Source organism: Symphodus melops, assembly GCF_947650265.1.
Source record: "Symphodus melops genome assembly, chromosome: 20".
Taxonomy (NCBI): Eukaryota; Metazoa; Chordata; class Actinopteri; order Labriformes; family Labridae; genus Symphodus; species Symphodus melops.
Window position 1 is genome coordinate 7272780 of NC_136710.1, and position 288358 is coordinate 7561137.

Below are 288358 nucleotides of genomic sequence, written 5' to 3' on the forward strand. Positions count from 1 at the left end.
ACAGCAGATTTTCTTTTTCATTTGAACTCTGTGATTCATCTTCATCTTTTGTGAGTGTGGGGGGGGGGGGGAAGCCAGACGTGACATGCAAGTGTAAAGTATACACCACCCCGCTCACCATCAACTCTCCTGCTGTTACTGCTTTCCTTTTGAACTAGCGGGCAGGCAAAAAATGTGCTTCAGATGTTTTCAAGAAAAAGACGTTGAAAAAGTAGTCTTTGGCCGAGCTCACTCTCTTGGTGGAACTTGTGGAAACAGTAAAAGATGCATAGAAAGATACAGTAGACCATTTCTATTCCTGGAGGGAGTATAACACCTGTCTTCATGGTGTTGCACTGAAACCTAGATGAACGATTTTGACGGCTAACTCTTCGGTTTTTATTTATTTATTTTTCAGGGCTTTTATACCTTTATTTGATAGACAGGAGGTAGAGTAGGAAATCAGGGAGAGAGAGAGAGAGGGCGGAATGACATGCAGGAAAAGAACCGCAGGCTGGACTTGGACCCGATCTGCCCGCTTTGGAGGACTCTAGCCTCCTTACATCAGGCGCATCCTGACCTGTATACGTCATCTGCTCCCCGGCAGATAACAGTTGTTTAAGTGCATTTCATCCCCTCTGGCAGAAAGTCATATCTGACAGGGAGATTATTCAGCTCATGCTGATGATGACACAGTCAACACAAAATTGCTCAAAGATCAAGCGACATGTGAGTGTACTCAAACAATGAAAGCTATTTAGAGTTATTAAATGACTAAGCATGTTTTCAATACTGGACACTTTATTTACATACTGTTTTCTTGATTTTGCCTGAAAGAGGCATGTATGTGTTTATGTGAGTTTTCTCCAAGATAAAGTGCTCATGTATGTTAGTAAAACGGCCACATGGTGTCACTGTAGAGACCTGAGATAATATAAGACCTCGCTGCAAAAACAAAGTCTGATCAAGAACCAGCTCTCTGCACGTTTCCGAAAGGTTCTACTTAATCCGCGGAGGGATACATATTATCGTCCGTGGGATCACAGCAGCAGCTAACGTAAACAACTACACCTGCAGGACCAACCCAGTGAGCAGTCTCTGCATAGAGAGCAATTAAAGTTCCCACCTTTCGGAATGTATTCATGCTAATTTATTGTAGTTTTATTCCCTTGAGATATTCAACTTTCAGTCCTCAGGAGAGGTTGGAGCCGAGGTATCGACCTCTGTGTTGCTTTCGTAAATAACAGATCATTTCATGGGGGAAGCAGAAGTTTATTCCCTGAAGTTGTGATTATAAAGGCCTATTCACAGTGTGTGCATCCAAGCAACAAGCAACTGCTGCCAGTTTACAGAAAGCTCCCTCTCCTCCTCTCCACAGTGGTAGCTGTTTAGATTGTGCAACATGGCGGACTAATTGAGAAACCTGGACCCATATCCGTCTGAAGTCTTTGGAGTTTAATTAATTTTTCGAGCTAAAAGATGAATCCAGCCTTTTGTTGTTAAAAGTTAGTGGACTGCTTTTGTAAATATTACATGGAAAACTTTTTAATAGGGTCAGTTTAAGTTCTTTAAGTAAATACAAATGTCTTCAGGATATGATACAGAGTTTTGGTATTGTTTCAAATGAGCTATGATGCCAATAATTTGTGTGTCAAGTGCTTCCAGTTGCAAGTTGTCAGTCCTGATTTTGATTGTTTTTGTCTGTCTCTTCCAGCTGCTGGATGGCCTGGGAGTCCAGTATTTTGCAGTTACAGCCCAGTTAGATTCATGATCTTTGATTGCACTTACTTAGCATTCTGCTCCAGTGAAGACGCCACCCTGAACGCCACAACGAGCTCAAGGAGATGTCAGAGGAGCAGCAGCACCTTGCAGCAATAATAAAAAAACAAAAAAGTTTACAGATCGAACGGTTCTTTTTTTTCTTGCGGTATCAACCTCTCAGGTCCCTGCGGCTGGAGCAAAGGTAAGTCAGAGCTGTTTTGTTTCAAATAATTACTCGCACTGACAATATATGACAAGCTGGTAATTGGGTTTTCCCCTGACCTTCAGGTGACCTCTGGTTCCTCTCTCTGCAGGGGAGCAGCACTTTAATTACGCCTGGCTCTGGCTTTTGGGCTCCGTAGGTGTTGTCTCCCCTCCTGCCGGCAGATTTGATGGGTGCAGCACACATTCCCAGCGCCTTCAGACTTGATGCCTGGGCTGTGATTGACAGCTGACTGGCTGTGAGAATAACAGATAATGAGAGGTATATAACTCGTTCCTCCTTCACCTGATTCCATTCTGTCTCCTGCACAGCAGACAGTGGAACAGGAGTCCACTCGCAGCTTGACATCTCTGTTGGAGAGCGAGTTTAGAACAGACAAAGTACGGAGGAAGTTCAGCTGCTGACTGTGCTGAAATAGATTTGGACCTGTTGCAGTTTGAATTGATCTGGTTGAAGACGCTGGCTTGGGAGGATGTGTCAACATGTATTTGTCTAACTCTGACACAGCGTCACATCTCTGCTTTTGTAAACCTTAAGGGCAGCTGAACACTGGTGGAAGAAATATTCTGCCCCTCTACTTTTGTAAATATACCAATGCAGCTTTGTTAAAATTCCCCAAAGCATAGAGCATCAGTTTACCTCAGTTGAGAGCAGCTGCACCATATACAGAGATTGTCCTCCGCACATTGGCTGCAGATGAGACTCTTGGTTTTGGCCCTTAATATAGTGAACTCCACTCTCCACATTTCCTTTCCCTTTAGCAATCAATGAAGCCCAAAACGTTTTTGCACATGTAGTATCAACAAAAAGTTTTAAAAGCATTCAAATTAGAAATATATAGAACAACATATATATTTAGATAATATAGAACATAATCAGAACAGACCTTTCAATAAGTTATGTATGCACGTATATAAAGGTCCACTAGCCGTTTTGCTAAATTATTTTTAGAAACTGCTCAACTCTTCGAATTTGATGAGCCTTTAAAAAAACGTTGATATCATCATGATTGATTACAAAAAAAATCATGTCCTTGTCAGTCTCTGCAATTTTAAGAAATTGTCAGTAATGCTCTCACACTGATCATCCCAGTCAGAGAGGAAGCAGAGAGAAAGCAGTGCTCCAACGGCTCCACTTCCTCATTAACGGCACATTAATAAAAGGCATATTTCACTCAGGCAGAGATCTATTGCTCGGCCATCTTGGATGTGACAAATTATAATAAGACTTCTGAATTATGTAGCGAGCAGTTCCGCCTTGATTGGTGGCAGCCTCGCTCATTCCCTCCAGGCCTGAGAGAGAGATGTTCAAGTAATTGCCATGGTTCTTAGCGGTCGGTGCCATCTGTCAGAAAGTTCATCTGAGGTCGTCCACGAGGCGGGAATGTCAATGTGTCGGTGTTTGCTCTGGGTGGGGAAGAGCTCATCAAGGCAAATAAACTGATTGGACCTCTGCTCAGAGATCACAGGGACACCTTGGGCACGAATCGATTATAAATTAAGATAAAACCACCCATTCAGATCTCTTTTTTTTTGTTTCACTCTGAAGTCTTAAACATCTGTGATTATCTTGTCTCTGATTTTATTATTTTCAACGCCTAAAGCCTCAGATACACTATTTTTTAGCTACATCATGATCTCTTCTACTCCTTATCTGAGGACAATTTCTAACCAGGAGGCCCAGGGATGACAAAAATCAGACAACTGATGAGATGTTTACAATTTCCTATCTGCTTGTAGCGCCTGAAGGAAGCATCTGTCTCTGTTGTGGAAGCATGCCACGGAGATGAAGTTCAATAATTCTTTGTTCCTGATTTATTTTTGGGCTTGTTATGCTTTTACAGTAGAAGGAGGTAAAGAGGTAAGCTACCTGACTGTGTTGATCATAATTAAGACTCTGGCCATCCAGGGAAAGACATTTTTATGCATTTATTTATTTATTTATTTTTAACCTATAGGCCGACACTTTCCTAATCACGAATCCTTCCAGGCCTGACATATAGATGGAGGCATTTATTAGCATTTAGGGGTCGTTGTGATTATCAGCGTCAATGTCAAGCAGCTGTTTGCAGGGATAATTAGGGAATTTATATAATTTTGGATGTTTACGTGGACTATATTTAAATGCATGCAAATGAGGCAAAAGTTGTATCGTTATGCAAGCTGTGTTTCAGAGAAAGGTCAGAGCGTTTGCACACGTTTGCATTCAAACTATTTGACATTCAGCACACACACAGCCGCATAACACTCCGAAACTTTATTTATAACCCCAGTGCATGGTGTTAAGCAGAAAGTGGCCTTCAAATAGCAGAGACGCAAAGATATTGTTTTTGAAACGTCTTGAAAACTTTTCAAACTTTCAGTATTTTATCTTTCGCTAAGGATTTCCTCAAAATCTGCTGATGCAATCTGTGTGCAATTTAGCCTTCCAGCATGAACACTTTGTGTGTACGGTGTAACAGCATGAGAAAGATATGAATGACTAAAATTGATGATAAATGCAGATCATAATAAAGAGAATAGAGGCTGTTAAGAACTAACTGATCGTCAACCCTTGTATTACCTCTAAGTTTAATTATCGAGATGTCAGAGACAAAAGCAGGAAGACCCTTAAACCCTTTGATAATAATCCCACGATCACTTTTGTGACATTCATTCTTGTGTCTGAACAAGACGAATGCTTTACCTTTTTTTGTCTTGTTTCATTTTACCTGGTCAAAGATGCCAAATAGACGCCTTGGCAAAGGAGCTATCTTTGATCATTGTGGAGCCGTTTCCCCCTCTTCATCCACTCGTCTATGTTTTTTTTATTTGTTTTGACTCTTTACCTGCAGAGCTCTCCATACACCAGAGCCATCATGCTCATGTTTTTAACTGCGTGCTTCGGTGAATGGAAGAGATGGAATTCTGATATCAGCACAGTCCCCTCATTAAACAGGGACCTTGTGCAAACCAAAATACATCTTGATTAAACTTTAGGCAGCATCTGTGGGGAGGACAGAAATAGGCTTTCATTGATCTCAAGGGGGAGAGCAGGGGAGGTCTGTGCTTCTGCTCTGATATCATTAGATCAGAATTTATTTGAATATGGCTGTATAGAAATAGATAACCAATGAGACCTTCAAAGTCAAAATTCTTTCTTTGTATTCGGACAACTTGGACTTTAATTCCAAGTCAGAATGATTTTTATAGTGCCTACATGAGTAAGATTCAAGTTCTCATCCATTCTCCATCTTTTTTTTTTTTTTCACAAAGTTACACAAACACACACACACCCGTCCATATAACGATGACATCAAGCCATCAGCAGAGCTTCCATCCCCATGTGTCATGTGGACCTGTGCTCTCATTAATGCCCTCACATTGCCATCCATCTACCTGTGCCAGTGTGTCTGAGCACATTTTGGCTTCATTCCTCTGTCCAGGTGCTGTGTTATTTTTAGCCCCCTCAAAAACAGTATCAGTCATTGTTAACATTGACAGTTGTAGACATTAGTGCTCTCTCTCTCTCTAACACACACACACACACACACACACACACACACACATGCACACATGTTGTTGGACATTGTAGGCTGTCTAATGGAATTAATTTGTCTTGTCTGCAAGCAGTAAGGTTAAGTTTTAGGCTGTACTGCATTCACCTTGGTGTGCTAATACAATTATTCAATAAAGACGAAGAGGTTGTCTTTTGCAATAAATGAAGTGCTCGTGAGATTTGCAGTGAGCCATAAACACACCCTGATAAGTGTATTTAAAGGGTTAAATACATATTTTTTTTAAGTACAAGAAATGGTCGACATTTAAGCAAAAACACATGAATGTCTTTTGGTTAAGAGATATGTCAGAAGCTAACATTCATGTGTATGTCTGATAAGGAAACAAGGCAATAGCCATCTTGGTAGCACACAGCTAACTAACTAATACCATGAACTTCAAATAAAAGCCCATCCCACTTTAGGTCCTGTCCCTTTTATTAGCCTGGTGTTCGTGCACACTTGGACAAAGGTAGGTCTCGATCAGAGGTGCCGATGGTTTTAGTGTTGAAATAGTTTGCAGTTCAAAAATATGGAGAGAAAAAGCAACAAGATACAAAAAATAAACAAGACCTTCAACATCTATCCAAAAGACAGAATGATGCTCGTATGTGCAGGCCATGAAGCAGGTTGGCAGTCAGTGATTCGTTATTTCATTTGTTTAAATGTATCCTACTTTAGGAACCTTTTTTTTTTTTTTACAATGAAATATTCTTTCTGGTGTAAATAAACAATTGTGAAGCTTTTTCCAATCTGTTCTATGTTTTTAGCTTATAAATGCTATATATTGCTGTTACATTACAGGGTCAGTTTGGTGACTTTATGAAACCTGTGACCATGTAAACGTAATTGGTATGCCTTTCTATTATTAATATTTAAAATGTGAAATAAGATTTCGTTTAGAGCTCAGTTAATTTAATTGTTGAGTCAGCACAAAAAAAGTTTTTCCAATTTGGTTCAGTATCCTAATGCAGAGACATGATGAGATTACCTCAGGTAAAATGCACTTGATATGCACTTGTCACTTTGCCAAACATTTGTCTCAATACAAAGAACAAGGTTTTGAATTTCATTACTGAAATCAAACGTGAAATATTTAAGCACTGGGTTCGACTGTCCTTTGTATCAGCTGCTTTTGATTCCTGCATATTCCAGAAATAAGCACCTCTAAAAATATTCATGACGACAAAGTTCAAAGTAGCTTCTCGCTGTAACACACATCAAAATCATTTAAGGGTGAAACTCCAGTTTTTGTGAAGTGTCAGCAATTTCCCAGTATACCAGCAGAGTATATCATCTTCCTGTTTGGTGATTTGTCTCAAACTGTCTATTGTGTTTAATAAAGGAACTCAGTATACCCTTTGCACTATTCTTGGGGGGACAGCTAAATAATCATTTTTAAATTCTCCTCCTTTGCTGTCATGACACAGATGTTGTTGCAAATGTTCAAAGAGCTGACAGTGGTCTGGGCTTGCTAAACTGAAAATCCAATTCATTCTGGATCTGTCTTTAGCTTGTTCTATTGTGCAGATACAGAATGTGTGTCTTGATTTCTGGCCTGCACATAGTTAATACTGCAGTTTGTGAGCAGGATACAGAGAAGGAAAATGTGTTGTATGTACAGGCAGCAGTGGTCTGCAGACTCCCGTTTTTGACAGGCAGCATCCCAAAGTGTTTTGACTTGCTGCAGACTTATGTAACTGTCTGAACCGTTGGTGGCAAAGTACAGAAATATAAAACAAAAACCCTTAGCCACACGTTGCAATATATTTAAAAGTTGAATCTAGTCGAGGGCATGCCAAACAAGCCACACTGTCAAAGAGACTCTATAGTTAGTTTGTGCCAGTGGACTGGATTTGCTGTTTTTGTCGATGCATTACTGAGACACCTCATGACATTTATTTGAGCATTTGGTAAGAAATGGCATATGACCAATGGTATAGCCATATACATCACAACAGTATATGGTAGGTAACACACATTCACATATTCCCTTAGGTCATTTTTTTATTGCTAGAACATTGTTAGGAATAAGGTCTGACTCACAGTGAGCACGCCAAGTATTCCCAAATGTGCAGATGAGCACATTGTTCTGTGGAGGAAAGCCATGTTCTTCTGTCCAAAACTGTAACCCTTTATTGATTTTAACTTGTGTAATGGAGCCATCTCAAGTTGACGGGGAATGCTCTAAGTTGTTGCCACGAATTTAGACACACATTCTCGTCTTCAAGTGAGACCATCATCAATATCTGTTAGGGAGTGCTGACTTTTAGCATGGCTATGAAAGGCTGCAGGCAGAGTCTCAGAGGCAATCACAGTTGTTGCTGTCATGTTAATTAACGATATTTAAAACATCTGGTGCATATCGAGAAACATACAGTTTTAAGTCCATTGTTGTTGAACCCAATACCAATAGGTTGATATGGATTGCCTCTTTTCCAAACTAATTAATTCAGCAGTAATTGTTGTAGCTTTTAAACATTTAAATATGGGAGACTTGCCCCAAACATGGATGACGCCCAAGACAGACCAACACAATATTATTAAACAATAGTATGTCAATATACATAGACAAATATATTTATGCTCTCTCAATACAAAAAAGCAGACTAACAGGAAACAAAGCATACACTTTTCTAAAACCTGTTATTAGAGCTTTAACCTATTTTTAAGGCAAACCTTAAATAATCTGATTTATTCATGACATTCAAAAGCAATTAACATTGATTTAGTTCGAAATACAATAAAAGGTGTTTCTTTTACACTATGTGATTGTTTATATATATTTTTTGTTGTCGTTTCCCATTTCAATAAAGAGCAACCCGACGTGCCAACGCGAACCTACGCATGCGCACTCCCGCCACAAATCGCGTGAACGAGCAGTGTTCCAGCGCGCGCCCCCTCCCCAGCTCAGAGAAACTTGGGAGTTAGATGAGCAGCAAGTAGTACAGAACTGTCGAGCCCCCCTGTCACTGAAGCGAGCCTCCTCCTGCTGAAAGAAAAGTCCGCAAACGGGAAAAAAAAGAAAGCATGGACGCAAAGAGAGTGGAAACCGTTTCTGCTCGCGTGGACGCTGCTGCTTCTTCACCTGGTAGGACAGTGGTCGCGTGTTTCGGCGCGTGCACTGATAGTCTGGTGATTAATGGGGTCTGCACTGATTTGTCTTGCATTGAAGAAACGTCAGGCTAAACTCAGTGAATTAAAAAAAAGAAAAAAGTACATTTGAAAATTAATTGTTTGTATAGTATAACTTAAATTGTGTAGAATAATAAGACCACTAGCTTGTTCGACTTGGAGCAAACTAATTTGTGATAAAATTGCACTTCTTTACAACAGCTGACGTCTACGTTAGCCTGCAAAAGTGAGGTTGGAAGTGTGATTTAAATAAGAAAAAAAAGTATACCAGGGGCTCACAGTTGATGATAAAGAGCCGAACCCTTCATTTACAAGTGGTCGATATGTATAAAAAAGTAGGCCGATGTATTCTCTCAATACTGAGTTTGGCTCGACTATTTCTCGTGCAAAAAGTCTTGCTTGCATGCTTCTGCATTGTATGTTTTTGGACTCTTGTGACTTACATGACTCTTGCAGTTCATGCTGTAGTCATGTCTGGACTTTTGCCTTCTCTTGAATTTCAAATGTGGTTGTTATAGTCTGCGTGGTTGTGGTTGTGAGTTCCTTCTTTGTTGCTGCTTTGGAAGCTGCTGGGAAAATGGACAGAAATCCCTTTTGTAATAAAGATAATCCACTGCAGCCTACACTGAGCATCAGTAAACTTGTGAGTTCAATTGGGATAACTGCATTTGACTATATTGGCATAAATAGGCTGGGTAACGAACAAAAAACAACATGGATTAATTTGCACAAATCCTCCCTCTGGATTCCCTTCTTCTCAGCACTTGGCCCGCATCCAGAATAATGATCATCCCTCACAGTTATAGTCCATGGCTTTCTCTCGGGCTCCTCACTGCCGTTAACTACTCGTTGTTCTTGGTTCAGGCTGGTGTTTGCTTTTACACCTAATTGACTTCTAATTACCTTTGTTCAAGGTATGAGTCAGACCTTCAAGGTTTAAAAAGATCTAAGCTGTCCAGGGGTATAGTTCTAAAGGCACCTTTGGTAAATGTTTTATTCAATCATTCCCATTAGTAGCCCTATCCAACAGCGAGAAAAATGGGAAACAATATTGGATGCAAGCCTCTTTAATAACTTTAAATTGGTAAAATGCACGCTAACTAATGAGGACATGCAGACGTTTTGACAAATGTTGCTAAAAGGGCTTAATAATAATAACGTGTATATTTCCCTTTTAAGAGTAAATGTCAAAATGTCCTTTACAGAGGAGATGAAAGAAACGGTGTCAATTATACAAGGTAAAAAAGATCAACAATATACACGACAGGCTAAGCAACGTTTCCTGCAGCAGAGAGTTAGAAATGAAAACATGATCTTGAAATGGATTGTGAAGTTTATCTGCTCTACCTTTACGAGTCCTCTGTTAGTAGTCTGGCTGTTGCATTTCGTATTAATTGTAAGAGATTTAGGGATGTTTTCAGTACAAGTCAAACGTTAATTATTGTCGTCCAAACGGGAGGGAAAGGAGTGCACGAATGATGATCGTGATCTCAGCAACAAAAAAAAAACAAAAAACTGGCCTAAGTTGAACGAGCTGAGATACCAGCTGAGATATTTCTCAGCTGGTTAAAACAAGAGCGATCTAGAAAGTTTACATGTTAGTCGAGGCAGAAAAGACCGTCCAATAGAAACGTCTCCATGGTGAAGAAGGCGTTTAACAGAGGCATTAGGAACAGAGTTATCATATCAATCCAGTGCCCATTATCTGTATTTTAATGTTTACTCTTTGAGGTTATTTATTTAGAGATTTTTAAATAGGGATGCCTTCTGACTTGGGTTTTTATTTATTTATTTATTTTTATAAATTTAAAGGTCTTGTGTTTAGTTTGCCTTTAGCACTACATAACTCACAACAGGGGTTTTAACAAACTCCTGATACTTAAAGGAAATTCACGCAGGCTTTCTCCTGCCTGGTCACGACCATTGTTTTCCGCAGCAAGTCCTTTAAACTGATGTGAGAATGCAGCAGAGGACTTAACCTTGCGCCGATGGGAGGAGCTGTGACTGGAGTCACGACATAGAGTGTCTGTTATTGACAGATATATATCTTTGTGCACAAAATTAAACGGCTGCATTAAGTTTTCAGTTCATCAGGAAGTTGTTCTCTGCTCTTTTGTTTGAGTGTGATTCTGCTCAACGGTTGTATGGCAGACTCTGTTGCTTCGTCCGCCAAAGATCTAGATATTTTCATACTGCTGTAGTCTGTCTTTATCGCTGGTGCTCCTGACAGAGGTCTATAAAGGCAAATTTATTGCTGATTTTATCACTTGCAGTCTTTTTTTATCAATCAAGTGTCAATTCTTCTCCTTACTTCCTCAAGCTCCCATCACTTTGTCCCTCAGTGGGCAACTATATTGTGCCCCCTCCCTGAGGAATCTTCAGATGTAAAAATGTCGCCCACTTAAATGCTACAGCCACCCAGCCATGAGTTGATCCTCCCAGGAGCTGCTTCCTCAGTGCGGTGATTCTTCGCACCAGTGCCTCGGAGCTCTCTCAGATCACCGCTGGAACTTCTGTCGGTGCCTGCCAAAGGCTCCCCTAGACATTTCTCTCCTCTCCTTTTCAAACATGCGACATATGAATCGCACCCCCCCCCCCGTAAGGCTCGTGTTCCGAATGAGCTGCTTTCAGCACCACGGCCAGCTCCGAGCTGTTCACCGTGGGCTTCCTGTGATGAATGTCCTGTTTTCTATTGTGTCAGAATGAATGATCACTCATGACTCCTGCCGTATATCCAAGGTGTCGCAGAGTGCTAAACAATATGGAGTAATTAAACAAACACTCAAAATGCGACCACGTGGCATTACCTCAGAGCTGTTGAACCGATTCTTCATTCACTTTAATTTGCATTTCATTACTAAGACTCGGTGTACGTTAAGCCGCTACAGGTTGAACATTTTCTACCAGGACGAGTTTGACACTTTCAGTAAGTAACGTATTGTAATTTTAGTACATAACACGGCCAAGCACAAACGAACAGTTAGAGTTCAAGAAAGTCAAAGTTTGGAAAATAAACACTGACAGTAATAATCAGACGTTGATGTGACACATTGTGACAGATCAGTGGCAGTATTATTATTATTATTTAAATGTTTGCTTTCATTAGCATTTAGCAGGGCTTTAAATGGACTTCTTCTCTGAACATTGTTTTTTTGACTTACATTCTGCCCACATGATGCTCCCCATACAAAGATGGTACTTTTTAAAAGAAAATCTTTTATGGTGGAGCGGTATTTGATAAGTCGAAGCAGCGCCGTCTTTGTTGTGTCGAGAGCTGACCACATGCGGTGTGTTTGTTCTCTCAGCATCTGTCAGCCGGTTGGTGTGGAGATCACAGCGACGCAAAGGTACAGACTCGCTGTAGAAACTGCTCCGAATCTGTCAGAGACGGTGAAACAGTGTCTTGTTCGACAGCGCGCAGCACATGATGACCGATCTCGAAGCTGTCGTCTTTGTTGGAGCAAAAAAGGTGTCCTGTTTGATTTGTTAGTGGAATGAATGTGAGCGTTTATAAGTATATGAAGTCAGAATAGACGCACTAATTATTCTCATCAACTTAAATTTCGGGCAACTTCAAAAGTAAATCATATTTTTAGCAAATACCAGTTTATACAAAAGGCCAATTTTAATCTCAAACATTGCAGAAGTAATTTTCTGACTTGGCTTTCTGCGACAAAGACTTTAGAAAGGATCGCTGCGTTTGGGCATCGCTTTGCCTATTTCCCCCCCTCAGTGAGTAGATTGGACTTATGAAACAGTAAGACATGGTACTTTAAAAACTGCTTTTGAAGTGAACTTCTTAACATGAAGACAGTGAGAAGAAGGAGGTCTTTGATAGTGGCACATTTATTTTGTAACCACCTGTGTACTTCCGTTCTACCTGTCGATAAAAGTTGGTCCATGGACAAATCCTGGATTAATTGTACAACAAACTTGCCTCCTGGGCGTCCTCCAGCAGAGTTTGTTTGCTTTGGATCCAGCCTTTGTTTTTCCCTTTGCAAGACTGGGTGGGGAGCATCTGCCTGCATGGACCATCTGCCTTGGGACTCAGGCCAGAGAAGAATCCGGGAAGGAGAAATGAAGGGAAGAAAATAAGGTGAGGTGAGAAACACTGCACGCAGGGAGAGGTGAAGGAGGACAGTGATGGATTAAAAAAAAAAAAAAAAAAAAAGGTGACACTCATGGAAAGAGGTCAAAGCCCTAAAACGTAGGTGCGAGCTCGGACATCAGCCCTGTGTTTCATAACCGAGAGATAAAGGAAGTGGAGCGTTCTTCATATTTATGTTTCCACCCCGCAGGCTTGTTTATGCCTCATATTCACTCCATTTGACTTCCTCGGATAAAGCGCCAAACAGCAGATGCCAACTGGGTGGCAACATTTGGCCTCAGCTTGCAAACGTGTCTCTCTTTGTTTGTGCCAAGGTCATAATGAGGATAAACTACATTCCACCATAGCCAAATGAAAACAGAAATTTCCCACCTCTTTGTCCAGAAATCAAACTGTTTCTTCCAAAAGTCCCGTTTCTGTTCTAAACAAATAAGATGTAATGTAAAAAAAATGTTGGGTCAAATCCGTCCTGGACTTTTTTTTTAGAAAACATCCTGTAGGTTGATGTTTCTCATATCTTTGAGCTTGTTCACCTTTAATTAGTTGTATATGTTGAATGTTGTATATGAACTCTCTATTTTTCAGTGAATTGAAAGACTATTCTAGACTAGTCTATTTTAAAGTGCCCTAATTTGTTTTGGCAGAAAACGTACTGGAGGAAAGGATTGATCCATTTCATAGTTTTCATGTCACATGGCTGGCTGATGGGCAAAAAGAGCTTAAAAGTGGCGGCCACCTTTAACATATTTGTTAAACTGCAGTACAGTAAATTGGCTATCTCTTGAAAAGGATGCATGTTTACATCAAGCCTGTAACTAAACACAGAGATCATATCTCAGTGCATATGTGACTGCTGAAATACACAAATATATTAATTGACAGGTTTTGGGCACTTGCTAGCTTCGTACCTTTAACCGCTAACAACAGCGAAATCTTGCCGCTGCTGATAATGTTACTGATTAGCTAGCATTGGCTAGTTAACATGAACTAATGTGTCAGGATGTGTCGGCTGTCCCATTCAGACAGTGTTATGTTGTATGTTAAGAAGCAGTACTATTTTCTTGCATGATTAGGAAATCTACATGGCTTTCATTTAAATAAAACAAGCTAGCTAACTCTTCCATGTAGCTTGTAGCAGTAGGAAGCTTTTCTTGCCGCCAGGTGGGTGGTTCCACGTGTGACATCACATGAACGGCATATATTAACGATGCCGGTCCAGGCAGATGATAGTCATCAACCACTGTGATTAAAATCATCTTCTGTTCCTAAGTCCCATCCCAGAGTTCTTGGATTGAACCGTACCATGGTCTTGTTCAAAAACAGTTGAGCTGAATTCAGCCGCGGGAGTTGAGTTTGCCTTGCTTTGTTTTGAACTCTCCACTGCTTTCTGCTCTCTGTCTGCTGTTTCCATCAGCTTCAATTCATTGTTTGTGGTGGGAAAAAAAAAAAAAAAGTTTCACGAGCCTTTGGTGGAAAGAGGCCGACATTTGAACAGACTGGATTGAAGATTTGCTTTTCTTTATTAAGGAAACTTAAAAAAAACACTCACTGAGTTTTGCTTTATAAAAACCGTATGAACTGGTCACTACATTTTTTTTTTTCGAAAGAACTTTTGCATTATTGCTTTACTTCTTCCATTCCCCCTGATGGACACACATTAGGAATATAAAAGAGTTGGCACAGTGATCAAAGGCCCATAATGATGAGAAATCATAGGCATACAGTAAGGAGAGAGGCAGTTTCCTGAAAGAACAAACAATGAACATTATTTTGTAGATTGACTTGACTTCATTTTTAATTTCGACATTAAAACAAGTTTCTTTATTTTCAAATGGATGGGTCCTGCTGTTTTCTCTCTCCACTCTTATTTGTCAGCAGCTGACAGTTCAGATCATGTCATTGAGATTAGCTCTGATTTTGCCTTTTTATCTTTTTTTTTTTTTTTTTCTGTTCTGCTACTTTCAGATAAGATACCCTGGGACTTTAATTCATCTCCATCCAGAATAAGTAATCACATGAATTTATCAGCGGGCCTGCTGGAATGACAATCATTCCACAAATAAGCCAAATAAATGAAGTGCGACTTCCCCTTGACATCAGATCAAGCTTGTCATGAACTGAACATCAAGACTAAATGAAACCAAAGCGTCACTATAGAGTCAGCCATATGTGTCGAAGTATATGTCTTTCCAGAGGGTCCTTGATGTTATGGTGTCAGAGCTGAGCACCGTACAGGCCATATGTGGAGGCAGGCCTGTGCACGGGCAGCCAACTGGAGGGTCCGTCTGTCTAGTCCCAATGGGTGGGGGGGTGCTCAGAAAGCCTATTTTGGGTTTAAGTCCCTCCAAAAGTCCCTATCCTACAGAGTACAGCCAGGACTTAATATAGACCTCACAGCACTGAACATATCAGTCTTTCCAATCAGAGATTATGACATGTAGAGCGGATAGACATGAACCATATGCTCATCTGAGTCCAGCATACACCTGGAAATATTCCGGAGATTTGAGCCAGGCATGCATGCACATTCTGCATATCATACCATGGACTTAACAAGCTTTTCTCTAATGGCAGTATTTGAAATCATGGAAAGAATTAGTTTCCTGTATGGTGTCTTTGACAACCATGTGGCGTGCAATGCTGACGTCTAGTGGTTATAGCAAGTAACACATAGGTACCCATCCAGTTGTAAGTCCTAATATTTCTGTGCTGGTTATATTTGTATACATTGTCTTTACAACGTTGATATGATCGGAGTGGGACGAGTAACCTGCTTTCTCTGTCTCTCTATCCAGTCCACCACTGTCCAAGGAGCGAGACATGAACTCACCCACCAGAATTATTGTCATGATATGTCGACCGTTTCCTCTATAAAGCAGCCATAGAGAAGTCACAGTGTAGAAGCTGGGCACCTTTTTTTTATTTTAAATTCTTTCTTCATAGACTGCTTGATAGAACGTGATTGGATAGAAAAATAATAACGATTAAAAAAAACCTTTATTTTAGCTTTTTTGGGTTAGCTTAAACACATTTTTTTACAACATTATTATATAAAGCAATGTGTTCATTATTAGTGCCATCATAATATTTGACTTTACGATTAGACAGAAAACACTCTGTTGTCTGCTTTCACAGAATCAATGATGTTGTTTTGATGAGCTGGAAAACTAAAGTATCCCCCTGAGAAAGTGAATGCGACCTTACAACATAAATCTGCAGGTAGGCTGCACTCTTTTGTACGCTTCACTGCCACAGTGACACGCATCCTTACACGGGGAGGTGCCCCGAATCCCACCCGGCGCTTGTATAGTCAGCGGCCCAGTGTCTCCGAACACGCTGACCGATAAAGAGCCACAGTTATCTGTAGATAGCAGGCGCCGCGGCTGAATAATTTATGGAGGCATTCCAACACATTGACTCGAAAAACGACACACACCCACAGAGGGCAGAGGAGTGGTAAAACGTTTGTCTGGCGTCCCTGTGTGTGTGTGTGTGTGTGTGTGTGTGTGTGTGTGTGTGTGTGTGTGTGTGTGTGTGTGTGTGTGTGTGTGTGTGTGTGTGTGTGTGTGTGTGTGTGTGTGTGTGTGTGTGTGTGTGTGTGTGTGTGTGTGTGTGTGTGTGTGTGTTTTTTTTTTAAACATCTGCCTCAGTTCATTGAAACAAGGCAAACACAAAATGAAGAACTGGGTTTTCCCTTTTTTTTTTTTTTTTCAATATGCTAGTTTCCGTCTTTCAAGTGCTTTCCCAATTAGCCATTCAAAAAGTGCAGGGCAATTATTCATGGTCTGCTCGTGACCAGTACGTTTCCTCAGAGATCGCGTTACTCTGCCACGCTTCAGAAGGTTATTGTATCGATTTCAGGTCAAAGTAGGTAAATAAGTGAACAAACACTGTTTCCGCATGGGCCCCATGACGGAGCGCTCACGTTTCATTACGAGGTCTGGAATGTACTGATACGAAGCGTGGACTTCACCGAGATCAGCCGACATCTCCCATATTTAGATAGTGCCTTACAGTTTGTTCAACCCACAGGGATTTTTCCCCCCTTCGTGCATTCTGCTAATTTAAGCCGCCGCTTTGGAGGACAAGGTCACAGTGGGTGTGTGAAAAATTGGGCAGGATGCAATGTAAGTGTGTGTTTGTATGTGTGTGTGTGTGTTAGAGGCAGCCTAGATGCACACAGTTCAGTGTGTCTTCTGTCTGACACTGCTGTGACCACCAGCTGACCAGCTACCACTGAACCAAAGGGTTTCTGACCACTGTGACTTTGGAGCTGGGAAGAGAAGATGGCAAACAAGCTTTTTTTTTTTTTTTTTTTTTTTTCCCCAAATTTTGCAACAGATAATAATGAGCACTGTGATTTATGGCTGTAACTGGCGACAACATCTTCTGCAGGCATGTAGCTGTTGAGTGTGAGTTAAAAGTTTCATGGAGTTGATCGTTAATAATGCAATCAGTGTAAAAAAGTGTGAAAGTGTACAAACAGCAAAGTTTCCGTTGCTTTGGAAAACTTTTTTTTTTTTTTTTTTACTGCAGTCCATCAGCGTCGGCGCACTACGGCGCTGTTTGCAGCAGCTTTAATCAGTGCTCCTGTTTCCACAGCGAGCCTTCGTCTCAGAAGCGTCACCACCCTCTGCTCCTTTTTAAATACTCTTTAAGTCTGTTTTGGTAAAGCATGCTGCAAGCCAGTGTCAAGCTGGACACAATACATCGAGTCAGACAGGAACGTACAGGAACGTACAGAGTGTCCGGTCACTTTCAAAATAAAACAAACTCACAATTGTATTTTCCATCACTTTATCAACAACAAAGCAGCCTCATAAAGGCTCTTTTTAACTTGTTCTTTAATTTCTGTGTGAGCTTGTTAGTTCTCCTGTGATCCTGTGAAAACAAGAACATGTTCCTTCTCTTTAGGGATTGACCTTTTCAGTACAAGAATTCCAGCGTAATTTAGCCACCACGTCATACTCAAAGGAGTTCAGAATTTCTCCTACATTAGATTTAATTACAGCTTCCTGGAATGATTTCATATAGGCCAAGATAAATGTTTTAATTACCAAAAGATTTCACATAGAGAAGGCTCTACTTAGCTGCAGCGTCCCCAAAGCATTAGCGTTACACTGGAGCAGTAAAGGTAATCAGTGAGTTCTACTTCCTTATGTGCTGGAGTGAAAATAATCTTTGCTACGGGTAATGGCTTCTGTAATGGGCTATTGCATTATCTTTGGCAGGTTTTTTTTTATGGAAACGCAGGGCTCGGTTCAGAAGTGCCTGTTGTCTTGAATGCGCGTCTTTAATCATTTTAAACGATACAGCAGAGTTGTAAGTCATCCCGAGAAGGTTCCGGAATTACCCGCAACACTCGAGGGGAAAAAAGCACAAGTCACACTTGGCCCTTAAAGGGAAAGAGGATGGGAATACGCGGAAAGTTCTGCGACGTACAATAGTGTTTGACTGGTTCTGAATCTGCTGTCATGATGCTGGGTCTTATTGGGGAAAGGAACACAATCACAAACAAGACTACAGAAAATGATATCCAATGTATAAACACAACAAAACATGAATTTTTAGAAGTTTAAAGATGAGCTTTTAGTGTGTAAATGCATTGCTTTGATGAAGTTGTCGAGCTGTATGTTTGGTCGGAGGTGTCACTTAGAGGTATCTTATTTTGATGACTGATTTGTGAACTACATGATGGCGTCGGCTTCCTGCTCTTGTTGTTTGCCAGCTGCTTTTTAACGGGGCTAACGCAGGCTAATTTCATGAAGGAGGTATTTGTTGCGGCAACTTTTGAGTTAGCTAAGTTTGCTAGCTATTGTAGCTTGTCATGACTTGACCAATGAGGGGGAAGGTCTCTGATTTCAGACCTGCGGTTTTCCTTAAATGCATTCTAGTTATAATAAAGTGTTTCTATGGAAAAAGTACTTCTAAGAAAAGTGTTAACAGATGAATGCTGAGCTCGTGTTTTCCAGTTAAAACTGCCGCTCCAATCTAATTTTAGACTTGTATGATGGTCATCTGCATGTTGTTGCTTTTTTCCATTGGAAGGGAGTTTTATCTTGGTACCCAACGGAGAAAGTTAAAGTCGGTGTCTTGTCGATTTATTCAGTTAAGGATCCGAGCCTTGATCCAAACATTTACCCTGTACTTATCAGATAACTCTAAATCCATCACACGAGCATGCTGTTGGAGTTGAAAGAAAATAGCTCTCCTGACATAATCAATAAGTTACTATTTTAGTGAAATGATAAATATGTTACAGTGCAAAAGATCCAACGAGTTCAGTCCGGGCCTCAGGAACAAATGCAGGTGGATTGTATTTCACTATTCTTTTCTGGACTGACATGGAGAGCAGGTACTTAGATCCAGGAAGGACGAGAGAAGACCTAATCACCGACAACAACAGTCTGATTTGTTTCCTGTCTGAGCACACTGAAAGTTCCACTCAATAAATAGTAAATGATTTTAGCTTAATATCTACACTTTTTTTTTTTTTTTTGCCAATTTCTGCAAGCAAAGAGTTTAGTAATTAAACATCCATCATTAAAGGAAGGATCCTAAACTCTCTCTTTTTTAAACACAAGCTCTGGTCCTCTTTCCGAAAGTATCTGTAACAATAACTTGTGTTTCACCTGTATGGTATTGGGGTAAACGGGTTTTTACTAAGAGCAACACTTTTTCAATGAGTCATTTTATGCATAGTTGCAATCAGTATATAGATTCTGAAAGCTTTCACATACATTATTGTATGGTTTTTGAGTTTCCTAGTAGTGGTCTAAGGTGGTCTTGGATATCAACAAGCAGCCTGTGCTTCTTAAGTATGAATTATTCAGTGGTATGGGGACAAAGCTTTCAAGCCCTCTCCCACAGGATGTAGATGCACATCGAGCTGTGCTCTTCTAACAAGTGTTAGCAAAGAATCTGTTTCGCCGCTACACCGTTGGCTTCTTCCAAACAGGTGTGCCCCCCCCCCCCCCCCCCTGCTCTCCTGTCTCCCTTAAAGCATAACCATCTATCACTGCACGGTACATAATGCTACGTGCATTTAAATGGAGGCCGATTCGGTAGATGACCGGGGACAAATAGTTTGCATGTGATATATGTAAATGTGTATCACACTTAACAGGATGTATGAATGGAGGGATTGCTTTGAGGAGCATCGTCTTGGCCCTAACACCTGAGGACACAGCGTCGAAGGAGAGTACTCCCTCTCGTTACTCTGATCTGACACATCGTTTTTTTAAAAGGCAGTAATAAGGTCCTCATCACTCACCTTAATGTCTGTCTCGTCAATAGAATGACAGATCTCTGCACACACGGGGGCAGAAGGCGGGGTCGAGTGCAGGACAACAACGGTTGGGAGAATTCTGAGACACATGACAAATACTTGGACCTTTTGTCTTTCCACTCTGGAACTAACTTGATTTGAACTAGAACTCTTTCTATAGTCCTTCTTTTTTTTTTTTTTTTTTTTTTTTTTTTTTTTTTTTTTTTTCTCTACAAAGACAGCTGTGTTCCTGCTGTTTGTTGTTTTTTCTAATCAGGGTGTGTTTCATTTTAATTCTGTGCAGAGCTGCTTGAATGGCCACATCACAATACTTGTCTGAAGTGAACATGTGCAGATTGAAGTTTCTTTCCATACCAAAGACAAACTCTGTTTCTCTTTGACCTCCTTTAAAAAAAAGGTCCAAACGAGAGGAGCTGCATGAAACTTAAGCACGAGTAGTGAATACCGTCATGTTTATCTTAAGGAATCTATTTTCAGAATTTGGACTGAGTGAATTGTTTTTCCGCAGTTTCCATCGTGGAACAGATGCAAATACGAATGCGGCAAAGTTGTGCAGACTTTTTACTTGATCAAATGGAAGCTATTTTCCTCGTTGCGATAGTGCTTCGTTGTTGTTGGTTGTGTTTGTATTCAAAGCTTCCCTGCTTGTCTCGACGTAGAAGGAGGAAGATCGAAGATATCCACTGTGGCAGCACCAGTGACTCAAAACCGATGGTTCTCTAACTTAAAGCAAAAGCAAGCAACTCCTCTCTCTCTCTCTCTCTCTCTCTCTTGCTCGCTCATTCCCCTTTGCTTCACAGAGCGGTCCTCCTCACACTCCCCTTCCTCCTCCTCCTCCTCCTCCTCCTCCTCCTCCTCCTCCTCCTCCTCCCGTCCCCCTTTCACACTCTGTTGATCAGCTCAGCAGAGGGAAAGTGCTCGTGTGAAACCTGAGGCTCACTCGCAGTCTGAAGAAGCGGAGGCAGCGTGCAGTACAGGTTTTAGCCTGCAAGGTAAGACGACGCACAGAGAGACGATTCAGAGCAGTTACAGCCCTTGTTTTGAAACTTGATTTGTAGTGCATTGAGGGATACACCTTTCCTGATTCTCGGAGAAAAGAGCCGACACTAAGCGTTTCAGAGTGATTTTTGATCTGTTGATGTGTGAAACTTCTGCTCGTGTAATGCGACCTCAACGGGGATTGTAATTCTAGTACTGAATGGAGTAGAGTATCGTAAGATGGTGTTTTATTTAGTGTCATAAAATCTCGTTTGTTTTTACTCTGCGATATGCTCACAGGTTTCCAGATTACACCGGATAATCATCAGTCAGTCGGCGCATTTCATTCTGGTTTAATTAGTACTTACGTTCCCAATTATGGCTCTTAGAATAGCCCGGAAGAATAACTTCCCCTCCTCAAACAACAGACCAGGACATGTCAGAAGAGCGTTCTCCAGTTCCGAAAGGGCACGCTGAAAGGTCTCGCATTTCATTAATAACTGGGGCCAAAAAAAAACCCACCCCAAAATTAGCACATTTGCCTGAACATGTGACCGTTTGTGAAGCATGCTGCGGTGATTCAGTGTTTACTAAACTGTGCTGTTTCAGGGTCAGCACGCCTGTGCTTCAGTATTAGATTATAAACTGCAAACGTGCATGTTTTGACGAGAATGAGGACTGTGTCTATGCAGGGATAATCAACCTGGAGTTCATCATTAATGCAAATCTGCATTTCAAATTCGAGGAGTCCCTGTCATGTGTTCACCGACCAAGAGGAACCGGTGGAGGGAGGACCTGCAGCATTTCCGCAAAGAACACGGCTTCTCCAAGAAAGTTCTGCTCAACTGCTGCCTGGTGCGACGCCTCATCACCTGGGCCTCCCCGAACCCCAAAGGTCAGAGTTCGGTTAGATTTATGCCGTTTCCAAAAAGTGATCTCAAAAGGCCACCTGAGGGGGCCGTTGGTGAAGAAACGCGCGTAGACTTACATGAATCAATCGCCCCTTGTGATTCCTTCTGTTGTGTTTCTAAGAATGGGGAAGAAAAAAGAAATGGGGATCCTCTGCGTTTGGATGCGACAATCACGTCAACACGATGGGACTTTTCGAAGTGTGTTTTGGAGCGGTCCGTTTGTTCTTGTAGCTGCAGAGAGCAGAACTGATTTGTGAAGCAAACGCCAGCAAAAAACAAAAAAACAATCTGAGGCTAAGTACAGAACGTTTATGTAAGCGCTTAGTTTGAAGCAGTCCTGATGTATTCGCTGCCTCCTGACTTTGGCAGTGTTCTGCTCTATTGCAGGGGGAAATGAATACAGGGTCAAAATGTATCTATCCCGTAGTCTGAGCAGTATGACGTCTTTTTAAAAAACCAAAGGAAAGGGCACCGATTGCACAGCTTAAAAAAAAAGAAAAGAAAAGTTTCTCACCCAGAGTCAAGAGAAAGCTGCTGTGTTCAGAACGGTAGAAGTGCAGGGTGCACTTAAAGAAGCTAATAAATGAATTACTCATATCTCCGATTCAATAAAACAGTAACACTATATGCGTATCAAATGTCTTGTGAACCTTAGATTAGACTGGACCAATCATAGCTCGCAGAATACACTCTGATTTAAAAAAAAAAAAAAAGGGCTAAGGCAGCTTTGGACACATATTAATGCTGTATTGATCATTCATCCCTCCACCTTACTGGAACACCACGATTTACGACTGTTCACCGCTCCACCAGTCACACTCGACAGTCCGAGTGAATCAATTCTCTTTGATCCCAGATCAGTATTGATTACTTCTCAGGTTCTTTATTCACAATGCTCCCATAACTTATAGCTTTTATTGCTACTTATTCTTGCCTCTGGAACGGGAAACATATAGTCGGCTTAGGCCAGTATTTCACATTTACAAAACAACAAGTGATTAGGCCCCCTTTCATGAAAAGGAAATACTTGTAAAGTGTTAAATTCCCTTTTCGTAGGAAACGTGTTATTCATCTAAATGCAGAAACCAGTCTCCCTTTTCATTGTTAGTATTTACACTTCCTGTATTTTGGTTTTAGGGCTTGGAGCTGACATGTTTAGCACGACCATGAAACATGGAGCTTTATTTGTTTTTCAAGGACCATTGGCAGATGCTGATATGCCCCGTCAGATAAATGAGTGTTCTGTTTGAATGATTTAAGATCCTATTAAACAGTCATGATCGTCACTGTAGGGACCGACTGGGCTACATCTGCATCGAGCATTTTTTTCCTGCAGGGGAAAAAAACAACAACAACACAAGGAGCTCTAAACAGCTGCTGTTGTCATGAATAAGTGAAGACAGATTATGAGTGATCATCTTTTGTGGGGAAAAAACTAAACTTTCCGTCTCTCTGTACTCGTCACACAGGTAAGAGAGAGTCAGGCAGGTGCAGCTGTTCGATCACACTTTTATTTCAGATTGTCGTTCTCGTGCGTCCCTAGAATAACGCCTCTGCTGGAGCCACAGCGGGACTCAGGTGTTTGCGTCCGGCGTATTTGAATTACACAGAGCAACTGTTAATTTGATTCTTTCCAGTGCTGCCTTTTCATTGGAGACATGCTGCATCTGTCTCAGGACTAAGATAGACATTTCCTTTTAAAATAAGCACTATGGGAATGGAGTTTCCTACCTTTAATTTCAATCATTCACTTTCTTTAATCTTTAAATGTTTTAATTGAAAAGATAAATCAAGGAAAACCAGAAGAGATTCCAAATTTGATCTTCTTGATTTAAAAGTTTCCTTCCCATCGTGTTTGTTTGTTGGTGTTTTCGCCATTAGGTGGCGTCCGGAACCAGCAATACTGTTCCCTGTGGCCTCAGAATAACCACACAGCATGTAGCTGATGACTCTTTCAACCTGCCAGGTGGCACTCGTACCCTCCGGATGTCGGAGCAGTCTCCGGAAAGAAAAAAAAACGACAAAAAAACGAACACGCTCGCTAAAGCAGGTGTTTCTAGAAATACACAAGCCCCGTGCTGTGTCCTGGGGACGGACGTCTGCTCTGAGAGAGTGTCTTACAATCTCCCGCTGTCTCGATGATGCACGCCCAGTTTTACCCACTGAGAGAAAATAATGACTTGCAGTATGTTTTATGTGTTTAAGCTTGCGTACGCTTCAGATTTACAGTCCAGGATTTTAGGATTGTTTTTCAGGTTGACATAAAAAAACCCAAAAAACAGTTGATTCCGTCAGCAGCAGCTGGCTTTCATCTGTGACACGAGCGCTTATGAAACGTTGAGTAGGAGGAATTAACGAGATGCTCTCATAAGAAACAGATAGAACACCAATATTACTGGAAAACTATCTGAAATGATATGCTACTGTTTGATTTGTGATTCCAAGGGGCCAGTTGAACGTGTGATCAGCTGGCTAGGAGTATTTCAGCCATGCTTCTGGGCCAGTGGGTCATAATGTGAAGCCCTGTGTTGTAGAAATTACTTTTAGAAGGCAACTTTATGATTTTACACTCTCTCCCTTTTTGCTAAATGTGTCAAATGTACAAAAATTATCTTTTTAAAAAAAAAAATGTTTTACTATGTATTTACTGCATGGAGTTGCAAGCCTGAGTGGAGGTATGTGGCAACCTCATGGTACAGTACAAATCCATCACTGTACCTCAAGTTTACAGCCAGCAGAGGGCAGCAAGCTACTGACTACATCAGTGGCTGTTTGCTGCATTCAGGTCGGCCTCGTAGCAGAGACTTAAATAATTTACAATACAGCCTGATTTAAATAAATAACTGACTCATTTTATAAGGTCATGGCAGCATGTCACAGCATTTATTTCGGATGAAAAGAATCATGTTCTGCAGCATGGCTGAGAAAACCAGAGGGAAAAAACATTAAGCCAGTTTAAAGCAGACAAATGTGGATTTATAATAATGCAGCAGCGATTGTTTGCCTCCTGTGAGAACCCGTGTAAGCACGTTATGAACACCAGCGGAGTCCCATATAATCCAGCACACCACATGCTCTGTAGCGCAGCACTGCCCCTGAACGTCTCGCACGTTTTTAGTTACACTCAGGTGGTGAGACTGTGCTATACGTTTAGTGAATGCCTGCACTGCAGCAGCAATTCAGTGGCCCCACGTGCACTCACTGTAGCTGAGATGATGCTGAGAAGCCTCACCGTATAGTAGTATGGTGGCACCATACTAAAATGTGACGACGGGGTTTTGTGTATATATGGATGAAATATGATAACAGGGTTACATGGACTCTCCACTTGCACTCTGCTCCTATGATTAGACCCTTTAAAGAAAACTCTTCCTTTTTACTTTCCTTTTTTATTTTTATTTTTTTATTTTTATTTTTTAGCATTGACCTTCTTTCTCCGTGCGTTAACTCAAAGTGAACATGTTTGTCAATGTAAATTCGACCATTTCTTTCCCTTTCTCCATTCCCTTGACAATCCTTTGGTCATACCTCTCTGGATCAAGACAGCCTTAGACATTCGATCTGTACATACTGTTTCACAGCTCCTCTTATATACAGTATATACAGTACGCAGTATCAAGCCCCGCTATTCTCCATAGCTTTACCTTCTGAAGCTTTATGCTGCAGAATTCCCTCACCTTTATACATCATTTCAGGGTCATGTCCTTCAAACAGCACACACATGGCCTAGAAAAGGGATTTGCTTACTGCTTCGGCCGTGACATCAGTAATTGATTCTCATGTGGGAGTTCAGTGTTGCATAAGTAACTCAGTGTATTCTTGTTGTCAGACTTAAACCTTTTGGCTTTTTAAATTCCGCTCACACATTAAGATGTTTCTCACGTCGCCGCGTCCTCAAACTGATTTGAATTTAATTGCAGAGAGTTTGATCGCAGTGTGATATCACATCCAGCGTTCAGGCATCACGGTGAGAAGCGTTGATGAAAAGGACCCTAAAACCTTGAAGAATCATACAAGTCACTGTGGCGTTCCTTTCTGGGGGAAATGTTAAACATCACGGAGAGAGTCCTGCGGCGTGTGGCCGTTATTCTCCTCAGTGACGTAGTGAAATTGGCCAATGGTTTTAGAGCATGTGTATTCTTCCGCTAAAGCAACTTGCTTTTCCATTTTAATCTGTTTCCCCAATTGGTCAAGAGTGCAGGCCTCTGTAGATGTTAGGTGGAAATGGGAAAAGGCAATGATGGATTAGAGGGGAAGTCGAGGCAGCGCGCAGCCTCTCAGTTTGGAAGGAGAAAGTGGGGGGGGGGGCGGAGGAAGAGCGATTGCCTGGGGACAGCTGGCTGGCTGAGATGCAGACATGTCCTACTGTTGTCATTCATTTGATTCATATGTTGTGGAAACTGCAGAATGAGAAGAAAGGGATCCTACAGTAATACCTTTCGCTAAACATTAATCTTATTCATCGCGCTAGCCAGTAGTAGTGACAGCCGGCGAGAAAATACTGCGTGTTGTTTACGACCGACGAGCTCACAGATGGCGTTAGCGAGTTTGTTGAAATGCAGTGCAGCGTGACTCACATCTTTGCATGTAACTTTGCATATATGTCACATGCAGACCCTTTCAGATGACGTCTATTCTGATACATTTTGACCTATCTTTTTACGACTCTGGTGTTTTTATCCGTTTTATAACTGATATTTTACGGCACAGGAAATGCATCAAAAAGCATTGCTAATAACACCAGAATAGCTTTTCCGCTCGTCGGTGTGCAGTGTGGTTAATACTTCCCTGAACAATTCTATAAATGGCTCAAATATCAAACACCCGAAGCCCTCATGACTCGAGAAGCACTTTCCATTATGTCACACAACACTGAGTGCGGCGTCGTCTTTCTCTGACTTGGCCCGCGACCCATGCAGCTCTGTTGATAAACAGGGATTAGCAGCTAATGGCCAGGGATTAGCCAGAGAATAGGCGACCCCAACAAACCGTGTTGTTAGTCAAACACCTTCAAGTAGCCTGTTGACAGACAACAACACTCACACTCCCTCTGACAATCAGGCACAGAGAAACGAAACCCATGCTGGTTTCATAACGTGACTGTACCTATGATTGCTGTAACCAAGCCGGGTCCTATTTGCCTTCAGCTATACCATGAACTCATTCTACACGTCATGAAATATGCATCTCTTACCGCATGCAGGTGTTTTTCCACTGACTTGGTAACATCCTGTTCTAGAGGGGATGCAACATGTGAGACTCTGCACCACTTAGACCTGAGAGGGGAGGCTGCAGCTAATGATCATTTTGATCATTTCTTCATCTGCAGATTAAATTCCCTTGTCTATTTAAAAACAAAAGTCCAGTCTGGAAGGAGCAGAAACTCAAACTACAGCTGGTCTTTAGAGGCAACTTCAAATGTTTTGGCATCACTTTTTTGGGTTGACTGTCATGTTGTCCATCTCGTCTATTATTACCACAATATAGTTTATCTTGTGAGAGGCAGACAACAAAATGTAGCCACATCGGAAGCGGCAGAGGCCAAGGTTTCCTAACCTTCAGTTCGTCGTGCAGATAAAGCCGCAACGCCCCCCCCCCATTTTCCCATAATCCACCACATCTCTCTTGAGACGTAAGTAAAAGCAAGAAAGCAGGTTTTCTGGGTTTTAAAGCCCAAGCTGAGATAACATTTGACATCACTGTATTGTCGTTGAACCTCTGTCTTTGCCGACGACTTAACATTTGAAACAGCAATTGAGATAACAATGGCACCGAAGCCAAAAAAAAAAAATATATATATATATTTATCACTTCATCTTCTGCTGATCCGTTCCAAACAAGAAAATTCAATGAGATGATGATGAAGTGATAGGAACAAAATCTCCTCTCAGTTTGTAAAACTTGCCACACAAATCGAATTTGAACTTGGATTTTGATTACTTTTTTTCAACATTTCATAAACATGGTAATTGTATTTTCAGCAACAATAACAAATATCTTAAAAATCACAAGCAAAGGCTTTTCAAGCAGGTGTCTGTTGAATACAGCAGGGGAACCACCATCAATAAATCAGTGTTCCTAATCTAGATTTTAAAGTACAACATTAGCCTTAGAAAAGTTTAGTAAAAAAAGTTGTGAGTTATTAATCATGGACTGCCTCTGCATAATTTATCCTTAAATTGGCCACCTTCTCTTCCTCACACCTCCTCCTCTGTCCTCTTTGTCTGCCTTTTGTTGCTAACCTACTTCAGTCAAGTGTTTGTATTCCAGCAGCGGCCTGGGTCCACTATAAATAGGAAGCCCTGATTGATCCTCGGGACAGTGAAACCTCGTAAGCCTTTGGCTGCTGCCGGGCACGAATGACTTTCATCTGTGAGATTCTGAGCTTGAACACACTTGTGCCTGTCGTGGGTCTCATTTATCTCCCTCACCTGACTGTCAGGCAGCATCTCAACAGCACGCAGGAGGTTCAATCCCAGACCTGAAAGACCTTGCATGTTTATTCATAATCCCCCTGAGATCTAATCTGGTGTGATGTATTTAATGTTCCACCTAAGGGATAGCTGGCCTACTTTAATGAGATATTACTGGGTAATGATTGGAGTGAGGTCATTTTGGAGTAACCTGTAGCAATTTTACTTGAATGCACGTTTTTCCCGAGTTCCAATCTACACTCTGATTAGGACATTTTTACTCATGTGGTTGTAATCAGTTTAATTTTTTAACATTTTCCTAAAAAAAAAAAAAAAAAAAAAAAGCCCCTTAGTCATGCACAAAATGAGGTTTTGTGTTTCCATCTGACAGAACGGTTCATTAAAAGTTGTTCCAAGCTGAAGAAATATTTCAACTGCAAATCTAAGCGAAGATAAGTAACAAAAACAAATAAACAGATGGCATTGTGGGTAATAGATAGAAACAGACTGAAAGCCCATGTCCACACTTTTAATTCATGATCAGTCATTAAAAACCTTTATAACGGCAAATAATACAGAATCAAATCTGTGCTCTGTGATGCATTTTGCCATGACAGAAATATTCTACGACATGTTACCGACAAGTGTCGCAAAAGGTGCGAGCACTGTCCCAGATGGCTGCATCAACCCGTCACTGCAGGAAAACAAAAATGAGACTGAAGCCCCGCAGGGAGCATCACAGTGATCCTTCAACCCAGCAGTGCACCTCTCTCCAGTTTGGTCTCGAATGACTCCGGCTGATTGGACTGTGCAGAATGATTGCACAGCACAATAACATGTCAACAACTTCCTGTTATTTAGAGGGATAAAGATATGAGACAGGTAAACTCCACCACGGTAAACAAACACAAAAACGTATATTTTTGAGCGAAGCCCTCGTGTGCTTTAGTAATGTAAAGATAAATGTACTCGAGCTTGTGTAGCGCTTTTCTAGTCTTCTGACTTCTTCAAGCGCTTTTACACCGTATGTCATATTCACACCTATTCACACACTGATGGAAGAGGTTGCTTTGTAAAGTAAGGCCAGACCGATATGGGATTTTGGAGGCCAATTGATGTTGGGGAGAAAAAAAAAAGAATCCAATACTGATACATCGGTTTATCTCATTCTTAGATGTGTCTTCGATCTTAAGAGATAGATAGATATAGATTTAAACACATTGATTGTGTTGATCCATCAAATGCTGTAATCGAACCCTTGTGAAAAAGTTGAACAAAAGCCTTTTATTGGCCAGAATAATAAAAGTGCACTAAAACATTATTTAACTTAGAAATGAACAATTTTGAATAAAAACAAAATAAAAATAAATAATCCTTGTTACATCTGCATTAAAATGAACCTTTACATGCTAATATCATCAGATCGAACCCCCAACCTTCTGTTTAAGAGACGACCGATTACCATTGAACCACAGCCACCCTGAGACTAGACCTAAGACTATGGAAAACCATATATTTTTTTGGTTTTATCATTTTATTGACATTTACAGCTTTGCTGATTGAGATTCAGTTTTTAATAAACACCAGTCTTACTGTAGTAGAGTAATCCATCAGTAAGTCAACATCCTTAGGGCTGTGAAGTTAAATCTGTATCTGTAAACTGGATGCAGCTTTTTCACAAATGAGCAGAGCTTTGAGTTGGACATAGACGTTTGTTTATTGTCTCTGTTGATACTCTCTTTTAACCTCCGTTCACGCCCTAATTGCAGCTTTCTCTTTTGAAGAATACAAATGTGCTTTGCACCCCTGAGTCTGACCAGAATGAATAATTAATCGATTGTAATTTTGCAACCTCATATGGAGACAAATCACCAACCCTGAAATAGAAGAGATAGTCCGCCCTGTATTTCCTCTCTATCTGCCCTGTGGTCTGATGTTTACACTGAGGGGATGACGATGCTCTCAATGAGTTGATGATAATAATGTTTTCTTTCCTTGATAATAAAAAGTCCATACACAAGTTTAAGGGACATTAACTTTGATGTAATCTTCTCTAGCTTGTTCCACCCAGGTGAACCAACAGCCTTCAGTTTTTGTCATTGTTCAGAACATGTCGAGGTTTAAAATATTCAGTTAACTTTATAAAATCCAGAACATGTCAGGAATTTGTTTGGAGACAGTTGGTCCCGCCCTTGAGAGGAGATTTAGGGATTTGTGTATAGAAAAGGACAAGTTCACAGGACATGCTCTTCTTTCCTGTTTTTATTTTTTATAGCTCCCTTTTTTTTTGCCAATATCCTGCTCTTGTCCTGTGAGATTAGTGAACAAGGTAAGATACTGTGACAGTGGAAGCAACCCCTAAAGCAGGTCAATGCTGACCACTGCAGCCAAGAGGGACATCACAAACACAGTGGAGGGTGAATAATAGAAAACAGGAGGAGAGTCGTGTGAGACAATAGAGAAGTGTGGAGCGAAAGGGGAGAGTAATTAGCTGGAGAAACGGTGGGAGGAACAGATAAGGACAGTGCATGGACAGGAATAGAGGCAGGGACAGATGGCTGGAGGTGGAAGCTCAGTCCAAAATGCCAGAGAAAAGTTGCCTTTTACAGCTTGAAGGTGGCAGGCTGCAACAGAACAGAAACATCTCTGCTCCTCTGAGAAACCAGCAGAAATCTGCAGTCTGCAGCAGCCCGACTAATAAACCCGAACCTGTTTGACAGTAACAACACAAAACCTCCTGCGTTAAAAATGGAGCACATACATACGTCTTCACTTCAGTTTGCTAGAAATGTATATCAGATATTAAAAGTGCATCTTTTACACCTGTGATTTACTTGATTTTAATTCAAACTTGCACAGAGCTGGTCGAGTAAGTCACTAAAAAAAACATACCAACATGTAATATTTGTATGTTTAATAGTTATGGATGGCAAAATCAAAAAGTTTGTCAAAAAAATAATGTCTAGAGTTGCAGTATAATAAAATGTGTAATAAATAAATGATAATGTTGAAAAAGTTGGTAAAATTCACTCAGAGTATTGATCCAGGTGTCGTTGCAGTATGTCAGATTGGGTAAGAAAAAGCCTGTTCATATGATGAGATATTCATTGGGATGTATTTCTTACTTAACATGTCCTTTCAGTTTTAATAGTTAGTAGAAATATACAAATAACCTGCTTGGAATTAGCAATAATGAGATCAACTCAAAATACTGATCTTTATTTTGCACATAGAGAACAGTACTGAAACAGTTACCTTTTAAAAAAAACTATAATAATAAAAAAACCCTCTGCCAGTGCCTTGGGTCGTCGCTGGCCATGGAGAGTTACAGTTTTTATGTTGCCATAGACCTTCTTGTAAAAAGGTTCGCCTTGTTACTGTTATGTTACCGTGAAGGACCCTTCCTCACAGTACAACAGCAAATTGGTTTCTTATTAGTTCCAGAGTATAGCATGGACCCAATCGAGATCATTCTTTTCAAATGGCACTTCAGGGTTTTTCTCTCTCTCACAGAAAACAAGGTTGGCGACTTCGCACCCATCCATCTACACATTAAGGTCAACCTCTATATTTGAACGCTAATGGCACCAAGCTCATTGCTCTCCCAAAGGACGAGGCCTTTCCTCCCAAAGACACCGTGGCAGCTTTTGCACGTCCGTCTATCGGCAGATTCGCGCACAGCAGAAATGAGGTCAACAAAGCACACCAGACCTCCTGCAGGAGACCAAACAAAATGAGGTCATGGAAAAGAGAAGGCTCTCAGCTGGCCTGCAGAGCTCTTTAGCATGGCACGATATACGCTCTGTTATGACAGCTACCTCGGCCTTAACACTAACAGAGTCACTCGCCAGAATAAATTGTGTGCATGAGTTGTTGCCGAGAGTTTGATAATACGGATCCTGCTTAAATAAATGCGACTCTTTTGGAATGAAGCTACTTTCTCATTGCACTCAGTGGTTTGTAATGTCTGAGGCGACAACTTCAGCATCTCTGAATGCTTGTATTGATCATGAATTAGATGATTAACAATAGGAGCACTCGGTGACAATGCATGCAAACAGCCCCGAACAGTCCATGATTACTGAAGAAGAATTAATGGACTTATTTTAGAGGAAAGGCACAAAAAAGCCCTCTTTGCAAAACATCAAACATTTCCACCAGCAAATAATCCCCTCGTGATGCATTTCCTCATACTTCTGTGAGTGCTTACTGGCAGTCCACCGCTGCAGCTGAATTTCAAACATGATGGGATCCCAGTAATTACATTCCTAATGATCATTTGTGCAGCATGGTTGCGAGTAATTTACCCATTCCCATAGCAGCGACTTTAGATCTTCTACTTTTCTCATTTGCACGGCAGATATTCTGCAAACACTTACTTACAGAAAGAATTTTGCTATTCCCCCCTGAAAAGATTTTTGATTAGCTGCAGAATAAGTAAACGTATTAATAGAACAAACATGTCATCACATGTCTTTATTCCACGGTACAGGTGTTAGTGTCCGGTTAGCTTATTTATCAAACCTCATTGGTGATACATTTATCCTTCAATTTAGCTGCTGCTTGTGAGGTTTATACGGGAGGAAAGGTCCCATCTTGTGTTACAGATTGAAGTAATTCTCCCATAGTGGGGGGAGGTTGGTGCTTTGATTCGCTCGGTGTGTTGTTGCCTGAAGCTAGTTAATAACACGGGCGACCATACAGCGTTTCCTAATTTCTCCCAGAGGGACGCTGAATGACTTAACCGGCGGTATAATGGCAAGTGGATGTGAATATTGAGCTCGGTTATTTGATGCCGGACCCTCAGTACATAATAGCATTGACATCACTGTGGCAATGATGTGGAGCAGGCGAGCAACATATTACTCTTTCAAATGCCCGTTTTAAATATTAAGCAGTGTTAAATGTTTCCTGGATGCTGGAACCTGAGTTCAACACGACTGTGAGCTTTTGAATACTCACATCAGCCAAGCACAAATGTAGCTAAATTAATGAATATCTTTTATTTATAATGGAAGCTGTGTAAAAGTTTAATGATAATAAAAAAATGATACCTATCACCCCCTTAAGGCAAATTCTACTCCGTTAAAGTATCTTCAATTAGAGACTGTACGTCTCAGGGGAGTGTACCAAATAATTACTGTTTCGCTTTGATCCACAGAAACTGTTGAAGCACGGAGGCTTTACAGCACATACATTCATCTTTAATGTCAAAGTTGAATACGTTACCACTCAGCCAGGTAAATGTGTGAATACCTACAGCTCTTAATGGATTGATGGAATAAAGGAACATTCGATAAACAAACTGCTTCGGTCCTCCGCTTGCCTTTTCTTGAAGCAGCATCCAAAGACAAAAATGATATGTGAGGCCACGTGTCACGGTGGAAAGAGAAGGATAACATGCAGTGCTGTGTGTAGCCGCTTTGGAAGCAAGGTAACGTCGACCCCTGAGACCCTGAAGGATGCTCAGAGGTAGAGGATAGCATCAACTACTCAGGAAATTGTCAGTTCTGAATATATGTGAACGCGGGGGTTCGTGCAGTTATCGAGGACCATCTGAGTGTTCAGAAGACTTTAAAGTCTACTATCATTTCAGATCGTTTAACGCTCACGGCTTGGAGTATGGAAAAACACCTTGTGTATTATACAGCAAAATATGGCCACCCTGACTCCTGTAATACAATGAACACATTGCTGGTGCCAAATATTGATCTTTCAGTCATAAAACAGCTTTGAAATCAAATAGTGTTTAGAAAAAAAGTTGAAAAAGCCGAAGTAGAAGTTGACAGTTGGGTTAAAGAAGAAGAAAAAGACTGTGGGATAATGTCAGTCAGACGATGGTGAAAAGAAGTCAAAAGACGAAACACTGCACTTGAATAGCTACATGAATCCTGCTCTTCACCTTTTTTAAAAAAAAGAATAGATCAGGTTAGATTACAACACTGAAATCTATTGGTTGGAAATCTTTCTTCAACACAAAAGTTGCCCGTGTAATGAATTCTTGCATGTGCACTTTCCATTCATGATGGGATTTTTTTAAGAGTAGGGATTGATACACTATCATAAAATATAGCTTTACCCATTTTGTTCTTAAACCCCCTTTTTTTCTAATATTGAAGACATTTCACTCAGCCATGTTTATTCTTTGATTCAAAGTGACGACCTGTACCTTACACATACAAAGAAAGCTAAACATTGCCTTAGAAACATCTGCACTGTTGGCGTACAGCTGTGTTTATAGCCTTATGGAGTTGGAGGCGTCGACTGGTGATCACAGAAAACTCAGATCAAATCACATTCTGCAGCTGTTGTCTTGTCAAACAGGGTTCTTTCTTGTTGAAACTTGAACGTCTGTGCTCTGCCGTGTAATCCTGTCTTCTCTCATTCTTAACTGCTCCCCTCGTTGCTAAAGTGTCTGCAGAATCCATAATAATGGATCTCTGTGGGGTTCGGCATGAATTATAAAAAAGATAAAGCAAGCCACACAGCATTAAAGCCAATCCTCTGCCTTGCAGCATTCTCCTCTCTGTCAGATCTCAGGGCTACCTCTGCCTTCTTATTCGTCAGACAACTAAAGGTGGCCTTGGTGGATTTACTCCAGACAATATCGCTCTTATCAATGATTTAGTGTGTCAGGCTTTAGGATCCCAATACGTTCTCAGCTCAGCCCATTCTAAGGACCAGCCATTTCTGGTTCAGTGGAACAGAATCTGTTTTCCAAGATGTGGAGGGGAACATAGGTTAAAACTGCAGAGAAAAAACCCCATATTGTCCTGGATTTGCTTGAGAATAAATAAATCAACCGCGTGTACATTTGGCGTTAACTGGCTTTCTGCAGCATGTTAACCAACACGCTATCTCCTCATTGGCTCTGTTTAGCCTCGCTGTCAGTGCTCCTGAGACACCGCAGAAAGACAGATTGGCTCCTTCTCACAGAGATTTACATAACCGACTCTCACATGATTACCATATACAACCACAGTTGTGCAATTATTTGAAAATGAATCAAAGTAACAACATTTTAATCAAGCAACATTTAGACGTTGAGAGAGAGAGAGAGAGAGAGAGAGATCTTGAGATATTTGGTGATTCTGAGGAAGGAAAAAAGAAAAAAGGAGTTTGATGCAGCTTCCCTCAACAGGCTGATCTGCATGCACGGAGCCCGGCCGGCATACTGAAATCGATGCCCTAGAAAATGTGTGGTTTTATTCAAACCCGAGAGTTGCACAAGATTTGCATTTAATTCCACCCTGTCAACAACATTTGGAGAATTTGCAGACTAGAAATGAAAATATGGAGATAAATCTGTAGAACAATTCATCACTTTGTCAGAACTGGAAAAAACCCCAAACAAAAACAAATGCATGTCTGTCTGTGGTCTCCTACTTGAGACAAATGAAAGAACATACAAACCTCATGTTTCCGCCATTATTTCCCTGAAATGCTCGTTCTCACAGGAGAGACCAAATCAAAACCTGACATTCTGAAATATGACCTCAACATTCACGGCCGGACCAGTTCCATTTCAAATAGATGACGCACACTCGGGTAAAAGCACATCATTTAAATGCTATCTACATTTCCCTGGTGCCACACTCTGCCCCCTTCTCCACATTCAGTCACCTCAAGAAAATAATGTGAGATTCATGAGGCCTCGCGCCTTCATCGGGTCGTCATATTTAAAGACCCGGCTGGCTGGAGGAACAATAAATATGTGGGACTGATGTCGTCCAGATCATTATTGTTGGTGCTTTCAGTGAAGGCGAACGCTGACCAGTCGCTCAATAAAACTGAGCGATAAAGAGAGAAGGAAATTCAGCACTTTGTCTTTGCTTGATGTGTTTACTACTCACACAAACCAGTGATTTACTTCCTTTTATTTATTATTCTCACATAAAATCCCCCCGTTTTTGTGTCAAACTCTCTCAGGAGTGCAACCAGAAACGAGAAAAAAATCTGTGACATCAGAAGGTGTTAGGCAGACAGCATTAATCTGCTTACACCTACAACTGTAAGCTGACTGTGTAAAGCCGGAGTTTTAGTCATACCTTGTTACCTTTTTTTTATTTCTTTGTTTGTCTTCTCACTTGCTTAAACCGAACAGATGGAAGCCTCATGGTGTTTTGCTCTGGGATCCCATCTAACACTTTTGCAGCGGGCTCATGTAAAGCGTGCTGCTCTCTCACGGCGCGTACTGCTGTATTTCTGGCTGTTTTTCTTTTGGCGTTAAGACGAGGAAGAAAAAACAAACAAAAAAAAAAAACCGACTTCTGAAGCAGTAGTGCACGCTGAGTCAGTATAACCTTCAAACAGGGCCAAGAGAATAAAGCAAACAAAAAAATACAAATTGCTTGTTTATCTGCGTCGCTCGCTAAAACATCTGTTTGTTGAACTCAAATAGCAATCATGGGCTTCAGATTTAGATTTGGTTTGATTACAGGTGTTGTCAGTAAACACTCGATGATTGTGTCAATTCGACGATTCACTTAGCAGACACTGTTATCCAAAGACGTGACGTGTCAGCATTCACTCAAAGGTTAAATGGATCTGGACTCGTGATATGGAAGTGCATAATGTAGATGCCTCTCTAACTGTGAAACCATATTAAGGCGTCTTATAAAGTGTTGTTTCTTGAAAACACTGCATACATTGTCATAAAGTAGTTTATGGTTTGCTTCTTAGTTTTGTATGGAATGGTTATGGTTTCGTCTCTTCAAGTGTTACCGACTGAGCCTTCCCTTTTTCCCTTCATAGAGGACGTGTGTTCTGTGATTGAGACATAAAGTCTGGCAAATGTGTTTTCATGAGAACAGTCTCTCTCTCTCTCTCTCTCTCTCTCTCTCTCTCTCTCTCTCTCTCTCTCTCTCTCTCTCTCTCTCTCTCTCTCTCTCTCTCTCTCTCTCTCTCTCTTCTGAAGCACATACTTTTCCAGGAGTCACTGTCTTTGCCTTTATTTGTAGAGATAGGATAGTGGTTAGAGTTGGAAGTCAGCCACAGATCACATTTGAATGTCGGCCTCCATACATGGGGCACAAACACTAACAACTGCGCCTCAAGTCATTTGCGTTTCCTCTATAGCGCCAGATCACAACTAACGGCATTTAATAATACCTTTCCTATAGGACAGGACAGCTCTCAGAAAAAAAAAAAAGTAACACATGGACACCAAGATTCCTTTAAGTGTGCGTGTCAACTTTGATCCTTCCTTTCTGACTGTTGAACCCAAATCCATTGTTTTATTTGCCCAAAAACTATAACACATTGTAGAATATCTTAAAATGGTGACAAGTTCTCCCCTCATGGCTTAAACACAACATGTCTGAGAGCTGATAACTGATTAATTGACTTACTGTTTCAACACATGATGATTTGATTTCAAACTCTAGGAATGGTCCATTTGCATTTCATTGATAACTTTAGGTTTGGGTCAGGTGAGTTTAAAAAGTACATGTCACGTATGTTGAGTCAAATGATTCCCGCAGGGCTTACTTTCTGTAGAAATACTGCAGCATTTATTAGTCCTTTAAATCAGTGTTTATTAACGAGGAACACAATCTTAATGACTGTGCAGCCTTTCTAAACACTGTTCTCCATTTGTTCAAACTTTATAGCGTAGGCCTTACAAACCAGCTCACATGAATGCATAATCAGGCTGTAAGAGCGATTGTTATTGACTTCTTGCCTTCACATTTGACGATATATAGAGTTCTTGCTGTCAGATAAAGCCGCATATTGCCCAGAAGGTCACCTGCTCTACTGACAAATGCCAGCTGAGCTGCCTTAGGTACAGAGATGCAGTACTTTATATATCTATATATATTTATATATATATATATATATAAAGTACTGCGTCTCTCATATATATATTTTGTTACAGTTTAACAGTCTCCTATCAGATTTGTTCTCCTGACTGCACGACACAAACTGGATTTCTTTTTAAAATCGTGTTTTGAAGAAAGCGATCCCATCTGAGTTTGACATGTTTTATGTGGAGCAGTTTGCATATGGTGACATATCTGATCCCCGACAGATCTTTAAAGTCACGTTAGACTTTCATTTCCCTCCGGCTCCTTTCCGAACATGCACACCGTGGAGCACTACGGAGCATGAAGGACGTTGTTCATTGGAGGCATAATGAGGTGAAGGACCTCATGAGGATTTATTGGAGCGCTTCAAGCCAAATTCAAAAAAACCTTTCTGTCACCAATCCATGTTTGAAAGCATATCAAAGAAATGGTTGTAAAGGATCACAGGTGAATGTGGCTGAAATGTCACCTAAAGACCTCATAGCTTTAGGGATTGGATCAAAAAACATCGAAAGAACGTAACAAAAGACATCCATGGTGGATCTGGGGAATGTAACCTAAATACAAGGCCAAGGCTCCTTAATAAAGCGCTGGAAGCCAATTTGACCATTTCTGCTATTTACATGCAAACAGGATGACAAACAATTAACCTTTGGAATGGAACTAAGTCAAAGGCTGCCATGCTTTCAGGAAGGGGAAAAAAACGTTCTTCTTTTTTCTTCTTCTCAGCTGTGTATAAATAAACAAAAGGAAGTTTCTCTCATCATTGTCTGGTTTGAGAGTCTGCGTCTCCAAAGGGCCTCCGCAAGATAGTAGAGTGCAGATAAAACATTGCCTGGCGCCTCTATGAAGCAATGACAAAGATATACAGAACTGTATCCTCTCTGGGAGGAAAGCGAGATTGCATTTCAGACTTCTTGGTGCTGCTAAAAGAAAAAAACCTATCAGCAGATTTATAATAAAAAAGGATTATCTCCGTTTTCTGTAATGACCTTTACAAAACAAGCTCCGCATAATTGTAATGAATGGATATGAATGCCAATGATCTCTTGCTGCAGTGGGCATCCTGAAAAGCTTTAAGAGAACAATTCCGAACCTGCCATATGTTTAGTATCATGATTCATTATTCTGTTGTTACACAGAGTATACGCATGCTGTGTTTAAGTGCTCTGCACAGCGCATACAAAGCAGGCAGAATGGATTTTAATGTGAGGAGGCATCCCATATGCTTTTCAGCAGTGCCCTCAGGGAGCGATAGTGCTAACATTAGCTCGCTGATGTCATAAGCAATTCATTACTGTCTGCAGATCTATCGACCTGGCCCTTATCTGCAGTGACACCCTGCATTGTCACAGCCACCGGTGACCTCATGTTTCTGAAAAACACACCTTTTTAAGTAGCTCAAAGAAAGCAGCCGGCGTCTTTCGTCACTTTAAATAAAACACGTTGGGTTATCGTGGTTCTAAGACAGGGGTGTCCAAAGTGTGGCCCGGGGGCCATTTGTGGCCCTTGAGTGGATTTTTTGTGGCCCTTGACTTCAAATCGAAGAATCAGAAGATTTTGGCCCCAGGCCTCATCAGATGCCACATTTCGTTCTTTTTTTCTTTTTCTTGTTAGCGAGGGAGACCTATAAAAGCCTGACTATTCTTTCCAAAAAATTAGAACACAACAGTTTCCCACTGCAATTAGTTATTGTGTATTTACATTATTTTTTGAAGAGGTCAAAATACAAAAAGTTCCTTCCAATATTAAAAAAAAACCCAAAAAAAAAACCCTGTGGCCAGTGAGCGATTCTAACGCGACAATTTTGTCCCGCAAGAAAAAAAGTTTGGACACCACTGTTCTAAGATGACATGTTTGGAGGATAACGAGTCCAAGTAGAAGTCTACTCTCTGTGCTGCATACACACTCTCTTTAAATTTGAAATTCACAGTACAGTATCGTCAGCAAACGGTTGTTTCCGTCAGAGTGAAGCTCGAACCTTTAGTCATTTAAAAACTCAGTTTGAAAAGCGTTTGCTGGACCCGCCTTGCTACGTTTCAGTGACCGTTTTGATCATGTCATAGGTTAAACACACTAAATAAAAAAACAAAAAAACAAAACAAGAATTGTCCACGGATAAAATATATATAAAAAAAATCACTTTAAAAAGCTTCATACAGTCAGTCATTCTAAGTAAAAAAAAAAAAAAAATCTATCACTACTGATTGGTTGATGGTAATCCACCTATAACTGTATGCACTACTTCGACGCAGACCTAGCCTTTGCCTTTCTGCCAAGAGTACAAACTTAATCTGTTAAATAAGAAGACAATAAGGCTTCTTCCCAGAGGGCACTTAATCATCACTAGTGTCAAAGACCCCAGTGGACAAATAAAGGTAATGTGTTATTTTAAATTCCTTATACACTCCAGCAAATCGGCTAACCTTTGTCTAATAGCAGCTTAACAAAAATCGATCAACCTTTTTCCCTAACGACTACATTTATGTGCGTAATCTTTCCATGAAGGTCACTGTAACAGCCGTTTTCCTTGATAGCGTTTAAGTGGTCTGCGTCTCTTGAGGCTGGGGTCTCTTCTTTCTCCATTTCAGTTACACAATACAGACCCAGCGTTTCAAAAAACCAACCTCTTACATTATAAAGCACCAACATGAAATCCCCATTCCTGTTCTTTTTTGCATCGCACAACAACGCAGCACGTTGGCAGTTTCTGGCCTTCAGCGATTTTAAACTCCCGAGCCCTGACTTAGTGGGATTTGTCCTGACAGAAGGTATTAGACAGACGTAGAAGATGAAACCTCCCAGCTCAGTCCAGTGTTTTTACTGGAGGAAGTTTTTCAAAAGGCTTTCCACAGCGCTGATAAATCATGTGATTATATGAGGCCAGATGCTGAAAAATGGGTTTAATTTCATGTCGCAGCATCAGATCCAGAATTTTACAGCCTCTGCAGATGTGATATAGATTCCGAGATAATACCTGAACCACATTAAATATCTTCCAAGCCTTTTTGTGTATTTATTTATTTACTTTTTTGCTTCCACTGCCTCTGCTCTGAGACTGTCCAATGTTTCTGTCATTGTGCATGTTTGGCAGCGATGCATCATATTACCACCTCATCTTTGAGGCTCATGAAATTGTGTATTCAGTCAGCAACTCTGGGCCGGGAGCCCAGACTTTACCGCTATTTGAGACTGAATGCATTACCCTTACTCTCAGTATATCTACTGTTCCCAGTTATTTCTCCTCTTACTATTGAAATCTACTGCAGTGGAAATGTTTATGCAGGCACTCTCTGAGGATTTACTCCTATGTTCTATGGCCGTAAACAGAGTTGATACTGCGGTTATAGTCCCCTACAGCTTTCTGTGCACTCAGCAGAACGTCCTGTGTGCAAGCGTAGTGACTCATGTTGATAGATTTTATTTTATTGCTTTTTTTTTTATAGCGTAAGGTGGTTCTTTTGAATGTTGGGCTTGAGCGTATTCACACATTCAGTTTAAGTCATAATGATAGTTTTAGTTAATTTATGAAGGCAATCTTTTAAGACTGCATCACTGATTGGACAAAAGTGCATGTTTCCCAGAAAGCCTAAAAAATGACGGCTAATTTGATCGTATAAGCTTATTTTTTTTATTTAATTTTTTTTCATGTTTTTAATATGTTAAGAAGAAGGTTAATTTTTCTGCTTGAGGAGTCTTTGGAATATGAACCAGAGCTACTTTGTCAACACCATCAGTCAATCCTACTCCTATGTTCACGCACCGCAGAGCCCCCTCCTCGCAGAGCCCCCTCCTCGCAGCATCATATCATCACCATCCTATCATTACTTCAGCTCCACACCTATATGAGCGTCAGGAGTCATTGATTTCACCCGGGACTTTTCTGCTTTTAATGCTGCACTTTGTCATCTTTGTTGTGACAATATCAGATTTCCACACACGTTGAGGGAAAAAAGAAAAGAAAAAGTGAGCCTCCTGCTCATGCTCTGTAATAAAATCCCAGCACACCAGCTCGTCTCAGACAGCAGCAGATTGTGACGTAATAACAGAACAATCCGGTTTACTTCCTGCCCTCCGTTTGTTTCAGCTTTCTCCACTTCCATTGCAGGTAGTTTTACGGTTAGTGGTTACATTTTAAGGTCTTTGTTTTTAAAGTTACAACCAGCTTTTCTTGAATAGTGTAAAGATCCATATCGATTGATTAAACAATGATCCAATCAAATCGCTGGTAAGACAAACGTCAATCTCCATCTTCGTTTTTATGATTTCACGTCCTACTTCCTTCATGTTGACGTTCCCATCGGGCACTCGTTCGACAGTTTCCACCCAGCTTTGTGTCATTCTGCTTTCAAACAAGCTGATTGGACGTGACGTTCAAGTGCACTGGAAAACGTCACATGCTGCTTCAGTAATGCCGCTCCGCAGATACGAGGGCTGCAGGTTGTAGCTGTACTGTTAATGAGCTTGTGTGAAAATGACAGTTAATAAACTTCTTTCATTTTTCCCATGATGCAGTATGATTTGATAGAAAACCTATAAATATTAATTTAAAAAAAAAAGAAGAAAAAAAAAAGTATAATTCATGAGTCACTTACAACCTTTCCAGATAAATAGTCATCTGTGAGTGAGCCAGTTGACTGCATCGTTCTCTACTCGAACAACTTTCACATTCTGTTCTCCGGGTTATTGTCAGGCAGGGGAAGGTGAGTAGGTGGAGCACTTATCGAGCGCAGTGAAGCACACTCCACTGCAGATGGGAGCTTTGTAGATCGTTGCTCAACTCTCTTGATGTTCAATTTGGAGTCCACAGTGTGCAAAGCTCTCTGCTGAAGTGTACTGTCATCTGTTTTACTTTTATACGTTTAGTTTCAAGGTGGCTGTCCTCGAGCATGGAGTTCTGTACATTTCTGATTCCTAGCTAGCCGCCCTCCGAAGTTTCGACAGGCGACCGAGATGCTTTCTCACGGCAGAGGAGAAAGGCCCTGGTGGTGCACAACCAACCTCAGGCACCTGCAGTCACTGTATTCTAGATGAGTCAATATATCTGTCAACCTTTCTATGAGGAGGAGATATTTCTTGCTGCTGTCATTGCCGCAGTTTCCAACACAAAAAAACCCCCCCTCAACATATGATGTATCATCAGACAGAAAAGTGAAGGGGAGGGAAAAAGAACTCCACTTCTCTCTGTATTTTTAACTTTAAACCGTGGAGGCCTTTAGATGCCATGTAAATATACGGGAAGCTTTTTATTTCAGCTTCCTCTTTACAGGAAGAGAGGTTAAATCAGTCCACACTTCATCAAGTAGACTCAGCGGGTAGGGTGAAAGGTACTTCAGAACCGAGTGCCTGGAGAAATCACTCTGCAGCGAGGCTACAATGACTTTGAAGCTAAGTAGCTGCGTCTGCCTCCGCTGTAGAAAACACACGTGTATGTTTATTCCTAAAGACAGTCTGTGAAAAGGACTCCGGAGGCAGCAGGTACACTTGCAACCACGTCCTATAAGGCTACTTTACTGGAGACTTTCCACGGCCCTTTTTTTTTTTTTTTTTTTTTTTTGTCACATTGTCCTCAGGATCAATGCTAAATGTTTTCACACAGTTGAGTCTTATTTTTTGTTAACGTGTTCGGTGTGTTCACAGCAAACGTGCTGGCGGATGATCCGTCTCTTCTCCAGACATCTTCCGCACGTGTTTCTCGTCTTTAGACTTCGGCCGACATCCGTCAACGTTTCAACACGTGTGTTTGTGTTGACTTGCGGCTTCCGTATCACTTTTTTTTTTTTCTGCCTTGACCATACTCATTAAGGTAAACGGGACTCACGGGGAGAGATTTTCCTGACTCTATATGGACCTGGAATGTGTTGATTTGTTCCACACTTCACACTCGACAGGGCCGCGGGGAGGCCTTGGGAGCTTTCTGTCGGGCTTGTCAGGATAAAAAATATGAGTTTGGGTTCAATGTTTGCCTGTGTCACGGTGTTCCTGGATGATGATGATGTTTTAGTCAACTTCTTAGAAATGGTGAGGTGGCAAACGTGAGTGAACTCATTTTCTCAGGAACACTGAGGTGTGTGTGTGTGTGTGTGTGTGTGTGTGTGTGTTGCATGACCTTAAAATGTGACGCGAAGCTGCTCCCAGACGCCTGGATGAGACTTCAGGGACGTTATTGTTTATCGGAAACACGGATAGAAATGGAAAGCATGCAGCGAGGATGACAGGTGGCGGAGATGCACATGTGCTGGTTGAAGTGTTTTCAGGCAGGGGTGGGCGCAAAATGCACGTCCGCAAGCAATGTGTGAACAGAGACAGACTCACTTGGGGATTGCACAAGTGTCCTAATGGTTTGTCGGTCCATAAATCTGTCTGCAGCAACAACTGTAGCCGCTTTATTTTTGGAGGAGAGGCATTGATATATCCCACAAAAATAGAGTCGGCTTTCACAGAGAGCAACAATTAGGCCATTTTTGTTGAGTCTCCGGTCAAATAACTTTTTCTCCAAGCGACAGCGCTGCCTCTAAACGAAGACACTGGTCTTAAGAGTTTCCTGTATCGCATCACGCATCAGTTTATAACAAGAGGAGGTTCCAATATGAATCCATCAGCACTATGCAACATTTATTCAAAGTTACTGAAACAGTTTAAAACCACCTGATGATAGGAATGGCTTTTGAACAGATTTTTTTTCTGAAAGTAATTCTGGAGTTGAGAACCCTGGTTTTGTCTCCATCTGGAGCAGGGCTTTTCAAATCATTAATTACTAATTAATACACTTTACGACGACATTACATTTTTAAAAGTCTTTTTTCTTCTCAGATTAGGGCGGTCATGTTCCCCCGCCAAAGTCTGAGAAAGCAAGTCACGCCACTCGAGCACCTCCACGCCCCACAGGTTACCCTCGAGATGATTCCCCTGATTGAGACCGTGTGCCTGTTGTCTGCACTGACCAGTAGAAAGTTTCAAACAATACTTCAGGTCCTTGAATCGCACTTCTTTTTTTATTTTTTTTATTTATTTATTTATTTTTAGAAAAAATACCTGCCTGTGGAGCAGGCTCGATCGTCATCCTTGTCCAGAGATTGCAGAGTCTGACCTTGTCTCTTATGCCAGTACACAAAGTGTCGGCGCTGTGCCGGATCCACCAAAAATACAACCTTCCTCTTTTTCTGTCAAGTGACCTTTGAAACCTCTCCAACTCCTATTCGTATCCGATTCAAGCCAAATCTAACCTCGTACCTGTCAGCACGCTGATGTCTTCTAATGAGAAAATGTGTTTTCTTTTGCAAATTCACTGCAGTAATAAGACTGGAAGCACTTAAGGCTTCGAGCTAATGACGGGCGTTATGGATGGAAGCGCTTGGCATTGATGGACGAGCCCAATTGAGATACAGTACGGGCTAATTAGAGGAGAAAATGATGCACTTGGCTGCTCTTAATGTCATCACGGACGTCTGGCGTAGCCTGTCAGTCACCATTAATACTGACCTTGACATTCAGTTGCTGGAAATTCTCAGCAACCTGATAGTTTTACTGTATTTTTAGCTCTATAGGCTTTTAATTCTTGAAGTATTTTTTTGTCAATCTTTCAACCTCTTCCATTTTCTAGATCTTAAAAGCCCCATGGTGTGACATTAACGACATCCATTACTGTCACTCACTCTTTAACGTCCAATTCCACAATGATGCGGCAGGCCCATAATGTACTGTCACTGCTGATTCACCGGTGGACACTTTCCCCTTAATTCTCCTTTATTTCTCTCCTCCTTCCTCTTGCTCCTCCTTATGTGGTTTCCATTGCTCCCCCCTTGTTTTTCCCCTCCTCCCTTCTTCCTCGCTGGCCAATCAGGCCCCGCCTCCATGGCAACCGTCAGTGAGTGTAAAACATCCACAGATGGTGCTGAGTAGAGCGAGCGGCAGGCGCACTACGAGATCAAGTGTTGGGAGCGTGTGTTTGTTTATGTGTCTGAGAGGAGCCAGAGACTCGGGGTGCTCATTGGATAACCGCTGCATTGTGGAGTAGTTTTCTAGTAACGCCGACGAAGAGAAAGGGAGTGTGTGTGTGTGTGCGCACAGAGGGGGGAAAAAAAAGTCTGAAGAGGAGGAGAAAGTGTTGGAAAAAAGAGTCAAAAGAGACACTTTCCCGAGAGAGGAGGAGTAAAAACGCTGGGAAGAAAATATTAATAATCTGAGCACAAAAAAAAAAAAAGCACACAGCATCCCTTAGTGTGGATCAGACAACCTCACGCTGAAGAGCGACACCGGCGTAAGACAACTCCCCCCCCCCCCCTCCCCTCCTCCTCCTCCCTCCCCCTCCTCCTCCTCTCTCACTCATGATCATCACTCCAAACACACGCGCACACCAAAGCCACGCTGACACAGCGGGAAAAAAAGCGGAGCGGAGAAGAGGACACCTGATTTTTTTTGCCTCGGGACTCTCGTCAAAAAAATAAAACTCCTCGGATATCCGTTTCTTTTAAACACCCCGGACCCCAAAGTCCTCCTGTGGCGCTGACCTTTTCTGAGTCCTACCCCCCCCCCCACCCCCTCTTCTCCTAGGACTAAAGATGAGCTGCAGGAAAAGGTGCAAGAGGGAGATCTTCAAGTTCGCACAGTACCTGTTTAGACTTGTCACCGGCACACTTAACACCGGTAAGAAACCTGCTCGGCTTTAAGTGGCCGATTCCTCCCGAAACCTTTTTGAAGTTGGTCCTAACTTCACCACTTGTTTTATGTTACGATGGAACGAGCTCATTACAAAATCAACACTGGCCGCGCCGGGCTCTGTTAGGACACTTGCATGCAATCACAAAGTATTTAGATGGTGTATACATGATTGGCTCCAGGCTCTCTGTGAGGATTTCCAGAGATCGGCTTAGATGTATTACCTGCTCTTCATCATCATTTGTGCGAGCATGTGTCTGTGTGTTTGTGCAAACGGGTGCATGGAGGAGGAGACGAGGCGAAAGGTGAAACAGCCTTACGTCTTCATTTGCGGCTCGGTGGATTCCAGATGTTGTCGAAAATATTGCCTAATTACCTTGTCGCCATCAGTTGTTTTTGGATTCTGTCGGATCCCGAGTCTCATTTGCATTGATGCAACGTCTAAAAGTCAAAAAGAGAGCAGTGACATGACCGTGATGGTGCGTCCGTCTGCAGCAGAAGCTGCTGCAAGCGATGTCCACACCAGCTTTTTATTCATCACACTTTGTGCACCTGTGTCGTGCTGCAAAGAGTAACTCTTCCTTTTTTTTTTTTTTTTTTTTTTTTTTTTTGTTTCAAACCACACACGACCTCACCGAGAGCTTTCCTAATAAGACAGATAGTGAATTAGTGGTATTAACAAGATTCAATCTGGGATTAGAGTGGATTACATGCAGGGTTCCTCCAGGAAGGGTTCAATACTGGAGAGAAAGGTGAGCAGGAGAAGCACGCACTCATCACTGGAACTTACTTCTGTTGCGCATCACATGCTGCGAAGAGTTCTTTAAATATGTGAAGTGCAGCCTTATTATTCTGGCAGGCTGTGCAGATGTGACTCCCCTCGTAGCATATTTTAACACCCTCGCCTCTCTGCTGCCTCGTCTTGCGTTAACCCAGCTCGGCTGTTGAGCAAGTTGTTGATTATCGCGCCGCGTGAGTGAGATTGTGTTGAACCCGAGAGAGGTGCGATGGGAACATGTTAATGAATTCCCATCGTGCCTCTGAAGATGTGAGATTTAATTTTACGTTTTTCCGAACAATGGCTCCATCCAAATGGCTCCGCTGTGGAGTACTTTTCTTCACACAGCAATGGCCTACTTTCCTCCGTCTCCTTGACCTTCGACACAAAAAGAACAAGTGGGAATGATGTGAGGCAGCCATCGACGAGCCCCCCCACCCATCACTGGGCTGGCCTATAAAGGTGTAGACGTCCTCAGCTTTCCCATCAGAAAGATAAATATAACCTCATGGGGAATCCTATTCTTGGAGAAAACCTTCTATATCTACCCACAGGAGCCCGCTCTTGGTTTCTATAGCTACCAGCAGGTCATTTCGGTTAAATTGCGATTGCTATTTACTCAAAAAATAATTACAGTATGCTTTGTTGTAGTTTCCTCTAGTGTCCTCAAAGCATGGCGTTCTAAAGATGCATGGCAGCGCTTTACAGTGTCAATTATTGATTGTGTTAAATACAAGGCAGGACATATTTCCCTCAGGACAAGTCCAATCACTTTTCTCGTGCTGAGTTGGACAATTTTTTTTGTGGATGAAATTATCTGGAAAATATTGGTTTCGTTGCTGTTTTTAATTAACCTCAGAACCTCCCAGAAAGCCAATTATAATTGTAATAAAAAAAAAAAATAAAAAAAAAGGAAATGCCAAAGCTAAAGCTCTGCAGGATAGAAGGAGAAAAGAGCAGGATGTCATACAGCGTTGAAGAGGAGTTTAAGGATGAAGCATAAGACGTGAAACTGACACCAATTCAATAAACGCATCGATTGAGTCATTACCTTATCGTTGTTATCGTGGGCCACATCGCTAGTCTCCTATCCTGAAAGTTCATACAGAAGTCGTGAATGTTTCATATTGTCAGACCGAAAAATTCGCCCTGTTGGTGAAATGTGAGCTACGATGTTGAAATTGCCTCTGCCAAAACACTGTTTAGCCACAACGTCTGTGCTCAAAAAGTGGAGTAATTAATTCCCCAAATAAATCTCCAAAAAACCCCCCATTATCATTCATTCATTAGACAATGTCCACTCGAGTGGATCTATCACTGCATAAACAGCAGATTAACTTATCTCACATTGCCTTGTGCTGCAGATGAATATAAATGGAGTTTGACCACAGCAAAGCTGGCTCGGCCTTATTTGGGCGACCGGGGGACAAAAAGGATGATGGATGGAGTTGGTTAGTGGACCATGAGATTTTAATTGAGATGTTCATCGTCCTAGAACTGCCTTGCGTTCATTGCTTCATTGATCACTATGTTGCCGCGGCCAAACACATAGGGTAAGGCTAAGTGTAATGTGTGGAATTTAATGAAACGAGCACGAGCAGGTTGTTTTGCACGTTACGCTAAGTACAATGTCATGACCGGTCCGCCGAGACTTGTTTCATATTAAGGATTCATTACAGGTGTGTGTTAAAGGTCTAATTGTCTTTGTGTATAAAGTGTCTGAAATGAGCAAAGGAAATCATTTATTGATGAACACGGCGAAAAAAAACGAAGACGGTCGGCGAACCTTTTTATTCTGCTGCCCAATAGGCCTTGAATTTTCTCGATTGAATCAGGGATGCACAAATCCAAACTGCAGTGTCAGCACTATTTAGTATATTGGAAAAAGAGGGAATGTATTTGTTGCACACACAAGGGAAAGTAACTGTCTTTTCCAATATTTCCAACATTGCCTCTGTGTGAGGCGAGAAAGGAAGACTACCGGTCCATCTGCATTTTCACTCTCTTATTTCCCTTCGTGCATTGAGATGGGTCGAAGCATGTCTTTTCCCACCCACACTCATCTGGCACACTTAAGTCTTCCCCTTTACTCGGGAACCAACAAGATACTTCTTTGGAATCTTTCGGCACATCTCCACAGTTGACTTCTTCTTCAGCTGTCAGGCTGTCTCGGCTTGTGTAATGCATCATCCTTTTTTCCTCATCAGGACAGCCTCGCAGGCTCATCACTGAGTCTAAGCCTATCGTATCCAAATCTTGCGTTGCTTGCCCTCTGAGCCATTGCACTCACTGGGTGTGTAGCAATACTTGTCAAAGTTTCAGTAGGACAACTTGTTCTTTAGCTGTCTGAGCATATGTAGCTTGATTCAGCTTGTCGTTTTGTTTTTTTGTTTTTTTCTCTCTCTCTCTCTCTCTCTCTGCAGTGGATATCGATGTTCCCTCGGTTGAGTTCTTTATTATAGAACAGAGCTGAGTGATCACAAAGCCTCTGAGCTTTTAATGATTATAAATCAGGTGTGCAGCTTTCCAGTGAGGGCTAAACGAGCTTCTGTCTTTCCTTTTAAGACGCTTCACTCCATCTTCATATCTACTTAATGGGTTTTCTTTTGTTTGTTTCTCTGCGATCCAAATGATTCCGATGCACCACAAGGGCTTGTTTCTAAGTTTTTGTGTACAAGAATCCACCCTGAATTAGGACTGGTTTTTGCGAGACAGCCTGTCTGGGTCAGGACTGCAGTGGGCTCAGGTCAAGCAGCAAGACGTCTCCATCTTTACTCCTGCCAGCTTTCTAAAGTCCTTACGAAAAGCGCTGTCAGCGTCGATGTGTTGTTGTCCTGACTAGTCCTGGATCTTTCAAGGGTGTAATTCAGTTCACCCCCAATGGGACACCCTTGGCAAGGTGCTTCAAATAGTCCTTTTCTGTCTGTGTTTCAAGGTCCTTTGAGACAATTTAGTCCAAAGAGTGTGAACAATGTGTGTGAAATTACTTCAAAAATAAGCCTGTTCATCTACCACTTTGAAAAGTCAGAGGATTATTTGTGCTGGAATTTAAAAAAAGGATTTAAGTCTTTTGTAGTTAAACGGTAATTATAAGTTAAAAGAGGGTCTTATCAAGTGCCAAATAACCCCAAATCAAGGAACACAAGGGAGAAATCTGTTCTGCACTCAACGTCACGAACTCTGTGAATTCTCAGTACGTCCTGAAAAGTGCACCTATACATGGAGAACGTGTATAGGCACCTGGTCAGTGACGCGATGGCCCGTCTTTGTTTCCCCTCTCTTTGGTGTCCTGATGGCTAACAGGAGGTCATGTTCCACCTGCACCATGAGGACAGCACGTTCCAAGCCCATAATCCCTGACCAAACACTGAATATTTGATACCAGCAGAGAGGCCGAGTTGGCATCATTGTCTGTGCGATGTCCTCATTCTGGTGCAGAAACGAGAATCACTATGTAGCACTGCTTGTTTCCAATCTACTGGCTGGTGGTTAGAGTTTGCAGAGTGTATGCATTTTGTATCGTCAGAAGCTAGTTTGGTTTAGCTTCTTTGCTAATCGAGAACCCCTATACAATCTCCAAAATTACAACCCTTTTTTTTCGGTTTTTAATGAACAATATTTTTTTGCTCGCTGCACAACATTTTGCCCCGTGATGTTTGGACAGGCGGACTACCAACAGATGGCTAACTGTGTTGCGCAATTCCTCCTTTCACATTGAGTGAACTTAACATGGCATCTGCTGTGACGGAGTTTGAAGCGTCATGTCTGTGTTCCAAACCGTGAAAGACGTGATGTGTCGGTGATGCATTTCACTCCTTGAGAAGACAATTGCGTCCCTTTAAAAAAAAATCATCGGTGCAATTTTCTATACAACCATTCAGTAATCTCTCACGACTTGGCATTTTAAATCAGAGAAACCAAAAAGGTAGTAAAAGCAAACAGACTTCAGCAGAACTTCAGATGCAGACAGAATTTAGATTACAATGAAATGAAATCACCAACATCCGAAGAGAGGCAGTTGAGTGTGTGTTGGCGTTCACAATTTGCTAAATGCTAATTTTTGTATCTCCTGTCCACCTTCTATTACTGGATTGTTTTGTTATCATGACAGAAATATAAGGGCAAAATCCTCACTTAACAGCTGGATTTGAAGCAAGTTTAATATGTTTTGATTCCGAACATGAAAGCACGTCTGCTGAGTCTCTTACAGAATGGAAAAAGACTGAAACAAGTATCAGTATCATCTGCGTAATGGCTTTCTTTTAACCCTGCACCCTGACCTTTCACCGTGACCCCTTTTAAAGGGTTTACGGCCTTTAGCGCAGGCAGACAGGAGATGTTTGACAGTGATATCTGTATCAGCTTCCTGGCAGGGCCCGTACTCAGCCTCTTTGTATCACTGCGTCCAAAACCTGCTCCTGGTTTCAGGTTTCTGCCGCTGTGTTGTTCTCAAAGTCTAGAGCTGCACAGATTCATTGGCTTTTGCTTGTACAGTACAGTCTTGTCTACTTTGATCCTCCTCATCCTCAGAGAGAGAGAGAGAGAGAGAGAGAGAGAGAGAGAGATAGAAGGAGCACAGGTCTGCAAAAAGTACTGCAAGACAATCTAACTCTAAAGAGGAGAAGAAGAGCGAGTTCAGTCTGCTGGAAAATGAACGTGACTGCGAGTTCAGACCGCAACTCTCGGTCTTTCAAAATGGTCTTTCACCCTTTTATTGTCGAGGTCAGGATATGGAATTGGTGACGCATGAAGGTTAAAAAGGCCCCGGATCGTTGCTACTTCATTATAGAGGGGCCGCCGAAAACTCCTACTCCCTATGCTCTGGTTTGTAAGAAATCTCTCCGGCACAAAATGTAAAATAATAAATTAGTCAATGATGAGCTTGTCAGAAAAATGTCACACTGCTAGTTGATAACATTGATTAAAGCTGTGTATGGGAATTTTCAAGCTAGAATTTGAGTGTAATGATCCCTCTCTAAAATCCTCAATTAAAGGCTATTAGGTATCAGTGTCTAAACCTAATTGGAAGGACATTGCACCTGTGGTAACCCTGTACCTCTGTCCATTGAAATGTCATCCTCGTCAGACGGTGAAATCGGTTCTCTCATTCGTGCTAATGTTTGCAAACGAGGGCAAAGACGGCGAGCTTATATTTAGCACGCTTGACTTCCGAAAAACAGCTGCGTGCGAGGGTTATTCTGTGTTAAATCCAGGGGGACCTTCACCTCTGTGGGTTGGATCAGTGAGTCAACAGAAGCAGAATCATTGCTCCAACTGTTTTCATGATTAAAGTTGTGTTGTAATAAGAGGAAATTGCAACCGCAGTGGAGCCAAAGCTTAACACCACAAAGGAACTGTCAAAACAGATTGTGCCCTTTAAGACCGTAGACTATTAAGAGGAGTCTTAATTTGTTTTGTTGGTTTTCTTTTTTAATGTGTTACCACCTCAGAGAATTGCACCAGCACCTTTACTATCCTATCTGACTCTCCCTTAAGTGTTCATTATGACTGTAAATTAAAATTAAAAAGTTTGCTTTTTAGCTCTCCCCCGCCCATCTTTTTTGTGCTCTTCTCCGCCAAATAATCCTCACTGTCTTGTACTTTACATCTCCATTTCTCCCTTTTCACTCCCACTTAGCTCGCTCTCTCTCTCTCCTCTCCAACACTTAAACACTTCATATCAGGGGCCCGGCGAGACTCTTTGTCTCTGTCAGCTGCAAAAAGTGAACCCTCTGCCCCAGACGTCCTGCGATACGTGAGACAATGTCCTCTTCATGCACCGTTAGCAATTACTAAGACTGCAGCCCTGCTCCTGATCTCGACCAACAAAAGGAGACTTAATACACCTTTGAGGTTATAAGTGAAGGCTTAAGGTAAACAAGGAGAAATTAATAATATATGTAACATAGAATGACTCATTTCAACAGGCTTGTGTAAACTCTGTGATGTCTAAGAAAGTGCTGAAAGTGAAAGTTCTGCTTTGATCACATTATGTTTTATGGAGTCTTTTCTTGCTGCAGTCCCGCAGGAATCTGGGCTTTTGTATTTTATTTTTTTTCTTTCATATTTCATTTTCCTCGGGGCGCTGTGTGGATTTACTGATGAAAGTGGCTGTTCACAAATTCTCAAATGGTTTACTTGTCTCTTTTGATTGGCTGCAGATTGAAATTCCAAACAGATCAATCTCACTGATGGAAAACGGAGACTGGTGCGAAATGTCAAACGGTTGGACTGTCTGAGCAATGAAATGACAAGAGGAGGCGAGCTGACTATTCCTGCTTGTTGTAGTTTTTGACATTTTTGATACAAAGGTTTTTGTTTTTTTTCCAAACCTGTTTATCTGAGAGGGTATTTAGTCTTGTTATAACCTTGAACGCCGTCGTGTTCAATCATCTTATACATTAAGAGTTATTTCCTGAGAGTTTTTTTTCCCTTTCAGCAACCAAGTTAATTAAGTGCAGTATGCAGTACATCGCCTCACACAATGATTTCCTTCTTAATTACACCATGATAGTTTGCATTACTTAGGAGCAGGATTGTCCGTATGGCACTGAGTAAAAGTCAGCTCCATATTTGCTCCCAGCTGGCTATAAAAGAACTAAACACACACACACACATTGTATCCACAGTCCCATGGAGAGAGGATGTGCCCCTTGCAGTCCTTGATGTTAGATATACTACAGTGTTATGGGAGGCACCGCAGGAAAATAGCTGCAGTACGTTGTTTGTGTTCAGTCTCATACACCATTCTGTTTCCTGTATTAACATTCATTTATTGAGCACTGCAGTAATCAATTACTTCAGAATCCTTCGATAATCCACGATATACAATCCACGATTTACAATCCATTAATTATAATCCACGATTCATAATCCATGATTTATAATCCACGATTTATTTAGTAATTCGGTAAGAAATAGTTTTGCTATTAAGACAAAGCAGTTTCATATAATTACATGAAACCATTTTTACTTCTGAGCTTTGCTTTAGCTAACATTCATGCGTTTCATATTAAATGCTAATGTTAGGTCAGCTGCATGAACTAGCAGATTAGACCAGAGAGAAGCTGATGCATTAACACACTGCGTCGTTGTATTCTTGTCCAATTTAAAAAATGAATTTGATGTGCAGGTTTTTTTTTTTTGTTTTTTGTTTTTTTTTTGCTGTGCTTCGACTTTAAGTGATCTTGAACTTTTGACACTTCCTGCTGTTTTCTCTGGCACGAGTCTTCTTCTCACCACTCAATGTTTTCTCTCTGTTTCAGCTTGAAAATCAAAGCAGATTAAGTGTGTCAATACGTCAACTCATGACTTCCCCCTGTGAAAAACGCAGCACTGTTTAAACAGACCGAAGAAATGGAAATGAATCACTTCCATGAAAAGAAAAAAATAAAATAAAGCAAAGCTTGTTTCTCTGGATCCTTGAGGAATCATTACAAGCCAAAATATTTAATTGTTGATTAGGTAATTTTGAAATTCCAATTAAAAAAGCCCACTTGGTCTGACATGCTTCAGAAGCCAATAAAACTCCAATTAAGTGTTTGTGCTTGTTCTTAAAGCTCTGTGGCAAAGACAATGGAGGCAGATCTGGTTTGTGGCCTTGCAGCGTTCAGAGGATAAAGCGCCATGCAAGCAGAATGTGTCTTCAGCACTTAATCCATGATCTTGACTATATAAGCTCAGTCAAGGACACTTCTATCTCACTGCATTACAGACCAATGTACGGAGGTGACGGCCAAGATTGAGCCCCGATACATTTTCCCCTCCATCAGCTCCCTGCACCTCTGTAGTAAAACGGTGTAATTACTCACTGTCTCTGGCTGGCTGGCTCGTCGTGGACCGCCGTGCAGGAAATGGAACTCCTTCTCCATCATTGTGTAGACACATCCACCCCTGGCCCCATTACTTACCTGGCTAGCTCTGTGTCAACTCTGGGCATGTGTAAACAGGAAGGATCTCACCTGTCTAACACGACCTTTAAAGCACAGCAGAAGACCTGCACTGCTTTGAAAGGAACAGACTTGTTGAAAAATGAGACGGACGGAGCCTAATTTGCTGAGGCGTACCGGTGCTCCACTTTATAAGTTGTAAGTTAAATGTGTTTTAGCGTATTAGTGTGAAACCAAGAATTCCCCATGTATCCTTTAAATAGGAGTTAAGTAGAAGGTTGGTAAAAAAAAATACTGTAACCTCAACATACATTTTCAATCTCGACGTGTGCCAGCTGTCCAAGCAAGATGTTCTCAACATTGAAGTACAAGCCTTCATTCAGATTCACTACTCCGTTTTGGAACTCTGTGACCAGTCGTTAGTCAGCTAAGATTGTTTCATGAAGTCGACATTTAGTGGTAAATAAAAACGTCCTTTCAGAGGTGGACTGTGGGTGACCTTGTGGGATAGAGGAAGTTGCAAGTAGGAGAAATTCATTAATGTAACTTTGGAAACATTGGACTGGGTTGAAGACTTAAACATGACGCAGCAAAGGCAAATATCTCCTGATGTTCACTTCCGTTTTCTACAGTGTCTGACGCTGATACGTTTCATGATGTTTCTGTAAAGAAAGACTGGAAGGTAAACTTGCAAGTCAAGCTACGTGTCTTTTTTTTAATGGCAAAACAGGAGAATCAAATCCGTGCTTTTTGTGACAAATAATAGCGACTGTTCACAGCCCTGTGCTAAAAAAAATTAGAACGGGTTAGTCTGGTTGCAGAGCTGTTTCCTCTAGGAAATATTTAACCTGAAACAGATTACATTCGACAGCTCAAGCTGTCACTGTAAGGTTAAAGAGGGTAACACATGACACCGTGCAGCCGAGCACCTGACGTGGCATCAAGGTGTCATTTCCGATTTTCCCTTCAGTCCACGACATTTCCCTTGCACCAGCGACACCATCGCAAATTCAATTTAAATGCAAAGCAACACAGCAGAAGGTGTATGTGTTTGCTATTTTACAGTACTTCAACCTCAGCAACCACCGAGCTATAAGGCCTTTTCTTCTGTGGCGCTGCTCCGTGGACCACACTCTGCCCATTCTGTTGCCTCTGCCTGGCTGCTTGATAGAATAGATTTGTATTTAATAAGGATGGATCACCTTTTTGATCTAGTCCCTCCTTTCAGCTTCTACATCCTATTTTTCCTTCTGTCTTTTTTCCCCTTCTGTGATTTAAACGTGCCCTCGAAGGAAATCACTGCCTTTTCCTCTGTTCTGTCTTTCTGTTTAAACTGATTTGAGTTTGTCTTATGGGGACAAATCAACAGTTAAATGTCATAGTGAAATTGAAGAATTGCATTAGTGTGCACATTTTACAGCTAATCATCAGACTGATAATGGGGTAGATGGAACTAATTTACAGGATGGATAAGCATTGATTTAAATGGCCATGGGCTATTACCGTAGTGATTTCTTTTACTTTCTTTCAGAGTGGAAAACAAACTTCCTCTTGGTGTAGAGTCGCACGTTTAAAAGAGAAATGAAAGCTCAGTGTGGATTTAGCGTGTGGCATGTCTCAATGTCTCATGCAGTTATGTTGTAGAGGTCTCAACAGCCCAAAGCCTGATGTGTCAGGTACCACAGACTGCACATGTTAATGGACGAAGCCTGAGTGGTGTCACCCATCTGTTACAGCAGGCTTGAAGCTGGAGCTGAGGAGGTCTTTAAGCAAAACCGACAAACCGTTACACTGCATCCTTCTGTCACTCATGTCAGCTACCTAACTATGGGTTACACGTATTGTTCATAAAAACAAAACAGCTGCAATTAATACAATTAAAACATTTTCCCCCGGACAGTGTGTGTCCATGAGGACAGTAACTAATCAGGTCTATTTCATTGTTAGGACCAGGCTGTAAACTGCCTGTTAACAATGCAGCGCAGGGAGAAGGAGGTCTTGATTGGAAGTCGTCGATCACTAACTGCTGGCTGCACTGAAATTAACAAAAAGTCGGCCTTTGTTTCCAGAGGCAAATATCGTTCAGACAAGAACCGATGAGTTCAGAGTTTGAGCCCATGATGATGTCTCAGCAGAGCCATGCTGTCGTGTTAAAGGGCATTGGGACCAAAAACTATCCCTGTGTTCATGAAGTACAGCCAATGAAGACGCTGCAAGTTACAAAAGAAGAAGAAGAATTATCCATCAAATGAATCAAGGCAACAGGAGGTTTATTAAAACTTTTGTTTAACTCCACTTGTTCAGCTTGCAAATCCCTGCCCTGTAAGAGTACAGTTCTAATCTCTTACAGACAATGAAACAGCTTCCAGTTTGCAGGGGAAAGAAAAAGTGTAATCTGAGCTTCGCTCGAGTAAATTGACTGGAGTCATTGGAGTGGGGATGGAATAAGCAGGAGGAGTAAATAGAGACGCAGACAAAGCAATATTTGCCTCCTGTATTTCCATTTCTGTCCTTTGTGATACGTTTCAATTGATGCCAGGGAATGAGCCACAAAAACTATTCTCTGAGGTGGCAGTTTCACCAGAGCAGCCAAGCGTTCCCCAATGCCAGCTTTGACAGACAAGAAAGTAATGGGGAAAAAAACCCCACAGCTTTTGATGCATTTTTAGCTCCTTTTACAGCATCTCTACACACAAAAACACACAAAAAAGCATGAAATGTTGGTCCCAACAGAAAAAAAATAACAATTTAAAGCAGCCAGGGTAAGATTTTTTTTTTTTTTGTATTTGGCAGCCCTTATCCTGTAATGCTTCCACGGAAATCTAATCGCTTCTCGGGGAATGATGTAGAAATAAATGAATGCAAACAAAGTCACAATATATTCACAAATGGATGTGGGCAGAGGTTGACTGAAAATAGTTGTCAAGTGTCCCGGATCTGGGATGAAACGGTTTATCTACTGATGCAGAAGATCATTTTGAACATCATAGACGGACCCTCTGGATCAGTTTGAGAGTTTTGCTTTAGAAAAACTTTTGAAAAGACTACGATAAGTCAAAATCACAGCTAGAAAAAGAACATCTGTTTTCCTGGTTGTACTTTCACTAAACCAAAAAAAAAAAAAAACACAGGGTTTTTGTCTCTACATGTCTGCCCTGTGATTGACTGGTGTCCTGTCCAGAGTGTACACTTACACAGAATCACATAAACTTCGGAAAACGACACCAAACACTGCATGAAATATCCCTGCAGCAATCTTCAACCGATCCACGCACGCACATCCAACTCCTAAACCCGTGATAGAACTGAAGATGGAAAACTGAAGCTCAATCTTTCTAAAAATCTGTGTTTGTCGCAAATCTTAAGAGCGAATGCTCGATTCGTGTGCGGCTCCCTTCTGCAAACTGGTCAAACTCAATAAACGTATAAAACCCTTTACTTTGATCAATCGATGCTGTATGTATTCTGCTGTTAAGGAGACATTTCAGCAACGTTCGAATCAGGAGTGAGCAGCAGGGTGTCATAACAGAAGCAAAACGGGAACTATTTTCAAAGTGAACGCATTCCTCATTACTATCACATCACAGCAGGAAGTTCAACCAATCCATCTTTGAGATTATATTTCACTTACTATGCAACATCTTATGATTTCCTTTTTTTTTAGAAATGTAAAACATCCTGCCAGAGGCAACTTAATAATCAGTGTCTATAGTCGAGTATTGCATGCATTTATGTATGTGCCTGTTATCTATTGGCCAAGCTGCAGTGCTGTATGTTCAGGATAATGTATTATAGCCTTCCCCCTTTGTGGAATTCTTTTTCGTGTAATTCAGTGGAATATGCATCCCTCTTGCTCATTGGCCTTCAGGATTTTTTTTTTTTTTTCTGCTTTAAGTTTTGGGTCAGCTTTTCTGATTTAGAGTCACTTCACTCATCCGTCTGATGAGCTGGGGACTTCAAATGCAAAGTGTCCTCTCAGTGGCTGCAACTGAAGCACTGTACTCCACAGTGTGCTGACGGAAAGTGCCATCAAAGACGAGGCTCTCCACGGGAGGCGGATATTGTCTGTCATGCGGGGGGGGGGGGGGGGTCGTCGGTGTGGGGTTTCAGTGTGGTACAGTAACAGTATGAGGCTTGATTTGTCTGCCATGTGTCTCTCTGGTATTGTCTGTGTAATTAGACACTCACAGGTTTTGATAGTGTCATGAAAAGGACTGGTTGCTGGCAACTGGGTTGTTTTTAAATCTCTGTTATTATCTGAACGTGTTCTCCATGTTCAAATTAAAGTCTCGGCTTATTACAGTTAACACAATTGTCTTAAATACCATTTCCGGAACGTTGAAGAGACGCTGATTTATGAAACGATTTAATTGATTTATTATGTGTTTGGCCTGTTGTGAGCCACAAATCAAGCATTTAAAAACACCACTGATCTACAATCACCTCATGTAGGTTTGGAAATGTTGCCTCTTAAAGGCACAAGAAAACATGAAGCAACATTAGCGTCGATGAAAGTTGTTTATTACAACCTGTTCAGTGTAACTGTTAAAATCAGCATCCACCCAGGGATGGACGAGGGAAAACACTTCCTCTAGCTTCTTGCTAAGTTGTAGCATATTTTTAATTTAAGTTATTTAACCAGGTAATTCACCCATACAGACCAAGATCTTTTTCAGAAGGGTGACCTGACCAAGATGGCAGCAGCAGCACACACATGTCATCTGTCTATGGATGCTGAGCAAGGACATTAAAGTAGAACATTTGAAGTCGTTAACCACATCCATCTGTGGAGCACTTTGATCTAGAAATGGTAAATTTACAAAACCAATCGGAAGTGAGTTAGCACTTTACGTCTCCAGTAACGGCAGAATTGTGAATCACATGACCAGACCAGGGCGTGCAGGGCGTAAAGAAGGTGTGTGCTGATATGTGTGATCGGGTTCCATTGGGGTAATTTCGCTTAGCCGTGCTTCTGTTTTGGTCTACATTTGCACCTTCCAAGTGTCTCTTCTTGCATTTGCTGTTGCTTTGCGGAAGCGATATCGCCAAGCTAAATGATGATCCCTCCAGGTTCATGTTTAATGGAGGATCTCATTACACATGAAAAATGGGCCTTGTTCTGTGACAGCGGTTTAAATCCAGGGGCCTGGAGCATCCTCAGAGACACAACAGAGGCGACGATTTCTCCCGTGATATGTTGTGATGAGCTTGTTCGAGATGTGTCCGTAGGTACTGCCATGCTGAGAGAGCCCATTTACAGCATGTCGCTCGGATCGGATGAAAGACGCCGATAGGATGTGTGAAATTCCACTTACAGCTCGACGCAGATGGGCTTGTTATGGATTGTTCGTGGCGTCGGCACGCTACCCGAAAGCATCTTATCGGCATATTGAAGGATGCTTTCAGGAGGTTATGCTGATTAAGAGATTTGCTTGGCCAAGGCGAGGTGTTATTCTCTCTGGATCATGAAGAATAAATAAAGCTGAAGAGGATCTATTGATTTTTGTCGGGGTTTTAACTTCCCCAAGAAAAAAACCATTCCTTCTCCTGCAGAATGAATGAACATCATAGGGAATAAAAGCTTTTTTTATTATAAGCACACTCAGTGATACCAGTCTTTAAAGCAACAACTCAATCAGACGGAGTCTCATTATCGATCGTCAGTGTTGCGGTGCTCGGTCGCACACACAAACAGGAAAAAAGACCCAAGCAAAACTCGCCCAAAGGAAGCACTCAACGAGTCACTGAAGGGATCGCATTTCCAGTCGGGCTCCTTCCTCTGCCCCTACACTGAGCTCCGAGCCGGACCGTCAAGTGACAGGCAGACAAATTGATCCCGAAGAAGCCCAGAGGCAATCAAAGTGCAGTCCTCGCTCGCAATTACTCGTCCCTTTTAACACAACCATCAATGAGTTCAGCGGTTCACTGTTGCAGTAGATGAGTGGGGTGAATCCCTTCAAATAATGAGTACGCGAGAGGGTCAGAAGGTAAATGTATGCTGTAAGACAGTAGTCTTGAGTATTTAGCTTGACATGTCCTCGTGTTACATCCATGAAGGTGTTTATTCTCCCTTTTAGTACATTTGACACAAAACTGAAAAATAAAGAATATCAACCTGCTGCCCTCATTGGCTCCCTTTGTTTTATAACCCTCGCTGTACAGTAGTATAACCTATGCTAATACATATTGCCCTTACTTCAGTGATAAAATGGTCTATTAATATAAATGATGATAGAGGCATTAAAAGTAGATTTTTATTGATCCCTTGCAAACTCATAGTGCATGCATGACATCCACATACAGACAGTTTTCTCCTCTGGTGAACTTGAACAGCTGGGGGGGGGGGGGGGTTTCCCCCCCCTCCATAGCAGGTGGTCACTGCACGGGCTTTTTAGTGCCTCTCAATGGGATTGTTAGTGGGTTCATGTCACTGTGGCAAGGCTGCTGCTGCTGCTGCTGCTGCTCGTGTTCCTGCTTTGACAGAATGGGAGTAAAAATAATAAATAAAAATAATCTAAAGGCCAACGTTAGCATAACATATTATGGAGTTTGAATTCCCTTATGAAAAAAAGAGAAGCCTTAAATAGTTAGTTGGGTTCCAGCATCATGACTTCGTGTTCAGATGTTACAGAAACATTCTGTAGTTTCCAAACCGTGAAGTGAAGTTGGGCCCGTAATAAGTCGAATGTTTATGACATCATCGCTCGTGTCCCTGCTGATCTCTTATTCATGACCTCAGCATGACTCCACTCATCGAGCAAAGAGTCCAACTTGGCATCGTAAACGGAACGCACAGGCTTCATGTTCGCCATAAACACAACCGTGTTCTCATGATTATTTCATTTGTCTCGGCCGTTTGATACAAACAAAATCCAACAAACGCAAAGACCTTTTGTTTTTGTTTTCGCACCTTTCCTTCTACACTTATTCAGCCGTGAAGCGCTGTGATTTGTGTTGTGTCGAGATTTTATTGGGTTTAAATTCAATTTCCCTTCTTCTGGCAATTGGAAGAATGTGAATAATTGATGTGTAAGCCGTATCTGAGGGCAAGAATGAAAAGAGAGTGTGTTCCTGACTGAGTTTAAAGGTTTTACAATCCTGCAGGCCATAAAGGAGATCAGCCAAGGACAGGTTCTTTTTTTTCTTTTTTTTTTTTGGGGGGGGGGGGGTAAATCCATACTTACTGTAAAATAGGCTAGTTCTGTTTCAACTTAGCTTTGTATAGTCACGTAAAATATGATATTTTCAGCAGATTAATCATGTTTAGACATCGCATTTCTTCATGTCAGAGAAGAACTGTCGTCTGAATGATTCATTTTGAACATGTAAATAAGATATTTCTTTTATTCATTGTTTCAAAGCCACTAAAGACTTGTGTTTCATGTGCAGTTGCTCAGCCCGTAGATTCTCTCGCTGCTTTCTATTATGTGCTCGCGAATCACATAATTGGTACAAATAAGCTTCCAATGCTGTCCGGATACTTACCTGGCCTGCTACACGCCTCCATTCTCACACGTCCTCCTATTCGGCCTGTCGCTGTCGCTGAGTTCTGAAGATGGGAAATGAAATTCATTGATTGCCTGTTGATCCCCCCCCCCCTCGCGCTGATCTAGAACAGAGCTGTGACGCCACACTCTGACCATGAAATGGGATTTCACGCCGCGTCTCTGAGCACAGGAGTTTGATGCAGTCTTTAACCCTTTCTGCACAGCTTCAGCCAGACATTATGAAACCCACGGAGTCACTCTGATGGTTTATGCTTGTCAGGGTAGCAATAACACAGCCTCACAGTGTTTCCCTGCAGGATGTTTGAGGAGGGCAGACACCTGCAATAACAGGCCTCCTGTTGAAGGGCTGTCTGCTTACAGCTGCAGATAAAGATCATTATCCAACCTGTGGAATTTCAGATCGCTTTCAAATAGCCGTCAAAAGGCCGCGCAAACAAACGTGTGTATTCACTGTCACTTGATGTCTGTGTTCTTCTTTTTTCTGGTCCATCAAGCTAAGAAGAAGAAGAAGAAGAATATGCAGATAGGAGATGCTCTGTTTTTGCTTTTGTGCTAATGCGCTATTTAAATCCAGTTCACTGAAAAAGTGATTATTCCCTGTTAAAAAAAATAAAAGAGAAATGAAAATAAGTGCGCAACAATAGGATAGAGGTGTCATCCCATTTTGCATCTCGCAGTCTATAGTCCATCTGAGTGGGTGAGTAATCTATGCAAATGCGACGATTCAGCAGAACCAGCAGCCAAACTTTGTGTTTGTTGTCACAAAATGTCTGATAATTCAGCAGATAAATAGAAAAATAAAGAAAAAGATGCAGTCTGATTTTTAAAGCTACTTGTTTTTACTGCGTGAAGTTGAGTCTTTCGTATAAAGATTAGATATGTGTGCCGACTGGTAATAAAGGACAGAATGCAGCAGTTACCTAACTGCACTAAAATCCCCCCCATTGGACCACTTCCTTCTTCCCAGAGGAGACACAAACCTGAGCTCTGCATCAGTGTGCATCTGTGTGGATGCACTCCGCCTTTGCAAGTTCTGCTGATCCTAATTCCCCCCCCCCAGAAAATGAACACATTAACACTTGAGCAGCTTGTGATTACACACCGCTGTGACGAATGCACACAAAACAGTACTCCGCAATTTGAGGCTGTCTCTCATTAAACCTTCACGTGTGCTCGTAAACCAGCAGAGTTGGTTACTTTAATTGACCTCCGATATACCAAACAGTATAATCAAAGTTAGTTCTTTAATTGAAGAGGGACTGGCTGTTTTTTGTACGCTTTGTGCTGCTTTCAAATTGAAACCATGAAACCATGAAACACCCCCCCCCCCTCCCTCAGGTGAGCAGAGAAATGCTGGATTGTTATTACCTGCTCTGCTTTGTCATACACATGTGGGTGGAAATGGAGGAGTACTGTATGTGAAAGGGAATACATAAAAGACAGCCATAGTGTGTGTGTCTGTGTGACACTGAAACTGCAACAGTCTGACAATTTTTTTTGGAGTAGTAGGAAGTTCAGCTGGAGGAGAGTTTTCATGCCATGAAGAAAAAATCGAAGGGTTTCTTAGTGCACCAGCTTCTGGGCAGCCTCAGTATGCGGGGCGATCAACCTAACCACCTACCGGCACCCCAGGACCTTTTTTTTATTTTATTTATTTTTTCATTATCAATCCATTGCTGCTCTTTCCAGGCTCTTTGAATAACTTTCTACCCTCTTGACTCCTTAACCTCTCCGGACTGTTCCGCACTTCATCCATCTATTGAGTCACATTCATTCGCAACAAGTGTCTCTTTTTTTTTTTCTTTTTAAATTTCCTTCCCACCACATCTCCTCTCACTTTAACATACGGATATCAAAGGGCCTTTGAATCACTTAATTAAGACGCGCGTAACTCATAAGACGACTTAAGCAACCCCAGCTGCCGTCATCACTACATCAACGCTTCTGACTCCTCTCTTCAAATGTTTTCCGAGCCATTAACCGCCGCGCCCGGGGGAACATTCAGTGCTTGATGTTTACCTTATATCGAACAGAAACCTCACAGAGAGGAGCAGCACCCAGTCTTCACTCAGTATTTACCCTGCAGTGCATTATTCAGTCTGACATCTCTGCCTGTCAATTTAACCCCATGTTTTTTTTATGAGCAGAAACTCCACCTTGTTCTGCGGGCTTCACCGTGCATGAGCTGCTTCTGGAGTTAGCCCGTATCGAGGTTTAAGGTCAGACGCTATAGTATCACAAGGAGGTGGACTGAAACGTTATCTTGACATTGAGCTTGAAAGAACATGCCAACACCTCTGGGGAAAATGAAAGACACGGCGCGTACAGTCGCGGTTACACAGCAGATGATCGCTGCGTAATTAATTCATAGATTTGTGCGCTCAGTTATGCTTGGCTTGAATTGTGTCGCAGCACTTGTGTATAGGTGGTTTACCCACTGTATCACCTTACACACCACAGTGATGAATGTGGGCTTGTAACTTAATCATTCATAATGAAACGTAATTGGATTTTCACTCTTTCGTAGTAACCTAATTTGTCCAAAAATGTGTACACCAAATTGCATCATTCATGCTTAGTTCATCTTTTCCAACCTGGTCTCACAGTATCGCAGTGTAAAAAAAAAAAAAAAAAGATTGATTATCTTTGACACTTCAAGCTGATTTTGAAATGTTCTATTGATTTGACTCAGTGGTTCCACAGCTTGATTATTTTGCTAGTTTCTTAGCCCGCGCTTATTAGAACCTCAAAGGGTTAGCAAGAAGTCTTCCGTTTGTCTCGCAAGATGTTCTGCTTGTTTTCACCTCATTTGTCACTCTCGGTGTTTGCCTTTTTCTTTGTGAAATATTGCGGCGTTTGCCTCTGCTGGTGTTGAAAGATTGATTTTAAATAAATGGAACGTGGTGACGGCTTGATAAGAGTCAAACTTTGACTCTGTGGAATGGATTTTTAAGGCAACTTTACGAAGACAACATTGTTGTACTGTTCCATTTGTAAGACAGTAGTAAGGATGTAAAAATCAAGTGGCCAGCTAAGTGTTGAGGCATCACAAGCCATAAAGGGAGGCAAATTGACTGATCCAAAGCCCTCGAGGAAATACATTTTTTTTCTTTTTTTTTTTACAGTTTATTGCCCTGACATTCACATCCTCTACTGCTGGAATCTTTACGACGCATGTTGTGCAGAAGCAGTTGCCTTTCCCTATCCTCCGCTTGCGAGGACACGGCAGCGGCATTAATCACAGCGTTTGTTCCCGCTCTCTCTCTTTTGTGGAGTGTGTGCAACTTAACACGCCTGACAGAATATGTACTGTAGCATCCACTCGGAAAAGACAATCGGCAGCCAGCGGTGCTCAACCTTTGTTTTCTGTCACTGCAGATTCTGAGCATCTCTGCTACAGCCAGGGGACATAAACATCAAAAAACCAATGAGAGAACTTTTACTGGCACAGCCTCCCAGTATTGCACATCATACTGTAGTGAATGCATATGTGGTTAGAGGTGTGTTTGGGTGATACCTTAGACTGCTTGTAGATTGATTGGCGTCTTTTGTTGCATATCATACAGGGAACCTAAGACAATCCACAATAGATTTAAATCCAAGCAGACTTAAGTGATTTGCCGTGGCACGAAACAAAGGCACGGTGATGTATCCCTCCCCACTCTACATGGATTAATGACCCAAAACTGTTGGCTGGAGTTCAGCTTTTAAATTGGATATCACATCCTTTCAAGGAATAGTCCTCTAATCGTGTTGTGCACTCCATTTTTCCCCCCCCACATTATAACCATCTGCAGTTCATCAGATCGGACTGAAAATGGGACAAATTGACATTTTCTACCAACGAGTGATAATCGTTCTTCCTGAGCTCCCCAGAGCGAATGCTGCGATACTTCTTTGTAAGCCCAACAGCAGGCGCACACATCGTTTGTGTACGTGCTGAAAGTGTGTGGAGGAAGAACGCTTGCAACATGTTTCACCATTTACCCGGGGAAAAGGGTTCCCCCCCCCCACGCTCTCTGCTTTATTTATAGAAAGAGGCGTGTCGGGAGGGGCTTGAGTTTCACCGCAGCGTCGCTATCATCAACACGGTTAGTGTTTCACTCATCACTGTTGGTGATGAGCTGTCATCAGAGCCTGCCTAATAGATTTGAGATGAGATTGCGGCCCGAGACAGTTGACGAACTGTCAACTGTCAACGGTTCTGTTTGTGACCCTGGCACGCCATATCGCACGTTTGACGCCGCCGTCCATCGAAGAGTACAGCTTTTTTTTTTCATTTATGCTAGTGTTGCCTGTTTGAAGCTGTTCTTTTTTTTTTTTTAAGTTGGGAATCTTTCAGTCTTGCTTTTTAAACAAAAACGTATCAATTTAGTATAAAACTCGAAGATTTTAAGAAATGATGATGGCTAGAGACGAAGCAGCACAGCAGATAATCGGTGTCTCTTGGCCCCCCTTGGCCCAGGCTGATGACATCATTGGGAGTGACCAAGGCGTACAACGGGAGAATGGTACTTCTCTGTCCTGATAACAGCAAAAGCAAAAATCTCTCAACCAGCCATAAGCAGATGACAGCAAACACCTTATCCCCCTTGGGCTACGTCTTTCTTTTGTACATTTCAATGTGTGAGTATTGAAAGTTGACAGCTAAAGCATGGGCCAAACGTAAAAATGGACTTTTCCCAATACTGCAGAGATTTAGTTCTAGGATGTTTTTTATTGTTAACTGAATAAAAAAAGCCTTGCAAGTGAGCAATACGTGATATCTGTGCCATGGAGGTTCTAATGCAGCTAGGATATGTCCTCTTTGGGGCTCATCAAGCTACCAGTGTTTCAGTTGTCAAAGCACAAAAGCCCTCTGAGAGCTGTAAGCTAGCACAGACGCTAGGCTACAGTTAAGAGAAGAGGATGCCTTTTGTGGAGTCATCAAATACAAAACAAAGAGTCTCATCTTCTCAACCGTGCAGCAGCTGGAACACTGTATACGATTGATGGTTTACTTCATGGAGCAGCGACATCAGGATAGATGAATACATTTTCAAAGAAGCTGATGCACCACTTTAAATCACTGCAGGTTGTACTCTGTATGACACGTGAACTAATCTTCCTGCATCAGTCAGTGGAGTGCTTTTCTCTGTTTTCCTCCAAAGTATTTCATCTGCCCCGACTCTCGGTCCTCCAGCGACTTCTCATATCCTAAGGTCGATGCTTTTCCTGAGGCTCTTTGCAAACCCGCCGCTCTCCAGCCTACAAGCCATTTGCCAGTTTTCCAAGCTGTCAGTGCTGTTGGTGCACTTGAGTTCCAGCCATCTGTACCTGTTCCGGATTTTCTGCCTGAGATGTGCTACCCTTGTTTTGACCTGCCTCCCTCCCTCCCTGCCTGCCTGCCTGCTTTCCTTCCCCCTCGGGATTAGTTTGCTTGTTTGAACCTTGAACCTGCCTTCTGAACAGCAAGGGGGGGGCCTGCCTGTAAGCCTTTTCATTTGAAAAAAAAAAAAAATAACCTCGAAGTCCTTTATTTCTTTATTCTGTTCCTCATCGGCATTTAGGTCCTCACTTCTGCTGCCTTGTGCTCATATTGCTTTGCTTTCAATCCGAACAAAGCCAACATTGTCTGTACAAAATGTATACAAATAAAAGAAGTGCTTTAGCTGGCTTTTTTTTTTTTTTTTTTTGTCGGCCAGGGAAGCACAAGAATCATAAACGCCTCGTTACACATTCTTTATGTACAGGAACTGCCGCTGTGCTATTTCTCCTACGTAACCTCGCAACCTGCACGAATCCCTCACCCTCTGAGCTGAACGAGACCACGTGACTGAAAGTGAGCAGGCTGATCAAACTGTGCATATCTAATCAAACGGTTTCAAAGTTTCCCATGCAGAGGAGTAAACGGCTCCTTTGCAATTACAAGCAGAGCCCAATTGGCTCAAATGTTGCACAGAAGGATAGAAGCTATCGCTAAAATGAATTGGTATGAAGAGTAATGTGTTTTTGCACCTGGGGTTTCGGAGCATTCATATTTAAAGGAGCATTAAATTAAGTTTTTATATAGCATGTGGATTGCTTATTTAGCTATATTTCTACCCCCCTGATAACAGCGGCAATCATAAGACTGCATGTGCTCTTCCGCTGATGGTTTCTCTGGGTTCATTTTCACATCTCAGCGTGTCTCTTTCGTACTTCTTTATTTGGGTATTCAAGTGTGAGGAGTCGAACGTTAGGCTGCTGAAATGCAAAATCCATTTTTGTAAAGAAGGGAGAAACGCACCGTGTTGATCTTCTTGCAACCATTTGATGCGTTTTTAACTTCACTCGATGAATTTCGCGTCTGACTGGGCGGGAAAGCGCCAGTCTGCCAGCTTTAAAGTAATGCTTAGTTCAACTTCTGGACACATTTTGACTTCCTCTGCGGCTCGGTGAACACAGATCTGTAACAGCAGGCTGGGTGTCACACAGACAGCAGCTCCATGTCAGGGTGTAATAAAAGAATGTGGCTCAGGCCGGGCCTAAAGGGTGCACAATGGCAGCAGGTGGGGCTGTGATAATGACAGATCCTCTCGACCGGGTGCCGTCGGGACTCGGTCCAACTGTAAACACTTGGCTTGCATCCATTTTTTTTGACAGCGTAGAAACCACCGCTGCACAGTTTGAGATTTTTATCTCCAATCTGTGTTGTCTGCAGTCATGAAAAGTTTATTTTTCTTCGTAGTAGCCAGTTTGGTGGATGCGTTTAATGGTGCATCAGAGCAGCTTGATTTGAATTACGACTCAGGCCAGCTCCTCACTTTTTATTATAGCTTCAGGAGAGTTCTGTACTTGGAGGCGTCAATAAAAAGATGCTGAGTCATCCGACTTTTTTTTTTTCATTTTGTCAGCAACTGTACAAAGTAAATGTTTTTTGAAATTCATCGACACATCCCAAAAAAGCAACATACAGCATCTCTCCTAAAGTAATGGTGTGTATTAAAGCCTGGCATATCGCTTGCCAAGGATTTTTTTTTTTATTATTCACTCTAGATGTTCCCAAACAAATGTGCCAATTCTTCACACATCGTGGGGAGATATCTTGTAAGCCATTAGTCAGTGCCAGACAGACAGCAGGATCAATAAACATAAAAGTGGCCCGAGCCGTCGTGCTCGGCTCAGTCGCAGGAATGAGCCTTTTTGTTTTTGTGCCACCATTTGAAGCTGAATAACCTTTTCACTGGGCGGTATTTGTCCACTGATTTATGATACTTGGATGCAATGCTCACCGCAAAGGTCCGATGCCCACTGATTCAGACCATCTGGGCAGGTAGCTCGGCCCGCTATGTCTGCAAGCGACATATTGTGGTTGAATCAGAGTCGAAGGGGGAAGATGGAGAAGGACGCTCTTGGTGGTCTGCGCAGGGAAAAAAACCAAAAGTGCTGAGTGTGAATTTACTGGCAGACATTTTACAGTAGCTGTTGCATCATCATTGCTGTGATTTCTGCTTCTGCGGCACACAGCCATCCATCATGAACGGCGTTAACTGTACAGAGATGCATAAGCAGGGCTGGCTCATCATCATCATCTGCTGCAGCCTTTGGGCTTAGAGAATCTGCCTCTTGAGAGCGTCTGCACCCTCTGCGAGCCTTATGGCCTCTAAAGACCATTCTAAATTGATCCCTAATTAGAAACAGCAGGCTGCAGAGTCCCAAAATGAGCATCTGGATGTTGATCCTTCACCTGCCAACTGCTGCATGAACACTGGACTGGAAGGCGAGTCCTCCAAACTGCTTGTTTTATTTGTTTTTTCCCCCTGATGTTGTACTCATATCATTAGCTGCCTCTCTGCATGGATGATCAAGTGCTTAATGCATAATAAAGAAGAACCACAAAGCCATCTTCCTTTTTTTTTTTAATGTACACTATAACCCGCAACTCCATTTCCTGCTTTGCTTCTTTGAGCATCTTCCTCCGTACGCAGGAAACAAAAATCACTTTTCATTAACAATTCTCCATTTGGTCTCATGCTGATGACTCTCCATCTGAAAAAAGCTTAATGTCAACCACTTTATTTTCCATTCCATTTCCCCTTTTACATTGCTGCTTTGCTTGCAGTTCTTGGTGATAGAAAAAAATAGCAAAAATAAAGCAATATATGTTTCCCAGAGTTCTCCTCAACTCCAGCAGCAGTCAGTTTTTTTTTTTTTTTTCTTCGTTCATTTTGGAAAATGCAAGATTTATGTTTTGTTTTAGAAAGAGTGCTGACACCTTGCAGGGTGCTTTTGGCAGGCCGCGTACGACGTCATGGAATGAAAAGGAAAGCTTCTCTGCTCTCTGTTATTTACATTGTCCTTTTTCCTCAAGGGCCCCTAATCTCTGTTGTAAAATCTGCGGCACGTGGCCTGTTTAGTTGTCCAAAGTGCTTTGGATCTAAACACTGTTTACAAAGGAACAAAAGAAGCATATCTCCAATTCTCTTTGCAAGAAAACACAAGATTGTTAGAAAGTAAACAACTTAAAAGTGAAACCTGATATTCCTCTAAAATGGGTTTAAAGATGAACTATTCTAGTGGACACTTGTTTGGCAAGACAAATCAATTGCACCCTCTACTGACCAGGAAATGGAAGTGCATGTTCTTATACATTGACTCAAACTCTAAAAGCCTCATATGGGAAACGTTTTCCTTTTTTTCCTGGTTATTAAAAAAGCAAGAGATTCCAAATCACGCAGTACTGTGTTAAATGTATTAGTTCACCTTTTCAGATAAAAAAAAAAAAAAAAAAAAAAACCCTGACAAACACTTTTCTTTGCTAGTTGACACTTGTTTGCTTCCAGTCGATGGGCATTACTGTAAATGATGAAGTGATCAAACGAGAGCAGCAAACTGGTTTGAACTGGATCACTCTCAGAGTTTGTGCAGGGCCGATCTTTGTCGTGTATTCTGCCTTGCTCTATTAGTATTTTAGTTCTTTAGTTCTTTATCTTTATCACTAGTTTTGGGATATTTAGATTAAAGCGAAACGTAACACCCTGAATATTTCTTGAACTCATAAAATTCTATAAAGAACAATGCTTGACGTCCTTGCTGAATATGTAGCGCTTAACAATAATCTCCTGTGAGATGGACTCTTATGTAACCATATGTCTAAGTCAATATTTGCCCAGGCTTGAGGGGCTCGTCACGAGGCGCTCGAAAGGCAGCTTTAATCTGGTCATCACAGTCTCTCTGCTGCAGGAGAAAATGAACCCGATCTTTTGTCAGTCCTTGGCACTCAATACATCAAATGACAGTAACTCGTCCTGTCTTTCTAGAACAGGCTCCTAAATGAGTTGCATTGATCAGGCTGCTTGTATGTGTCAGTCTAAGAGGTGACACTGATGCATTAGGGCGTAAATTAACCCGGGTTGTAAATCAGGAAAAGGAAAGGGAAGCTTTAATGCTTGGACGTCTGCTGTAGTAGTTTGGTGGATAGTGTTTGTTTTGAGTTACATCAAATTCAAACCGATCATCCTGAAAGTAGGATGCAAAGAAGAACGAGCATGTTGAGGTTTATTTTTTATTTTTTAATGCCAAGCTGACGGGCTGAACGCTCTTTTGCTGCCACCTAGTGGACAAAAGAAAAACTGTTCCTCTGATGGAGAAACAGAGCAATGCATGCAACAAAAAGATTCAACCAGAAAATCAACATTAAATGTATGTAGTAAACGAATAAAATAATGAGGGTTTTCATAGAGATGTGAAACGTGTGTGCATTCACTGCAAATACGATGTCATGAAGAGATCATGGTGAATAAAGATGCAGGATTTGAAAAAAATATGTGCATAGACTTGACAGAGAAAATACACATTAACCTTGTGTACCGTTTAAAGTCTCTTGAACATTTAATGTCAATGATGACATGTTTATTTTTCAACATGTCACAAGTCAAAAAGCGACATGCAGGTTTAGGACTGCCGCTAATCAAGGTGAATAAAAAAAGTCACTAGTTGGATCACAGGTCAGCTGTGGGTATAATGTACCTGGGCTGGTATTCTTTCTTTTACTAACCAGTCCTGGTTAAATCAAAGTGAGAGCTTTACTTTAATTCTCTGCCCAAGCATAAACAAAATCTAGATGGTAACTTGGCAGAATGAAGTGTCTGCATTTGGTCCCGTCTTCTTCATCAGACTGTCTACCAGCACACAACACACACAGCCATATAGTAAATGGAAAGAATGAAACATTTGAGGCCATGATTTTAATTTTAATTTTTTTAATTTTTAATTTTAATTTTAATTTTTTAATTTTAATTTTTGTTTTTATTTTTTTTCATGATTTTTGTTTTTATATTTTTTTTCCAAAAGAAAGTCCTGAATAAGTGTTGTTAGTTTTAGTCTTCATGAATTCCTTTTGTACCATTTTTGTAAAGCGGTGAGCAAAAAGGTTTTTCCAAATCACATAAGTTCAGTTCTGACCCGCTCTGAACTGCGGGCCCTGTCTGAGTAATCTTTCTCATCCAACATAAGCTGTTGTTCACAAGCTCTCTGGAGGCAATAGCTGGACCACATGTCCATTTGTCATTGCACAACCTTAGTTCAAAAGACAGCGGGGGCGACAACCCACCTATTGGTTTCCAGTATGTGTCTGAGTCACCAACACCTACAGACAAACGGCCTTCTAATGACAGCTGTATATAGAACCACATTGATTACCTGAACAAAAAAAAAAAGAAAGTAAGCCTCCATCAGTGAAGAGGAAAAAAGCTATGAAACCAACCACTTAGCATAATGGACAGCCGTCAGAGGTGATGTGTGGGCGGGAGAGCTCCTACACACTTCAGATCTCAAAGCGTTTTCAATTTCAGGAACGTGTTCACGTCACGTGTTGAACATCGGCCCCTCGGAATCAACGGGCCCAATTGTTGTTGGTAACTTCGTCGTTTCAAGTGTTCTCCCATGCACATAAATTCCACCTAATTTACCTTCCAAAACACTCGAGCTGCTGCTGCAATTAGTTTTTAATCCTTTTTTTTTTCAGTCGATTGTTTCCACAAGTGTTGTGGAAATCTCAAGTATATCAAAGGAGGCATTTACCCCAGAGACATTTGATTATTTCACATAATTTTCTACATTATCTTACTTAATGAAAAGTCATTACTCCTCCCAACATAATTAGGCTACCCTTTGAAAAGCCACGCTCACCTCGCCTCTCCACCGGTGCTGCGGCTCGAAGGTTCAAGTTAAGTGACTGCATTTGTAAGAGTCGTACATTTATACCTTCATTCAGTATCAAAACTTGAGTCTCTACCTGGGATTCCCTACGTGTTTTTTTTTTAAATGTACAGAACAGGATGAAGTTGTGGTTTCATCCAAAACAGCTCCATACACTGTCAAACATATTTTGTTATATCATTTTAACGTATCATGTTGTATGTTTGTCATGATTCAAACAGCTTACTCAGGAGCCACAAAAGGCAAAAAACTAATACAGTTTTGGTGCTGTTCCCTGTAAGGACATGATATTTGAACCTGAGGTTAGGTGTAGCTATAGACATTATAAGATAAGCGAATCAGGCTGTCAGTTTTTGAGATGTACTTTAGGGCTTTTTATGCCTTCATTGGAAAGACAGGCTCTGGGAACCTGGTGGTGAGAGAGATCGTGGGAAAGGATCGACAGGTCTGACCTACATCCGGGTCATCTCCCCTTCAAAGACGGTCTCCTCAAACATCCTGTCTTTTTAACCCTTACAGAACACCAGTGACATCTTTATTTGTAAATCTCCATTGAGCCATGTGTGCGACCGCAACAAGTGAGATGTTGCCTGAATAATGATGTTCAAAGAAGTTTAAATAGTATAACGGTAACGGTCTGTGATTGTTTCCCAGGAATCCTTGAAATGATAAGAGATGATAGAAAGCCGATGCAAACCTGATTTTTTTTTCCTTTCGTAAGGGTTTGATTCCAAGATGGTGGTTAAGTGATTGTATCCAGTGCTGGTCAGATTCCAGTTGGAGAATCCGATTGCGATAGAAATGCATTGCACTTTCAAAGGGCCCTGACCTTCAGAGCAGCCACAGTAATTCTTCTTCTGATAGTGTGTGTGTGTTTTTGTACAAAGGTTATGTATGTGTTCTGTGTGCATTGTGTAACTTACCTTCCTGTTTGACATCTGTGGGAGGCCTTTCAGCTGGAAAAAAATAAAAGACAGGAAGCAGGTTAATGGAGTGGGAGCAAATTGGTTCATGATTGCTGTGATTGGCTGTGCCACTGTGTCGGATGTCTACATTGGACTGCTGTCTCACAGTTCATGAAATTATTTTTTTTATGTGGGTGGCAGCGGGAGCTGAAGTATGTTCTTTTTTTTTTTTTTTTTTTTCTTTCAGTTTTCTTTTTTTGATGATTTACATCAGCCAAGAATCTCTGCTATATTTCTTTCACACAGGATAGAAAGGGATCGAGATGTGAGCCTTCAAAAGGTTCTGACCCCCTAACCTTCACCATAATCCCGAGGATCTTTGCTAAAGTCAGACCCAGTCTGCTACATAAGCAGCCACAGGATCAGCTCTGAAGAGCTTTTTTTTTTTTCTAAAGAGAGGAGGAGTGATCGGATGGGAAATGAGTTTCACATAGAAGGAGGGAGATTTTCTTTTCTATGGCTAAGATTACTGGGTCAGCGAGGGATTTGTTCCTCACTTACAGGTGGGGTTCAAACTGTTCCCTTCTTGTTACCTCTTCATTACATGCAGTTTATGACTAACATAATGAAAGAGAGAAAGATGAAATGTCTTTTAGGACCTTCACAGAAGGCGTTCAAGAAAATGATCAAAACCACATGCTAGTTTGAATTCCACTTCAAACAGTGTTTGTTACGAAGATATTTCATCACTTGTCTCATTGATCTGTCTTTAATGAACCTGTTTACCATAAGAAGCCACTAGAAAAGCCTGCTAAAACCATTGCTCGTACATAATTTAAATATTTACTCTGTGAAACTGCCAACCTGAGGTCTCCGAGTCACGGACACAGCATGCTTTTCCCCTCCCATCTCAGCTGGAGGTGTCGTTAAAAGGCAGCTAGTAAGGACTAATGGTTACCTCCAGCATGAGCTCCCTCGCTTTCCTCCGCCCTCTCTCTCTCTCTCTCTCTCTCGCTCTCTCTCTCTCTCCCCCCATGTGAGAAGGGACCTGCTTTAAAGAGCAGCAGTACCACTCTACCCAGCATGCTACTGGCTCACTCTCTGAGCGCACAATTAATCGAGCTGGTCAACTGGTACAAAGCCCTTTTTGTGGCGCAGAGATCAGTTAGCGAGCTTTTAGTCTTCAGAGCGGGAAAATACGAGGAGAGGAGAGGTCTGCTGGGCATGCGCGTCCAAATTCAAAACTCAAGCGCATGTTTTTTTTTTTACTCCCACTCCTCTTCCTCTTTGTACTGCCCACCTAGCTGGAATGAATAGAAAGTGAAGTTTGGACCAGCAGCTTGGTTTTTCCATGTGAGGCTTCCTGGCAGCATCTCTCTCTCTCTCTTTTTTTTTTTTTTTTTTCTTCTACCCCCCCGGTCCATTTTGACCATCATACCGCTCCACTCTACAGTTGGAGTGAAAGTGTGTGAAAGCTAGCAGGAATTCCAGATCACTAAGCGGGAAAGTCTGGAGGGCATCATGGGAGCTTTAATGGTCATCTTCTCATTTCAGCCGAAACAAAGACGCAAAGCGACAGGTAGGGAGAGAAGTCTGCTTTAATTGATGCATTTCAACAAGTTTGCCGAATTCTCTTTGTTTTGTAACAAACATTTGAAATACTGAATATCTGTGTCTTAGGACGTCCTGCATTGTTGAGTGTATATTTTGGACTTCTGTACCATTAATATGCTGATTTCTAATTCAGTGCCATTATGTTGTCACAGCAGCAGCCTATGAAATTGATGTGGAAACGCTACCTTTTCGGTAAAACACTGCAGCCAACCCTCACATGCACTAACTTACTTGACTTATCCAATTTGCCTTTCACAGTATTGATTTTTTTCACCGACAGCGCACGCACTCGCCGCATGACACATCGACTCTCTGCCAACACAGCCGCACAAGCTTATGTTACATCTCTACTGATCGACTTCCCCATTACAGCTTGTCACTGTTTAAAAAAAAAAAAAAAAAAAAGACAAGAAAGTCGTGTCTTTATGAGAGGACGATTAAATATTTAATGGACAGCCAGCAGACAGTAACTGTAACAGGTTATATTTAGTCCTGAAGAGGGAGAGAAGGAGTCCGAATGGATGGCATGTAAAGTAGAGTAAGTCATATTTCACTGGGGTGTATAGATATAGAGAGTCTGAGAGGAAAATGAACGAGGGACTCTTTGGAACTCTCTCAAGCCATAGATCACAGGATGGGAAGATGTCTGCTGTGTAAGCACTTTTCTCAGCCTTGCACCGAGAAAGGAGAACATAGGATACAGAAACACACGTGTAGATAATACACACGCGTTCTACTTCCCAGATAAGCATATTCCCATCATTGGTTGGAAAAAGACCAGATGTTTTTTTTTTTTTTTTAAGTTATTATCTTAAAGAAATAAGAAAAACTTTTTTTTTTACTCTAAAGCTTTTACAGATTCAGTCCACTCTTTGCCCTCTGGAGGTGGTCGGAAAATTTCAACGCAAACAATATACAGACTCCCAAATTAATATTATTGTTATCGCTTCATCAATGTCTCGTCAAAACAGACACAAATTGAAGGAAAAAAAACCCATCAGAGAGGAAAAGTAAACTGCACATTATTGTCTTTATTCCCATGTGATCTTGTAGTTCCCCCGTGGTTAGCTTCGATGTATTGTAGCGCGCATAAAGTTCAAAGCAGTTTGAGGATTAAATGTACATTAAGTATTGAATTTTGGATTCTTGGTCTCAGACAGGTGGAAATAAATAGGAGTTCTTAATTCTCACTGGCTATGATACTGTCAGTGGTTCTGTCAGTCTTGATAACTTCTAACTACCTATCTAGAGGGGCTACAATTAGCTCCATTGGTTTTACTTTTTTTTTTTTGTTGTTTTTTTTGTTCTAGCTGGAAGCCTGCCTTCCAGTTTGGTTAGATCTTCATGTTATTGCTCAGAAAAGTTTAGCTGGTTTCTTTTCCTGTCGCCTACCAATTACAGTATGAGTATTGGTCTTTAGTGAAGGGCTTTACCAGGTATCCACAACTAATCAATGGACCAATCTGATCGAAAAAACAAACAATGAATCTCCCCAAAAATAAACAGGTTGTGAGTCAAAAAAAAAATGGCATCATACCATCTCTTCCTTTAATTCCCATTAACACCCCTTCAGCATGTTAAATTAAACAACAGCTTAAATGTCTGCTGTTCCTACTTCATTATCTACACTATATTTAGACAAACCTGTATCTGAATACTTTGTCAATCATCTGACTGATAAACATGATTGACAACTTTAAAGTTGGTGAACCATTTCATTTAGATCAAAAATGATCCAAACATTTTAAGCATGCCTTCTCCTATTCTCTTCTCTTTCATTTGTTTGTGCTTATAAAAGTAATATACCAACAACAGTCCAAACACTCACATATTATTGAAGTTGTGATGGAAAGTTGTGAATAATTAAGAATAGCAGCTGCAGCTCAACTTGTTCAAAGAAAATAGACCTTTTATTCAAAATCCAGCATGAAAAAGTTTGAATGTTCTTCCACATATTTTGTCAATTTCCCTGAAGCATTTATTCAAAACATGAAGTGCTCTTTAAGTGAGGACAAATAAAACATTCTCTGACTGAGACACTTTAGTGCTACTCCTCTACCCACTCTAATGCGTTCTATTAATTTTCATGGCGGCTCAAGAGACGACGGTTCAATGAGCACCCATCAGAACCTTGCCCTCCAACTCCTTTTCAAACACACCGGCTTTGAGTGCTCCCACAGTGTTTCATACGTCCCATGGATAAGAGACATGCTAGAATCATTATGACAGTACCCAATGATTTTTTTTGGCCTTGTTTTACATTGAATGTTTTGCTCGTTTGTGATATTGGAGGCTTTTATGAGTTGAGTTTGTGTAGGCGGTAGACAGGTGCTCTTAGAAGTGGAGCTGTCGAAATGGAAAACAATGAAACATTCACTATGACTCAGCCTGCCAACAAATAAAATACAGTTGATTTTTTTTTTTTTTTTTCACCAATCAAGCTGATGAAAGCACCATTCGTTATTTTTCAATAGTTATGAAGCTTTCATTTTTACAAATGAAGTCTTCGTGACACCCACACATGGGGTAACGGAGGTGTCCAATATCTGCTCTATAACTGGCCCCGTCTCTGATCAAGCCTTCTGGTGTTTACAGAACCAAATGGAGACTTAAATCGGGCCGACCACAGGGAGAGCAGCTGTCATTTGTTAGGGTTAGCTCTACCACCACCATGTTTTAAGGAAGACACACAATTACTTCACTTAAAGATGATTAGTGTAGGCAAATGTCTACATATGCAAAACACTTTCATTCCCTTGGATATTTTCATCCCATCTGCCACATGCAATATTTCACACAGACCAACTCGTTTTTGTCAGCATTGCTGATGGACGTCACCATGTGAGAGAGACTTAACAGAACATTTAGGGTGCAAGATGGTGCTCTCGCACTCTCATTCTTCCTCACGTCTGTTAAACCATATCACACAACTCATTAAGTGCAAGCAAATGAAAAGCTCTCCATGGACTCTGGTAAAGCCTGGTGAGGGTACTACATCATGCTGCGGGATTTTTTGCCGCTATATGCCGCAGATCATCCCCTGGCACGCTCAGGCTACAAAGTTTCGCATTGCATTTCAAAGAAGCATATGGCCTTATCTGAAGTCTCCCACTGGAAAAAGATCTTGAATTAAAATGGATTTCTTCTCCCGACAGTTGGAATAAGTAATAGATTTTATGAAGCCCTGCAATGTGGAAAAAAAACGTTGATATCCATGCAGTATTCTCTGATATGCAAATATACAAAGGCTACCCTTACATGATGAAATGAGGATAGGTCACCTATAGTATGCTCTCTGTTCTTTTCTTTTGTAATTAGAAACATGTAATCTCAGCCCTCTTCAAAGCCTCTATGTCGTAATACTATATTGGCTTTTCTGTTCTCTAAATTAGCATTTAAATTGAATAAAGCTGAATCAGTTGGCTTTGGGGCTGCAAGCTTGTTTTGGGTTTCCCATCATGGCATGGGAGTTAGTCCTTTGAAATGAATCACTCCATTCCCACAGGACACCCTGACCAGTATTAAGGGGACTCACTTAGAAGTGGATTAACAAGCAGCTATCTGCTCAGAGAAGATTTGAGGGGGCTGAAACATGAACAGATAGTCCACATGTATGCGGACATCTGTGGAGCTGCTAGGGATACTTAGTGTGACAACAGAGTGCTGGTTAATGTGTTTTCCTTTTTGACCACCATGAAGATGACCAAGACACCTGTTGAAAGATGATCCATACAAATCTGTGCTCGTCATTATTTTCAGGTCTGTGTTTGGATGCCACTCATAAGATTATTCTGCAGATACATACCGTAATTCAGATTATGGATAAAAAAAGGGAAATCCCCCTTCAAGTGAGTGTATTCATAGATGTTATTCACACCTGGTAGGTACATGTACAGAATGATACTGATGTGAAAGTGAATGTTAAATTTCTACACACGGTCAATACTAAGTTTTTAAGAAATACACTGTTTATGGGATTGATCTTTATTAAGCTGTAAATTGAAAGAAAGAAATGACACATTTATACCAAAGCCAATCCCATGTTTAATGTAACGAACTAAAGAAAGAGTATGACGTCAGGTTTCTTCTTTCCCCCCAAATGTATATATAGTTTTATAGATATAACATAGTTTTTCCTGGAAAGCTTTATGTAAGTGGTGCAATGTTAACCAGCTGTTGGACAGGAAGTAGAAAAGAAAGTGTATTATATGTTTATTATTTAAGCTTAATTTATATTCACAGTATTTTCTCTCTCTCTCTCTCTCTCTCTCTCTCTCTCTCTCTCTCTCTGCCACCTGGTGTCATGTTGATTGCTGTAGTTTCCACAAGATGGCAGCAAAATCAAATAGTTCTACCTTAGACAAACTAGATGAAAGAAAATAGTCACTAAATCAGAGGTTTGTTGTAGAGTGGAATGGAAGATTGTAAAGTCTGAACTTGTTTCTAAATGTTTTATCGTTTACATGTTGTGAAGGTTTACTGTCGGTAGGAGGATATTAAATGTGGCTTCTGTCAACTTGATGCTTTTTGTACTTCATCATATTGGTTGGAACATCATCATAGACATCCACTAAGATCCTTTTAGATTATTTAGAATACTTATTTGGTTATATTTCCTCTTCAGTAAAGACCTATGTTGCTTATCTGCACCCAGAATAATTAGTTTTACATTGGACCTGAGAGCTTGTTTGATTTGGTAATGCAAATAATGTACTTTTCAAGAAAATGTGTTGCACAACAAATCTGGCTGAAAATTCATTGTACCACAATCCATTAGCAGGAATTTAACAAGACCCACAATCCCATCAATTTGCAATTAAAAGTGTAATTGGAAGGTTACAGACCAATGAATGACCCGAGTGTGTAATTTCTCCAAACCAAATGAAAGGCATTCATTTGTTTTCACGCCACATTGCTGCTCTGGGCTCTGTTTAGAAAATGGGAATTCGATTGTAACTTAATTTGAGCAATCTTAAGGAAACAGACGTATCCCCTTGTTGTGTTTATTAATGTGAGGTGTTTGTGTTCAACCGCAGACCCGAGGATCACAACAACTATGACTTAGATTGAAAGAGGACTAAATGAAGCCAGGAACGATAGCTTTTGAAATGACTACTTACTAAGAAATTATAAATAATTAAAAACTGATCTTGATTAAAGTGCACTGACTGCGTGTAACTACTTTCGTTTGACAAGCAGGCCTCTGATCAGAAGTGTACGTTGTAAAGAAAGACCTTCAATCTGCAGGAAGAGTTTTATTTAGTGCATCAATAAGTATAGTATAAGTATATTCAAAAGACCAAACCAGCAATACACTTCCCTGATTTGTTCTTTCAGATCATTTATCAATTGGTCATATATCTTCAGTTTCATTTTAAAGACTGCTCCACTTTTAACCTTTTCACTAGCTGAGATCTGTGCTTTATAGGAAGTTTATTTGTACAGCACCTTTCAAGAAGAGACGTCACAAAGCTCTTCACAATAAAGGATTGATCTGAGACATTACAAACAGACAGCTAAGTCAAATCCAATATAGACAGATCAAACAAAGGGTGATGGGTGTTCAGCTGATTTTCGAAAGTGTCCACAGATGTACAGTATAAAGAATGTTTCTTAAAGGGGGTATGACAAAAACATTTTACTTTTTCTCCATTTATTTGTGGAACAGAGACCTCTTTGTCCTTTAGGATTAAAGCTTCATGTTACAGTTTGTTATTCTTGAAAATAAAAAATGGAGCCCTACAGAAAAATCTGAAAATGTGATTCAGAATATTTAAGTACAATGACCACGTTTAAATTTAGAGGCTGTATGGAAAGGAGATTTTATTTAAAGTCTGGTCAATGTATGGCTGATTGGTAGAAGTTCAAGGTGAGTCAATCAATGCATTGGGTACAGCTTTGAATAGAATTTTACCCATTTAAATAGTAAATAAATAGAATATCAATATGGCAGGAGATGTTGATAATTTGGTGGGCAGACACAAATGGATCAATGCTTGGCAAACATTGGGAAAAACAACAATGGCCATGTTTGTCAGAATCATGTCAATAAAGCACGAGAGTGGATCGCTTCACTCATGGCAGTAACCAACCCAATCCAGGTGGTAGTAATGTTCATAACTGTTTGTTGGCCGCTATAAATGGATGACGAAGAAGCAGCCGACGCAACAAAACACGAAGACGAAAAGATATATTTAGGCTAGCAAGATGACATGGCGAAACTGGAAGACATGCATGCTCCGTTAAATCAGTTTGATGAGAAACCTTCAGGTTCACAGAGCGGATATTTCAAGGGATAATATCCATTTCTGAGCTGCTTTGTTAAACTGAACTCTTCCAAAAGAGGTGACCACAAATCAATCCTAACATAACTGTGACCTCCGTGAACCGATGACACCCCTAGACGCAAAATGGTATGCAATTTTTTTCTCAAGTATAATCACCTGATAAAGGAATTCTATTTCCATCATGTCAGTTGCCAGTGGGCATTACAAACTGACCATGTGATTCCATCCTTGGACTGCGTCACTACTCGTGTTGTATTTTTCATGCAGCACTTTGTCACTTTGCAGCTGCTGGAGAAGTTTACCATCTCCTACAGTAGCTTTAACCAACGCATCCCAAGGCTCTGCACTGGCAATTACCTTCCACACCAATCACACACTGATTGATACAGCCTACTGTGTGCTGATTATTTTCATTACCATTAGCCGAGGGCCTTGATTACACCCTATGCAAAGTTGTGAGGTGATTGGAGAGCAGAAAGTGCAGAATAGTACACCAACTTTCTTTAAGGTTGAGTTGTATTCGGGTATCAAATTTAAGGGAACACAGCTCCAGAAAATATAAGATCCAATTTCTTTGCTCTTGATTCTCTTATCACACCTTCTTCTCACCTTCCCAACTCCATTCTTCAGGAGCTTCCTACGCAGTTACCTGTCATGTCCAAAGACGACACACACACACACACACTTACACACTCTCTGGGGTTCAGGAGCTATATTTGGCTGTTGCTCAGCTGCCACAAATAAAGAGAAGTAACTGATAGTAGGCTAAATGAGCTGCCCTGTTGCATGCCTGGCACAGAGGTTGTTTCTATGGTGAATCACGGTCTTCACAATTCCCTTTGAGAAATTGGGACCACTTCCATCCCCGAGAGGCTCTGAAAGGGGGTATCATATGAGGGGCAGCTTTTTATCATAAGCCAAATAATCACTTTTTTTGGCGGTTATAAAGAAAAGGGGGCGTGTAGAGGGCAATCTGCCTGTGTTTTTGTACCAGGCTTTAGTGGCTATTTCAATGCATAAAAGGACATTTGTATGTCTTGTTTTTTTGAAGCCACAGGATCCTTTCATCATTTTTTGGCAGCAGGATGTAATACGTGTTTATGGCCTATTTTACAGACACATCCAGGTCACAATCAAAACTATGGAAATGTCGGTTTGTAAGGTGTGATGTAGTTAAGGAAACCTGTCTGAATTTATTTGAAGCTTGACTGGAGAATCTGATCATTTTGTCTTTCGTGAATATTTATTTTGAAACGGTGAATAGACCTTCAAATGTTTAAAATGGGGCCTATACAACAATACAAAAAGCTGGAAAATTCCTATCTTTGTCAGGCAGCTGTGTGCTTTTGACCAAAGTTACCTCCAACATCTTTGTCCCCGGCCGTGTTGTCTTTCTCTCTGACCTCACTCTTGCCATCCCTCCCTTTAGGTTTCCTGCTTTATTTTCAGTCCAGTTTGTGGTGAGGTCATTTATACACACACACACTCTAGGTTATTTCTCATGCTCACATTTTCCATTGATCAGCCTGCCTTTAGTGGTGTGTTTGAGTCTCAACTAATGGCTTCCTTAATGCTGTAAATACTAAAACAAGTAGGATTACATAGAGTACGTCACTCCTGTTCTTCACCAACTCCACATGGCTCCCTGTCTACATAATCGTGCACCTACGTACCCCTCCGATCTGCCTCCTCCATGATCTTCATCACACCTTGTTTCTGCCTAGCATCAAAGGGGTCTCGAGCAATAAAATTTATTATTATTATTATTATTATAAGGAAAGCGGAAAAAAAAAGATTCCTCTTAAAGACTAAGCAAGGATCATGCCATGTATGTTTAGGTGTTCTGGTTCTGCAGCCTTGCTTTCAGCTCTCAGAGGCTTTAATAAGCACATAGCATTGTATGCTATATGCCTCGGACTATGTGCCATGAGTTCCCAGGGACAATGCTAACATGCTGATAGCCAGCAGGTAGGCCTACTGTATAATGTATGTTACCATGTCAACCATCTTAATTGAAGGGGGAAAATGTACAACTGATGGGAGAGTGGTTATTCTTGCAGAGTACGTTCATAATGTGGAGTGTTAGCATGATGCTATAGCTAACCCAAATGGTTCTCAGGGCAACATGCATGTATGTAAAAAAAAAAAAAAAAATCAGACCTTGTTAAAATCAATAAAGTGATTAGATGCAACACAAATCAAACTTTTTTTCCCGGCAAAAACAAAACACTTGATAGTAAAGGTTGTATTGTTCAAAGTAATATCATTCTTGCATCCTTGCTTGTATGTGTCCAGAAAAAAGAATGATAAATGTGACTTTTGACCTTTGCAAAGACCAAAACCAAAGCTTCACTCTTTTGTAGCCTTCTGTCCATCATTCCTCTTTCCCTTTGTCAAAATCAAAAACATATTTTCTCTTACCTCCTTCCCTTTTTTCCCATTTTCTCCCTCATCTTTGTCCTTTCCATCCCCCCCTTGCCACCACCTCTTTCCTCACACTTCTTCTCCCCCCCCCTCCCTCCCTGCCTCCCTGCATCCCTGCATCCCTGCCTCTCCGACTTTTGCCGGTCTCTCATCAGACGATGAGATGCCGTGCTCTTAAGTGGAGTTAAACGGCCTGCACACAGGGCTGGGTGCTGAGTTCCGCGTCCTCGGCCATGGGCAGGCTTTGACCAGTCAGACATGATGACTATGAATTTGGAGGGGCTGGAAATGATTGCTGTGCTGGTGGTTGTGGTTGTGTTTGTGAAGGTGCTGGAGCAGTTTGGGTTGTTAACAGATGGATATGACGGTAAGAAAACTATTAACTACTTCAAATGCTTTTGAGCGGTATTTTGTTGTCTTGCTTTTGGCAGTGAACAACCACTTGTTGCAGCCAAACCATAGAAGGATTTTTAGTGGGGGGGACTTAATCCTATTCAAACTGTAATTGTGATCTTTTATTCTATATGCAAGATGCATCTGTTCTTCAGACTATAATTTAGCATGAAAGATACGCGAGTCGCAATTTTTATTTTTTTTTCTCGTATTTGAGAGGCTTTGGGATCTCGTTTGATCCTTTTGTGTCGTGTTTTCCACACACACATGTAAGGCCAACTTTATCAATCGTCACACCGAAGTTGAAAGCAACCTCTCTAAATATTCACCAACAGTGTTTAAAGAGCTTGCATCTCTGCACGATTTCTCTTTGACTTTTCTGCTCAACGTTTTTGTCAAATATTGGAAGACTCGTGCAGGCAAATATAATCCAGCATTATCCTTTCAATCCTTTTTGTTTGAATAGCATTTCAAGTTTTCATCTATACATCCCATGGCCTGTCTTAGCATCGTGGCACTTTGTTTCCACTCCGAGGGTTGCTTCACTGATTATGAATGAAATTAGATCGGACTTGAAAGCTTGTGTCATCTGTGGGTTGGCTAACTTATTTATCCTAATGGGACAGATGAGGACTGAAGGACATGTTGATCTGAACATTGACGTTGTTTCCTTAACTTGGAAGAATCTAAATAAGCAGAATGGTGTCGTTTTTGAAGGCTAAAGTGAAGTAAAGAAAGATCTGGATTTATAGTCGGGTGCAAAGTCGATGAAGAATTGTTCCCGTTTGTTCTTCAAAGTTCTCCATGTAGCACAGCAGAGAACAATGTTTGAACCTCGGCCCTCTTCAGATTTGTGAAGCTGCCACACTGATTCTTTCCTTTTGAAGTGTGAATCTCATATTAAGGAGTTTGGTCCGTCTGACGCTGAAGACCACCTGTTATTTATCCGCTCTGCTGACTGCCAAGCTGTTTGCCTGATGGCTGCGATTTCACATGTGAGACACAAACAAGCAAACATCTCATCAAGAAATGATCATTGTTTGCCTTACAAACGGGGCCTTCTCATTGGCTGTTATCGTAGTGATGTAATATTGTTCTTGGTGTAAAATCCCAAACTATATTTTTGTGGACGCCCACCTAGACACTAACACAGCAACAATCAGGTTCACACATGAGACTGTGAAAATCCCACCAAAGACTCTTCTCTTTATTTCGGTTCTATTTGTCTGAGGACAGAAAAAGAGAGGCTCTTTGTTTGTGTTCATGGTGGTTTCCTTTTTTACATCAGGAGCTCCAAAATGTTGTCTTGCCTTTTCAACACGCCCAACTCCTCTTATTCAAAAAAGAAAACATACAACATCCTGTCCAATTAAGAAAAGCATAACTCTACAATACATGAGATCCATATAGATGAGAACTTAACGGAATTGACCAATTTCACATTTGAACAAAAAAGTCAAAGACACATAGTTCAATCAAATTGCTTATTGAGAGGAAAATCTTGATTTCCATTTCATCCTTAATTACCCTTCCATAGGAATCATTATGATAGATGGCTGGCATTTTGTAAATGTGCCTACTAATCTTTAAATCAGCTCCATGCCAAGAAGTCCGTTGGACTCATTGTTTGATAAATAGATATGCCACATTACTGTGTAAAGGACCCATTCATGTAGAGCTGAACTAATAGAAGACTTTCAAAAAAGAGGAACGAGCTAAATCACTGTAATTAATTTCATAGTGGGCTCTTTTCAAGTTATTCAAATAAAATGGTAGGGCAATCACATACCTGCATAGTTTTCAGGTTTCATATTAAAATTAAAACGTTTGGCAGCTCGGGGTCTTTTTGTAGAAGTCCTTTTTATGAAGGCAGTTATTCAGAGGGAATATGTAGTATCAGAATTTCTTAAGAGCTCCAAATAGAAGACAAAATATATTATTATAATATTTTTTTTATCCAAGTAAACATACCCAAAAACCCAATCCACTAGAAAATTAACCACGCTTGCTACTCTGTGGTACTCTCCCACTCAATGCCTTTTGGTTAAAAATAGACTTGCAACGCAGCCGGGCACAAATGGCTCTTTGAGTCTGTGTACTCTGACAGTGAGTGACAGTGGTGTGCTGCTGGTGTACAAGGACGTGGCAGCTGACAAGAGAAGCCTTTGATACTGCAGATTTTACAAATTGTTCCCCCATGCTGAAAGTGTGCATTTCTTTTTTTTTTCTTTTTTTTTTTTTTTATCAGCCGTGGAGAGACTCAACAAATGAGTCCAATTACGAATGGACTGAACAAGGGAGGAGGATGATGCTCTTCATCATTTGTATTAAAATGGTTTTAGAATGTTTCCCAGTTATTTCTCTAATCCCCCCATTTTCAGCAAATATTGATTTAAAAAAAAAAAAAAAAAAAAAGAATAATCAAACATAGTGCACTCTGCAGCTTTTTCTCAATCCACTGATTCAAACCACTTCAGCCCATTATGTTGGTTACCTATTGTAGCAGGTTGAATCACAATACAACCTTTTTGGCTATATTTAGGGATGCTGCTCTACATCCTGCGTTCCTTTGATTCACTAAGTAGGTTTTACTACAGGCGCTACACTGGACTGATAAGTGCTGTAAGTGCTCAGAGATACTTACTGTACAATATGGCTTCAGCGATACTGCCAATACACTGTAACATCCATGTTAATCCCATGAAGCCTGCGGTGTGGATGCATAAAGGAACCTCATATTTATTTATGTGGAAAATGGCATTAAGATCATTTGCACCATAATAATATGGGATATGAACATTTTCAGCTCAAACCACTATGTTCCTGTAGTTGAAAGGAGAATCTTTCAGAGTCTTACTCATTTGGTATGCTACTATAACGCGACTTTCAACATGTTTTTGTGTTACTTTTATTGACAATGAAGCAGAAAAAGGAAGACACTTAATGTGCCTTATAACCTGTTAGAAAATGAATTCCACACTCGGCTTCAATCATATCACCATCGTTGACAGCGTTTAAAAAAAAAATCTATATCAGAATCAAAGGTAAGTTTGGGTCCAATAATTCCATAAATGTCAAGAGATGACAATGAAAAAAACAAACAAAAAATATATATTTTGGTTGTAGTGTTGCCTATTTTATTTTTATTTATTATTTATTTTTCAAGTATGAATTAAAGATGATAACGTAGCAGTTCTTTAAGTAAAGTACATTTCAGAGTATGCACAAAAGATCCAGCAGAGGGAACCAAAGCTTAGCCTCAGTCAGTCTCTGGCATTAGAGTGGAGAGCTTATATGAGAAAAGCCTGTTTTTTGATTCAGGAAATTCTCCTCACTTTATCAGAGTTACTCTAATCTGGAAAGAAGAAGAACTTCATTGAAGATAATTAAATCCATCCAGGGGTCCACAAATCTGCAAGCAGTTTCGGCAACTTCAAGAAATGCTACTCGCCATTTAATCAGTTAGGTGTAATGTAACGCTAGCGACCTGAAACAAATCAGACTCGCTAACAGTGTGCTAAATAAGAATGCGACCTTTTGATTAAATGTCAAGACCCAAGTGCAAGTTTAGCATAAGCAGCCCTGACATGCTCTGAGCAGGCCTATTATAATCAGCTGATGGTCAACAGCAGGCTTCCTCCTAATTGCTTTACGTTGAAATATTTGTGAGCCTTTTTACTTTGCGCTCTCTGAGACGGACGCAGCATTAGAGTCGACAGGTTCTTGGTTTAAAGTACAAACATCACAAACAGGATTTAAAAAGCCTACTAAATATAAAAGTCATTAGCTTGAGTATAGCAGGTTAAATTAAAAGACTTGACAAAGGTTTACTTTGCTCACAAACTGCTCTATTACTCATATTTATATCAGCTTAGTTAATTTGCTCTTTATTGCCTTTCTTTTTACAAATGACTTTCATATTATCCAGCAAAGAGTGTTTCTAAAGCTCTACAATTTATTATCATTTTTGATAACAGCCTGGGGACTCAGACAGGTCTTACACGCATATTGTTGCGCCTCATTTCTTTCCACTGAATTAAACACTGTTAGCGCCGTTTCCACAGGCAGAAGCTTTATACTCTCATCAATCACAGCTGTGATGAGGCAGCTACCGGTGACTGTTTTTCACAAACTACATGTACGCTGCTGTAATTACTTTCAAGCTCTCTCTGAATGAGGACTTCTTAAAGGGCACATTTTTGTCTGCCTTCATTAAAAAAACACTTGATTTTAAAGTGTACTGTATTTTCCACCTGTTGATTAGAGCAGCAGTAGAGTTTGAACTTCCCCGCTTTGAATTTTTAGTGACGGTTACTTTTTCGAGGCCACAAAAAAGAAGCAAGTTTGTGAAAGCAAAATTACACAGATTGTAACCTTTTTAATTCATTACAAAAGCCTTCCTTTGTTTAGACATTGAACATTAAAGTGTGTGTTAGGTCTCTTATCTGATGTGTCCATGGATGGAAATGCTTTTCAAATAGCCAGAAAGAAATCTCGGTTTCAAACTGAAAGGCTGTTTGTGACTTATTTGCACCTCGTATTCCACTGCACTTTATGCCTTTAACCATTTTTCTTAAAGGTGTTTTTTTGTTGTTGTTTTTTTTGTTTGAGGATGTGCTAGGTTGTGGTTTAAACAACAGCAGAACACAACTCCAAGTCGTTTTGAACACAGCGGATGGATATTATTTTTCAATGATATTCAAATGCTGCATGATTAACTTGATGACACGTCCGTATTCCATGCACACATTATCCGGAGTTTTGCTTTGTAATTTAGTCAAAGGAAAAGTAACGTTTGTGTGCCTCCATTATATTTCTTCATTTGAACATCCGTGACTCCTTTCCTTCCTTGTCTCCTCACACCCTGCTGAGATGCAAGTGGAGGAGACACAGGGAGAGAGGAGTCAGGGCGAAAAACACATTTACCAAAATCAGACAATCAGAGAATCTCAACCTCGACTGTGGCACAGTGGCATCAATTCGCCACCGTTTACTTCCAGTCTGCACTGTGATCTCTGTCAGATGAGCACCACGGTGTTAATGATGTGAGTACATAAAGGCGCGAGAGACATTTTACTGCTTTTTGTTTGTGTATTTTCGTCCGTAAAGGATTCTAAAACGGCTCCGGCAAAAGAAAAACATGTGCCTTTCAGGAAGCCTCCTGTTTTAGTGCTCCTCAAAATTCATGTTAGCAGATCAAGTTATATCCATGTAAGGCAATGGAAGTGGAGTCCTCACTCACTGTTTATGAATGAAACTCAAAAATGCTCACTCTTTTGCTGTCTAGATATGGCGGGGGGAAAAAACAGCCTGTGTTTACATTGAGCCTTGATATTTGGCACTTTTACATTCAGCAAGTGTCTCCTCTTAATCCATTCCTTTTTACTTGATGTGTTTTATAGACAAGCAAACTAAACATCACTTTTCCGCTTCTCTCAAAATCTCAAAACATCTGCCACTACTTTTGTCCAGTTTTTTAACCAAATGCATGCATCCTTTTGGAGAAGACAGGGGTATTGATTTCCTCTCGACATTTGTTTCTTGCTGAGGAGCTGTACTCATCATATCTCACCCTCTCGACTGTGGCTCCAGCTGCCTTGTACCCTGTCTGCCACTTGATATCCCTCCGTGTCATTTGACTGTCTCCTGCTAATGCATGTATCCTATTGACCTTTGCACTTGGAGCTCACTTTGACTGGCACTTTGCTTCTAAAGGATAGCACACCTTAAATCACATTACAGTCCGGCTGAGCAGAGGTGACTCATGTCCTGTTCTTTTGAACGTACGTGTCGTCGACTGTGAGCTGTCAGATAGCCACGCCGGAGGTAATACGACAAAGACAGGGAGGAAAAACAGGTCAATGTTATCAGCTCCAACACACTGTTACTAGCTTTGTAGTCCTGTCAATTCACAGACAATGCCATTGACTTTTCCTTTTTACACCTGAACGCATCATCTGGAATGAATTGGGGTGTTGATAAGAATCTCTAGGTTCTGTTGTAGCGATGCGGCTGACATGTCTTGTGAAAATGAAAGTTGTTTAGAGAATTTAACCCCCAACCTGATCACAATGTTACATCCATTTTATTATCATTACCTAATGTTCGTGGAACCAGTAGCTTTAAGGCAATCCATCAGGACTTGTGAGAGCTAAGTGTGGCAGAACACGGTCCCAACTGGTATCGGAGATCAGAAGAATATAACATGGGAGAAGCAAGGCTGTATTAAAGTTTGTTTTGCATGAGTTTGACTTAGTATACAGCCTTGATCTACTTTCAGTTTATTCTAATGAGAATGTGTTTGTTCTTACAGTTTGGCCTGATTTGATCCCAGTGTATTATGTAATAACTGTGAATAAACATTGCCCACAATAGAAAATGCCATGTTTCCAATTAAATTCGGCACAGATATAATTGTGCTCGCTTAGCTCTTTTTTCCCCCTTTGTTTTGGTTCTAAAGCACGTTATTGTTGAAATGTTTGCCTTTAACCAGAAAGCTAAAGGACGAGGAGTGAGGAGGAACAACATTCGGCAAAGGGCCTAGATAGGACACCTCCACTCGGCATGTTTTTGACATCAAAATAAGACCTGAGATCTTGTAGAGAGTTTGAGGATTGCTTTCACAGGTGTTGACATTCTGTCTGGTTAATAATTTCACCGATCCACAGGAAGAAGATGACAATCTTCTCTGTTGGGAAGCTGAAACAGGATGTCTTTATTTATTTTATTTTTTTTACAAAAAAAAACCCAATGAAATGCACCATGAGGGTTAAAATATGACATTATTAATCTCAATCTTCAATCCCTTTTGATTGATTGATTATGGGTGCTTATGCAGCAGAGCAGGCGAGTCATACTTGTCTTTCCATTGATTTGTGTGTGTATGTGTTTGGTGTATATGGAGGTCGAAGGGTTGATTATGTGTGCACACTTGCACCTGGAGAATAAGTTCACATAATAAGTCCTCAATATCTGATATATATCCCCCCCATGGCACAACACGGTTGATTGCTCACGCAGCTTCACTCGGGGTTGCCCCGGTTCACAGCTCATAATTGCCTTCCCCTTTCACAGGTGCCGCTTCGGTAAATATGACAGCCTCATTTTAATGTGCCGCGGAAAAACACAACCCAAACACTAATGCCGCTTTGCATGCCTGAGCAAATCGCTGCAGGTGTCACATAATTATATCATCCCCTTGTACCTGCAGCTGATCTGTAAACGGCGGCATGATCTCATATTCGCCTCTTTGCTAGTCCAATGATCGAGCTGCTTTGATTGATTACAACGAAGCCTGGCCCCGTACTTTCACATGGTTTGCTTTGTGCCTGGAGAATGGTAACACCAGTCCAGTCTGTGTGGAAAAAGTAATGAAAAAACAGAGGTTATTATGTTCTGAAAATGCTAGTTTAAATATCTCCTGCACCTGTGTTGTTCAGTTTAGTTGAATCCCAGTTTACTGTAACAGTCGAAGCTGTTATGAAGGACATTTTTCAACTGTCTTCGCCATGACCTACACATTTATGGCATGTTTTTACAAAACTGATTTCATTTTTTTTTACCATGTCCATTGCTTGTGAGACTGATTCATTGATCCCTTGTGATGTCTATTCTGCCCATACAAGAAGCGATAAGATCCCTCCCCTTGGGAATGTTGAGGTTGAAATGTGGCGAGACAGGTGTCAGACATGAGGGAGAGAAATATGTAATCTAACCCAAAATCAATGTCTTATCAGTAAAGGGAGGTAGAGGAACAAAGGCGGCAGTTTTGTCACTTATCCGTTGATTACTCAGAGAGGGAATTGGGAAGACCGAAACGGACACACAGGAGACCTCAGTGAAATTTGACATTTCAGACTTGTGTCAGCTTGAAATAACACCTGTCAGGGTTTGGGAGGATGGACAGCGTCTTAGCAAAAAAAACTTCACTAAAGACTCAATGACATCAAACTGTCATCATGTTGTTGGACATGTTTTATGTTCGCCATTTAAAGTCCTTAAAAGATTATTTTAAATGTAAATTTTTCAAATCATTTACAAAAAGGAAAAATAAAACTTGGCAGACCCATTTGCTCCATAAACAGGACCGGGTCTATGTGTATGAAAAGGTTGTATAAAACATGGACGTAGTGTCAGGGACGTCACCCATTGGTTTCTAAAGCAAAAATGGTGATCACCATCTTGGATATGCTGACCTGTCCTAACTATCTGTCAATCTAGTAACAGGCAAAGAGGTGGAGTTGTGGCGGCTCTTTAGCCACTTGGCAAACGGCTACATTACACCAACCTGTCAGTCAAGTGAGCCACACTCTTAATAAGGCAAATGGTGGTATAACTTTTAGCCTCAATACAATCAGAACAGTTAATCTAGGAAAGTTAAGACTGTTTTTTTTTTACTAATAAAAACTTTACTTTATTCCAAAAACTGCTGTAAAAATGGGCGTTTTACTATGGGTTGTAATGGGGATTACTTGGCTTTTGGAGCAGACACTTACAGAACTCTAGTTTTATACACTTTGGCATTGGATCTATTACTGACTTTTGAATGCTTCAGTTGACCAATCAGCATCAAGTATCCAGAAAAAACCCCATCAAATTTAATGACAATTTCAAAAAGTCCACAATAAATATCAATCAATCAATCTCAATCAATCAATCTTTATTTATATAGCGTCAATTCATAACAGGCGTTATCTCGAGACACTTTACAAAAGCATGAGAATTCCACTATTTTTGGGGTATTTTATTACTTTTTATCAAGTATGGAGTATACCTACAGAAGTCTATTTGATTGCCGTATCTACAGCTTCTGGTTTGTTTATATCATTTTATGAAACCAATTCAGTCATTTTCTATCTTGAATGAAAAACAAGCAAATTGTCCTCAACAGGTCATTTAAATCAGAATGTTCAGCTTCTCTCTCTGTCCGACCTGCCATGCTGTCATATATAAGAGTGGTGATCGTTCAGAATTTGTATGACATTAATGGAGGAATCTGTGGCATCTCATATTTACCTGTCAATATACCTGTCAGCAGCATTGACATAATAATGGCTCTTTTAGTTATTGGGTGGACGCTTTGAGGCACAAATCTTCTTTTCCTTTTCTTTTGTTCTCTCATATATGTCACCCTCTGACCTCCAGCATCGCCACTTTAAAGATTTATCAGATGGATATATTCTCTCTATATGCCAGAAAAAAAGGTTATGATTGGTCAATCATTCCAACATGTTTTATTAAGCGTCCCTATACCAGAGACTGTATGGAAGTCCGAGCCATGGCAGAGTAAAGCCTGAGGCGATGAATCCCTCTAGCTTTGGGAATCTTGGCTGCATTCAGGCTTCTGCTGGCTACTGTGTGTGTGTGGCTTGAATGCTATGTGATGTGACTGTCGCTTCATTGATGTAGTTCCCACATGTTGGCAGTGCTGCTGTGAGCCCAGAAGTCACTGAAGCATCCAGGTCAGTCTACTCTCAATACACTGCAGTGAACATGGCAGCTTTGAAATGTAATGCTTTGAACCAAAGCTACAATTGTTCCTCATGGGAGTTTGGCATTGACTTTGAGCCAATATTCTACTGCACGTTTTGAGCTTTATTCCAGGTAGGCTTTTCTACGCGTTCTTCACTTTGCCAGACGTAGTGTCCATATGGATCCACCAGAACATCTCAACAGTGATTTGTCATAAATTCTTCAAATGTAGTCTGATAGCAATTAAGCTCTCTGGGACTGATGGCCGAATAGTCGAGGTAGACGACTTAAGAACAGAATGTTACCTGAACTGATCTTCTATATCTGATGACAGACATTAATAAGGAGCTAAAATGCCGTCTTGTGGTTTCTGATTTGATTCAGGACTGTTTCACTCCAACGTTTGAATCACGTGCCGATGGATTACTTTCATAGTCTACATAATCAACATGTTGCCCCCTGCAGGGAAAAAAGAATTCTGACAGTTTCTCATCTTGAAGGATTGAATTGTGAATATTTACCTTCATCTTTACTTTCCTTTTAATTCACATTTTAGTTTCTATCAGCAGGGGAAAAAAAGCTTTAGCTCTTTAGCTAAGCTACATACTTTTAGCTTGAGGCTTCTGCTAACACATTGTATTTCCTTGCAGCTGTTGCTTTGTCCCGACTAATGGTGGATTTATGTTGGGTCTGTTAACTAACACAACAAAAACAAAAGACCAGATCTAAATGAAATTAAATGATTGATTGAGCGATGGTAACCAGCTACTTGCTGGCTGTTAGTTGTTGATTGTGAACAGATTGTAATCAGTGGCTTTTTTTTTAGCTTTATCTTCTGGAAACAGCCGTCGGCAGCATTTGAAATGTGAAGAACAAGATTGATAGGGTTGTATCAACGCGGCTAAGTTGGGAGCTGGAAACCAAATCATTGATCTGAAGGATGCTATGCCGGTAAAATAAAACTATTGGTGACAGCAACTTAAAATCTATCCTCTGACCTGCAGTTTGGACAGCTCTTGTGTTTTCCTGGCTGATGTCCAGGGTGTGGTCATAGTGGTGACATGGAAAAAAAGAAGACGACGCCACAGTTCCAGTTACTGGAACAGGCTAATGAACAGGCTTATTTCTCATCCAGGAAGTTTGTCAAACATGCAATGACATGTTTCCTGATTCTTTTTATTTATTTATTTTTTTTTAAAGAATGAAGCCCTTAATCAAGCTGTCCTTGGTTATTGCATGTTGTACATTATTACCCCTTAGCCCCCCCTTTGTTTGCTTCTTCTGCAGCCTTCTTGTCAGTGTTCATATTTCAGTCTCTGCGGATGAGACTCACATAACAATGACTTCCTCACATGACCAGGGAGCGTTCAGATTACACAGAATGTGTAGCCTGAATATTATTTCATTTTTTTTCAAACAGCATCCCGCTAAATTATTCACACTGATACGTTGTTGTTGTTTTTTTAACGCAGAATTATGTCCCTCGCTTTCCCCATTCTGTGTTGTTGACAGGCTGAATATAAATGAACGCATGTGAGTTTTTCCATCATGGAAATAAGCACCTCCCTTCTTGTTGAACATTTATCATCGAACAATTGAGTGAGTAACTGCTCCTCTCAAGGCGCTAAAATAATACTCTGCCATGAGGATTGTAATTAAGGCGGCTTTGTGCATTTACATCAATAATATACAGCTGAGTTCATTTGAAATGGAATAAAAGCAGGAACAACACTGCAGAGGATGTATTTCTCACTCTGTTAAGAGCTGGAAATGAATGAAAAAGCATTTACAAGCTTATTTTTTTGATATGTTAGGAAATATTCCATCACATATAAGGACTATGACTCCACAAGGACAGTAGATGGTGGTGTCTTCACCCATCTGCTACAAACACCGACCACATGATTCACCCTCGGTCTCTCTCTCACATGCACTCTGTTCTCTTTATCAGCTCACTGGAGTCCAACTCCTCTTGAAATAAAAGCGTTTGTATTTAATGAAGTCGTTTGGATCAATACTCATTTCTGCCTCACTTTCTTTTTCGACTACATCGGTTTGTTGCAAAAGCATATTGACTCCCTTTCCTCCCTTACCCGTCAAAACCCCTCTATTAGACCATAAAAGGAGGAATCAGGCACCACATTCTTATGTTTGTTGCCACTATAGGACACATGCTTATCTTTTCTCTTCTTAGTGGTTGTATGTGTGCTTCTGTTTCTGCTTAATATGTTCAATCAGTTGGAGTTTTCCTGTCATAGCTTTAACTCTTTAAATGGGGAACATTACTTTTTAAAAGCTTCTTTATTCTGTTGGTTTCATTAAAGAAGATTACAATGAATGCTTTCTTAGACAGCTTCTGGTTTGCAGTGTCCTTAATTCTTTGTGGAATTTTTTTTTTTTCCCCATCATCTTTGACTTAAGTCCTTTTCATAGCCTTAAAGGGAGCGCTTTTTACTCATATGACAATGAAGCAGGAGTGTCTAAAGCGCCAACGTTAAAACAATAACCAAAAACTGGCCAACATGTTCAAAAGCATGTTCCTGTATGCTTGAAGTTAGTGTAAAGCTCCGGAGAGGTTGTGCGTCTTCCATCGAGGCACCACCACACCTCCTCCTCTGCCTCCGTCTCCCCCGTCCCTCCTCCCTCCTCCCTCCTCCCTCCAATCCACTCCCTCTCATCTTCCCTCCCTTTACTTTGCAGAGAGGCAGTCAGTGCGACTGAAAGAGCGAGAGAGACAGAAACTGTCAGAAGGGCAGAGTTTCCTCCTGCTGCTTTTCACTTTGCCCTTATTTGAGAGGAAAGGAAAGGGAAAATAAAAAGAGAGGAGATCAGCATGTTTGGACACCTTTCATTCAGCTTTTTGAAATTTTAGGTGACCCTTGAGATCAGGGTGGTCTTACTTTGACTTTTGGCATCTCGCAAACTCTCAAAAAATCCTCCCATTTTGACTTCACCCAGGCTGGATTTAGGGAGCGAGCGGGCAGTCGCGGCGGTGCCCGGCCCTTGCGTGTGGGCCGGTTTAGCACTGGAGTGGGTGCAGGGGAACTGGAGTGCGGGACCAGGTGGTAGCACCGGTCCTGGCGGCGGTCCTGAAGTTGAGGAGGCCGGCTCCGGCTCCGGGTTCGGGTCGGGGAATGGTGGTGGCGGCGGCGGCGCGGAGTGGTCAGAGGGCGGAGCAATGCTGAGCGTGATTTGGGAGGCTGAGGGGCTGCAGACGGTGGGGATCGTGGTGCTGGTGTTCGCCTCAATCAAGCTGCTGCACCTCCTCGGGCTCATCAGCTTCTCAGAGGGTAAGAGACCGACGAGGAGAGAAGTAAGGAAAGATGAAGAAGAACACAGCAGAGATTTGATGTGAATTCCTCTTGCAATTTTATTAACTCAGTCCCCCTCAATTTTTTTTAGCTTCTGTTGCCTTGACACATCAGGGTCATCCTTTGATTACTCGACCTTTTTCAGAAACAAACTTGAAGTTCAGCAGCAGCAGGAAACTTTCAGAGTTAATGGACGTGGCACACAGCAGAGCAGGAGAGAACCAATGACTCAGAAAATAAAACTAATGGACTGTATTTTCTCATGCAGTATGAAAACCCGAATGTAACGGCAATATGTATGAGTTGGCGATGGAGGGAGGAAGACTGGAGCACAAAAAAATGTGTCGGTTCAGAAAGAGGCGAGCTCTGATTGAATTTGTAGAGCTGAAAATTGAGAGACTGCTTCTGTCGTTTTCAGGCGTCCTCTTTTTTTTTTTCCTCCTCATCTTAAAGGGCTTGTTCCTCTGTGTTTCTTTAACCTGTCTGTAGTTAAGTTGACATGCTGAAAAAAACCTCCAGCAGCTTCTTGTATAGTGAGGCTCACTTAACCAGTTTGTCAGGCCTGAATAAACAGCTCAGTTTGGAGCGAGTGCAGTTGTCTCATTATATCAAGTAGCACAGTCAGCACTTTGAGCTCGTCCCTAAGACTTCAGTTCAGAAAACATCGTCTCATGAGGATAATTAAAATTGGGTCTTGAATGCTGCTCATACAATATGAAGTGACGGCGTGTAATAGATGGGGAAAAAAAAAAGTTGGCCTGATCACAGCGTCGCGTTCAGACGGATCTCGGAGGTGTCAGGCCTCCATTGATGGAACTGTGCTGGTGTTATAGCAAAGGCAAAAAAAAAGGTGTTTTGTCGTTTGTGTGGAAACTCACACTGTGCGTCACACTTCTCACGCTTCCCTGAACAACGGCGAGTTGAAACTTGCTTTCTGCTCCCTCTCTATTAACAACAGCATGCCGGCGACTTATCGATTTTGCTCTCCGTGGGGAGATGATGCAGTTGTCAAACCGGAGTGTTGAACGCTGTTTGCCCGTCTCCGTGATCAGTATTCCACACAGGAGGGTCAGAGTGTGATTACTTAAAGAATATTGCTCTCAGAGCCCGTGGGTTCTGACAAGCAGTCAATACAGGTATTGATGATGCGCATGTGTTTGAAGTGAAGTTCAGGTGAACAAGACGGGCATTCAATGGCAAAAAGAAGATGATTTGACCGATCGTTTGAGCTTTAATGCGCAACTGCTTTGATTGGCATTCAACATTTTACTTACTGATTGTTTTTTTTTGGTTTGTTTGTTTTTTCATCTCTAAGCTTGTTTTCATGTCAGAGAGAAGTGGAAACTGTCTTTATAAGAGCCAAGGGCGACGTTTCCAAGTTGTCCGTTATGCTCAGCTACATCCCCAAATTTCTCATTTCAAGTTCTAAAAACAGAAGAGAAAATATATAAGTCATGGTACGCCAGAAGCGAACCAGTGTCGTCCTTGCTGCATAAGACTCTAAGACTTAATCCCCTGTCCATCTACTTGTTGATTAATTGGCTGTTAATTCCAAACTTTAATTCAAATCCGACTTTCTGTATGACTTTCCAAACCACAGAGCTTTTCTTTTTTTTCTTTTTTTCTTTTTTTTTTAAATAAACCCCACAGTCACGAGGAATCCCTTCTTGCAGCTGTCACCTTCTGCTATGATGCATTTGTTTTTTTTAACTTTCCTTTTGTATTTCACCAAGATGCTTGCTCCGCTTAACATTCATACAGTCCGACATGATCACAGTTAGGAGCTGTCCAGTATGATCTCATCTCTCCGCATGCACCTGAGCAGCTCCACTGAGGCTCCTGTTGGGAAGGGGAGGGTGGGGGGGAGTCTTACTTAAAGAGCAGAAGTGTAGAGTAAATACTGAGGGACTATCTCAGCTGGGCTGCAGATTCCAACTGGCGACTTTCCAGTTGTAGAGGAGAACACGGGCTGAGAGTGTGCTCTGGATGTTTCGTGCGCTTTTCCCGCTCTGTATTGAAGCCTCAGCTGGCAGTTAATAAAACTGAAAGCTTTGCTAAGATCAAATCCTCTCGGACTAAACGTCGCAAACAAAGGGAGGGGGGGGGGGGGGTCATGTCTCGTCTGCAGGGACTAGACGACACTCTAATCATTTGTGCTGCAGACCTGAAAACATTCATCTCCAGCCTCTTACTGCTGTTGGCAAGCTCTCATGGAGGAGAATATAAACAGGAGCATTGAAGTAACCTATGTGCATAATCACAAGAGCACAGACTGTTTATGGGTCAAGTACATCTAGGGTTGTAAAGCAGCAAACGGGTGACCAATTTGACTTGAATCATGAATTTAGCTGGAATGTTCCTGCTAACTGAGACTGTCACTCAACCTGGCTGTCTGGAGCCCAGCTTTGCTAGAGCCAATGTGCAAGAAATTCTGCTGCTTCTGTAGGAAACTTCCCTCTCTGTAGCCATTTATCTTCATATTTACCAGTCTGATTTGTTTTGAAAGCACTGCGGCAAATCTCTCACACACACACATTGATCCCAGCACACGCATGTGCAGTCTTAGTCCCAACATTAGCTTAAAGTGCTGAGCAAAGCCTCACAGGGTGCAGACTAATCAGAGTGTCACACAATGATAAATAATTCTCTGTTTCAGCCGTTGCACACAACAGCCCCCAAAAGTCCCATTCCCCTTTTGAAAACAACTCTGCACATTCACAAGGACACAAAGACCACAGCAGGACTGGAACGCTGTGTCAGTTTGGACTTGCTGTTTGCAAGAGCAGAGTGTCTCCATGCTGAGTCCCATCTAACAAAGTTCTCATGTTCTCAGTCTGCGTGATGGGGATTCATTGTCTGACAGCAGAGAGAGTTAGTCAGTGCTGACCAAGGTCTCTTTTATCGACGACTGTCTGTTTGCACTTACAGTAAAGTAATGAACAGGTCCTGGTTGTGTTAGTTTAGGGGGTGTGATGGTGAGTATCAGAGAATGAGGCATTCGTATGTTTGATGTAAACTTTAAGAAACTGCTGTTATGATAAGTTCCCATTACACAAAATCTCTCTCTTTAAAATTAATTTTTAATTTTATTTTGACAACATTGGATCCTATAGGCCGCCATACACATATATACATGCCAACTTGTTTGGTAGATGCTGTAGGAAAAGAGCCATTTAAGTGCAGTGTATCAAACGACTTACCAGTCAAGGAGGACGATGGTGATTACTGGAATATACCTCCAGTGTCAGTATATTCACATCCAGTGTCAGTATATTCACATCCAGTGTCAGTATATGTACATTCATGGTTTTGAGATAAAGAAGGATCCGACCGGTTGGCAAGATATTTACTTTACAGCTGTGAAAACCTCAAGAATTGTAAAAACATTATGGACTCTTTTACTTTTTTGTTTTGGGTTAGGATTAGGGTTAGTTCTTACTTTCAGTTTGATTGCAAACTTAAAAAAACAACAACCTGATGTTGACAGATGTGTTAGCATAGTCATCATGTTAGCATTCAGCTCAAAAATCTTTTCCTTTCCTGAAGGGAACTTGTATTGTCCAAAACTGCAGGTGTGGTTTCTAATCATGGAAAAGGGCAATGTGCTGTTGTGTACAAGACGCTTTCATTGTGTGTACACATTCAGGAAGATAATGATCAGCTTCATCTTTTTGTTCTGCACTTGATGCAGAATATGTCCGCGGGGAATTGTTAAAGGAAGCAGACTGTAAGGTTTGAAAGGAGTTGCCAAAGATTGACGTGGCTTTTATATTCAACTCAAACAAGCTGGCTACGTTTTTTAAGATGCAACATTCTGACTGACCTTTCTGCTGTTGTTTGGTGGCATTCAGTTGTGAACTAACAGTTCTGATGTGCCTGTCATTAATAGTCACATCATGTTGATGCAAAGCTGGCTCCACAGTTAGAGAAGCACTGCAGTGTTAGCAGTTTAGCGCTCACAGATTTAGACAATGGTGTCTTTAAATGCTCATCTCTTATACAAAGTTTTACAGGCCACAAATGAGTGATTTGAAATTCTATAAAACCCTTCAGTTTGTCTTTCATTCCATCAAGTGTGGAAGTGGGTCCGCTCGGCACTCTCTTAATGTGAGCGTGTAATAAAACTTCCCTGCATATGGGATCGTTCTCTATGTTGAGTCACATTCATCAAAGTTAAGTCAGCAGAATTGTTTAGCATCTTTGTCATAACTTCTGACGCTGACATTTGAGATCTGCAAAGTTAATTGAATTGGAAATCTCCACTCGGAGAATGAATCAAATTGTTGCATCGTAAGGCAATAGGAATAACAGATGTGAAATATTGAGGCAATGGCTTAGTTTCAGGTCGTAAAGTGTGGAAAATATTCGAGATTCTCCGTCTGCATGCTGTTAATGTTCCTTCCCAGTCCATTAGAAGGACAACGATCAACCGGTCCGGTTACCCTTTTTGGTCATTTTCAATGATAACTATTTAGAGGAGTGACATGATTGACTTAACCTTTGCTGGAGCGTCCTAACATATGGGTCCCATTGGTGTTTTTAGCGGGAAGAAGGGCCCAGCGGAGGAGATTATTGACGGCATGTGGACTCTGGATGTCAATTTGAATCAGAAAAGCAAGGACAAGTATACCTCAGCAATCAATTCTGATGAAAACATCGCGGGTAATGAATTGTGATGGAATGAGGATGACGGATGTGTCCTAGCCATGTATCAGATACGGATGATTGCAGTGCTTAAAGGCTCCCCGTGGAGGAGGCAGATTGTATTCTTAAAGATGTATTTAATTAAATGACCTGCAGGGATGCAGTATGATGCACAGTGTCTCCACTGCACCAGCCTGTGATATCCTCTGACTTTATTAAGCATGAAAAGAGAACTATTTATGCAGATTGCGCAGGTCTTATTAAAGGAAAATTCTGCATACTTAAGCTTCAGAAATATAATGTAAAAAAAAAGGAATCCTCTAGAGCTTTGAAGCTGCACATGTGAGTTTTATTTTTCAATCAAGGTTATACGACCGCTCATTCAGCAGAACCAAGACTTTAATTAGCTTGTAAAATGAATAATCATGTTGCCACTTGGATCCAGTAACAGTATTTTCCATAATTAAGGCAAGGACATAGGTTCTCATGCATAATGCAGCAGTTCCTTGCTTACAACTGGATTGAAAACTCCAGGCTTGGAAGTCCTTTCTAATATCCATAGATGAAAAAAAAAGAAAAGAGGTTTGAATGTTTCTTTTGTGAAGTCTGCATATAACGTCTCCCTGGTTCCGATTGATCTTCCTTGTGTCTGACTTTATGCAAAGGTTTTTCATTCCTTCCTCTGATGGCCCTTCTGATGAAAGTAAAGTGATAGAGCTGGGCCTTTCTGCACACTTCATCAGTTTAATGTAAAGAGAACTGGGACACTCACTGTGTTGAGGAATGTATCTATATAGTGAACTTATCTCAGTGCTATTGGATATTGAAACTGCACAGTCTCAGAAAATATCACAGATCATTGACAGTAGCCAGTCACACACAGAAAATTCACATTACCTTTTTAAACATGCAAAGATCTGCTTTGTAAAATGACAAGAAGTCAATGCACAGAATGGAAGAAAAAGCAAAAACAAGGATCTTTTGTTTTAGCTGTAGTTGTGTAGCAGACCACTCATCCCCTCACATCAGTGGCTTCCGCCTGTTTATCTCTAATAGTAATTAAACCCCTCATTGTCTAAAAAGCAATTGAGTAAGTTATTTACAAGGTAATCAGCCCTAAAAGCCCATTTTGTGCCACTTTTTGGTGATTTTCATGCAGAACTTGTCCACAGTCTCAGAAGGAAACAGATGCTGCATTGCCCCAGATCGGATATCATGTTTGTCTTTTGGCTGAGCCAGAGTGTGTTGAGAAAATACGATTCCAGCCAAATAGGTTGTCTTTGGGAACTTGAGCTGTTTGTGTGCAATATAAACTTTGAATATCTTTTTTTGGGAAATAAAATCCTGAAATCCATTCGTTATCATCAGTGCAAGTTTCCTTTCAACGAATGGAATGACTCACTTGAATGTCATTCATACAGACGCTCTTCTCTTAGAGTCTGACTCACCTTTAAACTCTGAAGCCAGAGTGGATAGACTTCCTTCCTTTGTCCCAGTATTGTAAATGAGAGGAGGAAGTCTCTCTTTAGGTTTTCCTTGAGAGAGACTATCATTGAAACACTTCTCGCTGACAAATGATCGCAATTAAAAGCAAAGACTGCTCTTTCCCCTTGATTCCAATAAATGCCTCTGCCCTCCAATGGTGTGTCATTCTGGCCAGCGTGGGCGCACAAAACCCCCCCATTAAGAACCTTGGCTCCAGTCCCCAGCTCTGCAGTTAGTCACACTCAGTTCATAACAGTGAAGGACGGCATCTTCTTTGATGACTTTCTTAAAGTTCCTGCGCGGAGTCTGTCGTTTGTTATGAAACAACCTGAAATTAACAATGATATCTCCTTATGACCTACACAGTAAAAAAAAGAGAACATCATCAGAATAAATGTTGACGATATCTATGTTGTTATTGGGATGTTTGTGAAGATTGTTAAATGGTAGGAGTCGGAATTTGAGAACGTTGTCAGAAAACCAAATCATAAATGTGCAAAGACAAAATCAGCAATGAGATATGATGTAATGACTTGTCCACAGGGGGCGCCAAATCAACACAAACCAAATATACTTTACAGAAGCTTTAAGATGATAAAACAATTAGCTTCTTCCACTTGAAGATATTGATCTCGATATGTTATCAACTGAAATATTTTGATATTATAAAAGAATATTTTTGTGTTCAGGACAATTGGTTTTCATGGTCTCAAGATTGTACCCAATTTGCTCTGGTTTAAACACAGGCCATGCAGTGACGCACTGCTTCCTGAGTCTGTTTCCAGTCTTCAAGCCCGCCATTAGGAGCTCGAGGCCGTGTCATTAAAAAACAGCAGTGACATATCGCTTTCCTCCACTACAATCTTTGGACTGATTTGTTTTTGTGCCTACCAAATGGGAACAAATGGCAGACCTGTATCCACATCGTTCACTGTCCATCCATGTGATTAATCTGATCAAAAAAAAAGAGCATTGCTCTGTACACAGTGGGAAATGCTTTTAAATTACTTTTCTTTTATTGACTTGGATATGAAACTCTCACACTTGCAAAAAGAGCAGAATTGTAATCGGCAGATGTCCAGTGTTGGCAGTTCTGCCATTCTGGATGTCAGCTATGATTTGTTTTGGAGCATTAGGAAATATTTATATTCATTACACCTCAGGAAAGGCAGAGTCAGCCTCTGCAAAAGAGCTAGATGTTTTAAATCTTCTGTCCTCGGGCAGATGCATTTATTTTTGCACTCCCTTTCACCTTTTTAGAGTTCGCTCTTTGATAAAAGTTGGTATTTTTCTGTTGGGATTATTCTTCAGGGGAAAAGTTTAAACAGCCAAGTGTCTTTTTGTATCACCAGCTTTTTTTTAAAGATGTTTCTGTGTAGGTTCCCACACCTTAAATGACTTTCTTCATTAATGGGAACAAAATACAATCTTTGTCAGTGAAGCTGATAACCTTAAGAAAAAATGCAGAACTCTCTGTATTACTCATTGCAAATTACTCATTAATTAATTCACCCTATATGTTTACAAAAATAGGCAGTTTAAGAAGATGTGTTTTTAACCAAGCAATCATTAAAACTAGCCACACAACAGTTTAACCAATTTAGCATGCTGCTGGCAGCATCGTGAGCAGGTCAGACTGATATCCCACTGGCTTCTTTATTTTTAGGACTCATGCCAACATGAATAAAATCCACCACCAGCCATGCTGCCAGACCCCTGCTTGTCTGCCGTCCTTGTCCCTTGTCTTGCCGGGTTTCATTTCAGTTAATTGCAGGCTGTCAAGTGTCTGTCACATTTGTCCCTGTTTGGCTGACAAACAACAGGCAGCCTCTGGACTTTTAACACTGTGACAAAGTGTTAAAATGAACCTGTCGTCCTCATGTTAACTCTTTAAATATTTGACTTTAAAAGAAAAGGCTTTAATCCCCTCGCTTTTGTTGATTGACATACATTTAATCTGCCCAAAAGGCTTCTGCCTCTGCATTTGTGTAATTGACCAAATGACAACATGACCTTCTCTAAATGTTTCATGTTTGCACTGTTGCTAATAGTAAGTTGCCCTTTACAAAGATGGGAGAGTTTGAATTTGAAATCGATAAAGGTATTGACCGGTGTGCAAAGCATGTCCACAATCATTAGCTTCGACCAAAATATAAGCCGCTTAAAGAATATGTTTATAGCAGCCATCAGGTATCGATTTGGACTCTGTGTGATAGGTTTACTTTCTTATATTAATGGGATTTTATTTTATTTTTTTCTGGCATTGGATAGATTTTCTGATTGATCTTCAGTGGCATGCTCAATTTGGCTTTCATACCATCTGTCTGGAGATCTACAGGAGACAGATTTAGGGATTATGAGATTAACACCTGGGAACCACTGACTTCAACGCCTTCTATAATATCCTCCAAATAAAGTTTAGTCATTGTCACACACTAAGGGCCCACACAATTTGTCTTTACCTTGGAAAGCTATCTAGATAACTTGAATGACAAAAATGTATTGAAGCAAAAGCGCATTAAGTGTAGTTGGCAGTGAACCCCCCCAATGGTGTCAGACATTTTCGGGTCTCATTGGAGGTTCATCTTCCAGACAAATTCCTAGACTGCACCGTTTGCTCCCTCTCCTATCTGCAAGATGTATATCCGAACATGGCTTTTGCAGCCCTACATAACTCAAGGAAATGTGTTTCTTGATGGTATCTTGGAATTACACTCTGGGAGGGAACAATGAAGCAGGTCCACACAGCATCACAATGAATCACTGGGTGAAATAACCAGTGCCGCAGGTCGAAATCTCTCTAGAGTACTTTCACACTTCTGAACTCGGAATCGGTTTGAAGCACAACCAAAGAGTCATATTAAGATGTAGGAAGATGTGAAGGCAACACTGGTGTCCACTGCAGAATAAGATCCCTCACAGAGGGGGATTGAAATGTCCCAGAAATGGTGACACGATGCCTAAAGCAATGATACAAATCTTTCTGACACCCGAGAATTTCAATTCCAATTTCACTTCCCTGTAGATATTGAATGTTGAAACCAGCTCAAAGCCTGGAAGTAACTTTCTAATGTCTTATATGCTTTATTTTTCTGCCGGCACAGCCATCTATATATCTTTTGAAACAACATTTACATATTTTACCCGTAGATGGGCAACTGTGGACACAGCCCTGTTAAGAACTCGATACCCAAAGATTGGTGGTTGATAGTTGTTAGGTTTTTTTTTGCCAGGAGTGAATACAGGCTGTATATGGAGTGAGCTCAGGTCTTGGATAAGATCAGCAAAAAGTTGAGATCAGATATAAAGTTTTGTAATTGTGTGTTATATTCATTAGCCTCCAGTAAATCAATGGGGGAGGGTCAACGTAACTAGCAAAATGGCCTCCCCCCTCCGTGTATTTTTATGAATGTACTGTAGATGTGTTTAAAACTGAATAACATTCGCACTCCTAGATTTTTGTTTTTCTACTGTTTGTCAATGTATTGGTGTTCCCTTAAACTAAGAAAATCATACATGAAAGCAATGTCTTAAAACCAAAGACTGAAATTGGCTTTAATTCTTTTCGTTATATAAAAGGGCTTTTCATATTGCCCAAGTGGAAACAGGCTTTTCTTTCCAAAGCATGAAGTGAAACCAAAAGAAGTCACAGAGACATGTTCAATTACACTAAGACAGCAATCATGTGTAACATAGAGTCACTGTCCCAGAGTGGTCAAAGATCTCCAGACCATTACAGATACTGCGTAGCCTTGTGTGCCGCTGCCGGTAACACTATCATGTAAACTGTCAGATTATCCCTTTGGAGTCATGGCCTACTTTTGTCAGGCCCGCCTTTTTTGGCGCCGTGGTTCTAAATTAACGGCAAGGAGCTAAACTGTGTTAGTTAAGACCTTAGCTCATCCTCACACAGAGGCACACAAACCTCTGGAGGGGAAGATGCACAACAATGGGAGAGGTTGTAAAAGCAAAAGAAGAGAGAGAGAGAGAGAGAAAGTGGGGGGAAAAAAAGAACTACAGCGTTGATTGATGCTATCTGCTCCTTCTCAGTTAATTTCACACAGATTAAAATTTAAAGTCCCCAATCATTAAACAAGTTAACACTTCGTTTCAATCGTATGCCAAGGAAGGGCCTTCTGCTTCATGTGGGCCCTCAGGGCATCGTTTGCCTGCGCGAAGCTCTTACTGTACACACGCCCTCGTAAAAATTCCAAAGAAGCAGCAAGCTCAGCAGCAGTTTTCCTCAAACTGCGTGTTCAGCACCTGAAGTGACCCGACCTTTTGTTGAGCTCGGGCAGCCGTGCACGGTCAGATGAGCGCGTTTTAGTTTGCATTATGGTGAAAACGATGGATGAGATTGATTCAAGGCTGTCGAGGTTTTTAGCCTGTGGCTTGATTTTGGCGTTTAAACAACTGACTCTGTGATCACAGAGCTCAGAGGAGTGTAGCATTGATCCTATGATTGATTGGTTGAGACTTATTTTGGGGGAGTCACTCTCACATGTGTTTCTTCAGGGAAGTTCTTGTTTATTCTTGTTTATAACCTGCATTGGTCCATTCAATCTCATTTTGTTGTATAGCTGCAGGCTAAAATGGCTAAGACAGCTTTGTGTTTGATGAATTACATTTCTGATGAGCTATGCATTCAGCTCCAAGCTGCCATTACAGCAGCTGTCAGTCAGACGGTACCATCAGTTTTCTTTCTCTTTCAAGGAAGGCAAAAGTATGGCATGACTTTGTGTGTGCACGAAATGAATGAGCGAGTAAAATGTGTCGACTTTACTGTAGAATTTTTTATTTGATGTACTTCTTCAGGACAACACCGGACATTTTAACTTTTGCCAGCCAAATAGTCAACTTTGACTTTTATGGCTAATGGCAGTGGAGCTGCACAGCACATTCCACACACATTATCACACACATACGAAAGTGTCAGATCCATTTAGTCAATAAAGTAAAAGGGCAAACATTAATCAGACAGCCATGACTGCATGCTCTTTTCCTGCCTGATTACACACAGTGTCCCTCATACTCTATTTCACTGAAGAGATCGTTTTTTTTATTTCATTTCATTTTTTTAATCAACATTCCTGCTTACAGTTCCTTCGTTGTCTAAAGGATTTAGCTCTTTCAGCTGTATCCAGTCGAAAATACTGCAGCCTAACAAATTGTCCTTGAGCTCCAAGCCAGGGAAGACGTCTCTGTGTCGAACGGTCATGCGTTCACATAACACCAGCTTGCTGTCAAGACCAATATTACCGGGTAGCAACATCTGTCTTATTCATCCTCAGTGAGGCCGCTCAGACGTCTCCTCTCCACTCGGGTAGGGAGGTGCGTGTCAGGCGACTAACAAGAATAGATGAGAGATAAACATTGTCTCTTCATCCTCCGAGTTTTAAAGTTAGTGTTTCCTTTTTAGAGGGCACTAAGGACCGGCCTTTAAGCTGACAGCAGCGTCCTTCACCGTATGAGAACTTTTTTGTACCCCATAATGCAGGTTATTGTGAGGATGATCAGAGCCAAGCCAATAGCTGTTAACCATCTGCTCTTGAAATCTGCCGTTTGGACATTACGAGGGTGAAAGGATTCAAACCTATTGCCAGCATGGTTAGAACGTGTTTGGAAAAGTGCGAGACCAGGAGGAGAATTATTGCTTTTAGTTAGTTTGTTTTGCTTCAGTCTCAGAAATGTTTTGCGGAGGCTTTTCGAAAAGCATTAACGGATGCTATTAAAAAGATGAAAACTGTCACACAGTTTCAAATAACAGTAAAAAACAAGTACGGTAAGACCATGAAAAGGGATTTATTGTGTGAATCTTGGTGGCTATGATGAGGGTGACTTTTAAGAGACTTTGGAAAATCCCAACAACTGTTAGACTGATTGAAAAGAAATTTGGTACAGCCACTCTGAACGCCCATCGGATGAATTTAAAAGACTTGCGTTTAATCACACTTTCACTGTTGCACTTCCTCGAGGTAACCATGAGGTACCTTTAGCTAAATGTACGTTTTCTGTTGACCTCATTGATATAATATGGGTTACCTCCAAACATGTCCTTATAAGGAAGAGTTAGCATGATGAACTTGATAGTCTTACACCTGCTAACAATTAGCATACTGTCTTTGTCCTATTGAACAATAGCTGTGTTTTTTAAAGGGAACCTTTTTAATGTTTTATATAATGTGTCTTCTTTGATCTGGCTTCTCTTAGATTGCTCTAGCTCTGTAGTTTTAAACGGAGTCGTTCTTATTTTCACAATGTCTTTTCCACTGGACAGGCAGTATATAACCAGTCCATGTTGCAGAATTATAACCCCATTTTTCACAGCCTTATTTCAGTGATGTAACTGTTAGCACCATGTCCCTTTATAGCCCAGGTTTATAGAGGCACCTTCCAACTCCCATCGGCCACCCTGACGCTGGGTTGTCTGGTTATAAACGAGCTTTGAACTCAACCTCAGCTATTACTCTTACCTGCCATCACAGTCTTGAAATTAATTAAGTGATGGGGTGATTGATAAATGGTTGGTATCACTGGAGAGCACAAAGCTAATAATCAGTCCTCACTCTCAGTTTTTTTTATTCATGTATTTATTTATTTTTTTAACCAGAATAGCCCAGGAGGGAAATATGCCTGTCCACTTCAGGCAAGGTTTTGAATTTTATGCTTAATAACTTCATAATTAAATCAAGATTTATATACTTTTTTGTGGTTTAACATTCATGTTTTAAGCTGACTCTGTCCCACTGACTGGAAGAAAATACATATTAGGGAAGGAGCATGCTCGGCTGTGTGTGAAACGAGCTGACACCTGATGGGATATTCAGTTACACGCTCACATGAGGTCACACGCTCCATATCATGATTGTTTTTTACCCTGATGACTTGCAGTGTGCTTAATGCTTTGAGGCTTGTGAATAAGTAATGTAACCCAGTGAACTAGTTGTACAGGACGAACAGTGACGCTACATGTTAGCAGCCAGGAAGTAGTGCTTTACTGCTATAGATTAACATCAATACGCACACTGACAAAGGAGCTACTTTCATGGAACTGTTAGAATTGAATTGAATACATTTAGAGCCTACATTTTAAGTTTTACTAGCCTGCCTGCCTATATCTAGTATTTAACCTCAAACATTCAGTTTCATAGAGACTAATATCAGTAACTCAAATGTTTTGTAACCAGTGGTAAATGCAGAAAAATGAGAGCGATTCCACAGTAAACCACGTATACATTGACATGCCAGTATGACTGTTCACAATCAATACTTTGCAAAAGGCACTCCAAAAAAAATGAAATAAGAAAACCTTTAGCATGCGCACACCATTCATCAACATTTAACCAACCAGCTTTTCTCAAATCAGATGAGGCCCTGGATGAATTGTTCATGCATTTACACCATTTGGACAATCACATGAATCCCCTGCTCCAAGTGAGCTACTCTCAGAATAATTGGCGGCCATCTGGTCGCCACCAGAAATTGAGCGGACACAATGACTGAGGGAAAAGTGGGAAAGCGGAGAAAATGTGGTTAGAGTACACCGTGTGGTTGGAAAGCACAGTGCAGGAGAGAGACAGTGTTGTGTGTGTCTAGAAACACCACATGGAAAAAAGACATGATCTGCTGCTTAAAGAGGAATCATGCTGCAAACACGTCATAGGGATGTTGAACAATGTTGTCGCGAACTGCAGATGTTTCTTACATTGTGCAGGCCTGTATTTCATGTCGTCATAGTTTCTGGAATTTTTGTTAATCTGCCAAATTGGAAAAAAAATAAAAAATCTTTTGCTTCTTTTTTTTTTTTTTTTTACACTATTTCAGTGCAGTTGTTGTCCTGAAGAACCAGCTGTTTTTCTAGCCTTTCTGTCTGTACTTGCATGTCCGGTCTCATAGAATGTATGGAGGCTGTGAGTTGACCAGGTAACCCTGAAACCTAATGCTGTATTTCCCAGGCTACCCTCAGCTTGTCCACAAGCGTGGTGTGAGAGCTCGACTCATGAGGCTCTTTCCGTGCTCCACAGCCAAAAAGTCATCCTCAAGTAATCAAAGCAAGTGTCTCTTCACGGGCGCTCGCTCGCTCTCTCTCTCTCTCAGTCTTTGTCTCTATTTGTGTCTGTTTGAATCTTTTTTTTTTTCATTGTTGATGATGTTTACGATTCTTTTTTTCTCTATGGGGTCATGCTCCTCGAAACGGGCTTCACAAATGATTGCTTTTGCTGAAGTTGCATCTTAAATTCACTTTTATAAAATAGTTATCGACAGTTCGGTTTTACAGCTCAAAAAGCACAAAGAATGGTAACTGAATGTGTGATCTGGATTGATTTTTATATGCAGAGTGAAGTGCTCAGTCATTTTGTCGGAATGACTTCTGCTGTCGAAATGTTTTCGATCCTCTCTCTTGACGTTCATTTCTGCTTCTAAAGCATAATGTTTCTTTTCTTTTAAACATGAACAAAGGAATCGGATGTCTCAGGTTAAACGTGGAATAGACACCCAAATCTACCAGAGCTTGTAGACTCATTTGCTAATGAGGATCAGATCATTTAACGCATCAGCGTATAAAGCATGAAGTGTGTAGTATTCTGTAGCAGAAGGTTGATTGTGTCCTGTCAGTGGACCTTTTGTCTGCTCGGTTCAAAACCAGACCCTCAAAGAGCTAATGAGCCATTTAGACACTGTGTCACACTTCAGGTATGTGAGAAGCCCTGAGCCAATAATACAAGCCAAATGCTGCGCTGAGAGGACGCTGTGGTCGGTGACAGGGCCCAGACAGCTTCTGCCAACAGTACAGACCCATTAAAAAAGTATCTCAGGGTGCAGCCACCCTGCTTCATGAAGGGGCTCTCTGCCACAAGGGCTTTGTTCTGGAGTCGCAAGAACCTTAATTACCTCTGCCGTCCTATTAGTGTAGAGTTTTTTTTCTTTGGTTTCGTGAAGTCAATCAAAGAACATGGTATAAGGGTGAGAAAAAGGGCATCAATAAACGGAATTACATTGAACAAATATAGTTACATACCTTCACCTGTGCACACCTCGCGGTGAGTGCAGCATGAATCACTCTCTTACTCTCAGTGTGACGAACGCTCGAGCTGCTTCGCGTCGGTCAGTGTTGAGCATCAAGATGTGAACTGGTCAAATTATCCCTTATCCATCTTTGATAATCAGCAATGATTATAACATGATGGAGTTAAAGAAGATCAAAATGTACTTCTGTTAAACGTTTGATGGAACAATAGAGAATAAGGGAGGTAAAAAAAAAAATACTGATACAACAATTTAATACAGTTACTGCATCACTGGTGTCAAATATTGATAATTTAACTTTTTTTTTTTTTAAATGTGGCGCCAGTATGAGTCACTGCATCATTACTACATGACCTTAAACAGTGGCACCTTTGACATGAAAGTGGGTAAGATGTTCAGAAGTTAATTGGCCAAGGAAGAAGTGGGATAGAAGAAGAAGAAGAAGAAGACAGCGGGATAATGTCAGACGATGGCGAAAAGAGGTTGAAGGACGAAGCATGATGAGAGGTGATAGTGACATCAAAAGGCAGAGGATAAATATATTAATCCTGCACTTTACTTCCTGCAACGTTTCAGAGGCATCTGATATTCTTAAGTTAATCAGATGTCACATTTTATGACGGTGTTGCAATTTAATAGTTATCACAGAATCACTGCTTAGGGATATACAAGTGACCGGCAGGAAATAAGAGCCGAGTTAATTAAAAGGCATGTCATTTATCATGGCTTCGTAAAGATGTACCAATGTTCGATCTATCTTCTCATACGAGCTGAAGTAATGCGGTAAAGCTGGTCAGTAGATTCTCTCCAACAGATCTCAGCAGCATCGGTTCACGTCTAACCTCTTCCTCCCTTTCCACAGACAGCGTTGAAGATGAGCTTGAACTATCGGCGGTCCGCCATCGCCCCGAGGGCCTGGAGCAGCTGGAAGCGCAGACGCGTTTCTCCCGGAAGGAGCTGCAGATCCTCTACCGCGGCTTCAAGAACGTGAGTGAGGAGGCCAGCATGCATAATGTAAAGCTCAGTGGGCTTTGTTCTGTGTTGGACATACCTTCCTGGGCATTATTTTCCTTTTGATTTCATTTCATTTATTCTTTTTCATCCCCCTCCTGTGGCGGGCGGAGTTTTTACGATGTTCTATTGCTCCACTTCATCCTGGTTCCCATTTCTTTTGGCGTTCATTCGTTCGTTGAAGCTATAAAAATGAAATTCATGAATCTTATGAGCGCAGTTTTCTTTCTGAATCCTTTTATATCTTGCACTCACAGTTATCACATCCAAATGTGTTTACCACTGAAAATCGAATTGTACACTCTGCCAAAGATAATTAGCTCATATCTGGAACACATTGTGGAAGATTACTGATGAGCAATCAGGTCAAAGTCCTCCAGAGCAGCTCATAGAAACCTCTTTGTCACCTCTGGTGTGAGGCGTAATGAGATGACCCAGAATCAACTCAACCCAAATTGTCTGGCAATGAAAGAGAGCGGGATAGTGAAGAGTCCTGTGATGTTTGGAAGTCCCATGAGGCCTCCGTTTCCTCTTGAGCCTGCACTATATGCTCCTGCGAAGTCCCTGCAAAGCCTGCCCATTAGTCCTGCTTCCACTTGAGACGGAGAAAGAGGTAAGAAGTGCACTAATGAGGCTTTTAATTTGTGCCGCACACTCTGCATGACTTCCTCAGAGGGAGACGATCATGCAGACACTCTCTCAATAATTATTTTTGTTTTACATAACGGAGTTTGCCGTCAATCAGATCACAGCTGAGAGCATGAAAATGTCTTAACTGTTCGAAGGATAACGGTTCCAAGATGATGGATCTTGTTGACTTTAGTCCACCCCTGGGTAACCCTTATTATCCAGCAGCATCACCAGAACATTTCCATATATTGGCTCTATATTTAGAAAAGACTCCATACAGTAGGTGCTGATTCCCAGGGCTCTTTTTTAAAGCAATACTATTGGATGATAGTTTTCAGATCACATCAAATCTTGGAAGAAGAAGAAGAAGAAGATGCACTTAATTAATCCCGTGAAGGGAAATTCAATTGGTAGTGGTGAAACTGTTGATTCAAGATTTTCACTGCAAAATTTTCAGCATGTCAGCACTGAAAGTCTGCTGAATTCTAATTGTGTTTCCATGCTGGTTTAAAGTCTTAGTACAGCACCACAAAGCAACTAAACCAACACTGCATCCAGACCAGTATAGTTCATATGTGAGATTTATATCTGAAGTTTAAATGTTTTTAGTTTTGAGTGTTACTACAATACAGTATCCAATCAGAGAGTAAAGTCACAGTCAACAATTTAGTCTTGGGGCTAAACTTAGCTGTAATATACTCTGAAAACACTGAGGGTTTGTGGCACAGGATAGCTATGCAGTTAAGTCGTGTATCCCATGTACGGAGCGTATAGTCCTCGTCGTAGCAGCCGTGCACGACCCCTCGCTGCATGTCATGCTCTCTTTTCCAAACATTTCCTGTCTCTCTTTAGTTCTCTAATAAAGGCAAAACATGGCTCCAAACATAACACTGTAGAAATAGTGTAACCCTGTTGACAATTTCTTTCCATCCCTTTTCTCATCCAATCATTTGCTCTTCTGCTTTTGCTCCTTCTCCCTGCAAAGCATTCAGCAAGTTGCTGTTCTCCCCTCGTCTCTGCTTTCTTTATATTTTATATCCAGATAAATCTATTTAACTTGTGCATCATTTACATCCACTGGCACACGGAACAGTGTCACAAAGTGGAGTCTCTGCTCATCTGTGGGTTGCCACCTGGTTTAAATATGGGCTAGTACTTAAAAATGATCATGTGCCGAGGAGAAACCCTCATCATCTTTGTTTTTTAATATATTTAGCACTGCTGTGTCATTACACCATCTTATGGCAGAATCCCAAATTGTATAGCAGTAGTTTTTCTTTTTTTTCTTTTTTTACCCCCATCACTCAGTCCATGCAAGTGTCAGGGTCAAATAACTCATCTCTGATTCATCCCTCGCCTGTAAGATTGGTAGAATAAGACAGGCTTTCCAGGCCAGCCAGACTAATAGAAGCTGGCACGGCTCCCAAAATGAGAAATGTGGCCCTTTGTCCTTGTCGTCCAGGGCTTTGGAGCAAATCAAATGCCTCTTAATGTGGTCGTCAGAAGAAGGTCATTCGTCTTGACAACAAAATTGTTGTTCATTTGTAGCACAGGTGCTCGAATTCAAGCTTTGAGACAAAATGAACGTCTCTGACTGGGATTTACTCTGAAGGTGGAAGAAAAAGCCACCTCAAAGAAATAAGAGATTATGTCATTTCAAAAATCCCTTGACTCAAGGAGACAAAAGGAAATATTGCAATTTGTCCTCACATCTGCTTAAATCTGCTGGGCTTTCACAGTTCACAGTGCAGGGCATTGCCTCGGGCATTAGATTAAGATCACACAGTTTCTATTCCATCAAAGATGATGCCTCTGTTTGCAGGATTATTTCATTCCCCACATTGCTTATTGCCGCGCTGCTTCACTGGATCAGAAAAGGAATTTCACAGATTTGATTTTCTCATCATGGATGGGCTACGTTTACAAGACTATTGAATAAATACAAATACATTTTTGGACCTCTAATGGTCACCTATGAGATTGATAATGAACAATGATAAATGTAATCTGACTCCAGTTAGCAAAGTTTAAATACCCAAAGGAAGCTAAGAGATAAGAATGAACCAATAGAAGTGCAGCGTTAATCTACATTTCCATTTTTTGAGCTGAGTAGGAGAAAATCAAACGTGTCTATCAACCTTCTTTTAGTTCTGGCTCATGTGGAGAAAACAGCCTTTCCCAAAAGCTCAATCTAAGTGACGTCTGTGAAGAACAGTGAGTGAATGAGGTGCTGACTTTTAGCTCAGCCACATCAAAGTTCATCCTGATGGGAGCTTAAGGCAGCGCAGGCATCAACTGAGTGTAAGGATTTCACTGAACTTTAAATGAAATTGGAGAGGCACAGTGTTGTACGTGATGATAACTTGATAACACACTGGCTTCATTCTCAATAGAGAGACTGCCTCCCTCGCCAATATCATCACGAGGCGGGGAGAGCAATCCGATATAATCCGATCAGACGAATTTTGTATTTCAGTGTGCAACTTACTTCAACAATCACAAAGTTTTCTGACTTTTAATTTCCCTTCAGCATTGAGAGGATGAGTTAGCAAGGTGAGAGCGAGAAGCTGACTTGGACTCGAGCCTTTAATATATGTGTGTCTCGTGTAATCAGTGTTGTTTCAGTGGTAATTGTAATTGCCCATCACTGTATGTAAACAAACACGCTATTAGAGGAGGCACTGACTTCACTACTGACGTGAAATTAGATGTTGTGAAAAACTATTTAATGGCATGACATTTTCCTGCACTGCTTCAACAAAAGGTTGACTGTTGACAGCCGTTCACTGCAATGTTGTAGAGCATAAACAAAAGCTCTAATTAACCAGAGCTCTTTCAAACAACACAAAGAAACTGTCAGTATTACAGACCTACAAAGATGCTGGGGAGCAACCTTGGTTTTTAGACTGGATTTGTTCTTTCTTCTTACTGTGCTCAACATTTCTGCAGCACTAGCTGGAAAATACTAGTTTTAAAATTGGATACTAAAGTGAGATACTCGACAGAAAAGTAAAAGAATTCGGGGAAATACTATATTCACTTCCTTGCAAGTTTTATATATATAAGATGAAGCACCTAGCTGACAAATAGAAGTAAGGTTTACACATGGATAAACAAAAGGAGACATTGTGGAGGATGTTTCTGAAAGTCTTAGCCTACCTACCTATTTTGCTATGCTAATTAGCAAAAGTTAGCATGAGAGAAAACTCAACTAAAAGAGAAATAGCAGAAATCAGCTACAGTCCAAAACATACCAGCCAAACATAAATATGTTAGCATTAGCATTGTGCATATGTTAACATGCCTGCTAACAGCCCCGAGCATTACTTTCCATCGTAACCTTTCTTTTTTCAAAGAAAGGGATCTGCTCAATCCCCTTCTCCTGTGCTGTGATCGTGTTGGGTACCACTGTCCGGGGATTTGACTTCAAGGTCTTTTTCTAGACGGCTTCGTCTGTGTCGAGCCATGTACAGGAGCAAGCTGTTCATTGGCCGGGGAACGAAGGATGCAATCTTGTCGACTGTGGAAGCCGTCAAAAATGAACAGCCTTTGATGCGCCGCTGTGATCGGCAGTCAAATTTGTGATCCAAAGTTTGCAGCCACTGACTTGGGACACATCGATTGTTGTGGCCTAAACCATCAAAACCAAACTCTGATTGTCTCAAGTCAAGGTTGAGGAAAAGATCGTGGTTATACAGATGCTACCTCCAGTGTCCACCATGGAGAGTTGTTTGTATCCCTCGACACCATCAGGATTTCTTGGCTAGTTTACAAGAACAGCACCATGAACTGACTTTCAGACTTCATTAAATCATGTCACACACTGTCAAACTTCAATATGAAGAAACTGTTGTGCTCATTCTGTCTCCCTATCTCCCCTTAAATTCTTGCCCTCACTTTACCAAACAAGATATGCAAGTAGGTGAGTCAACAGAGGAAGAGTGTCAGGGGACCCACGCAGACAACCTTGCAGCATCCTCTTATCTTGAGACATGAGGAGGCCCCTTTGAAGCAAGTCAACAAGGTTTCCTCTTTACTTTTCAAGCTCCATTGCTTAGAGCTGCAAAAGGTTGTGAGGGCATGGTCAGAGAGGAAGAGGGGAATACCCCTTTGCTCTCAACACAGTTGCTCACTCTGAGGAAAAATTGTGTCTGAGTAATGGGGCAAAGACTGACTGAAGCAAAGTCGTACGACTTCATTTTTTTAAAACAAAAGTAAGGAAAAGATTCTTTCAGATAGTTACCAACATTCATTCTCAGATAACGCGACAGTAAAATGTAGAATCAGTGGGTACACATGTAAAATTAATTTATTTTCTGTATCAGTGTGTTCATTTTGTCGTTTCCATACCCAGGTACTGCCTGTTCCTTATCTTTGATTTCCTCCATCCAATGCCAAGGCATGGTTTATTTTCTTGTTTGTGGAAAAAAATTGAAATGGTCTCTCTCAGCAGACCATTTCCTTTCCTCCGAAAATATAATATCCTGCCCGAGTGTGCAGCCTCGCAGCCTCGCAGAAATTGAACCTACAGAACTCGCTGCCGTTATCACCGAGCAGCTGCGAGCAAGGTCATCCAGCAAGTCTTTGGTCTGCTGTTTTCTTTGAAAGGACACAAAGGCACCCTTCTCTCAGGTGTTATGTAAGACTATTCAGTGTTCCTAACTGAATGCTTGCAGACAACCAAAGGTCGTTTGCTTTGAAAAGCCATTGACAAGATATCTATTAAAGCGTGGATGGTTGCAAGATCAGAATAAAAAAACATTAGATTGAATGTTTTTCTGTCACTGTCAAGGGTTGAAGTAGCAAACATGACGCAGCGAATTCTCGATGCAGTATAATACCATCTTTAACTAAACGGGTGAATCTCATTTATCTAAAAGCGTTTGAAATTTGAATTCACAGGAGCCCTATTTGCTCTACTTTCAGCAGTTGCAGTAAATCACCTGCAGGGCGAGTATAACTTAGTAATAATATGGCCCTAGCCATAGCTAATGATACAGAGTTCTAATATAGCACTGCAGTCATTTCTTTGAGACCAAAATGGTGCATCTTACCTTATGTTGCAGGTGAATGACTCCTAACTTTGCGACGGATAACAAAGCACTTTGTAACTCACCATTCAGTGACTTCTCGAAATGAAAGAGGCTTTCTGCTTCCTCCTCTGTTTTGGACCCCAAACACCATTTCCAAACGCTATTGGCCACGCCTACACAGCCCAGAGAAATAGTTGAAACGGCACAATGAGTCCTTTTTGAACTCAATCCGAACTGTAGTGTTCTCAAACTTTAGTGAGTGCTTCATGAGACTGAAAAATCTGTTTATCTTACACGCATTTAAACACCTGGCGAGAAGTTCAAGACTTAGCTAACATCAAAGTGAAAGAGGGTAATAATACTCTCTCTGCTTGAGTTTTGGGTAACCACACCCAAAATTGATGTCACTGTGGAATTGACACACCGAGGAGTGCTACGTCCCTTAAGTAAGGCAGCAAGTTCAAACACGAGAGCTGCTGTTCACTTCCTCTTTTTAAAGAAGTTGTATCCATCTAACCTAGTTCTCAAAAAGTGTTTATTGGCAGTGTTCGGGCTGTTTGGAAGGCTGGCATTGATTCAACCTTTTAAATGTTTGACATCATGTCGACACAGTTTTCTGCCGTAATAATTGCTCTGACATGATTTTCCCCTCGCCTGGAAGAACTCAAACAGATTTAAAAATGTCATAGAATGGCACATTTCCTATTTACAGCCTTATAAAGTTTTAGAATCCATGAATTTTGAATTTTATTTGAAAAGTTCTACTGCCATACGTGAGATATTGACTCATTCCAGCTTTAACCTATTTATTCTTTGTGTTTTGTGCTGCAGGAATGCCCCAGTGGAGTTGTCAACGAAGAAACCTTTAAAGAGATCTACGCACAGTTCTTCCCACAAGGAGGTTTGTGCTGTGTTCTTGCTTCCCCCCCCCTCTTTGTCTCTCTTCATATCGCCTCTGCGAGCCGGACAGCCACAAATTGTCTCTCATGTCTGTTTACTAAAATGGCACAAGGAGCACTTTGCATTACACTTCCATCAAAGGACGACGAGTTTGTGAGGAAAGAAGGGACAAAGTGTGAATGCAGCGCTCATCATTATGCAAAGATTGCACCCGGAAAAAAAAAAAAAGAAGAGAGAAAACATGAGGACAATTTGATTCATCTGTTCAGAGAGAAAAGAGGCAGAGCAGTAAATATAACGTCTCACCACAAAAGGAACAATGATAAAACTTTCCTCTATAAGCTTTTTGTTCTCACTTATCAGTCGTTAGGGGAAATAGGAGCCATTTCTCTTTGAAGCTGTTCTGCGAAAAACAACACAACTTTTCCTCCTTTGCAGAAACAGTTGCTTCTGGTCTTAATTGAGCTGAAACGACAGCAGATATTTTTGTGATGTTTTTTTGTCTTTTTCTTTCCTCCGTAGATGCGTCAACATACGCGCATTTCCTGTTCAATGCTTTCGACACAGATCACAACGGCTCTGTGAGTTTTGAGGTAAGCTAAGTTTTCCCATTTTGCTCCAGCTCTTAAAAAAAACTCAACGTAAGAAATCTCCATCACTTTCAGCGCTGTAAAGAAAAGTCCCGTAAAGCACGGACAAATCATAAAAAAACAACATCACCGCGAGGCCGTGACTCATTACACTGGAGCATTATGTAATCTGCAACCCCAGTCCTTTTTAATTCAGCCCAAACAGGCCTGGTTTGGAATGCTATCAACACTTGATTAATATTTATGAAGGGCAGATATTTGCTTATTAGGACAGAAAAGCTGTCTTTCTGCCAATCCACAGCTTCACTGGATGAAATATGGTCTATTCTGTGCACACGTGTGGGGATTTCCCAGAAGGCCACAGAAGCTTATGTGTCAACAGACTTCTCATACTTCAGCTCTTTTATCCTTTGCTTTTTTTTTTTTTTTTTCATATACTTTATTAATCCCGCGAGGGGAAATTCGGTTTTCACTCTGCATTTAATGGAGAGGTCTCAGAGTGAGGGGGCTGCCCACAGAGGGCGCCCCAGAGCGGTTGTTGGGGTTCGGTGCCTTGCTCAAGGGCACCTCGGCAGTGCTCAGAAAGTGGACTGGCACCTCTCCAGCTACCAGACCAATTTCCGGACTTGGTCCGTGCCGGGACTCGAACCGGCGACCCTCCGGTTCCCAACCCAAGTCCCTACAGACTGAGCTACTGCCGCCCTAAGCCGGCTTCTCATTAATAGCTGAAATACTATCCTTACCGGACAGTTAATGAATGAAATCGGATGAGATTCTCCCTTTGATTAATAGGCATGCTGATTGGTTTAACCTTGTCTGTTAGTTTTTAACATTGCATACGGTCTTACACATCGTTGTCAGTAAATCTCCTTTTCGCTGCAGGATTTTGTCATGGGCCTCTCTATCCTCCTGCGAGGAACCATCCAGGAAAAACTCAACTGGGCTTTCAACCTGTATGATATCAATAAAGATGGATACATCACTAAAGAGGTTTGTCCTTCTGACACATTCACCGGAACAGCCAGTTTACTGGCCCCTTCGAGGTTCATGTGTATTCTGAAGAAACCTTGGTGTTTCTGATTTTATTTTTTCCAGCTTTTTTTGTAGGAAATGTCTTCAATATATCCCTACCCTCCAGTTTATTTGAGTTCTATGGAAAGTCCCTTTTTGATTCCCCTGATATCATTTGAAATAAAAGAACACACCTCTGTGAAGCAAATAGCTGCCTGAGCTAAACGCTTACGTCTGTTTGCATGCACGCTCACATACTATTGTGCTGATGAATTGCTTAGATTTATATAAATCCTTTTTATGGGACCCAAGGATGCTTTACATGAGGGAAGAACATGTAGCGCACAAACAAACAGAATGAACTAGTCAGTCAAACGAAGAGCAAAAACCTTGTTTGCTGGGGATAAAAGGATTCAAACGAGAGTTGGACAGGGAGGTCTTTTGGAGAGGATGTTGTGTTGTGGATGTGAAGTGCCAAACTGCCGCCGTCTGATGTTCTGATGTTGAGCATGCTTTGTGTTTACAATGTACACCATCTTGTATTTTATTAAGCATGTGTACATCATTAGGAACACTACACTCAAAAAACAGTCTGGTTTGAATGTAAAAAAACCTAGCTCATCAGAGAAATGTAAAGACAGGAAAAATGAGTTTCATCTTTTGATTTCATCGTTCACTACTGTCAACAGGCCATGAAATCAGTGTTAGGCTTTTCATTCACATAAATAAGCATGTGATCACTGTTTTTAAAGTTTTTGTATTGATGCATCTATCTGGTTTTTGTGAGAAAAAAAAAAAAAAGTGCAGTCTGAAAACAGCCGTGACCATCGTTTGAGCCTAAAACTTCCTACCATGAAGCAGTTTCTGTCTTATCCTTGATAATAAATAGACCTCCCTGTGAGCAGTTTTCACGAGGACCAATACTTTCAGTAGAAAATGTTCAAATTAAAATCCCAACCGGAAAAAATCCCAGGGAAAGCTCAACATCTCTGCTCCATGATACTGAAATGATCGACACGTCTTGTTCCATAAGGGCTGACTGAGGAGTCGTTTGTGTCGGCGAACTGACCTTTTTCTACGTGTTTTGATAGGAAATGCTCGACATCATGAAGGCCATCTACGACATGATGGGAAAGTGTACGTACCCGGTCCTCAGAGAGGAGACGCCTCGTCAGCATGTAGAAGTCTTCTTCCAGGCAAGTGTGTCGCTGGCTCGTCCCAGAAGAGAGGCTTTAGAGAACCTCCTTTATTTATTCTTCCTCTCTCTCCTCCTCCTCCCTCTGTCTCAACAGAAGATGGATAAAAATAAAGACGGAGTGGTTACCATAGACGAGTTCATCGACTGCTGCCAAAATGTAAGCTGGATATCCCCTTCTTCACTTCTCTTCGGGCTCTCTCGGCACACGTTCTCACTACGTTTGTTTTTTTCTCTTTGTGCACAGGATGAAAACATCATGCGATCAATGCACCTCTTTGAGAACGTTCTTTAACTCTCGGCCCACTGCGACGGCTTTGGGAGAGAAATTCATCTTTAGCTCTGACTTGGACTCATACTGTGTACAGTGTGCTATGCAGACTTTTGACCGTAGATAAAAGCGTTGTTCATCACTGAGGGGCCACATGGAGGAGTGGGAAATGTGGTGCAAACACTCTGGAATGATCTCTCTGAAATTAGAAATCAATAGAGAGGAGAGGTGAAGGGGGGGGGAATGTTTTTTAAAACGTGTTGATTTTTCAAAATAAAACAACTTCAAGGTCCACTCCCACCACCTGTCTCCGGAGTGTTTTTCAATTTACAGAATGCCGCATTCTACAAACAGTTTGAGCCTTCGACTTTACGGAACAACACGAAACGAGGTTTCAGCTTCAGCCTTCACTTTGTTTTTATTTCCAGGCAGGTAAAATCACTGTGACGTTTAACAGCATCAAAAAATAAAACGGAACAAAGTAATTGCCGCTGTAGTTTTCACGTTCCGAACTGCCTCTAAATTCCAGAGTGTTTCCACCACGACGTAGTTAACCATCATGGACTTTGAAAGAAGCATTTAGACGACAAAAAAAAAAAAAAAAAAAATCTAGAGGTGAACCATTTTGAATTGTAAATAATTATATAGCATTACATGATTACTCTGTGGGGGAAAAAAAAAAAAAAAAAACATTCAACTTTGTCCATGTTTACTTGCCAACTAGAATGGAGACCACACAAGGATTGTATTGATGTCAATATCGGACCATAATAACGATGGTTTGTCTACAGAAGCACACAGGTAGCTACATTTACCACCAGTATAAGATGAGATGATCTCTTTGTCCTAAGATTCATGCTGCTTTTTAGTGTATTTCTGTCAAGTCAACACTCATAATTCTGTCTTTATTTGTGTTTCTGCAGCACTGTTCATACTGTGAGCAGTGCTGGAGGTTGTTTATATGCTTCTATGATCATTGTACAAAAGATTGTCAGTTGTACAGTATTAAATGAAAGTTTGCTCTCGGGTGAATTTGAGCTCTTTAGATTTCTTCGTTATTCACTGTTTTCATGAGAAAAGTCAGTAGAGTTCACGTTTGAGTTCACTGCAATGCAACTTTGAATTCTATTCGTCCTTTTCAGGTTGTTCGCTAATTCCCTCCTTACTGTTTCCCCGCCTCCTCTTCCTCCTCCTGGGCTGCCTACTCCCACTCAGCCTGATTGGTCCCCGCCGTCCAAGATTAAAGCTTTGCTTGGCCCCATATGAGAGCGAACACAAAGCATGCTGGGTAGAAGTCTCACTTATTGACTTCCTGTTGCTTGTTGGAAACCACTGGACCACTGAGAGAAGTTTCTGGACATTTTGTAGATGAGTTTCTGAAGCATTCAAAGGTTGCTCGTGTTTTGGGATTCAGACATTCTGACAGTACACGACATTACTGGAAGTACAAGTCAGTGAGGAAAACATTTCTCAATACAGCATGAGCTTTATTTATTCATTTAAAAGACAGCAATTGTTTTGTTTTGTTGTTGGACACTATGTATAGTTGCACCGAATATTTATCAAACTGCATTGTGTTCCTTGATTTCTGTTTTTGTGCCTTACTGTTTGTAACATTAAACACTCTAATTTGATTAACAATTCACTTTATATTCGCAGACATCGATGAAATGTGACATTTTACTGATTAAATTGGGGAAACACAAGTTTGTATAATTGTCCATCTCCAAACTACTTTTCTTCTGTAAATAAAACCCAAGGAAGAAGAGTCACCGTCTGACGCCCCCTTGTAGTGGTGAGAGGATAATACAAGGACTGCTACCAGGACTGCGTCAAAGGTCAGAAGCCAGCTAAGCTAATGTAGATATGCATGTTTAACAGTGTCCTTCTTCTGACATCCTCAATCTATTTCATGAGATATTAAAGAATAAAACAAGAGCAACAAAAGCTTTGTGAACAGTTTAATTCAGACAGAATCGGTTAAAGGATTTGGAATGAAATGTACTTGGCCAACACCCCTGTCAAAAGGAAACATCCATTTTTTTCCAGTTATATTGAAATATTATAAAGGTACTCAAATGACCTGAGATAAGTTTGCATACAAACCGAGAAGATTGGAATCAGCCACAGACCTCGAGGACATACAGAGTTTAACATATATTTGAACAACTATTATATCAACTTAAGGCATTTGGTAATATTTTGAAAACACACGTTTTGTATTTCTTGTACAAAAAGACTTCTTGTAGGCCATAAGAACGCAACAATAGTTCTTGAATGCATATGTGAATTACAATGAAGCGATTACCTCCTTTAAAAAAAAAAGAAAAAAAAAAAGAACAAAGTACGATGTGTTGCACGTCGTCATTACAGACAACTGATCAGATTAACTTTTGAGTTTCACACAGAAACATTGTGCGATTCTTTTTTTCTTTTTCTTTTTTCTTCTCACTATTGGAAATGTTTGACATTAAACTTCTTCCCTTTTCATGACACATTTAAATAGTTATCCCTAAGTCACCCTTTTCCATTTCGAGGCCCAGTTCTGCGCAGAGAAGGGATTGCTTTTCATCCTGTTTAACATCAACGACTGTATTCAGTACAGTGTTTCTGCACAAGGTGAAGAGAATAGAACAGCTTTAAATGGCCGAAGGATGAGATCATTTAAAAAGGATATGTGCGAATGGAATGCTTCAAGTTAATTATGTTTTGGCTGCATTTCATTTTGGCATTGTTTCCCGCTAAATCTAAAGTATCTCGTACCGTAAATGCGCACACACTGCTTTGATGTTTATTTGAATAAGTTTTCTCAAAAGTTAGATAAAAATAGAAGGCGTAAGCATTATAAATACTATAAGATGTCATATTTGAAGGATAGATTCAGCGTTTGTTTCGAACAACATTTCAACCTCAGGAGTTTGCTCTTTTTCCCGAGGGAACATCTAAAGTATCGCCCCTCGTCATAAACCCACAGCACTGTGAAGTGAAAGTGGGTATTGACTGCACATGTGGAGATATGTGGTATTGCTCTTGCCGGCGGGCTTCATGCCTGAATGCACTCCGGCCTCGGGCGCTGATGTCATCCTGAGCGGCCACAGTCGACCGCGGAGAGGCTGTGCGTGAAATGTTTTTGCGTGTTCGGACCATCTCATCTCTCCAGGGGAGGCTGTTCATGTGACAAGTGGTTACTGGAGGAAAATATTGTGTGTGATGACAACAGCTCATAGGAAAGGCAGCCTCGTACTCTGGGGGTTTAATTGTAAGTTGTTTTTTTTCTGGGTTCATCTTTTGTCTTTGATAAACACTTCCGTCCTGGACCGTTCAGATGTTTTGAGACGGACCCTGTGAAGTTCGTACATGGTCCGTTAGATGCCGTGTTTCTCAAAGCATGAAGGGGGGGGGGGGGGGGGGTTTAAGTGAGCAGCTGCCTGATCTCTTTGTGAACGTAGGAAAGGAAGTCCAAATAGGAAGCTCCGCCGTGCAGCCCCTTATCCTCCACCAGGAACTGACGGAAAAACATCTCCGGTTTGTCTCGCTGCTTCACGATCTGGAGCTGAGGGACGACAAAAGTCAGCAGAAGTTTCGGCGTTTACTCGTGACTTCTTGCGTTCTCTTAAATGTTCTCAACTATTCATTGATGCATTTGTTTGGACAGAAAAGTTTGATTAATAACATTTCGCATACTGTTTGTATTTCTGCATGGTTTTGAATCATTCATATTGAGTGCTCCTAAGAATTAGACCTCTCAGAATGTTGGGACTAATTCCTCTGAAACTGACCAACACTGATGAAACACTTCAAGTAAATGCACCTTTGTTTTCTTGCACGCATGAAGTTCCATTTACTAGGACAATATAGAATCAATTGAAACGTGGAAGTGTGGCTGTTGGATCTTGAGTGTTGTAATTACTGATTTGTTCCACTAGAGGTAGACAGAGATCAGTTAAAGCTGCAGGGCCGTCTCTCACGAGTGTTCCTTAAAATCACGAGCTCCTGATGAGACTCACTGATGTAGATTTTTCTTCTAGTTTTAAAAAGTACAACGGTTCTTGAGACTACGCTGCGTCCACAGAGAGCGTTCTCACCTTCATAGAGTTCGGCCTCTTTTCAAGCAGACTGCTGATGATGGATCGAACCTTCTTAGACAACGGGTTGTCCAGCTCTGGCAGCGCACACTGAAAAACAAAGTGAGACGGTTGGTAAGACCTTGAAGTCATTGACTCTGTCAGTTTTTTTTTTTTTTACACTTAATCATTCTCATTTATTCACTAGATATTCTCTCGCCACACTGTAAGACCTATGAAACCAGGCGCCACACATGTAACAAAGAATGAAAAAAAAAACACTTTCTAACTCTGTTTAATACGTGCGGGTTCTCTGACCATGTGTCCTTGCAAGTGGCCGAGGGAGGGAACATTAAAGAGGCTCTGGGTGAGGTCTGGCGGGCTTGCTTGGCCGAGCCACAGAAACATGGAGTGTCCGTTCTCCAGCAGGAACATGCCTGCGTCTGTCAGACCTTCGCCTGAACAGCGCACGGGGGCGGGGAGAGCCTCGCTGCTGACGTCCATGTTGTGCTGAAAATAATAATAAAAAAATTAAAAAAACAGCGTTACATGCAGTCAGAGTCACACACGAGCTTATTCCGTGTCATTGAGAATGAGGCCCAAGTGTTTGTTTGTTCCCTACCAGCGGGATGAGACGAGGGTAAAGCAACAGCTGCGTGTCCTCCACTCCCATGGCCATGACGGAGAGCCTCTGATGGGCTCGCTCGTCTGTTGCGAGCTCCGTGCTGCCGATCAGAGGAGCACTTTTCATGAGGCTGTTAATGTAGATTGGCAACACCTTCATGGAACTGGGCAGGATCAGCTGCGCGTGGAAAGGAAAGTATAAAAAGGTTCATGTATGCGGGAGAGATCTTGATTTGTCAGATGATGTATCGTCACGTCAGGCGTCGTCCTGCTCTGACCTGGCTGGCAGCGGAAGGGCTGGCGCAGTTTTTCCTGTAGCAGGCCAGCATGTGAGCCGTCTGGTTGACCAGGATCTCCCTCACGTTCTTCAAAGGCTGGTTCAATATGGCACGGTAAGCTTGAGTGGGGCAAAAAAAATTTCAAAGACAGAAGAACAGAGGATAAGACGGGGAATGTGAAACGGGAAAAAAGACGGAAGATGAAATAAATTTTAAAAAATCCGGCAGGAGAATAAAGACCCGACATGGGAGCTTAAGAGTGGAAGAAGGTAAGCTATCGCTATGTGCAGATGACAGAAGGGCTTATCTGAAGTTAATGTGCAACATGTGGTGCTTATTTTCACGTCTCTTTTTCTCATAAATTTGGGAGCAGGAGGAGATTTATCAAGTTATGCATGGGGTAAATTCAGAGAGTTGACTGAACGGTACAAGAGGTGAAATACGGCTTTTTTTTTTTGCATTCGGTTGCCGTGCCAACAATCTGCGCTCCGAGCACGTTACATTCCGAGGAAATGAAGCCGTTACCTGATTTGGCAAAGAAGTTGATGAGGGAGTCTGTCTCGCAGCTCTTGTACAGCTCCACCAGCTGCGAGCTGCAGTTCAGACTGAGGTTGTGGATGCGGAGACGCCTCTGCCCGCCGATTGTAGTGTACAGCAAGGCACACTGGGAAACAGAGTTCCAGTTGAGTTAGAAACCAACCAGTTGAGGATTCGACTCCAGATAACACGCTCTCATTTCGGGGAAAAAAAAACAAAAAACTTTTACCTGCATGAGCGCGCCGGTCTCCTCGCTGAGCGTGTCGTCGTGCTTCAGCTCCACGGTCACCGCCTTGTCGCAATCCACGGCTGCCATCTCTACGTCGGTGGTGTTGTTCATGTGGATGGCGCCGAAGAAGTCTGTGGCTCTGAAGCCTAAGGGAACACACACAAGTAGATTGTTGAGGGAGGGTCGCACCCCATGTCAGCGGGCAGCCCGGGTTCAAGTCCGACCTGTGGCTCCTTTTTCCTACATGTCATTCTCCACTCTTCTGACTTCCTAATCTAACCACTGTCGTCGAAAATAAAGGCATAAATAACATTTAATTTTTATAACTAGATGGAATAACTTTTTATCGTTCACTGAATTTAAAGCTTCTTATAACGCAGCTTTACAAAAAGTATCAGCATGTTTTTTTTTTATATACCTGTACTGGTACGGACTCGCATGATGGCGTCAAATCCGATGCTCTTCTGTACATCTTTCCTCAGGTCTCTGAGGAAATGCTCTCCATCTGTCTCCACCTGGCAACGAACGACAAGAACAACAAACAACCCCACAGTCAGCGGCTCTTTTATTTCAGTGAGTACGACTTTTAGCCAGTAGATGGCAGTGTTGGAATAATGTGGTCTCCTGCTGATGACCAGCAGAGTGATCATAACAGCCCAACCACAGAAGTCCATACGAGGAACATGAAGATTTACTATCATGTACACTTTGAACACGTGTACACAAAAGTTGTTTTTTTTTAAGTGCATGCTTAGGTTGAGTATTAAACTGAATTGTGCAGCTTTAATGTGTTTGTTCAGTTTGGAGGGATTTCCCACGCTTGTTCCACCATTCCTATGGGAGTGTGGCTACTGTGCAAGATCTCAAATGTTGATTCAACTTGCTTTATTTGAGCTTCGGAATTCCTCTGCTGTGCGTAAAAAAACTTTGACTTTCCACAGCTCAGACAGGAAATAAAACCTCAAAGTGTCCTCTTTTGGTTCCCTCGCTAAGTGCCATACATGTACCTGGAAGTTGTTGTACTTGTAGATGGAGCCTCCAGTATGTGACGGCACATCCCCCATGGTTGCCAAGTCGACGTACTGGCTGGGGAACAGGAAGAGGTCGACGCAGCAGCCCTGAGCCACGCACTCCTTTGACAGCTGCTCGTACACTCCTTTCTGAGGCTGGAAGAGAGTCTGAGGGGGGGGGGGGAGAAAAAGTGATGAACTGGGTTAGCAAGCAGCCAGTCAATTCAGTGTAATTCGAGAATGAAGTTCAGTCAGAATCATCGCGCTCACCTTCTCTTTCTCGGTGTTGACCAGCTTCTTGTCGTCCCTGTTCTTCAGTTTGCCGGGGGCCTCGGCCGTGGGAATGGAGGACTGGAAGATGAAGAGCTTTCCGCTGCATTCTGCAGCCTGCAGGGTGGACAAAAGACGGTGTGTAACTTCTCTGTGCTCTGTTCTCCTTCGTTTCATTGTAAACACGGTTAGAAGTTCTCGCATTGGAGCAGAGAGTAATGCGCGTTATCAGTAGAGATCGCCGTGTGCTGAAAAAAAAAAAGATAAACGGACCGAAGATGAAAAGCAACACCCCCGCAAACACTACGAACACGAGCAGGCACGGATAAATGCAGAACCATCAGGCTGGTTGCTGTTGTGTAATGTCACAACTGCTTCCAATTAAAAAAAAAAAAAAAAAGAAGCTGTGTGAACTTTTCCTTCGCTGCGTGCCAAAAGAAAGAGCTCATATCACTGGGAACGTTTGCCGGACTTTAAAGTAAACACACAAACGTATCAGGGAGAGTAAACACTCCTCTGCAGTATTTTTACAAAGTGAAACAATTGTGTGCAGCTTCTCCTCAAGTTCAGATTTCAAAACGATTGAACGCGGCGGAGTGTATTTCGGCTGCTTTAATAATTCGTGGTGAATCGACGATGTGGCTTTCCGAGTGTGCCGATGACGTCTGAGCTGACACTAATCCAGAGAGTCTCTCGCTCCGTGTCGACAGATGTCACGCTGGGAGCTAACCTTGAACGCCTCCACGCCGGCCTGGATGACGGGGGCAAAGACCGTTTCGCTCTCGTTGGTGTCAGCAAACATGTCAGGGATCTGGTCCAGCAGGCTGCAGAGAAGAAAGGGGCAGAGTTAAATGGCTCCTATGTGGCGTCTGAATGTTCCAGAAAAGACTCTGTGCATGCGTTCGGATTCATTTTGAAGAAGAATTGACTGAAGGCATTTGAACCCCACGTCCCAAAAAAAGAAACACTTTCCCTTCCAGGGAAGTGAAGATAAACATTTATTTTGATTAACCAACTTGAACTCCAGAGAGTCTCTCTTCCCCCCCCCACCCCCCCCCACCCCCCTGACTGCATGGTGAGTCCAAGACAAACACGCTCTTCCCGAACGTTGTCAAACAGCCCTTTCTTACTTGAAGATCACGGCCCTCGATTCGTGGTAGCTGACGAGGAAGCCGTCGAGCAGCGGGACGAACATGTCGGCCGTGTCCGACACCACCATCATCTGCGGCTGGGCCAGGGCGCTGTTCACGTTGTAGAAGTGGAGGATTTTGTTGTAGGTGACGAAGCCGACCTTGACGGCGGAGCTCTCGGCACCGTCCTCTCTGGCGAGGGGAGAACAAGGATCAGTGACCGCGCCATGCTTTCCACACTGTCACTGCTCCTGCTAAGACTCCGTTAACTCCAATGATGTGAAGAAAACAAGACTTTTAAAAAAAAAAATTACAGACTTGAAAATCTGCAAAAAAAACTTCTTTTGACTGTAGTAGATGAGTGAGTAAATAAACAATAATATTGTTTTTTATCAGCTGACAAAGAGCAGAATGCTGATTATCACACCATTCAGACATCTTTGGCTACACCTGCATTTACTTACACCAAGCTCTCCTCCAGTGAATTAAACGCATATTAGGCCAACACTGAGGAATTACAAGAGCCGTATACAATTTGAATTGAGCACAGAGATTTCTGTTTTGGAGGACGGCGAGAGTCAGCACAATAATATTTCCATGTTTGGCCTCATCTCTAACGGAGACCCGCCATCTGCAAACCATCAAACAGCACCATTCAGCCGAGGAGAACAAAATGGGGTCGGCTAGAAAATCCACCGAGTTGTTATTTTTTGTTGTTGTTGTTGTTGTTGGTGGTGTGTTTCATTTTAGCAGTGTGAACAGAAATAGTTTCACATTTCAAAAGCGATTCTAATGCACTCTGTGTGTGTGTGTGTGTGTGTGTGTGTGTGTGTGTGTGTGTAGGTGTGTGTGTGTGTGTGTGTAGGTGTGTGTGTGTGTGTGTGTGTGTGTGTGTGTGTGTGTGTAGGTGTGTGTGTGTAGGTGTGTGTGTGTGTGTACCTGGGCAGATTCTCCAGCAGAGTCTTCAGCTCCTCGCAGATCAGTTTGACCAGTCCGCTCTTAATGTTGTTGTACGACACGTCGATCATGAAGATGTAGGCGGGAGGGTTCGACAGCTTGTTGTTCTGCGTGGGGAGGGAAGCAGCGGCTGAATGAGTTACGCCGTTTTGGAAATCTCTCAAGGCTAAACAAACCTGATTTGAACGGGAAAATTGAACTTTAACTCGTGAGTAAGCTCAAACTGGACGAGGTTCTTTTGCTTTCCTGATAGCTTTGGGTCGCTACAGGGAAGACCATGGCTGTTACAAATAGTTGGATGTGAGGACAGTGGCAGGGGGGAGTGTGTGTTTGTGGGGGGGATTGTCAGTAAGACATTGTTATGTTTCCACAGCTACAACCCCCATGACAAGACACTCACCTCACGGGCCTTTGTTTAATATCTGCTCTGTGGAGGTTGTTTATAAGTCATAATAAACAGAGAAAGTAGGACAGTGGGGTGACTCAGTTTTGCCTGATCACCCGGACCCTCTAATGTAGCTCCCATAAATCGATGACATACGCTGGACTTGGAGAAGTGTATCTTCAGTGTTTGGACCGAGCTGAACGCTCTTCAGTTTCAATCTAATCAGCTGCAGTGTCAGTCGGATGATGTTTTGCTGCTGTGTAAACGTTGCTGTGAGGTATGTACATGATCCATTTGGCATTCCTCTGCTTGTTTAACAGAATCCTTCGGTCTACCTTGCAGTACTCCAGGGTGGCTGCGAACTCATAGGACCCCAGAGAGAGCTCCGGCCTTTCGTAGAAGTCCACCCTCCTGCCCATGTGGTCGAGATGTTGGAAATAGGAGACAGGCACTAGGGTATGACAAAGGAGAAGAAAAAAAAAACTGAGTGGGAAAACGTATTCAAAGTGAAACGTTGGCCCGTTTTTTTTCTCGAATTTTCAAATCCAATCAAATAACTTCCTGAACGTACCTTCGTTGACACAGCTGCAGAAACCGCACTGGTAGCGGCGACCTCCGTCAATAAACTGCATGTAGGGACACATGTAGGCCTTGCATCGGTTGCAGCGGACGGGCCCCGTCTCGCCGTGGTTCACGACGTATAGAGGAGTCTGCACGGGGACACGCGGTGTTTTAACACACAATGACAAGCAACGGGTTTTCCTGTGCTCGAAACCCAAAACCCCCTTGCACGTACAGTCGAGTTTATACGTGAAGTTTCTGCTCACAGCGTCTGTGATTCAACGCGCTCATCCTGACGCCTGTAGATTATAAACACGGTGACACAGCAGAGGATGAAAAGCGTAAAACAAAGCATGTTTTCTGAATGAACTCATCTGCCTCTAAACGCATACAGAGCAGGTTCAATGTTAGTGGAAACTTTAAGGGGGAGAGTCGGAGTGTTTACGTTGTCTTAAGGCAGTTTACCCAGGAAGGAGAACCAAACCTGTCGGACAGCCAAGCACTGAAGCGTGCTTTTTTCGAACGAATGCAGAGGACTGTCTTTATCTTTATTCAGTGTATCAGTCGTGTTTATTCACCAGATGAAAGTCGGATCTGAGAGTCCAAAACACTCCAGTTGGATCTCTTTCTGTCTTTTTTTTTTTTTTTTTTTCCCAGGGGTTCCATGCAGATCTCACACGAGCTAATTAGCCTCGGGCCACTTTAGAGAGAGAGAGAGAGACGGCTATCATTGCCTAAAAAGGCCAACTGGTGTCTGGGACAAGGCAAGAGTCGGAGAAAACAGGATTCTTGGACGAGTCAGAAACAGAATAAATTTACTTTTGTAGCACAGCAAAGGTGGCTCAGAGGAACTTACGCTTTTTTTTTTATGTGCTTTTAAAAATGAAAACAAACGTACAAATCTCTATCCTCTTCAAAGCAGATGTCTTATTTAAGGCCTGAATTACTAAAGAGCTGAAACAGTTCAACTCAACTCACATCCAGAAAGTGGCCCTTCTCTGAAAGCACATGGCAAAAAAAAACAACTGTTAAGTTAAAGGGATACTTTTGAATAGTCGAGAATCCAGCCCTCATTTTGCCCTGAGACGGGGAAACAGGGTTTTCCTTTGCCTGAACGTTTTCTTTACGTGACGCAACATGACGATTTTTGAGTCACGTAAAGAGAACATGAAATGGAAAAGTACAGACGGGCTGAGAATATGTGCAAAGATGCAAAGTGGGGAAAAAAAGTTCATCAAAACTCTGGGGCACAATGCTGAACATCAGGACGTTAACCAACATAGCTGACGGACAAGAATCAAATCGAAATCTGTCCAGGACACGATGTGCATATTAACATTTTAGAGTCTCTCTTTTCTTTTTCTTTTTTTTTTTAGGAACACACGTATAACTGACCTCATCCTGAGGCAAACTGGCAAAGGGTTTGATGATGGCAGCCAGGGGCACTTGGCACTGTTTGGCTAGATCTGCAGTGCAAGGTAGAGTGTTGGTGGTGCAGCGCATGAATCTGGGACTGGCGTTGCCTATGGAAACAGAAACATCCATGATGCAGATGTTAAGATTAAAGATGTCACTCTGAGGCATGCAGGGTTTTTGCATGTTAAAAGGTCACTACCAGATAATAACAACTCTCCATTTTAAAAGCTTTTTTAACATTGACATGTCCCCTAAATACTGAGCGCAGAAGGACACGTTTCAAGGTTGTCATGGGTTACCTTGATCCTGCACTGAGAAGTCTGTGGTGACCAGAGGTGGAACCTGTCCCCTGATGTTTGTGCTGTAGACCTTCCCCCCTTGGTTTCTTTGGTCTTCCTCGATGACCTGGGTCTACAACAGACACGTTTACACGTTACAGTATAATCCGTTGTCTCTGGATTTGTCCAGCGTTAAATCGTGACTCTTAACAAACTGCTGGTACAGGACCGAACACGTTGGTATTTGAACGGAGGAGGGTTAAGGAGGTCGACTCACGATGCTGGGGATGGCATCAGCGTCCAGTTTCTTCTGTGGTGGTCCCGCCAGCCCACCTGGTGCTCCTGGGAAGCCCCCTGGCATGCCTGGCTGAGGCCCTGCCATTGGTCCTCCGAATGGCCCTGTACATTTAAACCAAATAAACAGTTTCATGTTTAGAACTGTGTGTGATGGAGTGAGTTTCATTCACTGAAACGAATGCTGTGTAATACTAACCATGACAATATTAGAACCAGGGGCATTTAATGTTATGACCATGTGTCTGAAAGTGATGATTAGCAGCTTTTCTGTATGTCTCCCTGTTGTCAGCTCAGCTTTGTCAGGTGTACAGTGTCACAGTTACCTGCTTGCTGCTGGTATCCTAGTGGACCAGCAGCTCCAGGACCAGATTGCTGGAAACCTCCAGGGCCTGGAGGAGGTGACCCAGGGAAGGGTCTTCCCATGCCTGCCATTGGAGGACCTCCCATTGGTGGACCTCCCGTTGGTGGACCTCCCATTGGTGGACCTGCCATTGCCATGCTTGTTGGGGATGGCTGTGCAGGAGACAATTGGGGGGACATGAGGGGTGTCTGCGGGCCTGGAGGCATCTGTTGCTGGCCCATTGTTGGAGGAGGCGGGCCCTGCATGGGGCCTGGGGCTGCAAAAACCAAGAAAAGACTGTAGCCATTTTTTTTTTTTTTTGAACATCTTCTTTTCTAAGGCTGCTTGATTTCAGTGTACGTCATGTATGCAATATCCTGTCATTAGAATAACGTGGAAAAAAAGTAAAAAGCAGGCTTACCATAATTCCCCAAGTTCATAGAGGTCATCTGATTGGTGAGCTGCTGTGCTGGGTGTGGGGCCGGAGAGGCCATGCTGTTGTATGGAGACTGTAGAGGTTGTCCATATGCAGAGGAAGCAGCTGGTGGAGCAGGATATCTGAGGAACATAAGAACAGTTATCAGTGTAAAAGAAAGTTACAAACTTGATTTGATCTCATTTCCAAACATGCAACAGATACGTTTAAAAGACACAAGTAGTTTATAAAGGACTCCTCATCATGTGTAGAAATCTTTCTTTCGTGTCATTCTCCTCATGTTTGTGCCAGCAGGAAATAAGCAGGACCAAACAGTGGCTGTCCAGGGACGACTGGTACCTTTGTGGGTGCGCACCATTCTGCTGGATGTTTGGATTGTACTGACTGGACACTGGAGGCGGAGGCATTCCAGCAGCAGCAGACGAGACCGGAGATTTCATCAAACCTGCAGCGAGTTAAGGACACGAGTCAATCGTTTCGTTTTCATCTGTAGAGACACAGTGTCTCCAGACAGGTTCCACTTTAGAAGTGATGCTTCACAGAGCTCACTCCGGTAGGTTGTGTTCGACCACCTGAGGTATATGTGATTATTTCCAGTGAGAGTCTTGGGACTGTAGGACTGTTTGTTTGAACTTCCATTTAGAGTGCTTTGATTTTTAGACTAAAGACAGATAAAGTTATGGTGTATTTGCAGTTTTTTTTTTTTTTTTTTTTTTTTTTTAAACGCCCATGCTTGAAATATCAGCCAATGAACTACGCAGGAGTCAGATACTAGAAGAAATCCTATTTAACAACACATTACAATCAGCAAAGTGCAACTCGGATTACTCATATTGTGCAAAGCACTACTGAAGGCGCGTTGTTTTTAAATATTTGTCTCGTCTCCTCTCTGAAAGCTTGAGAATTGTAAGATTCCACAGTTGATACTGTAATGCTCAAAGATGAATGGTGTGATCTTGCTGGGAGACGACAAGATTCAACTTGTGAAATGAAAGCGGCTATCATGTTATTTGGGTCAACAATGCAGGAGCAGAAGCGCTGTGTACCTGTGGGCGGAGCTGTGAAAGACTGAGGCTGTCCCCCATAGTGTCCATAGAGGGGCTGCGCGGGACCAGCTCCAAATCCACCTTGGTAGCCCCCCATCCCTGGCTGGGCCTGGGAGTATGGGGGTGCAGCAACATAACCCTGTTGACTCATGTCGATGGGATGGATGTCACTGTCTTCTCATGCCAGGATGAATGAGTTTGTCAACCTGTCGGGTTGTAAAACGGAAATGTAATGCATGTACGTCAGTGTACTTTCTTTTTCTTAAAGTGAAAAAACAGCCTTTTTTTTTGTAAACACTTTACAGCCAGCATGTGAATGTCTTACATACTGTTTAAAGTCACAACAACAACTGATATTTGCCCTCGTGCAATCATCAACACTCTGTCACATGGACTTTTGACATTGCTTCTTGACAGATAAGACAGGCCTATCCTTCATTATATTATCTTCAACGTGAGATTCCTGCTGTAGGATCAGAAGTACGCCTCAGTTGAATGATAGTTCATAGGCTTGTTTACATCAGCTTGAATGTGATTGGCTCCGACTTATGGATTCTGATCATAATATTTGAGCCTCTTTTTTTTTTTTTATTGTAACTACATCTATTCATTAGTCTTTAGTTTTGGACTAAGGGTGATCAATGATGCTGCTGATGATGACAGTTGTAAATTGTGATTTAAAAAACAGATGGGCCTGTAAATGTATTCATGGTGTGAACCCTTCAAACTGTAAAACTTCACAGCTGAGTCAACAAAAATGTCAGCTGCGTACTTCCAACTGAACGCAATTCCATTATCACTACATAATACACACATGGAAAACATGGAACAAGCAAAAAGAAACTTAAATCAAACTGATTCATTGTCCAGATCAATAGTGAATTGTATCTGCCCCTTCTGAGAGTTGCCACGTCAAAGACCGTTATGATGGCTAAACATCCGAGCATCCCTGCCCTCCTTCAATTCACATCACGCTGACATTACGCACGCCTTATTCTTTTTTACAATGATATATATTCACCGAGAGAAAAACAGCAAACCAAATTATCAAACCAGTGAAGTGACATGACAGCACAACACCGCATTCACAGCTGATAACATAGTGAGAGAAAACGTCTTGCTAGCTACGCGGAAATTACTACAAAGTTTTCAAGCCACACCATAAAAGCATATATTTCAAAAATAAAAAATAAAAAAAAATGCCAAAAACTGGCCCATTAATATTAGATGGTCATGTTGGCTACGTGTGTCAATAGTGTCCTGGTGATATTTACCTGAATATCGGACAGAGTTCGCTCCCGTGTCTATTGCCCTCAGTGAATCAGAGTGCCACGTCAAACTCCACCAAAGCGCCGGTCGCTATGTTGGACGGCAACCGTTTCAAGTTTCTGAAGAAGAAATGCAGCTTCCGGTTTTCCACTTCAAAATAAAAACTCATCCCGAAATAAAACTGTTCTTGAACATGCAAACTGGACCCAAACGTTTAATTAGTTACGGTTATGTATCTTGCCAAGTCGTAGTTAAACAATTTTGTCTGAGACGTCCGCAGAAATGTTTAAGGACGTCAGATTGTGCTTTTAAACTGAAGAGTAGGGAATCAAACTTCTGGTTGTGGTCGACGTATTTTTAGCTAACTTAACGTGGTTGTGGAGTTGTGTCAGGCGCTGTACGCATGCGCTAAATAGAGGGACCCCATACACGTCAGCAGATCAATGAAGGGATGTGAACCTGTGCAAACTAAACTAAACACGTTACCTTTTACACCAAACTAAACACTTTACCTTTTATTCCCTGAAAACAATAACGCAATGACGTCCAGTTGAGATTTAAATAAAAATAATATGGATTTCGTATTAGGATTTGAAAAAGTTGATAGGATTCACATTATGATAGAATTATTGATAAAGCACATATTAAAGCTTTTTACAATCAAAGGTAACATAATGTATCCATTTAGGTTAAATAAATAAGGATGTAGGCCTACATACTGTTAGTCACTGTCATGTAGGGGTATAATGACACAACGAATTTACCAATGAATAGGAAATCATTTTTCTGATATACCCCACGATATCTTCACATTTATCATCTTTTAACAGTAGTGGACCACAAGGCAGTCATGGGAAATATTCGCTGGAAATAAAATAAATAATCTTTAGGAAAGAGTTTCAAAAGGTTATTATAACACTAAAGCATAAAAAAAACATGCATTACATGGCATATTAGGCCTAATACACAACAACATTCCTAGTTTGTGAAGCAATCTGTGATAGGAAGTCAGACTACACAGTACATTTGTTTTGTGTTCTTCGCAATCTTTCATATTCCCTTTAAGACTAAATATCATCCAGATATCCCGGATAACAAAAAAAAGTCCTATGTTGCCGCCCTCTCTTTATTAAGATGCTGTTCTGTTGCTCGGGGATGTCAGACGGAGCGTGAGATACAAATCCATGAGCTCAACATGACAAAACCCACCAGTTGCATGCAACGCCTGCAGGCGTGTTCTTGCGTCGTGACGTCTTATTGAGCAAGGCTGGACTTAAGGAGAACTCAGATGATGGGGATAATACAGCGGTGTGGTGGAGGTGGTGTCTGTAAAGTGGTGCATGTCCGCCCTGACAGCTCCATGTTCGCACTGTGCTGTTTTGGCTGAAGGAGCTGCGGGCAGCATGGGCACCGGGGATTACATCTGCGTGACGCTGCGCGGTGGCGCACCCTGGGGATTCACCCTGCGGGAGGGAGAGGGGGACACCTATAGACCCTTGATTGTCACCCAGGTATCTATCTGTCTGTTTGTGTGTTCTCTGTAAGAGTGATTTAATTACCGAACACTTGGGGAATGTTGGACTCTTGCATATGACCCAAATAGAAGTATGTTTTTTTCATTTTTCATCACGACCATCCATATATATTTACAGTTTTCCTTAAGTTTTGTTAAGTAAATAATTGAAAAGAAAAGTTGTTAAAAAGTTGAACTGTGTTGGGTAGGCGAGGACTCTGAGCATTGCGTGTGGCTGCATTTTTGTGCGCCTTGGCTGTGTTTTGGTGTGAGATTCTTCGGGACCCTTATATGGTCAAGGCCAAGAGAGAGGGAGAGTGTGAAGCTGAGGGCAGCTCGTTCTGTTATCACTCACAGAGAAGACCTCAACGGGAAAGCAAAGCATTATTCATTATTCCCTTTCACCTTCGGGGAGTGAAAAGGGAGGGTGCGTTCATGCAAAATCAACCAAACATAAAAAGGCTGATAGCCATGAGCATGCAGGTCGCCCTATCATTACAGAAGATTCAAATAAAAGATAGAATGGTAAATTTGAGTTCCTGCTGTAGTCTCTTTGGCTTTGTGATATTTGTTTAGCCTGATTATGTGTAAATACACATGATAACAGTAAAGGGTGTCATGCAACGTTACATGTTTAAAGTACAATACAACATTTTGAGAAGCAATATATTGTTCATGACTTTTGTCTTTTATTAGTGCTGAACTTGTTGACGAATCTTTCTTCTTCACCCAATCTTTCAGTTTATTTGACACCCTGTTTTTGCCCTTTTTGAGTTATCTATTCACTCTACTATAGCGGATGGTGTGGATACAGTATCCTACTTTTTTTTTCCCTTTGCAGTTATAGTGTCTCAGAAACTGTTAGGCCAAAAATGCAGGATTCTGATGTCAAAATTCATGTAAAAAATAAAGGCATTCATGTAAAAAATATAGGCAACTGATTCATGATTGATCTGATGTCACTGTGCTCTTAAAGAAGTGAAACGAGGTGCCTTTATTTTGAAGCTCTGCTTAGACTCTATATATGGTATAGTAATGTACAGTCTCATACTCAATCTGCACAGAACTCTAATCAACATGTCATGAATAGGTAAATGTTTTTTCTAAAGCTGCATTCCTGTAATATCAAAGCGCCAGCGGATGAAAGCTCTCTGAAAGCATGAGGAGAGGCTTTCAAACAAAGATCCTTGACTTGGTTGAGAAAATAGAAACTACAGTTTTTCACCATTTTCTGAAAGAATCATATTAACTTCAAAGGCATGAAATAACCTCAATTGAAGCCTGAAATGAGCTCATAATCACTTGTTTGCCTGATTTTAATGCATTCATCTAATAAAAGTAGAAACTGTGTGACGATTGATATGTCCTCTCATACTGAGCATCCCGCTTCAAGAGCATCCTTTTGTTGTGTTGAAGATTATAAACAAAATTACAAAAACAGAATATGAATTACTGCAACTTTCCAACTCTGTTATTTTTGTAAATGTAAAAATACCCTTCAAATTTCTGTACACTAAATAGAAAGCGGCAACAAGTGTTTCCTTTTCTCTGTAAGGGGGAATACCTCCTGCATTAAATGCTGTTCTTTTTTCCCTTTTTTTCCCCTGTTTTTAGACTCTTGAATTGAAGCAGCTATTCCTGATGCATTAGCCTCAGTGTTAGACATCTGGGGGTTTCAGTCTAACTCATCTGGAAGGTTTAACTCCAAACATTCCTCTAAAGTATTCTATTTGGGAAGCGGAGTCTGTTAGTTATAAGGCAAAAAAAGAAAACATACCAACATCATGACAAAAGATCTAAAACTGGAAACTCTCCCGTGTCTGATTGAATGTGATTTTTTTGTGCTCACGATTGGTTTGAAAGAAGTGGGAACTGTGTTTTGTTTCTTGGGAGAAAGTGATTGTTCAGTGTACTGACAGGCAGTACAGTGTAAGGGCACCCACTCTTAAAAGGTTCTTTCCTTATAAGGGAGGCCGTATTTTTCTTCTCATTTGGAGTCCTGGCCTGAGTACAAAGTTGATGAGGTCACTTCTTTTTAAAGCTACAGAAACTGCACGAAACTAAATTACTACAAGACACGATCCACAAATACACCTCAGGAAAACTTGTAAACTGTAACGTCTGATTTACAGCAACAGTTTAATGATTCTAGAGGATATGTTCGCAACACAAATGGGAATTTCGAGGGTGTCTGAATAAATGCTCGATAGCTTAAATCCTTCCAACCTGAACAAGAGACATTTTGCCTGCTAATTACAAAGGTATGCCATGGTGGTATGTGGAATGTCAACATGCATTAGATCAGTTATGGAGCTCTGCATGACAAAGCAAATACTGTATCTACATGCAAGTCGGACCTTTTCCAGACTTTATGCGAATGAGAATTATCTTCATCAAATCTGCTTTCTGTTCCAGTATTGATGAAGAAGCAGTTTTGGCCCGGGTGATCTTGACCTCACAGAGAGAATGAGGCTCTTGTTGCTGATGCTCCTCTCCCAATAGCGCACCGTAGGAGTCCTATTAAGCTGCCGAGCAAGTCAGCACAATAAATGAAGTTGCTGCATGCGTTCTGTTACATATTCTCGGAGTAAACAAAGAGCTCCTTCCAGTGAGAGTGAGGGAGTGTGCTGGCATTTTGTAAACATGATCATGTACTCAATAGGTCTTGGAAGGAAGCAGAGATCTCAGATAAGGACTTTGCTGGTTTCTCCCCCATTTCCTGTTTCACATCATCAAAACAAATTAAGGTAAATGCTTTTGAAAAAAAAAAAAAGTTTCGATATGAGTTGCTGTGTTCCTGGCTGCAGAGGCTTCTAACTAGAGATAACCCAAGTGTTACATAGATTATGCCATGGATATATACATTTTTGATGATCAGGCAATCCTATTTGATGTAGTGAATGAAAATGGTGAAGAGAATCTCTTGCATAAACACCTTCACAAAATATACATCTGTAAATTATGATGGTGTTTGTTTGCACTGGGTTTGAAACTTTCCACAGGATAGGGAGTGAGTATTCATCTTGCATAGTATGATGTGTGATGATTGGTAGCTGGACATGTGATTGTATAATTTTATATATATATATTTTTCCTATATTTATCACATCTATCTCTCCATCCATCCATCTCTCCATCCATCCATCTACTTTACACTGATAAAATTTGACAATCAAATCGTTACCAAGTCAAACAGCGCTCTACATATTTACATATCTCTGCTTTTCAGTAAAAAAAGAAAGGATGGGTGAACAAGGACAATACCTTTAACTGTCCACCCCCCCCCACCCACCCACCCCAACCCCCCATGGTGACGCTACTACCTGCAATACAGCTGGAAAATATTTGCCTGAAATGTGAAAACGTAATTGCTTAAAGCTGTAAAGGGCAGGAAACGCCAGGAGCTACACCAACACATTATGCAGCGCTGTGTTTCCCGTGATTTTCTGTTCTGTTTAAACCTATTAAATAGATAATTTGAAAATGGGCAACCCAGGACAAAACCAGCTAGTAATGCTGCGTAATTGTGGCCCCACGCAATGTTGGTGGTAAATACTGACGAGGGAAAATGCTACTTTTCGGAAAGTGATAAATTAAGAAAAAAAAACAGTGCTATTCTCCCCTCACTTATTAAGTGGCTTTTTTTTTTCTTTTTTAGTTGTTTGGAACAGGTACCAGGAGCAATTTCTCTTAACAAGCAGCATATGACAAACATTATTGAGACGGTATCTCCCTCCTTTGAACATTGTCTCACGCTATAAATCTTTGTGTTGTGTGGAGAGACAACGACAAATGTTTCCCCTCCTTTTTTGGAGCATGGTCCTGTTGCTGTGGCGTTCAACACAAACCCTCATCCCTTTAGTGAGGGGTGAGTCCCGAAAGACACACAGGCTACCTTATAGGGCCTGTTTGCACTCTCTTAACTCTTACAATCTCTCTGGGGTTTTATCAGAAAGTTGCCAGCTCTGTAAAGTAACTCATAAAACATGTTTGTATATATAGCATAGTAGAGTCCTTTTATTACCTTAGATTGTGCTTAGGTTGTAACCTAAGCAGACAAATACATTTACGGTCTCGTACGAAACACACAGGTAAAGTTATGTTCCTTGTATGTTGCTTTTTAAGGATTAAAGAAATGTCATCGTCCATCAGCATCTAAAATTAAGCATTGAATGTAAATAAAACAGATGTTGTTAATGCATGTTATTATAAAATCTGCTCCCTGGTTTTTTGGCTCCAAACTATTTTGTGTTAATTGGAAATCAACTTTTCCATTCTTCACCATGTTTATGTTTTACTGATGCAGAGATGTTCCTCTTCTTTCTTTCTTTGTTTTTCTTTCTCCGTTTAAGAAGATGCGTTTCCGCTGCCATCTAGTGGTGGACTTTTTAACTGCAAGTATCTCCAGTGGTGAGCGTGTCAAAGGAGATAGTGCTGCATACATGTTTGAGTTACATTGTCCCCGTGATTCAGCGTTTTTCTCTGTTTCTGTTACTTCTTTTTATGACCAGTAAAAAAAAAAAAAAGACAAGGAAGCTACATACATTTGCTGTGTGTTATACTGTGGAACATATGAAAGACTAGAAATACTAATCAATATTTTTAAGTTTTAAAAACACTGCCTGGACAACATAAGGTTATATATGAATCATTTGAGATTGGTTTTTGTTAAGTGATCCTGTGGTGAAAAAAAAAATCCATAGAGAGCTTGTAGTTATGGAAGATTAGTATGATCGATAGGACAGCAGCTGGTCGTTTACTCACTTTCTGTGACATCATTGATAAGCTACATTGATCGTGATGTTTATGACTCTTACTGCGTACGTTTGGAAATGAATCCTTAAGGGGGATTAACCCAGGCAAAGATGAAGACGCATGGCCTCATTATGGCAGAGGAATCGAGTTAGAGCACTGTCTGTTCACGTGCATATTCAAATCATTCATGAATTATGGTTGTTTGATGGAGATTTGCCCCTTATTTAACATTGGATATAAAAAACAAAAGCACGCAAAGAGGTATTATATGCTTCAAGAAATGGAAGAAAATAAACGTTTTTCATTTGGTTGCCAATTTTAGGAAATGAGCAAACCCCTACAGACCGTATTACCCTTCTTTCTTAAGTTTTGTCTTTAACCTGCAATATGCTCTTTAAGCTGTTTTTTAGCACTGTATGTCAAATATCTTAACATAACCTGAGAGTATTTACTTCAGTTGAACAGCACTGAATTAGTCATGTATCCCCCTTAGTGTACAGGTGATCTTTCATGCTAAATGTAAGGGGTATTTTCTCCTCATTAAATCCTTTTATTAATGAACCATTTGTAGAAGCCTCAGGAACCAATTACAAGGGAATGAAGCCATCATTCATTAGTGTCACCGTAGAAAGAGGTGCCCTTTAAATGAATTTGCACAGTGCTGGCCGCCAGTAAAAAATATGCACTGGTTTATAGACAAGGTTTACTCTCTTTGCTATTATTTAGTAAGTTTACATTCAAGTCAGTATTGTGAAAATTGTTTCAGACAGAGTATTGTTGAACTACTCGAACTGTTAGAGGTCAGATTTACACAGAAGGTCAGCATGCTTGTGCTCAGTGCTTTGAGGAATGTTGTTGATGTGCTGAGTTTTGTGCTTAAATACTGTATTCCTCCTGATTTTAAATTTTTTTTTTTAGATTTGTAACACTGACCAGGCTGAAAACGTTCTGTGTTGTGACCTTCGAAGTAACTGACCGCATTTTTAGGAATGATTTATTATGACATACACTAAATAGGAACACTGTCAGCAGGGCATTGTATGACGGTAACAGGGCAATTCTCACACTCCATCGTCGAGCTGTCACAAAATAATTATCTGTGGAGGAAAACATTCTTGTTTTTGGTGATGCTCTGATGGTGTAAGTGAATAATTTACTGCACTGACTTGGCACTTTTTTTTCTTTTTCTTTATTTTTTTAAAATTCCTCTTTACCATGATGTTGTCTTCCCCAGGTAGAAGAAGATGGCCGTGCCTTCGTGGGTGGAGTGCAGGATGATGACGAGGTGGTGTCACTGAACGGGGAGCCATGTGCTGATCTCACGCTCTCAAAAGCCTTAGAGCTCATCAACGCGTCGATCGACTGTCTGCAGCTGCTTGTTAAAAGGTAGAGCCACAAAAACACCCTTTCAATAAATGACAGCGGAGCAGAGGCCACAGCAAATCTGTGAACGAGAGAAACATCACATTTTGAATTGTGAATTAAGGAAAACCACAACATCAGTGTACAAAGACTGAAGGGTCCTTGCTGGCTGCTCACAACCTCAACACTAAATAACAACTGGCCCCTGTATTAGCATTTAGATGGCATGTTGTTTTATGACCTGTGCCCTTTAGCATAGTTCATCGAACCACTGACTGTCTGCATAAATAAGGGCATTCATGCATGTGTGTGTATTAGAGAGTTTATGTGAGATATCAGTTTGTGCTGACCTTCCTGTTAGGCCAGTGTGTCAGTGTGTTACAGATTTGTGAGTCTGATTAACATGCAGCCGCTCAGCTGTCTCTAAATGTGTCATGCCAGCGTGACTGACATGTCCTCAAATGTTGCTGTTTTATATGCCTGGATTTACCCATATTGAGCACTGATAAAGTTCGTGTTGAAGGTATATTAATACTGAATTTAGTTGTCTTCTGATCAAATAACTGTTCTTTATGGCTGTGGCGAGCCTACAAACAAACAGATTTCCATTCAACATGAATTAAGAAACCTTTCTCTAAAGATTTGGAGAGTAGATAATAATAATAGCGTCAGTATCAAAATTAATAATTTATCACTGTGACTCACTGTGACTCAACTGTAGGACAGGGAAAGTCACAGAGCTGCGATTGACCATAATTCAATTATTATGGTCAGAAACCAATAGAACCTTTTTGAAGGTTCTGATGCATAGAGACCAGTGAACTTAAGGACTGGTGGAATAATGTCAAAGAGGTTATTTACAAAGTGCTGAAAAAGAAATTCCAAGGCTCTACTGAACTGGTTGTTCTGGGCTCATTTTTATTCCTTTAGTTTGGGTGAATCAGTTTGTTTCAGTGTCTTGAAACCTGTTTTGGGCTGAATTAATCAAATCACGCAGGGATTGCATCATCTTGAATTTTCATGGTAAATCAAGAAACAACTACTTAGGTGAGAAAATGTGTCCCTCTAACTTGTTCCTATTCTCTTTTACTCTTAAAGATACAGCATGATCCCCTCAGAAGACAGTGAGTCAGAGACATCTTGTTGTGTGACGGAGTCTCCTGGTGAGGTTCTAGAGAGCACCACCCTCCACATTGTCTCCCCAAAACACAGGTCCCAGAGCCCGAGGGAACTCTTCATATCTGAGTCCCGGAACGAGGTCTCCTACGGGGATTTGGACAGTCACACAGAGTTTCCCAAGAGGCCCCAGCTGATTTGCACTCAGCTACACGCTCCCTCATTTGCAGATCAGAGCGGCCAGGAGAAAAATGATGAAGTTGCACAGAGGTGTCTCTCTCCTGGGAACATGGTGGAGCTCCAGGTGTCCCTCTCTGAGCAAACCTTGGACAACGCGGGCTGCACTTCTCTTGGGAGTGCTCTTGGGATCGAGGGAGAGTATTCAATCAGAGAGGCCATTATAACAATACCAACCACCACCACCACCACCACCACCACATCTTATAAAGCGCCCAGCTCTGTCAGAGAGCCACTCGGCCAGCATGGAGTGGTCCTCAGCTCCCCTTCCATGCTGGGACAGGTGGAGGTTATTTTGCAGCAGCAGCCAGCAGCATCAGGAGCAGGGAGGGGCATCCTGAGTGTGGGTGGCCCCAAGGTTGGTGGAAGCGAAGGATCCCAAAGCGAAGGAGAAGAAAGAGGAGGGCACTGCAAGGGAGTCCCGAGGTCATCAACTGTCTCATTCGGAGTTCCCTCAGAAGAGGGGACACCAGCAGAGGAGCAGGATTCTGATTCTGAGGGGGATCAAGAGAAACCCAACAAGCACAGGGCAAGGCATGCAAGTAAGTACCGATATACCAAATAAATCTTTTATATCCTTGTTCTTTTGCAGCATGTGTGTGGTTCTATGGGTGATAATAATACATTTATTTAAAAGGGAATCTGCAAGCGAATAGGTCAACACTAGAATGCATTTGTCAACAACATGTGTGCATTCCAAAGCATGATGTCCCGTGTGTGAACTGCTCAAAATAGTATTGGTCAGGCGTAGTGGTTGGAGGAGGGTGCTGAGTCCTTCAGATGGAAGCAGATACATCCGGGTCTAACGTGAAAAATAGCTCAAAGGCATAGTACAGATAGGATAGTGACGTCAATAATGCTGCTGTAAATGTGAAAAAAACACCTTGTGTCGATGACATGTGGGAAGTGTTTAATACATATCTAAAAGTATCCATTTGTAGAGACTTGGTGATTAATATGGATACTAAGGCGTTCCTTCAGAGCTGTGTTGAAGACATAAATATAACACGAGCACGCTGATGATGCCTGCAGAAGTGGCCCTTTGACAGACACCAGCATGTGCACCCTCTCCTGTTACCTGATCCTGTCAAACTGGGTGCTTTAACTGAGCTAAAAAAGTGAGCCCATTGCTCACTCTTGCTGTCCCCTCCACCTTCAGGTTAGTCTTGCAGGAATACAGAAATTGAACATACTTATTTCTTTATAACTGCCTTTCAATTTTTGGTAATTCGAGGGTATTTGCTTTTTGATATCTGTTGTTAGATTGGCTTTTGTGTCAGCAAATTTGGTAGATTTGATGAAGACAAGAGGTTTAAAGTGGACAACTTGACTATCCATAAGGGCTGGTAAAGAGGCTTCGGTCCTCGGATTCGGATTTCATGGATGCAGGCTATCTTTATTCCTTCTCAAATCCTATTTCTGTCTTCTTTATGGGGATTAACATTTTTAATGTGGTTCATTGTCTTTGAATAGATGGGTCAGAGATTATTTATAGTTTCTTAATCATTTGATGTATAATAATTAACAGAATGAGAACTTTTTGACATATGAAATCACAAATCAGGTTAAGTAAAAAGCTACAGGTGCATTAGAACTTTCTTCAAACTGTATGATAATAGTGGTTTTCATGAAAGGGTATTAGACAGTTGCTTGCAGCAGAATCATCTTCAGCTGAATCAGTTTTACAATGCATTGAGTTTTAAAAGCTTAGTTAAGCATTTAAAGTTTATTCATGTATTTCTAAAACTTTTTGCACTGGACTACATTTGTCTGTTCCTTCATTTTTACCCATCGCCATGTAATTATTGAAAGCTCTAATTAAACTTGTAAATTAAGTTCCAAATAAAACGAAATATTATACATGATCAAATATTATTTTGTTTTGAAACTGATTTTCAAGCTATGGAAAGTGTAAAAACAGCTTTCCATGTAAAAAATAAAAGTTGTTTGGAAAAGTGTAGTCGGAAATTAATCTTTTGACATTTTTTTTAAATGTACTCCAAAACATTGTAACAACTGATGATGTTATGCTTTCTTCTTTATCTCCAAATTGATCCCTCCGGGGAGCATATTTTTCTGTACTTTTTGTCAAAACATTGTACATTCTCTTTTCTTTATCTTTACAGGGCTCAGACGTAGCGAGAGTCAGTCAGAGAAGCAGCTGAAGGAGGCCAAGTCCAAATGTAAACGTATTGCTCTTCTTCTTACGGCTACTCCGCCCAACCCCAACAACAAGGGGGTGTTGATGTTCAAGAAACATCGGCAAAGGGCAAAGAAATTTACAATTGTGAGCTACGGCACAGGAGAAGACGAACCTGAGTACAGTGACGAAGAGGACGAGGAAAACGAAGAAGACAAGAAAGGAACCCACACTGTTGCATTAACCCTTTTGGCTCCAAACAATTCTGAAATAGATGATCACATTCTTGCTAATGCCCAAAGAGGAAAAGGTGTGCTAACTATCAACTGGGACAAGGATCTCCTTGAGATTGAAAAGAGCCTGAAAAACCAAGAAGAGATGGAATGTTTGCCTGAAACCAAGGGTAAGGGAGCTTTGATGTTCGCCCAACGGCGTCAGAGGATGGATGAGATTTCTGCTGAACATGAGGAGCTAAGGAGCCATGGTATTCCAGTAGAAGGAGTTTTGGAGGTAGAAAAGAAGTTAGCAGAGCACTCCTACATGCAGTCCACAACAGAGAGCCATGCTTACATGGATGTAAATATACACCAACAAAGCCAACAACAACAACAACAACAACAGTACCAGCAATATCAGGAGCAGCAATACTATGAGCAACAACAGAACTACCAACAACAGCAACAGCAATACCAGCAACAACAGCATAACTACCAACAACAACAACAACCGCCACAGCAATACCAACAACAGTATCAGCAGCAGCAGCAGCAGTATGAACAACAGCAGCAAATGTATCAGCAGCAGAAAGAATATCATCAACAACAGCAGATGCAGCACTATTCTACAAACATCAATGGCACAGTCCAGCAACAAACCAGTGAAATGCAGAGCTCTTTCAACAATCGTACTGCAAAGCCTTTTTCAGCAGAAAACATGGGGCCTACCCCTTATTCTCCCGCAATGAGTGGGACCAATCCAGATTCTATGGGCCAAGGAGAGCAGATAGCTTCACGGGATGAGCGCATTTCTACCCCTGCTATTAAGACTGGTCTTTTGATGGATGCAAGGAAAAGAAACGTGGGCAAGCCTATGTTCACTTTTAAGGAAGCCCCCAAATTATCACCGAACCCAGCCTTGCTAAACCTCTTAAACAGGGGTGAAAAGAAGTTGGGCTTTGAGTCAGGACCTGAGGAAGACTACCTTAGCCTTGGAGCTGAGGCCTGTAATTTCCTCCAGTCTTCACGAGGTAAACCTAAGATTCCTCCACCGGTTGCTCCAAAGCCTGTGATCAACCCCAACTCTCCTCCTTGGTCCCCACAGTTAGAAGTGACAAACCAGGACATGCCTCAACAGGCTGAAAATAGTGTGTCCACACCTGCTGTAGCCCCCACTACAGAAACTACTCTTGCTCCAGGACTAGAGCCAATCCCTGCACCTGCTCCTGAGCGCTCTCCCCCTCCTGCCCCCCAGGAGGCTCCTGCCTGCAACACAACAGAGGACCAGCACATATTGACTCACCAGCTACAATCTCATCAACAGCAAATGCAAGTTTTACCTCAAGTGGAAAATGGTCAAATGAATTCTACAGGAGAACATGCTCCGGTAACTAGCTGGTCTGCACCACAAACAGAAGCTCAACAACAGCCACCTACCAATTCATGGCATCCAATTCAAGTGCAACCCCAGGAACCAACTCCAAGTCAGTCCCCACCACAACCACCATGGGTGACACGTCAACTGCCCAATACCCAAGCACAGGTTCAATCGCTCTCAAATACTTGGACTCAACCTCAAATTCAGCCATCATGGAGTAAGCCTCCAGAGCAAACACAAGCCCAAACTGAGGCACAGCCACCATGGGTCCAGCCTCAAGAGCAACCACATCCTCAATCCCAATATCAGCCACCTTGGACACACACTCCTGAGCAGCAAAATCTGCAGCAAATGCAGCCAACTTGGAGTCAACCCCAAGATCCAAAGCAGCAGCAGCCTCAGTCCCAATGGGCACAGCCATCACAAACAGATTCTCAGCATCAACCACCATGGGTGTCACAACAGCAGCAAGCATCTCAACCACCTTGGGTTCAACAGGTTCAGACAGAATCACAGCCACAACCACCATGGGTTCAGCAACCACAGCATCATGCTGCTCAACAAGCATGGCCACAGGCTCAAGCACAAGGCCAGCCTCAACCACCTTGGGCTTCATCTCAGCCTCAACAGCAACAACAGCCATCAATGAATACATGGCCTCCATCACAAGCTCAAGTTCAGCCGCCTTGGGTCCAAGCAGCCCAAACACAACCTCCTGCACAGCCCCAAGCCAATTTGAATCCATGGGCACCAGTGCCTTCACATGCTGATTCCCAACCATCTTGGGCCCAGCACCCTTCGGAACATGGGCAGCATCCAATGAATTCTTGGGCCCAAGATCAAAATCCTGCTCATCAGCAATCACCTTGGGCTCAACCAGCTCCAAGCCAGACAGCACCACAGTCAAATTGGCAACAGTCTCCTTCAAAGATTCCCCTGCAGCCACCAATGAATACATGGCCTTCAACTCAGACACAGCCTCAGACTCCTGAGAATGCCTGGGCACCACGGCCACAGCAGACACCTGTGAATGCTCCTACCTCGATAATGAACCCACATCCCTCTCCAAAACCTTGGAATCCACCTCAAAGTTCTCCCCAAAATCGGACTCCTCCACTTCCACCACAGCGAATGCACTCTTTTACAATTGGTCAACGAGTTTCGTCACCCATCAACCCAATGGCCACTGTCTTAAATCCATCATCCCAAGGTTCAGCTTTTGAGATGCCAGCAGTAAGAGGGAAAGGAGCTGATATGTTTGCAAAGAGGCAGTCCCGTATGGAGAAGTTCGTTGTGGACTCTGAGACTGTGGAAGCAAACAAGGCAATCAGATCAACTTCACCAGTTGCTTCCTTACCCAACGAGTGGAAGTATACACCCAATGTACGTGCTCCACCTTCAAGGGCTTTTAATCCTATTCAGTCCCCTTTTTATCCCCCAGCAGCAACAAAGCAGCCCCCGCCAGGTAGCTCTTCATCCAAAGCCAAGAAAAAAGACAAAGAGAAGCAGAAACCAGCACCTAAACCCCTTAATGTTGTTGAGGTTATGAAGCATCAGCCTTATCAACTTAATTCGTCACTCTTTACCTATGGCCCAGCAGCAGAGGCTGCCAAGCCCCCCGTGCCTAAACCTGAATGTTCTCCTCCTAATGCACCTGTTGAAAATCAACCAATTCAATATGAGCCAATGGCTACTGTTCAGCAAGCTGGACCGTATAGTGCCCAATATCCTCAGCAAGCCTATGGGATGCCCATGCAGCCTTTGATGCATGATGGCCACTACCAACAAAATCCAGTTAATGTTTATCCTCCCGCAAACCCTTACCAACAACCTCCAGGTGTTTCATACCAACAGTCATATAACCAACAGTATCAGCAACCTGCCCCACCTCCTTATAAACCCCAATCCCCTCAGTCTCCAAACTCTCTCTACCAGCAGGCCCCTTACCAACAAACCAATAACTCCCTCTACCAGCAGGCTCCACAGGCCCCATATCTGCCAGCTAATAGCCCTCCCTACCTAGCAGCTCCCTCAGTACCTTACCAGCCACAGCCTCCCTCAAGCTACATTGCTCCTAGTTTTTCTATTGCGGCAAGGCCTGAATCTGCATCAGGTGGCAACCCTGCAGCGGCTCCTAAACCCAAGTTTATCGCTAAAAAGAGCTCAGCTCAGGTGTGGAAGCCTACTGCAGAAGAGAAAGAATAATGAGGTTTTTGAACCTTGAGGGATTGTAGGAATGGTATCACAAACAATTTTAAAAATAACACGATGGGGATATATCTTAACACACACAAAAATAGGCAAAATGAACTTGCAACCACATGTTTAGCACATATATTTTGATATGTTCACAAAATATGATGCACATGATATTTCACCTCAGTCAATCACTGTCAAGTAAGTCCATTTAATGTTAAGAATCTAAATGATGGTAATATTAGAAAGTAGGAGAGACAGGTGCTTGGTAAAGATTTCAAAGGACAAAGAAGTGAGAAATTAAAAAAAATCTGTGAAGGGTTAGACAGTGACAACTACAAGTAAAATGTATGAAGAGAAGAACATCCTATGTGCCTTTGGTTGTTTGATAGACAAACCAGATTAAAAAAAAAAGTTCCACAATTTATAAGTGGTATATGCAATATTGAATGGACTAAAGATAGAAATAAGGAAGTGAGAAGGATGGGTGTGGTCCTTTCGGTGTAATGATACCAAGCTGAAGGCTAAATTTGCAATGTCAGTGAAGCCATAAGTGCATAGATTATGTAACCATTTAATGGAGTTAATATTAATGCTGAAATATATTACACTTTCTCTCTTGAACTTAATTTTCGAGTTTAGCAAGTAATTGATTCTTTGTTGGCTTCCCCCAAGTGTTTCATTTCTTCCATTGCACTACATACAGTATGTGGGTTAAATTTATTTTAAGCTTTGTAACCAGCTGTTGCGTCATGTCAGCAGCTATTTTTGAACTGCCTCATGAGAGGTAGTGCGGATGACCAGAGATAGTAGGCTTAAATATCAACTTAAACCATTGAAAGCTTCTTAATCTCAGACCCTTGTAGTATTTTTTTTTATAATAACAGAAAAAATATATAACATTTACTACTGCACCAGCTCCACTCTTCCTTGCAACTTCTTCTGCTTTTGTTTTATATGAATAGATGTTTAATTATATATACGAGAAGAATTATTGAAAGGATAATCAGCCTGGGAATGTAAAAAATATATTTTAGATGCAGGATTGCTTTTGTTCTTCATCTTTGTTTCTGTTCCTTTTCCTTTGTGTGTTTCTCCTCATAGTGCACTGTATGATTCACTGCAGTGCCATTAAAATGTCTTTTATCTTTGTTTGGCTTTTCTCTTCTTTTCTTCCTTGGGCATGCTTTTGGATTTCTTTTGGGGTTTTTCCTTCATCTTACTGCATTTCACTAGTCATGCGCCTGCACTATAAATTTACTATCAAAATTATTCCTTAACCGAGCAAACATTTTAGTCACAAATTAAAAACGTACATGCACAATCTTAGAATCCAGTGTTGCAAAATATTTTTTCCTTCTTGAACATCAAAACAGAAAAAAATGTATTCTACAAAGCTCATTAAAATCAGCAAGAAACACCTCATTATCTAAATAACCTACTCTTACAGCTATTGAGGCAAATGCTGTAGAAGCACATTCCTGAAGAATGACTACCTGATGATGCATTCAAAAGGAGTATTATTAGATTGGTGACTTCACTGAACACAAGCAACTTCACTGGATAACTCTGGGGGTCAAGTTAGTGGGTCACTGATGAAATGTAGATCTGTGTTGTGTAATGCATTTTCTGAAAGGTCAGCTACTTGTTTAGTGGAAATTTCGATATCAAATTGTGTCTTAAGTTGGCAGATTCCTGCAGCTATATTCGGAAGTTTTTGAAATATATTTAAATAGCATGGGTTTAGCTCAGTTGCTGTGCTGTAAGTGATTATTTATGCCCTCAACTCGACCATACTTGGTGCATTTACATTTCAGATAAGAACCATATATATTTTTATTTTACACTTATGTGTAAAGAATAAAAACAATTCAGACACATTTATGGGTAAGTCACATAGTGAATTCTTACTATTACCCCTCAACATTTAAACATAATACTGCTTATAACTGAGCTTTCTCCAGAATTGTGAATCTTTGTTTGTCAGATATAGTTATGAGTATTTTCTTAGAGAGGTGTTTTAAGATAGAGGTCTCTAAATGCACAATGTCAAGACGACCAACGTATGATATGCTAATGTTGGTAAGAAAAACTCAATAATAGCAATACTGATAATAATTCCCAGTATTTTAAAAGTATTACCTCGGATTGTCTCCTTATCTTACTTGTAGATATATATTTTTTTTTTTTTGCCCTAATCCAGCATGACACATTTTCGGCCTACCAGATTTCTAAGTCTATAACTTACTACCTCTTCAGTCATTCAGTTACATTTTCCTGATTTGTATCTGCACTCTCCTATGATTTGTTCTTTATTTTTGTTGCCAGTTACCATCATGCTGATCTTTCACATATTCCACCAGATGAGGGCAGCACTGCCTTTTTTTCTAATCCGTGCCATATACAACAAAAGATTGATGGTTACAGTGAACTGCATTGAGGTTCATCGTCACCCAACCTATATAACCTTTGGTTATTACAAGAGTCCCAATGGATAGTTGTGTGTTGAGCATTTCACATTTTCCCAAGTGGTCCTAACTTCATAATGTTGCTGTCCTGCAAGGTATCTCCAATAAAATCAATAATATGTCAGTAATGCAGTTTATTTTGGTCAGACTATAGATAATTATACATCTTTTCTAAAAAAAAGAAGCAATTCAGTCCCCTTCAATAAATGTCAAAAGCTATGTTGTAAGGAGGCTTTTTGTAGAATGAACAATTAAAATACTATGTTATGCCCACAAACATCAGATTTTGCCTGGCCATTTTTTTTCATGTTTAATCAATGTTAATCGTGAAAACAATATGAGGGCATTACATCACTTCAAAGAAATGTTAACTAACTGCTACGCTCTTGTGTAACATTTTCAGGCTGGTTAGATTTGCCTAGAGGGCAGCCAAACTAAAACGAGCCCTTACTAAAATAAACATGTCTGGATCTTTCTTTACAGGCACTTGGAAGGAGCTTCTCCCTTTCCCCATTAGCCAGAGTACCAGCCACCACAGGTCAGAGGTCGACTTCTTCCTCCCCAAAGCCTCCTCGGGCCTCTTCAGTTCTCCCAGCACAGCAGACACATTTGTTGGAGAAGAGCCACAAACCCCCTACACCCTGGGAGGCAGCCTCTCGGCATCCCCTGGGTTTGGTGGATGAAGCTTTCACTGTCCCAAACCTCCAGCAAAGTCTGGTCTCTAACATCCACACGGCAGCCCAGCGTAAGATTCTGCCTGAGCCACCGGCAGAATGGAAGGCCAGGGTTTCTTACCAAGCCCCACAGAGAACATATAGCCAGACTTGGACCCGGAGCCCAAGCCAATCTCCACGCCGAGCTCCGTTGTCATCACTTGTTTCCCCATCAAGGAGCACCATCTCCAGCCCTGCAGGTAGTGCTGGTTACAGATCTCTGCCCAGGCAGTGGCAGCCTCAGAGGTCCATGACAGAGGGAAACCTGGGGCCGTCCGTGTCCCTCTCTGAATTTAAAAGGCCCCAGGCAAACCAAACTTACAAGTCTATGTACACCAGCAACACTTGGAGTTGGAAGCGGTAGGATATGACTCATCCTCTGTGACCTACGATTTAAAAAAAAACCTTGATTCCATGACACATTCTTGCACATTTAGACATTTTCCTTTTACAGTGATCAGCATCTAAACAAGCAATAATACAATGAGTGAGCAAGCATAGTGAAGTGAATATTGGAAGCCTACCAGATACAGTGATCTTCTGATTTTAATATGCTACTATACTTTTTGTTGTTAGTGCCTTGCAATTTTTTACTGACAAATCTTTAGAATGAAAAACCTCCATGCATATCTACAATAGCCAATTTGACTCCTTAAAAAGGATAACTAGTTTCCTATATTGAGTGTCTAGTAAGTCTTTTAGATTTGTTTGATTTTATTCATGCTTGTTTAATTTTCTGCTACAGATGTACTTACCTAGCATGCTGGTTCTTGCAGTGATTGTGCACTCGTTTATGATATTATTTGTGAATTGTAATCCATGAAACTTGAGGATGACGTGTTCAGATCAGGAAATCATTTTAGGCACAGAACAGAATTAGTGACGCATCAGATGTTCCGATGTTTGAGGCCTGAAACTTTGGAAAGGTTAGTGCTATAACTCCGAATGTTGTGGGCGGACGTGTTGTTATGTAAGCTTTAATAACTGAGATGAATTCACTTATTTGTCTGGAGATATTTAATTAGTGCATTAGCATGTGGCCACTAACTACACAGAGAGGGAGAAGAAAGATTCAAGGCTGAAAATGGGGCATACAGCCATCAATTTCAACTAATGCATTGTCGACCGTGAAGGCTTACAGAATGAGGGAATAAAAGGTGAATTAAGAAATGTTTAGACAACTAAATATTATTTGGATTGCTTACAGTATGTTGGTTTATTGCTCATATTTAATGGTATTGTGAAACACTTGTAAACATCTCCAAATCCTTTAATTAGTTGGTGTATCCACGGAGGGTACATAATACCCTAACATGAGAACCACAAAGCACTCTCATAAGCATTTATATTATTTTTCACACTGTACTGTGTCATTTCTGGACTTACTCATTGAATACCCATGGATACTGTAGTTTAGCTTTGATTATATTGCTGTACTGCCATTTGAATCAACAATTAATTTGCTTATTATGACCAGTAATAGATTTCTGATCCAAAGTAACACTGATATTGATTCACACAAAGCATTTTACAAAATAAATACAACCAAATAGCATTATGTCACAAATTGCATTTATTGTGTGTTTGTGCTCTTTGCTCTCTGGGACTCTTTGCTTGCTGTACCATCACTGAAGCCTTTTTGTATATCGTCTTGTCTGGACCAGTCACTCGCCAATGGAGGGGGCTTGGGAGGAGTTGGTGGGGACTTGTTCCCATGGTGACCACGAGTTACATAATAACAGAGGGTTCCGACTGTGGCTGACCCATTACAGAATGAGAGATAAGGAGACAGAGGGAGATGAGAGACAGACGCTATTTCCATATCAATTTAGAATAATGAAAATGCAGTGTAGGACTCAAATGTTGGTAAAAAGATGGAGTTTGAATGAGCGTATGAGCAATCATAAATTGCGACGCAAATACCTAATTTTAGAGGGTTCCTACAGACTGCATTAAACTTGCTGTTTTATCTTCCAACCTTATGCCTGGTATTGGCCTTGATCTGTCTTGTTTTCTTAAATTAAGTATCTGGTAAGTAGCTGGACCCTATCTGGCCTCGGTCCCTCCTATAATCACATGATGGCATTTAAAACGAATAGTTTCTGATTGATCAGCAGGTCCTGTGGAAGACATGTTCACATAATAATATGACTGCGTAAAATTATGCAATGCAGATTTGCTGCTGACACAACAATATTTTTGACATTAAGGCTTTGTCAGTGGTTTCAAAGAGATGTTTAATCCCTTCTGTGCTTCTTAAATTAATATATAATTGCAATGTTGCTACATAATGACAAAATCTCTACCTTTCTATTGACCTAAATTATCACTGTAATTTATGTCAATCATTGATTTATTATTTGACTGGCCTATTAGTAGCCAAATCTATTTTGTCACTTTTTTTTGTGTTGGAAGCCATTTACCACATGCGTTTTATTATCAGTGAGCTTTAGCTACAACAGTCATATTTGTTAATAAAAAGCTAATTAAGAAAGTATCAAGCCCAGCCAATTTGTTGCCCATCACTATGTTATTTTCAACCATTCAAATCATATAACCTTGCAAATAAAAGGGTTTGTTCTTAAATATCTCAATCTCAATCATCTTAAACTCAATATTTTAAGCTTTTTAGCTACTGTAATCAAATTTCCTATTCTATGTGCAAGCTGATTCATCCATCCACACTTTTAGCAATCAACTTGTTTTTATCCTATATCGGCTTCTTATTTATTCATATTTACCTTTTTTATTTTTTTCCATTTTAACAGTAGCCTTGCAAAGTTGCAGCAGTTGCAGTTTTCTGTTGCCTTTTTGGGGGGGCTATTTAGCTAATAAGTTCCCTGTTTTTTGCTAACAATTGTAATTATTATTCTACTTCTTTAAGTTTTGCAAATGAGTCTTTATAGCCAGAACCTAAAAACATTTATTCACTAGCTTAGCCAATTATTAGCTCTCCACTGTTTATCCCTAGCATCCAGTTGCTCTGTAACCCTTAGCTGTTTAGAATATGTTACATGGTTTCAAGTTTGCAATAACATGAATCATCTAATTGTTCGCTGTTTTTTTTCTGTTCTAAATGTTTGTTTAATGTTTTCTATTTATATTCTTCATACTTTTAGCCTTAACATCAAGTATAAGTGCTAATCCTGGAATTTATGGAATCTATTTTAACCCTGAATTCCTTAAGTTTAGCTATTGCAACCATCAATTTATTTTAGATTTACTTTTCATAACTTATCAATATATTTAAGTCAACTATTTCTGCTCCCTTACAAAAAAGGTCTCGACACTTTTAAACACAAATGATCATTTAACACTAAATTAGGTGAATGATTGCATGTCTCTGCATACCATGGTAACGGCACAAGCAGCTTGAGGCTAGACATAAGTACACGTGGGCTGGAATATCTGATAGATCTTCCTCAGCAACTATAATAACAGTAGCAGGGAGAGAGAGATAGGCATAGGGCAAAGCGAGCTGTAGTGGCAGGGATCTATATTTAGTCTACCCTCTGCTTGTGCACTAAATACCAATGACAACAGACAACATGCAGTCACTCTGTCAGTTCGGTCAGGCTGCAGCCCCCTCTGCCCATCCGCCCACCCCTCGACAAGCCCCAGTGCTCAGGAGTGCCAAAACCACACAGGTCGTTCTGTCTAGTCCGACCCTCTTGACTCTTACCTTTTTGACTTCTTATACTGCGGGGAGAGGCAGAGCTTAAGACTCCCTCCTGAGGGACCTTGAGGACAGGTAAGCCATCAGTTGGGCTCTACACAGGTGGGCTGTCTACATCTAATGGGACACTTGCACTTTAAATCAAGCATGATTCTCAGTAACGCCAAATCTTGTTTTTTCTACATTGCCCTGTAAATCCCCCAGATTTGTTTCATATATTTATTTGCTTCCATTTTTGATTAATTTATTTATGTTCAATTTCTGTCTGCTTGACATTCATTAGAAGAGAATATCCGTGCAGCAGCAAGTATGCACAAGCCACAATCCTGAAGTAAATTTTCTGCCGCTAAATTTAAACTTGCTGCACCTCTTCTGATATGGAACAAGTGTTACAAATGGTGGAGTGATTTGCATGGTGGGCAGCCTTCATGACTTGCTGTGAAACACTTCTTTGTTCCATCAAGACACTTTGTGAAAATATTGGGATGAAACAGTTGTGTTATGCTCCATTTCAAACTTTCCACCGTGCTATTTCATGCTCTGTCTCACGTGTATGCTCTGACTGCACCATGTTGCCATTCTGTGGCCTTTCAGTCCACTTGTGTAATTTCAAACATATTGATTCCCAGAACCCTGACACAGCTGGTTGCCATGTCTGAAGAGCATGTGCTTGGCGTTTAACCGCCCAAGGTTATTTAAAGGGATGTGCTAACTTTGCCCTTTTCACTGCCCCAATAAATTCCGTCTGCTTCAGTGCGTCTTTGTGTAAGGTGTGTGTGGTCAATGTTGGCCAATCGATGGCAAACACGCTGCCTTGTTGTCTTGCTTTTGTGTCTTCTTGTATGTTTGAAAAGGCTGCACTGATGTGCGCTGTCTCCTGTGACTTCTTTCTTTGCTCATGGCTCCCCAGGGGCAGCCATGTCACAATTCTCCACCATGACGACCAGGGAGAGGCAAATGCAGGCCGCAGCAATCTGCAGGGAGGTTCAAGCCCTGGAAGGTAGCTGTATTATTTACTCTTCACTTCCTTGCATCCTAATCCCTGTGAGATCTCAGTTTCTCTCTCTTTCTCTAGTTGCATCGTTCCCTTGCTTCTGTTTGATTCGCGCCTTCTCTTCTACTTCTCACATCCGTCTCCTTTCATCCCTTTGATATAACACTGTAACTTACAGTACACGTTTATTCTCAGGGGTATAAGTTTTACTGTAAACGCACATGCTCTGGACCCTGCCAGATTCACTTAGAAAAAAAGGTATGAGCCCGCCATATGCCAGGAGAGCAGTCTTCAACCCTCCCTTCTATGACCCTGTCTATAAATACGCAAATGAATACTTTTATGGGCCAAAGTAACTAATCCCTTTGTCGTTGTCCTTTGAACAAGCTATTTCAGGGTCAGGACAACTGAGTGGCCTGGGATAGGGAGGTCCTGAAGGCTACTGACAGCTGAGAGATATTCTGGCAAATTATGAGACTCACACTTGGATATAGGCCTGTGACGTCTCCATGATCAGCATGCAGTAGCTAGCACGCAGCGCTAACCACAAAAACAAGCACCAGGCATGAGTGGATTACGCGGGGAGATAATTCCTCGTTCATCATATTGGCAGGAATACCAAGTCAGCAATCCATGTAGAGAGCTTTTTTTTCTTCTTCTTCTTTGCAGCAGGGTGTTTATGCGTGTGTGAATATAATTTGTGTCCAACAAGGTTTGATTGGAGAGAGAAAAAAAATCAGATCAATTAAAAAAAATAATGTGCGTATGCAAGCTCTTCATTTGCAGGAGGCACTTTAAGCATTAGTTAAATAGCCAAATAATAGATGGTAGGTCTTTACTTTTTGTCTCCTGTGTCCAGATATGGAGATGGATCTTGGGAAGAAAGTGAACATGCCTAAGGACATCATGCTGGAGGAGCTATCCTTGGCCTCCAATCGGGGTGCTCGTCTCTTCAAAATGCGCCAGAGACGCTCAGAAAAGTACACATTTGAGAGCATCCAGATTAAAAACAACAAGCCTCTCAATGTAAGCAGACACTCTGATGCATAATCATGATGAATTACGTACAATGGAAAGGCATTACATCATATCAAGTAGCCTAAATCTTGTCTGCATTTTTGCTATGGGTGTTTGGGTTAGTTTAGATTTGTTTATGACTGGAATCGCTATCCTGGCTTCCTCAATTTTCAGCAAAGAATTGAAGAAACAGATTTCCTGATTTAAAATCATAAGGCTTTATGTGGACCAAAAGAGCTAGAGTCTATAAGCCACAGTTTAGCTTAGAATCAAAACTGGATAAGGCGGGAAATAGCAACTAAGTTAATAACATATTTCCCAGAAAAACTCCCTCGTCATAAAGCCTTCTGCAAAGCTGTTGTCTGGAGGCTACGTGTAGCTTAGTTTAGGATGAAGAATAGGTTCAGGGGGACGACAGCTAACCTGGCTCTGACAGCTCTCAGCAAGAAAGCAAATAATCATGGCCCAGTGTGGCAAAAAAAACAAAAACAAACGGTTATTGTAGCTTTATTAACACACAGTCATCCATTCGCAACACATATTTCCCTCCATCACATTGAAAACATTCGCACAATACCTTACATCCTGACAGCGTATATGTGGAAAAGATTAGGTGCTTGGAGTGTTTACTTGACCCATGCTGAAGACATGGACTGGCACAGTTGTTAAAGTTGTCCAGCTGGTCATAAGTAGTTTTATTAATGTCCCTTTTGTGTATGAACGGGCAGTTTGCCAAGTCAGCGTTTTATTTCCCCAGCAGTACTTATCTAAACTTGGTCTGGTCACACATTAACAGTTGTTTACCCAAGCCTTCAGTAAAATCAAATCAAGATAAAGCAACACAGTTTTATCTCATTAATTAGCAACACTAGTGATATACTCTTCATTCAGTTTTGCCTTTGTGTACTCTGAATTGCACCCTTTAAGTCTACATATTGAATAGTTATCATGCTCGAGGGAAGTTTTTTCTCCTCATCTTTGAAGTGAGTGCGACTCAAATATCTCTGTTTTGTTTATTGCTCGAGGCAACGGAGGGATTTTGTTTCAAGTTGTCAACATTTCCTGAGGAAGTTCTGGAGTAAGTCATCATAAATATCTTTCAGAGGGATGAAAGCTGGCTGCTATGGCTGCAGTTTTATTCCTTCCCAGCCTTACAAAAAGCAGTGTCTCTCATGTTGAAGAAAAGTTTTCTACACAGACAATTCCTCTGCTTGTTGTTGCCACAGGAAAACATGTAAAAAGATTATCCAGGTTAAGTGCTTTGACCCCACATGAAAAAAAACAGAGATCTCCAGTGCTTCTCTGGCACTTTTTAATATGCATGCAAATGACATCATCCATTTTTCAAAAACGGTCTCTAAAGCAGGATTGGATAAATGCAGTAGTTTTGATAAATGCACAGTCGTACTTTGATCTGCAATTCACCTCATAAAACATTTTTGAATAATTCATGTCTTTATATCTGTTTTATTTTGATGTTTAGCTACATTGAGAAGGCTTTGATAAACCTCTGCCTACCTTACAGATGTTTGCAGGTTCTGCGCTGCAAAGTGGAGCATGAAGCAGCGCAATTGTCAAACATTCTCAGTAAGGAGATGGTTGAGACCAAAACAGAAGAAAAAAATATTACCCTTGACCCAAATCATGACGCCCACTGGATGCCTACTTCGTTTCTTTACTGTTTGCTGAAAAATCCACAAATGTGATGAAAGAGGCCAAAATGTGCAAATGTGGGATTGAAGCACTCGGAAAAAGAAAATCGATTTCAAAGGCAATTGGGCACAGCTCTTCTGCTGTGGCTGTTTAAAAGCTTCTCTCCTCTTCGAGGACTCGCTGTCAGTCCCAAGACATGCCAACGTTTTTGCAACTATTCTTTTAAAAATCAACTCACCACTGTGATCTTTCTTTTTCAGGACACAATGGTCTCTCAAATTGAAAACGGGAACACAGGAGATTGTCCCGTTGCTGAGAACAACTTGGAAGCAGAACAAACGCCACCAGATCCAAGAGTTGTGCCAAATCCTGACAGTATCGCCCCGGGTATGTAACACCAGTGATACAATGTACCAATGACGTCTGAAATAACCAACTAGTTAAACTCACTGACCTTACTTAGTCTCTGTGTCTGCTTTTTTTTTCTCCTCACTTTTTTTTGGGTGTAGACCAATAGATCTAATGTACGATACAGCTCAAAGAAATGTTCCTGCTCCTGCTGGATGTGCTGTGTTGTGATAAGGATTCAACTGCTTCTCATTGTTTGTGCTCACACAGTCTTTGATCATGCGGGGAAACCTTTGTCTCTTGCCTGGAATTTGCTGGCCTCAGACAGAAAATGATTACACATTTCTCTTCCCCAGTCTTTAAATCTTCCTCCCATACCTTTGTTTCAAGCCTACTCCTCCACATACCTTCATTTCTTTCATTTATTCCCCAGCTGTTTTTTTTTTCTCTTTACAATTTCTTTGTCACAATCAGCTCTGGACATCTTTCCCCAAACTGGTTGAGTTTTATCCATGGGAAGTATTTCCTGTTTGCCTCTTGTGCCACTGATACCATCAGCTTAGCACTCACATCCTCCCTCATGTCTTAATTCTGTCCGACTGACTCAAAACCGATGCTGTTCGGGATGAGCATATGTCTGAGCAGGGGGGGGTTGGGTGTTCTTTTTGGAGTTCAGGACCGGACACCACCCTTCAATGTCTGAATGAAGTCACTCCAGCTGTAGCAGAAATCAGGCCAAAGTGCATTTGGTATCAAATGGTGAGAAGCCTTAAAATAGTGCACTCATCCACTCCCTGCACTTGGAGCAAATGCCTTTCACTAGGTTAAGGTATATACATTGAAGACTTATATATCAAAAGTCTTTATTGCTTTTTATTTGCAGATTACAGTTTGTGTTTTTTCCATTTTTAGATAGCAGTAAAATATCAAATATATCTGTCTTTATAAGACTATATTTTGGAATGTTTCCATATTTTAACATTTTAGAAAAACCCCTTGATGTGCAAAAAGCCAGGTTCTCATTCTGTCCTTTTTCGTGCTTTCTGGAGTCCCTCTTACATCTCCTCACAGAACTGGGTGTGTGACAGTCCTTTCCCACAAGAATACATCAACTCAGCCGAACATCCAACCACGCAAACAATATTCCACTTGCTTCCAAAAATCTTTTACGCAACGTTTTGTAATAGATAGAGAAAGAAACAAAAAAAAACTGTCCGCAGGTCTGTTTGGACTCTCCTGCTTCCTCCTCAGGGCAGAACATAAACCCAGGAAGGGGGATTGTTCATTGTGAGAGGTTAGGACGTGACACGACGCCCCGTGTTATGTAATGCCTGAGCTTGCAATCCCCCCCCCCCCCCTGAGTGAAGCGCTAGGTTTGAAGGATAGTGCTTTGGAAAGGCCTCTCCCATCAAAACACATGGAGTAAGCGGGGAGACATGTATGCAGGCATCCACATTCTCAGGAACACAGGGAAGCTGTCCCTTAATTTTCTTAGCTGTGAACATTAATAAGGGATAAGGGGCTAAAGGAAAAAAAAAACAAGTGCAAGGTCATGCTGTTTTGCCTACTCGGACTGCTTGAAATGAGTTACACACAAATAATAGCATTTGTAGTGATATGACTTTCTTTATCAGTTTGGGTAATGTCACTTTCGCATGGATCTTGTTTTTTCTTTTTCTTTTTCTCTCTAACATAACACATTGTTTCAAAGTTGTTGATTGTTGCATTTTAACTAAAATGACCATACAATCATTGTGACTATAAGGTGTTTCTTGGATTTCATGTAATACTTCTTCCTGAAAATCTCCAGATAACAAGTTTTACCTCATGATTCAGAGATTGTGATACTTCATCATTTTCCTTCTAAATACTACACATTTGTCATGCCCTGTTTTACTTTCCAGCAAGAAGTTTAACATTTCATTGCAAAAAACAAAATGATGTAATACTAAAACCCTAAAACCAGACTATGGTTTTGGAAAAAAATATTCAACACAGAAGAGGTTATTTTCAATCACTGTTTGTTTTGCACACCCTTCCAGGGTATGGAAGTCCTTTGAAAGAAGTCCCTCCAGAGAAGTTTAACAGCACAGCTGTGCCAAAGTCCTACCACTCCCCCTGGGAGCAGGCCATCATCAGCGACCCAGCCTTGGCTGACACTTTCGTCACCTGCTTGCCTGCGCCTGAGCCGCAGTCAGACCTACCAGGCTACAAAAGTTTCAACAGGTAACTAACAACCGTACAGGTAAACAGGGAGTCATTAATAAAATGACATTTGTTAAAAATTACAAATTCAGAGAAACAACAGTATGGAATTGTTCCATACAGTATAATGAGTCAACAAATTATATTACTTTCAAATTCCAAGATATAAATTTCATTTATAAATTTTATAATTTAAATAGCACAAGACAGCTACAGTGAAGACTTTGATTCTGTTGCATGCAGGGTGGCAACTCCATTTGGTGGCTTCAACAAAGCACCCAAACCTGCCTCCATCAAGCTTTTAAAGTTGGAACCCCTTCCCGACCAGCCCGAGCTCCAGGCAGACACGGACGTCAATCGACCCTCCTTCAACAGATCTGCTCTGGGGTGGGTGTCAGCGGGCGATCCAGTCTCTCTTCCAACTGTGTCTCTTGAGCCTGTGCTTATCCCTGAGTCAGATGACCTTTAGACCTCTTACAAAGTCACTCGGAGATGATGTCTACAAGTTTGTTGAGACAACAGAGGTTAAGCTGAGAGAGGTGATGTTTCAGTCAGAGCAAAGCCAGGGTCAAAGAAAGCATCCCGGCCAGCCTTGCAGGTTCAAGTTTAAATGTTTGCAGATAAATGTTTTAAGGGCTGTTAAGTTCTGCACTGAATGATCACCCTTGTACAGAAGGCCGTCACACCAATTGAACAAATGGAATTTGATGTATATTAATGTGCATAAGAGTATTTTATCTTGCAGAACCAATTTTTTTGCCAAATAAATTGGTGTGAAATTGCACGCAGTCCATGTTATTTTTTCCAATTTGTCATGTTTGAATTTCCTTTTCTGCCTCTAGAATTGTTGATAAAATTTTAGATGTTTCCTTTTTTGGGGATGGAGATGAAAAAATCTATAATATCATCCATATCAAGCCCCCCCGGTCATGATTTCACAGTGAGTTGGTCTGAAGGCTCACTTAGGTGACTGATGCTTCTCCTGCTTGTTCTTGTCATATGCAAAGCATAGCATTGTGTGAGAGGCCAAAGATACATGTGAGCCACTGTAACACGCCTCAAGGTTACACCGCCTGACAAATCAAATCTACTTCACTGACACAAGCTGCTTTACTGATGTGTTTCTCACCTTTAGGCAATGCCCAGGCAATAGGGTGGGATTGATGGGAGAACGACTTAATGAGCTGTGCACACTCTGTCTGTGTATTTATTACTACAATACTTAGATATTTATCTCCGAGATAACAGGCTGCAGCTAACAGATCAGACTGATAGATAGTTAGCCATCAGACTTAACAAATGGTGTACAGCTGGTTACCCATGTTAACTCTGCAAAAAGAAGAGTACATTCCATAATGCTTGTTAGCCATTTCAAGCTTCTGAGGAAACAAAATATAATTTACAATTTAGGACAGATCATGTTCTTCTGCATGCAGCTGTAGATAATGTCATCAAGTTAGCATGCTATGGTTTTTCACATTTCTATGGTCAATTAATGATTAATCAAATTGCTTTGTTATCATAATGATTTCTCTGATTCCCAACGTTTTAATGACTTCAAAGACAAGAACACAACAGTCCCACTTTATTACATCATCTTTGCTTCCAGGTTTCCTTCATGCTTGTGTCTCAATCCAGCTTCAGCACCTCTTTGGAATATGCTTCGGCCCCTCCCTTTTTTGGGCCCCATTGAACTGCCTCCACAGGAAACTGTGTGAAGCCTCCGACGGTGCCAACAGCTCTGCCAAGTACCACAGTAAATATTGAGCAGTGTTTATCAAGGGCAGGAATGAACTCTCTTTGAACTTTGATTGTAGCCATTATCAAAATGTAGCGACGGAAATATTATTGGCAACAGACTGCAGGCTAGGGGGGTAGGGGAGCCAGACTGTTCGATTATTAGTCTCTAAATGTAACCAGTTTCCCCTCAGGCGTGTTAGCTTTGGCATGAGATGGCACAGCAGGCGCTGGGCAATGGATAATAGACTGTGTGGTGTACAGTTTGCTCTGGACAATATGGTGGTCAAGTGATTAGAACGACTGTTCCATACTGAGAGAAACTTGCAGATATAAAACATCTTCCAAATATTGGTGCAAGAGAATAAACATTACATGCATAAGGGATAAGAGCATCAGTGAATTTAGTTGACTGCATGCTGGAGACTGTTAGAAATCAAATTGGGACATTTTTAGCAGCAAACAAACACGCGATAGGAATCTTAGAGTGGAGTGACATCTTCCTGATAAGATGAGAACGTGCTGTTTTTTTTGGTGTTCAACAGGTGCACAAAGTGAGACAAACTTCACATTTGACTTTATATGTTTTCACTCTGACCCAGCTGGGTCTAAAACAGAGCATACTGTGGCCTTTATCAGCACTTAACAATGAAGTCTGCTGCTGTTGCAGTCCCAGTCATGTTTTAAAGCTGATCTCCCTCGGGTTTCCATCTGCACACACAGCAGCGAACGTTAGCGAGTGTGCAGCATGCTGCTGACACAGACAACTGCTAAAAGGTTGAGCCACATGACCGGCCAATAACCCAGGAGGATTTCTTTAAATGTGCGCGTGTTGGGGAGGAAAAAAGTGCAAGGGCACTGAGTTGTACCTAGAGGGAGACATATGGCTCTCTGCAAGGTTGAAGCATACTGGAACACTTCTGAGGAGTTAGGTCATTGGTGGAATATTTGGATTAAATTTGTAATATTAAGTCACCGTGACTTTATGTTCTTTTCATACTTGTGCTTTTGTATTTGAAGACGTTCGCAGCAGGTGTTCATTCTCACAGAATAGTGCAAAGCCAAATGGGATATCTAAAAATATGGATGAAAATAAAACATCCCAGGGGTCATCGGGGTGGTGTTGGGTTGCGATGAGTTGGGGCAAAAGGGTACGGGCCATGCATACCACTCCCGCAATGCGTTAAAGTGACGCAATGGGGTTTGAAGTATGCTACGGTACGTGTTGAAAAAATTTTTCAGTTCATCAGGTGTCTGCAGTGTGTGTGAGGGTGGAATTCTTTCATTATGACTCATCATCTTTCTTATCAAGTCGATATAGAACAATACAAAGAGGTTAAAAAGGATAACAACAAAAAAGATATCACTGTAGGAGCCCCTTTATGCAAGGGTACTCGCTGCTAAGCTAGTAATTAGCTTGTTTGGACAAATGAACATTCAAGTCTGTGTTCCTGTTTACTTGCAAAAGCCCTCGAGACCAATTAGAGCTGTGTTTTCTCAAAGTATTCCAGCCCCTGACTTTAACCTCAAGGGGTACATCTATACTGTTAACTGGTCAATATATGTTCCTCTCTCCTCTCTTTAGTTGATAGTCTGTAAAGAAGCATTAATTTACTTGCTAAGCTAACAAACTGGAGCACTGAGGCCTAATAACAAGTGAAATGGTCTTTTCTCATCTTATACAATACAGCTGGAAGTGTGGAATATAGCATTAATTGTGGAGAAAAGGGAAGAAAAATCCCATTTAGGATGATTCAACTGTGGAAAGAATTACTAATGTGCCTTATCTTAGTAAATAAAGGGTATTACTTTCCCTTCGACAGCTCTGTGGGCAGTAACATGCTTTCTCTGTGCGCTGCAGCTACCGCGGATACGGCAAACACAGCAGTGAAATATATCACAGTCACCCCTTTGGCTGCGCTCCAGAATTAATGTAACATGGTCAACTGCCAAAAAATGATGCTTATGTCATCCACTTTTCTGCAGTAAAACAATGAGTGCAGTGCTACTCACAGGGTTATAGAGGGAGGGTAAATTACTACAAATGGATAGAGAGTCAAATAAATGCATAGAGAAGGTTCTTTCCTCTTGGATGGATATATTTTCTTCCTTCTTTCTCTGCCGTGTTATGAAAGAGAGCCATGCTGGGGTATCACGCTGTGTTAGCGGAAATGCCAAGTCATAATGATAGAACAAAAAATACCTTCGCTGTGAATAAAATATATGATGTAAGAAGTAGAAAGATTTTTTTTTTGTAGTTGTGATTCCTTGAACCATGTTTTCTACAGACCTTTATTTGAAAATGAAAAAAAAAGGTGTACTCACTTAACTGCTCCAGAGAAACTGTAGGTGCAGTTTCAACACCCCCCCCCCCCCCCCCCCCCCCCCCCCCCCCCCCCCCCCCCCCCCAAAAAAAAAAGAGGAAGAAAACTCATTATAACCGGATTTTAATCCCAGGTTAAATATAGTACAGGTTGTATTGGAGGCGTTGCCCTCTGTGGCCCCTATTGTGGCATTCGAGCATGTCTAATCTCTTACATAACAAGGGGGCATTCACAACTGTGTGGTTCCTCATTAGTAGTAATTCGATAGCAACACAACAAATGATGTTCACAGAAAAAAAGAAAAAAGACATGACAAGCTTTGCTTTGTTAAGTCTATCTGCGTTCAGCATTTTTTGCAGAGGGGACATGACAGGCGTTTAAAGTGAAGTTAAATAACCTTGATTGACAATCTCACAGTTTGAACTCATTCACAAAGGAATTTGTGACAATGTTTCCTCATACTACTTTGTATTAGTTTAACCTCTTCCATTTGAATTATTTGGATTTCCTATGAAAGCACAAACATCCAGGTTTGCACACAATGCACACACATTAGGGTGTTAAATGAACACACTGAGACAGTAAGCACACAGATGAAAGATACATTTGAACCTTACACTGAAGCTTTCTTTTTTTTTTTAGTATGTATCTTTTGGGTTAATATAATTCAACTTTATAAGCCCAGTCTCCTTCCAGAAAATGTTGAAAAAGCTGGTTCTTGTTTTGTACATTTTACTAGTTTAAGTTAATACAGATTCTGACTTTTCACTTGTACCCTGGCCTATAAACTCCCTACAGCACAGGCTTTAAAAAAAATGTGCTTTTTCAATTGCTGCCCCCTTTTCTCTTTGTATCTCGGGGCAGTTAGTATGGATTGAAAAGCCAGACAAGCATGCTAAAAATATCCCCCCTTTCAAATGGAATTTAGCTGCTCAGTGACTCAATCAGGCTCATCAATAAATCTATCAATCAAGACAGACATCAGCGTTCTGTTGGCTGCACAACACAAACCTCATCAGATTAAAAGTAAACTTGATTGCTAAGGTTGATCTGTACTAAGGAAGGGTGCAGGTGTGCCATTGGAGCTTTGTTTATCCCCTGTGTTCAGCAAATCTTGTGCTGTTCATTGGGGCCTTCTCAAGGTTAGGAGTCAGGGCAATGGCACCAGCTCTCTGCGGGACGTTTACTGTGTGCTCTGTCTCCTTGCAGAGCTGGCAAAGTCTCGCTAATTAATCTTAAATTAAAAATGCCCTTCACAGTAGGATGCAACTTGTGAGAGATGAGTGGTTTGCTGTGCCATTAGATTTAAGTTAAAGGACAATTTAACAGCACGCACAAATAAGTTAGAACACATACAAGAGAAACAAGTGAACAAAGCATACACCAGAAAAATAAATGAGATTCTATTCTGCTGAAGTCATTCAAAGTGCATGCCAGCCAGGCAATGGAGTGTCAGTGCAATGATACACTCAGATTTAGACTTTTGGCTCCGAGTGAAGCAGCAGCAGCAGTGCTGACGGGGCAAATATTCAGCGGCTGGATCGCAAGCTGTCCACCAAGGTCAGAAAAGAAAAGTTTACATTTGTGGAACTTGTTAAAGACCTGATCTGTTTGAGCTGTCTGATCCATAATTTATAGAGGGGGTGTAAGATATGCAGTGGCAACACTTCAAAGCCAGGAGGCCTGCAGCCAGGCTGGGAATGTCCAACATCATAAAGGGAATCTTCTCTATCAATCTTACTGAAATATCTCTCTAAAAAGTCATGAAAAGTCAGAAAATATATTTACAATGAGCTTCAAGGATGGCTTAAGAAATACATGATTATTTAATGTCCCTTATTATATACACACATACACAAGGGTTTAAAAGATCATTTAAGGAATTCACTCCAGGATCATTAAGCACACATCACTCAAAGTGATTATTATTGCACTCTTAAACTTTTTTTTACATTTTAAAAGGAAGCATTATATGTCCCTTGAGGAAATGTGCAGAGAGGGAAAAGGCATTGTCTCCTCAGTGGGCCCTTTCAAGTACTTCCTGGGGAAAGGCTGGACCACGCTGATACATTTTGACCTCTCACCGCACAACTGGCAACAGTTTCCTCAGCTTTGAGGAGTGAAGGAGCGGATTCCTTGTAGGAACATGTAGTAAATTAAAACATGTAGTGGGCTGATAAAGGTTTTGTTTTCTACTGAAATTGTAAACCAAAAACACATGACTTGATACAATAATTAAGTGGATCCAAACAACAAGAAAGACCTACAAATTTGCAACAGTAAAAACAATTTAAACAAATCAAAAAAGATTAAAAAAAAAAAAAACACCAAGCATAAGAAGACACTGCTAAAACTCTGTTTTTGGTTATAATAAAGATTACTACAAATTTACAGAAGGCTATTTCGAATTAAGTAAACATGCGATTTTCAGTAGATGATTTTGGAAGTAAAATACTTTGAAATTATATTGTATGCACTCATAATGATATATCCCATATAAAATGCCCCCTTGTGGAAGCAATCCAAACTACTTATTTTAATTAATATCATTTTTCAATATAAAAACGTCTCTGCATGCCGGGAGAGTTGAAACATGATAAGGCTGTTATACACATAGTTCCCCTGCTTCAAACAAGGGGAGAAAAGATTTAATTGTACAACTCTCTCATTGCTTTCTTTATATAACAGGATCAGGCAGATGGTGTTTGGGTAACAAGAGCCTTACATCACTTTCCTCTGCTCTCACTTGTTCCTAATCACTGCTCGTATAATTTTCGTCACATGTTTTGGGGTGTAACTACGCCAGTGAATATTTAACGACCCCCCCAAAAGAAGCAGGTGTAATCGTTGCCAAGTGTGCAACTGCAATGCACACTTTCTTTGCAAATGTACGTATGCAGATTACTATATCAGCAGAAGGTGGTTTTGTTAAGAGTGGCTACATTTTGCACCCCTGGATGCAGAAAACACTTCAGGAAGTGTTACATCCAAATTAATTTGAATTGATTTTACGCCTTTGAGAAGAAAAAAAAAAACTTAGTTGTTTACACTTTTTAAGTACTCACACGATTCAACATCGCAAACAGGGGAATCATTGTGAATAAACAGCGCATGTTGAAGCTGCAAACCTCTGCACCACGGAGGAGCAACGTTGAAGTGCCTGCCAGCAGAGTTGGCGCTTTGCAAATGTTGGGAGTGTGTGTCAGCGCGCGCGCGCCTCTGTGTTCGCTCGCGCTGGAGCTTGTGTGGCAGCGGTGTACAGTAGCATGGCAGACTGCAGTAAATACACAGTTGAAGAGGCGGGGTTTGACATCTCCGCTCCGAAAACATCTCTAATCCAGTATTTCAGGTGGCGAAGTCGACCGGGGCGACTATTTTTTTTTTGCTCACTACCGCCGCGCGTCAGCGAACTGCTGCAGAGCCGCAGAACATTACGCACCCAAGTGAGAAGAAAAAAAACGGAATATATCGCAAGTGGACGGAGACAGCTGCTGAGTCCGAAGAGGGATTGTAGAGAGAAAAGAAAGACAACAAAAAGCCGATGAGAGTGAAGTTTTTTTTTTTAAAACGGCGTCGGACTGCACTTTTGTTTCTGCTTGGTGTTGTAGTTTCCAACGCGTGTTTCAGCCCCTGAAGTAGATTTTAAACCAGCCACTCCGACAGCTCCTCAGCACCTCCCCACCCCGAAACTCAACACACAACACTTCAACTCTTTGAATATTACAGCACTTCTCGGGGTGATTCGTCTCGATGGGGTGAGTGACTCTTGTCTGAAGTTTGTCTTAAATAGTTAGTCGAAACTTTCCTCGTGTCTGTTTATGCAGTAGGTAACATTTCGCAGGGCGGAAATACAGCCTCACCTGGAAACTCAGGTAAGTCGGAAACCAGGTAGGCCTAGCTGTAGCTACCCAGGTAATGGAGCTTTAGTTAGCATTTTCTTTGTTGGGGAGTTATAAATGAGAGTTATGACCTGTTTAAAACACCTGAAAACTGACGTGCACGGTGTTTTTAACGGCAGAAAGTCATTGCGACTTCATATTGTAAGTCGACTCTTGTCGCTTTGTTGACAGCTAGCAAGCTAAGTGTCTGTTTGTCATTAAATATTTAGAATATGCGACCGGCCTAAAGAAAAGTAGGCTTAAACCTGCTATCTACGCCGTAGACCATTTGTTGTTCTCGTCAACAATAAGCACGTTTTAACTGGCTGAGCACTGTGTTTCAGGTCATTTTTAGAGCTTTCCTTATTTTTCTTTTCATGGTTTAGTGTCACCTCAGGATAAACAAACGAGCACAGTCTGAGTTTACTACCAGGTCTGCTCTCATTCTTTCAGGGTTTGAATTGCGTCGTATTTGCTCTTTTTAAAAAAAAATTTAATATGTAACATTGTTGTACTCATTATCAAAACAAACAAAAAAGGGCTACATTTCCCGTCCCCCCCCCCCCTCAGACAACAGGGCTCTCCCACTTGAATTCATTTTTGCTGTATTAGACCCTCCAGCACAGGAATGAGGATGATGAAGAAGCAGTGAGATCATCATGCACACTCATCCTTTTTGCTGAAGTGGTTGTTGTGGAAGGTTTTCTCCAAGACTTCAGATGGCTCAGTAAATGTCGAGGCATGCAGGAGAACTAGTTTTTGCTGCAAGCCTTCAGTCACGTCTTTGTGTACAGAGCATGTAGAGCAAGAAGACTTGGAAGAAGTATTTGTGTTTATTGTTTCCTAACTAACTATGCCAACAGTGTGACAGGTGATTAAAAACATGACCTAGATAATTTTAAAAGTGGGTTAATTTATCCAGATGAATATGACTATAAAAAAAGGGACAGGCATATTGGTCATCAAACTTACTTTCAATTGGAAAGTTGCTGTCAAATGTGGAGCTGTTACGGAAGCAATCCTGAGAATGCAGAAGAGGATGTTGTATTTCAATCAGGCTCCATTCAGGATGGGGAAACCTGGAACATGTGCTTTTTGTTCTCCCTCTTCCTCCCTTGGATGCGGTGAGGAATAATGGGTGACTCAGCTCGATTGTGGGTGACCTGTTCTGTTTCACAGTCTTGAATGTGACGACCGCGCGCTCGGAAGGTGGCGAGCTCTTTCGAGCAGGAAAAGCCCCACGCAGGAAACGACCGCTGCATTGTTGCCTGAAGGCTTTTCACCCTCCCCAGCAGTCCGGAGAGAATGTTACAGTCGAGTTTCACAGTTAATTTTCGGGTTCAAGCATGCGGGGTCACATTTTATTGCTTCTCCTTCCTGCATGCAGAGGCTTCAGTTGTACTTTCAGAGGTCTGTGTGTTTTACCCGTCCTCGCCTCCATGCCAAATAAACAGTGTGACAGGGGAATATGAGGTGTTAAATTATAAGACATTAGAACACGGTGTCCACAGTGAACAGGAAACAATGAGTTCATGTCTAAATGTGTGACACCACGTTATAAAAAGCAGATGAAGTGGAAGTGGGAGATGTCAGCAGTGCTTAAAAGATGTGACTTCATTCCTGGTTACCATGAGTCAGACTTTGAAGAACTTTGCATGAATTAAAAAAAAACAAAAAACACCCTGAATAGAAGCTTTTTCCTCCCTCGAGAGCGTCTGTGGTGAGTATTTGTCCACTTGTTAAGTTTTGTCATGTCATAGTGAATTATTTTGAATGAATGGAAGCATGATTCAACAATAAGGCATGTGTACTCCTTACTGGAGTTGAGAGGTCTTGTATAATAAACAAGATTTATTTATTTATTTTTTTTAAACGAATTGAATGCACTTTTTTTTAACGTGCTCAGCGTTTTTTCACTCTGTGCTTTAAGTTTATTTTCCTAAAACTTTGGCACAACTATACCCTGACTATTTTCAGGGGTAGTAAACAAATCATCTGTATGTTTGTTTGTTTGTTTTTTTAAACTGCAGAAAAGTATCTCTTATACTGGAGCAATAATCTTCTTTTTTTAGCATTTAAAGTTCATCTTTGCATTCATAAAGAAAAAAAAACATCTGTGTGGGCTGCTTATGTGTAGGTATGAAAAGGTCTGAAATAGTCTTCTTTACAGCTGACATTAGTCACTCAATATGATTCACTGTGGGATGTGTCTCCGCTGTCATTGAGTCTGCTTCGTCTTTGTAAAAGAATGTCATCAAAGAGTGTGACTCACTCAAGTAAGAAAAAAAGAAGAAGATTTTTTTGGTTTTCTGTGGATGTTGGAGTTTCCCGTTGAACACGATCCTCCTCAAACAGAAACCATGACTCGTACGTGAGTCGAGGAGGAGCAGATGAGAAGTGAACACGCTTGCGAAGCAGAAAGAGGATAATCCAGCTTGAAAAAAATTGATCAGAATTGAGGGGGGGGGGGGGAGTGAAGAGTATACCTGGATAAAACCAAACAGTGGCTAAACTGCGCTGACATGGAAGTTGTGGGAGAATGCTGTGTGGGACTTGTGACCGTGTTTGGATCATGTTCAGGTTTCAGAAGAGAACCTGTGAACTATATAATCCAAACAAAGGCCTCTTTTGAATGCATCAACGTCCTCTCTTTTTTTTATGCTCTTCCCACGCTGTGTTTCTGTTCTCACGTCTTTTAGACATTGAATTAGCGTGACTCAATTACCCGCAGATTGATTCTTGGCATTAGCTCACAAAAGGAGATCAATTGAATCATTGGTAATGAGGCTATCCATCAACAGATCACTGATGGATTCATTAGATCCTCCCACTCCCCCCCATGCCTTCACACCAGCAGGCCCACACCTTACTGACTCCTGAGACGGTCCTAGGTGCTGATGCACATCACGCTCTGTGGCCGATTGCTCCGAGATGCTAGCCTTAGCATTTCCCTCATGACGAGGAGGGAGCCAATCCTGGACTGTGCTCTGCACGGCGGAGAAAGCCTTTGTTTAGGAACACCGGACTTCCTGCACGGTGCTCCTGACTGAGACAAAAGCTCTCTAAAGGATCATTTATGTAACTTCAGATTGGTTCTGTTTGGTACCTGCACATGTGTACGATAATATCCCTCAACCTTTCAGTCTTCCTGCCCATTTTTTTCAAATATTTAGGTAAGAAGTTCTTGAAGAATTGACTCGCAGGGCATTGGTGAAGGTGAAGCAATCCTCGCTTAAAGAGAAACTATGAAGCTTCAGTCTGTGACATGTTCATGGTCATGTTCCTGGTGTTGTAAACTGACTTCACGAAAGTTCAAGAAGAGTTCAAGACTGACACTAAACCTGCAGGCAGCGTTTTTTGTTGTTGTTGCGAGTTACAAAATAGAAACAAACATAAAGACGCAGATGTAAAGAGCCAGTCAGAGGCTGTTAAAGGATGAATACAAAGACTCGACTTTGTGTAAAGATTCATTGGAAATATCACAGGTTGCAGTACAGGCAGCTTTCCTCCTAGCTAAAAAAAAAAATCTATAATGTTTTTATTTACTATCCTCGCTGCAACCACCACAAATATAATCTGCAGTGGAAGCCTTTCATTTTCTTCACACTTTTGATCATACTCCTTTTTAGAATGCAACTCTTTCTGTATTCTGTATCATTTGTTTTTTCGCTGCAGTCAAAAGTTTCTGTTCCCTCATCACATCTTCATCTGATCACAGACGCATTGACTGAGATTTTCTCTCCCTCTCACTTCATCCTGCTCAGGGCTGAAATGAACAAGTCGAGGTTATCTGAAGGGAGTCACGGACAGTGTGTGGTTTGTAGAAGGGAGATTAACACAAAAAGAGCTCGAGTAAGAAAAACAACAACAGTCGCATAAGGATTGTATATTGACTTGTTTTCATTCCTCCACCTTTAAGTAGAGGGAGTCACGTTGTTGGCATGGAGAGATCTGACTTCATTTTGAGAAAATGAGCCAGTGCAGACCGCGAGCATCACCGTTTCCAGCGTTTCCCTCTTTGATCCGTTCACGTACTCGGGTTCAGTAGGATGTCGTGTGTGACATTTGAACCTCTCAGGATTGTGACTCAGCCAGTCTAAAAATGTGCGGCCTGTCCTGCAGCACAAACACAGCAAGGTGTCGGTCACATGACGTGTCGCATGAAATGTGTCGATTGGACAAGCCTAGATATTAATTTTGATGCGTTCTTATTGGGCGAAACTGAAAGTGTCAGGCTGAAAAGTTCAAATAAGTTCAGTATTTTTCTAATTATTCCTTCTCAAGTTATTTATGCTTTTGAGGAGCACAGCCCAATCATCCAAAATGATACCCTCCATTTGAAGTCAACGTGTGCCTTTTTTTTTTTTCTTTGCTCACATTGATAAAAAGCTGAACATAAGTGTTGTTGGCACGCTGTAATGTAATAAAAATGTCTGGGACCTGAAAGGCCCAGGCATATTTACTCTCCCCCGTTGTCAGCAAAGTCCCAATAGAGAACATGTGTAGGCTTCATCGTCCCTGCAGCCGGAGTGACGCTGACTGATGTGGACGTGAGGATGTGTGCTGCTGTTTGTGCTCGCTGGCACATTGATATGGAGGGAGACGCTCCAGGGTTCATTTGGATGTGTGATGTCTAAAAATAGACCCTTTTTTGGGGGTGTACGAAGGAATTGTTGAATTGTTCATAGAGCGAGTGGTTTCTTCTTAGAAATAAAGGTGATCTCACACACACACACACACATATATATATATATATATATTTTTTTTTAAAGAGCAGCTAATTGAATTTATATATATTTTTTATTTTTATTTTTATGTTTAAAAAGAGCGGATAATTTAATTTATATATATATATATATATTTGGTTTTGTTTAAAAAGAGCGGCTAATTGAATTTATATATATATATATGTATATATATTTATTTATTTTTGTTTAAAAAGAGCGGCTAATTGAATTTATATATATATATATATATATATATATATATATATAATTTATTTATTTTTGTTTAAAAAGAGAGGCTAATTGAATTTATATGTATATATATAATTTATTTATTTTTGTTTAAAAAGAGCAGCTAATTTAATTTCTGTTTTGTTTATATTTTTGGCTGTGTGTGTTGCATGTTTCCAGCCGTAGCTTATGTCATCTAAAGATAAACCCAACATGTCAGGACTCGTCGTCTTCTTTTTGGGCTGCGCAGTTCACCGAGTGTTCCCTTTTCCAATCGCCCTTCCACCCACTAAAACTAATCTGAAACCAGCCGCTCTTTAGCAACCGCGGAGCTTAAGCAACTCGCACAGCCGCGGCATTCCAGCGAGCAGAGACGGTGGAAGCGGGCATGGTTAGTTAGACGACTGTGAATACTAAACCCAGAGGTTTCACCATTAACCTGCTTTAAGAGCTCTTTGTTTGTTGCGACATCCATCGAGGATTGTTGAATTACCAGGATGGAAATGTTGTCCAACCTGTTTTGGCTGAAACTTAGCGAGCTCCTGGAGACTGTCACAAGAGGGACTTTTCATTGTTGCTGCAAAGTAGGGCAGTATTGTCCTGTGCTCACTTTGAATAACTAAAGATGTGAGGGTATTTTTTAAGATGAGGATGAATCACTGTGTGTCTCACACACTCTCTCTGGCTGTTTATTTCTACCTTTTTAGGCACTGGAAGCTGCTTTGCCTCAACTTAAGTTCTCTTTCTTTTTAGTATTTAGGAAAAGAACCTGGCGTTCCTTAACCATAGGTGCTGATACTGTTGTGATAAACTCCACACATCTTCCACTGGCTGACTCGGCTGCTGACTTTGTTGAGCGCTGCTTTCACGTGTCCGCTGCACATCTTCTCCCACAGCGTTGTTTAAAGCTGCAGGTTCCATCAGAAAATGAACTGCGTCTTGTCCCAGTGTCCTCAGCTGCTCCTCTCGTGTTAGAAATAGGTCACGCCAGCGCTCTTTTGTAGTTGAGTTTAGAAAAGGATGACAATGCCTGGAGACGACAAAAAGAAACTTGAGGCGCTTTTTTCCCCATTTTTTTTCTTCTTTTTTTTTTAAAAGTCTGATCTTTGTCCGCATGCTGCTGACCAAAGACTCCAGTCTGTGCTCTCTTCTCTTCTGCAGACTTTATGAACAAACAGTGCAGTGTGACTGTATGCAGGCAACACTGTTTAATGACAGTGATACATTATCACATGAAGTATTCTTTCAGCACAACAGAGCACAGAGGCTAACACAATCATACATCTCCTGATAGGGACATTAAAATGGCGTCGTCGTCATCTCTCTTTTTGTGTTCGCAGCTTCTCAGTTGTCCTGATTTTTATTTTGAACGTCAAGCTTTTGATCCTGCTTCAGTTTAGTTTAGTTTTTTAGAATTCAAGAGCTTTTGAGCGGACGCGTCAGTAACAGGTTGGTCAATAATGGAAATGACTGTGAACTGCGCTTCCTAGTCAAAGTGAGTACAAAGAGCTTGGAAAGAGTGAGAAAGCAGTTTCCGATACAGAGAGACTTGTCTCTTATGTCAATAGATGTTCTGCAGTTCGGTTGTTGAGTCCTCCTGTGACTGGAATAAAAACCCATTAATTTTCACACTCCTTGTTTGGATCTTACTGTTGTTTTTTTTTTTGTTTTCTTTTCTCTTCGATTATTTTGTGTAGCTGCAAAATGCTAAAAATGGATGTTCAATGTGCAAAGTCTGCTCTGTTTTTTTTTTTTATTTGTTTGTTTTTCTGCTCTCTGGTGGTGAAGAATTTGAAAATCCTTCAGTCTGACTGTTCATAAGCACCTTAACTACAGGAGGGGGGGGGGGCTGCCTTACTTTTGACACACCTCCAGTGCAAAGGGTGTTTGAAGAAGTTAATGTGTAAGCTGTGTTGGCCTGTTTCAGACGTCCAGTTGGAAATCTGAACTAGATCAGGCACGGAAAGAAAGAATCACATGTTCAGTTCTTTTACTTGGTCGTCTATTTTGTAAAGAAGTTCCAAACGTAGTTGCCCAGTGACATTGTTGATCAAAACATGTTGGGGAAAAAAACGGTTTGATGATAAACGTCCTCTTTATTCAGACTTTTTTTTTTTTTTGTCCATCTCTCTTTTTCTGCAGCTTGCTGTCCGGCCTGGAAAACAAATCACAATGACTGAGGCTACGAAAGGGACTATTGACTGCAGCTGACAATCTTTTCTACTATCGGCACCATGTGGCAGAATGTGCTCACAGCGGCCTCCAATCCCTTTTGAAGATGTTATGAAAGCGAGCCTTCAAGACTAAAGGATGACAGTTGGGTGTTCCCCTGTAATCATTTCACATCGTATCACAAGTGTAAGAACACTAATCACCAAAGGCTTCCCCATACAAAGACTGGGATTGTAACTTTTCTTTTTTTGGTTTACTTAATTTTTTTTTTTTTTTTTGGGGGGGGGGGGGGAAATCAGGCTCTATAAAAAGACCTTCTGCATGTGCTGCAGAAATGGACTAAAAGCCCATGTGTAGCAGGGCAGCTGCTGCAGCTCGAGGAATTACTTAAACCCCAGCTCCCGCAGCCCCCCCCCCCCCCCCCCCCCCTTGCCAATCGTCTGACTGACCCACCTGTCCTGAAGGCAGAGCCCACTGTCCAATGGCATGGGCCAAGTTCTTCAGGAAGCCGGGGGGCAATCTGGGGAAGTCGTACCAGCCGGGGAGCATGCTGTCTCTGGCCCCGACCAAAGGACTTCTGAACGAGCCGGGCCAGAACAGCTGCTTCCTCAACAGCGCTGTGCAGGTAGGTCTATTTGGATTTAATTCGCCTGTTGATATACTGAGCTATCAGATGTAAGCAGGTACAGGCCAACTGACATGATTACCAGTATGGAAGAAGTAGTATTTCTTTTTATTGATAATGTGATAACATTGATAACACGACTACCTATGCAGACATTTCTACAATGAGTCGGTTTCCTAGTTGGGCTAAACTTCCCACGTATCCGGAGATATACTTGAAGGTTGGGGTTGGCTCTCGGGGGGGGGGGGGGGGGGGGGGGGGGGGGATCGCATGGAGAGACGGTTCCTTGTTCCTTGGCCACACAGTGAGGTCACTCTGGGAGACGGTGACTCAGAGCGTGAGCCGGCCCAGGAGCTGCTTGAAGATGATCATGACCTTCGGCCTTATTTCCTGCAAGGGCGCACATGACCCACATGACCTCGGACACTCTGTCCCAATGTCTTGATACCTTTTTATGTAACTGTAAGTGTTTTGTGCATAATAAGATGCCTCCGACTTTAAAAAAAAAAAAAAAAATCATTTCAAGCTCAGTCAAAGAAAAAGTGTACTTTTTTTAAAAAATGTTTAAGTGTAATCAATCACAGCAGTGTCCTCTTTCTCTTGTGTAGGTGTTATGGCAGCTGGACATCTTCAGACGCAGCTTGAGGCAGCTGCCCGGACACTTCTGTCTGGGGGAATCCTGCATCTTCTGTGCTCTGAAGGTACTATCAGAAGCATATTTCATCAACTTTCAGGCCCTTCTGGGGAAAAAAAACAAACATGAACCTGAAGGCCAACGTTTTGTATTTTAAGCGCCACTTTTCTCTCGTACACACTGATACACGAGGAAATGAGTTTGCCTACACAAGTGCTTGTAAATATGTACCCTTTACTGTCAAGGTGTTAATATAGAAAAAAATCCTGTATGAATTCTCAGAACTTTGTTGCCGTGTTCTCAAGGAAAATAAACAGTGATTCTAGATGGCGTCGATTGCGCAACACGAAAGGCAGTTATGTGTCGTATACTAATGAATGACGGCCTGTCAGCACTCCTTCATAAAGATCATGTCGGGACAGGACTGGTTCAGACACACAGGAATGTTTCTTTATCATCGTGAATGCATAGGCGTGCTGAGAATATTTAAAGTGACCAAGGATCATGTCTTGTGGTAAATAGTCCTCCATTTGTCTAGCAGATAGCTTTGATCAACAGGCTCTGATGGAGTTCCTCATGTCCTCATGGGGGGGGGGGGTCCTACCTCGGTTTTTGGGGGTCACGGTTCAGTTCAACAACAAGAAGTTCTGGAGACATATAACTGTCACTTTAAAGTGACAGTTAGCTCCGTCTTGTGTCGAGAGTAAAATAGTATTAATTCTGATTTATGAAGTGTGAAGTCACATGCTTAGACTGTCACTGCACAAGCATGACCTCCACCTGGATTGATGTGTGATTTGCGTCCTTCGATGTATTTGTCGGAACGTGACTGTGGCGTACGTTTTGTGCAACACCCTCGGTCACCACTGTGGCGACTGTTTTGGCCACAAATGCAGGCTGTGTATGGAGAATGACAGTGACACGTCATGCGTTTTTTTTGTTTTTTTTTAATAAACTAAATGTTTCATGGTGGAATCAAGCCTTTGTTCTCCTCTTCAGGGAATCTTCTCCCAGTTCCAGCACAGTCGGGAACGTGCTCTGCCCTCCGACAACCTGCGTCACGCCTTGGCAGAGACCTTTAAGGACGAGCAGCGCTTCCAGCTGGGCTTCATGGATGATGCCGCAGAGTGCTTTGTAAGTTCCCGTAGCAACTCGGGCTGTCCTGAGGGATGGAGAGCGGCTTCGGAGAGGGGCGTGTGTGTGCGTGTGTGTGTGTGTGTGTGTGTGTGTGTTACCCTGCTGTCTCACTGTTTGGGTATTGCACAGCAAACAAACTGTTTGGCGAGGTCACTGAAAGAGCTTCTGTCCCTCCCTTCCCTTCCCATCAACCCACTGCCACGTCGCTGCTAAATATCATCATGACAGGTTATATAAGGGCCACAGCTCTGTTTGGACCTCTCTGTTTTGTGCCACCATATTATGTTACGTTGTCGAAGTCATTTTGAGAAGCCGATTTCATGCGCCCTTCTTCTTTTTCTTTCACATCAGTTCCAGCCCTTTTCACTCTTTTTTTTTTTTTTTTCTTTTTTTCTTTTTTTCTTTTGGAACAACATAAAACTGTTTGTACCATTTTCCACCAAACTGATGTTAAATTGTTAAGGGACTCTAACCAGCAAATATAAAAAGGTCCTTTTTTTATCTGCATGAGCCACTCATAGAAAAATCGAACTGTAACTTCGTCAGCTTGGACCCAAGCTTACGTTCCAAAGTTTGCATTTTCAATAGACAATTTTAATTCTTGTTCCCACATAGATCTTTGCCCTCGAGCGTACGCCATGCAAGTGCAGCGGCAGCCGTGTACAGCCAGTGTCAAATTAACAGGCTGTGAAGTTGTGCCTGTAACCTTTTGCAGCCTTAATATTTTATAAACCGACAAAGCACTCTGTAGAAAGAGGTGGCAGCTAAAACGGAAAATAACTGGCTCTTTAAAACGTGTCCCTTCTGCTGGCGGGTTTACAGCAATACTCCGGAAAGTTCTCAGTGTGCAAATCAGCGCTCTTAGAAATACCTTCGCCTGAGGAGAAAAAGTTCTTGGCCTGCGGTGCTGCAAACAGGCGGCTTTGCGAGTCACGAGATTGGAGAGATTTAGTTGAATTCCTGATCGGGTGATCATTTTGTGTCACAGGAGAACATTCTGGAGAGGATCCACCTGCACATTGTGCCGGAGGAGACGGATGCCTGCACGTCAAAGTCATGCATCACGCATCAGAAGTTTGCCATGTCAGTTTATGAGCAGGTGAGTCGGCAGGTTTGGCAAACCATTAAACTGTGATGTGATTCGTAATTTTGACATTTTTCTCTCTCCTGCATCCATTTTTGAGAATTTTTTTTAATTTTTTAAATTTATGTATTATTGAAAGCTGTTTAACTTTGTGTATCAGTTCATGCAGTGTCTGTTTGCACAACCTCGACAGTGCATGTGCATGCAGGCTAAACACAGCAGCCAATGTAAGGATTAAGCAGCACTCACACACACAGACAGGAACATGAATCACTGTCTGAGACAGAAGAAATCCAATCCGTCATGTTTTGATTCTGGGTCGCCCCAGTGGAATAAGGAGGGTGTTTGTGGTCTGATTCCACCGTGCAGCAGCAGCGGATAAATCACAGATGGTGTACACATAAATTCCAACACCCTTCCTTGAAGTGGCGATGCCCATCATTGACACCATCCCAAACCAGTTCTATCTCGGTTTGAAACAGATAATACGCCTTTGTACTGAATCCCTTCGAGACCCCGAGTGGATTTAGTTCCATCCAGACTTCAGAGCACCAGAGCCAGCGAATAGCATCAAGGCCTGAATGAGGATTGCCCCGCTCAGTTTACACTTTATAAGTGATCACAATGCAAACAGCAAGACATGCATGTCTTCATCTCTTACCTTCAATAATAATAATTTTTTTATTTACTATACTATTTACTATTTATAAACTATTCTGAAACAAACCTCTTTGTCTGAGTCAAATGTAATTATTTACCATATTCAAGTTTGCATGTAAAACATAACATAAAAAAAAAAAATCATGAACTTGGTTTGTAGATTGTTTACATTTGTCCAAAAGTGGAAGATAGCCAAGTTATTAGAAATTAGAATGTAATGTTTTAAAAACACTTCTTATGTCCCTGACGGATCAGTACACCAGCAGCTCTGTGATGTTGGGAAATGTAGTGAGTTTCCTCATCCAATCTACCAGACAGGCTTCACAAAGATGTTCGACTTCCTCGACTTAGGCCCCCTGAGGGTTTCAGTATTATTTAGTGCTGTGACTATATCTAATCTCACTCTTTAGGAAAGTGGCCTGATGACTTCATAATAAGTCTAAGACATCACTTCAATGCTGGAATCACACATGTCTCTCTGTGTCTCTCTCTCTCTCTGTCTCTCTCTCTCTCTCTCTCTCTGTGCTGTGCAGTCTGTGTGCCGTAGCTGTGGGGCATCCTCTGACCCGCTGCCGTTTACAGAGCTGGTGCATTATGTCTCCACCACCGCACTCTGGTAAGGCACACAGGCAATATGAAACTTTCCTTCATCTGTCCTGCTTCACTGTGTTTCCACTTCCTCCTGTCCTTCTTTGCCACATTTGTCACAAGGACAAAACTCAACTTTTCAGCTGACGTCTCACAGCCGACAGTCTTTCTCTCTCTCTACACACCTTCATCTTTATGTGTCCCTGTCCATGTCCTCTTCTCTCACGTCCTCGTTCAGTCCCGCTGACGAAGCTGCTCCTCTCTTTGTTTTAGTCAACAGATGCTTCAGCGCAGGGACGAGTCTTTTGGGGAACTATTACAAGCAGCGAGTACAATAGGAGACCTTCGTAACTGTCCGGTAAGTGTGTTTATGCCGAGTGCTTTATAAGCAGTGTGTAAAAAAAAAATGTTGAGTTTGAGCAGAAGCCATTCATCCGCAGTGAAGCTATTTCTCTTCTTTGTTTGTGAGTGCAGTAAGTCTGAATTTTTGATGTACATTTTTACTGTCTGGACTTTTTTTGGAGTGTACTTGGTAATTGGGCAAAGTTGCTTTTGGGTGAAACTTGAGTCATTTTTTTTTTTGTGCGTTTCTCTTTTATTCAGAGCAATTGCGGCCAGAGGATAAGGATCAGACGAGTCCTCATGAACTCCCCCGAGATAGTTACCATTGGCTTCGTGTGGGACTCGGACCAGTCGGACCTCACGGAGGATGTCATCAGATCACTGGGGCCTCATCTCAGTCTTTCTGCAGTGAGTCTGAAGGCTGGAAACCCAATTTCGACGTTTCTATTTTGCCACCTGTAGTGAGTGGAAATCCTGCTTGAAAGTGGACGGAGGTTATTTAAGGAAAAGAAAATGTTTTGGTCGGGATTAAAGATTAAGGATGTTTAAAAAATAATCCGGCAGCATCTCGCTAGAACACGTCTTTGTACTTTCTTGAGGAAGTAATAAATTAGCGGGCGTTTTTCCGGAGTTAAAGCACACAGCTGTGGTCTTGTTGTTCCCGCAGTTTACTTCGGCGCAATCGAACATATGTGGGAAATAAAGTGGGGATTTATTTCTCTGTAAGTCAGGCCATTGCGTAAGCAGTTAACGCCCAATTCCCAGTTGGCTCGCACTACCGAGCAAAAAGCCGAGGCTGGCCTTGGTCAGCCTGTCCAAAAGCCCCTCCCTTCTTCTCTGTTTTTCTGAGTGTGTGTGTGTGTGTGTGTGTGTGTTAGTCATAGGGAAAGTGTGGGCTAAAAAAGACGCCTTCTGAGACAGAGTAAACATCTGTTTAAAACTCCTCTTGTTGCCGTGTTTACGTGCAGCCATTCTTCATTGTTAAAATGGACACACAAGCAACAACGAGTTTTCACCTTTTTTTTTTTTTTTTTTCTTTTTTCTTTTTTCTCTCTGTCTGACATCACACCTTCACGCCGATAGAAGTCATCCGACGTCTACACATAAAATATGTAAAACTTCGGCCCGGTTTAGAAAATGTTCCTCAGTAGGCCGTCCATCAAGCCAACTGTGTTTGCTGGGAAAAAATAAAAAATAAAAATCAATCAGTGTAGTTGAGAGCAGAGGGGGGAAAAAATCATTGCATAACTCTCCTATTGAAGTTTCAAACCACTTATTTGACAGCTCCCACTTTCCAAAGCATCCCATCAGAAGAATTCACCCCACCCCCCTCGACAAGTGAGCCACAAAGACCCTGATTCATTAGGCATGTGACTTTATTAGGCGTTTAATGGAGACCTCCGCCCCCGTAGCTTGCTTTGACTCTTATTGTTTGAAAGAGTGAGAGGGGCACAGAGAAGCGGTTGTGTCAGAGACATGGGAAGGAAAAAAACAAAGTCGCTCTGTAACCAACACTTCTCCTTCTCCTTCTTCTTCTTCTGAATTGTTTTTGACACCATTTATCTTTTTCACATAGTAGCCCTTTCCAGAGTGCTATTCCGCAACAGGGCCAAAGAAAAAGCTTCGCCCTTATTACATCTTTTGTACATTCATATTGATTTCGCAACGGTGTAACATTGGTGTCCCAGTCGGAGCATTCACATTGTGTTACTGTGTTGCGAAAGTACAACGTGTAGAGAAACAGCGGGGTGCTCCACACACACACACACACACACACACACACACACACACACACACACACACACACACACCCACACCCACACCCACAGCGCTGCCAAATCCTGTCTGGCTCTGTTACTGCCTCCAACGGTGGCACAAAAGCGGCATCACTTTGTTACACTTTGACATTCATAGCGAAGGCGAGACGCGACAGAAGCACGAGTATCTCTACTAAAGACTTGAGTATTTTCCGATACAGTTGTTACAGATGTTGGGAGGTCTGACTCAGGAGAGGGAATGAATCCAAACAGGAAAACAAGCTCAGTTAAACACACTGCAGTAGAAGACAGGATAGCAAAGGCTGATGGGAAGTCCCTGATTTAAACCTTATTGGTGCTGATTGCCAAATCAATGCTGCTTGATTCACACAGACCTTAATGTGTAACAGGTGGAGTCCTCCAGCTTTTCTCGTTGCAACACAGTAACTGTAGCGCAGGTGCAGATGAGGTATGTATTCACACTGTGCGTTTTTTGTGTTTTTACGGACACAGCTCTTCTACAGAGTGACGGACGAGCATGCCAAAAAGGGAGAGCTGCAGCTCGTGGGAATAATCTGCTACTCCAGCCGCCATTACTGTGCCTTCGCCTTCCACACCAAGTCTTCCAAATGGGTCTTCTTTGACGACGCCACGGTGAAAGAGGTGAGAGAGTTTTGGAATCATGACTCATTCGAGTCAATTAACTTGAGAGGTCACCAATTTTGATGCAAAATTTTTCACCTATTTCAGACATATACCCGATTTAGTCCTGGCCTTTATAATGATTGGAAGACATCTCCTATTATATCACCACTGGTCAGGCAAATTAATAGATTTGGAAGAACTTGTTTGTTACTTTGGGAACTTATGACAGATATTTCAAAATAAAAGTTTTTTTTTTTTTAATTTTACAGACTTGAAAATCTTGATACTTTTTTTTATATCTTTAACCCCGAGAGTGGTAAACAAGCAGACAAACAAACACCCTCGAAACATGTTAACAATAAATATAATATAATATAATGTAGGGACTTCAAAATTCATTCAAAAACGGCATTTCAATAAATGTAAATGAAAGTGATTTATGTTTCATCTTCGGGATTTTTTCACTCTTTGTGAAAATGAGTGTGTGGAAGAAAGGATATTGATGTACGATCTTAAGACACACACGTGTGCAGTTATGAGTAGTTGACAGACGCAGAGTGGAGTCAGTCTTCCATCTCTATTCACCGAGTGTCTTTTATCAGCCAGTAAGGACCTCATCGATTGCCCTCGTGAGATGAGCCTTTACGGCACTGAAGAGTCTGCTAACCACCCCTATTTCCACTGCAGTACCCCGAACTCAGTCAACACAAAGTACTGCAGTAGTCAAATCATCCTGAGCCAGCACAGATTATTTCACTGATCCCTCCGCCGGTTAAAGCGGCAGGGTTAGAGAGAACACAGAGTTCCTCTGTGCAGGTGTGTATCCTGGCTCCAAATATTTTATGTGTGTGTCTGTATTTGGTTCTGCAGGCGTGTGCGCGTGTGTGATCCTTTTCTACTTTTCCAAAAAAACATTGGCTGTATTTTCCTGGCATACAGCAAATCTGAACACATCTTTTGTCTCACACGCTCACAATTTTCTCGGGGACTGTGGTGCAGCGGCTGGCTGGCTCCGCGTCAATCCATCAGCAGCTTGTGCTGTGTGTGCAGAACCCCCCCCCCCCCAAACTGAGATGGAGGAGCTACAGTGCTCAGCAGCGCCTGCCAGACCCGTACCTGTGACTCCCCAGCTCCCAGCTGCTAAATGATTTCCGAAGAGTAGATCCATTTTTGCGTTTTTCGACGCAAGAAAAATCCCTGTTTGAAGCCTTATACATGGTGGATTCTCCTCCCTTTCCTCCTCCTTATTCCTTCCTCATTACTCGAGCTTTTGACTTCCATTTCCACATCCTTCCTTCCTTGTGTTTTTGTTTGCCTTATTCCTTTTCTACCTCATCCTACATCTCCTCCCCCTCCACCGACATTTCCTTAATTAAGAAGCACACAAGCATCTGTTAGCCCGTAGCCTGCCTTTGTTGTGCCTCGGTGGCGAGACATGCACCTTACTCAGCTTACTCAGCTAATGTGATTGTGCAATTTGGCTTTGGGGTGATACATTGATTCATGGATGAGACTGAGGTTTTATTTTGAAGTTGCAAGTTTGTGATCGCTGTCAGATCTTTGTTTTTACTCATTTGTAAATTTCAAACAGTGTTATTGTTTCTTGCCTCCCATCAGGAAAATGCAACATGAATATATTGATGTCGAAACATGAAAAAACCTGAGCCTGAGTCTTTGCCCGCCTTCTCTCTGTCTTGTGTTCTAGATCGGCTCCAGGTGGAAAGATGTGGTCAGCAAGTGCATCAAAGGTCACTTCCAGCCTCTCCTCCTCTTTTACGCCAACCCTGACGGGAGTGCGATCTCCGCGGATGATGCCTCAAGACAAAACAGCAGCCAGTCTCACTACAAGACGCCTTTGAACGGAGACGTGCAAGGTATAATCTTTTAAACAAAAGATTAAGAACCATGGTCTCTTCAGTATTTAAAAAAAACAGACAAAATAACTGGAGCTGGGAAAAAGAACGTGCAACTATTTCAGTCTTCAAACTACCATTCCAGATAATGATGCAGCTGTAAGAACTTCTATTGACACAAGTATCGTTTTAAGCAGGAATAGTTGTATAACATCACGTGAGACTACATGAACTTTGAGTTTTATTTCGGAACTGATTCAAACTTTTCATTGCATCAACTTTTACAAGGAAACAATAGAAGTGTTCGGTTAAATACATTTTTAAATTGACCTTAGTAACAGGTTTTTAATTGAATGTGTGAGCCATTATAAACAACATATAAGAAAAATAAATCCCTTTTTAGTTGTTGAAGTCCTGCGAATCGAGCAGGACTTGGTTTAAAAACTTTGAAATGCAAATGAGGAGCCTGAGGTTTAATTGTAGATGAACAAGTTTGACTAAAATCAAATGTAATATAATGACATATTTACTTACTTTGATATTGAATCCACTTCAATTGACAATCACTCTCAATACAAATCAGGTTTAAAGAAACAGAAAAGCAACTCTTTTATAGGGCGTGTTAAATCCCAGATCATAAGTTGCCTTTGCGGGCAGTAATGAAAATGTGTTTATGTGCAGCTCTGCTGTTTGGATTATACCTCCCTGGATTTGTTTGGTTGGGGAGTTTTTTTTTTTTTATCCCCTTAAAAGATCCTCCTCCAACTCTGTGCTGGCCCTGCCCCAGGTCCAAGCTGTGGCATCGGCTCACTGCCCCTCAGAGCTGACAAGGGCGCACCACCAAACGGGATCATCCTCTGAAATCAAAGAGAATTTTGGGTGGATTTTGTCGTTTAAATTTTCAGCGTCAGTGTGGGTGTTTGTTGATTTCTGTGATGTAGATTTGTCAAACATATGGGTCACGATTTATTGTCCTTTTTTTTTTTTTTTTTTTTTTTGGAAAAACAAACCCAACCAACAATCCTACATTCATGGCTTTTGCTTTGTTTTAATTTCTTTTTGTGTGTGTTTGGCTCCACAGGTTTTGAATCTCCAGTTATAATCCCTAAGAAGCTGGACCTCACCAGGGAGAACCTGACTGCTTTCCTGGGCCAAGATTTGAAGAAAAGTCCTTCCACTTACAGCAGGGGTAGCGCTCAGACGGGTGGAGGACGGCCACCAGGTAAGACCCCGATGATGATAGGTGAAACCAAACGTGTAGAAATGATGACTATTATTCATTGATGCAGTACAATCACATCATTTTTCATGCCATTTGAATGACTTTTAGAATCTTATTTACTCGTTTTAATAGTCTGTAAAAGTAGAATAGTGGTAATAGATGGATGTTTGTGTGGGAGTTGTAGTTTTTAGACTTTCAGATGTTTAATTTATACATATTTTAGTCCACAGAGAGTGGCAACAAGGCTGGCACAGCAACCAGAGGAAGAAAAAAAAGACGCCCCTTATAAACGACAATCGAGCCACGTTTGTCATAGAGAGGGGATTAGGGACCTTTAGGTCAGAAAAGAGCTGCTTATCCTGTGCATACTTCAGTGCAATCTGTGTGAAATAAAAGGTGGACATATAAAAGGTATTTGGTAAAGAGACAAGAGGAGAAAATGGTGCTGATGTTGCTGTGTAATGTAGTTTAGGTCCTTGAGATATGTGTTCAATAATTTCCCCTCATTCGACCGTAGTTCCTCTCTCTCTCTCTCTCTCTCTCTCTCTCTCTCGGGTGCCAGAGAGATCTCAAAAAGACATCTTGTATTTTGAAACGTCATCTTCCCTTCCAAGATGTTCCTGTTGAAATCTCCGACAGCTTTCAGAGCCCACCGTATGCTCATGTTTTCATGTTTTCCGCTACTGTGACTAATCACTGCGTCTCAAAGTGAATATCTGTCAGAGATGGGGCAAAAAGTGATAGCGCTGCCATGCTATCACCCTGCTGTCTATCTCCTCGTGTAGCAGAAGAAAAAAAAAAAAAGTACTGCAAAGTGTGTCAAGTTTTGACTCGGCAACTGCTCAGTGCCTTGGGGTTGCTGGGGACTTAAAGTTGAGAGTTGTGAGAGGAACAGGATGTGGCAGAGATAGATATCTATGCATGCTCTGAGAGGGAAAAAAATGGTTTAAATGGTGGCTGCAGTGATGGACATTCCTTGCTGATCCAGCTGAATTTCTACCCAGATTCAAAGATATGTATAATGTGTCCCTTATTTGGGAAATTGTGCCAAAAGTCCTGATGCTTATTCCTGACATTTCTCCTTTTTTTTTTTTTCGCAGTGAAAATGAACTCGAGCGATCCCAAGAGTCGCCTCAGGGAGCTTTCTCGAGAAGTTGCCCAGAAAGCAGGAGAGGCACGTGGGATGCATCCATCCAGAAGAGACCTTGATAGGAGCGGTCAACGCAGGCCGGAGTCACGCTACAGAGGTGGGTTTTTTTTCTTCCTTCAGACGCCGCTAAAGGACGTCCAGCGGTGCAGCACACGGAACGTGAGAAACACACTCCCCCTCTCTCTCTCTCGTCGCCCCTTATGCAACCAGGAGCAAAAGTGTCAGAGAGAGGGATTAAGTGCTGACGTCTGTAGGCCGACGGCGTCTGCCCTTCATCCCCACCCTCTCGTGCTCGGCACCATCGGCTTCCCTCTTCGCGGCTACATAAACAAAACGAACTTTAAACGAAGCAGATAAAAAAAAACCTAGCCCGGATAAATAATGCATCGTTTAATTAGAAGAGGAATTAAACTCCACAGCGTCACATTCTTTCAAACTAACCCCCCCCCCCCCGATACCTCACCTCCTTATTCATCACAAACTGAGCGCGTGTGTTTGTGGCGATTAAAAAGGCTGATCCGTCCACTTCTTTAATACTCTTTAAAGAGACAACACCGCTTTTCAATGACGACTCACTGAAGGGATTACGCTGCAACAATTGGAGCGCCCCCCCCAAATCCAACAACAGTCGCCTGCGCTTGCAAGCCGCCTCAGGTCGCATTATGATTGACTGCTGCAGGCTAAAGGGAGGGAGGGAGGCAGGGGGGGAGTGTCGCCGTGGCCATCGCCGTGATGAATGACTTGGCTCGAGGTGACGCTACAGTTAATGTAAGTAGTAAGAATTTACCGCAGCAGTAGCACCAAGGCATGAGCTCGCACTTTGAAGTCTTCTGAGATCAAGTGGAAGAAACGCTCCGAGCAACTTTGTCGGGTAGCCCTTGAGGTATTAGCACATGATCTATGGGGCTGCATTGATGCAGACGCGTTTCCATTCTCTCCAAAAAATGATCCACAGCCTTGTTTACTGCTGACAACATGGAGCCAGCAGCTGAAAGTCTCCAGAACACACGGCGAACATATATATGAGCTGAAAAACGTGGGAGAGCGGCGTTTGAAGTGATTTAACTCTGGCCTCGCAGTCAGCAAAAATCCAAAGCAATAGCTTCTCAATCTCCTTGTGCTGACAGTTATATGTGGCGTTAAATCCACTTTTTTTTTTTTTTTTTTTTTTTCTCGTACCCTAAAACATGACCTCACTACGGATCAGATGTTCCAGGTCATTAAAGGACGACTGGGACGCAAAGCACGCCGCCTGTCGCTCGATGACGCATCGAGGAACAAATAACATCTTCATCTACAACGGATGATGGGATTTGTTTTAAAATTCTTCTAAGAAAGTGATGCCAAAGATTCCGCAGGGGGGGGAACATACATGTGGGCGATTTTATTTTTATTTTTTTATTTTTAACACTAGTGTCTGCATGAGCCGGCTCCCTCCTGTTTACACACCACGGAAGAAAGTCGACTCCTGCTGGCTGTAATTTACACCTTCCTGTCGTCTGCCGCATAAATGTCAGCGACCCTGTAGTCGTCGTGCCCTTCTCTCATTTCCTGCACGGCACTGTTGTAAAAGGCTTCATATCTTGGTGTCAGAGTGGTGAAATACTTTTTTTCTTGGGGGGGTGAGGAGGGGGGGCACTAAGACATGTAGGAAATGTAGACAAGCAGCTAAAACCTTCAATTGATATGCAGCACCAAAGGTTTAAAAACTTGCTTAAAAATCAACAATTTAAGAAGAGAACGAAAAAGGTCTTTATTAAATCATCTATCCTGGACGTCTTTTGCTTCTCTCATGTTTGAAGTTATCATGACTGTTGTTGTCTTTCAAAGCAGATCCAGGTCAGGACAGGACCTACTCTCGCTCGGTCTCCCCTCCAGAGAACGGCTTCCGGCAACATCTGGAAACCCGACTGTACAGCAGCCAGGGAAAAGGTCCCACTCGGACCGAGCGGACACCCCACATGGGGGGTCGGTCGTCACATGAGCCCGGTCGCTCACACTCGAGGGTTCAGGTTTTGCCCGGCGTCGGCAGTGGTCACCACAGCAGGAGGTTTGATCAGCTCTCGAACGGATACGACACTGACAGCAGCCAGGACTCCAGAGAACGTCCCGGCAGCGCGGGAAATGGCCGCAGCAGAGCCGCCCGCCCGTGGAAGCCCTCGCGGGAGGCGCTAAATGTGGACAGTGTTTTGAGCAGCAGCGGCGGGAACTCGGTAAGTCAGGAGCGAAGGCAGCACAGCCCGCGGAGACGACCCAGCAGTCAGTCGCCCTCCCGTGACCGAGAGCGAGACCGAGATCTAACGTGGGGAGGCCGAGAAGAACGCAAACCCAAGAGCCTGATGACCATCTACGAGGACGAGCAGAGGCACGAAACCAGAGGCAGCAGGAGCTCTCTGGACTCAGACGGCCGCGGCGGCCACAGCGACAAGGACCGCTCGAAGGGCTCGGCGACTCTAAAAGTGCGGAACGACAACTGGAAGATCCAAAGAACCGAATCTGGATATGAAAGCAGCGACCGGCTGAGCAACGGCTCGGCGAACCTCGACTCGCCCGTGGTGGAGAACTTTTCCTCCAAGGACCTGAGATCCATTCCCGAGCTGCAGCTAACGAGGTAAAAACCAACGATTACATGGAAGTTTAACCCCGAACAAAATCTCCTCAAAGCAGAGCCAAGCCGCCTCCTCATCCCCGCCGCCGCGTCGTCACGCCCGACTTCTCCGAAGTGCTGCCATTTTTTAATGATTAAACATTACACACAAACTGGTCTAAGAATAGCTAGACCCATTTAGCATAAACGCACACAAGGCAGATGCCTTTTCATTATGCTCGGGCCCGCGGTTTTGTCGGCTTTGTTGTGCAGGTCTTGTTTGGAGTTAATGATCCCAACGAGCTGACGCCTCCTGCGCTCAGACGAGAGGCAGCAGAAAGCTGACTCTCCAAACCGCCGCTGCATTCTCTAACGCCTGTTTTCCTGAAGGTGTTTTGGAAAAAAAGGAGGATCGTTTGATGAGTGAATCCTCGAAGAGATTGGATGATTTGTGACCGGGTTTAGGTTTGAAGTCGGTGTAAAAAAAATTCCGTTTTTGTAAGACTTGAGTTCTTTTTCTCATTGGATGTTATGCGATCTCTCTACGTTTGACAGGAAGCCTCATGTGCCAAATATCAGGAATAAAGAAGGCAGAGTCACGATCGCAACAAACGACAGACAACACTCTTTTGTCAATAAGACGTTTTATGGTTTAAGAAGCCTCGTATCATATGTCATCTCTGTAAATCATTCATAGCATCATGAATGAGGTCATGAGGAGTTACTGTCGGCGTAACGCTCACAGCAAAGCATCCATCTTTTTTTCTCTCTCTTTTTTTTTTTTTTTTAAGTGGTTGTGTAAAAGATCAAGCTCCGGTGTTTTCTCATGCCATCTCTGTTGTGTTCCAGGGATCACTTCCCTCAGAGACGGAGCGATGACTTGAAGGCGGACAGATTGCACTCTGCATTTTTAGCTGGTAAGAAAGTCTTTGATGGGCTGCCTTTTTTTTTCTCTCTTTTTTTTTTTTAATCTATTTTATCCTATTTCTATAAATCATGTAACTTTGTCAAGTATTATTCGAACAGGAATGGAAACGTTTACATTTTTAGCACTTATTTTTCGATGTAGAAAAAGAACATGAACAGTGGATGTTTGGTACTTTCATTTCCACAATGCAACACGCAGACTGCCTCAAAGCCTCGGCGCCGACATAAAGAGACGTTTCTCTGCCCAGTCGACTTCTGCGTTGTATCTCAAATATTAAGACAGTACGGAGCAGTTTCCTGATTTACTGCTCCAACAGTGGCGTTAAGGTCACAGCTGATTGAAGGGATGCAGTATGGAAATAAGGGGGCTTTGGTTACTCACTAACTGGCCTTGACCTTTTTCTCCCAGAGTAAAGTTTGTACACACACACACACACACACACTGACGCAGACACACACACACACACACACTTCTGAAGAAGTGCCTTTTTAAGAAATGTGAATATTTCCTTTGTTGATTTTGATCAACATTTTGCAGAAAAAGACATGCAAACAAATCCAAAAACGTGCTTTTTTTTCCGGATGTTTTGTCCTCACCAGAAGTCCAAAGAACAGGAAGTACTCGAACCGTTCAGAAAACCCGTTTTTCTCGAATCACAGAAATATTTGGTTTACCAGTTTGGACAGAAAAGAAATGACTGATGAAGAAGAGTTGTGTTGAAATCAAAATGATGAGGCTCACGTATGAGTCATGAAACAAGTTGCAATAATGGTTATTCTTATCTCCCAGACAGGATGGAGGGCGATTAGATTACATGAACAACGCTGGGGGGGGGGGGGGGGTGATGATGATGAAGAAGCATGGATACCCGTCACATTCTATAACGCGTCATGTTTGTCAGTCACACGCCACACAGCACAAAGAACAACATATCTCTTTAAATAAACAAATATCTTTCCTCACTAATTCCCTTAACAGGAACACACTGAGTTAATCCCGAATGAGAGGAGGGGATGAGTGAGCTCGCAGCGTCCTCCCAGCTGTGCCCAGCCGGGCTGAAAACGCCATGAGCGGGGCCTGTCGGGAGGTGCTGCTCAAACGGGATTCAAACCCACAAATTATTTTCTTTTCAGTCATTTCAAGGTCCCAGACGGTTCTGAAATACAGCCAAGACAAATCAGACTTTTTTTTTTTGTTTTTGTGTGAAGTTTTATTTAGATTTGAAAATAGCACAGTCAGTCAGTCAGGGGAAAATTCATGTCATGGGCTTGTGAGTGTCTGCTCAAGCTGTTCGCCCCCTAGTGCCGTAAAGGAGACATGACTGTCTCCAGCTCTCTTTTCTGATTCAAAGAGCTCCCAACACTTGAATCTATAATAACTCTTTATTAATTGGCCTCCTGTTTGAAGGTGCTGATCCGCTGACTGTTTAATCTCAAACTGGCTATTATTCCCTTCAAAGGGTCTTTTGAGGTCTTTAGCTTCAGTCGTTGTTTTCAAGTCAGTCCGTGATATTTATGCCCCCGCTGTCTGCAAACTGTATTGACAGGCACGCAGTAAATGTGTCCAAAGTCAATTTGGCTGCAGTTCAGCTGCGCTCGTCTGGCGTGAGCTGCTGTTTGAGAGAAGCCTGAGCAGATTCCAGTAGTCCATTAAAGTCCAAAATCCTTTCTGAAAGCACACAGACGTGGGAAGGGCCGACGCGGCGAGTTCAGCCGACACATTTTTTTTCTGACCACAGGCGTTTATTCTCGTGATCTTTGTTTCATAAAAGAAGTGACCCTGAAGTCTCTTTCTGAGTCACCTTTATGACCTTTAGTCATTGATGTTTGGGGTGGGGGGGAGAAAAAAAAAGTTGCATGATCAAATCAAAGTGGGAACGGTAGCAGAATGTCCTGTCCGCGTTAGCGTGAAAGGTCAGGGCTGTCAGGAGACGGGCGCCCCCTTCAAATCTGGGATCGTCAGAGTGAATTGAGCCTTTTCTTCGTCATCTTTTAGTTTCTGTCAACACGCGGGTTCCCTCGTGAAATTTGTGTCCTCGTGTTAGGGGTCAAGGTTCTAAGACTAACACTTCTCAAACATTGTGTGTGTGTTTGTGTCATACAAACTCTTCAGATAAATACTCCAGAGTTTGTGACGACTTCTTGGAGCTCTGGCTGCACACAGATAACAAAGTGCCATTCTTCTTCTGATTTCCTCCTCACCCTCACTTCAGGCCTTAATGAAAAGCTGAACCGCAAATATGCATGCCAGTCTGGCTGATGTTAAGAATTTAAAGAACCCCAGACAGCAGAGAATTACAAATCTCTGCTGACAGCCTCCAAAAACTGAAACATGTCAAGTTTTTGTTGTTGTTTTTTTTTTAATTATTTTTTTTTTTTGTCGCATCAACAAAACTTCAAAGCTCCTGTCAGGAAATTCTGCATGAACAATTTTCTCCAAACCTCGTTACGGTTTACTTTCATGGTTTATTTGGAGGCACACGTTTCCTGTGGGAGCTTCACTCTCTGACAGCCGGAGTAAACGAAACGATGTCAGATCACGTCTCTCTTTCCTTCAGTTAACTGTCCTGAATACGTTCAGATCCCAAACAGGTGTCGAACTTTCCTCAAAATGTTTTTTTTTTTTTTTGTATCTGTAAAGGGATTTGAGATTTATTTGCTCTGTGATTGATTTACATGACCTGATGGACCAGCTGGAAAAAAAACCCAACTGTGACTTTCACTCTCTTTTTATTGATTTATCATCTGTTATCTTGGGACGTTCATTCTATTGCTCACCACTTTGTGCAGTTTAGAAGTACACTGAACGCCACTGGGCCGCGGTCTAATCCAAGCAATCACAATCCATGGACGCATTCCCAGGCAAGTGCAGTGCAGTAGGCCGTGTAAACAGCAGGACACCTTGAGTACATCTGTTTTCTGCTGGCACCGGGAGCTGCAGCAGTGATCTCCCCAAAAAAAAAAAGAAATCAAGGGGAAATGAATGTTTTCTGGCCCTCAACCTCCGTCAAAAGAATAAAATGTTAGCTATTTTTGATTTTTGTCTGAAGAATCTTTGGATTTCAGCTTCAATGCAGCAACCAACCTGTTTTGTCCTGGACAAAAAAAAACAAAAAAAAAACACCTGAGCCTAAAGACTCGTGGAATTTCTTGCATCTCTCTTCTCCTTTTTAAAAAAATTATTATCATTATTATTATTTATTTTTCCTAAATAGATATTGTTAAATTTTCTTACCAACATTGCAGATCAGCGTCATCAAATTGTGAATCGCCACACGGACTTGGCAGCTTAAAAAAAAATGCAATAGTGTAACGGGAGGGGATCTGGAGTCTGGAGTCTGACCCCGGCGTAATTGCATGCCAGCACAAAGGATTTAGCCACTAATGCTTTGAGAGAGCGCGGGGGGGGGGGGGGGGGGGGGGGTTATGCTGACACATCACAGATGGTCCTCAACCACTCTCTCTCTCTTCGTCGTCCTGTTAGTCAGCTGTTGTCTGTCTCGGGCCTTGTAAATCACACCTGCCATATGAAGTTGGCTAAACTCACCATCAGCCCCCTGACAAGGGAGTTGCTGCTAAATGTGTTTGTGCTGATCTAACGCCTCAAATCATCTTTGTATCCAGAAATAATTGCAGCACAATTCCTAGCACAGGATTTTATGACTTAATTTTCTTTTAATACGTTTCGATTTCCTACTCCGAATCTGCAGGAGTTGGTGCATTGTTTCTTTATTGCTCTTTAGGTCAGTGCTCACAGAGCCTGAGCATGAACCCAAATTGCCTCTGTGAGGCCGTGTTCTCTGGCTGGATCAGACAGTCAGATTGGTACACGGGGGGCCTGAGGGCGCTCTGCCAGACTACAGTAGCTGCTTTGATACTTCCTCTCTCCCAGCGCCTCATGGTGACCCCTGTTAGATAACATGTCTTTGCAGGGGAGACGGGACCAAAAAAACAAACAAAAAATGTTGCTGCGTTTAAATAGAAATCCATGACAGATGTTATCAAGCTCTTTTTTTTTTTTTTTTTTTTTTGGGGGACAATCTGGGAATGATGACAAATTTAGTGGCCTGTGATTTAAAATAAGGCTTTTTGTTGTTGTTCAGCAGAACAAGGACGAACATCCCCTGATCTCCAAGATCCACCTTTCCTTTCCGGTCAGCCAATACACAGGTAAAAAAAAAACACACGCAAGAATCACTGCATGTTGTTTTCAACAGTGATGCTCTTTAGTTTTCTTTTATTGGTAAGTTAGAATGACATAAAAGACATAAAAGACCAAAAGAGAGTAGATGGATGGTAGAGTAGTTATTGTAAGGCATGTTGTAATATCAGAGGATTTTAAACTGTAAAGGAGGTTAAAATGAAATATAGTGAGGGAGGGTCAGTCCTCCATAAATTTCTCTGAATGTCATCTGTGCTACCTCCACCAAAATGTCCCGTCTCTATCCTCAATGATCATGTGTGAAAAGATGAATAAAGTAAAGTGCTCATGTTTTCTGCTCTGTCGCAGAAGAAGAGCCTTCCGGTACACTCCCGGCATCCTTGAAAAGAACAATGGTCTGGACAGCGAGAGAGAGGACAACGTGGACGGCAGCCCTGTGAGCCCCGTGCCCCCTTACTTGGCAAAGACCAGCAGTTCAGAGTGGAACAGCTCGGACGACCTCGCCGGACCTTTCTCTGAACAAGAAGAGACGGACAGCGCTCTCATGCACAACTATCCTCCACCTTTACCTCCAAAGACCTTTGGCAGCGGTCACTCTGACCCGCCTGGCATCCGCACACAACCGCCGGAGGTGCCGGCGCGCCTCAGCCCCCGCCACGAACCAAATAACGGCCTGTCCCCTCTCTCGCACACCGCCCTGCGTCGCTGGATCGAGACACCTGCCGAGCAGAGGCTTTCATCAGACACCAGCTCCAAGTCGGGCTCCTCGGACCAGGACCGGAACGACCTGTCGGCTAGCGAGAGCGACGAGAGGTTACCCAGTCCAAATCCAGGACGCGAAGACGGTACAGACTCCCCAGGTGTCACAGACCGGGTTTTCCCCACCACGTATTTCTCCGTGGATAACTGTATGACGGACACTTATCGGGCCAAATACCATAAAAAGCCTGCCATGTATTTGAAAGCAGAGGAGGCTACGTCATCAGGGGAGAGTGATGTGGAAGGGCGGGGGCTTGGTTTGCCAGATGTTCAGCCACCCGAGCCTTCAAAAAGCAGAGCAGAATCAGGTAGCCTGTTATTCCTCACTGTTGGTCATTCTATTATTTAATTTATTTTATTTGGTTCTTGCATTAATGCTGTCTTCCTTTTGTTTCCAGGCTACTCTACTGTGAAGACGTCCGCAAAGTGGAACCCAGTTACTCCAAAAGGACTTGATGAGCATGGTTTCCTTTAGTTCATGTAAAGCATCAAACAAACCCTGACCTTTGATCGAGCGACCGAATGCCTAAAGGAGTCGTTCTGCTACAGTTCGACTCCTTCCTGATAGGGATGTGAAATAGCCTTGTCAGAACAGGAAAAGTTGGGCCTAACTGGATGCCAAAGAGATTGTAAGATTAAAAAAAAAAAAAGAAGAACAGCAGGTGTCCTTAATAGCCGTCTTGCTGTTTTGGTATGAACTGCTAAAAGCTTGGAATAGAAAGTGACTTACAGTAGAGAGCACCAAAAAAACAACAAAAAAAAAGGTACAGTGACCGAAACGCGCCTTTTGCCGTTGATTGTTTGCTCAAAAGCAAAGGGTTCAGTTTGTCAAGAATGTGTCCCAAAGAGCCACTTTACCACGAAAGAGATAATCTAACATGAAGAAAGAGGTTTGCTTGCAGTTCTCCTCAACCTCACTCCAGAAAATGCTTTTGTTTCACTTCTCCAGTTTCAGTGTTATGATGTGTCAACACCAGTTCTCTGATTTTTTTTTTCACACCTATCTTTGAAAAGTTCCTCCATCAGAAAAAGGCTTTTTCTTAAAGAGTAGTCAACATATTGGACAGTCTTTTTTTCTTTGTGCACATTTTAAAAATGGATCCCAAGGATCTGTGTAAGGGGAAGCTCCAGGACACTCACGTAAGTTTCCATAATATTTAGACCTGATTACAAAATGGGGACATTTGTCACTCCAATGACTTATTCAGTAAATTATGTCTACACGCTGGTGTGGGTGTCCCGGAGCTCACAGGTTGTGGGTCAGTTTGAGACGTTGAATGTTTATTGGTTAACTCCAGATTCCCTCTCCTAACGTAATGCGCATCCCATCATGCTTCAATATTCACTGTGTTTAATGTCTTTGCACTGTATTTCTGATTGATTATTGTCTTTCACACTCCTGACAGGTAATACACTTCAGCGTTTAGTCTTTAGCTAATACTCAGATTTCTTGTTTCTCAAAAAAAATAACTCTTATCTCCAATTGTACATTTGTCATCTAGAGTCAGGCGAGGGAGGCTTGCTTCATTCGAGAGGGTAATTAATATAACATGTACATTTGAAATGGAACTATTCTATGGGTCAGAATGTTTTCTACACAGCAGACTCTAACGCACAGTGCCTTTTGTACTTTTCTAGGTCCTGACCGATTAAATTGGAGCCATGATTTGTAAAATTCTTTGATTTTGTGGAATTTTTCTAACATTTAATTTTATTTTTATTGATCAACAAATTGTTAAATAAACAATTTTATTTATGTGGATCAGTGTTTCAAGCTGTGTTGTGTTAAAGAGAGAGGAGGTGAAAGATCGTTTCTACAAACTTTGCAAACCTGATGGGCGTCGTCCTTGACTTTCCGCCTTTGAGTCCCTGCTTTGAAATGCAGTGCTTTGCCGCCACCTGCTGTCATTTATTGATATTGCACTTTCGAATTTCAAGCAGTGGATACCCAACTATAAATACCTAGACTGCAATTACGTCAGTTATTCTTATTTTTTAAAATTATATTACTTCAGCCACATTGATTATTTAAAAGTAGCCGATGAACGTGTCTGAACATGGACTTGTGTTATTCTGTTCTTGCTTCTCAAGTGCTTCATTGAGCATTTTTCATTAATCATAAATTGAAATTAATATCTTTTTCTAATCTTAACATTCTCAAAGACAATCTGTAAGCAATACATGTTACTTTGCCAAGATGTGGGTTGTGCACATATTAAAACACAGTAAGTCTAATACAGGGAAAACCCCAACACAAGTTCAACATGTCAAAGACTTGAAGTCTTTTTATTATAATATCCCACTTTAAATTTCACCTGATCAGTCTGTGATTATGAAGATTCAAAATGACCATCCTGTTTTAATCCTCCAGAGGAAAGTAGAGGACTTTCTACCTAAAAAAAAAAAAAACAGCTGCAACTATATCTGGACACTCAATATTTTTGAACTTAAAAAGCATTTATTATGACTGTAAATGTATATTCACGTCATCTCCCATTTATTTATTTTTAGCATCTTTTCCCCCCGATAATGTCTTTGTCATCCAACGAGTCATATCGTACTATTTTAGGATTGAATTATTTCTAACAACAACAACAAACAAAAAAACTATCTGGAACAGCTTCATGAAGTGACATGAATCAGTGGTAATAACATTGATTTATGCTTGCAACAAAGCATAAATCAATCTTCTTCTTTGCAGGCATAAAATAAGTAAACGAGATAAAGAACTGAGTGAATTTAAATCATTAGCATCAGATTAGGAATTATTTGAAGTGAGAGTGAGAAAACCCAATTTGAAGAAACCATAAAACCATATATTCAGACCAAGTCGAACGGTTTGATTGTTCACTTAAGGCAGAAAAGCGATAATATATACAATGCAATGTTTTCTATATCACTGACAATGTTCTGCCATTCAGCACTCTGCTCCGCATCGCATGGAATGGCTGTCACAGTCTTGGTGATGTTAAAACTTTGCTCTCGTCTGGTGCATGTGTGTGAATGTGTGCGTCTCCCCCACAATCCGTCAGAGTAGGACTCAGCCTGTCAGTGTGTGCTCCTCCTCTGCAGATGCCGTACTTCATTAGGGGCCATCAGCTGAGCTCAGTGCTCCACTGTCAGAGTCAGACTTCTGTTTTCTCATTTCTCTTCCCTTTGCACTCTGTTTCTCTATTTCTCTCCTTCCCTCTCCCTCTCCCTCTCTCTCTCCCTCTCCCTCTCTCTCAAACTGTCCCTCAAGCTCACTCAAATCTGTCATCCTCATATGAGTTCTCACCCTGTCAACTCACCTCAGCTTTCCCTCTTGCCAAAATGTCCCTTGCCCTCACTTGCACTTTCTTCTTTCCTCTGTCTCAGTTTTTTTCTGACCCTATCTTTTATTCAATGTTTTATTTTATCCTTCAGCATGACTGTGTTTGAGAATCAATTCAACAGATCCTACTGCAGGGTAAAAATAGTATCCATTGTGTGTGTTTTTTAAGTACAATACAATCCATAATTACTTAGTGGAGAATATTTAAATTATTATATTGCCTAATGTTATGCCTGATAAAGGGAAATAAATAAAGTGTGTTTACAATTATATTAATGGATACCATTTGAATAAAATGCTACCTGATTTATATATTTTTTTTAAAATGGTGAAATAAATTTCAGTTTGTACAAACAAGTCATATTAAGTATATTAAAGCCTTTTTTAAAGATATTTTCAAGATTCTTAAAAATAATAATAAAAAAACATAGTAGTTCATTTGTATGTATGTGTCCCAGAAGCTGGGACTTGTTGATCAACCCCGGATGGGTCACCTGGGTGAAGAGGTCTAATGTTGAAACATCCGAAATCCCCAATGTACATCACTGATGACGCATCCCAACACACCCTTGACATGTATCTTGCAAACTTCATTAAAAATGACAATAATGTATATCAACCTATATGATTTGCAATATGCCGTACGATTACAACTTCTTCTTATAGAGGAAAGTAGCCCACATTATATCCCTCCACATGTGGTGTATAATATTTGACAGAGTTATACTGTCATAACTTTACAAATATATACTGTCATGTTACAAATATTGTTTCACCTGTGCTTTCTCTGACAACACAAACCAGAATAATGTATAAAACTCAACAAAAATGGAAAATCCTGTACATAATGGAGGAAGCAAGTAACTGTTGCCTTCTTAAATTTGCCTTTTTACAGTCAGAAAGTGCTCGGGGGCTAGCCTGCTCCTGCTCCACCCGGTAATTGCAATACAATGCAGAAGCACTGTTTGCTATTATAAAGTTTGAGATAAGGAGGTTGCTACCAAAATAAATAAGGACTGTGTGTGATCCATCCCTTGGCCTACGTGTGTGTACTCATAAACTACACAAGCGCTCAAGCTTAAGGCAATAGAAAGGTGTATTGTTGCTGTTGTATTGTTTCATGCAGAAAAAACTTGATTTTTAAAACAATGAATTTCGGGCTTTAAGCGGCAAGGTTAATGTTTCTATTGCTGACATATTTCCACCTGTGATAGAAAAGTTTGACCTTTATGTCACACTGGGTTGAAACGACAAAGATGTTTTAGGTTGGTGGCAGATTCTTTTTTTTTTTGGCCGCCATTTTTGTTTTTTGTGTCGATGTGCTCCTTTCTAATAAAGCAGTCCTTATTGAACTTAAATGTCCACAATAGCAGTTTAATGTATCTTTTGAAGTTACAGCTCTACTGCATAGCTTATTGAATGTATGTCTGTTTTAATTCAGTGCATATTCTATTGAACTTTATGTAGCCTATTCCTCTCCTTCCCATGCAATTTTATTCTGATTCCCCTGTCTGTATCTCTTCATTCGACCCCCTGTGTTGTATAGCGCACACGCACACAGACAAGCACATCGCCTAGGGGTCTCTGATCTTGTTTTCATCCTGACAAGCAGGAAGAGGATTATGGGTAGGGCCCCCTCTACTTGGGGCGGAAGGAAGTGTGAAATCTGATTGCTTTGGAATATTTGAAAAATAGGATCCTTTAAGTCGGTGGAATTCTAAAAAAGAGCAGCTGAGATGAGAAGCTGATGTACAGTGGTAGGGTCTGTTCCAGGGTTTTTTTCCCCCTCAATGTTCAGACTTGAGAGGGAGGCTTATAGAGGATGGAGGGATGGAGTAGCAGGGTGCATAGGATACAGTTGCTTCCCAGCATCTTCTTTGCAAGTTTGAATCGTCAATGCTATACTGTTTACCTATGGAGATCTTTTTGGTTCAATAGTCAAGAGCTAGTTTTACAAAATATAGTTTTCTAGAGTTACAATCTAATATATTGTCTTCAAAAATGTTCCCAATACGCTCTGCAAAATGTCTTTACAGATAACTCTGATGGCGATAAGTTGATGTTGCATTACCATAGTTGATCACTAGGGGGCATTAAAGCATTGTGTTTTTCTTCCTTCCAGCCGGAGGTTGTTTGGCAAAGCCCTCTTGCCAGTTTCCATCACTTCCATTATGAGCTTCTTCCACTAACCTGCATGAAACAAAATCACTATGATGATTGTACAGTGCAAAGAAATGGTCGCACGAGAGTGAAAGGGGAGAGCCGTCTTTAGGGAAATAAAAGAGTAGACATAGCAAAATGTGTTTTAGGGCCACAGGAGGTGGATGAGCCACACAAACAGGACAAATGTTAATCCCATAAATTCTGTCTTGTGCCTTATTGCCTCTTATCTGTCTGTACTTCTCCACAATTCTGTTGTGTTTTATATTTCTAATATACCGCTGCACGTTTTTTTTTTTTTTTTTAATTCAAATAAATGTGGTCTTCTATGTCAACATGAGGCTGCTCTGTTTGTTGAGCTTTGATGCCTCCTCCAGGCCTGTGCACCTGCAATAAACTAAGACAATATCAAGTGAAAAGGAAGCTAAGACACTTAAAGCTGTTACCAGGATGAGAGGAAAAGACAAATATGCAGCGCTAAAGACTTAAACATATTTCTGTTAATAAGTGCTTTCTCTGAACTTTTTCCTCCCTCTGACTTTTTGAGTGTTTCTAATTGCAATTTTAGAAATTCTAATCCTTCCTTTAGCTGAGAAAACAGTTTTTATTTCCCCCCTTCCTTCCAAAATCTTCCTGCTTCCCCAACAGGCTGATTGCACGTTGCAGCTTCGACCGAGGCAGAACCTTGATGAAAACTGATGTGGGAAACTGTTCGCGGCCTTTGTTTTGCAAAGTTAGCCACATAAGACCATAGATATAGTGAAAAGGATGTAGCATGCATTGTCTATGAAAGTCAATGTGTCACTGTGTGGTATAGTTTGAGATAGAATATGTTGGACTAAATGCTCTTTCTTCCTTATTTTCTGTTGTTGTTTCAATTGTTTTACTTTTTCTATAAATATCTACTTCAGCAGTTAAATATTAACCACTAAAATCAACACATTACTATTTATTTAGCTTGACTAATCCTGCCATGAACGATTCTTTGACAAGGACCACAGGTATGGTATTTATCCTTTTTTTTTAACGCTCTGATGTAAAGTGATATAATTGTGTTGAGAGTAAAAGGTCCTCTTAGTAAAGGACCGTGTTATGATGTGTTATGTACATTTTGTTAAAGTGAACTGACATACATGTTATCGTTACTTTACTTGACAATTGTTTTGTTTTTTTCTGTTGTACTTTTTTCTGCACTTTTACTGAATTGCAGTCGAAGGGTCGTTATCTTAGAGACAGGAACAGTGGAAAGAGACATCGCATGCAGAGCAGGAACCACAGGTTAGAATCGAACCCAGGCCATCCACTTTGAGCGACGGTCCTCGGTACTTGCACACTAACCACTAGGCTTCGGGCGCCCCAGAAGGACATCATTGTTATTGGAAAGGAAACAGGCCATTTCAAATATTAAGCTTTGATAATGTTTATAGTTTGAAAACATAGCCATATTTGGTTGTTTATTGGAGTCAGACAAACGAAGAGGCCATACACTGCATGGTGTAATTACTCACTCATCGGTGGGTGGCGACCACATCCTCTGTTCTAACTGCCTGAGATGATTGAGTAAACACGGGTTTGGGTAGAAGCTTTCTGGAAAGAGGACTCGGTGGCTTGTGCCTGGGAGCAGAAATGGGGCGTGACGTATTGTATCCCTGTACATCTAGGAGCGTTGCTTTTTGCTGTCTCCCTGGAAACCATTACTGCGCTGTCACTCGCAGGCAGTCTGTCACGGATTCAGGTGGAAACACAAGCATCTTAGTGTGCCAGGGAAAATGGAAGGCAAAGTAGAAGGTGTGTGTGTGTGTGTGTGTGTGTGTGTGTGTGTGTGTGTGTGGGGGGGGGGGGGGGTGTTTGCAAATGGCTCTGAAGTCTGCAGGCTTAAAAGTGTTGATAACCGTGGATTAGCTCTGCCTTTTCCCTCAAGCAGCTTTAACTGTGTGGTCTCTTTCTCTTCAACCTTGCTTCTTTTGTCTGTATTTACGTACAGTGTGCAGAACTGCATGTGTGCGCAAAAGGAACTTTGAAGATGTGACTTTTGTTTCCACATATTCATTTAATTTATTTCATTCATTTTTTTTTTCAGGGTTTTTTTTCACGTCTACATAAGATGGTCAACGTGGCTTGAAGAACTCTGCAGCACAGCATATGTCAAATCCAGACTTGAATATGGGGTCAAAAAGGTAACAAAGCCCTCCTTTATTTAAAGAATGACACGTGGTGAAAGAAGTGGCCTTGCAGCTGTGTTCATTGTTTGATGTCAACAAGAGAAAGCAACCTTATCTTTAATGCTAGTTCAAACAGACCATGGATGTGTTTAGTGTGTAATCTCTACCGTCCACTCCTCATGTGTTTGTGTGAACAGCTTTAATCACAAGGGTAAGTTGATTGACATGGGCAAGTAGACACAATTATTGCTCTACCAGGCCTTTAGGATTCAGAGGAATGGGGTTTTGTTTCTTTGCATGCTGATTGTTGTGTGCGATATAACCATCTTGGATCGTTTTTATGCTTGCACTCAATTTTTACAAGTTAGCCTCTCCACCTGAAGCTCACCTGTTGTGCTAACAGAAAGGAGAACAAAACTATGTGATATCGGAAAAGGTATCCGTGAGGTCCAGACCTCGTTTTTTTTTTTAAATAGGCTATTTTGAGTAGTGTAATAATTTTTTTTCCATGCATTGATTTCAATGCACGCTGCTTCAAGTGATGTCAGTCAGAACCTCGTTCTGCCCTCGCTCAGTGTGCAGCAGGCAGGTGAGTGTGTAACCATGGCGACTGTCTGTCTGTCAATCGACGATGTCCCGCCCCTTCTATGAATTAAAGCTCTTCCTTCAGTAAAATTTGCTTCGGCCAGGTAAGAATAATAACACTCTGTGGTATATTTGAAGTCTACATGTTTTTAAATAAATGCAGGACTGTATAAATATGTTCCTGATTAACACTAAAATAGATGTACAGAGGTACACATCATAATTACAAAGAAGTGCATAAAGCCTCAAATGGTCCATACAAACTGGTCAGACTGTAAGGAAGGACATTTATGGTGCTAAACATGTTTTGGGGGTGACCTCGAGACCCTCAGCATATACATTTCTTTTAAATAGTCCAGGGAATTTAAAATAATAATAATTCAAATAAAATGGTTGAACTGGTCAGCAACTTGCAAAAATGTCCTTTAAGATATTATGGGGAAAAAAAGTCGAGATCAAATCGTGATTTGTTTTCTTCTCCGTATCGCCCAGGAAGCTGATGCTCTTGTATTCTTAGACTGTCAAAGCGCAAAGCTTCATTTTCTCTTGGCTTGGAATATTGTTACTGCAGTCATTTAGCCTGGTGCTAACATAAGGAAAACGTTTCTATATATTTTACACAGTTATTATCATAAAGACTCCTAATAAAAAAAAAAGAAAAAACAAAACATAAACAGTCAAAAAAAGTGCATAGAAATTCTAATCAGTTTGATACAACACAGCTTCCCCACTCACAGTGCTATGATTGATTGTGCCTCTATACTTTGCTTGAGTGCCTTTGGGCGTCAGCTATAGTGCGATCAGAGTTGTCCCTTTGCAAATGGCCCAAATCCCATTGCTCATCTGAAGTATACTTCCAGCAAAGAGAAGATACCCTTGTAATCATGCACATCATAAACAACTTAATTTTCATTAAGCCTCTTTACGCTTTATGGTAAATTTAATTTAGATGATCCTATGATTAATGTTCTCAGCTGATGATACTTAAGAGAGACTGCGGGATAACATACTGCTTTCAGCACTGTCAAGGAATACACATAGAGGGAGACAGGTTTGGTGCAGCAATGCATACCATGTTATATGTTCCGGGAGAGAAAATTTATATCTAGTTGGAGATGGGCAAGACGCTGACATTCATTTTCCTAAAGGGGGGGGGGGGGGGGGGGGGGGGGGGGGGGGGGGTTGTAACTTTAGGTGGTATTTTGTTTTTAAGTTAAAAACCCGAAGGAGTTCTTGTGAAAGACACTGAACGTAACAATGATGCCTCTTCGTGAAAAAACAAAAGACAATGAGCAAGGCACCTCCATCTGTGCATTTAGGGATGTATAGATAGTGGTCCGATTCTCTACATCTCTCTCTCTCTCTCTCTGAAGCTGATGTGATTCTGCTCTGTTTTTGTTGGTTTTGCCGCGTCTTATCTCTCTGCAGGAGTCCAGAGGGAATTTTTTTCTAAAACGGGAATTTTGTTATATTGCACAGAGCCACCTAAGGCTCAGCCACAGCTTAAAATTCAGTGTGCTCTCTCCCCCACTTTCTCTCTCTCATGCTCAAATGTTAAATAAATAAATAAAAACAGGTCAGGAAAATATACTTGAGCGGCCATAAATACACCTCGGCTGCCCTACCAGGTATCGTTGGATAGTGTGAATGCACCCATAAAAGACAGAAGAACTTTTTTCTTCTTCTTTAAATCCCTAGGATGCACCTTCAGGATAATTGCAACCTTTTTCAATGTGTGTGATTTTCCCAATATGAGAGTAGACTTATCTGATTTCAAAATGTTCTATTGACATTTCACCCAATCCCTCACCATAATATAGACACTAAAATAAATCAAAGAATGAGCACAAGTTTCTATGTGCATCTGCTGTTCTGCATGTTCTACACCATGCTTTTGTATCCAGCAACATGTCCTCCACAATCCAAAATCCCTTAAGATTCCTTTTTACATCGCGAAATTGCCACCAATTAGTCTGAGGTTAGTTAAGTGTGGCGGTAAATTCAGACTTCTGGCCCCTAGTTGGATAAAGCAAAACAGTGATCCATTTTAAGTGATAGGGATCTCATTAAGATATTTTGTAGTTTCTATTTTTAAAGTACTCTTTGAAACTAGAAAATATAATAAATTCACAAAATGAAAATTCCAAAATTTATTGGTACAAAAAGTATTAGTACTTAAACTCGCACTGAAATTAGTATTTTAATGAGTGCTGGGCGTCAGCAGTGCAATCTGCTTACAGTACATATCCCTCATCCTACACTTATAGTGTCATGTTCATATGCTTATTTCAAGGGAAAAGTACAAGTCAATACTCTTTGACATTTGACAAAACTGTGCACTCAAACACGTGCACACATAGAGATAGATCACAACCCCTGCTGCTGTCATCAAATTAATTCATTTTGAATTTCACAAATATGACCTGTGATTGCTGGTTGTCAGTATGGGAGGGGGGAGGGGGGGGGGGGTCAGTCAGCTGCTGATACATGAAATGATTGGGAGAGTGCAGCGTGTTCCCATTATCTTGTCCCTTGCATTGTAATTATCACTCCTGCTCTCTCTGCACCACTGCTCCCATCTCTCCTCGCCATTGTAATCGTGATTGACTGGTGCGGCGGCCAAAACAGCGCAGTCTGAAAAGGCATCAGACACACATCTCATAACCGCCCTGCCATTTGATCTTCTCCTCCTCCTTCACACTGACTGCTCCTCCATCTCTCCATCCCTCTTGTTTTCAGGCTGAAGGGAAGTGGCAGCCAGACGATAAGAAAACATGCTTGTAGATGAGTACAGATCCGACATGCCAGATGCACGTTATTCAGTGTTTTCTTATTTGGTGTGATTGAATATAATTACAGTTTATGTTTAACCCATGCATGATTTGATAATTCATGTATTCAGTAGTGTGGAAGGGTGTGATAAGGTCTGAATGTGACATGATTGTAACATCTATTTTTACTTAAAGGGGTTTCAACACAATTTTTTTTCCTACCTGACTCCTGTTAGACATTTAGGCTTGAGTCCTGGCTGATACCTTCCTGATACTAATATGACAGAAAAAATCACATTGGTGAGAAACCTCGATTGCAAAGAAATGGATATTTCTGACTAACATTAGATTTTCTGCCAGCACTGCACAATAGTTGTGAAACAATAATTGACCCTAAAGGTCCCATATTTTGCCCTTTCTGGGGTTCACATATATAATCCATTTGTCCACTAAAGTACAGTCACAATCGTTAATGTTTTCATGTACTGCTGCTCGCTCATCTGCCTGTATTTCTAACACTCAGAATCCCCCACAAAGAGAGAGAAAGAAAAAAAAAAAAAAAAAAAGGGTCCCCACATGTGCCAAATCTGATCTGATTGGTCGGCCAATCTGCTCTATAGTAGCTAATTGGTCAGTCATTCGGCTTTGTTCTCGGATATGTCCCGCCCCTTTTACTATATTGGAAATGCTACAGTCAGTCCGAGGGGAGCTCGTGCTTGCTTCAACGAGCCAATGGGCTTGGATCAGTGACATCATGGGTTTGTGATGTCATAAACTCATTTTCCACAAGGGGGGGGGGCAAGTGACCGAGCGTTACATGCGGCTATTGCTACTGCTAACAGGAGGCGGTAGGAGAAGCCGCATTTCTGCTGACTTTGAATTTTTGCACAAGACACCTGGAAAACACACTAAAGAGCATTTAACACCAGAAATATCATAATATATGGGACCTTCAAACCATTTGACTGTTTGAGGCTAATTTGTTAGCATTAGCATGCTAAAACAGGATACCTAACTCAGAGGCTGATCCAGGATAGTGGTATGTGGGTAGCTCTAGCCCTGATTGCAGCCATGCATGTGACAGGTGGGAATGAAATCATTAACGAACACAACGATTTTTGGATATTTCAGGGGTATTGACACTATCTGCTTGGTTTCCCTCAAGTTAGAATTTTGGCCTTCAGTTTTCCTGGTGCGTTGAAATGCCAGACAGTGTCCTGCTCTGCGACAGGTCTGAATGATACACCTTGTCAGAGAGGGAAGTTCATCAGCAGCCACTGAGAGTGCCATCGATTGAGCTGCCCTTAGCCCGCCAGGTAATGGATTGGATTTATCCCTCTCTGGATAAGGCTTGTGCTCACAGACACACAAGTGCACACGCACACAAACACACAGATTACATCCGTGCTCTCGACACGCATCTATGTTGATTTCACACAGTCAAGCAACTACACATCTCACACATACATACACTGTTTGTCTACGCAACACACACTGTCAGTCTGCTTGAAACTTTTGACATTCAGAAGACATTTAGACAGTTGGGATCAAAGACACTGATGTATTGTCAGCAGCTGCGTGGATAGGGGAAAAAAAAAACAAGACAAGGAGATAGTAGTTTGATAGATATCAGGACATTTGTCAGGCATCTGTCTGCTTATTTTGGGAGTGAGAGATGTGTATCATCAAACCCATATTTTGGGGAGGAAAAATGGCTCAAACTTGATGGAAGATGTCTTTTGATGTTGAGGAGGCACAGAAGCAGCTCAACATGTCCTCTTTGTTTTTCTTGTGTGTGTGTGTTTTTTTTTTTTTTTTTTTGCTGGGCTTTTTCCAAACAAATATTTCGCAAATGATCATCAATAAATCCTTTCAAGAGCTACTTAAGCATTTCAAGTCTCATTATGATGACAAGGGTAAACAGATTGGAGGATGTAAAACACTCGATTAAAGTGGCAGTCTGGTTGCGTCTCTACTTTTCAAGAGACGATGCATCATGAACGTGACCAACAAAAGAAGAGCATAGTGGAAGAGAGGACTAATCAGATTCATCTCTTTGCCAGGAGGTTCACCTATAATTGATAATAATCTAGGGAATGTAATACGATTCAAAAAACGCTTAGTGCCAATCCATCTCTCCTTATGCCTCAAAGCGAGGTTTGCGTGTGTGCACATTTGGGATGTCTGAGTTTCCCCCTTTGAACAGCTCCCGTTAATGTGGGGATTGTAAACGCTGTTGTTCATGTTTAGCGATGAGCACAGCAAATGTTTGTCAGTGTTATGTGCGGCGTAACTCCTTAACAAATGTATTCCACCTCAAGCTCAATGTGTTGACTACAAATAATAGTAATATTAATAGTTGCATTTGAAAAGATACTTGAAAGACTGAAGTGGAAAAAATGACTCGATTAAGGAGCAATAGCGGAGCAGCCTTTCCTTGAATCTGACGGCCTGATGCTGTTTATATTGTGAGTAAAGTCTTAGGCCCTAATGCCCACTTTTTAAACGTTGTTATATTATCTTCATAGAAATTACAACTTCAATATATTTTACTTGATATACTATCAACCTGACACTCCTTGGGAACTATTTCAGTCACTTTTTACAGACAAAAAAATCCAAATGTTATTATCTTTACATACGACAAAAACACTCTGCAGTGATTTTAGAATACAGATGGTTGTGGTCAAAGTTGTGGTTACTGGTTCAGAACCTCCATTGTCCTTGCTAATGAGTCTGTGTGGCTGAAGCATCTGTCTGGATGTCTTAATGTAGCTCGCCATTTGGAGAATGTCACCCGCCGTCTGGCCTCTAGCCACAGTCAAGTCTCCCTCTGTAGGGTTAACATTATAATTAGTCTACTATCAAAGCATCCTGAGAGGTTCGCTTTACTTTGTGCTGACCGTGACCTTTCAAAAGGGCCATTTCTTACCTATGGAAGTTATTATTTCTAATGTTCAAATTTAAACAGAAGAGAGGGGAGAGTACGACGATAGGTCAAACATATTAAAGCCTTCCTGTTGTAGTAGAATTTAAGGAACAGCCTTTACAGGGATGATTGAAGAGAGATTATTCAAACTTTTGTAAGTGCTCCAAAGTGTCTGTAATGTCAGAGTCACAGGTTGGTTGTCTGTGTTTAACAGGAGTAGTCATGCCACTGTCAATTACTCCAAAGTGTGTTACGTATCAAGCCAATCTCTGTAATTTCAAAGTGCATTATGTAAAATGATTATGGTTGCAAAGGATGGTTTGGTTAAAAAAAAATCGATCTTCCATTTCCCTGCTTGGAGTGAGCCCATGAAAGTTGCAATTATTACAGTTTGAGACTTTCCTGGAGCCGCCGAGCCGGCATCCAGATTTCAAACTGTTACAGTAAAGGGCTCTTTGGGAGCCTTTTTCACTCTATGGAAATCAGAAAAACTATGAGCAAATGCAGGCAACTCTGCATAAAAGCTAATGAAGCACCCACGTTCCCGCTGTCGCAAGGTAATGAGTGTACTTAGCTCGAAGGGAAAGGACATCTCCAAAAAGGGTTTTCAGTGTGGTGCCCACTTCCCCAAGTGCTTAATCATGGTGCTTGATTATGAGCAGCCATTAGACGCCTGTGAGTCAGCCGCACTCAAACACTGCAAGGAATTATGGTGTGCTTGATTGAATTCAACATTCTTTGCCCCTGGTGTATGAGAGCTTGCCAGAACATGGCAACAAAAAAAAAAAAAAAAGGCCCCTGTATTGGTGTATCACTTCAAGCGAGCATGCAGGTCGTGCTCGAAGCGTGCTCGTGCATTGTAGCTCATGAAACTGAACTCGCAACACGATCGGACTCAGTGGCGTTGTTCAGTACTTGTTTAGTGAATCTCTTGAAATCCCAAATGACGCCAGATTTAGGGGGGTAAAGTACTTGAATTAGAAACTTTAAAAATGTCATTGAAGGAATTGTGTTGAATTGTGTTTGCCCTAAATTACTGAATGAATTTAGCTGAAAGTAAAAATACTAACAGATTTCATCAGTACCCTCTCTGGTTAAAACATACAAACAGCAAAGACAAAACTAGACGACCACATTGCTAAAATGTCCTCGTGCTGCCTTTCCTTTTTTTGGCTTCTGCATACTTTACCTCTCTCAGCTTTTTTCCCCCCCTTTAGATTCTGCTCAGGCCTTCCTCTTCTCGTCACCACAGCTTTAAGTATCTTTGCTAAGGAGTGGTGAGAATCTCCCTTTGCCTTTTAATCCATTTGCACTCTCGGTTCCTCATCCCATCTTGTGATCCCTGTGTCCCCTTTCTCCTTTGTCTCTCTCATCGCGCCACTGTGTCACCGGGCACACCTGCTTCATCCAGCTGTCAATTACAGCTCAGAATTACAGACTGGCACACAATTAGGGTCCGCCTCATGCACTGGCCCACGCTGGTAATGAGTTTCCCCAGTCATTGATCAAAGTCACAATCACACTCAGCCCCAGAGTTTCCCAATTAATTTTCCTTTTTTTTTTTTTCTCTTTCCTATCTATCAAGAGGGTGTCTATGTTGAGTGGCCTGAGGACTGTCTGCATATTGATGCTAAAGCAGCAACATTTTCCAACCAAGAAGTGAACATTGAATTTCAGTGTCATGTCTTTATCTTTTGAAGGGAATTTGAAGATGCTTGTAAAAGTTGTTTCCGAACCATTTCCAGGTCACAGAAGAGAGTAACTAAAATGCCAACACCAGCAAAGAGATGTTGAACAGCAAATACATTTCTTCCACAATGTTAAAAATGGATTGTCATCACATTATGGGGAAATTATTGTAAATGTACATGCAATGCTGTTGCAGAGGACATTTTTGCCATTCTACTGCACAAATAACCATAAATTGTACTTCTGTGTATTTTTCCTTATCCAACAAACTTATCAAACGACTTGGGCTGTTGCTGCAGATCATTTAATAGAGCTCTCATCTGAGCAGGGCTTCATGTACATCTACTTCTCATTATGCAAGTGTCAAGACTTGAGTAGTGGGCTTCCTGGCAAATAATAGTGGAATGACATTGCTTGTTTGTTTTCCCTCAGATGTGAGATGCCACTGAAGCAGGAGGGAAATATGCCAAGGGAGGGGGGGGGGGGGAGTAGATGAGAGTAAAAGAACAAGCTGAGCATGGTCGCACAATGCTGAGAGCTGCTACATACAGGTTTCTGTGACTGACGAGGGGCGGTAGATGGAACCCCCTCCCCCCCAGTCACATTTTTCCTGTCTCCATGAAATTGCCTCAGTGATATTGAGGCAGTCTGTAGTCTTCTTCTTCTTCTCCATATTCATTCGTGCAGTTATAGTGTGCCCGGTCTCTTCTCTGTTTCACATGACTTCCTCTAATTAATCTTGCCAGGTTTCGTGAGAAAATATAGAAAACGTCAAATGTTTGAGTTTGAATACTCTCATCCAGCAAAGATAGCAATCTTGTGGTGACGACAAGGTAATGAATTAATTTTGGCTCATGGCTCAGCAGTGAGGAGAACCAGGTTGAGTAATGAGAAAAGGAAGCTGTGATAATGGAAATCTAAATGATTAAAGTGTGTGTTTGCACGAGGTGGGGTGGGGATCGTGTGGCACAGACTTGCAGGTAGCATGAACAATTGGTAGCGAAAGTGGTTCGTCGTTAGCTTAGTGGTTGCAGGCTGAATTGCAGTCAACAACTTTGTATCCATCGCTCATAGTTTGACTATTTGATATTGTTCAATAATGTACAATTGTTGCGCATCATTTTGACCGTGGCAGATTTTCATCAGTATAATCACATTTTTAATTTATCATAACACATGTGACTCCAACAGGGGAGTAGTCTCAGCATCGAACCTCAGTTGGAGTCTGTTATTGTGTGATTTATTATACATGCTCATTAAAAGGACGATATCTGATAGCATGAACTTGCCTTTAAAGTGCAATCATCCCTCAGGTTGTAAGTAGTATGTCCTCGCGACACAAGGAGTTATGTCTTATCCAATCAAATGGTTTCGGTGACAAGCCAGTAACTGCAAATGACCTCCCTCTCTTTTGCTTCTGTGATGTTCACACACAAACAGTACAAACACACACACACACACACTTTTCAGCACCTTGGTGGAGGTGTAGACTCGGAGTAGATATTTCCCTAATAGAAAAGCTTATTGCAAAAAAATAACTGTAAAACCAGCCAGCGCTCTGTCAAACTATTTGACAGTGTCAGCACAAATGCAGCAGTCTCTCTTCACTCTGCAAAGAAATTTATGGCCACTGATGACTGATTGTATTCCCCCCCCCCCTCTCTGAGCCTTTTGAAAGTAACCCAGCAGCACATTAATTTCTCCAAAGTCATCATTTCAAGTGCACTGACTTGCTGGAAAAATAAAACCCCAGATGAAGAGAGGTGCATAATTGTGCTGGTTCTTATCATCGCTAACATATAAAACGGTCCCTAAACCATAAATCAAACGTTTAGAAAGGCGCGAGACAGTCTGACAGTGAGCTCGTGTGTTCACTTTAATTTCAGCGTAACTACATGTGTGACGTCTCCATCCGACTTCTTTTCCCGTAATTGAATCAACCAGTGTTCATCTCATATCCAAGGCAGGGTCGTGTCATTATGCTCGGAGGACCAAGAACAATCCAAGTGACTCAGAGTATTTGAGAAACATCAGTATGCAGCATGTATTTAGTGACGGCACCGCGGTAGACAGTGTGGCTCAAAAGTGAGTCTCTAATTAAAGGTCTAATGTGTCGTCTTGTGCACGTCTCTGCCATTTCTTCTTCTTGCCATTTCTGTTGAAGGCATGGAACGCTCAAGCAAGGATGGACAAATAAGCGTTATGAAAAGACACTGATTAACCTGTCATGTTCCCGACAGGTATCCATTTGGCTCTTTAATTGAAGTCTATATGGCATGAAATTGACATTTTCAACCCTCCATAATGCCATACGAGACGCACTGAACTGAACAGATACGTCATTGCACTTGTAGCCGTTTCCAACCTGTACTTTGATTTGCCGTCTTCACACCTCAGAGCATCTGACAGAGCCCTTTGTTTTCTTGGTTGGAAAACTTGGTTGGATTTTTGAGCACTACTTACCCTCATCTAGAGCATGTTTCAGGATCTCTAAGGGAGTGACACATCATCTGATTGTAGTATGCGTTTTGTTAAATGAGCCATGCATGGTCTTGTACTGCCTGTGACTTACCCATCCATTGTATGTGTGGACTCCCAAGAGTCATATTCACAAATCAATTGTAGGTTGCTTCTAGGGATGAACCCTCTAGAAAACTCTTAGAGTAGCGATGTTTTCTAATTATTTTCCCCCCTTAAAGTAATGACTAGATCCTGGTGAAGCTCACATTTATTTTGTGAATAAGGAGGAATTTTAATAGCCAATCAGAGGCAATGGAAAAACGCTGGCGAGAAAGGTGATTATACAAACAGTTAAGCTCTCTCACGGCCTCATAATAACATCAGTTAAGTATTAATACTACCAGCATGGTAAATGAACATAAGCAAGTAAAGGTAAAGGTTACTGCAAGGAAGTATTCCCACAGAGAATAACAGTTTGATAAGACGGGAGTCTTGATAGAGATTAGTCTTTTTGAATCATAGTTTGGCTTCACAGACCAAAACATCAGCTATGCAGCCATTTCAGTCCATCTTGGACTTTTTTCAGTGCAAATTGAGGCGAGCTCGATCTGTGGATTACTCGCAACATTCTGGGGCATTCTGATGAGAATCTCTTCACATACAGTATTGCTAACTATCCATGTTTGCAGACTTCCTAAAAACGGTAAATACATGCATCTTTACAGGCAGATGCGGCTAATTCACTTTGTGGAGGTGAACTCTGCACTCAGAAGACCAGACAGTCTTTTCTTTCATATTGTAATATGAGCCTTGGGTGGTCTTTTTTTTAAATCTTTTTTTGTTTGAGGCAATAATTGTTTCTGACATTGCAATGTACATTTATTTAGCCGTCCTTATGTTTATTGTATCATAACAATGTTTATTTAGCAGCGCTTCATTTGAAAATATCCCCTCACTGGTGAAGCACGTTTTCAGAGTATGAGACAAGATATGCCTCCCTGGTCAAAAAGAGTTTGCGGTTACGAGGACTGGAGCTGAAGGGTTTTCTGAAGTTAGCAGGTTGGATCGTACATTCCATACTGTCCACAGTACCTGTATTTGCTTTTGCTACCACTTCTGCCTCACATCTCCTCTCTGGGACGACTGTGTCCTTAAGTTACAAGGAGAGAGAGAGAGAGAGAGAGTGTGAGAGAGCACGGTTGTTTTGATGTAGGATTTGATAGATTTGTTTGCTACTGCATTCATTTGCTCTGTATCAGGGAACTGACGGGCCGTAAAATGAAAATTTGCCTTAGATTTTCAGCATGACTGTTTGGGGGCAAAATGTGAAAGAACTCCCCTTGCATTTCAGATATGTATTTTTCTATATCTTAAAGTGGGAACATGCACCGCATTGCAATTAATAATAGTGATTGTAAGGACTGAAGGTTGCTACTGACTTGGAATGACGTGGTTCATATCTTTCATAACCCCCCCCCCCCCCCCCCCCCCGTTACACCCCCTGTGATGGGAAACTCTCTCAGTTTCACTTATTTTGTTGCTCTTGTAAAGGAAGCTCATGATTAAAAAGTGACAGTTATGGATAGAGTCCTGCTTTTCAGGTAATTAGATTAAATTAAAATGCATGTGCGTTTCGCGATGCCCACATTGTCTAATTAAAATAAATGCGATGCAAACAACAGGAAGCCTTTTCCTATTGGAAAATAAGTTGAAGGGGAGAAAGTCAAAGAGGGGACTCGCATTTTGAAAAGGCTATATGAGAAAAGGGTTACATTGACAGTACATTTTCTAACTTAAGCTGTGTGCATGGTGATGATGGTTCATATATAGTTTGAAACTTTTCAATCTACTACTCATAAATCTAAATGACAATATTGTTCACATTTTGGAGTTACTCATTTTTGCCAGACAAACTACTTAATGTATATATTGTCAACAGTGGAAATGGCCTTGATCATGAGCAGCCACCAAGGTGCACCGTCCATATGTACATTGTTGATGCGTGAGATGAAACCAAAGCAGGCCCGGTCCCGCCACAAGGAAGGTGCTTGTAGAGAGCACGACACCCCATTGCTCTCCCCCCCACCTCCCCCATGTGCCCAGCCGATGTCACAGAGCGCCTGGGATGATGGAGCACTCTCATTCCGAGTTGAGAGAGCGCTGAAGGTGAGAGTCGGCCAGAGACCCAGTTCTTTAATCCTCAATGGCTTCTGCCACCTTGTTCAGTAAGATAGATGGACTTTTGACCAGCAGTCAGATCACACACTGGCCCAGCTTTTATATACAAAAACCTGTTTGTTTGCACTACCCCATCCCTGAAGACCATGCAGTGGTCTTCAGGGATGGGACTCTCCCATCTATATACCATGAAGTGGTCTATGGCATATGTGACACATAAATGTCCCAGCCAAGGAATGACACTAAAGCATATTTTAATGCGCAGCCATTCATTGCTGAATGAGCTTATAAGATTGTTGTAAATTTGGGGCGCATATGTCCTAGTGGTTAGGTCGGGCCACGTGTACAGAGGTATGGGTTCAAATCCAACAATGCTGCCTTTGTCTTTTTTTTTTTTTTTTTACTGTCTTTGCACTTACGTTTGAATATTTACTATACTCTCCCTCCACACACTTTGATCAAAAACAATATCATTTCAGAATTGCATTAAAAGTATTTACATGTCGATATTTTACCAAGACAGTCATGATCTAATTGGAGAAAACAAGCACATCACTGCAAAATTAGACATTGAGCACCCACTGGCTGGAATGGATTGACACTTGTGTAATAAGCCTCACATGACTGTGAGATTGGCCAACAACTGAGGCTCTTGTAGCAAAAGCAATACTTAATACTGGACATGTATTGTTGTACATTTTCAATAAAGCACAGAAAACGTGTTCTCAAAAGCTACTATCAAGTTCATAGACTTGAAAAGTTGATGGAATTTGGAGAGTTGTCACAAAAATATCCGTTCCTCATGACAAGACGCGCAAACAGACTTCTGTTCAGATTCAATCCAGGTGTGCTACAGACAGGCAAACCACGGGGGGCAATTAGAGAGGATGTCCAACACCTGGGTCCACAAATGAGACAGAAGCTCGAAAACATCCCATGTGACATATCCCGCAAGAGCACTCACACACTCTAACTGATGTATTTATCAGAGACAAACCTCCAGGAGTCATGTTTTTTACCATTCATGTCATATCATACTTTTGTTTACAACTAGCTAAGACACTCCACTGACACCACAAGTAGAAAAAGCTCCTGCATTGCAAACGGAATATTTCATATAAACACATTAAAACTCAAGTCAAAGAGCTTAGTTACACAACTAGAGAGATGCAATTCCAATAACCAGGTATTTAAGGAGTAAAAGGCAATCTTATATAAGCTAAGAGTGAGAATGACTGAGTTAAAGGGGCTTACCTTCTAGTACTTTGTTTTGCATTATGCTCTTATTACCACATTCTTAATGTAGCATGGCAGTAAGTAGGTGTGTCAAAGTCAATATTTACTCAAGTACCAAGTGTTTGTGAGGTCCAGTTTATAAAGATCAGATTTGACGGCCACACCTCGACACTGTGTACGAACCGAACATAGATCAATTTAGTGAACTCGGCCAGTAAGCCTTCCCACTGTGTCCATAAATGTGATTAGAGTTCATTATGGAATTAGATGCAGGAGGAGGGGAATTGAAGGGAACTTTAATAGTTTTATTACATTATGAAATTGTTCTGGCAGGAATGATTTAAAAAAAAATAATTCCCATTGTATACAACCAGCTCATACTGTACATGGTACATCAGATATCATGATAAGATAAGAAGAAGATGACATTTTATATATTAGCCCATTGACATTGAGTTTGAGACCCCCACAACATAGTTGGGCACCTAATTCTTTCAGGAGTTTCAGACTTGTTCTGACTGGAGTAGGCTTTCATGCATTTTCCAACTCTGAAACTCTTTTTCTGTTAGGTCCGACATCACATGAGTGCAGCAATAGCCGACCAGTACATGACATTTGACAGGCTTTGGTGAGATTGACAACGTGCAATCTGAAGGCAAACTGGACCAAATGAAAAATGTAAAACTACTGTAAAGTCCCTCCTCCCTGTCCACCAAACGTTATTTGTGAAAGCAACCTTTGTGTCAAGTCATCTCAGCATTTAAATGCTTTTAAGCTGAAAAAAAAAGGCTTTGTGTTCCTTCATAACGTGGTTCATTCTGAAAACGTCTCAATCATTTATAACAGCAGTTCTCCTCAAGGTTCTACTTACCATCAGCACAGTGGACGATCTGAATTTTCACTTAAAGTGTCTGCAATGCCTCAGATTGATGTCCTGCCTGGAACCCAAAAGTGAACTGTGTACACCAACTGTGAAATTAGACTTGCCTAGTGGTCACGTTGGTTTTGCCCATACTCAACCAGCAGCGATACATCTATCCCTACATCCATCCTTTGTATCTCTCCACCTCCTCTTCTCCAAGTTTTCATCCCTCCCGCCTTGTAGTATAAATGGATTTTCATGCATCATCTGAGCGGCTGCATTGGAGTTGATGGAGTGAGGAGGATGACACGGATTCCAGTCACATTGCTCCTGTCCTGCACCTTCCTGCCAATACCATCTTCTTCCTTCAGCTCATCTTTGTTTGTTTTTTTCCTGATCCTTTCTCTAACCCTTGTGTTTGGACTGCTTACATTCTATACGAACCCTGTGTTGTTGTAGTGGTACTGACCTGGGAATATATTGAATGTTGAGCAGAGATTAAGTACGTCACATTCATAAAAACCTGGTATTTGGATGAACACCAATGCAGTACTTGAACCGTTTTCAAATGTTGATACCTTTTAACCTCCTCCAGATCTTCCTCGGTTATATGATATTACCTTGACTAATTAAAAATCATGTTACAGGGATTCAGAGACGCTTCCTAGATTCATTATTTATATAGTTGGCTTGCTGTCAACATAATAATAATTAAAAAAAACTATATATTTATGGCAGCCAGAGTATATTTCCCAACCTTTTTTCATTCATCGATTGAGGTGCAACGTCTCGTGTTGAATAATAAGCAGCTTCTTATTGGCTTTCATATTTTTCTGTGGCTGTTTGCTGTGGATGTTATCCTGCCCTTCTGATTTACGAAACCTCATTTTACAGGTTTGTGTATATATGCGTGCTTTATTCTCTAAATGATTATAGTTTGTGTGACATACAACCTTAATCTGCTTATCTTACTTCAGTTACTTTTTATTCTATTACACACACACTTAGACACACACGCCTGCACCCCTTGCATACTGCCGTATGCTAGTGCCACCCTAACTTTGTGTTTTCGATCTTTTGGTAACAATCATTGGCTGTGGAAGATGAAAAAGATCATTCACATTTATAAACTATGCCAAATCAAGTGATCCGCGTATGAAGAGGCGCCTTAATTGTAACGCGTATCACAACAATCACCCTAAAATAAGATTGCATGACAGGATCGACAGCAAGCAGCTGATGAGAAATATTGAAAGGAAGGTATCGGAAGCTTCAGTTTTGACAGTGTTGCACCTCAATCAGTGCATTTTAAGCACGGGACGTACTGTATGGACAGTGGGTCTCTCTCTCTTACTCAGGTGACTCAATGTTATCAGTAAATGAAAAAGGTCAGAAATAAACTTGGGTAATAAACCCAGAAATATACCTGTCCAAGTATCGTCTATGTGTGGGAAGCACAACAAAAGGTCCCATTGTCTAAATGTGATTCATTTGAGTTTATTGCTCGTTTAAAGTTTGGGGATATGTTGGAAAGACTTTCCTTCTACTCTGTGTAACTCCAGCCCCCCCTCCCCCCGTGTCATCAGAAAGAATGAGAACTGATATTGTCCCCTTTACCGCAAGTCAGCTTCCCATTTGATTGCTTATCTCTTTTATTAGCTTGATGCTATTACTGGCATGGCTTCTTGGCTTTCATTATCCATTTTTATGCTGCAATATTCTTTTGGAAGTGTTATCGTAGGCGAGTTCATCTTGTCGCGTTGTTTATGCATGATTGATTTGTGGGTTGCTGATCCTGCCCTCCACCCAGTGCTCAGTGGCGACTTGGCGGGTCGACAAGGTTACTTATTCACAGATGATAGACATCTTTATTAGGAGAGGAGAATGCTTTTAAACCTTAAGCACAGGCATTTATCTAGAGCGTGGCGTCTTACAGCCTAACACCCGACATGCCCAAACCCATCCATCACAGGATGGCCGACGGGCCAAGTTGAGCCCATTTGCCCTCTCTGTCGGCCTCAAGGACAGGCCTGGGCTGAACACGAAAACAAGAGGCCGAGAAGAGAAGGGGGTGTTTGCCATGGCAGAAACTGGCAAGAGTGGTTTGTTGTGATGACCAACAAAACAAATATTTCAGTTTTGCTGACAAATTACAACAAAGTTTGTACTTTGGCAGTTTACCTAAATCCACAAAAGCCAATTCTCTTTGTAATATTATTTACAGGGATCCACGTGAATTTACCACTTGCAAGCACTGAGCAACCGTGGTAAGGAAAACACTATTTTTTAGAGACATGGTGGATATCCATCTGGTCCAGGGGTGGCCTGAACCAAACTTAAATCAACTGCTTTAAGGACTACAGCCTCTGTATGTGGGGTATGCTACCAAACTGCTGAGCTATCTGTCACTCTCACTCATTTTTTTGTCAGAATAATGTCTCTCTGTTTGAGGTTTGGGATCTGCAAAACAGTACAGAGGTTTTCTTGTTTAATGTGTCAAGTGAAAGTGGATGACTTTGAAAATGTTCGTTATGGATTCTATTAGAAAAGCACACTTTGTTTACCCAGCGGCCCCAGTTCGTATCTTTATAAATGTTCATGCTTCTGTTATGGAATTTTTCGCCCACCACTGATGGCAAATGTCATTAATGCTTGCAAAGATAATGTCCTAGTGTACTCACATTAAAAGTGTGGATTGTTCACGTTTTCTTGAAGACATTGTTTTCCCCTCCTCCTGCTGTGTGTAAAGGCACTTAGCATCAACACACGATGACAAACAGTTTAATTGATCTTGTACTATTCTGTCTTTTCCAATGTGTGTTTGCACTCAGCCAAAGCTATAGTTATCAGAATGATCCCTCTTCAGTCAGACTGGAGACTGCAGTGTCCACACACACACACACACACACACACAGTTTTGTAGTTGCTGGGAATGCTTGCTCAGCAAAGCCATAGACTTTGAGGCTTTATCTCATCCAGCAGGTCTGTAATCATGTTGGTACTGCAGGGGCTCTATAACACTCAAACAAACCCCAACAAGCTCATAACTTAGATAAATATTATTCATTTGGGAAAGTAGTTCACAATTGGGAGTAGCATGTTGGGTATGCAGTATTTCAATTGTCTGGGGTGTCTTCTTTTACATAACTTAGCATGAGATGGCTTTTAACCTTATTGACCAAGAATTGAATCAGTGTAATGTGATACTTTCATAAATGAGGCAAATATTCAAAGCCTTTTCAAACCTTCAACATTTAACATGGCAGTTCTCTTCATCTTTATTGGCCAGCTAAATGGTCTTTTCCGAGGGCTTTAATTATTCATAGATATTAAAGTTTAAATCCACTGACTGTTGGGTGTGCAGTTGTACGGCTTTGAAATAAAGGTCATTACCATTCCATCTCATTAGCTTAACTGTTTGCAGATACTGTGGCTCTTTTGAACAGTGTTCTTCTTTTGAACAATGAGAATGTATTTGTGGTAAGTGTGGTTAATATGCCTATTTCTTTTTTCAAGTGAATCCTGTTTACAAGGTTGGAAATCAGCATCCTTCACTCACCAATGGGAGTGTTTTTATGCAGTATTGAGTGAATTTGCTCAACCTAGGACAATGAAAGTACTGTAACAGAGTGATTTGTGACAGACAACATACATTACTTTAGTACATTGAATCGTGGCCATCTGTTTGTTCTGCTATGACAGTATGACACTTATGACACAGTAATAGCTGAGTCAGGTGGCCAAGTTTATTGACAAAGGGTACTGCCTCCTTGTTACAGAATGGCTGGAATGGACTCCATAGCAGCAAGCTGTCCCATACATACATACATACATTTTGTAAAAATAATTTAAAAAAAACCCAACAACATACATACATACATTCCGTTTTAACAAGATAAGATAATCCTTTATTCATCTCGAAGGCGGAGAAATTTACAGCGTTTCAGCACCAAAGCAGGACAGCAACATAGATACATACACCTTATAAAAATCAGACATATTAACCCCTTTTATAAATGCATACATGCACCTTGTAAAACATACATACCCTTTTATAAACAACATACCTACAAAACCCTTATAAAAATCAGACATACATACCCCTTTTATAAAAAACATACATACCCCTTTTATAAAAAATCAGACATACATATCCCTTTTATAAAAACATACAAAACATACATACATACATACACCTTGTAAAAACATACATACCTATTTTATAAACAACATACCTACAAAACCCTTATAAAAACATACCCCTTTTGTAAAAGATCAGATATACATACCCCTTTTATGAAAAACATACACACACTTTGTAAACATACATATACATACATACACCTTGTGAAAACATACATACCCCCTTTATAAACATACATACACCCCTTTAATAAAAAACATACTTAAATACCCCTTATAAAAATCAGACATACACACCCCTTTTTTAAAAAAACAACATACATTCATACATACACCTTGTGAAAACAAACATACCCCTTTATAAACATACATTCATACACCCCTTTTATAAAAACATACCTAAAAAAACCTTATAAATATCAGTCATACATACCCCCGGTTAGATTGGCAGCAGGGGTGTTTCACAGGTGCAGCTCATTTTAATCAGCCATGGATATAAACTGGCTCTCCACATGCAGCTGGTGCCAGATTATTGTCTTAACATCGTGGTATCGTACCTTGAATCAGGCTCTCTTGTGTTTTGGATTTTTCTCAATGTTCCCAAGTTTCTCTGTGTACTTGCCATCCTTGTGTTTTTATTTTCCCCTCGTCAGCTTCCCGTCAAGACTTACCTGTGTCCCAGTCAACCTATCGTCTCCTTGTGTGCTGCTCGTCTCATCTGGATTCATCTTCACGCATGCTGGAATCGGGTTTTGGGATCGTCACTTGGATTACTATTGTGTAACTGCTAACTGCTGAGCTTGGACGTTCACACATTATTGTCACTCGTGTCACTACTCTCATTAAATTTATATTTAAAACTGTTTGATCTGCCTCTGTGTCGTGTGATTGGGTCCGAATTCTGAATCGTAACATACATAGCACTTTTGTAAAAGATCAGACATACATACCCCTGTTGTAAAAGATCAGACATACATACCCCTTTTATAAAAAAACAACATACGTAATCGTTTTATAAATACATACATACACCTTGTGAAAACATACATTTCCCGTTTATAAACATAGATATGCCCCTTTTAGAAAAAAACATACCGACATACCACTTATAAAAATCAGACATACACAACCCTTTAATAAAAGCTATACATACATACATACATACCACTCTAATAAAAAATATACACACATACTCGTTGAAAAAACATACCCCTTTTTTAAAAACTCAAACATACATACCCCTTTTGTTAAAAAAGTACACAAACATACATACATACATACACACCACTTTTCAAAAAATCTGACATATCCCTTATAAAGATCACACATACATACCCTTTTATAAAACATACACATACATACATAGATACATACATACATATATACATACATACCCCTTATAAAAAACAGATATACATACCCCTTTTACAAAAGATACACATACATACCCCTTTAATAAAAGACATACGTACCCCTTTTCAAAAAATCAGACATACATACCCCTTCATTAAAAGATACACATATGTACATACATACATACCCTTTAATAAACGATCTGACATACATATCCCTTTTATAAATGATACACGTACATACATATATACATACATACCCCTTTTAAAAAAATCAGACATACATACCCCTTTTATAAAAGATACACATACATACATACATACATACCCCTTTTAAAAAAATCAGACATACATACCCCTTTTATAAAAGATACACATACATACATACATACATACATACCCCTTATAAAAATCAGAGATACATACCCCTTTTATAAAAGCTAAACATACATACATGCCCCTTTAATAAAAAATACACATACATGCCCCTTTAATAAAAAATACACATACATACCCCTTTAATAAAAAATACACATACATACATACATACACACCCTTTTAATAAAAAATTACACATGCATACCCCTTTAATAAAAAATACACATACATACATACATACAAACCCCTTTCATAAAAAAATCAGACATACCCCTTTTATGAAAAAATACACATACAGACCCCTTTTATAAAAGATACACATACATACCCCTTTGATAAAAAATCAGACATACATAGCCCTTTTATAAAAAATACACATACATATGTATGAACATATATACATACATACATATCCCTTTTCAAAAAATTCAGACATGCATACCCCTTTTATAAAGAATACACATACATACATACCCCTTTTCAAAAAATCAGATATACATCCCCCTTATAAAAATCAGACATACATACCCCTTTTATAAAAGATACACAAACCTACATATATACCCCTTTGATAAAAAACATAAATACACCTTTTATAAAGAATACACATACATACAGTACATACATATATACATACATATATACCCCTTGTATAAAAACTCAGACATACATACCCGTTTTATAACAAATCAGACATACATACCCGTTTTATAAATGATACACATACATACATATATACATACATACCCCTTATAAAAATCAGAGATACATACCCCTTTTATAAAAGCTACACATACATACATACATACACCTTTAATAAAAATACAAATACATACATACATACATACCCCTTTAATAAAAAATACACATACATACATACATACATACATACATACCCCTTTAATAAAAAAAATCAGACATACACACCCCTTTTATAAAAAATCAGAGATACATACCCCTTTTATAAAAGATACACATATATACATACATACATACCCCTTTTATAAAGAAATCAAACATACATACCGCTGTTTTGAAAAAACACACATACATACCCCTTTTATAAAAAATACACATACATACATACAGACCCCTTTAATAAAAAATACACATACATACATGCATACCCCTTTAATAAAAAAATCAGACATACATACCCCTTTAATAAAAAATCAGACATACATACCCCTTTTATAAAAATTCAGAAATACATACCCCTTTTATGAAAAAATACATATACATACCCCTTTTATACAAAAATACACATACATACCCCCTTTAAAAAAATACACATATATACCCCTTTTAAAAAATCAGACATACATTCCCCTTATAAAAATGATACATACATACCCCTTTTATAAAAATTCAGAAATACATACCCTTTTATAAAAGATACACATACATACATACCCGTTTAATAAAAAATATACATACATACATACATACATACCCCTTTAATAAAAAATACACATACATACCCCTTTTATAAAAGATACACATACATACATACATACATACATACATACCCCTTTGATAAAAAACTCAGACATACATACACCTTTAATAAAAAATCAGACATGCATACCCCTTTTATAAAAAATACACATACATACATACCCCTTTAATAAAAAAACAGACATACATACCCCTTTTATAAAAAATCAGAAATACATACCCCTTTTATAAAAAATACACATACATATGTATGAAAAATATATACATACATACATACATACCCCTTTTCAAAACATCAGACATGCATACCCCTTTTATAAAAAATACACATACATACATACCCCTTTTCAAAAAATCAGATATACATCCCCCTTATAAAAATCAGACATACATACCCCTTTTATAAAAGATACACAAACCTACATACATACCCCTTTGATAAAAAACATAAATACCCCTTTTATAAAAAATACACATACATACATACATACAGATATACATACATATATAGCCCTTGTATAAAAACTCAGACAAACACACCCGTTTTATAAAAAATCAGACATACATACCCGTTTTATAAATGATACACATACATACATATATACATACATACCCCTTATAAAAATCAGAGATACATACCCCTTTTATAAAAGCTACACATACATACATACATACATACATACCCCTTTAATAAAAATACAAATACATACATACATACATACCCCTTTAATAAAAAAATCAGACATACACACCCCTTTTATAAAAAATCAGAGATACATACCCCTTTTATAAAAGATACACATACATACATACATACATACATACCCCTTTTAAAAAAATCAGACATACATACCCCTTTTATAAAAGATACACATACATACATACATACATACATACATACCCCTTATAAAAATCAGAGATACATACCCCTTTTATAAAAGCTAAACATACATACATGCCCCTTTAATAAAAAATACACATACATGCCCCTTTAATAAAAAATACACATACATACCCCTTTAATAAAAAATACACATACATACATACATACATACATACATACCCCTTTCATAAAAAAAATCAGTCAGAAATACATACCCCTTTTATGAAAAAATACATATACATGCCCCTTTCATCAAAATACACATACATACCCCTTTTAAAAAAATACACATACATACCCCTTTTAAAAAATCAGACATACATTCCCCTTATAAAAATCAGACATATATAGCCCTTTTATAAAATTTCAGAAATACATACCCCTTTTATGAAAAAATACATATACATACCCCTTTTATAAAAAATACACATCCATACCCCTTTTAGAAAAATACACATGCATACCACTTTTAAAAAATCAGACATACATTCCCCTTATAAAAATCAGACATACATAGCCCTTTTATAAAATTTCAGAAATACATACCCCTTTTATGAAAACATACATATACATACCCCTTTTATAAAAAATACACATACATACCCCTTTTAAAAAAATACACATACATACCCCTTTTAAAAAATCAGACATACATTCCCCTTATAAAAATCATACATACATACCCCTTTTATAAAAGCTACACATACATACATACATACATACATATATACATACATACATACATACATACCTACCTACCCCTTTAATAAAAAAATCAGACATACATACCCCTGTTATGAAAAAACACACACACATACCCCTTTTATAAATGATACACATACATACATATATACATACATACCCTTATAAAAATCAGACATACATACCCCTTTTATTGTCATACATACATGCATACATACATACATGCATACATACATACCCCTTTAATAAAAAATCAGACATACAGACCCCTGTTATGAAAAAACACACATACATACCCCTTTTATAAAAAATACACATACATATGTATGAAAAATATCTACATACATACATACCCCTTTTCAAAAAATCACACATGCATACCCCTTTTATAAAAAATCAGACATACATACCCCTTTTATAAAAAATACACAAACATACATATATACATACATACCCCTTTAATAAAAACATACATACAGACCCCTGTTATGAAAAAACACACATATATACCCCTTTTATAAAAAATACACATACATATGTATGAAAAATATCTACATACATACATACCCCTTTTCAAAAAATCACACATGCATACCCCTTTTATAAAAAATCAGACATACATACCCCTTTTATAAAAAATACACATACATACATATATACATACATATATACCCCTTGAATAAAAGATCAGACATACCCCTTTTATAAAAAAAATACATATACATACCCCTTTTATAAAAAAGTACACATACATACATACCCCTTTTAAAAATGAGACATACATTCCCCTTTTTTAAAAAAATCAGACATACATACCCCTTTAACGAAAAAATACATATACTTACCGATTTTTCTAAAAAATACATATACATACCCCTTTTATGAAAAAATCAGACATACATTCCCCTCATAAAAATCAGACATACATACCCTTTTATAAAAGATACACATACATACATACATACATACATACATACCCCTTTGATTAAAAAATGAGACACACATACCCCTTTTATGAAAAAATACACATACATAACCCTTTTATAAAAAATACACATACATACATACCTACATACATACCCCTTTAACAAAAAACATAAATACCCCTTTTATAAAAAATACACATACATACATACATACATACATATATACCCCTTCTATAAAAAATCAGACATACATACCCGTTTTATAAAAATCAGACATACATACCCCTTTTATAAAAGCTACACATACATACATATATGTATGTATTTTCTATTAAAGGGGTATGTATGTATGTCTGTGTATGTGTATTTTTTATAAAAGGGGTACGTATGTCTGATTGTTTATACGTGAGTATGTATGTCGGACTTTCTATTAAAGGGGTATGTATGAATGTATATGTATGTGTATGTATGTGTATCTTTTATAAAAAGGTTATGTATGTTTTCATAAAAGCGGTATGTATGTCTGATTTTTAATAAAAGGGGTATCTTTGTCTGATTTTTTATTAAGGGGTATGTATGTCTGATTTATATAAGGGATATGTATGTATGTATGTATGTATATTTTATATAAAAGGGGTATGTATTTATGTCTGTTTTTTAAAAAGGGGTATGTATGTATGTATGTATAGTTTTTTTTACAAAAGGGTAATATATGTTTTTATTAGAGGGGTATGTATGTATGTCTGTGTATTTTTTATAAAAGGGGTATGTATGTCTGATTTTCTATTAAAGGGGTATGTATGTATGTATGTATGTATATGTGTATGTTTATCTTTTATAAAAGGGGTATGTATGTCTGATTATTATAGGGGGTAGGTATGTCTGATTTTTTTTGAAAAGGGGTATGTATGTATGTATATATGTATGTTTATGTATCTTTTATAAAAGGGGTAAGTATGTATGTTGCTGTATTTTATATAAAATGGGTATGTATGTGTATCTTTTCATAAAAGGGGTATCTATGTCTGTTTTTTTGAAAAGGGGTATGTACTGTATATCTTTTATTAAAGGGGTATGTATGTATGTATGTATGTATGTATGTATGTATGTGTATCTTTTGTAAAAGGGGGATGTATGGATGTCTGATTTATATAAGGGGAATGTAGTCTGTTTTTCAAAAAAGGGGTATGTATGTTTTTATTAGAGGGGTATGTATGTATGTATGTATGTATATTTTATATAAAAGGGGTATGTATGTGTATTTTTTATAAAAGCAGTATGTATGTCTGATTTTTAATAAAAAGGTGTATGTTTGTCTGATTTGTTACATAAGGGATATGTATGTCTGATTTCTTGAAAAGGGTTATGTATGTCTTTTATTAAAGGGGTATGTATGTCTGATTTATATAAGGGGTATGTATGTATGTGCATTTTTTATAAAAGGCGTATGTATGTATGTCTGTTTTTTACAAAAGGGGTATAAATGTTTTTATTAAAGGGGTATGTATATATGTATGTATGTATGTATGTATGTATGTATGTATGTATGTATGTGTATCTTTTATAAAGGGGGTATGCATGTTTTTATTAAAGGGGTGTGTATATATGTAAGTATGTATGTATGTATGTTTGTGTATCTTTTATAAAAGTGGTATGTATGTTTGATTTTTATAAGGGGTATGTATGTCTGATTTTTTAAAAAGTGGCATGTATGTTTTTTTTAGAGGGGTATGTATGTATGTGTAGTTTTTTATAAAAGGGGTATGGATGTCTGATTTTTTATACAAGGGGTATGTATGTCGGATTTTCTATTAAAGGCGTATGTATGTGTATCTTTTATAAAAGGGGTTTGTATGTCTGATTTTTATAAGAGGTATGTATGTCTCATTTTTTGAAAAGTGGTATTTATGTATGTATATGTGTGTATGTATGTGTATCTTAATTAAAAGGGCTATGTATGTTGGATTTTTTGAAAATTGGTGTGTATGTATGTGTATTTTTTACAAAAGGGGTATGTATGTTTTTATACAAGGGGTACAAGGTATGTATGCCTGATTTTTAATAAAAGGGGTATGTTTGTGTGATTTTTTATTAAAGGGGTATGCATGTCAAATGTCTGATTTCTTGAAAAGGGTTCTGTATGTCTTTTATTAAAGGGGTATGTATGTCTGTTTTTTAAAATGTGGTATGTATGTATGTATGTATGTATGTATGTATGTATGTGTAGTGTTTTACAAAAGGGGTATGTATGTCTTTTTTTAAAGGGGTATGTATGTATATATGTATGTGTATCTTTTATAAAAGGGGTATCTATGTATGTCTGATTTTTATAAGGGGTATGTATGACTGATTTTTTAAAAAGGAGTATGTATGTATGTGTATTCTTATAAAAGAGGTATGTATGTTTGTGTATTTTCTATAAAAGGGGTAGGTATTTCTCATTTTTTATTAAAGGGGTATTAATGTATGTATGTACGTGTATATTTTATAAAAGGGGTATGTATGTCTGATTTTTTGAAAAGGGTTTGTATGTATGTGCATTTTTTATAAAAGGGGTATGTATGTCTGATTTTCTTTTAAAGGGGTATGTATGTATATATGTATGTATGTATGTATGTATGTGTATCTTTTATAAAAGGGGTATGTATGTATGTATGTATGTATGTATGTATGTATGTATGTATATGTATCTTTGTACAAGGGGTATGTACTGTATGTCTGATTATTTAAAAAGGGGTATGTATGTATGTGTATGTTTTATAAAAGGGGTATGTTTGTTTTTATTAAATGGGTATGTATGCATGTATGTATGTGTATTTTTTCATAAAAGGGAGTTAATAAAAGGGGTATGTATGTCTGATTTTTATAAGGGGTATGTATGTGTAGTTTTTTATAAAAGGTGTATGTATGTTTTTATTAAAGGGGTATGTATGTGTATTTTTATAAAACGGGTATGTATGTGTATTTTTTCATAAAAAGGGTTATGTATGATTTTTATAAAAGGGGTATACATACCCCTTTATGAACAAATACACATTCATACATACATACATACCCCTTTAATAAAAGACATACATGCCCCTTTTCAAGAAATCGGACATATATACCCCTTATAAAATGAGACATACCCCTTTTATAAAAGATACACATAAATACATACATACATACATACCCCTTATAAAAATCAGACATACATACCCCTTTTATGAAAAAATACACATATATACATACCCCTTTAATAAAAACTTGCATACCCCTTTTATAAAAAAATACACATACATACATACCCCTTTAATAAAAACATACACCCCATTTATAAAAAATACACATACATACCCCTTTTCAAAAAATCTGACATTCATACACTTTATAAAAATCAGACATACATACCCCTTTAATAAAAGACATACATAACCCTTTTCAAAAAATCAGACATACATACCCCTTTTATAAAAGATACACATACATACATATATAACCCTTATAAAAATCAGGAGACTTAATTAAGAATGAACAATTATTTAGTACAATGAAATGTGCAACAATTGTAGAATGAAATGTGCAAAGTCTTTTGGGGGCTAGACTCCGTCATGGCGACTTCATGAGCTCTGAGGGGTAATGAGGCCGACGCGGGATAGGATGGCCCCCTGTGGAGTCTAGACACTGGTGATGGTGAAAAGGATGGAGGCTGAGAAGAGGAGTGGGTTTCAGCCTGGGCCTGGACTCTGCTGAGCTGGAAGGAGGTGACTGGGGTGGAGGAGGGTTGCGGCGTATGCCTGCAGCTACACAATGACTGTGGAAGACAGTTTTTAAACTATTGACAGTAAGCCATTGATTGGTAGAGAAAGTTCATGGTAGAGTCTGGTTGGTTAATTCCAGGATGATACACGCCCATGGTCAGCTGCTTGCCAGAGAGAGAGATAGAGGTAGTCGTAGGGGTGTGGTTTAAGAATGAATGAAGAGGTGAATGAATGAAAGAATAACACCAGTCTTCCTGTCTGAACTTACGCTGAGCTCCATAAAAATCAGACATACATACCCCTTTTATAAAAGATACACATACAAACATACATACCCCTTTAATAAAAAAACATACATACCCTTTTATAAAAATATTTGAGATATTCATACAAACATACATACATGTATCCATACATACCCCTTTTATAAATAATACACGTACGTACATACATACATACATACATACCCCTTATAAATATCAGACATACATAACCTTTTATAAAAGATGCACATACATACATATATACATACATACCCCTTCAATAAAAAACATACATACCCCTTTCATAAAAAATACACATACATACGTACATACATACCCCTTTTCAAAAAATCAGACATACATACCCCTTTTATAAAAGATACACATACATACATACTCCTTTAATAAAAAAATACATACATACACCTTGTAAAAACATACATACACCCCTTTTATAAACAACATACCTACCAAACCCTTATAGAAATCAGACATACATACTCCTTTTATAAAAAATCAGACATACATACCCTTTAAAAAAACCAAAACAAAACAAGACATACATACCCCTTTTAAAAAAACATACATACATACATACATACACCTTGTAAAAACATACATACCTGTCGTGATATGTGGATTCATTTGACCAAATGATTGTATTTTTTTGTTTTGTGCTTTCTTGTTCTTTACTTTACAAAACGGCACAAAAAATAAAGCTTAACGGCAACCTTTTCAGTAGTGTTCAACTAGAAAGGATTATCTTGTTCGGAATGCAGACGAACTGAACATAAAAAGGGAACGAATACGGGGGAATAAACAACATACATACACCCCTTTTATAAGAAACATACCTACATAACCCTTTTCAAAATCAGACATACATACCCCTTTTATAAAAAAATACACATACATACATACATACATACATACATACATACATACATACATACATACATGCCCCTTAAATAAAAACATACATACATATTAAAGGATTTTTACATTATATTACCTGTTTTTGTCTTTAATGTGTATAGGTAATTGAATCTTTAACTGTTAAATCCTCAAAATCAAGGGAATATGGTGCCCTAAATTACTTGCAAACTTCTCTCACAACTAATCATTTCAAAAGGTCTTGAAGTGTGCTGCAGCACTAAATATGAAAGACTGTCCTTGAAAAGTTTGTGTTCCTGTTCAGGAGGGAGTTTAATTTGTTTAAATCCATATTGCACAATTAACTACTCCCAGTTAGACACTGGATTGCATTGACTTGATGATTCCGGGAACTTTAGGGCTGAAGGGGGTTACTGGGGAACAGCAGAGCTCTATGTTATTTATGATCGAGCTTTGGGGTTGAGCTCTTTACGGTCGTAATCCCAACTCTTTTCTCCCTGCTGTAATCTTAGACAGGCACCAACGCCTAACCCCTCTTCACGGTGCTGCTTATGTTGTGCTAAAGAAAAGTTCTTTAGTACTTCCCACCTGTGTAAAAAAAGTGACATATTGGAGGTTATGAAGACAAAGGAGTGGATTCGCTGCTGGGGCTTTGCGGTAATCACATTGAGGTTATATCAATAACTATACTGTCAGTTCTCTGAAGTAAATATTTGCAACGGTCACGCTTAAATTCAGTACTGCAGAGTGTGTGTGTTGGCTTTCCTGATGGTCAACACTATTCTATCACTACAGTAGAATACATCAATATATACACCAATCCGACAGCTTTGGAGCAGATTGAATTTCTTAGCCACAGTTTGACCGTTTATGTGCTGCTGCATGTGAGTGCAGTTCAAAGGTGACTCACAAATGTTTTGCCTTTGATTAGTATGAAACTGTGATTGACTTTTCATGGTGTGATCGATGAGAGCCGTCACTGCTGATGGTTCAAAATGGCATACCTTCAGTATTGATAAGCACTCGATTTTTTTGGGGGGGAAAAAAACTCTACTTGTTGGATTACTGGCAGCATCTGCGACTCCCAGGTAATGGAACTGTCATTCTTCTACTGTGAGATAAAAATCATCTCCCCCCCGTTTCCCCTTTCCTTTCTGCCATCTTCTGCCATATTAAAAGGATTATAAATTCTGCAAGGCGGTGAAACCATCACAGAAGTAACTTGGATGTCTTTTTTGTTTAATGCTGCAGCAAACTAAAACAGACAACTGCCTTCACAGCACCTTGAAACTGCCCACCTTCCCTGGTCAAAACAAATACAGACAATTCTTGACTGGAATTGAAACTTAAAAAAAAACAAACAACAACATACTAGCTGCTGCACTTTTGTGAGAGAAGTCAACACTTCTGATGATAGAGTCAGGTCATTTTATGATTCAATTCAGTGGATATCTTGCATATTGCTCCTTTATTTGCCCTTATTACTGAGTATCCTGGACAAAAAGGTTTTCATAACACTCCAGAGGTTTTTTTGACATTTCTGAGAAATGCTGATGTTAAGGAGAAAGGTGCAAAGTCACCTTGATCACATACAAAAAAACAAACAAACAGTGGACATGTACATGTTTTTTTCTTGCAAATTAAAATGATTTACATCTCAAATATCCTTCAGATCTGAATTAAAAGTTCAGCAAACCAATAAAGCCACACTAGTCTATGAAAGTACTGCAAATATGATCACAATGACAACACTCAAAGGTTTATTTTGTATACACGTTTTAGTTTGAGGACATTATTTCATGGTGGTTAGAAAAGATTGCCAAAAATTCCACCAGTCCTCATGTATGCTGACTTGAAGATGATTACATGGCTGTTTGCTTGTAGAGTGAGTGTGCAGACATTAGTACATGTTTGTTCCTCTCTGTGATAGATGATATGATGAAGATTGTAAGAGCTTTTCTAAAGTCATCGATACAGCTTTAAATGGATTTGAAAAGTTTGACGCTTAGGTTGCTATCTCACCTGATTCTCCAGGGTTTTGTTGCACAGTTTTCCCTGGGACATGTCGAATGACTCACTGTATTCCTGCATACAGTTATTCTATATTCAGAGTCGCTTATATATGGAAGAAATGCACTGCAGGTCTGCGCATATGATGGAAAGGAGGAAGGAGAATGCAGGTGGGTAAAAGAATGTGAAACAGAGTGTGGGAATGAAGAAGAATTATCTCCAGAGATGTTGATACTGCAGAGAGGGAGACAGAGAATGAAAGTTTCAACATGACTGAATATTAAATGCATAGAGACACTCATATGGTCATAGCGTCCACATTAAGCCAAGATGTGGAGCATCTGTGATCTGGCCACAAGAGAAACATTTCTTCAATGCTTTAAGCTGCATCTGCAAGCTTCTTATTGTTAAAAAAAAGTATAGAAATCATTCACAATGTAAATAGTGAAGAACATTTATCAAACACATTTTGGGTTAACATTACAGTGTAAGTGTTCTCCATAGTCCGGTGTGTGTTTGTTGGAGCAGTTTTCATCAATCAGGTTGTTTTCTGATTTGGCACCTGGCTCGATCAGTTGGTACAACATGCTGTCGACATCCCTGATAAATAAACCTGGAAGAACTATCCATCCCATCTGCCCCTGCATATGTCATTTTATGTAACTCACTGGGATGGGAGCTCACACCTTACTGAGTCAGAATCAGCACCTGCTTGGCTGCCAGCTGGTTGTAATACATTCATTCAGGGGCTAATATGTATCTTCTTTCCATTATGAGAGAATGCCAATTAATCTGTGATTTTATACAATTGAACCAATTGTGTTTTGGATGATTTGTATGCTTGCAAGACAGTTAATGTTAAATTATTATTTACAAAGAACGTGTAAAAACAGCAGTAGCTGGCCGAAATATTGTACAATGAAGAAAATACTTTACTAAAGCTATACGTTTACAAAGTTACGCGTTCAACACTGACACTTACGTTTACGACAATGGTGCCATAACTCCTAACAAAAGTACCCGATAAACAAGTGTAAAATGGTCAGTGTTCAAATTTTGATAGTAAAGTGTTGCATGAAGCTATCCTCCCAACTTGGATTTTATTTAATGGCCGTTCCTTGAAGGTAAATTCTAATAGACTTTTTTCATGTTCATGCACTGCTTTTCAATTATATCCCTATTTCCCACTCCACCTCAGGGGATGGGGAGGACTCCATTATGTGTCCTCTCTCACACAAAGAAACTCCCATTTTCCTCTAGACTTTCAATACGTCTTCAGCTATGATGGCCCACACCTCCTTTTTTTTTGCCTCTGTATGGAAAATGTGGGATGATAAAAGTGCAGAGGCAATCCTCTCCCTTTTCATTATTTAGTCTCCCAATATGTGCTCATTACTTATTATCTACTGTACTGGAAGTTATTATAATATATATTTTTGAATAAACAAGAGATAACTGAAATCCCCCATCTCTTTCTGCAACCTTGGCTCAGACCTGGGGCTTTAGATAATGAATGCAATTAAGGGCTTGCTGCATTAAACCTGCTGGTAAACAGTAGCTTTAGAGCCGCACAATATTAGTCGTATTGTCTGTTTTTAGGGCAGAAAAAGGGGAGATAGGAAACTGTTTGCAAGAGGGAGAAGATATTTTGGCAGAATAGAAATTGCTCCAACAAATGGCAATGCATGGTACTAAGATTATATTTATGATACAGATACCATGGAACCCTGAGGAGATTATTTTGTCATTATTTGAGAAGACTGTAGACTTTGAATAGAAAAATTGATTATCATACAAAATAAATTATATAGCTGCAAGTCGTTTTTTGTTTCAATTCCAACCATGTTTGTGGTTTATCATTATACTTTTGCTACAGTACAGTCATGAAACTGATGATTTTGTTACACACATTATGCTAACAAGATACACTGCTTCATACTAGTAGTCCAGATGTTTTACTAAATGTATGAATAACGTTGCATAAGTAAATCATTACTCACTAAAATTCAAACGCACAATGTCTTGAATTTCCGCAGGACATTTCAGCACCACCATGGTTACACCTTTTCCTTGGTCAGGAGGATACAAGAACCTTCCCTGCCAATCATCACACAAGCATGACCGGAAGCTGTAAAAATGCACACAAAGTTGGACAGGAGTTGTCTCTAAACTTCTTGATATATCCCTATGGACTGGATGCTTGCGTTTGTACATAGGTCAGGCACAGTTCATTGGTTTGCAAACATGTTTGAAAACGCTTCCAATCAAATTTTCATGTGGACTGTACCCAACTGTCAGTGTGAAAGCCCCTGAAGGTATCTTTGCTGTTTCCAAAGCTGTGCAACCACTGAAGGTGTTCCACAAATCTTCGAATATGACATGCCTCCTGCCTTCTTGACAGCAAATAACTTAACTAGTGTGTGAACATTTTCTGAAGAAGACAAATAACACACCAGTTTAAGCCTGAGGCTAGACAGACCAAGTTAAACCATCACCGCCGCAGAGCAGCAGGAAAGCAAAGTTTGTGTTTCGTTGAGATTGCAGTGGAGCTTTGGAAAGGTGCGTGAAGTGGATATGGTTGACATGTGACTGTAGCGACACACAGCGAGGCCATTTTATCTGCCGTGGAGAGAAGCAGTCCTACGGCAGTTTTCTAATCTGCTTTCATTTTCTAATTTCCTGAGTGTACCAACAAGGTCTCCAGAGAGTGAGCACTTGTCAATCACAGAGGGAGGAAAATATTGTGATTCTCAGAGTCCAGCAGTTATACTTTAATGCACTGCCACACACAATAGATATAGAGTCGTACTTGCTTCTTGAACTTGTGGCAACATTTATTTCTTCAGCTGTATCCTCTTTTAAAACCAATATTGCTTTACTGCTACTTATCCTTCCTGGTTTGCTTGATCAGGGGTTTCCAAACTTTTCAGCTCAGGACCCCTAATAACAGGTGCCAGAGAGTGGGGACCCGGTTGGTTAAGACATAAGACGTCGCACGCTGCCACACCTACAGGCACGAATATGCCAATCGAAACACTGGAAACACAAAAGAAAAACGAGAAATAATACAACAGCCTAAAAAGATACGATTATTTTATGGTCGTTTATAGTATCTTAACTGAATGGAACTGCAAAACTTCATAAATAGACCCTGAGATGTGTTCGTCTTTATGTGTAAAGATAGATAGATAGATAGATAGATAGATAGATAGATAGATAGATAGATAGATAGATAGATAGATAGATAGATAGATAGATAGATAGATAGATAGATAGATAGATAGATAGATAGATAGATAGATAGATAGATAGATAGATAGATAGATAGATAGATAGATAGATAGATAGATAGATAGATAGATAGATAGATAGATAGATAGATAGATAGATAGATAGATAGATAGATAGATAGATAGATAGATAGATAGATAGATAGATAGATAGATAGATAGATAGATAGATAGATAGATAGATAGATAGATAGATACTTTATTGATCCCGAGGGAAATTCAAGGCATCCAGTAGCAGTATACAGACAGGCAGGACACAAGACATTAGTTACAATACACACCCGCTGTCCCCCCTCCCCTCTGTATACAAATCCCCCAAACAAGATATAGCAGCCCCTATGTGACTAAGAATAAACATAATTATATGTTAAACCTGTGCAGTTAGCATTAGCAGTTAGACTTAAAACTAATATAGCATAATGTACATAACCTGTGAGGAGAGAAAAACATGTGTTGGTTAAAAGAGACCTGTAAACAGTTAAAGAGCCTTAGAAACAAAGTGCTGACCTTCTAGAAACTAGTTACATGTGCATGTACAGAGGTGTTTGATTAATTTTTTTTAGAACGTGTCTGATGATAAATAAATGAGAAAAGCAAGAAATGTAATAGAAGAAAGGTAAAAGAAACAACCTGTACTTAAACTCAGAATTGTGAAGCATTTATGGGGGGAAGAGCCAATAATGAAACGAGCATATGTGCTCAAATTGCAAATTCAGATTCTGTATAGATGCTAATGCTGTAGTTGATTGTTTAAGTTTTGAAAATGTTGCATATAAATACAGCTCTTTACAACATCTCTGAATAAGTAAATGATCTAAAATGATCTGCACGCAGGTAACACATAAGCCTATTTGCCGAAGGACAGACTGAGGCAGATCCGCAGGTGGTGCGAAATAAAAGCCATATTATTGGCCACCAAAAAACAATCAAATTAAAGCAAATGACACCTTTTCAGAAAAGCCGGCGAGGGGTCTGTCAGCCTGATGGAATCTTCAATTCTCTGGACCATTTGGCAGAGCGATGCACCCCTCTTTCCCCCGTTCTGCCTTAATGGCCACGCTGACAGTGACATGATATTCCGCATAAAGGGAGCCGGGAGGAGCGAGACGGGGTGCAAAACTTCCATTAACATGATCAGAAGATGTGTTGCTTAAAGGCCTTGTCAGCCTGGCCATTAAGGTGTTGTCTGTTTATTCTGAATTTGGGTTTTTTGCTCATGGTGTTACTGGGATTTTGTGTTTAGATGCCTTCTGCATTTTATCAGATGTGCCTTTTTGAAATTCAAAAGCTTGTCGTGCTCAAAACATTGAGGTTCATGCCGAGGCTCCAATTGTTATATTTTCACAATTACAGCAAAGAGACAAAATTAATGAAAAACAAAACAAACCATCTTCTGTGTTTTTGGAATTCATTTTGAAAAAGGAATAAAAGGCCCATAGACTAATGATTTTTTTTCCCCCAAGGTGTTGTACACTAAAATGCCTCACAGGAGTTCATTTTTCGGATCTATACATTTTTCACTTGCTTGCAGTTTGTGTGTATCCATGTGTACTAGATGCTCTCACAACACCCTGGCTCCTCCCCTCGGCCTCGTTCCGTCGGCACAACTTGAGCAGGCTAATTATAGCCGTCAATCACCGCCGTCTCCCCACAGTTTTTTTTTTTTTTTATCCAGCAGCCCCTTTGTGCCCTTGCCCGCTGCCACCCACGCTGCTTAGAGCCAGATTAGCTACAGCCAGGCACATGCAGGCTGCATGTAAGAGACAGAATAAAAAGAAGCGAGGGAATTCAAGTGTAGAGGATGGGCTCACTGCTTGTTTTGATGGAGATGGTTTTCTAGCTCTAATCAGGAGATAGAAACTTATGATTGTCTTTTAAGCTTTACTTGGTGAATGTAAGGTGTAGAGTGACTTGACTTTACAGATTTAAACCGAGAAGAACTTTTGGTAATGTAAGAATAAATGTTTCTCCTTGTTATAGCCAAAGTAGCTCTTCTCATTGACTGTTGACAATCATTAAAATGTTGGAACAAGGAAGGTTAAGACCTCAAGACTATTAATCAACATTTATGCTCTAGGCGAAAGAGGTAGCTTATTATAGGCTTGTGTGGGTATGACTATACATGCCTGCCTCAATGGCTTCTCCCCCCCCCCCACCACACACACACACACACACACACACACACACACACACACACACTTCTCTCCTGTAGACATCATTACATTTTCCACACATAGGGGGCAGTGTTGTCTTTTCTTGTCTCGAGCGACAGCGACTGTGGCAGTAACACAAGGATGAGGCTGGTTTTCATTCCTCTCTTGCTTTGTTTTTCTCTTCTGTTAGGAAGTTTTCCCTCACCCTTAAAACGTGTTTGGACGGGGCGGTAAGAACGGCCTCTCGCCACACTGAGGGGAAATGAGAAGGGCTAAGCAGAGTATTGAACAACTTAAAAGCATGTTGTGTATGAACCGATTTACAGCTCGTATATAACTCGGCTATGTCACAACCTGTTAGTGCTATCGGAGAGAGAACAATCTAGTTTTACCTCATCATTAAGGTTTGCATTGGTTTTTGTTTGTGTGTGGAACCAACGCATTCAAAAACGTTGAAAACGTGTTTCTAATCAACCGTAGGACTTTGAGTTTGGGGAGTGAGGGATACATGTAATTGAACAGAACTGTCTGTAAAGTCTATAAACAATTGCTGTTAGCGTGTGTGGCATTTGAGCGATTAATGGCTTCAGTCCTGACTTGCCCTGGAGGGAGCAAAGAAGGTCCAAGAACTGTCTCTTCATCTTTAATCATAGCAGCAACCATTATGACTGCTGGAACAGAACTGATCTGAAAACAGCAGCTTGCTATCTGCACCCTGCAGTGGCTCCACTGTGGATACCAATACATGATAAACACCTTTCACTATCAGAGCCCAGCGCAGTACACAGAGTCCAAGAAAGTTGGTTCCAGAAATGACAAGAGTAAACTTGTTGGACTGCCTCCCTAACTCGAATTTGGAGTATTTTAATGTGGAAATCACAGAACTTAGACAAAATGTTCTGCTTTTATCACTCTAATTGTGAATACATTAAACATGTCATAGTGTTATTGTTTATACATTTGCTTTTGCATTAAGTTTTTTGACAAGGCTTTTACAAAAAAGTAATCCCCTTTGAACAAACTACGCAAATGAAGTGTGGAAGCATACAAAAACATTTAGGTAAATGGGCCCAAAATACACCCTAAGCCATTGCCAAATACATTCACTCCATGACAAATTTCAATTCAGCGTGCACGAAGGCAGCTCGTAAGCGTGATTGGTTTTTCACCAAGGAGACCATTTTACAATTCTGTAAAACGGTCTCCTTGGTCGAGCTCACAGCAGGCTCAAGACCTTGTGCAAATGAATAGAGGCAAATGTCAGTGATGTGTTGCTCACCTGCTGGGCAAAGAAAGTCCACCATCAGCAATTCCACTTGGCTTCACTTGTACCCACTGTGAAATTAACAATGCATTCAATTTCTATCAGAGAAGAAAATGATCCCTGCTGTCTGTGTGGTTTGAGTGCAGAAAACCGACAGAGGTGTCCAATGAAAAAGTCTGCTTCTGTTCAGTGTAACATGGATTCACTGGTTGATGACCAAATGCATCAGAGTCAACTAGTTGAGAGAAGGGATCAACTTAATATGCACAATGATCAACAACGGATTTAACAGAGCATCTAAATTAAAATGTGTGTTGACTACCTTCTTCTTCCTGTGCCTGAGGTAGAATCGAGCGTTTTAAGTCCTCGCCTGCGTTGCCTGCAGCCAAAAAAGTGAAACACTTTTCATGGCTCAGAGTCTTCTGATCCATCAAAGATGTCAGCCCTCTGCAGATATTTCACACTGGGACAATCCCGAAGTGTGTGCATGTTCTGCTGAAGGTTATCAGAAACATGCCACCTGAAAGCCAACAACCAGAAAAGTACCAGTATTATGTGCTAAATATAAAAGTTCATTTGAAATGAACAGACAGATGTTTTCATGTTGCTCAGCATAATTTACACCGTTTTTGCAAAGCGTTATTGCAGTTCAATAATTCTTAAAAAAGGACTTTTTGTCTTTAATTTTCACAAAGAGCTTCATCAACCACATGTTTCCTGCTCTTCTCTCCTCCCCAAAACATTGACATCAACGTATAGCTGGACTATAGATGATCTGCAAGTGATTAGAACTTTTTCTTATTGGTGTATAAAAAAAACCACACTTACTTAAAAGTTTTGCAACTCAATCTATTAAGTTTCTAATTCTGAGGTTATCCAAGCAAAAACAAATCAAACATTTGAGACAGGGTTAAAACATTGGGATTGCGTTTGTTAAATGATACACTTAAACCTTCAATATTATGTGAGATGTGTCCTTGATTTTAAAGTAGACACGGTTGATTTGTTAGTATCAAAGTAGGAATTCAACTTTTTCACCCGCCTGTCACTCTGACTTGTGCATTCAAAAATCTACCAGACGATCTTTTTTTTTTACCCGACACTGTATTTTAACCAGCAGTATAATGTAATGATGTATCACAATTTGGTTCATTCTATTCAACTAATAGGCAACTTCATGAAGGGAAACGTTAAACGTCTTCAAGAAAATACTGAAATACTCTTTGTCTTGAAGCACAACAAGGGGACCTGGGATTCAATACATGGTCACAAATCACTCTGTTATGTAACTTTTATGTTCCCTCCATGATGGCTGGGAGGTTGAGCAAGTTTAAATACTGCAGATAGAAATACTGTGAGACTAGCCTGAAATGACAATTAGCGAAGAGGAAGAAACACGTTCCTAAGATGTATTCAGTATGGTGGTATGGTGTGATGTAATTATCACAGTGTAAGTATTTATGACGCTCATATGTACATAATTAGTTGGCTTATAGGTTATTGAAACATTAAATTTGTTTTCCTGTTTGGATTGTGTTACATATGTGTGTACAAAGAGTCTTGCAAAGTATGACCTCCTTTGATGGTGAAAAGTGAGAAAACTTTGAGTAAACAACACAATGTTACTTTGCGGACTTTTCATGGCACTTTTTTGGATGGACAGACTGACTGCTGAAAGAGCCTGGGATTAGAGCCCGAAGTTAAACGGGGGTTTTACCTTGAAGAACATAAAGCTCCAGCCGTTGCAAAAAGTGCCATTTTTCTGTAGGTTTGTTTTTCAGCTTTTCTAACATCATTCTCTCCTTCCTCTTTTTGTCTGTGTGTGTTTTTTTTTTCCTTCTGTCCCTCTTGTAGGCTCTAGTGAACACAAACAGCTTTTGCCAAGGGATTTGTGGATGTGTATGAATCGAGGCTGAGACTTGGGAGCACTGGGCGTGCCTTTTGTTAATAGAATACGCATGGTTGAGTCTCCCTCGGGCTGTTAGCGATGAGAGGAGAATGAAAATGTTAATGTTTGTGAAGCTGTCGTCGATTTTCAAAGACCTCTTTCGTTTACTTGTGTACCCCACAACGGGGCATGTGAGGAAGATTTAATAACTTTCGAGGTAGAACCCTGAATTGTCATCAGCGATACCATTTTACCATCAAGGGGTATTTCAGGTGGCCAGTCTCTTCTTGTTTTTGGCTCTGAAATAAGCTTGCACACAATGGACTTAATTAACATTTAGCAAACATTATCGAAAGTGGTCCAGACAGACATACAAACAGTGTTGGATTCCACAATATTTATGACTTGCAGTAAATAAACATGTAACATCCGGAAGTATTAACTTTGGCCACCATGGCTGGGTTGTGTGGTAAACAGTGGCCTCTGTTTAATGACCGTATCAAGCTGCCAAAAGCCACAAATCAGCACAAAGCCAAAACTGACAGTTGTTTTCTCTGGGATTCACTTGGGCTGCATCACTGTATGTTTTTTTTTTCTTCTGGCACAGTTGGTTGCGCATTTTTCTTTATTTTATTTTCTTTATTCAGGGAAGTCAGGGGACCCTCAAGGGACAGCAGTGTGATGTGATTTAGTTTGAAGAAAGTGGAGGTCCCTGTTTGGTATCCAGAGGGAAAAAGATAACTGCTGAATTATCTCTGTATTTTTGCTGAGTGGACACACAGACAAACAAAGTGAAAGACTTGTTGTTAAGGAATGTTTTGCTCTGAGGTTAGCCACATGTGTCCTTTCTGTATAGGGCCATTCACTGCATTCTGCTGGTGAATAATCCAAGGCCTAAATTGGAGTCAAAATGTCAAGGTTTCAACCACAGAGTTGTTGGGCGAATCGACTGTGTGAATCATCTTCCCCAGTACAAAACTGTGGAAACAACACAATTATATTATTACTATTTGGAACCAGAAAACTCTGTCACCATCCAACTGATATTATGCACATGTTGTTCGACTTAAGCTGTATCACCATATATTTAATTTATAAACAGTAGAAAGAGGTGTTGTGTGATTCCTCTCAAATCCCCCTTTTCCTTTAAGCTAGTGTCAGAGGCAGTTCATATCGGTGCGGAAAAAATGGGATAAAGAATTTCAGCAAATATCCATTCTGACAGTCCATAGATCAGAGAGGGAGGGAGCTCTTCAATACGTGTTCACCAGAGTGAGCAGCAGTGTCACAAAGGACGTTTTCCATGCTCCCTTCTCATTTCACCTCAATTTATTATTGTCGGACAGAGTTTTCTATCAGGAAGTGTCCGGAAATGCAGTAGTGTATGTTTGAAGGCTTTCTCTGAAGCTGCATTATCTTTTCCCCCCCAAAAAATCATCTTGTCCTACTTTCGTTGGCAGTATATTAAACATGCCTCTCACTGTTAACCTTTGTTTACTGTAGTTAGAATAAAAGCATATGTGTCATATTACTTATGACACATACAAAGCTGATTTGTCTATGGCAAAGTCATTTCGACCGAACTGTGAATATGAACCGAGTGCCAACTTGCACCTCTTAATGTCAATTAAGGACATTTAAAGTATCGTCTTATTCAGGCCTGTAGTTACCAAATGTGTTGCAATTAAGCTGCTTTGTAGCTCCAATTTTCAGTCTCTTCTGATAGCTAAAGCGATAAATGAACTCCCTTATTGACGACGATCATTTTTAGACTGTTTTGACACCCAAAGAAATTGCCAAAATTGATCTTTTGCAATTTAATTAATCCATCTTGTCTCATCCAAAGGGAAAAGGCGGCACATTCCAAAACATCGTCGACAAATTTGATTCCTCTTTAGTGAAGTTGTGAAAACTTTCAAAAGCTTTCATCGCTCATAATTTAATGAGTTCTTATTTTTCTCTGTCCTTCTGATCACTTGTTATTTGTCCCTTAAAGCGCACCGTAGCTAAACCACCTCGCAGACAGCAGCGTCTCCCTGAAGGCTCAGTGATGGAAAAGAACAACTTTGGACATCTGAATGGCTTGTTTCACTCTTATTAAACCACTGTGATGGCCTACCGTAGTTGACGAGTTAAAAGCGATGTCAGCCTCATTACATCAAACATTTAACTTATTTTAAACACCCTCTCTTTTTTTTATCGTCAATTTTTATTTCCTTCATAAACTGTGACTCATTAACTACCCTGATATAACTGGAATGGAATTATCCTTGGGCACGACTACAAGACTGGTGGTCAGTTGAGGCTCCAATGAATGAATCTTCCAGTACCTGGCCATATGGGGTGAGCCATAAATTATGTATGAAATTATGTATGAAAAATATTAAAGGTATTGTTGCACATGTGTACTGAACTTTGAAAATATAATCTTGCTATTAATGCCTTCTGCTTAAAGTTACAGTAAGAAAGGAAGAAAAAAAAAAAAAAAAAAAACCTTGAAAAGTTTTTCCTTTGTTACACCGAAAAGTTATTCCTAAAATCTTGTCAACTGAGATTTAGTAAAGGCCAAGTTGTAGAAATATTGTTCTTGTTCAAAGAAAACTCTTTTGAGTCTGCAGGCTGTGGAACAGTTGAACAATGAGCTGCCAGATATATCTGACCTGCTGACCACATACACCATGTTAGCTTCCAAACCTCAGGCCATGCTTGCCAAGCAACCCACACGAACATCTCGACTTCTCTGTAATGAGTGGACAGACCTGTTATTTATCATACATGGAAGCAGTTCCCACGATCCACATCAAACATTTGTAATTACATTAACATTGCATGGGGTTAAACGGGAAGATTTAGACTTCAATTTCTGTTTTTGGTTGCAATGCTTTACTTCCAGCGGTCAAATGTGTCCATCATTGTAGTCGAGCTCTGGGTTTTCACAAGAAATGCCTTCACACAATGATGTGTGCTCTTTGGCCATGTTTTTTGACCTTTCGACGTGAAGGAGGTGGTGAATGTCTCCATAGCTGATGGCTTAGACAAGGTGGTATCAGAAAGACCGACCACTGCAAGTGATCAATAAGGGATGGTGACGTGTGATAAGTAATGGCTGTCATGGGGCACTCATTCAAGAAAATGAAAGCCCATCTTCCAAGTCCAAAACAACAGAATTCAATCATTTTTCTGCCCAAGGCAAACACCCACACTGGTTTAAAGAGAAATAACATCAAAAGGGATTACAACAAAGTTCCAAACGATGAGCTTGAAATCCAAATGCTCCTTTTTGAGGCACACATAAAAAGGTCAAACTCAAAGAATTCTCAAGGCAAACCATCAGTCGATCCTTATTCTATCTTCTTGAATCAAAGCACTCTTTTCTCAAGACCCGGCTCTAAAATGTTGAATCTTTGTAAAGCTTCCAAAGCTTCCAGCAGGGAGAGAAGGGACATTAAAAGAATGCATTTACAACGACTGAATCATACAAAGTGTGGCTGGATGTTCTGGTGTTTTAACAATCATGAAAATGTGTTGCAAGCCTCCAGAGGGGTTTATCACTTTTCGGTGATGAAGTAAATCATCATGTTCCCTCTTTCTTAAGCTAACCCACCAAAGTAAATGTTTTCCTCGTGTAGTGCCTCAAACAATAAATCAGTATGGGTGGGCTGATGTTCCTAGGTCTCTCTTTTCTCTCACTCAAGTTCTCACATATTCACACACACGCACACACACAAACGCGAAAACACACACACACACACGCACACACAGACAGTAATCCTCTTAAACTGCTTTTTAAGCAACCATTTGTCATCCGGCTGTTGCATCTTGGGAAAATTACAGCCCTACAGGAGGAGGAGGATGTGAAGAATACTGACTGAGAGATAGCAGGCACTGTCACGTAGCCACCTTTTGTAAATGGCCACTTTTCAGCGTCATTAAAGAGATTCCGATAGACCAGAACTCATAATGGCAGCGACCGTCTCCACAGGAATTTTTCTTCCTAATTGTAACTGTTTGTGCACTATAACAGCTTAAAGCGTTATTGATCTATCTGGATGGAAGATGTTTACCTAACCCAGAATGTAATCATCCTCATCATTATTCTGCATTTATGAGACATGAACATTAGCCCACAGGAGGGATCAAGATGAATACTGAAAACAAACATCTATATACAAGTTGCGACTGATTGACCTTGCATGCGGCAAGTTCAGATATGCAAGCTGTTGCCACCCTGGGAATGTTTTGTTTCATGATGCAGACATTCATTGTGACTTGAGGAAGGGTTCTGAAACTCTGACTTTACCACGACTGGCACCATAAAGGTCGACGATTGTAGTTTTCAGTCAGATTTCTTAACAGTTATTGAATGAATTCTTTCACATATGGGAATCAATGCTGAAATCATTGACCGTTCTGCGAACACAGTAAATAAAGACTCAGTGTTAGCACTTTAATTGTGAGTTTAGTAGTGATACATACAGTTTTGGCTCACATCTGAACAGAGTAATGTCTTTGCCTGGTTAAGCTGATGGAAAATAAGTGCGCAATGCCATGTCTTTGTGCTTTGGCTCTATTTGTTCAGTTTTAAATCAATAATTTAGACAGCAGTCATGACCTGTACAGCACTTACATCTTTTCATGCAGCTTTTACTGTTTGTTTTTTTTTCCCCAAATGATCTTGAAATGATTTTATATCAGCGTGTATTCAACTTAGAGAGGCACAATGCTGACTGATACTGACTTGGTTCTCCCTGTGCTATTGATGCTCTCCACAGAACACTTTTGTCCCCTTTGTCATCCAATGTCTACACGTTTTTTTTTTCACAATCTTATCAAGACTGAATCATCTTCAAAAAAAGTTGTGATTTACCTCGGTTTACACGTAAATATTCCTATGTAATGAGCTTATTATATCATGGAAGCATTGGCCTTTAATTAACAACAGAGATTTTCACTGTTGATTGTTCATTGTTCTGGCTCTGTCAGTGAGGAAGTGAGAATAAAAAGGGATGTTGTTTGACAAGCCAGCTAATAACAATATGGTATGAATTCCTGTGTACTTGAAATGGACTGGATTGTGGGGCACTGGTTGTCCTCGCGGTTAGAGACTATTGAAAGCTCGATTGTTTACACACTTGGTTTGTCTTACAGTGGTGATTCTAGAGTCTGGTGGGTCATGGTTTGTTTGTGCTCTTAATTATCATTGCTACTTCATCAGATTTAGTAGTGTGATACAAAACTGTTAGTGAAGAATCTTCTAGTCTTTAAAAAAGAATGTTGGTGTATTAACTAGCCTGATCTTGGTATGTTGTCTTTTATGAGAGGAGGTTCACTCAGGCAAAGCTGTAAATGTTTTTAATTCTGCAGCCTGGCAACTTATCTTCATGTTAGCTCTGAAGCAAAGCAATTAAGCTTATTACTGTCTCCGCATTCTGCCTGCCAACGCAGAAAGCACAGACAGTGCCACAGAGCTGTTTCATTTTATGTGCTAATTTTCTCAGTTTGTACCAAAGTTAGAATGGACATTGGCGGTGTCAGCGAAATGTCTACACATTGACCAGTTCAAGACTTTGCTACTCTACAGATACCACTGAAGACCTCAGATAGAGTTGCACTAACTGGGATCTTGAGTACATTGGTTTCAGTTTCAGATTTGTAAATTTGTATTAAATGTAGCTATTGGCTTATGTCTGGTTCTGATGGGGTTTCTTATCTATTTACCAGGACTTTTTTTTAAGTACACCTTAGGATGAAATGTGTAATTTTTGCTTGTAGAGAGCTTAGTCTACACATGTTTAGCCCTGCAAACTATCCAGGAATAGAAAAAAAACAAAAAAACAAACATCTCTTGGCATTTCAGAAGCTTTGTTGGTCTCTGATTCACTATGTCCAGCCAATTTCCTGATGTCTTGTTAATGGTGAAATTCCCAAATTGTTTTTTTGTATTACTGAAAATCTACAGATTACAGATAGTATGAATGTAGAGAGTATGCCAACTCTGAACGGCTTACCAATTGATCAGCTAGTGATTAGACGAGTAGCAAACTTTTTATGCAACATTTAAAGTTAAAACTCATTAACTACCATTTAGAGAAGTTAAGGTAGGCTACACGTTCAAACAGTATTTCCTCTGTTTGTTGATTTCCTCTTCCAATAAAAGGAAGCAAAGTCCAATTTTCTTGGAAGATTTTAAAAATGTTCTTGCCAATACTCCTGTAGTGTGACGTATGTTAAGAGTAAATTTACTTCCCATGGTTTGCTCTGCAGAAATGTCATGATTGCACCATTTTCAAATCATCAATTAATATGTTAAAAAAAAAACTATCTTGTGTCTAAGTTGCTTGAATATATAAGGTTATGATGGAAATAGGAACCACCAGATAAAGGACCAGGATTGGGCCTCATAAGGACCATTGTAAGCAGTTCTAGGTAAGCTTGTGGATGTAACAGGAGCTTTACGTCAGAGAACTTCCCAACTGTCGTATGCATCAATGTTGCCCCTTATTTCCTTTGCATTGGCAGTAATGCCACGCTGGCCCATCAAATAAGAAAACTATTCGTGAGAGATTTTTTGGAGCAGTGCAGAGCTTGTGTGAGTGAACTAGATCATTATGTCATGGTAAAGCTCTATTTCACCCAAAAAACAATCTGTGAAACTTTGAACCCAGCCACTCTGGAAGCTGTGATTCATTCCTTCCTTCTTTTGGCTATTGCTTTTGTAACTCCAGACGCGAAACAATAAACATCCCTGATGAAAACGGGCATGTTGGGTTACAAAATGCAAACAAGAACAGTTGAAAGACTAATTTAGTTGTTTTCAACAGCAGAGACACATTACAGTTTTGACTCTATTTCTGCCAATAACACCATAAACATTTGTAACCAATTTGAGAAAAAAAAAACTGGAGATTTATTTTGTGGAAACGTTAGTCTGTCATTTTAGGAAGCCTTGCTGAAAGAAGCAGAGGAAGTTGGAGAGCTACGAAAAATAGTACAGAAGAGCTGCAATGACACAGGAAGTGAGGTGGACAGACAGCACTGGTCAACAAACCCTTAGTTGCCTCTTTACCTGACACACTGTCAAGATGCAGACAGCATGGAGGAGGTGGTGGATGGAGGGGTGGAGGGACAGCAGTCTGAGGGAAGGGAAGGAAGCCCGGGCCAGGCCCTGATAACGGAGAGCTGTCGGGGCTCAGGAGAGGAGTGGGAGACATTAGCCAAATCCGGACGGATCACAAGCCTCTGGATGCAATCCAGTTTTGCGGGGCTGCGATAAGGAGGCTGATTATGTGTCACCCATCAATTCGCCCGCCTCCCGCCGCTGTCTCCCCAGCCATAAATCCACTCATGACAAGCTCTGCTCCTCGGCAATCACCCCTCTCGACTTCCTCCCCCTTGCCTTACTTGTGCTCACTTCTATCTGCACTATCCTCCCATTGGTTTGCTGCAGAGGGAAAGTGAAGAAGCGGATTAAGCAAAGTCTTGATGTGACTGCAAGGATTGGTTCGCAAGTAAGAGATTTAATTGATAGATCCGTTCTTAGACAGTCAATCTATTTGATAGGCTGTCGTGCAGTTCGAGGGTGTGTCGATAATGATTAATACAGGACTACTTAAAAGTAAAGCAATTAATAAAAAATGTCAGGATCAGGAAAGTCACTTTCAAAATCAGGATTATTAGAAGAAAACGTCATCTCTGGATATTGGGGATTTAATGTCCAATTCTCAACGTAATATTGAAACATTCTGTACGACATCCACAGTTCAAAACTAGCTTCCCTGCTGAGATGAGGAAACTCCACCCTACGACTCTATATCCGAACCCTATGTGCTAAAGTTGGGGGAAGCGGACAACATTGGTGGAAGATATCACACATTGCTTTTACATGGCAAGCAGTATGAGGAAACACGTCCATCTCTTAAATCAGACGCGTTGGGACATTTGAGTTTCAGCGTTTAAGTGGAATGATAAGGAGGAGAAAACCATAAACGAGAAAATGCCTGCAAGCACTGTTTTACACGTGGTGTGATTCAAACGGAAACACTTACTTACTTCGGTCAAATATGTATATAAGGCTTTAACATTACTTACATAGAGCTACTGAATTTTTGTCAGTTTTACACGCAGCCAGCAGATGTGCCTGCATAAAAGAAGCAGGAGGGGTGAGAGTGAACCAAGGAAAGATGAAGCAGCGTTTGAAAAAAAGATACAGTACGCAATGAAATATTGACACTCTCTGTGTGAAAGTCTGAAAGAAATACATAAATATTTAAGTTTTTTAAATACTGAGAGGCCAGCGGGTCTACTAGGCTCTATTTTAACGCTGCCTTCTCTTTACTGAGACGAGACCAGGTACACCAGGAATGTGTGTAATAAAAAAAGTATCTCAAGTTTTGCTTGAGATATCATTTAAAAAAAAGAAAGAAAAAGAAATACCTTTTTCTTCCCTTAACCTCTGGCTGTTCTGGTGAAAAATGCCAAAAACTCCTTTGGATCGAATAGGATACCAAAATCAGGTCATCAGAACCGAAAATCTAACATTGACCAAAAAAACAATGAGGTATGTATTTAACAATGGGCTGACTGTATTGTTGCATCCCTACTAAATGAATATGCATAAAATATACTTATGAAGCACTTTCTACAGATTGGTTTTAGGCTTAGATGCCTTTATTCAGAGAGGACAGTGGATAGAGTCGGATATCCAGGAGGCACACAGAGGGGAATGACATGCAGAAGGGAGGCCACAAGTCGGACTTGTATCTGGGCTGCCCACTTGTTCTACATTTCTCTCGAAATCTTTTTCACGTCTAGTTTTAGCATCTAAACAAGATTTGTGCATAAAGCATCTTCTGTACATGTGGCGCTTAAACTAACTGCCTGCTGCCAGCGATTTTCTAGTCTTATGACCACCAGAGGGGTATTTATATTACAAGTCACGATCACCCATTCACACACCGATGTTAGAGGGTCTTAACCAATCACATTCATGCTCATACCACATGGAGCACTTTGAGGTTCAACGAAGGACAACTCGACGTGGAGCGCAGGAGCTAGGAATCAAACCATCAACCATTCTGTTGACAGACGTCTACCAGAGCCACAGCACGCCATTATGTGCTACTGCGTTGTGTGAAATATGCTCGTGACTTGTGTTTCTGTAATACATAAAATGCCTTTTGGGCCTTGAAGATTACCAACTCTCCATCAGATAAAGCTGTGATTCCCAAACACTGATTATAAAATGTCGATAGCGCTTAATGTAGTTCTGATTTAGTTCAGTCTCCACTGTAAGATGCCAAAGATAAGTATTTTGGTTGTGGCTTGCATGCTATTGCATAAACAACTTCTTGCAAAGATATCGGTGCCGACATAATATTTTCCCCCAATCACTCAAAGTTTTCCTTTAATAGTCACCTCAAAGTGGCATCCGCAAATTATGACCAGTTAAATGCTTTTAGCACTTATTAATTACATTAGGTAACCAAATTGGGCAGCCGAGGTTTGATTTATTACTCGGCTAACTAGTTTTGTCACTCTGGGAATACGCAGATGGGGGTGGATGTTAGGCTGTGTGCAGAGAGAAAGATGGAGAGAGACAGCGTGGCCAAACTTGGCCTGACCCTTACACACACATGCTTGCTAACCTGCATCTAAAGTAACAGAGTCCTCCTGACCCCCTCAGGGTGAAGATGACCAAAGGAGAGATGAAGAGGGACAGAGCGATGTATACTTCTTCTTTGGAACGCACTGGTCAGTTTCTCCTCGCCGACATGTAACAGGACTTTCTGGCCTTTATTCTTCACAATCTGCGACGCAACATGCCAGTCACGATGTCAATGCACACACAGATTTATACAATAATTTCTGTTTATGGTACCAACATTAGCAGTCCACTAATTGTAATCAAAGCCCTACCAATCAAGGACACTTTCTGTCTAACAAAGCAGTGATGGTGCTGTGAATAATGGTATCATCATTAACATTTAATCAAACTGCCTTTGCTTTCATTATTAGTTGTAAAATCTTTCTTGGAGTCATTTAAAAGCTAAGTGAATTGTTTTACAACTTGTCCAGACTTAACTTCTGTTGGCTTTGATTTAAATATTTTTAGTGATATCATTTGTCACTCTCTTTACAGTTCAGAGGAAAGTTATGACTTCATTGTTCTATTCTCTTCATTTCTTTTGTTTTCTGAGCTTGTATGGATTAGATGACAGACACATGAACACATCATACAAGACACATACTTAGATAGAAATATAATTTTTTTCAGTTTTAAGTTTCAACTTTAACTAGCTGTTCCTATCACCAGCAAGTCTCAAGAAAGTTTGTTTCGCCTGGTTTGTGAAAAGATCCAGCAGAATGAGAACAGTTCTTTTTTGATCCTCTTTTATGAGTGTGAACAAACATGACTTCATTGTTGTGTATGATTTGTAAAGTCGTGCGTGTCGTTGTTCAGGGGACCCTTATACGGCTAAAAGTGATTATTCTAAACATTTGAAAGTCCATTCATCAGAAGGTTGTTCATTGGAAGTAATCAAATAGTCAAATAAACCCAAAATAATCTCAGAAACAAACTGATAAGAGCTGTCTCATTTAATGTCTGCTGACACATTTTCTCCGTTGTTATTACTTTATTGCAAATCCAGTTTCAGACACACTTGCAGAAAATATTTAAACATAAAATACACTGTAAAACCATGCAATATTTATATGATTTTTGAACACTGACAATATTCAAGAAAAATATAGCTGCCAGAGCCGTGCTATGATCAACAAGAAAACACAGCTGCTGAGCGTTTTACAGGCTGTGGAAGGTTATGTAATTGTTTAACTATTTGGAGACAACCTTATTAAGGTTTTTTTGTACATAACGTGATTGGTCTATAGTTGTTAGTTATTAACCGGGTCAAGTTGATTATTTTTAAGTAGCTGAGTTATAACAAAGGGAACGAGAAATGGAGAAAGCAGGAGACCGTTAAGTGACATTAATAATAGGCTGAAAATCATGTAACAGCAAGTGAGAGACAAGAGTCCGACACCCAAGGACATAATGCTTGGCCTTTCCACATTAAAGGCCCCATATTAAATATTATCTCTTAGAGTGGAGTATCACTTTTTTTTTTCTATTTTGGCTTTGACGAATGGCAGTCAAGCTCTGCCCACACCCGTTTCTCTCTTCAACTGCGTCCTTATGCGCAGCCCCCAGTCATTGCTGCCCCGTCTAATAACTCTTCCCATGTTTAAGCAAAGCGAGTGCCTAATAGACTGCTCTCAAATCACACATCGGGGGACGCTGGAGTGAGCTGAATGTCACACTGCATTTATCTCCTTCTTGCCCCCCGACCAAATCTACGCTGGGACCATTATTTAACCTAAGAGAGGTCAAATCCTCCCTGTAAGGCTTCAACAGAGCATGAATTAAGCTAAATAGTGTATCCATCCATTAAAGTAGCCATTGGCTGCTTCAGAAGCTCTTGGAGCACTACCATCCTGCATTGCTTTATGGTTCTCACAGACCAAATGGCCTGACGGCGGGAGTGCCTGACGGCATGTGACTCCCTCACCTGCGGGAGGAGGGGGGGTTTGAAGGGCAAGAAGAGGATAGGGGGCTGGGATGTTGCTGGGTCAGCACTTGATGAGGGGAGTAATGAGCCTTATAGAGAAAGATCTTCCCCTCTCTCCCTCTGCAGTCTGTGCCTCCTTTTAGTTTATCCGCATTTGCCGTTTGTCTTGTTTTTCCCTTTCGCGCACTCCTATTTGGTTCTATTTCACATTCTGTTAGTTTGAGTTGTTTTCCTTATAATTTCTTTCAGAGTTCTCATAACTTTTGTAGTTTGTAGCTGTGGTATTTTACCCCAAAACACCCTCAGATTAATAAGAAATACTACTTAAAGATAGTTTTTCTGTTATATTCATTTGTATCCAATACTGTAGCACTCCCTAGACAATAGATGTAACATTATATACCACAACATTGTGGTCCATATCTCTTCTATAAGCTTCATTTTAAAGGATTCGCTCTGGCAATAGGCTGTAGAGAGTGCATTTAAAGGGATATACCTGTGATGAGACTAAACACTGTGATTTAAGCAGGGAAGAGAAAACATTAAGTTTCTTTGGTATACTGATTACAGTATAGAGTTCAGTCAACCAGTGTGAGGTGACGTCACAAGCAGCCTGAGAAACCAAAGGGTCTCGGTCTCATTGTTCCCCAACATTACCCTGAATTTCATTGTTAAAAATTCAACAGGCTTCTAACATAATCTGTGTCGAACATTCTTCTGCTTTTTGGCTTCCCAGTGAAAGAATTATGCTGCAGGCTAGCTGTTTGCAGCCAACTGGACAGCTAAATTTGGATTTACCCAACAATGGAACCAGGATCCACAGCTGTGTGACCATATTGCATAGAAGACACTGCGAGACATGGCTTATTTCATATTCCCCCAACCATCTGTGATGTATAAATAAAGCTCTGCTTTTGTGACATTAAAATAACCAACGACTTGGATAAACTAATAAAACATTCTGGTTTGTAACTTTGAAAACTGCACTGGTCTGATCCTAGGTGGGTCGTTAAAATGATGTACCGTTTACATAATGAGTTTTGACTCCGATTTAAGGTACATAACATTACAAGACTTCGCTTTATTGTCTTCCATTTAGTCATGCAGCAATTGCTGCAAATATCCTTTTCGTTTGTGGTTATCAGTCTGATCGAAGCAACTCTCTGCTGCTTTTCTTCTTTTTTTTCTTTAGTCATGTGGTGTCAAAGCCACTTTTGGTGTTTAAGAAGCTCATGGATGACTAAACTAACAACCTAAAAGAAATGAATGTTTGGCCCTGCTTTGTTGGATTACAAGCCGTAACTGAGACTGTGACACTAAGGCATCATCCATTTAGACCTGCCAGGGTAAGCCGTCACTACGGATCTTGGCTCTGTCAACCAAAAGCCCAAAAGCTCTAACCAGATTATGTTTCTCCAATTCTCACTTTTACCACCAGCAAGTCTTTAAAACATGCCTTGAAGCATGGCCTGCGAAATGTCTTCCAACCTGATGCGATGCAGGGTTGTTAACATGGGTTCTTCTTTGCCCCTCTGGTATGATGGATTTTTATGAGGATCCTTTGCAAGGATATTATTTCATATATATCTCTGTCAGTGACCTATGAAGGTTTAGCTTGACTTAACAATGATCCACGCATGATTTGCTTGTCGTGCAAGTATACAAAAGGAGTAGTTTTAGACGTGTGCGTGAATCAATAACATCGCCAGGGAAATCAATCATAAATGGTGGCTGAACAGAGAGGAATGTATAGATTTATTGATTGCTTTGGGACAACACTGTTCTTTAAATGCACAGTTAAAGAACCTGGTTAGAAGCTTTGTGTCAACACTGCAGCCTCATTTAAAAACAAAAGGAATAAAAAATGGAGTAAATGCCATGTTGGCATATTTGCGTCAGCTTTCCTGAGTACATTTTTTGGCTTTGCATCTCCTCAACAAAAGAGTAAGATCTGGCAACCTTCCATCCTGCAAATGGCCCTATTATTTTTTGCTCTGCGCCCTCCGGTTACTCTGAATAAGCAGAATTTATCTATGTCAAACAGCCTCGACTGCTTTTTCCCTTCTTACTTCCTTGCTTGTTGTGGCCTTAACACCACTGCCACCCAGACAAACAAACCTCATCAGCCCGAGTTATTTACATCTTTCTCATTGTCAAACGTCTTTCTTGACTCTTTGTTAACTCTTACCTGTACCCACAGGTGTTAACAAAACAAAACAAAAAAACCTGTTAAGTGTTTTCAGTTAGAATACATGCAGGCATTTGAAGTATGACAGTATATAAAGTTGTATTTGTATAAAAAAACAGTTATTTTCAAACTTTGAATTTAAACTGTAGTTTTCTGATGTTTGAGTTTGAATATACATACTGGGTTATTTCAAGCTCAAGCTGTTAAAGTTTATTTATTAAAAAGTTTCTGGAAGCCAAGGCACTTTCATTTTTTGTCAAAGCAATACAGTCGTTTGATTTCATTTAACTGCATTTTCACTGGGTCGCACCGTTAACTGCAACACACATATGAAAGCAATCTTAACAGCACATACTGTACAGTAGCACACTTAGTGACATCTCAAAGCACACTGTGAGTGTTATGTGTATTTTGATGATAGATAAATGAAAGCCACCCTATCCGTCCTCAGATCAAATCTGCACAGTCTGTTCAAGCGATAGCATACTGTGTTACATTGGAAAATTAAATCTTAATTTTGAAACTTGTGATTATTCAAGATCTTTGACTTTTCTGATCTTTGAGTTAGATAATGCCGACCCTTTTTCTGTGTATTCTCTGCACGGGAAAGAAGAAATTCTCTGACTGAGTAGGAAGTCGGTCATCATTACCTTCGATAATGTTACAACAGTAAAACAACACTGTCTCATCAACATGAATGAACTTTTTTGTAGAAGAGTACATATGCATTGCTCTGATTTCAGAGACGATACGCATGGTAATTAGAAAGGTACCTCAATCAAAATATTACAAAACAATATCAAAGTGCATTTAGACTCATGCTGTCCTTTTAAAAAAAAATATCTTCCACTGCAGTTGCATTACCTTCCAATTCCGTGTCTGGCTTAACAGCATTTACCCGAAGGTTGACCACAAAGAGCTGGATTGCATGTGATTGCAAAGTAATGCTCTTCTATTTATATGCTTTGTTACTGTGTTCTTGGGTTGAGTTTCTCCATTTCAGTTTTGACAAACGCAGTTCCTGTGACAGGATAAAGCAAATGTCTGCTCTGTAAACACTATCTGAGCGATATTCATTTGAATCTTTGGTTTTTTGACAAGAAAAGTGTTTTCCTGCGCTTGGTTGGGTTCATGTTTAACCATTATGAGGAAAAGCTAAACCACCCAGTGAGGCTAACCACCAGTCAAAACTACACTGTTGTTATGAGTCACTCATTCTTCCTCCCACAAAGTTAAGACAAGAGGAGGACAAGAAAGGTCAGAGGACTGAGTCAGGTCATTCACTCACCAAGACAACACTTATTGCAGAAATGATCATGAACTGAACTGAACTTAATAGCACAATGTTTGAGGATGGAGAGAATAACATATAGTGAAAACAATTTAAATGTCTCAGAGGAAAATTGGAAACCATTTAAAGACTATAAAAAAGCAGAGATATTGGAGAGCTTCTGGAAGACTTCAGTGAGAATATCCAAAGGATTAAAATAGAGGAAAACCCCAGAAGTTGATGGGGTCAGGATTTGAAAATCTGTCATTTTTGGAAAATAATATTCCCTAAGGTGGACCAATCGGCTGCTAATTGGATTGGTGACTGTCTGGTCCTCACAAATATAGAAGATTGTGCGCCGCATCGCAACAGCCATATGTACAAAAGCAAACATATGTACAGCATGTTAGGCAGCAGAGGAGAAAGAAGTAAACATGGACTTCATGCACTTCTCTTCCACTTTCTCTTGCCTGAAAGTACATGTCTGCTCATGGGTGATTTATGTTCACGTTTCGTGCATGTAAGTACTGTAGGTCCTCTCTCTCTCTCTCACACACACACACACATGCACACAGACTGGGGGAGTGTAGTATATTCAAACATTGTTTGGTTATTATTCAAATTATCATTCCTTTCCTGCATGTCATTCCCTATTCTCCTTCCCCAAGACTTTTGACTCTATACACTGTCATGTCTCTAAAATAACAACATAAAATATACAAAAAAAAAATCCAGATTTGACCTGATGTGAGGCATAACACTTAGCAGTATATATTAAAGAGTTGCCTAATTGTGATCGCTGAATGATTATAAATCTTGATAGAAATGCTTTGCAACCTCAAACAGCATTCGCAGAGTCAATGAGACGGAGAGGCAGCAGCCAAGACTTCATACAAAAGCCTAACACTGATTGTATTCACTATTCATTTCAGATTATATGTATTTAAAAACAATTTAAGGGGTTGCAGTAAGCATGTTGTTGCTACATCTCCAGGGAATTCAAGTTGTTCAATGCAATGATCTCGTAATTGAAAATAGTTAGCGTCACAGTTGGGGTACATTGAATATTGAATCAGAGATTTAATATTGGGCGGTATTCACACAGCGCTATTGTCATTCAAATTACAAATGGCTCATAAACAGCAGCCATTCTGTCAGATCTGTCAACCAGAAGTTGATGGCTCGGATAACAGTTTAGCCGTCTCACACAAACACCAGCATATATACAGAAAACTATAGCACTCACTGAGTCTGACAGGCCACTTCTTTGCCTTATTGTTTTCTCCAAAGAACTTCCTCTTGGGCTCCTCTCATAGAGAACTTACAGTTTCTCTCAAGGATTGATGGCCAATACCACACTCACAGACTGCTTTCCCAGGACTCCGCTCTTAGTTTATGTGGTAGCCCAGCTTTCAGTCAGAGAGTTGACGGATGTTTAGCAATGACTCTCTCTGACAAAACTGACAATTTGTGACCTTTGGAATAGACTATAAATAATGGGAGCATTCCTCACTTTCTCCCTTCTCTCCAACTCAAGCCTCAATTGGTGTAATATAAATGTACTTGCCACAGGACTGGGAGTTCCATATAACTGTATTTGCCATAATGAATAGGTTTTGTTTACATTGGATTTTTGTTCAAGTCTTGAAATCCACTTTTCATTGGTTTCTTTAAACCAGTTCATTGCACCCTTTCAGCTGTGGGCTTTCGTTAAATCTGCAAATGATTCTTAAGCATATTTGTTACTGGCTTTTGGGTTTGGAAGTATAAAGACATCTCAGAAATATTATTTATCAGAATATAGTAAGGCTCCAATAAAACAGTGATAAAGGGAGGATTAAAGTTTTATACTACTACTGTGATCTTCACAAAGTTGGCACAACCTCAGACTAGAATGTTTTTGAGCAGAACCTTTAATTCTGCAAGAGAGGGAAGTAAAACATTTAAACAAATTCAATGTCAACCCCCCCCCCCCCCCCCTCAATATAGCCAGTAGAACCACACATGGTCAGGTTTGATGTCAATTATTTATGTTTGCAGTGTGACAGGCACAGAAGTTACATTTCCAAGCTTCCTGATGTGAGGGTAATTTGGATACAACAGTACAACCTAAATGTTTCAATAGACTCAAAAAACTTTTTACTGACATAAAATAAACTTGAAGGGAAAAATCCTTTTTTATATTTCCATTAAAACAGCTATTTTTGTAGACTTACTGTATATATGCTGTCTTTCAGCATATCAGCAGTCTATCATGTGGTAACTACTCTGTGCATTATTAGCTTGAGAAGCCTGCTGAGGTAACCACTGCTAAAGGGCAGATTTGAGGCCTGTCTTTAGACACCACCCTGGGTCTGGAGAATACATTGGTTCCATTTCCCTGAGAGCTAATGACACACTCATGCCATGCACATTTTCCTCTCTGTTATTAATTGTGGCGTTTGTGAGAGCCCACCTGGTGTTCCTCCCCCACTTAACTATAAAAAGCCCAAAGTCCAATCAGTAAACATGTCTCTTTCTGTATGAATTAAACACATTTAAAAGATGTAGACACATATTGTGGACACATACACATACGTTTTTGCTTCCTCTGTCTGCAGCTACTACTTTAGTTTATTTTACTATATGCTGGTCGTCTTTTTTTTCCTGCTGCAAATGTCACTTCCTAAAAGCTGCATTATCTTGTTATCCGGAAGCCCCAAACTAAACAATAGCTATAAAAATATTCCTTATACTTATATTAATTATAAACCTATTTTTGTGGGAACATTGACTTAGTTACCTGTCTGGATTACAACATAACGGTGTCACACACAAATTGCTTCACCGATTGTTTCACTTCACTTTGTTTTTTAGCGTCACAAAAAGAGAAATGAATAGAAAAAGGGTTTTGTAAAAGCTTACAATCTGTTGATAAAATAAGCTTTAGCATGAACTGAGAAATGAAGGGAAGATTTACAGCATTCTTGTTGTGGTTTGAAACGAGCTCCATTGTCTTGAATGATTCCCTAGTCATTCTTGTGCGTATCTAAAATGCTCGAACTCTGCCGACTTCCCTTCTTTCTTGACACGCTGCAGTGTCCCACTGCAATGCTAATGCTAATGATGTGCTTGAAAATGAGGGGTAACTGGTTTCACTCTGTTTGCGTTCTGTGCATGTTGTAGCGAAACTAATGTTCCCGCCCCTTTTTGCGAGTGAGTACAGAAACGCGCGACGTAGCATATTCTTTCAGAAAATATTGTACTTGAAAACGTTCTGCTGTACTTCCTGCGGTTCTTGTTTCCTCCAGTCAACCTCCTGACTGTCACTGTCTCAGCAGAAGCTTTTAAATGAACGCCTATACATTCTTATTAGTACAAGGGGCCGAGACATAAAGCCAGAACTTTACATGTAAATGGATGATTTAAATGCAGGTTTCATGGTTAGGTCTGCAGATTGAATGAATGGAAGATGAGCATGTAACCCTTAACCCTTTATAGGGCACTCATTGAAATACTCTGAAATTCAAAAAATCAACCTCAGAGTGTTATTGGGGGACATATCACGTGTTTATTTCTGTTCAAACACGTTTTAAATTTTTTCAATTTCATTTAGAAAAATAAACATTGACTAAGTTACCATATTTGGTTCAAATGCCACAATAGCAGGATCAGTGACTTAGAGTGATCTCTTCTGATATGGCTGAGTGAGAATCACATGCTTCTCGACCTTACTGAGGTGCAGAAGGATGGCCATATGTAATGTGTAGGGAAATTACCAAAAAAAAAGTCACTTGCCCGATAAAGGATTAAGGCATTAGTTCAACAAATACAGCAGCCTTCAGATTTTATTTTTCATGTTCACGTTGCCTCTACTACAAAATTCAGCGTTTTCTGTTAAAACTGCATTTGAATTTCAGTATTTTATTCATGCTAAGGTTGAAGAGAGGCTGTCAAAAACATGCCCAAATCCTCTTCCAACACACTGGCACCGTCTTCATATGAAAAGACCACAGAATCTAGATTTTATACAAATATGTTGTTGCCGTCTAGTCGATGTGTTTGATACTAAGTTCCATTAGACTGTAAATAAGCTGATGTGTCAAACATTATCAGTTATATATTGAACCATGTTTGCTGTTGTGGCAAACAATTAACTTTCAGGGTACTTTAAGGGTTTTGACCACATAATTGTGCTCAGTTTGAATCAAATCTGTTTGACATATTTGTAAGAAGTGAGTTTCCACCACAAACATTTTGAATAATACACACAGCATTGCCTCTCAGGCTTTGTATCTTTAATGGTCACGCAGCCAGAAAACCATTCCCGCTCTCTGACATAAACAGACCTTTTTCATTCATTGCTGTTACGCATGCCAGCGATCTTTATCTTTATCCTATAATTACTTTCTATGGAGAAAAAGTTTGAACTCTGGTGTTTATGTGTCATTTAAGTGGCTGTCACAGATGGTTTGATGCATGCTATCGTGGTGCATCATTGCTACCACAACAACCGCAACAGTCCAGACGAGCTGACTCATGGTGGACTTTCTGTGAATCACAACAAGTCTGTGACCGTTGGTTATATTTGTATCATGAGTCACTGGTGGCAGGGCTGTGAGATGCTCACTGATTCACTCTATGTACAGTAAGATTCATAAAACATACCAACCTGCCTAATTGAAATCTTGAGTCTGTACAGCTGAGCTAAAGCTCCAATTTTCTCAGCTCAAAACAGATCACTCTTCGGTTGATTTAGTATCATTTGTAACAGCATGCTACTTTAAAATGACCTTCTCTCCAGTTCTCTGAACTGATGTTTTAATGATGCATGAAATCTGCAGATTAGCAGTGTTAGTTTTATCTCAGCGCTCGGTGCCAGCCCCGAAATTGGTCATAGGTGCTTCTATGTCATATTTATAAGACTCCAGCTGTCTATTCAAAGAGAGAGGACCTTTTATACTCTTCACATGGGAACAGGTCAGCAAATGTCAATTCCAGTGATTCATATTTGATGTCAGAATAGAAATGTCTCACCCATCCATCATGCAAGCGCTAACAAAGTGTCAGGAAGGTAGTTTATTTTGCATTTCTTCCAGATAAATTATACTTATATGTCTTATTAGTGAAAGTCATGCATTGACAAAAGAAATGTTCAGCCTTTTAGGAATTTTCAGTCTTTTAGGAATATTAGAACTCCAACAAAAAACAAGTGCCTGCAGGCAGTATCAACAATCAGAACAAAAATTAGATTTTGACTGAAACCATAAATTACATTCTCCTTAGAATTCAAAATGAGGTGAGCTGTATCGTAAGAAGTCGTCCCTGATCCTATCTTTAATATTTCATTCGGGCCAAGAGGGATCATAATGTTATGGTCCCTTGCTCATCAAGCAAAAAAAAATGGAAATTAACCTAACATGTAATGCTTTTGCTGTGTTTTGATGAGACTTTTAATGAGCTTTAACTGGAGCCTTGAGCGAGAGCTTTGAGAAGGATTTCTGAAGTCTGTGATCTTTCTTTCATCCTCTGTAGTAAACACTGCGTCAGGCAACCCTGAGAGGCTTCTCTGGGCGTTTTTGACAAACACAAAACAATGTGTGGCCTGTTGGTTTGATCACTGTCTTGGAAGAAATGACAGCAAGGGGATGGATGGATAGAAATGATAACAGTAAACATCAGTTTTAATACTCGTGAATGTGTATTCAACCAAATCTAAGTGTGAGATTTGATTTGGGCAGCTAACGGCGAACGTGACCCTGAGAGTGAGAGATGTCTCTGCTGCTGCCGCTGCTGGAGTATTGGCACCTGCTTAATGGATGTGTTGTAAATGACCGTCGTTCTCCGGTGTTTGTCAGCATTAACGCCGTTCCCCTCTGCTGAGAGTAATGCCACAAAACTGCCCGGGTGACAGGCTGCAGTGATTTGTCGCGTTCCAAACACACAGCGTCATGACACTCCAATAATGGACCCGTGTGTTTTACTCAACAAATGGCACAATGACTGCCGTGCTGGAAGAAATTGGCTTCATTTTTATTCAAGCAGGGCTGTCCAGAGCAAAGCAACAGGGCAAGAGAGGTGCACGCATGCCGCCATCAACAAAGAATGGATCCATATTGATGATGAATTAATGGAGAGAGATTGAGCACGATTGGAGTGTGTGCAGCTGAAGGGTCTAACTCCTGTGAACAGCTGCCAATAGCTGCTCAATAAGACGCAGGGAGGACACAGGCCTGGAGTTATTGCTTTGAGTTTTAGAAGTAGAAGTCATGAAATGTCAATGTTAGCATCACAATGGCATATGCTACTGCTGGCCCAGGTACTGGGAAGTACTCCAGTCTATTCATCTTTGCGATGCTAGTAAGTTCGGTATACCAACTGGAAATAGTTGTTTTCTCTGCTGCTTACTCAAACAAAAAAATATTAGCCTACACAGCATGCTGCACTGTACTGCCACCATGGAAGCATTCTCTGAAAGCAGTAACTGGCACATTCTCTGCTAACATACACCAACTTTGCAGTGCCAGCATTGAATTCAAAGTCAAAGCTTGATTGAATGAAACAGTGTCATAAAGTCATTGTTTTGGGGGTCCAAATTGACAAGTGGTTATATCAAAGCAGGTGGCCAAGGTTCAGGCTCAAATCCACAACCCTTTGTGAAGAAAAAAAATACCTAAGTTTATCTCCACACGGTATGGAAAACCAAATTAAAGTGCTGTAAAAAATACTGTCAGTGGATTCCAAAATGCAGGGTATGTCCCTTAACTCGTAATATGCATTTCTTACTTTGTTAAATTACATACATTCAAAACTTCCCAAAGAAACAAAGCCCTTGCAGTTAACCTTGCAGCTCAAACAATTATTAACAAGCTAATTACATGTGTATTTATTTAGATGATCACTGCCCGACTTACTCATTTGTAAGCACTGGAAATGATGTCCCAGCAACTATAAACCCACTAATGGTTTTGCAGATAGACTCATAATACACGGAAGGGTGCTGTGTTATCCTCATGGTGAGCTTAATCAATGAAATGGAGTGGAAACGTTGTTAACATCAGCAGATCTTTGTTGTGTGAATCCAACTGCGGGCCCCTTCAGAAAGACACTCCAGCTGTCCCCAGTACAACTCCCTGCGGACACTTTGTCCCGTCAATAGGTCACACATCCTTCTTTGCATGTACACGGCTTTGAATTTCAACTTCACAGATCCACAGAAAAAACACAGTTACATAACTGTATAATCCTTCTAATGATTAACAAGCTGTGAGATGATCAAGAAGGAAAAGGTGCCTTCAAACAAACAATTGATCAATTAAGATGGTCTTGCTGATTGTAAATATGATTTAATAGCTTAATAAGCCTGGAATTATTTCTTAAACTACTATGATATTACAGAGGCATTTTATGTGTAGATTGTAAGAACTTGGATAGATTGAATTGTGCCAAATAAAAACCTTAGGTAATGTGAAGACTCCTTAAATAATCAAGGATGCACTTCAAATGTAATTGACTTGAGCAGTTGACCGAGAGAACACCAATTAATAAGGTTTTTTACTCTAGGGCACAATTAAAAAGGCGAAAGCCCAATTTGTACTGTACAAGATTTATGTCAACAAAATTGCAGTTTAATAATCTAAGCCTTGCCCGTTAAGAGACGATTTGTGAGACTCGATTTATAGAATTAGTTCAGAAAATGTTTTCTCTTTGGTTTTCAACCAAAAGTTCAATTGTTTCTCAAACAGCAGTTTTAGTAAACTAAAATGCAATTTCCCTCCTTAGCTTACAATAAGTGAAATACTTTTTTCTACATTTTTCAGTATGCCAAGGTGGATTGATGCTAGTTTTTTTTTTATTTAAACTCTAGATACCATAATCTGGCCTTACAAATCATAAAAAAACGCATAAAGAATATTATAAATTAGTTTATAAGACATTATTTCTTTTGACAGTATTTAACACATTTCTCTTGTCCTTAGGATTGAGCCTGTCATGCCTCGTCATTGCTACCACTGTTGTATCTTACGGTATGTAACAGTTGAGACACTAGATAGTAATTTTGCAAACGTCTACGAAGATACTGTATTGTTGACCCCCATTCATGCAACACAATGCACTCTCCTGTTTTCCTTGAAGGCAGGCAGAAGCACTTAGTTGTTGGCTGGTAGTTCATCACATCAACATCTTACATCAGATTTAAATATAATTGAATTTACAAACTGAAAGCGTCATATTCAGGGTGTTCCAACAAGGGTTAGAGTTAGTTGCTCTTGTCGTGATTTGCTGAAACCTGCCTATAAACATTTCCTATGTTGTCAACTCCGGCTATTAAACAGGTTACAATTTTATTTGGAAACAAAATGAAGCCACAGAAATTAGGTCTTTAGAACCGCAGTGAGGCTGAGATGCCCGCTGGCCAGTAATTTGTATTTGACAAGTCAAGCAAGCAGTCACAAGTGTACTTTGTGTACAGACATTGTTGGAGCAAATATATTGGCCGGCTGGCTGTGTGCGCTTGGGAGCCAGATGCTTTGCAAGCACCCAGAACACTGTGCTTATGTGCCCTCTGTGGAAGCAAGATAGTGAAAGTGTGGAGTAAAATAGGGGCAGCAGAAGAAGGGTGAGACTGAGGAAAAAGAGTGAATTTAATGAGGTTGAGGAGCAACATATGAACTCTCGCTGAGGAATAAAAGAGGGATCAGTCAGGGGAACAAAGTCAAATTAACAAGGTGGGAGAAGAGAGAAACGATAAAAGCAGGGACCAATAGTACATACTGTATTATCTGCTGCGTAAAAATATTCAGTTCTTCGTCATTAAAGTAATCTTAATCAGCTTTAAAGTTAGTTTCTTTACAAATGTATTCTAGGCACAAGGCAAACGTTCCTTTTCTTAAATATAAATGTATTTACAAGCTAACGTAACACCTCAAGTATGACCATACTTGATATTCTGAGACGCAGATAAATTGATCTTTCAGGTAAACATCTGTATTTTGTCTTCCTCAGTGTCAGGAGAGATGCTGTAAATCTCAGAATCAAAACTTTGTCCTAAGGTGACATTTTTGAGAAGGTTCTTGAGATGTGACCTCTGAGCTATACGCTATCATACTGGCAGTGCTGGAACCCCTTACATTTATGATGCATAGGACTCTTTTTAAACTTTTCTTACAACACAAATGAAAAAAATGCTCAGTTTTAAATCAGCTTTCCTTGTGATGTCACAGTGGGAAAAAATAAAAAATCCCCTTCTGAGTTGTCTCCGGCAGCCATGTTTTTCCCAGGGGGCCCGCCAACAAGTGCCATGGAAGCTAAAAGCTGTACCTATGACAACACTGGTTCGGCACACCAGGGTGGTGAGCTCATTGCATTTAAAGAGACACACACCAAAACGGAGCGTTCTTGATTTATGTTACATTTTGACCAAAGCACAGCGCAGATGTTTCATTTAGACCACAAGGTACTGTTTGAAAAGGGGGAACAAAGGGGATAATATGTCCTCTTTAGAGGCAATATATTTGGGAGGTGGCTGAGTTTGACTGCAGTAGATGGTACGTTACCTAATATACAGTGAAGGTAAAAACAGGATAATGTATCCCCTGTGCAGGGTAGTAGTATAATGTACTTAAAAAAGCTTTCTTGGCAACCCTTAGCCATAGAGAGTATTATACAGCATAAGATTATGTAGTACATATACCGTTGTAAGTTTATCAGCATGAAAGTGAAAAAATGTCTCTTAGACATAAATGTGATCTATAAATAAATGACTTAGTGTGCAGGCTATTAGACTTGTCTCTCCTTACTTGCCCAAAGATACAGATATTAATTTCACATTTCACAGGGCATCGACAATGTCTCCAAGCAAGGAGTGCACTTTAACAAGCTCAGAGATAGCAAGGCAGTGCAGCATCTGATGTTCTTTAGTGCTTTAAATTAGTTTTCTTTTGTAGAAGTATATTGATAAAGTTTTCTATTTGTGCATTCTTTTCACCTATATCTCTCAGCAAACACTTTGAGGGCTTCTTCTTTTGACATTGCTGGCCTCTTTTACAATCCTGCATCACAGATTATTCATGACTCTTTATGCTTTTGGTTCCCATTCTGCAAAAAAAGTCTGACATTATCCATTCTTTATCCAGGCAGTCAAATCTCATAGTCTTCCACTCAAATCCCACTGATCACTGACTGATTATTCTTCATTAGACCCTCATACCTTTCTGGGGCAGGTCCCATCATCTTTTTTTTTTAATGGCAATTCAAATGATTAATTGAGTCTATTTTTGTTTTACATCACTAGTGACATGGTATGGCGGCTTATCAGTTTCCCGTCATTAGGTGGCAGGGCCTGACAATGGGTCTGCCGGCTTGGGTTGACATGACTTATCGGGATAATATATGGCCTCTGGGTTTAAGGTTCAGTATTCCTCCCCAAAGGTAATATTTCTTCATTTTAACAACCATGGTAGATCTGTCCGACTGACTGGCTTCCACTTTTAACTGTAGTGCTATCCCACTGGGCCACATGGCTGCTAAAGACCTCATCAGTACGTTGTTCAACGTCCATCACTTTTATTCACAGATATCATTGGAAAACTTTAAACCTAGCCAGTAAATGAACTGGCTAGGTTTACTCCATTTGTTTTAGAACTGTCAAAACACAACTGCAACATTTAGGAGATTTATATGTCTCAAAGATAGAGGTGAGTTTGTAGATCCTTCTCGTCAATTTGAAAAGGGACTACTGGAGTGTTCCTGTTTCATGACAGTTTGGTTCACATTTGTATCATTGACTGTGGATCTAAAAGGACACGTTTTAAAAGCAGCTTTCTTTTGGGGTTAGCAGTTACTATTACTATTTTTGTATTTATTTGGACACATTTCTATTCCTATCAAGGGTCAAGCCGCCATTAATGTTGGGAAAAAGGACTTCTGCCGCCTGTCTTAAAGTGGTGATAGCTGTGTGACTTCTGTTGTAATGAATAAACCTGACAGCTGGATCAGACTAAACACTCTCTTTGCACTCCCCCTGATGGCATCGAAGTTGTCCCTGCACCAGCTAAAAGACCTGATGACAGGCCACGTCCAAGCCAAGATACAAAGTGACTGTGAGATTGGCCAGACATGACATGCCAGGGAGGGCGGGGACGCTGGTGATAATGCCTTCGGCAGCAGTCTGGGTCAGCTCCCTGCCAGGATGGAGGCTGGCAGAATTTCTGCAAAGAGATGCCAGGCACCCATGGAACAAGTGATGTGTGACAAATGTTGCTTCCTCGGTGCTAAAATTTGTCTTTAGCAAAAGCTTTTTAACGTTGCGTTACATTAGACAGCCTTAGACATTGGAGTAATGGCATGGCACAAGGCAGCCTCACGTTGGCATTGTTTGTTGCTTTGCATAATAATTCAAAGGCAGTAATTGTTTAAAAGCAAGAGATGATTTCACACCATCTCACCTGTTTGTGATTCATCTTTGGCTCGTGTGGGCGTGTTTGTGTGAGTAGTAAGGGATGCAGCTTGAGCAGCAGCACTCACTCCTATAGTTTTTTTCGTTAACAGAGGTTGAAAAACTCCCACTCAGTCTTCCAACCCTCACGTCTTCACGTACAGAATGCATAAGATCCATCAAGTGCAAACATCGGCAGCCATTTATTTTCCAAGTCACGGTCCAAACAAAAGCGCCGCACGTGACAGTTTTGAACCCTCTTGTCATGTAACAGGTGAAAAATGACAGTGTGTGTGCATCTCACACTTGCCAGCTCACATAATGCGCTGATGTTTTGAGAGCTTCCACATGAACACTGCATGCCACACAAGGTGTGTTTACCAGACCGCAGATAATTCAAATGGATGGTGCGCTACATGGCAAAGCTCAAGTGAGCAGGACTTCATTTTGTGAGCCATTTCACCACATCACTCACCATTACTCTCTACATCGCCTGCATGTGTAGCCATGTGACAAGTGCCTTTCAGATGTCTCGCTGTGACATAAATACAGGTATTAGAGGTGAGCTGTTCATGATGACGATACAAAGAACATTTTCCTTTCAATTTGATGACAGGTTGTATTTTGTACCATCCCCTCCTACAAACACGATTACATTTTCCCCTATTAGAAACCTTGTTACTATAATTATAAACAAGTCATGTCAGGCTTCTTTTAGCCTCAAGAAGTTGATTGTCCTTTTTGTGCTATAGGGGCATGAATGGATTCCACTTCTGTGTTTGCGTCCACCTTTTAATGAGCATAGAAGACATCTGTAGGGAGCACACTCTTTGTATGGTATAATGCAGTAAGAGGTCAAATTAGAATAAATAAGTCAAATAGTCAATCATTGTTGGCATTCGCAAAACAGCTCAGCATTTGTGTCCTCCCCCCACATTTCTCTTTATCTCCTTCAGTGAATGCGAACATGGTCTGTGAAGCCAATGTTACAAATAGAGCTTGTTAAATTAAATTCAGGTGTGAATGACTTTCCAACTACTGCTTATTTTTACACTTTTCATACAGTTTATAGCATCCCATGTCAGAAACCCAAAAAGTTGTATTTCAGCAGCAAGCTGTCTCCTTTTCTAGCTTCTTATTCTTCACTGTTTAAAGTGTTTGTCTTTTTCTTCCTCATTCAAAGGTTGTTGTTTTGTTTCAGACTACAATACAACACCTCTGTTCCATTTAAATAATTAGCCACAAAGAATCAAGAATCTTCGAGGTCAATATCTTTTCTTTTTTTTTTGAATGTGAGGGCAGAAAACACACAGGCCATACATTATGCATTTGTATCAAACTGGCCTCGAAATTCATCCACAGCTGCATTTCTGCAGGAACCAGATCTGCTTTCAGCAGGTGTCAAGTGAGTTAGGTGGTTGGTTGGGTAATGAGACAGATGGACAACACAGATTGCTGACATTAGCCTGCTCTTGATCTAGATCATGATTCCTCATCAGGCTAATCATTTATCAGTAGAGTCCATCTTGTTTTTTGGAGGGGGAAAAGGACAAGCTGTGCAGCACTGGCTGTTTCAATACCAGAGCTCATGGAAAAGTGGCCTCATGGAGTGTGTAAAAATGGCAAACCATTAGGGGTCTGTTGCAAATGCACCGTTGACTGAACACAGCCCAACACACTGAAGATCTCATACATGCAGCTTCTTTTAAAATATTTGAAAACATTCTGTTGCTTGATATATAGTAGTCACCAATCTCACGAGTTGCTTAAAATCTCAGCATCCCGTAAACTCATTCCACCTATGTGCTGACTTATATGCGTTGCAGTGGCAAGATAGGAACGGAGGAGCCAGCGGGGGGAGAACAGTGCTGTGTGTTCATGTGGTGATCCACTGTTTTTTCTACACATTGCACAATATGACTTCAAAGTATTCAAATATTTCAACTTTGCAGAGTTAAAATGACACGTGCTTCGAACTTTGTTCCAGCACAGCACAGAAATGTCTTTAAAAGTAATTTGTCATGGCACAGATATATTACAGGATCTGATCGCTGCACTAGATGCTGTACCCGTCAATCAAAAATGGCTTTTACAGCTGTGTTGGAAGCTGATCCAATACTGACATCGGTATCCAGTAAAATCTCAAACATGACAGTCCTCTTCATGCCATTTACATCTACCATTATTACTTTTGGTAAACTTTTAACTGACTGTTAGAGAGCGCTTGTTCCTTCCTGGAAAAAGCCAAGAGGTGCAGATAATCATATTATATTTACTAGGCATGAAATGTCACAATGCTATTGTGTACAACAATAGATTCCACCTGGCATGAGCACATCTATTATTTCTTAAGTAGGAGAGCAAATGCAAAAAAAAAAACAACTGTGACCAAAAGTGCTAACAAGATTTTTATGATTGTGGAGAATACTATATCACTGACGTGGTTTAAATGGGCCACAGTGTCTGGATACTCACTTTGCAGCTTGCATGCACACGTCTGATCTCTTTACTGCATTTACTTAATCTGAACAGAGCGCCACAGAGCAAATCTTCATATATCTTGCAATACACCATCAGGCCTGACATACTGGCCTGCTCTGTGCCACCCATCTGTTCACAGCTGGGCACAGAGGCAGCAGCCAGCGCAGGCTATAGTCAGTGCCACAGGGATGAGGGCTTGAAAGGAGGCAGACTGCTCTAATGGGAAACATCCACTCAGCCCCACCATCTACAGAAATATAACAGAAAGCAGACCAGTGTTTCCCCTCCGAGTTTCCCATTTCTTCTCATGACCAAGTGGGAGATGAATGGCTTCATTTTCTTTCGCCCTCGGTTAAAGTGGCATCTCGTCCACTCATAGCCCCTCTCACCAACTGATGTTGGGAAAATAAGGAGAAACATAGCGGTCACATGCCAGGGATAGAAAAAAGATAGCTTTTTTATGTCAACAGAAAGACACATGAGCAAAGCAGCCAACATAAAAGCTTGCAGGCAAATTGGATTTGAGTAATGACTCACCCTGTCAGGGCAGACAGGGACGTGAAATGAGCACTCGGGACTTTACCAGGCTGCGGCAAAGTAAAGAAGAACAGAGTAGTCAAAACAAAGCTGGCTTATTTAGTTTGATATTTGTCTGAGTTTCTGCAGCCTCGCGGGGAAATGTCTGTCTGGTGCAGCGTTTGACACACTGCAATGATTAATTAGACACTCAAATGATGCAAAAGCACCCAAGCTCTATAAACATCAACAGCAAATACAATGGTGTTGTACATTGTTTTGCCAGTGCACAGAAACCTGAACAATTTAGAAAAAAATACCACTTTCTGTTGACTGTGAATTGAGTGCTTGAGCTGTTTGACTCTTGAAAGTAATTTCAATCTTTAAAACTTTTCCGACAATTACACATGAACATGCTGTTTGAACGAAGCTATCATCTCATATTTTTTTACGACACTGTAAAGTAACCTGACCCTTGTGTCTGTTTGTCATTTGACACCCCTGAATAATGGCGCTAATTTGTACTAGACCAATGATCCAACGAATGACAGCAGGACCTTTTCAAAGTGACTTAGTGAAGTATAGATATCTGTACCAGAGTCTACTTCCTATACTGCCTAAAATGGGGTACTGAAGGCAGTCTTTTGGTCTAGACAGAAACTAATAATTAGTGTGCTCTGAAAAAGAAACAAAGACAATCTGTAATCTGTAGCAGCGGTAAACACAAAAACTTCGACCAATGTCTGCACTCGGTTTGAGTTTTATAAACCAATCACGCCTCCCTGTCTCCCTGCTCGTTCCCTACCCCATGCATGCATGAGCCCACACTCAAAGTATGAGCTGAAATCCTCTTCTGGACCAATCACGCTGGTGCATGTAAGTGAGGGGCGTGGCTTTAGAGGGAGCACAGAGAGGAGGGCAGGGGTGAAGATGGAGCATGTAGGGAATGCTACTTTCAAAATCATGCTGGTTTTTGAAAATGACACACCCTACCTTTAATGACAACAAACTCGTTGGGCAGTGCAATGATCGGATAACTTAACTGGTTTTTGGTCATTATTGTGTAATCTATATCAGTGTAATGCAATTGTATGTAATGTTAGTCAAATCTTCCGAAAATGTCCAAAGATAGTTTTTTTTCACCAAATATAATTTTTAAAATCACACGTCACATTTCATACTTAAGTTTAAACATTTCAACATATATTTTGATTTTAAAAAATCACATTGGAACATTAAAGATTAGTCAGAAAATCTAATGTGTACTGTTTTTTTTTTACCTGAAAGTATATCATTGGAGGTTATTGGAAGTGAAAAAGTTATAGTGTGCTATTTATCATGACTTACATAACAGTACATTGTTCTCTGTGGAGGTCTAAGTCCTGCACTCGTCTCTATTGCATCGTCTCACATTGCACTCTCAAATCAAGGACCCTAACCTAACCCTCAACCCAACCTCTTTCACTGAAGTAGGGCCGACTAAGAGCTGATGAAGTGGTGGCCACTGTCAGGAAACAGTGAGAAAATAAGGGAAACTCCTCCGGTGCTATTATGGACTGGGTTATTAGGTTCACTGGCTCTCCAGAGGAAGATTAATTTTCACATCGAGTGGTCAGTTACTCTGATAATTGTATAAATAAGAGGAATACAAGCAGTATTTTTGGCAATAAAGTACCAAGCATCACTAGTCTGGTAAGAAAACTCTGTTTATTTCGATAGCATTGTAACTTATTTAAAAATCAATCTGTGAATAAGAATATCCCATTTGGGATAATAAAACTACAAGATTCTTCTATTAGTGAGCAATTATTACTTTTAAATGAAATATTATGCTAATTTTACTTAACAGTATTACCTTTTCAAGGACCCTGGTGAGACATCACACGGGGCACGTGTGAAAAGGAGAGACTTTAGGCTGAACTAGTCTAAACTAATTACTTAAATAAGGGAGGCTGCTTGGGGAAGGGCTTCATTTTCAAAGGCAGCTCCCTGAAAAAGCAAGCATTGAGTAGCGATAATCACCTCTATCCACACAAAAGACGCCTCTCCGTTTCTGTCTGCTGCCCTCTGATCCAATGTGTTCGGAGAATCGCGTCTGGAATCAGCCATTGTTGTTTCATCATTGTGAGAGATGCATTTACTCAATCCATGCTTGGACAGCATTTCCAATTTAAATGATCAACACACTTGGTTGGAAATATGATTTTGCTACATTAAACCATAATTTGGTTGTAGTTTACAGACAATGAACTAAGATGACGCTGCATTTGTATTGTTTGTCTCAGCTCCTGTTCCAGCTTCAGTCTTCTGAATGTATTATCTTCATTCTTTTCAGCCGATATAATGTGAACCTGTGACATGACCTTACCGACCGCAGTTGGGCCAGGTTAGAAGTAGCATTATCGGGAGGTGACTTTTAAGTAGCAGTTTTTTGTGGAGCTAATATTGTGTAAAAAAAAAAAGCATGTTCTGCAGGCTGTGTAGATCACAAAATTTTTCCACATTTCACCTTCTGTGTGGGTTTGTTGAAGATGGCTTTGGGCAGGTATGTGAGAGATGGTTGCACTCTCCCATTGGAGACATGCAAGTCGATGCTAGAGTGCAGAGAAATGTCTTCGGCGATTTGACGATCAGACTTTTTCTTCCGTTTTCAAATATTAATTGATTTCACACCTTAGTAGTGAAAAGGGGGCTTAAAAGTGGTATTTCATTTCTGTCGCTCAGCCAGAATCTGTACGAAATGCTGAAAAAAAAGGTAACTCAATGTATATACACAGCATGCACAACCATCAACGGTCCCAAACCCAGACTCGGTCGACTCATTAACTCTCTGATTCACTTCATCTCTGTAGAAACTTCATTTGTGGATCTACATACGAGAATTGATCTGTGAAACAAAAATCGTACAAACTTCACGGCAATTAGTTTTACAAAGATGGAACCTCGACATCAATACCAAGAATTCATGTGAAGTAGCTTTGCATCAGTGCTTTTAAGCCAGAGGGTGGAATGCATTTGTTGCCTTTAAATAGAAGTATCCTGCTTAATGTATATTTATAACCCCCGAGTTATCCTCGTCCAAAGCACTCAGTGGAATCAGTCAATGATGGTGCGCTCTGATGCCATAGCCATAACGTTTGGGTGAGCCACATACTGTAACACTACTTCCCTTCATGTAAGACGACAACACCGGCGCTCAAGATGCCCTCATCTCGGGTGTGTTGTTTAAAGGCAGTGCATTGTGCTTAGATGCACAGTACTCTAATCATCCATGTAACAGATTACAAGTTTTCTGGCTCAAAAAAGGCTAATTAGCTGCTGGCACTCTTCTTGACTTCGTTCTTTTCATTCATTTAACAAAAGCTCATCTTTGATTCCATAACATGTAACAGGATCGCATAGTCACAACTCAGTGCAGCATTGACTGTTCAATGAGAAACTTGTATCTCTGGCTTTGTACAGTAGAGTTGTCTAGTGTTGTCGTATTTCATCCCCCATCAATGTCGGTAAGTCAAAGGAAAGTTTGGATGTACTTGTATGGAAAATCCTATTCTGACGTTCCCAACTTCATTTTTGCATGACCAGAAATACAGCTGCTTTTTGAAAACAATTTTACAACATTTATACTATTTTCCTTTTTTTTTTTTAACGTGTCCTTGGATGCAAATGGTTTTGCAACATAGAAATTAATCTAATCCATCGCTTTAGTCTAAATCTGCGAGGTACATGTTTAAATACGACCTGAAGGAGAAAAACAGGGCTAATAGAGATCCCAGCTTGGCGTTGTCCATTTTTAGATAACTGAAGACAGACTTTATTTGAACAGCCAGGTGTGAGTGCAGATTTTTACTATTTCCTTATCTCAAAGTGGTTTCCTGCTCTTGCCGAGGGGAAACTATCGTCCATTTGACAAACAAATACAGAAATAAACAGAAACCTTAAATGTAAGAAGATGCTGTAAGTAAAATGGTTGCATCGCTTCCTATCTTCCTTCTCACATTATTTATTTTCCTTTAGAATAAAATTTCCCTGTGCTCAAAGCTGAGTGTTAGCTAATTATTTTTGTAACTTTCACTATGGCTAGAGGCGCTATCAGACTTATATGCATGCAGTGGAGATAAGGGCTTATTGGCAGAGAGAAGCGGACGATTTTTAATCATAAATATGAGCAGCTCTGCTCATCAAAGTACCACTGTCTGTAGTTTGTCTAATCTGGTCTTTCCAAACTCACCCCCTGCCTATGTTGAACCAACGTGATTTGATTTCTTCACTATTAACAATCTGTTTTTTTTTTTCCTTTTCCCTTCCCTAGTTGTTGTACGTTTTTGATTTATAACCTGCAGGGGTGTCAATCTCACTCGATTCCGTTTGATTTGATTCAGTTTTGATTTTGATTTTTGGGCTCCAGATTTGAAAGAAAATATTTGAAACAAACGATGCATCATGTTATTTTAGTCTCTTAAAGCAAACTATTTAAGTAATGCCGTGTGCATTTGTCAACAGTTGTTGCCGGTTGTTCCACTTATATCTAGTCCGACTGGCATGTGATGTGAGCTTGCACTCTTGCATTATTCTTCACTTTCAGCTTGCAGTCCTTCCTACTGAATCGGGTCAAGCTTCCTCTTTGTAGAATCCACAGTGTGCTCTAAAATGTTAAATGAAAAGGGGGTAGACTGTGTGCCTTGCTGCATAGACAGCACAGGCAGTGCGTTAGTATGTTGCACACTGACATCTCGCTAATATACTGTAGAAGGACGGCTGCAGCATCAGTGAGGGCTACCAAAGCAGGGTGAGACGAGGCATGGAGGAAAACATCAGTTGTAGCTTTGCTGTGCTCAAACATGCTGCTGGTGAAAATCTACTTATAGGACATAAGACATAACTTTTTTTTTAAAGAGACATTTTTGGCCGTTTAAATCAATAGGAAATAATAAATTGAGACTCAAGTTAGTAATTTTTTTCCCCCTACGTCCCTCTTAACAATTACAGGTTCAAGAAAATGTTTCCCCCTACATTGATGGTGGCTTCGCTGAAATTATTGGTTAATTCTGGTAGATGTTCACGAATCACTGAATTCGCCGTTTGAAATGATTTGTGTAACTTGCATGTTTATCAAAGCGTACACAGGAAACCGCTTTGAAAGTTAGGACGTTTTTTTTTTTTTCTCTCCGCAATATCTAAAGCGCTTTCAAACGAACTTCTAAAGACATTTTTGAGACGTTTTCTCCAGGCTGACATTCGTTGGAGGTCAGATTAGACTCGTTTTGTGCTCTCGTATCTTTAAAGTGCGTCAGAGCTTGTCTGGGAGAAACGGGGGGAAAAGGCAGAGTGAAAGAAGGAAAAACAAAAAGCTGCTCAACTTCCTCTGAACTTTCATCCGCCTTTGCATACTGTAACTGATAACGAAATGATGACACTAACAGGAACAGTTACAGTTGGGTTGTTTTCCAGCTGTCACCCTGCAGGCCTTGCTTGACTGTTTCTCAAAGCTACTATTGCTCCTTTGCAGTTGTGGCGTGTTCTGCTGTATCTTAATGTGTGTGAAAAGAATGTAATTAAGCATTTTCTGCACTATGTCGGGGATGTCTCTTATTACGCAGATAAATGACTGATTGAGTCTGCGACCTTACCTAAAATGTTATTAACTAGAGAAAACGCTCCCTCTTCATCATTCCAACAGACACATCAGAGCTCAAATTGACATTCTCTGCTCAATATTGACTCGAGGTTGAAGACATTATTGCTCAGTTAAGCCATTAAAATGACGACAGTACTTCGTGTCATATCACTTCGTTCCTTTCTTACCTTTATGGCTGCTTTTTTTCCCTCACACTGGAGGGCACAGGCATCAAACTTAATCATCAGTTATATTGAAATGTCTGCATAGTGTTACAGCTACTGACGCAAGCAGTTTTCAAAGTGTGCTCAACCGAGTTACTTGCATACAGTCAAGTTATGCTAGGTTTTTTTTTCCTGTTTGGGCAATTCTTATGTATGTAGACATTTTGGATTACTGATCCTCTATTTATTTAGTGAATGTAAGGAAAAGGTTATTTTTTGATGTAATGAATAGAAAATCAATAATCACTGACGCCAGCTGTGGCTCAGTTGGTAGAGTCGTCGTCTCTCAACATTTCCACTGTGTCCTTTGGCAAGGCACTTAACCCCTAATTGCTTCTGAACGTGTATGACTGGGATTAGTTACTTCTGATTGCCACTTCACTCAGCAACCTCTGCCATCAGTATAAAAAGCACTTTGATTAGTCAGAAGATTACGAAAACGCAATACAAGCTCAAGCCCATTTGAATTTACTTTTACAATAAAATGTGCATTTTACGTCATATAATGAAAAATCTGAGGCGCCCAAAATTACGAGAGGTCACTTATTACACCAAATATTTTTCAGCCCCCGTTTATATGTCTGGGGAAGAGTTAATGTTAAACGTACTGAACTACTTTGAGTGAGGCTTTAGACAGCAAACCTGTTTCTTCTATCTGCAAAAAGGAAGGTCTTTTTCTTTTTTTTTTTTACATACATTTGCTCTCTTCTATCTTCACCTACGTTTAGGGTATAAAAATTCAATATTCCAAAGAAAAACTTTTGGCTACAGTGGGTTACCTAAGGTCGACACAGAATGTGGCAGTTCAACATTGATTTGATACAGGTGTTTTCTGTGGCTTTGTCTTTTTCCATCATTTGCGTTTTGAAATGCAATCAGCCAGTCATTTTTCTGGCACCCAACACAGCACTCATATGATGGCTGCAAATAAGTCCGGCTGTGTAAAACTAATCATTATCTAATTGTCTAAACAACTCTGCTGCACAGAGTGGCACTTATGCACTTGCCCATCTGGCACTCATTGTCTTTTAGGGCAACAAAGGAGATTTGAGTAGTGAAGGAAAATGTCCAGCTTTCACTTCTTGGGTTAAGCATTTCTCACTGATGGAAGCCAGGTCATGTAATGGTTGTCTACCTTGTGTACATACTATGTCAGTGAGTCTGAGTTGATGATAACATTTGGATTAGTTTCGAGAACAGACAGATTTCCTCTTCTTGTATATGTACCACGTAATTGTAGTCTTGCCAGCTGTCATTATAATTGTTCACTACATTTCTCTCAGCATGTTGCCTTTTTCCTAACGCAACACTTCCTGTCTCATTTCACTTGTGGTTGTGAGCTTTCTCAGCTAATGGCAATTAGTTTGTGTGGTAGGGAGAGTGATGCAAAGAAAAGGTCCACGATGACAGCCCTTCCTTTTCCTGTGAAACATAATGCATCACCACACAGTCCTTCACTGTTAGAACAGTGTCTTTCCATGTTAAGGAAATGTGTTGAGTTCATCTTTGGTATCTAAAATTTAGTGCCAAATTGTTTTATGCTTGTTGGTTTGGCAACAACATATCATTTGGCACAAAAAAAAAAAAAAAAAAAATTCATTAACTGTCTTTTTTTTCTTTTCTTGCTGCCTTCTAACAGCGAATGTACTTCTGCACAATTTGTTCCAAGTCCCTCTCACGCAGTTATTTCTCTTTCAAATTGCAAACTATTCTGCGTTCGTGCAAGACCTTTGCTTCCACTCTGTATCAGCAAAACATGCCATTGTGTTTTTGTTCATTTGGTGGTCGTTGTTGAGGAAAGCAGACAGAACTTTTTGTCGTGTTTCCCTAATTCTAGATACACGTTCTACTTCCCCCAAAACATTAGGGAACAATTAATCAGCACTATTTGAACATCATTAACGTCTGGATCATTTCTGCAGTTTACATTTAAAACAGTTTACTTTCTGATTTATTTCAATCTGTCCATCATCTGGTGACCTGCTCATTTCTTTGCCTTTTTATGGGGTTTAATAAGTTGGCTCAACATTGTTTTATACGACAGAGCTTCACCTCCTTCCGCTGTTGTTTCTGCTCTGCTGAGTTAACAACACCTCTATCCATGGGTCTGTGAGTAACTTGTGTCTTGTCTTTTACTACAGGTACCCATCTGCTTGTGAGAAGAAATGGGTGAGGTTGAAGAAGAGAGGCTTCTTTAACAAAAAAAAAAGAGAAAAAAAAAAAGAAAAGCAGAGAGTTGGCTTATCTGGAATATGATTTCTTTCTAAATCAATAATGTTCAGTAATGGATGTGGCCCAGGGAAAGATGCTATAATCTATTTTATGGGCTTATAACTTGGTGGTTAAAAGACTCCTTTATTTATGACATGTCTACTTAGAGGAACATCCGTGGGCGGTCAAATGAAATATTTGGCAAAGGAGGATTATGGAGGTACAGCAAGCTTGAGTGTGGAAGATAAATACATTAGAGAAAAAGCCTCTTTAAATGCTTATATTTTCCTGGGCTTTATGTTTTGTTCCTTTTTCTTAAGGTCAAATGAGGTTTAGGAGTTTTTAATTGTTTATACCAACTGTATGCGACTGCAATAATACAGTAAATATGCTAAAGAAACATTGAAGAGAACAAAAAATGCTCATTTTAAAGTATCCATCTGAGGTAACAAGGTCACCTTTTAATTATATATTTTTAAAAGTATCCTGACCTTATTAAAGTGATTATAAAAAGG

At 40.6% G+C, this 288358-nt stretch overlaps 5 protein-coding genes across 22 annotated transcripts; 4 read left to right on the forward strand and 1 right to left on the reverse strand.

Moving 5' to 3' along the window:
* Positions 1 to 8351: 8351 nt before the first annotated feature.
* On the forward strand, positions 8352 to 126069 carry kcnip4a (potassium voltage-gated channel interacting protein 4a). Of its 13 annotated transcripts, none has more exons than XM_079371209.1 (10): positions 8528 to 8589; positions 20830 to 21021; positions 21700 to 21902; positions 114575 to 114699; positions 121218 to 121287; positions 121809 to 121879; positions 122759 to 122866; positions 123979 to 124083; positions 124180 to 124242; positions 125496 to 125998. In XM_079371209.1, the coding sequence occupies exons 3-10, from the start codon at positions 21764 to 21766 to the stop codon at positions 125505 to 125507; spliced, it is 693 nt and encodes a 230-aa protein (XP_079227335.1). In that variant the 5' UTR covers positions 8528 to 8589; positions 20830 to 21021; positions 21700 to 21763; the 3' UTR covers positions 125508 to 125998. The 13 variants fall into 13 exon arrangements, with proteins under 13 accessions (XP_079227327.1, XP_079227331.1, XP_079227323.1 ...); XM_079371207.1 differs by having other exon boundaries at positions 8531 to 8589; positions 124330 to 126069; XM_079371201.1 differs by lacking the exons at positions 20830 to 21021; positions 21700 to 21902 and adding an exon at positions 112641 to 112740 and having other exon boundaries at positions 8352 to 8589; positions 114579 to 114699; positions 124330 to 126069.
* A 231-nt stretch (positions 126070 to 126300) lies between these two features.
* On the reverse strand, positions 126301 to 139810 carry sec24d (SEC24 homolog D, COPII coat complex component). 2 transcript variants are annotated; one of them, XM_079371196.1, is made up of 24 exons: positions 139486 to 139810; positions 138212 to 138417; positions 137505 to 137610; positions 137151 to 137287; positions 136860 to 137006; positions 136713 to 136829; positions 136370 to 136491; positions 136114 to 136225; positions 135794 to 135921; positions 134409 to 134547; positions 134173 to 134288; positions 133435 to 133559; positions 132496 to 132687; positions 132096 to 132189; positions 131366 to 131482; positions 131093 to 131263; positions 130504 to 130600; positions 130086 to 130231; positions 129845 to 129983; positions 129320 to 129438; positions 129040 to 129219; positions 128736 to 128927; positions 128439 to 128528; positions 126301 to 127906 (listed from the first exon to the last, which is right to left on the reverse strand). In XM_079371196.1, the coding sequence occupies exons 2-24, from the start codon at positions 138360 to 138362 to the stop codon at positions 127766 to 127768; spliced, it is 3078 nt and encodes a 1025-aa protein (XP_079227322.1). In that variant the 5' UTR covers positions 138363 to 138417; positions 139486 to 139810; the 3' UTR covers positions 126301 to 127765. The 2 variants fall into 2 exon arrangements, with proteins under 2 accessions (XP_079227322.1, XP_079227321.1); XM_079371195.1 differs by having other exon boundaries at positions 136713 to 137006; positions 139486 to 139809.
* An 817-nt stretch (positions 139811 to 140627) lies between these two features.
* On the forward strand, positions 140628 to 159140 carry synpo2a (synaptopodin 2a). Of its 2 annotated transcripts, XM_079371864.1 has the most exons (5): positions 140628 to 140991; positions 146983 to 147134; positions 148209 to 149005; positions 150590 to 153579; positions 157344 to 159140. In XM_079371864.1, the coding sequence occupies exons 1-5, from the start codon at positions 140821 to 140823 to the stop codon at positions 157935 to 157937; spliced, it is 4704 nt and encodes a 1567-aa protein (XP_079227990.1). In that variant the 5' UTR covers positions 140628 to 140820; the 3' UTR covers positions 157938 to 159140. The 2 variants fall into 2 exon arrangements, with proteins under 2 accessions (XP_079227990.1, XP_079227989.1); XM_079371863.1 differs by lacking the exon at positions 157344 to 159140 and having other exon boundaries at positions 140634 to 140991; positions 150590 to 155543.
* Positions 159141 to 161098: 1958 nt separating this feature from the next.
* myoz2a (myozenin 2a) lies at positions 161099 to 168254 on the forward strand. Its single transcript, XM_079370781.1, has 6 exons — positions 161099 to 161324; positions 162160 to 162249; positions 163103 to 163269; positions 165174 to 165300; positions 167304 to 167487; positions 167710 to 168254. The coding sequence occupies exons 2-6, from the start codon at positions 162168 to 162170 to the stop codon at positions 167933 to 167935; spliced, it is 786 nt and encodes a 261-aa protein (XP_079226907.1). The 5' UTR covers positions 161099 to 161324; positions 162160 to 162167; the 3' UTR covers positions 167936 to 168254.
* Positions 168255 to 174575: 6321 nt separating this feature from the next.
* On the forward strand, positions 174576 to 204426 carry usp53a (ubiquitin specific peptidase 53a). Of its 4 annotated transcripts, none has more exons than XM_079370785.1 (17): positions 174576 to 175282; positions 182503 to 183157; positions 183766 to 183858; positions 184791 to 184925; positions 185917 to 186027; positions 187206 to 187288; positions 187534 to 187618; positions 187864 to 188010; positions 189873 to 190022; positions 191710 to 191878; positions 192939 to 193079; positions 194180 to 194326; positions 196060 to 196840; positions 197666 to 197733; positions 201847 to 201913; positions 202257 to 202972; positions 203063 to 204426. In XM_079370785.1, exons 2-17 carry the CDS (start codon positions 183014 to 183016, stop codon positions 203137 to 203139), a joined length of 3114 nt encoding a protein of 1037 aa, XP_079226911.1. In that variant the 5' UTR covers positions 174576 to 175282; positions 182503 to 183013; the 3' UTR covers positions 203140 to 204426. The 4 variants fall into 4 exon arrangements, with proteins under 4 accessions (XP_079226911.1, XP_079226908.1, XP_079226910.1 ...); XM_079370782.1 differs by having other exon boundaries at positions 174577 to 175282; positions 202254 to 202972; XM_079370784.1 differs by having other exon boundaries at positions 174578 to 175282; positions 196063 to 196840; positions 202254 to 202972.
* Positions 204427 to 288358: the final 83932 nt, after the last annotated feature.

What these genes read in the sequence shown, in the direction of transcription:
- kcnip4a (XM_079371197.1), top strand. Translation starts at nt 21,764, where the DNA reads ATGTGTTCACCGACCAAGAGGAACCGGTGGAGGGAGGACCTGCAGCAT. An exon ending in ACGGCTCTGTGAGTTTTGAG is followed by an intron (nt 121,880 to 122,758) that starts GTAAGCTAAGTT and finishes TTTTCGCTGCAG; the next exon opens with GATTTTGTCATGGGCCTCTC. An exon ending in ATGGATACATCACTAAAGAG is followed by an intron (nt 122,867 to 123,978) that starts GTTTGTCCTTCT and finishes GTGTTTTGATAG; the next exon opens with GAAATGCTCGACATCATGAA.
- sec24d (XM_079371195.1), bottom strand. Translation starts at nt 138,362, where the DNA reads ATGAGTCAACAGGGTTATGTTGCTGCACCCCCATACTCCCAGGCCCAG. An exon ending in TTTCACAGCTCCGCCCACAG is followed by an intron (nt 137,611 to 138,211) that starts GTACACAGCGCT and finishes AACTCGCTGCAG; the next exon opens with GTTTGATGAAATCTCCGGTC. An exon ending in CTGCTGGAGAATCTGCCCAG is followed by an intron (nt 132,688 to 133,434) that starts GTACACACACAC and finishes TCCCCTCGCCAG; the next exon opens with AGAGGACGGTGCCGAGAGCT.
- synpo2a (XM_079371863.1), top strand. Translation starts at nt 140,821, where the DNA reads ATGTCCGCCCTGACAGCTCCATGTTCGCACTGTGCTGTTTTGGCTGAA. An exon ending in CTGCAGCTGCTTGTTAAAAG is followed by an intron (nt 147,135 to 148,208) that starts GTAGAGCCACAA and finishes TTACTCTTAAAG; the next exon opens with ATACAGCATGATCCCCTCAG. An exon ending in GCACAGGGCAAGGCATGCAA is followed by an intron (nt 149,006 to 150,589) that starts GTAAGTACCGAT and finishes TTATCTTTACAG; the next exon opens with GGCTCAGACGTAGCGAGAGT.
- myoz2a (XM_079370781.1), top strand. Translation starts at nt 162,168, where the DNA reads ATGTCACAATTCTCCACCATGACGACCAGGGAGAGGCAAATGCAGGCC. An exon ending in GGAGGTTCAAGCCCTGGAAG is followed by an intron (nt 162,250 to 163,102) that starts GTAGCTGTATTA and finishes TCCTGTGTCCAG; the next exon opens with ATATGGAGATGGATCTTGGG. An exon ending in TCCTGACAGTATCGCCCCGG is followed by an intron (nt 165,301 to 167,303) that starts GTATGTAACACC and finishes ACACCCTTCCAG; the next exon opens with GGTATGGAAGTCCTTTGAAA.
- usp53a (XM_079370782.1), top strand. Translation starts at nt 183,014, where the DNA reads ATGGCATGGGCCAAGTTCTTCAGGAAGCCGGGGGGCAATCTGGGGAAG. An exon ending in GTCTCCACCACCGCACTCTG is followed by an intron (nt 187,289 to 187,533) that starts GTAAGGCACACA and finishes TCTTTGTTTTAG; the next exon opens with TCAACAGATGCTTCAGCGCA. An exon ending in GCCGGAGTCACGCTACAGAG is followed by an intron (nt 194,327 to 196,059) that starts GTGGGTTTTTTT and finishes TGTCTTTCAAAG; the next exon opens with CAGATCCAGGTCAGGACAGG.